The sequence below is a fragment of the Pseudonaja textilis genome, chromosome 10 (genome assembly GCF_049901715.1).
Source record: "Pseudonaja textilis isolate UNSWEBS1 chromosome 10, rPseTex1.2, whole genome shotgun sequence".
NCBI lineage: Eukaryota > Metazoa > Chordata > Lepidosauria > Squamata > Elapidae > Pseudonaja > Pseudonaja textilis.
The window spans coordinates 20544246-20832603 of NC_141999.1; the positions used below are offsets into that span (position 1 = coordinate 20544246).

Below are 288358 nucleotides of genomic sequence, written 5' to 3' on the forward strand. Positions count from 1 at the left end.
ACAAAGTTTGGCTGATATAAAAACCTAAGCAATATTCCACCGGTTTTTAGCTGGATGGGCAACCATGAGAAAAGACAGTAAGGTTTAAAAAATCAAATATGGAAAGGTGAAAGCTTCCCGGGAGGCAATAATAAAACCCAAGGCCAAGAAAACAGGATATAGCAGATTTGTCCTGAAATCCCCAGGAGTTGAACATGACTTCAAACATTTCTCTTCTTCTTCACCATTTTCCCAGCAGGGATTTCATAATAAGTCACACACACACACACACACACACACACACACACACACACCCTCTTCTTTGTCTCTCTGGTCAAAACAAGGAAGTGGTTGACTTTTCTGTGGCGAGGCAGTTGTTAAGAACCCTGGCATCCGGCACAGAAATTTCTCATTTTAATTATTTTTAGATTGCAGACTGAGGCTCAGGGTCCCCTAAATTGTGTTTCATTGGGCCAGAATTTGGTCTGGTCTCTTCACCAGAGTCCCAATTCAAAAGCAAAAAGAGAATAAAAAATAAAATAAATCCTCAAAAATCATAAGCCTTTGTTGTGTGAAGTGCAGCCATCACTTTTGTTTTCTCCTCACTTATCTTTTCTGAAGGCCTTACAGAGAAAACCTACAACCTTACATGCTGTGCAATGTTTGTGCCAGCAGAAATGGGGGAAGAAGACCGGGTTGTGCAAATTTGCAACTTCTCTAGGCTGGTGGAAATTCCCAGAGACAAGAAGTCTGGGTTTAAATTACTTCACCTTGAGAAACCGCAATGTTTTCGATAACCATTTTCCCCTCTTTTCTCAATTCCAGCAGCTCCTCTCTGGCCTCTCTCTCTCTCTCAATCTCTCTTAGTCATAGACAGGCAGCCCTCAAGTTACGACTACAACCGAGCCAAAAATTTACGTTGCTAAGTGAAACGTTAGTGAAGTGAATGCTGCATCTGTAACTTTTTACATTTTCAGTAGATTAGAATCTCTGCCATTGTTGAAGGCAGGGAGGAATCTGGTAATGAAACTAGTGTCTCTGAAGTGATCACCAGTTGTCCAGTTTGCCATTATTATTGTGTGCATCTTGTATTTCTCCTATACAACTCAGTGGTGGACATCATAATGTTCCCTCCTCCTACTTTCTCCACAACAACCCCGTGAGGAGAGTTGGACTGAGAGAGAGTAACTGACCCAAAGTCACTCAGTCGGCTTTTGTACCCAACTAGAACTTACGGACCTTTGGTGATTGGCCCAAAGTCACCCAGTTGGATTTCACACCTATGGGAGAATCAGAACTTGCCGCCTTCTAGTGCAACCTTTTCACCATTACACGCAATCCCCAGCAGAGTATCCCATCGTCTGCCCAGACTTCGCCTGGGCCAGTGGCCCCCCTCTAGTGGCAGGGCAAGGGAAGGGCAGCGGGGAGCAACTGACCCACCAGGCAATGGTAACGCCTCACGAGGCGTCCGGAAGCGCCGGGCAGCAGTTAGAATGAAGCTGTGGGGGGATTGTGGTCAACAATTCCGGACTCGGAGTTCAGTGAGCCGCAGTAGGTAGCCATCCAGCCAGCCAGCTATTCATCCATCTATCTGGCCAGCTGTCCATCCATCCATCCACCCAGCCGCCCATCCATCCAGCCAGCCAGCCGCCCAACTGTCCATCCATCCATCCATCCAGTTGTCAATCCATCCATCCATCTGTCCACCCGTCCGTACATCCATCTGTCCATCCATCTGCCAGCTGGCCATCCAACCACCCAGCTGTCCATCCGTCCATCCAGCTGTCCATCCATCCATCTGTCCATCCATCCAGCCACCCAGCTGTCTATCCATCTGTCCATCCACCCAGCCAGCCAGCCAGCCATCTGTCCAGCTGTCCAGCCAGCTGCCCAGCTGGGCATCCAGTTGGCCATCCATCCATCTAGTCACCCAGCTGTCCATCCATCCATCCATCTATCTATCCATCCAGCCACCCAGTTGTCCATCTGTCTATCCATCCGGCCAGGTGTCCAGCCAGCTGTCCATCTGTCCTACAGTCCAGCCAGCCAGCTGTTCATCTGTCCATCCAACCATCTGTCCATCCGTCCATCCGTCCAGCTGTCCAGCCAGCCAGCCAGCCAGACGTTCAGCTGTCCGTCCATCCATCCATCCAACCGTCCATCCATCCGTTCATCCGGCCAGCCGGCCAGCTTCCGTCCGTCCGTCCGTCCATCCAGCCGTCCGTCCAACCGTCCATTCATCCATCAGTCCAGCCGCCCAGCTGTCCGTCCGTCCAACCGTCCCTCCAGCCGGCCGGCCAGTCGAACGACAGATCAAGCAGGCAGGCAGCAACAGCAGTAGAGGCGCTTCTCACCCGGCAGGACGAGGAAAGCAACCAACCGAGAAAACACACACACAAACACACACACACCCCCAAACAACGCAGCAGCCCCCGCCCCCTCCAGGACTCCTCCTGCGCCCTGCCCGACCCGAGTCCCTCGAACCGGTTTCGCCGGTTTACTGCTTCCCTTCCCGCCCCTCGCCCCCAGCCTTGGCCAGACGCCTCCGCTGCTCCAAAAGCCCCAGAGAGCGCAAGAGAGCAAGAGGACCGTCCTGGTGGCCCCCGACTTTCTCGCCTCCCCTGCCCGGCCCTGTCGGACTCTCCCCGCAAGCCCTTCCCCGCGCGATCGCCTTGCTTTTCCTGCTTTGTTTCAGCCCCAGCGCCGAAGCGGAGGAGGAAGCCCAGCCGTCGGAGCTCCATGGCGCAGTTTGGTCCTTGGGGCTGTTGGCTCTTCTTAGCCGTGGCCTTAAGCGCGACCCCACGCTTCGGTCAAGCGGGTGAGTCGGATCGCGGGATAACCGCCCCCCGCTCTTCCTCCTCCCTCGGGAAAGCAGGTAGCCAGGCAGGCTGGGTTCACGCCACGGATGAGGCTCCCGGTTGTGGGGGGTCAGCGAGTTGTGTGAACCCAAGCCGCCGGGGTCGCTCGGAAGCTGAGTCAAGGCAACAGGGCTCTCCAACTTTGGCAACTTTAAGCCAAGCGGACTTCAACTCCCAGAATTCCCCAGCCAGCTTTGTCCAACCCTCTAGATCAGGGGTGTCCAACCTTAGAAGCAGAGCTGGCTGGGGAATTCTGGGAATTGAAGTCCGCCAGGTTTAACAGTTGCCCAGGTTGGAGACTCCGCCCTGGGCTAAAGGGTGGAAATAGGGTCGGTAGAGATTCTCAGTCATCCAAGTCCCAAAGCTTTTTTTTTTTTTTCCCCCAGGAGGCAACTGGACTTTCTTGATTATTTCTTTTGAAGACGTTTCACTTCTGATCCCAGAGGCTTCTTCAGCTCTGGCAGGATAGTGGGGAATAGTGCAAATGTTGCATAATAAGGATATTTATTTATTTTATTTATTTATTTTGTCAAAAGTTTACAATATCACAGAAACAAGAATAAACACAGCTTTCAATATAAAAAATAGGAACTAATAATTGGGGACAATAGGACAGGGACGGTAGGCACGATGGTGCGCTTATGCACGCCCCTTACAGACCTCCTGGGAAAGGGGTGAAGTCAATAGAGGTTAGTTTGAGGATAAAGGAGTGGGGGGTTTGAGCAGGTGACCACAGAATCAGGTAGTGAGTTCCAGACATTGACCACTCTGTTGCTGAAATCGTACTTCCTGCAATCGAGTTTGGAGTGGTTTACATTGAGTTTATATCTGTTGTGTGCTCTTGTGTTGTTGCGGTTAAAGCTGAAATATTCATTAACTGATAAGATGTTGTAACATGATTTTATGTACTATGCTTAAGTCCACTCTTTAGCTCAAAGGTTGTCTGGGGGTGTAGAGTTTTCTGCTGCGAACAGAGGAGTGTATTGGGCCAGGGCAGCACGGAAGGCGGGGCGGGGTGGGGGGGAAGAGTTCCTTAAAAAGTCACCTGGGAGAGTAGGAGCAACTCCAGATCCCTCCTGGCTGTTTAGGGATCCCGACCTCCAGGACTTTCCCTTAGCCTTCTGCTTCTTCACGGCCCGACTTTCACTTTCCTTGAGTGTCCCTCTTGGCTTGCACCGTCCTAACCTCCGTACTGACGAGCAAAGGTTGTGCAAGAAAGGCAAGAAGGCTGTATAAATCCGACAAATAACCCCACCAGGGTTTACAAACGAGGGGGAAGCGGGGGCGGGCGCGGGAAAAGGGGGCGTGACTGCAATGCAATGCAATGCAATGCAATGCAATGCAATGCAAAAAAAAAAAAAAACATTTTCTGCTGGGTTTACCATTTTGATTTTTTTTTGAACCTGACTCACTCGACTCCGTTTGGGGCAGGGTCTCCAACCTTGGCAACTTTAAGACTTATGGACTTCAACTCCCAGAATTCCTTGCTGGCTGAGGAATTCTGGGAGTTGAAGTCCATAAGTCTTAAAGTTGCCAAGGTTGGAGACCCCCGGTTTGGGGTGGGGGGAGCGGGGAAGTAGGACAGACGTTTCGGGCGGGAAAAAAAAAGGCTCCGTCTTTAGTCGCTGGAAGAAGTGAGGCGGGTCACGAGAAAACATTCTGTTGTCATCGGACATGTGTAAACTTGGTCTCAAGCATTTCCTTTTTTTTTTTTTCAAAGTCAACCGCAGTTGAATGTTGACATTTCGGAGAGGAGGAGTTTTTCATGAGTTGGAGATGGGGGTGGGGAAGCAGTTTTCTTTTTCCCTCCAGGCTTCAAACGGCAACACTGAAGACAGCAACTTTCTAGCTTCACAGAGACCTCGGGTTTAGCAGAGCATAACTAATCTGGCTGGGACATGTTTGTGAAAAGGATTATCGTCTGTCTGTCTATCTGTCTTTTTCTTTCTTTCTTGTCTATATTATCTATCTATATATCTTTCCTTTCTTTTTTGTCTATTATCTATATATCTTTCCTTTTTTTTCTTTCTTGTCACACACACACACACACACACACACACACACACATAGATGTATATATATATATATATAGATATATGTTTTAGATAGATAGATAGATCTAGATAGATAGGATATAGATAGATGTATGATAGATAGATAGATAGATTTGATAGATAGATAGATAGATAGATAGATTCTTTGGTTATTCGGTTTTCTCCGTAAAATTGGAAGTATCTAGGCGACGTTTGGATGAAGTCTCATTCATCATCTTCAGGCTTGTGTCTTTGGCTTTGTGCTTCTTGGAGTAATGTGAGGTTGCAGCTGCTTCTTCCTTTTAACTGCTAGTGGGGTGTGTGACTTGATTGGGTGGGGGCTTGGCTGTGTTCTGACTGGGTGGGGGTGTGTTCTCATTGGTTGGGGGCCTGGCTGTGCTCTGATTGGCTGGGGGGTTGACTGTGCTCTGATTGGCTGGGGGTGTGTTCTGTTCAGGTGGGGGCTTGCTTGTGCTCAGGTTAGTCTTAGTGGCTTGCTTGTCAGGAAATTCCTCCTTAATTCTAGGTTGCTTCTCTTCTTGATTAGTTTCCATCCATTCATAGCTTCTTGTCCTGCCCTCAGGTGCTTTGGAAAAATAGCTTGACTCCCTCTTCTTTGTGGCAGCCCCTGAGATATTGGAACAGTGCTATCAGGTCACCCCCTAGTCTTTCTTTTCATTAGACTAGACATGCCCAGTTCCTGCAACCGTTCTTCATATGTTTTAGCCTCTTTACCCTAATCAACTTTGTTGCTCTTCTCTTCACTCTTTCTAGAGTCTCCACATCTTTTTTTTATATTGTGGTGATCACAATACAATGCAATATTCCAAGTGTGGCCTTACCAAGGCATTATAAAGTGGTATTCATACTTCACGTTATCTTGAAGCTTCGAAACAATCCCGGGCACCTTAGAACACTAAAAGCAATAAAACCATAAATGTTTCTAAAAGCAACAAAAATACATTACTGATTTGTTAATTTAAAAGTTGATGAAGGGTGTTTTCCACCTTCATGGGTCACTGCTTTGTTGTGGCAAAGTTGCTTGTGCGATTCAGAGATGTCTATGAGCTAAGCCGTGCAAGGCCACCCAAGATGGATAGGTCACAGTAAAAAGTTCTAACAAACATGGTCCATTAGAGTGAAACATAGCAGCCCAGTTCCATATCCTTGACAAGAAAACCCCATAGATCAGAGATGGTATTCAGCTGGTTCTGACTAGTTCTAGAGAACCAGTAGCGGAAATTTTGAGTAGTTTGGAGAACTGGCCAATGCGACCTCTGACTGGCCCTGGCAACCCCATCTATTCTCTGCCTCCCGAGCCCCAACTGATTGGCTGGGTCTTCTTTGGTTGCTCTCCACAGGAGAACAGAGCTGGAAAGCAGGTTAGTGGGGTGGGGAGGGAATGGGGATTTTGCAGTAATCTTCCCCTGCCATGCCCGCCAAGCCACGCCCACCAAGCCATGCCCACAGAACCAGTAGTAAAAAAAATTTAATCCCACCACTGCCATGGATGGTAGCAAAAGGCTTTTTAAAAATGCTCTTTTGCTTGACCTTGAATTGAAGTTCATTTGGATTAAAGGGCCGGATCTGTAAGATCTATGTGAAGAAAACATTCAGCAGGAAAAACAAAGAGGGGGAAGAAATGAGGCTGTTATTAAGAAGTAAACTGTCCTGAATTATCTCCAGCGAAACATCCCAGATTTCACTTTTGCCTGCAACTTTTCCTGGGTTGCGCTGAATGTCAAGGCAAGATTAAAACCATGAATTCTTGAATTATACTGGCTTGCTGGTTGGTTAGATTGATATCCTGTCTTTGGTTAGCACAGCAGAATTTGCAGCAAGTGTCAAAATTTGCAAGCTCGGGGTTGCAATTTTGTAAATTTTTGAGTGTTCCTTCACCTTTCCCCTCCATAATAAACTAGGAAGTTGGCTGGACAAAGAGGGTGTGATTGGCCCAGAGTCACCCACAAAGCTTCTAAAAGTGAAGATAACTCAAGTTATCGGATGTCACTCCAACACCAATCACTCTGAGCCATCCTGGTGCAACACTCAAAGTAGAAAACTGCCAAAGATCTTAGTGTCAGAGGCAAAGCAGATGGGAGAAAATGTGGTTTTAGACTAGCCAGTTTCTCCCAACCTCAATTCTCAATTTTTAAATTTGGGGATACAGGTGCTTCTCTGTAGGGTTGTTGCAAAGGATATATAATAGGATCAATTTTGTTAATCTGTGCTGCTGATTAATAAAAAAAGAATTTGGGGCCATGGGACTGTTTGAAGTTTTTCTTTTCTTCTTGCTAATCTATTGGCGGGTAGCAAGAGATGCATTGATTGACTGACTGACTGATTGATTGATTGATTGATTATGTGCCATCAAGTCAGTGTTAACTCTAAGCCACGTCCTACAGGCAGTCCTCAATTTACAACCAGAGTTGGCACCAGAATCGTCAGTGAGCCATACCTTTATTTTATGACGTTCTTACCACAAGTCACTCTCGTTTTTCAGCGAATCATACTGTCATTAAGTGAATCCAGCCTACCCCATCGACTTCATTTGGTCTCCAGTGGTTGGGAAGGTCGCAAATGATGATCTCATGACCCCCACACACACCCCCAAGATACTGCAATTGTTGCAAATACATGCCAGTTGCTAAGCGCCCAGATTTCGATCAAGTGAACGTGGGGATGCTACAGCAGTTTTAAGTGCAACGACCTGTCGTAAGTCATTTTTTGGGAGGCTGTTATAACTTCAGTGGTCCCTAAAGGAAGGGTTGTAAGTCGAGGACTTCCTGCAGATGGATTTTCTCCATGATAATTGGTCCCTAACCTGGTCTATCAGGTCTGTCAAACTGTGCCCCCTGCCCCATTACAGTGGTGGTATTCAAAAAATTTTACTACCGGTTCTCTGGGTGTGGCATGGTGGGCGTGGAGTGGCTTAGTAGGTGTGGCATGGCTTAGTGGGTGTGGCGTGGCTTGGTGAGTGTGGCAGGGGAAGGATACTGCAAAATCCCCATTCCCTCCCCACCCCACTGACCTGCTTTCCAGCTCCATTCTCCCGTGCAGGGCAACCAAAGAAGACCCAGCCAATCAGCTGGGACTCAGGAGGCGGAGAATAGATGGGGGCGGGGCCTATCAGAGGTGGGATTGGCCGGTTCTCTGAACTACTCAAAATGTCCGCTACCGGTTCTCCAGAATACCACCCCTGCCCCATTACCACTGTAACTGTGAGCCCATCCATCCGGCTGCCTCTCTTCCCTTCTACCTCTCCAGCCCTTCTCTGCACAGCAAGGCCTCCCTCGTCATGTGTGTCTGAAAGGGGATATTTTGAGCCTAGCCATTCAGGCTTCCAGGAAGAACTCCAGATTGATTTGTTCAACGATCCTTTGCCTTTGTTTTCTTGAGTCTCCATGGTCTCTAGCGAAGGGAGTATTTGTAGCCTCAGGGTTGAAACGCTGCTCTCTGAGCTTGGTGGTTTTCTCGCGGACGTTTCATGACCCAACTAGGGAACGTCATCAGGGTCAGAGGGAGTGGAGCTTGTGAGGAGGAGGAGGGAGGGAGGGAGTGGGGAAGGAGGAGGACTGTGAGGTCCTTAATGCTCTCTGTGCTGGTGACCCAACTAGGTAACACCAATGCCATGAAATGTCTGCAAGAAAACCATCAAGCTCAGAGGAGCACCAAGGATCCTACTATCTGTGATCCTCTCCACCACGGTTTTCCATGCTGCTATTTCCTAACAGATCCTGACAAATTTCCAGACAGTGAGAACAGTTAATCTGTGGGAAGGGCTTGCCGTTCTGAAGTTGTGGGTGCTCTTATCACCGGAGGTTTTCAAGAAGAGATTGTTCGGAATGATAACAGGGGGTTGGACTAGAAGACCTCCAAGGTCCCTTCCACCTCTGTTGTTCTCCTACTGGATTGAGCCTATGGGTGAACAGTAAGGAGCAACACCCCCCAAATTGGAGAAGGAAGGGTTAGAGATCTTAAATCTGCAGGTGGGAGGGAAATGGTGGGTTGGAGGGCTGCTCCAAGTGAGAAAAAAAATGACACAGGGAGAAGAAAAAAGATTGTGCTACTTAATCCTCTCCTTCCACCTTTATAATCCAGGCATCCCCACCATCCGTCTGATTGACCAGGAGGGCCCCATCCTTGAGGGCAACAATGTGACTCTGGAATGCCTAATCAATCCTGGGGATAATGTGTCGGACTTCACCTTCCAAAAATATAGCAAGGTAGGTTAATCAAAGGGTTTGCTTTGGCCAGGCTTTCCTTTAGCAAGCGAGGCTTTGTTAATAGAATTATAATTATTGGGGTTTTTTTTTTATTTGTGGAATGAGAATTAGAATAAGAAAATAGAAAAGAGTAAGATAGAATAGAATAGAAAATAGAAAAGAATAAGGTAGAATAGAATAGAATAGAATAGAATAGAATAGAATAGAATAGAATAGAATAGAATAGAATAGAATAGAATAGAATAGAGAAAATAAGAATTAGAATAAGAATAGAAAATAGAAAAGAATAAGAATAGAATAGTATAGAATAGAGAATTGAATAGAATAGAATATAGAAAATAATAAGAATTAGAATAAGAATAGTATGGAAAATAGAAAAGAATAAGAATAAGAATAGAAAACAGAACAGAACGGAATGGAATGGAATGGAATAGAATAGAATAGAATAGAATAGAATAGAATAGAATAGAATAGAATAGAATAGAATAGAATAGAATATAAAATCAAACTGAACAGTACAGTACAGTATAGTATAGCATAGCATTGTGTACTTTATTTGGTCAAGTGTGATTAGACACACAGGGAATTTGTCTCCAATGCAGAAGCTCTCAATGTACATGCAAAGCAACAGAGCAATAACAATCAAAATATGATACCAATAAGATTTAGCTTTAAATCAGGGTGTCCAATCTTGGAAACTTTAATCCTTGTGGATTTCAACTCCCAGAATCCCCCAGCTACAAACAGTGAGCTTTGGCCAATTTAAGGCTCACGATCAACATTGTTCTTTCTCACATCTCCAGTGGCTCCGTTCTTGGATCTCTTTGGATGAATCTCACGACTTGCGTTGCTGGTTTTATGACGTCACTGTGAATGATGACAATGGGCGCCTCCTGCTGACCATCAGCAACATCCAGTCTTGGCACGCTGGACCCTACCGCTGTACCAGCCTGAATGCCACCAACAACACCACCATCTCGGATGAACTGGACTTGCAGATGGAGTGTATGTGGGGGTTTGGATTCCCCTTAACAGATAACAGATAATCAGAGTTGGAAGGGACCTTGTAGGTCATCTAGTCCAACCCCCCACCCAAGCAGGAGACCCTACACCATTTCTGACAGACGGGAGTCCAATCTCTTCTTGAAAGCCTCCAGTGGTGGCGCTCCCACAACTTCCGAGGGCAACTTCTATTTCATGGGTTGATTGTTCTCACTGTCAGAAAGTTTCCCCTTATTTTCAAGGTGAATCTCTCCTTGATCACTTTCCATCCATTATTCCTTGTCTGGCCTTTGCGTGCTTTGGGAAATAGCTTGACCCCTTCCTCCTCCCTGTGGCAGCCCCTCACATATTGGAAGACCCCTATCATGTCTCCCCTGGTCCTTCTCTTTACTAGACTAGCCAGGCCCAGTTCCTGCAACCGTTCATGATATGTTTTAGCCTCCAGTCCCCTAATCATCCTGGTTGCTCTTCTCTGAACTTTTTCTAGAGTCTCAACATCTTTTTATAGGGTGGTGACCAAAACTGGATGCAGTACTCTAGGTGTGACCTTACTAAGGCCTTATAGAGTGGTATTAGCACCTCCCTTGATCTCGATTGTATCCCACTGTTAATGCAAGTTAGGATTGCGTTGGCCTTGGGGGCTGCTGTCCTTCTAGCCACCAGAGGGCAGTAGATAAACAGGAGATAAGGACTAGGAGATTGCATTACTCTTTCCTTTTAGATCAGGGGTCTCCAATCTTGGCAACTTTCAGCCTGGTGGACTTCAACTCCCAGGATTCCCCAGCCAGTTGGAGACCCCTGACATAAACTACACTCCTGCAGTTCACAGTCTGCCTATCTTTGGGATCTGCAGTGGAGTGTTTATCTGAAGAAGACCGAGAATGGAAAGAGAGAGATTTGAAACGCCAATAAAAAGTACTTTTATGAGCAGAGGGGGGAAAAAATATTCTCGCAGGCACGGTTTATTCTCAACCAGCACGGCTCCATCAACAGGACAGATTTAGAAGCAGAAGCAACCGACGTGGAGCCATGCTGGTTCTTTACAGAATGATATATGTAGGCGTGGGTGGGATAGATGGAAAATCGCTTCGGAGCCCCAGCAACGGAGTCCCTGAACCCCCTACCAGGCTGGCATTCCGAATTGAGAAGGGGCGGGGATGATGGGGAAGGAAGAGATCTGACTTTCCATGTCTTCTTCCCTTCCTCAGATCTGCACAAGGTCTTTGTCAGCAATTCCAACTCCTGGTGTGGTACCGTAGGGGACTCCATACGGTCCTTGAAGACGACAACCTGCAGCTTCAGTGTTCAGCGGATGCGTCCCAGACACCGCACTACGAGTGGATTCGAGAGGTAAGGGAGCGGGAACAAGGCTTCAGAATGGAACCGAATAACAGTGTTGGAAGGGGCCGTGGAGGTCATCTAGTCCAACCCTCCACTCAAGCAGGATAACGTAAACCGTTTAGGACCCACGATTATCCGCTCTCTTTTGAAAAACCTCCAGTGTTGGAGCGTTTAGAACTTCTAGAGGCAAGTCGTTCCCCTGGTTTATGGTTCCCGCGGTCAGGAAATTTCTGCTCGTTTCTAGGTTGGTTCTTTCCTTGATCGGTTTTCATCCGTTGCTTCTTGTCCTGCCTTCTGGTGCTTTGGAGAGTAGCCAAAAGTTGTAGAGGAGAAGGTTCTTAAGCATAGTTCTTTCCCTCCAGGTTGTTTTTGTGTGGTCAAGGTTTCCCAAATCATCCCACACGTAGTTTTTCAAGAGGCAACTGGACTTTTCTTGTTGTTGTTTTTCTTGAAAACCTTTTGCTTCTCATCCAAGAGGCTTCTTCAGTTCTGGCTAAATGTCGGGGGATGAAGGATTTATATTCTTTGCATGTCGGTCGTTAGCTCTCTTTCTCCACCATCCAGCCAAAACTGAAGAAGCTTCTTGGATGAAAAGGCAAAGCGTTTTCAACGGGGGGAAAAAAAAACCTAGAAAATCCAGGTGCCTTTTTTCAAAAGCACCCTTGAGACAACCATGACCTGGATGATTGACAATCTCCAGAGACAACTTTCCCAAATCGTCTTTGCAGGTGTCAGAAAGTTAGCCGAGTTTCATAGCTTCATTAGGTTGATCAAAAGCTTTCTGTTAATGGTTCTTTTCTTTTTTTCTCCTATAAATAGGGCGATGACTGGATCCTGCCCTCAGGTTCCTTAACTATCTACAAGGTAACCCAGGAGCAAGCCGGGACCTATACTTGCCAAGCCCACCACCCAACTTTGCCACAGTTGACCAAGAGCAAATCAATCCGCTTGCTCGTGGAGAGCCCCAAACGCAGCTTCAGTTTTGGTGAGAAGCCCTGAATTTGGATGTCCATTATGAAGTCTGGCCACTTGGTATCTTCCGTATTTGTTGGGAGAACTTTCAGGAAAAGAGCCCATCAGGTGTTGGAGGCCCTGGTTGAGATCCATCATCTTTAAGCGGGAACATCTGAGCAGGGACTCCTGGGCCCAATCAAGCCCATTTCTCTTTTCCTGCTCCCACAGACAACAATATTTACAGTCCACCCTGCAGGATACGATGACCTAGAAATTAAATCCTACTGTTTAGTAGGAGTTACTTGCAGACACCTTTCTGTGGGATTGAGATCTTAGGTGACTCTTTTGTGGAAAAAGTCAGCCAAAATGTACTCAGCTAAGACTAGCTTGCTGAGTGGACACAACCATGGAGGTTTGTAAAACATAGTTCATGACATCCCCTAAATCTCCGCTGAAGATGTTACCTCGGCTGGTAATGAAACGTTCGAAAACCAACCCACAACCTCAGAGAACGAACCTCCACCCTCAAACCTACTAGGATTACACTCCGTGTAACCTGGCACGTCTTTTATGGGGGGAAAAAAACCTCAGGAAAACCACCCTGTGGAACCAGCCTTGCCTAATTTGAAGGCTTGCTGGTGCCATTCCTCTTTTAATAACATCTTAGCTCCTGTCTCCCTGGGGGTGATCCTAAGGGCAGGGCTGACCACCACCTTTCTCTGCCCTCTGATGGAGGCCGGTGGGTGGAGGGCACTGAGGCTACTTCCCATTTTGATGTTGACCCTTTGTCTTCTCCAGAGTCTGTGCTGTCCCTCAGCACCCCAATGCTGGCCCTGGCGGTGGCCCTACCAGCTGTGCTGCTGCTGCTGTTGATTTTGGTCTTCGCTTTCCTTATTCCCCGTCACCGGGCAGCTGCCCTGAAGAAAATGGCTTTGTGAGTGTCCGGTGGGATTATTTGGGGGCTGCGGTGGTCAGGGACGTGCCTGATCTGGTCCCAGGTGGGGATTTGGAATTCTTTTTTGCGCCTGAGTTTAATGGAGATTTGTGGACTAAGTGAGAATGCAATAAACAAACATGGAGTGACCGGTAACCTAGTTTGCCTCGTTCCTGAGACCAGCCTAGGCCATATCTTTCTCAGTTTGTGTATTTATGCATCAGTGGGGACAACCTGTTAAATGTTGGTCTTTCTTTTTAGGGAGGAATCTGGCCAGCGCACCCCCATTTACAAAGGGAGCCTCGACTCTGTGCCTTCTGTTGGGGGAGACACCCAGCCTCTGGTGATGTGAAGCAGATACACCGGTTAGTAAACTTGTATAGCGCGATCTATTTCTTTTTAAATCCTGGGAAGATCTCTTCATCCTTGATCAAAGTCTACAGAGATTCTCAGTCATCCTCAGGTCATGGTTTTTCCATGGACTTTCTTGTTTTTCTTCCTTTTGAAGACGTTTCTCTTCTCATCCAAGAAGCTTCTTCAGCTCTGACAGGATAGTAGGGGATGGAAGGATTTATAACAGGGGTGTCCAACTCAAGGCCTAGGGGCCAGATCCAGCCCGTGGGGTGCTTAGATTTGCCCCACAGGCAAATAGCGAAGGACCAGCCCGGGATGCCTCTGCCAACAAAAACAGAGCGGCCATTGCGGCCGGAAACAGGGTCTGGGGAGGAGGCACGCATGACCCACCCAAGCTCCATTTTCCCTCTCAGAGCACTCGGACCGCCACAGGTGCCCCTGACATGAGTGACAAGCCCAGCCTGGCCATGCTCTCCCCGGCCTCAGAGGTCAAACACAATCCTGGTGCGGCCCTCAATGAAATCAAATTTGACACCCCTGATTTATATTCCTTGCAGACAGCTGGCCAATTGCATCCTTTTAGAGGGTCATTGAGGCCGCTTGGAGTGTTTATCTGTGATTTCATTCTCTTTTTTTATATATATAAATTTTATTTGAGTTTTCACAAAGAGAAAAAAAATACAAATAAAACATCTTTTTTGAAAGTAGCGTAATCCCGGGTTACATTTCTTCGTACAGACACAAATTCAGGTTCATGCTCATTTTTATATTCTATTCCATATCTTATTACTATTTTACATTGTCTGCATAGCTTCTCCCCTCTTTTAATTTTCTCAATTTTATTTTAATTATCTCATCTCAATTCAAATCATTGTATTTATATTTTTTGTCTGTCCTGTTTCAATTATCTATTATCTTTTCTCATTAAACAAAATTTCTCCTGTAGTTACTGATTGGAGCATGACGCCTTTATATCTTTTCCCTAAAGTTGTAACATTCAATATAATACATAATTTCCATTCGGATTCTGTTTGGTACATTCTTAAAATACTCACTGTATTCTTAAAAAAAGAAAAAATATAAATGTATATAATTAAAACAACATTCCATTCCAATTCAATTCTATCAATATTAATATTCATTAAAGTCTTAACATCTTTAACATTACTTTTCAATTATAAGCTTTCCATAGTTAATTCCCCCCTTTCACTTATATTTTATAAAACATTAACTAATTAAAATGTTCCCATTCCTTCCTAATTCAATTTTCTCATTTATTTTATTTCACTTATTTTATTCACAAACATTTCACTAAATTACACTATTTTATCCCTCACTTTAATCATACGTTGTTTCCAATTTTCTAAAGTTATTTCTATTACTAATATAACAATACAATCTTATGTACCTTTACAGAATCCCTTTTTCAGTTAGATTTTTCACCCATTATCTCTAAATAGGTCCTGTCTCTCTATATCTTGCTCCAGTCCTTTGTAACTTCTTTTCCTTTCCTTCTTCCCTCTCTTCTTCTCTCTCCCCTTTTTACCCCCTTGTCTCACTACCTCTATTTCTCTCTTCTGTATTCCCCTCTTCTGTTGCTTTCCAGTATTATACTTATTTTTTGAATTATTTTTCTTTTCTTTGGTTGTTTTTGTAAGTCTTAAATTCTTCATTCTCTTTCCCCCCTTTCCTTTTTCTTCCCCACATAAAATTGCTTGTTCATTAAAGATGGATTCTTCTTTGTCCCAGTCTTCTTGTTTTGCAGTGGTTTCTTGTTGTTTCTCATAGTTACAAATCTCCATTTCTAAGAATTGAAAAATTAAGCCAAAAGAACCCTTTCCTTCTTGTGCATCTTCTTTGTACTTTTTAAGTTCCATTTTCAATTCATCCAGAAGTGGTGCCATTGTATAAATGTTTAAACAACCACCCGATTGATTTCAGTCATTCAGATATAATAACCAAGAATCCAAAAATCACCAAATAATCCAAATACACGCAAGCTGTTTCTTTTTTCCTCTTTTTTTTCACTTTCTCTTCCTGGGGTTACTATTTAGTTGCAAAGTTTCAGTTAAAATGTATCTTTTAGAAGTCTGGTTGAAGTTTTACTGTAGATTCTTTTTAATTCCAAGCAGTCTCCTCCCTCTTCCAGATTATTCTTTTTCTCTCCCTTCCTGCTTATGAAAAAGAAAAATTTTAATGTCCAGAAATCTTTATTATCCCTTTGGCATTTTATTTTCAGCTTAATTGCCTATTGATGTCAAAGTGGATTTTTCTGATTTCTGATTTAAGTCTCTTAGTTGTCAGTATAGGGAAGGAGAGAGAAGAGAAAAAAAGCCAAACCTTTCCCTTTTCACTTTCCTTCGCTGCTTCTGACTCTTCTTTGGGAGCGATGTTATTTTTTGTAGGTTTAAATTCCAGGGTACCTTAGTTGTTGCTTTTACAATTTAACCCGGTCAGCCAAAACTTTCACTTCTTATCTTCCTCCTGCACATTGTTTTCCGGTCGAGTTCTCCTTTGTGGTGGCCATTTCTGACCACCGCTGCAACCGCCTTTGGGAAAGGGAGTAATGGCCAGCTGAGGAGGAGAGATGCGGCTCTCCTCAACCCTGCTGGCGGTCTCCCCCCTCTTCACCACCTCTACGGGTTGGCTTAGCCCCGAAACCAGCCGGCTCGGGGCGTTCCAGCGGCGAGCCCAGACAGAAACCGTGCACGATCGCGGATTTCTGTCTGTCGCCGAAGCCCTTCAAACCGGAAGCCCCGTGATTTCATTCTTGATAATTCTTCATAATTATTTCCATAAAAGAGTACAGCTAGTCCTCATCTTATGACCATTTGAAATCACAATGAACTTCCCTGGGGGTTCTTAAAACCTAGTTCTGAGGTTTCAATGGCTGCCCCACCATCACATGACTTCATGTTGAGCACTTGGCCGGCCAGCTGGCATGTATAACCATTGGCAGTGTCACATGGTCACGTAACTATTTTACAATGATTTTGCCAAAACTTGGCATTTACTTCTGTTTTGGTAAAATTGGCGCCTAAAAAAATCATATTTTTTTTAACAGCCGCAGGCATCGCTTTATGGCAGAGGTCTCCAAACTTGGCAACTTTAAAACTTGTGGACTTCAACTTCCAGAATTCCTCAGCCTGCATATCCTGAGCGTTGAAGTCCACAAGTCTTAAAATTGCCAGATTTGGTGACACTTGCTTTACGACCATGGTGGTCACTTTAATGATCCCCAGCAAAAAAATCAGGTTACTCACATAGGCAACCTGTTTCACAATGGTCACAACTTGTGACCATGATAGGCAGGCTCTACTACAGTCATAACCCAAGGACTATTTGTATAAACCAACTCACAAAATATGTCGTTTGGGGGGAAATGGGCAGACATTTTTCCTTGATATGTTGGTGTCTGGAGGGGAATCTGATCATTCAGATATCTATGGAGGGTTTAAAAATGCTTCCCCCATGGCATTGCCTGAGGTCGATCTGACTTTATAGTTCAGGCAGCTTAAAAGAGGAGAGGACTTATCTTGCAAATTTATTTATATCGTCGTAGTTGTTTTTTTAAAGGCTCGGGAAGCCATTCTCTCAAAATCTCCTTGAACAGATTTTCAGTACAGTTTTAGGCAAAACAGATGTAAAGAGCAGTGGGAAGATATTAAAGAAAGACTGTTATTAAAAATATGAAATTGTTTGGCTCTCCTTTAGAATGCTGAGAGAGATAGGAAGGTCAGCAAAAAAAAAAAAAAATCACCTGACATTCTGCTTAAAAGTTGGCAAATCCTTTTGAACATTCAATATTCCACCATAAACATGGCCTCAAACACGACCCTTTCTCTACACGTCCTAAAATTAGCCTAGGAGATCATTTCCCGCAACAAATCAATGAATAAATATAATGTTGTGTGTGGGGGGGGTGTTTAATTGGGTTGTCTGTATCTTGTGTTGTGGTCTGCCAACTGCCAGACTTGGACAATGAGGAGGTTGGGGAGGAATTCGGGCCAGTCCTGGAGTCTGGGGAAGGCTCTGATGGATGCTCTATGTTGGAAGCAGAGATAGGGCCAGGACCATCCGACGTTTCCCAGCTGCCTTCGGAGTCAGAGATAAGTGGGGAAGAAGAACAGCTGGGGCCTGTTCCAGATGCGTGTATGTGCAGAGCTGTTAGGAGAGGAGAACAACAAAGGAACGGGCTGACTTGGGAAGAAAGGCACACGTGGACGCTGAATGGGCCCTTCCTGGGGAATAAATAAAGCAAAAGGGGAGTGGTGGTTGCAGGAGACAATAGTTCTTATTTCACTTGGAAGATTTACTTATCGTGGTTCGTGCCTCACAGAGACTTCTTAATTTACAGCTTTGCGACTGGAAGCTCTCGGCCTGGTAACTATCCAAGGACTCATGAGATCTGTTCTTGCAATTAATCCGTGGAAGGATTATTGCCGGGACTTTTCTGTGTGTGAATGCCATGAATTCACAGTAACTAAATAAAGAAGGATTTTTCGGGACAAGGAGTCTGTTTCTTGGTTCCTGGGTCAGAACATCTTGTTTTAGGACATGTAGAGAACAGATCTCATTTTAGGTCATGTTTATGCAGGAATATTGGAACGTTCGAAAGGATTCATCTATTTTTAAGCACCACTGTAGAAGTTGGAGCAGCGAGGTGCTGTTGCTGGAGATAGTTAGGATTTCCTCATGGAGCTTGTTTGGGTATCTTTTACCAGTTGGCACTAACTGGAGCAGTGTTTTTCAATCTTGGCAACATTAAGACATGTGGACTTCAACTGTCAGAATTCCTCAGCCAGTGTGGAATTCTGGACATTGAAGTCTGCACATTTTATGGTGGCCAAGGTTGAGAAACACTGAACTGGAGGATTTGGGTGTGAGGTAATACTTTTGTATCTGGAGAATATCAAGCCAGGGACTGTTCATTAAACCTTTAGGATCCCTCTAAATCAGATTTTTCAAACTTGGCAACTTTAAGATGGGTGCACTTCGACTCCCAGAATTCCACACTGACTGGGGAATTCTGGCAGTTGAAGTCCACACAACATCCTAAAGTTGTCAAATTTTGAAAAACACTGAGTTAAAATATCCTTCGCAACAACTACCAGCTGTGTTAACCTTTTTTGTTTTTTCCCTTTCCATAGGATGAAATGAACTTTTTCAAGATCCAACTTTTTTTTTCCTGTATTGATTATAGACTGGCAACAATATCCTCAGTGTACAGTAACTGGTTGTTTTTGTGTATATTTAGGGGAATTATTATCCTGACTTTTGGGGGGACCCGTTTGGAAAAATTGAGGGGGGCAGAAGTGATATTGGGGTGCCTGTGAATCTCTCCTTTCCAGCTACATTAGCTGCTCTTTGTCTGCCATTCTTTCTAAGCTAAAATACTATTTTTTCCCTGTGGCTCATTTGGCCAATATCTACCCTGACAAACATTATTTCTTTCATGTTTGGACAGATGCTGTCTCTCTATATTTTTACTTTTTAACTTAAGAGTCAATGAATGAAGAATAAGGCACTGGATTATTATACCTTTTGTTTGTTGAAAATAAACAAGCATTGGCTCTTTTCTACAGTCATCCTTGTTCTCCGGCAGAAGAAAATTTGTAATAAAGAGAGAAGCCTTATTTAAAAACTCAAAACAAATCCTAACCAAGGCAGGAAGACTCCGATTATGAAAGACAAAGTTAACATTCTAGAAGCAAGAGAGGGTCCTTGTCAGGGGTGGCGCTGCTGGAGGTTTGCAGGGATTCGGGAGAGACCCTAGCTAAGAGTCTGCACAATTCGGAGAACCCCCAAACCCCAATTCTAGCTGGCCCCACCCAAACCTCCCCTCCCAGGATTCCCCATATGTCGTGTTTTGGATGCAGCTAAGTACAGGGTGCACACGGAGGCTCATGGAGGGCAAAAAATGAGCCTCCTGAGAGTTTGAGAAGGCCAGAAATGGGCCTGGTTTTGGCTTCCAGAAAGCCTCCGGAGCCTGGGGTGGCTGTTATCACCCTCCCAGAGGCTTGAGGAAAGCCTCCGGAGCTTGGGAAGGGCAAAAGTGCACCCCCCCTCCCCGCCGTGGTGCAGGAGGCCGACAAGGTCACGCCCACCCAGCAACCAGGCAGAGAACCCTTTGCTAAAAATTTTGAACCTTAGCCCTGGTCAGAGCCTCCCAAAATGGGTGGGCGCCGGGAAGGAGAGGCCGATTAACACTCTTGTCAACAATGTGGTATTTCATTTTCCTTGCTTGTGGTGATATATTCTGCACCCCATCTTCTCACATTTCACATGTGGTCCTCTGTAGGCCCCTCTGCAAGAGCCCGCAAAGACATCTTCACCTTTTCTGCAAAACGCAACATTGAGCATGGAGGGATAAAAAAACAACCGCTTATTATTTTAGGAACCTCGCAGAAGGTTTCTCTTTGACCTGGAGTTCAGTCCAACGTCTAATCCGTTTGATGTTTTTTTTGGTTTTTGTTTTAATCATTCTCCTTTTAGACCAGGGGCCTCCAATCTTAGCCACTTTAAGCCTGGCAGACTTCAACTTCCAGAATTCCCCAGTCAGCAAAGCTGGCTGGGGAATTCTGGGAGTTGAAGTCCGCCAAGCTTAAAGTGGCCAAGATCGGAGACCCCTGTTTTAGACTCTTGCTGTGATCCAGAGTTTTCTGAAGCTCTGCATCGTGACCCTGAGGGGTGTTTTTTGTTAGAGCTTTGCAGTTCAGTCTTAAGGTAATAACGCCTTGAATTTTTAGCGGTGTTTTGCTATTATTTGCATACGAGCGCATGCAGAGAAAGCAGGGAGGGACAGCTGGTGTACGGGGAACCGGTATATATCATGCTGTCTCCGCACTATGCAGTTTAAATGTCTTCCCCCCCCTCCCCCCAAAATCTAGCACTTCCGTTCATCAAAATAAAAAATAACAGAATCTCGCCACGGTAGCGGTTCGGAGCGAGTGGCATTAGGATTTTTTCTCTTCCTCCCACCCCTTTTTATCACCCGCATTGTCTACAGCGCCCCAGGGGCCTATAAACCAGGCTGAGCCAAAGACAGCGTAGAGCGGTATACCCCCAACTTGGTACAGAAACCAATCATAAAAGGCCTCCGTTGGATATTCAGTGCTCGTAAAAAAAATCCTGCGCCGTCTCTTCCATCTCAAAAGCTGGGCCTCTCCATCATCCCAAATCAGTGGTGCTCCCAAATCGGGCAAGGGGGTGATGATTACGGTTAGGGGTTGTGTTTTGCACCCCCCCCAAAAGCATCCGCCCCTTTGTCAAGGTACCACCCGGACTACCGTAACCCCTAGTTATCCATAGAAGATCCAAGATAACTGGGTTGCCTTTCAGAATTTATATTCTTGTTCTCGGGGGCGGGGGGGGAAGCAGGGGGGAGGGAGCTATTGCTTGCTTTTCCGAAATATAGTTAAAACAAAATGAAGTCCAGTTTTAAGAAGGGTCTTGTTATCCCCCAGGGAAGAGGGAACCTGTGAAAGTTAACATGGAATATAATAAGCAGCACAGAATCTCATGTACTGTTGCAGGGTGTCTGAATCCGAGCCACTTTAAGCTAGGTGGACTTCAACTCCCAGAATTCCTCAATCATCACATGCAGACTTCAACTCCAGAATTCCCCACCAATCACATGTAGACTTCAGCTCCCAGAATTCCCCAGTCATTGCATGCAGAATTCATCTCCCAGAATTCCCCAGCCATCACACATAGACTTCAACTTCCAGAATTCCCCAGCCATCACACAGACTTCAACTCCCAGAATTCCCCAGCCATCACACATAGACTTCAACTCCCAGATTTCCCCAGCCATCACACATAGACTTCAACTCCCAGAATTCCCCAGCCATCACACATAGACTTCAATTCCCAGAATTCCCCAGTCATCACATGCAGAACTTCTCAGCCAACATTCTGGGAGTTGAAGTCCACACTTCTGAAAGTTGTTGAGCTGAGAAATGTGGGTCTATTAGAAGTTGATAATTGCTATTGATAATGATATTTGGGCTGTAAAAAAGAGAACTGAGTCTTAGCTAAGGGGCTGACTGGTACTCAGACAATCTGCAATCTAGGGCAGCCCATTGTAAACGCAAACAGGAAGTACTTTAACCAAGCCGTGAAAGAGAGACCCAGAGGCTGGATTCACACACCAGACTGAACCCTAAAGCTAAGCTGTACTCATGTCGCCTGCCGCAGCCAGAGAAATCAACCGTGTTCTGACATAAGGTGATAATCCGGTTCGTAAAACATGTGAGGACAAGACAACATGTTAGATTTCTACCCGGTCTTCATTTAGCTTATCCTAGCTTTGCCTAGGATATTGTGAAATCTACATTATCCGCCTTTATCAAGGCGCCTGGGTTTTGACAGCTCTATAACAAGCAGCAATGAAGCCAGTTAAGGGTTTGGGATTTGTGTGTGTGTGTGTGTGAGAGAGAGAGGGTTGTATTTTCTGCTCCAGATTTGCATGTCCTGCTTGTCATCTGGAAATTCAATACATTCCAGTTCCTTTCCCCAACAGGGCATCCTTTCAGCTTTCAGGGGAGGGAGGTGGACATGGTTTCGACAGCGGAGGAACGATTGACAGCCTGGGTCAATTTTCTCTCAGATTGCATAAAAGATTAGATCGTAAAAGAGCAAGGCATTTTTAAGAGGAGAAGGTGGTGACATCATCAGATTCAGAGAAACGGAGGCACCTAAAATGGCACGTTCCTTGCCGCCTGGGCTTCGCCTTCGCCCTGGGTGTCCCCTCAAATCGTGAAGCTAGAAAGTAGCTGGCAAAAATGGCACTTGAGAATGGGTCGTACACGAGGCCACCCTGAGCCAATCCATCAAACTGCTCTGCCAGGCTTCCCTTCCTTGCCATAAAAGAGGATGGAGCCGAGGTCCCTCAGCTCCTCTTTCATTTCCCATCTTGTACTCTGGATCTGTTCTGCACACACTCAGCCACTATTCAGCTTCCCAACAGGAACGAATACCCTGAGATCGAATAATATATTTTTTTCCCAAAAAACAAAAACAAAAAAAACAACCCCAACTAATCTTGCCATGAGGCCACCAAGAAGAAAACTCACCATCCACCCATCTGGTGTTTTCCCCCAAATCACCCAGCCAGCTTTCCTGCCTAAGGTAGGACTAGAACTCACCATCTCCTGGTGATTGGCCCAAAGTCACCTATCCAGTTTTCATACCTAGAGCGGGACTAGAATTCTCTGCCTCCGGATGATTGGGCCAAAATTGGCTGGCTTTCATGTCAAAAGCAGGACTAGAACTCACGGTCTCCTGATGATTGGCCTAAAAGAGCCAATCATGCCTAAGAGGACTAGAACTCACCATCTCCTGGCGGATGACCCAAAGTTATCCATCCAGTTTTCATATCTAAAGCAGGACTAGAACTCACCATCACCTGATGATTGGCTCAAAATCACCCAGCTGGTTTTCATGTCTAAGGACTAGAACTCACCATCTCCCAGTGATTGGCCCCAGCCAGCCACTTTTCATGCCTAACACAGACTAGAACTCGATTGATGGTGAGCCCAAAGTCACCCAGCTAGTTTTGATGACTAAAGTGGGACTAGAACTCACTGTCTCTTTGGTTTCTAGGCCAGGCCAAACTGGCATCTTCGTCTCCTGCCCTCCTGATGCCAACCTACGTCACTGCTTAATTTAGATCTTGTTTTCAGCCTCCCACTTTAATCCTGGATGACAAGAAGAAGAGCAAATGGCTCACCCTACAATACCTCTGCCAACAGTTATGCCCACACGCATGGCACACGTGAACTGATGAGGATTCATAGAGAAAGGGGCCCATGTTTAGATAGGAAAGCCTTCCGTAACCCACAATTTGATGTTGGAGGCTTCACATCAGAGGTGGAATTCAGCTGGTTCTGACCGGTTCTGGAGAACCGATAGCGGAAATTTTGAGTGGCCCCGACCCCGTCTATTCTCTGCCTCCCAAGTCCCAGCTGATCGGCAGGGTCCTCTTTTGTTGCCCTGCACAGGAGAATGGAGCTGGAAAGCAGGTTAGTGGGGTAGGGAGGGAGTGGGGATTTGGCAGTATCCTTCCCCTGCCACGCCCACCAAGCCACGCCCACAGAACCGGTAGTAAATTGAATCCCACCTCTGCTTCACACCCTCTTCTACTAATCCCCCACCCCACCCCCGAAAGGCTGGAGGTAGATTGGATTAGGCAAACCAATGAAACCAAAGAGCAGAAGGCTGCGAAGATGCTCACCTATTAATGAGGGAAATGAGATTCGTTAAGAACAATTTCCTTCTGAAGATGAGTTTGCTGCCCCAGTGAGCAGACACCATCCATCTTGGCTCTGGCAGCTGCCATAATTTTTAGCATTAGGGACAGACAAGCCCGTTGGTTTTGATTCAAAAGGGCAGGAGAGCAACATGGGACCGCAAACCTGGGAAGTCATTGCAAATCAAAAGGCCAGTACAAGGGCAGGAAGAACGGATCCGTTTCTACCCTTCGAGCATTTTTATTTTTTTAGTGATCATCTAAAATAACCATTTAGAAAATCTGCTCTCCCTGTCCAATATGGTGTGTATAACAGTTGATAAAGCTGAGATAAATTTACTGGCAAGCAGCAAAAATAGGATCCCACAGCCTGTGCATCTCAGATGAGGGCTAAGGATGCGGAGCCCGGGGGGTGCCAATGGTTAAGAGCAGTATTGCAGGCTAATTCTGCTCACTGCCAGCAGTTCGAGCCTGACCAGCTCAAGACCGACTCAGCTTTCCATCTGAGGTGGGTAAAATGAGGATCCAGACTCCAAGCATATTGGGGACGATATGCTTGTGGGGGGGGCTGCTGGGGCTTCTGGGGGTTCGGGAGAGCCCCTCGCTAAGATTCTGTGCAGTTTGGAGAACCCCCAAATCGCACTCCTGGCTGGCCCTGCCCACTTCGGCCATTTTGGATGCAATAAGTGCAGGGGCATGTGCAGAGGCTCAGGGAGGGCAAAAAACGGGCCTCCCGGAAGTTCAGGAAGACTGGAAACAGACCCATTTCTGGCTTCCAGAGAGCCTCCGGAGCCCGGGAGGCCATTTTTGGCCTCCTAGAGGCTCAAGGAAAGCCTCCGGAGCCCAAGGACGGCAAAAATGCCCCCTCCCTGCTGTAGTGCAGGAGGCCGACTAGGCCACGCCCACCATGCCCACGCCCACCCAGCAACTGGTCAGAGAACCCTTTGCTAAAATTTTTGAAGCTCACCTCTGAATACACTGACTCTGTAAACCACTTAGGGCTGTAAAGCACTACAAAGTGATATATAAGTCTAAGCGTTATTGCTACTGCAGCCTTCCCCGGCATGATGTCTTCCAGATTGGACTACAGTTCCCATCCACTGTGGGTTATTGGCATTCAGCGGGACTAATGAAAGTTGGGAGGGGGAAAAAAACACCACTTGGGAAAGTTAGATAGACTTTTTTTTTAAAAAAAAAAAATCAAGATGGTTGAAAACCGGGAATTGGGTACATAAAATTCTACTAAAGAAAAACATGAGGTTGAGAAGCGATTGGACAGCCATTCGGCCAGATTGGTACAGGATCTTCTGCTTGGGGGAGACTAGTAGACCTCCCAGGGTCCTTCCAACGCAATTATTCTGTAATTCTGTAATGTGTGGGTAGTATGTCCACTTGAAATTATGGCAAGGGGAAGTCCATGGGATACTACTGATCTAGAATGAAAATCAAGAGGAAAGTTGTGATTATGTGATGTAATCCAAAGAACGGACACTCAGCCAAAGACCTTTGAGGCCAATTCTGGTGGGGAAACGATTGTTGCACATTAGTGAAGCACGGCGCATGGTTGGGCAGGTTCTGCTGCTTTGCCCCAAGTATTTCGGTGCCGTCGTTGCTTCCTTAAAAAGAGCTACAAACCGCAGAATTTATACCATCTTGTTTAACATTAAATCCCCACCCACCCACTTCTCCGATTGTTTTAAAATATTTTTTTTTCCCCTGGGAGCTCCCAGCTGAAATATTTTCCAGCAGAAAAGTTTTGTACAGTATGACAGATGGCAGCTGGGCAGGAACCCTCTGGAGTAATAAAAATCAGAGCGAAGGAAAAGAAATGGAAGGCAGCGGAAAATGTGGAGCGCCAGAATGCCGGCTCTGTCTTCCAGCTGAATCGGACTTAAATGTTTGTTCGTTGCAAGTCTTCAGCTGAACCACGAGCAGCGCAAAATGTGGGCACAGGGTGTGGAAGCAACAAAGGCCGCAAGACGGTGAGACGCAGCTGCGAGGACATGACAACCTCGAGTAAAAGCTGAGCAAAGAGCACATTAATGGCGATTGCAGGGAAAGGAAAGGACCAGAGGTGGCATTCAGCTGGTTTGGACCGGTTCAGAGAACGGTAGCGGAAATTTTGAGTAGTTCAGAGAACCGGCAAATCCCACCTCTGACTGGCCCCGCCAATCCCATCTATTCTCTGCCTCCCGAGTCCCAGCTGATTGGCTGGCTCTCCTTTGGTTGCCCTGCCCAGGAGAACGGAGCTGGAAAGCAGGTTAGTGGGGCGGGGAGGGGATTTTGCAGTAGCCTTCCTCTGCCACACCCACCAAGCCATGCCCATAAAACTGGTAGTAAATTTTTTTGAATCCCACCACTGGAAAAGACCTGCCAAAGATTCTAGGGGTCATCCTCGACTTAATGACCACAAGTGTAGCTCCAAATCCCTGTGGCTAAGGGAGACAGTACTTTAAATTAGCGTTGCCCACATTTTACGACCTTTCTTGCCACAGTTGTTAAGTGAAATACTGCAGTTGTTAAGTTAGTAACATGATTGTTTAGTGCTTGTCAGAAGGTCGCAAAAAATTATTTGCACAGTATTGAAAAAAGGAGGAAACATCAAGAGAAGAAGATGTAATTCAAAATATATATATATATATTGCGCAGAAATGGATAGACTGACATTAAAGATAAAAGAGAAGGAAGATACAGAATATTTTCAAATAGGGGATTTGTTTTATAAATAGTTGGATAATAGAAGTAGAAATTGGGAGATGGGAAAACTTTATTATGTAAGCAACTGACTCAGACAATACACTGTTCACAAAGCACATACATATTAATTGAAAATGTATAAATAAACTATATAAAAAAGGTCGCAAAAGGTGAACACATGAGCCCAGGACACTGCAATGGTCATAAATACGAGTTGCCAAGCGTCTTCTGATCACATGACCATTGGGATGCTGCAATGGTGATTAAGTGTGAACAGTGGTCCTAAGTCGTTTTTTTCACTGCAGCTGTAACTTCAAATGGTCACTAAATGAACTGTTGTTAAGTCGAGGACTTCCTCTGGTGGAGGCCTCATTTAAATCCCTCCTCAGGTACGCAGCTTGTTATTCGTCCAAACTCCCTTGCTAAGGTTATTGAGAGAAAGCATGGAGTATCAACACAAGGGAAGGTGCTTCAGAGAGCAGACCAAGATCTAGGCTGACCTATTTCTGTAGTGTGATCCATATGGAGGCTTGGGGAAGTAAGCAAATCTCTCATTTCCCTTTCTGAAAATAGAAGTAATCTCTAGAAACAGTCTGATATTGAAGTCCAAGGGTATGAGTCATGTGGCACAGCTGATATTCCTGCTTTATTTTTTTTTATTTTTAAATTCCACCGCTAAAAAGTAGGGCTTGAGAAGCATAAATGTAATGTCTAATTACGGATACGGTACCAACCAGAGGTGGTATTTAGCAGCTTCTGACCAGGTCTGGAGAACCGGTAGCGGAAATTTTGAGTAGTTCGGAGAACTGGCAAATACCACATCTGACTGGCCCATCTAGCCTCCCGAGTCCCAGCTGATTGGCTGAGTCTTCTTTTGTTGCCCTGCGCAGGAGAACGGAGCTGGAAAGTAGGTTAGTGGGGTGGGGAGGGAATCGGATTTTGCAGTATCCCTCCCCTGCCACACCCACCAAGACACGCCCCACAGAACCAGTAGTAAAAAAATTTGAATCCCACCACTGTTACCAACAATGCTGGGGCTTTGTTGGTACTACCAAGAGCCGTGGTGGCACAATGGTTAGCATGCAGTACTGCAGGCTACTTCCGCTGACTGCCAGCTGCCAGTAGTTCGATTCTGAGCGGCTCAAGATTCACTCAGCCTTCCCTCCGACAGTCATAAAGTGTTTAAAATGTAAATAATGCTTTTTAAGACCTCGTGGTATTGCACAGTCAGGTAACAATGTCAACCTCTTTCAAATTGTTGGTAATCCTTGACTTAGGGGACTGTTCAAAGTTAGAACGGCATTGAAAAAGCGACTTATGACTGTTTTTTTTACACTTATGACCCTTACATGCTTGCGTGATCAAAGTGATGATGATGGTTCCAGTCTCTTGGGGTCCTCCTCTGAGGGCCTTTTGCGACCTTCTGACAAGCAAAGTCAAGATTCACTCGGCCACCGGGTTGCTGTCTTTAACAACCGCAGTGATTCGTTGGACAAAATGTAGCAAGAAAGATCATAAAACGGGGCAAAACTCACTTAACCAGATGTGTCGCTTAGCCACAGAAATGTTGGCCTCGATTGGGGTCGTATGCCGAGGACTAACCCCTACTTCAGAGGGTTTCAGGGCCCTTCAAAGCCGCCTCCTCTTCCACAAGAGAGAAGCAGTCAGATGCCCCATTCAGCGATGGCTCTTTCCGAGGACATCAGGCTGGGCAGATACTACAAGCGCTACAAGACCCCATTGCTGTGTTTACTGTGGGCACCTGTGATGTCTGAAACTGAAAATAGCCGGGCACAAGGGTTGGGGGAACTAGGGACCTTTGATGACCTCTGGACTCCAACTCCCAGAATTCCTGAGCCAGCATGGGGAACTAGGGCCCTTTCATGACCTGTGGACTCAAACTCCCAGAATTCCTGAGCCAGCACGGCGGACTAGAGCCCTTTTATGACTTCTGGACTCCAACTCCCAGAATTCCTGAGCCAGCATGGGGAACTAGGGCCCTTTTATGACCTCTGGACTCCAACTCCCAGAATTCCTGAGCCAGGACGGGGAACTAGAGCCCTTTTATGACCTCTGGACTCCAACTCCCAGAATTCCGGAGCCAACCATGCTTCATTCTGGAAGTTGAAGTCCACAAGTCATAAAAGAACCATCATTCCCCACCTCTGGCCTAGGGGATGTAACCCATTCTGTACCGGTTGCCCACTCCCCCTTCCACCCGCTTTGTTCTGCAACCTTCACTGCAGGCTTTCGCAGGCTGATGAACAAGGATCGCACAACCACTGGTGTTAAAAGAATTAATCAGGGGGATTTATTGAAGTATCAAAGGTGGTTAAAAGGCAGACATAGATATTTACATATATATTAACTTTCGGGCACGGGGGAAACAGTCTTGGGCTGCAGAGGAATAAGCCCCTCTATACACATCCCAATCCCCAGTTATATATTAATTATTATATTTTTCCTTTTTTTTTTAATCTCCCCTTCTTTCCAAGACACAAACAATATAAAATAAAAAAACTGCGAGCCAGAGACGGACACAGAATCACACGGTCAGTTTCTTCTTCTTCTGTTTTTGTTTTGCAAGTTTTCTCCCCGGACAAGAGACAAAAGGGGAAGGGGTGAGGGGAAGGGGAGATTTTCAGGGAGATTGGCAGGGAAGGGTGGGCATTTACTGGCACAAATGGAGGAAAAAGTCGGCAAAAAACCTGGAAGGAACCATCGGGAATTACCAGGTGTTAGGACGTGGTCAGAAGTTGAGAGAATGTGTTGGAAATGCCCCTTTTTTGGGTGGAGGGTTGGACCTGGGCAAAGCACAAGAAGAGGGGCCCGCGGAACGGCAGCTGCTTTTGGAATGGTGAGATAGGAAAGGCGTTCCACTAAAATTCAGCTATTCCGGGCGTTTTTTTCCTCTTTTAAATCCACAGCAGTCCGTTTTCAATTGCCCCTGGGGGGCAAAGCAGGCGTGTTTTTTTTTAACAGTGGCTCCTGAACCCATCTTCTACCACAGTTGCCATCTTAGAAGGTGAAGTTCATTGAAACAGGATCCAAACCTGGGGCTGAGTCTCTACTTTCTGGTTCTGGTTTGTTTTGTTTCGTTTTGCAGAGTGTCCAAAATCAGCTTCTTCTGAAGGAGGAGGAGGAGGAGGAGGAGGAGGAGGAGGAGGAGGAGGAGGAGGAGGAGGAGGAGGAGGAGGAGGAGGAGGAGGAGGAGAGGAAAAGAGAAAAAGGAAAGGAGAGAAAGAAAAAGGTGGGAGGAAGAAGAGGAAGAGAAAGAGGAGAGGGTAGCCTAGGCTAAGGGTCTCCCACCTTGGCCACTTTAAAGACTTGTGGACTTCAACTCCCAGAATTCCCCAGCCAGCAGATTCTGGGAGTTGAAGCAAAGATGGCTGAGGAATTCTGGGAGTTGAAGTCCGCATGTCTTTAAAGCGGCCAACGTGGGAGACTCCTGGCCTAGGGGCTCCCCACGTGGTCAAAAGGAAAGGAGGAGGAGACGGAGACAAGTCAACTTTAATCTGCATTCACCAATATATTTCAGCCGGCCGGACTTGAAAACGTAACAATAAAAACAGGCAGGTCTTCCACCTCCCGCAGAAGCTGGCCCAACAAGCTGTGCTGTCCAGATGGGACAGATGACGAGGCGAACATGGCGTGGGAAGTGGATGATCCGGTGGGCTTTGGGGGTCCCACTTCCTGCCCTCCGGCCGAGAATGTCACAATAACAAGGATGAGACAGACAGACAGACAGACACCCCCTCCCCCTGTCCTCGTCCTCCCTCCCCCTCCCTCCGTTACCCTCCCCAAACTATCATGGCTTTGAAGAAATAAAACCTGCTTCTGACAGCCCAAGAGTCCTTGAGCAGCCCGGCCCTGACCGGGAAAAGCATGCAGCCGAAAAGAGACACCCCAACCCAACCCAAAGACATCCCCAAGATGCCCCTCGTGGCAGGCGGCCATCACGCCGGCACTCCTGAAGAGCGGAGGGTGAGGAGCACGGACACGAGGTCTTCAGGGTCATCCAGAACCCAGGACTCCAGGTCAAGGGTTCTCCATCCATCCAGAAGACCAGGGTACCTTCCCCCCCCCCTCAAAGCTACCCCCCATTAGCCCTGCCTCCCTCCCCAAATACTGTGAATCTCAGTGCTAAAATACCTGGGAAGGTCGGACCTAACAAAGCAATTTGGGGGGGCTGGGGGGGGGGGCACAGGGATGCCCCTCGCCTTCAACCTCCCATGGGGGGAGGGGTGTGTCTTCCACTTCCCGTTAGGACTTTATTTACAAACATCCCCCTCCCCCAAAGTACTGGTTCCACCCCAAAAGGAGGGGGGGCGAAATGCCGCAGCTCTGCCCCCTCCCCACTTTGTTTTTGGAGGTGGGGGGGAACAGTGCTAAGCATGCCCTACCCAGCCCTACCCAAGGAACAGGGTGGGGAGGAAAAGGTTTTGGTGGAAAGAGGCATCTGAAGGCAGAGAGGGTGGGGACGGGGGCGGAGCTTCCTGGATAAGGGGAGGGGGTTTTAAAAAAAATCCTCGGTTTTGGAAAATCAAACCGGGAAAAGAGAGCGGGAGCCGCCGGTGGTCGGTTTTTGTACACAATGGGGGCTTTATATATTCCTTAAAGCATCTTTTCGTTCATTTTTTCCCAATTTTTTTTTTTGAAGCCAGTCGTCCCCACCCACCCACAGCCGGAACAAGAGCTTTTCTGCAACCCTCTCCCCTTTCCAGTGCACCCTCTCCTTCGCCAGCTTCTCCCAACACCCCTTTCCCCCCTTTTCCTCCTCCTCCTCCTCCTCCTCTTCCTTCCCCTGGCTTAGATGAAAAACTCCTCCTTGCGTTTATGACCATCTCCGCCGTTCAGAAAAGCCTCGCGGGCTTCTCCATGCTCATCCAGCCCGCTGGCCTCGTGTGTCAAGTAGGAACCTGTGAGGGCAGAAAAGGGGGTTGGAGTGGGGGAAAGAGAGAGGGAGGGGGGGTGGATTAAGCGCGTCCCCCAAACTGCCTCCACTCTTGTCTAGTTGATCCTTAAGTTGGTGTCAGATGCAAACAGCCAGGTCTGTACTCAAAGTGCACAATTACTAATTTGCTGCTCAAACTTATGCATAGGAATTGCCTCACGGTATTGCTTTGCACGTGGGTAGAATTAAATAAGGGTCTGTGGTGGTTGGGAGGGGGCTAGATTTTGTCCTTTTGTGACGACATAAAAATTCTAAACTGATGACCCTCTTGACTCCTCCCCGGGGGGGGCGGGGATTCTACCGGTTTGCACCGGTGTGGACGAACCGGATGTTAAATTTGCATCTGGTTCCCCAAACCGGTATTTGAACCGATCGTCGGGTCCCTCCCCTCTCAGGAGTCTCCACACGGCCCATTTTCAATGCAGGTAAGTGCAGGGTCTGCGCGGAGACTCTGGGAGGGGGAAAAAATGGAACTTCCGGAAGTACCGGAAGTCTGGAAACGGGCCTGTTTCCGGCTTCCAGAGGGCCTCCAGAGCCCAGGGGAGGCCGTTTTCGCCCTCTCAGAGGCCCGAGGGAAGCCTCTGGACCCTTGGGAAGGCAAAAAACGGCCCTCCTGGACGTTCCGGTAGGCCATGCCTGCCCAGCAACTGGGCAGCAAACCGGTTGCTGGGATTTTTGAATCCCACCCCTGCTCCTCCCCCTGGCTCTGCCAGTCTCTCTCCTACAGCTGATTCTTCTCCTAGAGGTGATTCTAGCACAATTATTGGTGGTTGAATAGAAGGTTCCTTTGCGTTCTGCCGCTTTTTTAATATCTTAAGCAGCAGGGGGGGCAGAAATGAAAATCAGCATTGCTCCTCCGTGAATTGGAAGGTAAGGAAGCTGAAGGATTAAACATGATGGCTGTTCTCCCTGCTGACATCAGTTGGAGCTGATTAGATGAGCTTTGGATGCAGGGCAAGGGATAAAACGACGAGGAACCTTGGAGGAACCTTTTTTAAAACACATTTCAACAACCGTTGCTGGTTGAGGTGGCTATCAAAGTTGATTCAACCAACCAACCAACCCAGAATGCCACTCCGATTGGACCACCCTTCAATCCACTTGAGGGGTGATCTAAGGAAGGTTGCAAGAACAAGAAGCAAGAGTTGACCGAAGACCTCAACTCTAGAGACTTCCCTTCCACAAAAAGAAAACTCCAGGAAAAGAAACCGGGCTGTCCTTTCACTAATAAAATTAACCCATATCACTGGATCATGTCATGCAGCCTTTCCTTCGGGTGTAACAAGGTTGGAAGGATAACCTTGTTATTATTCTCGGGGCAACAGAACACAGATGATAAGGAAGAGCCAGCCAGGGAACTGGCTTTATGGTTTGGACAGCCTTTGTCCATCCAGTGCCTTTCAGAGGTTGTGACCCAGAAGAGGCATAGCAGCTGTGTGGCTGCAACAGAAGTCTTTACAGCTGTGGCTTCAAGAGGAGACTGCTTTCCCTGGAAGATTCGTCTTTAAAAATTGCAAATGAGATCACAGCCCATCAGGGCTGAATCCAATTCGACTAGATGCCAAAAAAAAACAGCAGCTTCAGTCCAGGAAGGCAGACCATAATAACTCTTGCAAGCCACAGGAGAACCAGCAAACCATGATACTCGTAGATCATGTTGAGTGCCATCATATTTCAACCCAACTCACACACCTACATGCTGTTAGCTCTGGCACATTATTTAAGGCATGTCCAAGGCCAAGTTATTTGTGAGGCTGAAGGTATCTGCTCATCCCACTAGGTCAGGTAGAATAGAAATTCTATTGGGGAGGGGGGCTTCAGAGGCGCACCATCTCTGTAGACGCCCCAGACCTTCAGAATAGTCTACTGAGATTCAGGGGCTCTTATCTTCTAGCCTTCCGAAAGACAGAGAAGACCCGGTACTTCCCCCTGAAAATGGGCTAGAAGAGGGCTGAATGGAGGTCAACAATAATCATATTCTATAATCGTATTCTTTCACCTGGTGGGAAAGGGCTTGCTCCATTTTTAATCTTGTTTTTATTGACTGTGCCTAGGATCAGAGGTGGTATTCAGCCAGTTCTGACCAGTTCTGGAGAAGCGGTAGCGGAAATATTGAGTAGTTTGGAGAACTGGCAAATACCGCCTCTGACTGGCCCCGCCCCCATCTATTCTCCGCCTCTCAAGTCCCAACTGATTGGCTGGTTCTCCTTTGGTTGCCCTGCACAGGAGAATGGAGCTGGAAAGCAGGTTAGTGGGGTGGGGAGGGAAGGGAGATTTTGCAGTATCCTTCCCCGACCACACCCACCAAAGCCACGCCCACAGAACCAGTAATAATTTTTTTTTGAATCCCACCGCTGCCTAGGAACACTGCGAGGTAGTTGCTATATTAGTTCTCTCAATAAATGAATAGGTACTGGGTACCACTAGGCACCGTCCATCGCCAACTTCTTCCACTCAGTGGTTCCTAATTGGTCTCTGCATTCGGTAACCACACTGAGAATAACAGAATAGCAGAGTTGGGAGGCACCTTGGAGGTCATCTAGTCCAACCCCCTGCTCAGGCAGGAAACCCTATACTATCTCAGACAAATGGCTGTCCAATCTCCTCTGGCAAACCTCCAGGGTTGGAGCACCCACAACTTTTGCAGGCAAGTCATTCTACTGATTAGTTGTTCTCACTGTCGGAAAGTTTCTCCTAAGTTCTAGGCTGCTTGATCAGTTTCCGTCTGTTGCTTCTTGTCCTGCCTTCAGGGGCTTTGGAGAAGAAACCGCTGGTGCTGGCCATAGTGCAGAAGAGGCCAAGACAGAGGAGGTGGATGGGCGCTAGCAATCTTCTCTTGGCTATGTCGGTTCTATGTTTTAGCATTGGAATCTGACACCGGGGGTCTTGCAGAGAGGTGCCGTGCCCTCCTTCCCACGTTCCCAAGGCGGGGGAGACATTGAGCAGAGCTGGTCCCACCTGGCATTAGCACCTCAACCCACCGCTCAACCCCCAAATTCATGCGTGCAAGGCCCCCGGAGAAGCAATCTGAAAAAAGAACACCAGCTTCCTACTGGCCAGCACTGAGGGACGAGGTTTACTTAAGAAACCCTCCTGGGTTCCCCCTTACTGACCTTTCTGCCGGATGGAGCACCAGACCATGATGATGAGGACGCAGATGACAAGAAAGACGAGAAGAGCCAGGATACCCCCCACAATGGCATAGGGCACTGACGTCTGGGCCTCTACAATAGCCCCAGGATCTGCCAAGGAGAGAGAAAGGTGCTGAAGACATGAACTGAAGGGAGAAACATCTCTCGCAAAAAAAATTGCGCTGCTTTGCAAAAGAAAGGAGGAAGGAAGGGTCTCCTCCAGAGGTGGTATATTCAGCAGGTTCTGACCAGTTCGGGAGAACCGGTAGCGGAAATTTTGAGGAGTTTGGAGAACCGGCCAATGCGACCTCTGACTGGCCCTGGCAACCCCATCTATTCCCTTCCTCCCGAGTCCCAGCTGATCGGCTGGGTCTCCTTTGGTTGCCCTGCACAGGAGAACAGAGCTGGAAAGCAGGTTAGTGGGCTGAGGAGGGAATGGGGATTTTGCAGTATATCCTTCCCCTGCCATGCCCACCAAGCCATGCCACACCCATCAAGCCACGCCCACAGAACTGGTAGTAAAAAAAAAATTGAATCCCACCCCTGGTCTCCTCCATTTTTCCTATTTCTGGTCACCCTCCCTCTTGGCAGTGGGGAGCCAAAGGCCTGAGTCAGCAGCCATTTCCATAGCTGGCTGAGGTATTCTGGGAGATGAAGTCCACAAGTCTTAAAGTTGCCAAGTTTGGAGACCTCTGCCGTAGGACAACTCAACACAGGATAATTCAACAATTCAATTTAATTAGTTAACGTAATCTTAAAAATCATTTTAATTTCTGTTGTTTACATATCACTTCATCCCTCCTTTCGAATCCTTTATTGAATTGATTATATTCCAACATTTCTTTCGATATTAGTGTTAAATCCTGTTCCATGGCAAATTGTCCTGCTGCAAATTGGCCCTGGCAAGTTGTCCTAGACCAGGGCTGTCAAAAACAAGATCCGTAGGCCAGATCCAGCCCGCGATTTGGTCAGATCTGGTCCGCGAGACCATCCTGGAAAATGTAAGGGGCCAGGCCGTGTCGCTTCAGCCCGGTCTACCCAATGCGAAGAGGAAAAATCGGGCCAGCAGTCTGGGGAGTGGCGTCAAGCTGGCCACACCCATCCAGGTGGCCACGCCCACCCAGTCAGCCACACCCAGTGAGTGGCGTCAAGCTAGCCACACCCACCCGGTCAGCCACGCCCCACTGAGGTCAACCACAGCCCTGATGTGGCCCTCAATGAAATTGAGTTTGACACCCCTGTCTTAGACCCAAGTGCGAGGGCTGGACCTGAGACCACAAAGACCAAAAGGAGCAGCTGCAGAAGATCGGGAATGTGAGGTCAGTGGTGGCTAACCTTTTTGGGCTCCTGTGCCAAAAATTGTGTGCGTGCTTGTGAGCTCGCGTGCCAGCACCTAGAAGGCAATGCATGTGGCCCCCCACTCCCCTGTGCAGGCGTGTGCGATCCCCTCTGCTGCCCCCTTACCGGCACTGCACCTCTCAGCTGATTTTTCGGGCTGTTTGAGGCCTTTTTTGGCCTCCCAGAGGCTTGAGGGAAGCCTCTGCAGCCTTTGTAGGCCAAAAAATGGGCCCATTTAGTCCCTTCCAGTATTTCCGGAAATACAGGAAGTGATGAAACAGGTCTTTTTTTCGGCCTACAAAGGCTGCAGAGGCTTCCCTCAAGCATCTGAGAGGCCAAAAAAGGCCTCAAACATCCTGAAAAGTCAGCTGAGAGGCGCACACATGCGCAATAAGGTAGGTTTGCCTGGGGCTCACGTGCCTGTACAAATGGCTCTGTGTGCCACCTGTGGCACATGTGCCATAGGTTCGCCATCACGATTCTAGATTGAGGCAGAAACAGAAGAAGCTGCAAAAATGTTGTTTTGACTTACCATAAACTACCAGCACGTATTGGTCCGAGGACCGTCCATGTTTATTGGCCACTTGGCACGAGTAGGTGCCATTATCCAGCATGCTGAGGCTGGGAATAGTCAGGACTTCGCCCTCTGTCAGGGCTCGCTCAGGCAACGTTTCATTCGCTCGGCTCCATTTAATGTCTCTGGGCCTGAAAGGGGCACCCAAAAGAATCTATCAGAACCATGCCTCACCTCCCCAGCCCCCTTCTCTGGTGCCGCCTTCTGGCCACCAGCGTAGCATCCTTGCCACCTCCACACACACACCCACACACACACTCTTTTGAAAAAGCAGCTCTTTTCTCTTCAAGGTTATTTGCTGCCAGACCAGGTGATAGATGGACACGTGAGGCAGCGGCTGGATCAAGGGGCACTCAAGTAATAACTCTGCCCAGGAATTGTACCCATCATTCAGGCGGGTCAGGGAGAGCGGCAAGGACAGCTTGATCACAAAAGGGTGGCGGAAAAAAATGAGGTCTCAGCACCCGAAGCAGACATTTAGGCAAAATGGCTGGCTTTATAATATTAATGGCAGCCCCGGCCAGGGCAGGAATCCTTTTTTTAAAAAAAATATATATTTAATTTATTTTTTTTAAAAAGTTAAAATACAAAACACCAAAATGTTGAAGAAAAAAAGAAAAAAAGACAAGAAAGAAGACATTAAAAGGTGTCTTTTAAAAATAGATAAGCACACATACACATCCAGTCGCATCATTCCTAGTTTGAATGCTGATTAATAGAATGAATCAGCATTCAGCTGATTGGGTGAAACTCCCACCCCTTACAAAACAGGCCAAAAGAATTTTATATCAATAATAAAATAGTTAAGAGGGAAGTGATACGAATAATAATAATGATGATGATTAAAAATTAATAAAGATTATCCATAATAATGGGGGGGAAAGAGGCAAGATTACAATCCCCCAAACCTTCTGTTAACAAACTATTATGGTAATCGACTCCAAGAAAAAGTACCACAGCTTCAATCCAAAATCATCCCCCCAAATTAAGCCTAATTGATCCCAGATCCAATATCCATGTCTAGCAATTATCAGTTGCTGATTGGTTAAATACACTAAATCCAATCTTCAAAGCCAATCTGTGAAGGACAGAAATCCTGTCCCCTCTTGTGTCTGTTGGCATTAGCAGCAAAATAGAGAGACGAAAGACCAGAATTGTTGACACACTGCGCGGGGGGCAAGCAAAGGTTTGTTTCCGGTCCTGTTTTTCCATATTCTTTTTTTTTTAATCAAACAGCATCTCCTTCGCCAAGGTTATATAAAAACATGCCAAACCCGATCGTTGGAGGAGAAAAGTGACTCAATGTGCACGTGCCACCAACGGCTATTCCTTTTCTAAACTGCTATTGGCTGTGAACACTGTCTTCCCTGTCTCATTTTTCACACATGCACGCACACACTGTTTTTGAAACAGCTGATGCTCCAAAACAGAGAGAAGTCAAAATTAAAATCAACATCTCCTGGAAGAGGATGGGATCGTTTGCACTTGATAAAAAAGGCTGTCAGCTGCTTTATTTGTAGTGGCAAAAAATAATAATAATAGGGCTTTCCATCACTAAATTGGACCAATCGAATAGTAGAAATTATGATTTAGATTTGCACGAGGTCTTGAAGTTTTCTTCTTCTTCTTCTTCTTCTTCTTCTTCTTCTTCTTCTTCTTCTTCTTCTTCTTCTTCTTCTTCTTCTTCTTCTTCGGTCTTTTGTGAAAAGTTGGATTTTTGATATATTGTTTTAGTTAAAATGCAGACAGAGGCAGATTTCGTCTAATAATCAATACCCTTGGTTGATGAAGCCCAAAATATTCTAATATCTTATTTGACAGCTCTCATTTGTTAGGGGCCGCCAATTTCACTTTTCTCAGCACCAGATTTGGGTTTTTAAATAAATGTCAGTAAAAATCAGAGTAACCGCTACCACGGTTTACTACCTTTTCCCAAAGCCTGTTTTTTTGCACAAGATTCTTTCCTGCTGCCACCAAAATAAGTCCAAAATTTTCTTTTTTCCACCCAGAAGAAGGACTTACAGCGGGTTGCCATTTACAGCGCAAGTCAGAATTAAGGTGTCTCCTTCCCTCATGACTCCCTGAGGGGGATGAATTCTGGCTGTGGGTGAATCTAGAAAAAGAGAAGAAAAAAATAACAGAAATAATAATAATACTCTAATAATAATTTGCATGCAGTACAAAATTTGCTGGCAACCTGATTCTCAAAGATCTTGAAGATTCCTGTCTTTTCTTGGCTTAAAAATGCACAAAACGCTTCAGGATGCAATGTATAGGAGCAATTGTTCCTACAGATGTAGGAATGCGGTCAGCCTGATCTGAATTATTTGCAGGTAACCTTCGAGTTATGACCTTAATGGAACATGCCCATCGTGGTTATAAGTCGTAAGAGTGATAAAAGGGATCGGTCACATCACTAACTCGATTTTACAACCTTTGTGGTGCTTGTTAAGCTAACGTGGTGGTAGAAAGTGAATACGTCGGTCACTGACCAAATGCCTTGGTCATTAAGCGAATCTATTGTAAGTGCCGGTTTGGGGCATAAACTATTATCGTCATGTGACTATGGGAATGCTACAAACGGCCATAAATGCAGCCATGTTGTTGAGCACCTGAGGTAATAGGATTGCGTGGATGGGAGGCAATTGGGTTGGCACTTCGGATTCGGGTCATAAATCCTCTTTTTGAGTCCATTGCAGGATTAGCTGCGTTCCCCTCAGTGGCTTTTCAAATTAAAGACAGAAGTTGGCTTCCATCAGAAATGCTCAGATTGGCTCAAAATGTTTCTGACAGCTCACTGAAGGAGTCTCTTTGTAGCCATTGTCGGAGGGAACTCAGGGAAGCAAAAAAAAATATCACAGCCCGGTCGCCCTTATTCCGACATACCGATTTGAATCAAAGGCAGAAGCTTGAGGGAGCTGCAACTTTTGTGAGCCTTTGAATCCAGTGTGGGAGTCAGAAAAGGTGCTCCTAATTTCCTTCTGATCTCGGGAAGGAATCTTGGCATTTGTCTCCGCGTGACAGCCTTTCAGATTTCTGATGAGTTGCTATCCTTGTTCCTTTTAATCTCTCTTCACAAGGTTTAGTTTCCACTCCTCTGACCGTCTCCTCACACTTGTCTGAACTAGTTCCAGGTTGCCTTCCCCCCCCCCTCCTTTTTTTGACTCATATCACAGGACTGTCTCAGATGTCTGTCTCTACTACACTAGCCCTTAAGTTCTTCTCCGCAAAAAAAATGCAGAGCCAAGCCAGAAATTCCCCGTTCTGAAGTGGTGCAATTGATCCGTCTCCTAAAATATCAACTTTGCATTTGACAAAGTGTCTGGCCTCGCAGTTACTTTCTGCCAGGGATGGGATTCTGCCAGTTCAGACCGGTTTGCGCGAACCCTTAGCTCCGAAGATCAGCTGGGAGCGAACCAGTTTGCTCCGACGATCACGTGGGTTCGCCCGCCTGCCCCTGTGCTGTACTGTACTGGCCTTTATCATCCCAGCTGATCAGCGTGGAAGAGCAGATTGCTGCTCCTCAGCTGTGTTACTCTCCCAAAGTAACATTAGCAGGTAAGGATTTTTGCATTGCTATTCACCCGCGATTACCGAACTGGTTGTTATACCGGCCGCATCCCAGCCCCGCTTCCTGCCTGCTTTCCCAGCTGATCAAGATTGTTTTGAATTTTATTTCCATCTCCTTAGAATATTAGCTAACCTGCCCAGCCAAGGGTCATCCAGAAGCGATCAGCATTCTCTCTGCTCCCACATCAAACGTCATTAAAATGCTGGAGAGCCGGGGCTGAACCGAGGGGCATCTTCGCTCCCCTCTGATGAAGAACCTTCTCCATGCTCTTTGACCTAAGATTTTCAAGCCAGCTATCTGTCTACTTCATGTCACACCACCCAGCCTACGCTTAACTACTGTGCTAATCAGACTACGGTAGAGTGTACTTGTTCAAATGCTGCTTTGGGCTTCTCAGTGGCATCTGGCTTGATCGATGGGAAAACAGGATATTGGACTAGATGAGTTTTTAATCTGATCTAGGAGAGCTGCTCTTGCTGTTTGCTCTCCAGCTGAAAATGCTGCAGTCGAGCTATTCTCCAAAGCACCTGAAGGCAGGAGGACAAGAAGCAATGGGTGGAAACTCATCAAGGAGAGGAGCAACTCGGAACTAAGGAGAAAATTTCCTGACAGTCAGAACAATTAATCAGTGGAACTGCTTGCCTCCAGAAGTTGTGACTGCTCCAACACTGGGAGTTTTTTAAAAGATGTTGGATAACCATTTGTCTGAAGTGGTGTAGGGTTTCCTGCCTAGGCAGGGGGCTGGACTGGAAGACCTCCAAGGTCCCTTCCAACTCTTCTGTTCTATTGTATTGTATTGAATTCTATTGAATTCTATTGTATTGTATTGTATTCTATTCTATTCTATTCTATTCTATTCTATTCTATTCTATATCTATATCTATCTATCTATCTATCTATCTATCTATCTATCTATCTAATTAATCTAATCTATATCTTTCCTTCTTTCTTTACATGCTGGATTTGTAATTTCTACAGCCAGAAGTGTGAACGTTTTACATCACTATCCCCTCAGAAACGGCATCCATCATCAATGCCTTAAAAAAAACAACCTACACGTTATTTATTGTCAACAACCTTGGAAAGCTGCTAGTAGGCAGAAAAGCAGAATAAAAAAGAAAAAATCAAAATGAGGGCATAAGGTAGTAGGAGCTGTTTTTCAAGCATAACAAAGCGGAACAGCTAAATAAAATATTTTAAAATAATAAGCCAAGAATTAATATCGATGTTTGAGGGGAGGGAGAAACAATGCGTAGGAAAGACTTGCAGGATGAAGTGGTGCAGGAACCTGGAATTGTGCCAAATCTAACCCAAGGTAAACAGGTGACTCTATTAAAAGTGTTTTTCCTTAGGGATCATCTTCCTGGATCCTGTACCAATTAGTTAGTGGGCTGAAGTAAAGTAGTGGCTGGAATGAAATCTTAGTGGAATATACGTCCCGTTTAAAACCCCTGACTTTTGGGTATCCAGGCCTGTCTGTTAGGCCTGGTCCTTGCTTAGTTTTTTTCCTCTGAACATGAAGCCACAGAGGGTTCATAATGATTGCCTCCTTCATTCAAACAAGACCGAGGGGGTGGGGGTGGGGAGTGGGGGCAACCAGGATGCAAAATGCAACATGGCTCCATTTCTCGATCTTGCTAACCTGAGCCTGGCTTACAACATACCTCTCCCACCCCCCCTCCCTCCCTAGGGAGCTCCAGCAGTCACTTACACTGTACATCTAGCACATACTGCGTCTGCTTCCGCTGGCCGCGCAGTGCCGGGTGGATGGCTTCGCAGGTCACGATGCTGCTGTGGTCCTTGCGATCCACTCGGAAACGCACCGTGCTGGTGATGCTGAACACTTTCCCATTTTCTTGCTTGCTGCTTGTTCCTGAAATACACACAAATATCCCGTCAGACAACCCCAGCAAGCGCTGAACAACTCCCCTTTAAATCAGGCGTGTGTATGACCTCGGCAGCTTTTAAGATCTGTGGACTTCTGCTTCCAGATAGGTATTATATGGATAATCTTAATAACTAACTCTGGGTGGACTCAAAATTAAAACAATTTAAAACATTACAAAAGTTAACATACATAATGGCCGAGCAGCTTCAACCCAAATCACTAGCGTAACTATATATAATGTTTTTGTAGATTTTCACGGGTACAGGTATGTAGGTCTAGGTGTGTTCGGGTCTTTTCCCATGTAAGATTACGAATATCTTGGCGATGTTTCAGCACAAAGCCAAAAGCACCAGCCTGAGGATGGCAAGTGGGACCTCGCCGAAACGTCGCCAAGATACTCTTAATTTTACACGGGGAAAGACCCGAACACACCTAGACCTACATACCTGTATCCATGAAAATCTACGAATATATATATATATCTATATCAACTGGACTGTTTTTTGAGGGAGGAGGAGGAGGAGGAGGAGGAGGAGGAGGAGGAGGAGGAGGAGGAGGAGGAGGAGGAGGAGGAGGAGGAGGAGGAGGAGGAGGAGGAAGAAGAAGAAGAAGAAGAAGAAGAAGAAGAAGAAGAAGAAGAAGAAGAAGAAGAAGAAGAAGAAGAAGAAGAAGAAGAAGAAGAAAGTAGTTGTTTCGCTTCTCATCCAAGAAGCTCCATCCATGATGAAACTTCTTGGATGAGAAGTGAAACATCTTCTTCCTCAAAAAACAGTCCAGTTATCTTTTGAGCACTTTTGAGCCAACTATGACCTGGATGACTGAGAATCTCCATAGACATGTAAGGCGGGAAGCATCCTCCGTCATCACCCAAGGCATCTCGAGGACATCAAGTGGAAGAATAGGATATTCCTTAACTTGGAATTCCAAGCTGCCTTTGGGCCAAACGCCAACAGAGTGCCTGGATCCCACTTTCTAGGAAATACATTTATTTTATTTGTCACGGGGTTTCCACAGGGAGCCCAATTCAGCATTTGGAATGACACCTTTTATCTCTTTCCGGTCCCGGTACCAGCGCAGGGTGGCCGCAGGGCGTGACCTGGGAACGCTGCAGGTGAGTTCAACTTCTCCTCCTTCTACTGCCTGTTCCTTCACCTCCACTAAAGGACTGTCCGGGGGAACTGGAAGAAGCCAAACCAGGCAGGTCATTAGTCATCCCCTCCATCATCTCACATCCCATGGCTGAATCCTTCACCTGAGTACCTGAACCGCCTCTAATGAGGCAACTTTCCTAATTAATATTTCAACGGCTAGTTGATAGTGGGAGGAGATGTCTTCACCCAAGCTTCTCAATTCTGAGAAGGTCATTTTAGGAAGGAAAACAAGAACTTAGCCTTCTACAATGAAGCTAAGAAGAAAAACAGAGAGACCCAAGAGGTGGGCATGCGTTTCTGAAGATTACAAGGGTTTGCTAAATCCCTCAACCTCCATTTGTTCCTCCCCAACATTTCATGCTTGCAAAATCAGATTTATTTATTTTTTTTAAAAAAAAGGAGGTATAGGTTTTGTTTCATCTGCATCAATGCTTCCGCTGATGTTCTGCTAAGGAAGAATCCAAATCTTCTCTCTCCCCGTCTGAAGATTATCGGCTCCCTTACCGCCAAAGGCTGACCTTGAAAAACGATTGTGTCTTCTAAATAAATAGTCTTTTGTCTGGCAGGTTTGGTAGATTCCCGAAAGTGTGACTTTCAGGAAGGCTACAGCTCAGCATCAAAGCACATGTTCAACGCGCTAGAGATCTTAGGTTCAATCTCTAAGCTCTCCTGAGAGGGATAAAAGAAGACGGGTCTGAAATTCTGGACAGCCATCGAAGTCTGTCTAGACAATCGTATGTTAGGATGTCCTTTGTACTGGCAGCTTCCAAAATGTATCTGATTTTTTCCCTCCCTTTGGGGCGTCTGCAGTCTGAGTTAGAGGGGTGAAATTTAGACGGATGAGCTTTAAGAAATGGGTAAAAACCCGGCAAGCAATTACCGGGCACATATTATCACATGTGGTGGGCATGCCAGTATGTAAGGAGATTCTGGCGACAGATTCAGGAGTGGCTAGAACAAAGGGTGAGTTCAAGCCGGAATTATTTTTATTAGGAATTACAACAGAGGGCTACAACAAAGGATCAATTTATTTAATACTACACATCCTAACAGCACCAAGAATGGTATACGCCCAGCAATGGAAGAGTGAAAACCAGAGGTGGTATTCAGCAGGTAGCGGAAATTTTAAGTAGTTTGGAGAACCAGCAAATACTGCCTCCGACTGGAGATTTCACAATATCCTTCCCCTGCCACACCCACCAAGCCACGGCCGTAGAACTTTGAATCCCACCACTGACGAAAATACACCTCTAGAAAGAGAGATAATAAAGAAAACACTGGTTTGTGCAAAATTAGATTAACTCTAGAACTAAAAAATAAAGGGGAAACTGAGTCCTACAATACATGGAATCGATTTTACAGATGGTTGGAAGCAAGAGGTGGAAATTGGAACATAAAAGAGCTAGGATAAATAGACCCACAACGTGACACTATTGATGAATACACACTGAACAGACCTTCTAACTTGTTTGGGGAGACAAAGGGTTCCCCTAGGCACATTATCAAGCAGCAAGTGATTCGACTGAGCATCGTAATCTCAAAGGGTTTAACAGATTAACAGAGTTGCAAGGGACCTTGTAGATCATCTAGTCCAACCCCCCACCGCCAACCCATGCAGGAGATTCATTTCTTCTTGAAAGACACCAGTGATGATGGATGATCCCAGAAGACCTGCTGGTTTTAATCTGGAGCAGCCCCAGAGGTGGTGTGGGAGGGGATATTCAGTTTAAAAGACTGAACTATGGGTGTCCAACCTTGGCAACTTTAAGACTTGTTGGACTTCAACTCCCTCAATTCCCCAGCCAGCCAGTTGCTTAGCAGGGGGATGCCTACCCAGCACTGTAAGGATGGCGATCTGATGGTGGGTATCTTCTGTGTACAGCTGGCAATAGTATCCACCTTCATCTTCCAGACGGGCGTTGGAGAGCACAATGCGGACCTGTTTTTGGGTGAACTCCACCAGCTGGAAACGTTCATCCTTCAAGGCTGTAAGAAGCAGAAGGGAAAATGCCTCAGTGGTGGACCAATAAAACAAATAAGAATCATCTTCTCCCAGGTCACAACAAGCTACAGTCATGGTTCTGAACAGCCCTGGACAACTTCGTAGATCAACACTGAAGGGACATCAAGAGAGTAGATGACCCAACTTTCATGTGCTCTAACTCTTTGTGGCTCTTTAGCTCAAACCGAGATCCCATCCCCAGCAGCCCACAATTTGACACCTTGAAGCCTAGAAACAAGGTTACCTCGTGTGCCGTTGAAGAAGAGCGTCTGCCGAGATGGATTCTGGATCACCACAATGGAGCCATCGTATTGGTGCAGCTTGCAATTGATCTCAGCCTGCCCGCCTTCTGCTACCGTGACATTCTCGGCTTGGACCTCCTGAGCTCTAACTAGGATGGAGAAAAAGAGAGAAGGGGTTGTTACCAGCTTTGTTTCCTGGAGAAAGGACATCTGGTCATCATCAAGGAAGTCTGCTTGCTGGGTGGACCTATCCTTATCAAAAACAACTTCTTGAGAAGGGCATAGTTGAGGGGCATCAAAGTAGCTTTGGAAATTCCGTGTCGGTAAGAACTAACTCAAAATAAGGAGGAGCAAGGTACATCCCTAAGAAATGACTTAGCAGTAGCAATAGCACTTACACTTATATACGAATTCATAATGCTTTATAGCCCTCTCTAAGCCGTTTACAGAGTCAGCCACTTGCCCGCAACAATTGTCATGCCTCTGGTGGAGGCTGACTCTGAGTAGTCAGGAGGACCCAGGCCCATCCCCTCTCCATCCTAGAGCACGCAGGAAGGAGAGGATCAGGGTAAAATGTGGTCTACTCGGGAGGAGAGGGCCATGATCCTCTTCATGGGTTGCAGGTGTGAGAAGATCTGCATAAGAGTTTGGACCTGCGTGCTAACAGACGCTGGAGACAAATTAGTGTTTTATTCCTAAAGAAGGTTTATCTTGGTTGGAGTTCTTCCAATGGACTGTCCCTAGTTATCTTCCTGAAGTTGGCAATTATCTAACCTGGTCTGTCGTGAAACTTTATTCAATGCAGTTTGTTTTTGGTTTTTGCTTCGTTATCGGCTCTTTGAATTTGAACTGTGTTTCTTTCCTTTGAAATGCTATTTTGAAAATAGTTTACTCCTCCACTGTGAACAATTAAACAGTGAAGCCAAATTGAAGGCATTAAAAGGACTTTTAGTTACATTTTCGGTTTTGTTATACTTCTGATATGCTCTGGGTCATCACAACAATCTGAGTCCTCATTTGACCCACCTCGGAAGGAGGGAAGGCTGAGTCAACCTTGAGCCTGGTCAGATTCGAACTGACAAATTGCAGGCAGCCGGCAGTCAGCAGAAGTACCCTGTAGTACTGCACTCTAACCACTGTGCCACCGCGGCTATTATTTACTGAGACTCAGAGACTGTTCTCTGAGCAAACCTCAGAAGGGAGCAGAAGAGGTCAGAAAATGAGACAGAAAAATCAACTTTGGCTGCTATATCTGGGTTGCAAAACCCTCCCTGGCCATTTCAGGAGAAAGTGAGAGTTTTTTACTATTAGCTGGTGTTTATCTAATAATCTTCATTTTTGCCTGAATATGGCTGGCCTAGCTTCACCATTGGGGTGCGTTCGTGTACGTGCATGTGTGTTTATCATAATTTTGTCCCAATAAAGGAAATATTTATAGCTCAGGCTTACACAACGAGGACTCCTTGAATGCTAGTGCTGTGATTAGCACTGATGATGTTACCTAGTTTGGATAATGAAAAGTCTGCAAGAAAACAGAGAGCACCATGGATCCCTTATTATAATTTTGGCTTGTTTATGTGAGGCCATCGAGAAATATTCATCTGCCTAAGTGTTTTATGCAGACTATAATCTGAAAGATAATGGTCAGTGGTCAGCGGGTGGATAGCCTTGCCAAGGAGCTAAGATCCGGAGGAAAGACCGGCTTCTCCTCTTTTGAAGCTTAACTAATCATCCTTCCCATCCTCACAAGTCAGCTATTAATTCCACAGAGGCATAAACAAGAGGACATTGGAGTAACACAAAAACCGGCAAAGTAAAATGTGAAAAGAGAAGGGCATGACAGGGATTGTTGGGAGAATTCCTTATAGGAACAGCCTCATCACGGGTGTGTGGATTATAAGGCATTAAAAAAATAGCAGGTTGCATGGACTCATGCAGGCATTTCGGGGACTGCGTGCAATCTTAGGAAAATACACAGCGCTTCAATGAACCCAGTCCTGACAGGTATTTATTTATACCTCTTAACAATCCCCTTTCCCTGCTTGTAGGAGAACATGTAAAATATTAAACCCTTTTTATAAACAGCACAGAGACAAAAAGGGCCCAGGTCAGTGTTAGAATGGTGTTCTTCCCACAGCATGCTTCAGCCATGTTAAATAAATGCTAAATGGTGGACATAGAGGTGTCCACATTAATAGGCTTAGCACGATTCCAAGGTTCACCGGTGTTATCCATGCTGAACGCCAAGAGCCAATGTACACAGCCCTGCACAAGACAAACGCGACATAAACTGAGCTTTAAACTTGGGACTTATCTGCAGCCTTAACTGCAACACTTTCGCTCCATGCATTTTGGGGAGGGTTTTTGTTAATTAAAGACTAACAGAATAGAATAGCTGATCTCCTCTACTCTACTCTACTCTACTCTACTCTACTCTACTCTACTTTCTATTTTGTTCTACTCTATTCTATTCTATACTAGCTCTATACCCATGCTTCGCTACGAATCTATGTGGTTGGGCTTAGTTTTGGGGGAGGGAAAAAAGGGGTTGGAAATTTGCCTCTATCTACCAGCATCCATCTGGATAGCGCCCTGTCAGTGTGTGAGAGAGTTGACGGCTGTTGGGAATCTGAAACAGTATTTGCTGTGTGAGCAAGAAGGAGACAGCAAGAAGCCTGGGCGTGGCTTAGCTCAACTCTTCTGTACTAAAGCTGCTTGGCGCTGTGAAACTAAAGCTAAAACTGAAAATGAAACTCCTCTGCTTGTGTTTTGCATTTGAAATAGATTTCTTTTCAGGTGGGGAGGGGGAGTAGAACTCCTTAGCATCAGAGCATGTTAATAATAATAACATACGTAATACTAATGCTCTGATGTTCATTTGAAAAATCCTTTCTCAGTGAGCCCCTAGAAACCAAGAGGAACATACGTGCCAAATTTCAAGTTTGTAGGCTTTATGGTTCTGGAGATTTTGTGATGATGCGTGAGTGATCTTTCGCTTTTTTATATATATATATATTCTGTTCTATTCTATTCTATTCTATTCTATTCTATTCTATTCTATTCTATTCTATTCTATTCTATTCTATTCTATTCTATTCTAATTTCTTTTCTACTCTACATTCTGTTCTATTCTACTCTACTTTCTATTCTACTTTGTTCTATTCTATTCTGATTTCTGTTCTAATTTCTATTCCATTCTATTCTTATGCTACATTCGATTCCGTTCTGTTCTCTACTCAAAATGTGGGGATGCGAAGGTCTATCAAAGAAGAGAGGATGTGAGAAATAGTGTTCTGATAGAAGAGGACCTGGGGTGATGGACTGCAGCTAGTCCTCGACTTATGACCACAATTGAGCCCCAGATTTATGTTGCTAAGCGAGATTTTATGTTGTTAAGTGAATTTTGTCCCATTTTACATCCTTTCTCACCACACCCAAGTGAATCGTCGCAATTGTTCAGATAGTAACACATTTATTAAGTGAATTTGTTTCTCCGTGGCTTGTGAGAAGGCTGCCAAAGGGGAATCACGTGGCCCAGGGTCTTAAGTTGTGAAAAACGGCCATAAATCCCTTTTTTTCAGTGCCGTCATAACTTAGAACGGTCAATAAATGAACCATTGTAAGCCAAGGACTGGGACAGTCAAATTGGAGAGAGAGGATGAGCCAGCCCGTTCCAAGCCAAGGGATGTGATCTTTGGCCATTCAGTATCAAGGTGGCCTCACCAAAAAGTGTTTATCCGGCACCTCGAAAACCACGCACAAAAATTTCTGCCTGAAGATAACCCCCTCTTGTCATTCAGAAGGACTCCTTTTTCCCCTCCCCAGCTTGCATAAATTATGCATTTGAGTGGCAAAGTTCCTCACTTTAAAATGATTACACAGTGTCAATTATTCCTCCCCCATTCCACCCCGTATCACATCATCGCGCCGTTCAACCACAGAATTAAAAGTCTGAAAAGCATCCGTATCCATCACCATCTGCGTACGCCCGAAGACAACAATTGATGCTGTCCCAAGATACCTGAAGGGCACCTGGTTCCGATTCTAGCCTTGCAACCTCCACTTTGTGAATGTTGTTTTGGCATTTAGAGGGGTCTCAAAGCAGTATAGGGGCGAGCAGAGATGGGAACAAGTCACACAAACAACTCACAGGTGCAAGGACAAAAGAGCACACAGGCAAACGTGGGCAGGAAATGCCTCCAGAAAAGGCCTGTGTCTCTCCTCAACCGTGCCCCATAATCCCTTGTGGGGTGGTGCCTGGGCCACTGAATGGAGCTAGCAGAGCGTTTACTGGCCGGATGCCCTTCCTGTTGCCAATGAGGAGTTTTGTTCAGCAGATATATTCTCATTGTGCCCAGAGAGATAAATAACTGTCTCTACCTATTAGATTAAGGAATAGAAGGGGAACTTACCAGATTTGCAGATGATACTAAGCTGGCGGGAATAGCTAACACCCAAGAAGATAGGCTCAAGATCTATGGATCTTGACAGACTAGAACACTGGGCCATATGTAATAAAATGAAATTCAACGTAGAGAAAAGTAAAGTCCTACACTTAGGCAAGAAAAACCAAAAGGACACGTATAGACTGGGTGAAACCAGGCTTAATAGCAGGAACTGTGAGAGGGATCTTGGAGTCTTAGTGGACAACCAGCTAAATATGAGCCAGCAGTGTACAGCCACCGCCACCAAAAAAGCTAATGCAATCCTAAGTTGTATTAACAGAGGGATACAGTCAAGATCAAGGGAAGTACTAACACCACTCTATAAAGCCCTAGTAAGACCACACCTAGAGTCCTGCATCCAGTTTTGGTCACCACATTATAAAAAAGATGTTGAGACTCCAGAAAAAGTACAGAGAAGAGCAACCAGGATGATTAGGGGACTGGAGGCTAAAACATACAACGAACGGTTGCAGGAACTGGGCCTGGCTAGTCTAGTGAAGAGAAGGACCAGGGGAGAGATGATAGCGGTCTTCCAATATTTGAGGGGCTGCCACAGAGAGGAGAAAGGGGTCAAGCTATTTTCTGAAGCACCCGAAGGCCAGACAAGGAATAATGGATGGAAACTGAACAAGGAGAGATTCAACCTGGAAACAAGGAGAAACTTTCTGACAGTGAGAACAATCAACCAATGGAACAGAAGTTGCCCTCAGAAGTTGTGGGAGCGTCATCACTGGAGGCTTTCAAGAACAGATTGGACTGCCCTTTGTCAGGAATGGTGTAGGGTCCCGCTTGGGCAGGGGGTTGGACTAGATGACCTACAAGGTCCCTTCCAACTCTGATTATCTGTTATCTGATTACCGAGGATCAAACTCACAGCCTCCTGATTGGGAGGCGAGAACTCTACCTCTAGGCCAATGCACCACTCTAACCATGGCCCAGATTATGAGGGAGTGCATTTTATCCTTCCAGAATGCCTCGTGGTGGTACCCACGCTCCTCTCCCACCTCTCCAGCCTGCAGATGGGCAGCAGATGGATGATGCACCCCTTGCCAGAAAAGTACAGGTGGTTCTCGACTTACGACAATTCATTTAGTGTCCGTTCAAAATTACAACGGCACTGAAAAAAAAGGGACGTAGGACCGTTTTTCACACCTCCCACAGTTGCAGCGTCCTCACGTTCACGCGATCAAAATTCAAATGCTTTGCAACTGAATAGATGGGGTTGGCGGGGCCAGTCAGAGGTGGGATTGGCCGGTTCTCCCAACTACTCAAAATTTCTGCGACCGGTTCTCCAGAACTGGTCAGAACCTGCTGAATCCCACCTCTGAAAAAAAAGATTATACTCATTAAACAATCACCTTGCTTAATAACAAAAAATCCGGTCCCAATTGGGATCATAAATCAAGGACTATCTGTATGTTGTAGCAGGAGTCCCCGACCCCTGGGCCACCATTCACCATTGGGCCACGGCCACGGGAGAAACGAGCAAGAACACATGCATGAAACGCCACTTGCACGAGCGGTGGACAAGCACGAGAGAGAAACTCTGCTCGCTCGCTCAAGTGGAGGTTCACACGCAAGTGTGTGCCTTCCACTCACACACAGACACACAAAAGGCCGGGCCCCCAAGTTGGAAAGTTTGGGGATCGCTGTGTTGTAGCCCACGCTTTGAAACGATAGGGAACAGATCTTACCTTTTTCTTTTAATCTGACATCTTTTTATAAGGTTTCATTACCATATTCCCCCCAGGGTCCTCTCTTCTCAAATCTGAGCATACCCAATTCCTTTGATTTTTCAAAGAGTTAGAGAGTTGGAAGGGATCCCAAGATTATCTAAACCAATCCTTTGCGACGTGTAAGAAAACCAATTAAACCCTCTGTGAGAAGAGGCTGCCATTGATAGCGGAGCTGGACATTTGAAGGAAATTCAGGTCACTGCAGACCTACACCTGTTATTCTTGGACCTAGTTTCTGGGGCTATGGGGGAAAAATTGCTTTTGATCATCTTCTTATGTTCCTGCTGCTTCCTGGGCCTTAATTTTTACTCCCTGCTTAAAATCATAATTGGGAGTTGAATGCTCATCACTAAGCAAGGCGATTGTCAAGTGAGGGTGTCTAATTCCTCCTTGGAATTTGCTTTTTGAAAGCCATCTGGGAAGGTCCCAAATGACCCTGGAATGATGCAACCATAATAAATCAGCTGCCAAGTGCCTAAATCTTAATCACATGACCACGGGGACACAATGATGGTCGTAAGTGTGAGGACTGCACCATCATAACTTTGAACAGTGGCTAAATAAATAGTTGTGAGCCGAGGCTACTTATATTTGGACTCAAACCCACCTGCCTAAAAAGGGAACTAAAAGAGATTTGTAGAAAGTGAAAAGCTTTGTTGAACATCTCATATCTCACCTGAGAAAAAGGCACTGTTATCTTTTAATGAAGAAATGAAACAAAAGGAGAGAATAAAAGGGTATTTCCTTTTGTGGAAGAGTGGAAGGAAGAGGTGAAAGCAATCTTTGTGGACTTTCTGGTTTTTCTTTGAAGACGTTTCGCTTCTCATCCAAGAAGCTCCTTCAGCTCTGACTGGATGGTGGAGAATGGACTTCAGAGCTGAAGAAGCTTTTTGGATGAGAAGCGAAATGTCTTCAAAGAAAAACCAGAAAGTCCAGTTATCTTTTGAAAAAAAAAAAAAAAAAGCACCTTTGGGACAACTATGAACTGAATGACAGAAAATCTCCATAGACATGTATCTGAGTCTTATCATCTGCACCTCTATAACTGTCTGGTTTGGTTCTGCAACCCAACAGGGCAGGCACAGACTTTCGGACTGCAGAAAAAGCAATTGCTACCAACCTGTCTTCCATGGAGGACCCGTATACTGCATGAGTCAAAAAGAGGGCTGTGAAAATATCTACAGACCCCTCATATCCTGGACATAAATTGTTTCCACGATGCTATAGAGCCCTGCACACCAGAACAACTAGACACAAGGACAGTTTTTTCCCGAACACCATCCCTCCACTAAACAAATAAATCCCTCAACACTGTCCAACTATTTACAAAATCTGCACTACTATTACTATTAGTCTTCTCATCATTCCTTATCACCCATCCCCTCCCACTTGTGACTGTATTACTGTAACTTTGTTGCTTGTATCCTTATGATTTATATTGACTGTTTCCAGTATGATTTGATTGCTTATTGCACCCTGTGACTATTATTAAGTGTTTACCTTTTGATTCTTGACTCTTGACGAATGTATCTTTACTTTTATGTACACTGAGAGCATTTGCACCAAGACAAATTCCTTGTGTGTCCAATCACACTTGGCCAATAAAGAATTCTATTCTATTATCTGTGGAGATAAGCAACGTGAGGTTCTACTCTAGTGTTAGGCATCCTCCTCCTCTCCCAATTGTTGTCTTTATCACCTTCTTCCAGTGGTGCTATTCTACCGGTTCGGCCTGGTTCTGGCGTACCGATAGCGCCGAAGATCGGCTGACACTGAACCAATTCTCTCTGATGAGCTGCTGTTGGGCCCACCTGCCTGCCTGGGCTCCATACTGACTTTTATTCCCTGCTTTGCTTCGCGTGGCACAACAGATTGCTGCATGTCAGCTGTTGAAGCTACAGGGATTGCAGGCGATGAGGAGGAAAGCCTCTGTGCATGTGCAAAATGTGCATTTGGTGTGTGCAAAGCACGCCCACCGAACCAGGGGTAAACCTCTTTGAAACCCACCACTGCCTCCTTCCAACATCCAGTATCCACTGCCTGCCTGGAATTCCTGGAGAGACATTTCCACCATATGCTTCTTGCTAAAGCTAAGACTAGAAGATGCCGACCCATTCGACAGGGCACCAGGCCAGAGATGGAAGAGTTAAACCGGCCACCGCAAAGGATCTTCCAGAGCAACAACTCCAGACCAAAAGACCAGGACCACCAAGAAGACTCTCTTTTTGACTGTTACAAAACTGGGCACCTGGTTTCAGACAATGAATGCCCAGAGTCCGGTTGCTCAACCCGGACCAACCAACTTTCCGGAAGGGCAGCCAGTACTAACAGGTTGGACCCGAGGCCTTGTCTGCAGAGTCTCCCTTCTTTTTTCCAAGCAACTTTGCCCCCAATAGCAGACCCAAGAAGAGAGGCAAGAGACAGTACGATTATTATTCATGACCACCATTCCCCTCTGATCTGTCCCCAAGAGCTCGGGGCCAGCTCGGGTAAGGAGTGCACGTCCATGTTTAAGGGAACTGCAGAGGAGGAAAAAAAAAACCACGTCCAAAAGATTGCGCCTCTTGGAGAAATACGCTAATTTGTTGTGTCAGCAAAAAAGAGGAGGAGAGACGGGTAGCTCTGTCCAAGTAATATGTCTACATTATCTCTGCCTTTGGAATAAGCCCACGCGAGAGCAAAGGGACGGTTTCCTTGGCGGGACTGTCCAACCCGCTCCAAGCAGGGGTGGGCTTCAAAATTTTTAGGAAAAGGTGCTCTGCCCGGTTGCTGGGTGGGCCTGGCCATGGTGGGTGTGGCCTAGTCGGCCTCCTGCACCACGGAGATGGGAGCGTTTTTGCCCTCCCCAGCAGTGGTAGGACTCAAAAAAAAAATTATTACCAGTTTGGTGGGCATGGCGTGGCTTGGTGGGCGTGGCAGGGGAAGGCTACTGCAAAATCCCCCTTCCCTCCCCACCCCACTAACCTGCTTTCCAGCTCCGTTCTCCTGTTCAGGGCAACCAAAAAAGACGCAGCCGATCAGCTGGGACTCAATGGGAGGCAGAGAAGAGATGGGGGCGGGGGCAATCAGAAGTGGGATTGACCAGTTCTCCAAATTACTCAAAACTTCCACTACCGGTTCTCCAGAACTGGTTGAATACCACGGCTGCTTCCTGGGCTCCAGAGGCTTTCCTCGGACCTCTGGGAGGGCGAAAACGGCCTCCCCAGGCTCCGGAGGCTCTTTAGAAGCTGGAAACAGGGCCATTTACGGCCTTCCCAGATTTCCGGGAGGCCCGTTGTTTTGCATTCCCTGAGCCTCTGCACGCACCCTGCACTTACCTGCATCCAAAACGGGCCACGTGGGGACTCCTGGGAGGGGCGGGGAGGGGCGGGCGGGGCCAGCCAGGACTGGGATTTGGGGGTTCTCCAAACGGTGCAGGATCTTAGCTAGGGGCTCCCCCGAACCCCTGTGAACCCCCAGCAGCCCCCCCCACCTCTGAGAAACATCTGGAGCGGTGAGTTCTTGCTGCATGAACCTCCCTGCAAGGCGAATGCATCCAGCAAATATAGCTCCATTACCTGAACTAATAAATCTGTCAAATTTCTCAGGCTGATTTTTAAGCGCTCTTGATCAACGCACGCTCCATTCCGCAACAGCAGGGCAACAATTCATTCACAACGGTTCTGGCTGAGCTACGCCAGCGGAGAACGCTAGCCTGCGGCTGCATTCAATGCGGCTAACTTGCCGGACCTCCTGAAGAGAGAAAAGCATGGACTCCGAGCAACGAGGCGGAAACATCCTTGTTGTTTTTTTTGTTTAAGAAAGGAATATTCTTTCATTCCCTGGGGGGTCACCCCCATCCTTGGCCAACCAAATGTCAAGCCACAAGATAACCCGACTTACTTAGGCGTGTGGGAAATACACTGGGCTTTTGTCCACTTAATAGCATGACGGGAGAATAAATCGGAAAAGCGGAGCCAGAAATTAAAAACAGCAGGGTTGGATTTGGTAGGAGAGGAAGGGCAGAAGGTGGAGAAGCATGCAGATTTCATAGCTCTTTTTCCAACAAATGCGACAGGGTTCACTTATTATTTTATCTTTTGGCTTTCGCGCATAAAGATGAGAGCACAGGTAGTCCTTGGCTTACGACCACAACTGAGCCCCAAAATTCTCTTGCTAAGCGAGGCAATGGTGAATTTTGCTCCGTTTTAACAACCTTCCTTCCCACAGTTGTTAAGGGAGGCACTGCAGGTGTTATGTTTTCCCCCACAGTTGTGGAGTGAATCTGGGTTCCCCATTTTGATTTTCCTGGTCAGAAGGTCACAAAAGGGATCATATGACCTTCAGGACACGGTTGTGAAAGCGCCTGAATTTTGATCATGTGACTTGTGGCCATCCTGCAACGGTGTGAAAAAGGGTCGCAAGTCACTTTTTTTTTCAGTGATGTTGCAACCTTGAACGGTCGCTAAACAAAGTTATAAATCAAGGACCACCCAGTACAGTTTTTTAAAAAAGCTATTTCTCAGTGGAGGTTAAACCTCCATTTTACAGAATGTTCGACAACAGGATGGTTGCAAAATTAATGTGAAGGTTTTTTTTGTTTATCTCGAAGCGAGAGGCACAAAGGTCCATCAGTGCCACACAAATGATCCATCAGTGGCACAAATCTTTGTTATTTCTTCTTCACTTGTATCTAAGAGTGAGCAAGATACCAAACAACACAGGAATTGTGTGTCCTTTCACAGAAATTCAGTTCAAATAATGCCTCCTCGTTTCCTTGCTAAAAGCTGAAGAAGGAAAAAGAACAACCCCCCTATCGATATGAACTCTTTTTTTAAAAAAGTATGTTTATTCATTCTGAATAAATTTAACATGATTTTGGCAGACTGCATTTTTTTTAATTTTTCACAAAAACACGGTTGTTTTTCCCCCCTTTGTTCTCCTCGTCTTATTTTCCTTCTTGGGTTGTGAATTTTTAGAGTGCTAATCTGAGCAAAGGAGCACTGTGAATTTTTATTAAACGGTAAGCCATTCTAGGAGATGTTTATTTTTATTCTTGGTGAGCCAATTTAATCTAATGGCTAAGGCGCCAGGCTAGAAAACCAGGAGATGGTGATTTCTAGTTCCCACCTTTGGCATAAAAGCCGACTTTTGGCCAATCACTAGGAGATAATGAATTCCAGTCCCACCTTAGACAAGAAAGCTAATTAGGTGACTTTGGGTCAATCACCAGGAGACTGGGAGTTCTAGTCCTGCTTTAGACAAGAAAGCTAACTGGGTGACTTTGGGCCAATCACAGGAGACTGGGAGTTCTAGTCCCGTCTTAGACAAGAAAGCTAATTGGGTGACTTTGGGCCAATCACCAGGAGACTGGGAGTTCTAGTCCCGCCTTAGACAAGAAAGCTAATTGGGTGACTTTGGGCCAATCACAGGAGACTGGGAGTTCTAGTCCCGCCTTAGACAAGAAAGCTAATTAGGTGACTTTGGGTCAATCACCAGGAGACTGGGAGTTCTAGTCCCGCCTTAGACAAGAAAGCTAATTGGGTGACATTGGGTCAATCACCAGGAGATGGTGAGTTCTAGATTCACCTTAGGCATGAAAGACAGCTAGGTGACTTTAGGCTTGTCCCTCTCCCTCAACCCAACCCACCTCACAGAGTTGTTGTTATTATGGGGTAAATAGGAGGAGGACGGAGTACTAGGTATGTTTGCCACCTTGAAGTTACTTATAAACTAACAAATGTGGGATAATCAAAAGTCAGGCTAAGGACTGTTAGCAATAAGGAAACCAAGCAAAATGTCAGTAAGAGTACATAAAAATATTCCGAACAAGGAGGCCTGCCACTTCACAAAACTAAACTAGGGATAGCCTAGAGCAGGATTTCTCAACCTTAGCAACTTGAAGATGTCTGGACTTCAATTCCCAGAATGCCACAGCCAGCATGGAATTTTCTGGAAAGACCCCATGGCTGGCTGGGGAATTCTGGGAGTTGAAGTCCACGCATCTGAAATTCGCTGAGAAACATTCATCTAGAACTCGTAGCTTCTAGGATTCTTTTCAACCCTTTAATACAGAGGTGGGGGAACTATGACCCCTTTATGACTTGTGGACTTCAACTCCCAGAATTCCTGAGCCAGCAGGAATTTCTGGCTCAGGAATTCTGGGAGTTGAAGTCCACAAGTCATAAAGGGGCCATAGTTTCCCCCCCACCCTGCTTTAATATGACTCCTCTGAGTTGGAAGGGATTAAAGAAAGAGCCCTCGTCTTCGGTCCATCCATAGCAACCTGTAAGCATCTCCAAGGCTCTTAACCCTTTGACCAAGACCATCCCCTGCTCAGCCGCTCGGTCTCCATGGGTTTCTTTCCCAATCCAACAATCTCTACGGCAATCTCCAGAGCTGATTGATGGGAAACGAGGCTGCCGCTGGGCGGGAGTGCGCCCAAACGGACAGGGGACACAGCGATGTCCTTGGCAGACGGCCATAATTCAACGCCAGCCAATGAGAAGGAGCTGAGCTTTGAAAATATCCTTCCCTACCACCCCCCTCGCCCTGCCACCCATGCCTCTCCTTCCTCAGCTCATTCCTTCCACCAGCTGCTGAATGCATTCTTCCCTTCCAGAGTTGACAAGGGTCGCGTTCTTCACATAGCAATGTTGGTTCTCAGGATCCTGGATTCTATTTCTCAGGTCTAAAAAGGGAAGGACCCTCTCCGTCCTTTGTCCAGGTCCAGCAGGTCCCAATCAGCTGCAACAAGATCCAAAACAAAAACAATCTTCTTCCAGATCAAGTGTTCCCCAACATTTAAGATGGGGGGGGACTTCAACTCCCAGAATTCCCCCTAGCCAGCTGAACCCATATTTGGGAAATTTGCATATTTGCATAGCTGGCTGGCTGGGGGCGGGTGGGGGATTCTGGGAGTTGGTCCACCCATCTTAAAGGTGCCAAGTTTGAAAAATTCCCGAGCAGCGGACATAACCTCAAATAGCACCAGCAAATGATGGGAAGATTCATAAGGACGGATAGTTTCAAGAAGAGATTGGACTGTCATTTGTCAGAAATGGTGCAGAACCTATGGCACGCAGAGGCATTTGTGGGGGCACGCGAGCCCCAGCCAAACTTACCGGCACTGCGCATGCATGCACCTTCCAGCTGATTTTTGGCTTCTTTGAGGCCGTTTGCACCTTCCCAGAGGCTCAAGGGAAGCCTCTGCAGCCTCGGGAGGCCAAAACACAGGCCTTCCGGAAATACCGGAAGTGAAAACAGATCCGTTTCCAACCTCCAGAGGCTTCCCTCAAGCCTCTGGGAGGGCAAAAACAACCTCCCCTGGGTTCCAGAGGCCCTCCAGAGGCTGAAAACGGGCACTTCTGGTATTTCTGAAGGGCCCGTTTTTCGGCCACCCAAGGTCGCAGAGGCTTTCCTTGAGCCTCCGGGAAGGTGAAAATGGCCTCAAACGGGCTGAAAATCAGCTGGAAGGTATGCGCATGCATAGTGCATGTAAGGGTGGGGGTGTTGCGGGTGGATTTGCAGAGGGGGCAGGGTGCATTGCATTGTGGGTGCCAGCACGCGTGCATGCTTTCAGCACACCACAACAAAAAAGTTCACCATCACTGGTGCAGGGTCTCCTGCGTGGGCAGGGGTTGGCCCCACCTTCAGTCAGACAAGGTGAAGTGACAGCATCAGATGCAGGTATTCCTCGACTTAGGACTGCAGTTGAGCCCCTTGCTTTCCGTTGCTCAGCAAGATGGTTCAGTCAGTTTTGTCCCATTTTACAACCTTTCTGGCCACCGTTGTTAAGTCAATCATTCCAGTTGTTAAGTTAGTAACAGGGTTGTTAAGCGAATCTGTTCTCTCCATTGACTTTGCTTGTCAGAAACGTCATAAGTACATTCCAAACATTCAAATTTTGATCTCATGAAGACAGGGATGCTACGACGATTGTTAAGTGTGAAAAATGATTGTAAGTCACTTTTTTTCAGTGCCGTTGAAACTTTGAATGGTCACTAAATGGACAGTTGTAAGCCAAGGATAACAGGTACTATGTTTCCCTGAAAATAAGACCCGGTCTTATATTTTCCTTTTTTGCTCCAAAAGATGCAGTAGGGCTTATTTTCGGGGGAAAGCGGTAATTAGAGGTGTTCAATGAGACCAACAGATACGTCAGGAAAAAAAAACTCCCCAGAAATGGGACTCTGGAGGTGGTCTTATAACATCCCACTGAAATGGACAAAGTTACGTCGTCTGAATTGAGGGAAGGGCCTATAAAGGCTTTAACCCACTTTTTTAAAATAAATAAAATAAATAAAAGCAATTATTCATTTGTTGTGTACACTGTTGTGCTCCCAAAGGAATTCTGGCAGTTTTCAACAGATATGGAAAAAAAAACAACCCCAGTAATTTAGCCAAGCAACGGTTAAAACGTCATCCAAGACAATGAATTCTGCTGGGATTTATACAGAGGAATAGGCTGATGGGTAAACAATTCCCTCAAGGCAAGGGCATCTGCCATTTAATATTTGTTTTCTTTCTCTCTTGGGTCATATCAAGTGGGAACGGCATATCAGAGATTTTATGCTAAACAGAACAAAAAAGCAGAAACGAAGGAAAGACACAAACTTGGTTCCAATCCTGCATCGTTCGAAGCCTTCATCATTCACCCTGTCACCACATATACCACCTCCTGCATTCAACATAAGATGGAGAGAAGTTTGTCTGCAAGACTCACTCCACAGTCAGAATAACAGAGTTGGAAGGGACCTTGGAGGTCTTCTAGTCTGACCCGCTGCTCGAGCAGGAGACCCTATACCCGTGATGGCGAACCTATGGCATGCGTGCTGGAAGTGGCACGCAGAGCCATTTCTGCCGGCATGCAAGCCGTCGCCTGGAACTGATCCACCATGTATGTGCGTGCGCCTCCACCAGGTAGCTGATTGTCGGGTATATTGTGATGACCCGTAGTGTCTCAAAAATAACACAAAAACTAAAACATGAATCGAGGTCTTGTGATGCCTTCAACTTAGCTTCGATGTTTTATTAGTCGCGGTTTAAATTCAAAAAGTAGATCACGAAGCAAAAGAAAACCAAAAACAAACCACGTTGACGAGAGTTCCAAGGCAAACCAAGATAATTAATCGCACATTCCAGGAAGATAACCGGGGAGAGTCCACGGGAAGAACGCCAACGAAGATAAACCTCATCCAAAGAAAGCACTAATTTGACTCCAGCCTCTGTGAACACGCAGGTCCAAACTCTTATACAGAGCTCACGGCTGCAACCCATGAGGAGGAGGATCATGGCCCTCTCCTCCCGAGTAGACCACGCTTTTCCCTGATCCTCTCCTCCCTGCGTGCCCTAGGATGGAGAGGGGATGGGCCTGGATCCTCCTCTGATTGCTCAGCCGGCCTCTGCCCTTCCCCAGCCTCAGGGGTGGGTTTCTACCGGTTCTGTCCACCTCTGTAGAACCGGTAGCTCTGAAGAGCAGCAGACATAGAACCGGTTCTATGACTGCTGATGTTTTTGCCCACCCACCCACCCGGGCTCTTACTTGACCTTTATTTCCTGATTTTTTTTCAACTTCGGCTGCCGTGCGAGGCACAGCTGCAGTTTAAAAAGCAGGAAAAAAAGTGCTTTTTGAAAGGCTGCTTCTCGGCATGCAGGGTGCCGATGACGATTTACAGGCGTGCTCCAGCAGCATGCAGGGAAGCACATCGTAAATGACCGAACCTTGTAAATGATTGAACTGGTAGTTAACCCTGTCGGATCCCACCCCTGCCCAGCCTCCTCCCCCACCTCGGGAGCCACACTTCCACGCCCCTGTCGGCTGTTCCTCCTCTCCCTCAGAGTCAGTCTCCACCAGGGGCATGACAGGAGACGCGCATGCATGCGCAGAGGTGCATGGCACGGGGGGATCATGCGTGCATGCACAGAGGTATGCGGTGCATGCACGGGGGGGTCGCATGCATATACGGGGGTGGGGGGAGGTTCACACACGCATTGCATTATGGGTGCAGGCATGCGTGTGCACTTTCGGCACACGGACGACGAAAAGGTTCGCCATCACTGCCCTATACCATTCCAGACAAGTGGTTGTCCAGTCTTGGAAGCCTCCGGTGATGGATCACCCACGTCTTCTGAAAGCAAGCTGTTCCACCGGTTGATTGTTCTCACTGTTAGAAAATTTCTCCTTAGTTCTAGGTCGTTTCTCTCCTGGATTAGTTTCCGTCCTTGATTAGTTTTCCTAGAATGGAGGGGGTCTTTTTTTCTCTCCACCCTATATAATCTGCTGGCTTAATGCTGGGCAGTAGATGAACAAGCACAGGGCTGAAGAAAATAGAAAGATTTGCCGATCTTCTTGCTCTCTGCAATTCGTGATCTTGGTCTAAGACCTCAGGGCACCACCGCACACTGCACACATGCAACCAATCTCAATCCATGCACGAAAAAAAAAAAGAACAAGGTTTGAAGGATACGCAAGAGGAGAACAAGACTGTTTGTAGCTCTCGTTGTGATTCCAAAGAGGAACGATGAGTCCTGTCCTGGGCCTCTGTTCCACCCATCACTGGACATGTTGCTTGGGCAGCTGACATCCCAATCGCTGCCTGGGGCCACACCTGGGCACTAAAACTCAACGTTCTCCTGCAACTCACTTCTTGGACGTACTGTGCATGTTGAGCTCCGAAGGCAAATCTCCTAACAGCAGGGGTCTCCAATCTTGGCAACTTTAAAACGAGTGGATTTCAACTCCCAGAATTCCCCAGCCAGGCATGCTCTCCATTGTGTTTTCCTTAAATTTAAAACTGAAGGCTGTGAAAGTCTGACTCACAGATGAACACAATACAAAAGCCTGATGATGGCAGATGAGATTCTGCCGAAACGTTGCTACAACTTTAAAAGCACAACTATAATGATGGAAAATACCAACAAAGCTGAATACTATCTATCTATCTATCTATCTATCTATCTATCTATCTATCTATCTAATATCTCTATATCCATCTCATCTATCATCTATCTATCTATCTATCTATCTATCTATCTATCTATCTATCTATCTATCTATCTTTGGTGATTCGGTTTTCTCCCACATAGAATTGGAAGTATCTAGGTGACGTTTCGATGAAGTCTCATTCATCATCTTCAGGCTTGTGTCTTCGGCTTTGTGCTTCTCGGAGTAATGTGAGCTTGCAGCTGCTTCTTCCTTTTAACTGCTAGTGGGGTGTGTGACTTGATTGGGTGGGGCCTTGGCTGTGTTCTGATTGGTTGGGGGTGTGTTCTCATTGGTTGGGGGGTTGGCTGTGTTCTGATTGGCTGGGGGTGTGTTCTGTTTAGGTGGGGGCTTGGTTGTGCTCAGGTTAGTCTTAGTTGCCAACCCAATCAGAACACAGCCAAGGCCCCACCCAATCAAGTCACACACCCCACTAGCAGTTAAAAGGAAGAAGCAGCTGCAAGCTCACATTACTCCGAGAAGCACAAAGCCGAAGACACAAGCCTGAAGATGATGAATGAGACTTCATCGAAACATCGCCTAGATACTTCCAATTTTACACGGGAGAAAACCCGAGATTCACAGGCTGCCTGCTGTTCTATAGCTCTTCCTGGCTTTCATGGGGATGGGGGGAACAGCAGGGGAGGGCAACCAGCATGGCAAGATCAAAAGCGTGCAAATCCAGTTGGAGGGAAACGAGGGAGAAGATCAAATACATCTTTTTTCAATATTTTGGCTGCAGTAGCGCAGAAGTGCAGTAGCGTCCCTAGCTCTATAGACCATTCACAGCTGTCTCTGGGATATGCCATGCCTATAAAGACCTGGCAGGAATCCTTCAGCTTTAATGGGCCTTGGAAATTTCCCTGGATTGAGACCATCTGTCGTTCTCGGCCAAGCGATCTGGCTACTCAACAATCTTTAGATAGAAGTCACCAGGATTCATGGGACAGGCCCGGGCCGGCAGGGACAGGTGCAAAGCAGAGTTGGTGTTCAGCAGGTTCTGACCAGTTCTGGAGAACCGGTAGCAGAGATTTTGAGAAGTTCGGAGAACCGGCAAATACCTCCTCTGACTGGTCCCGCCAACCCCATCTATTCTCTGCCTCCCATTGAGTCCCAGCTGATTGGCTGGGTCTCCTTTGGTTGCCCTGCACAGGAGAATGGAGCTGGAAAGCAGGTTAGCGGGGTGGGGAGGGAAGGGGGATTTTGCAGTAACCTTCCCCAGCCACGCCCACCAAGCCATGCTCACCAAGCCACACCCACAAAGCCAAGTCACGCCCACCAAACCACGCCCACAGAACCAGTAATAAAAAATTTTGAATCCCACCACTGGGCCGTAAATGTGAAAAGTGGTTCATAAATCACTTTTTTCACTGCCGTTGTAACTCCGAGCAATCCCTAAAAATCATCCGAGGACTACCCGTATAACTGAAGGAGGGGATAGCTGCATTCCTGAGGACAAAGTGACAGTTTGGTTGGGAGGAAGAAGACCAAAGTAGCTCCTCCCTACCGTCGTTAAATTAGTCACACGGTTGTTAAGTGCATCGGGCTTCCTCATTGACTTCGCCTGTAAGAATGTCGCAAAAAGTAATCATATAACTCCAGGATGCTGCAACCGTCATGAATGTGAGTCAGGTGTCAAGCATCCGAATGTAAATCACGTGACCATGAGGATGCAGCAAATGGTCGCAAGTGCGAAAAATGGTCATAAGTCGCTTTTTTTAGTGCAGCTGTAACTTTGAACAGTCACTAAACAAACAGTTGCAAGTCGAGGATTGCAACTGTAATTGGCCAAGGTTTAGTTGGCCAAGGTTTCTGTCCGTGGGCAAGGAACCACTGAGAAGTAAATCTGTCTTTCTTGGGTTTTGGAGCTTGACAAAATCCACCAGAAGTCACATCTACCGTATTTCCCAGAAAATAAGACCCTGTCTTGTATTATTTGCTCCCAAAAAGGCACCATGTCTTATTTTGGGGGGATGTCATTACTTACGTGCGTCGCCCCCAGCCTCCTTTTTGCTGTCAGAGGCCTTCAGGAACTTTTTCTGTGGCCAACAAGGCTTTCCAGAAGGCCTCTGCAGCCGATAATAGAGCTCTCGATCGATCCAGAGCTTTGTTATCAGCTACAGAGGCCTTCAGAAAAGCCTTGCCAGCTGCAGAAAAAATGGGCCGGCGACGTAGGTATCGGGGTGTGCAGGGCCTGGCTCCAACTGTCCAAAGGTAAGATGGCAGCTCCAACCTCCCATCCCCACCCTAGCTTAATTTTTACCTGTCCACTCTGGAGTGGGCGGGATTTTAATTAGGGCTTATTGGGGGGGGTAGGGCTTATATTGGGCGTGCATGTAAAAATCAAGCTAGGACTTACTTTCAGGGTATTTTGGGGGAAACAGGGTACAAAGCTAAGAACCTAAGCTAGAATCAGGCTCTTCTTCAGCACCCCACTTAAAAATGTAGGGTTCAGCTGGGGCAGTTTTGCTGCAGAACAATTGATTGCAAAGACTGACGTGAACACCACGCAGGCAATCAATGGTTTCAATTCCTCTGTGGTGGGAGAAGAGCCCTCCGCACATGCTCAAAGGCCATTGCCCTTAATGAGGGGACAACGGGGCCACCTTCTAGCACCTGCAAATGAGGCTGAAGGTTCACAAGCAGGTTAAGTTGTTTGTGGGCAGAAAGGCTTGGCTGATTTAATGGGACAAAGCTAATTGACTTCTCCCACATTAGTGCCATAATTGCACAGGAACATTCCCACCACAGAGGAATTGTACAAATAAGGCATCATCAAAACAAAAATAAGAGGGAATGCTAGCGTTCAGCGACACCTCTCATCAAGTTATGATTCACCACTCAAACGGAAATGTCATTGTTTTTCCCTAACAATGTGTCCCCTTGGATGTCTCAAAATTAAAGAGAATGAGCAAATGACTCCAAAGCCATCCAGACGTGGCTCATCGCCTCGGATGGGCCACACAACCATCTACGATCAACCACAAGAAAATTGGGTGTGTAAATAACACCTGCACTCTGTAGGTTTTTGCAGCCATCCTCTTACCCGTGGTTTTCGAAGCGTTCAGAAACAGAACTCGAGAGGGTTTGGGGGCTGGTTGCAGTTTTAAGCACGTGCCTACACCGCATCCCTGGTGTTTCGACAAAAGAAGCCAACATGTTAAGAGATGACAGCTTCAAGTTGGCATTGAAGCTGCTTCCAAACATGGATATCTTCTGGGCCTTGTTTGCTCCTATCTTACGCATGGTCCATAAAAACTCAAACTTCATTTGGAATCCTTCTGTGTTTTATTCCCACTGCTTTCGTTTGCTTGCTTGCTTGCCTTTTTGGTCCCTTCGATAAATCTTTGGAGTTTTTGTTTTTTTTGTTTTGCCAAGGAGTTTAGAAGCAGTTTGCCACTGCTTTCTTCCTAGGGCTGAGAGAAAATGACTGGCCCAAGGCTCCAATTTACATCTTTGGGAAGCCCCCGCCCTGAGAATGAAATATGCAGAATATGGAGAAACATACTGTTAAAGAGAAAAACTCTCTGCCAACAAAAGTGCGTAGAGTCAAGGCTCTGATTATCCCAGTTGCAACACATGGCTGTGAAAGTGGGACCATAAGGAAGGCTGAGCGCCAAAGAATGGAGACCTTTGAACTCTGGGGCTGGAGAAGATTCCTGCAAGTCCCTTGGACTCCAAGGCCATCAAACCGGTCAGTCCTAGAGGAGGTCAACCCTGGCTGCTCTTTAGAAGGCCAGATCCTGAAGAGGAAACTCAAAGACTTTGGCCACCTCACGAGAAGGAAGGACTCCCTGGAGAAGAGCCCAGTGCTGGGAACGATTGAGGGCAATAGAAGAAGAAGGGGACAGCAGAGAAGGAGGGGTCTGGATGGAGTCACTGAAGCAGTTGGTGTGAGCTTAAATGGACTCCGGAGGATGGTAGAGGACAGGAAGGCCTGGAGGAATGTTGTCCATAGTGTTGCAATGGGTTGGACACAACTTCACAACTAACAACAATAAAAGATGGAAAGCAGCCCCAGTCTTTCTTAATAGACCCCAGCAGATATTTTGTGCTCATTAAGAAGGATTGGGCCAGCCTATTCACAAACCAAAGACCTTCACCTCCAGCAATAAGATTAACATTTACATTCTCCTCTACCTAAATTCTAAGAACAGGACATGACCTTTTAGGGCATAATAGTAATCGATTAATCCATCACCATTTAGCAAAAGACACAAAAGCCTCTTCATTGCACAATCCCCAGAGCAGTTCAAACGTCAACGTCACAGAAACCTATAAAGATCCATCCACTCATTCTACCATTTTGGTCAGCTGCCCCAGAACCGCATGCTGTTATTTGCTCTGCTCATCAATAAACAGAATCCTTCTTTCCAACCAGACCCCATTTTATTTCCAGCGTCTTTTCTCCCAGCTTGGACCTCGATTTTTCTTCCTTACACATCCACGTCCAAAGCAAGATTAAAACTGATGATTTCCCAGCCTCTAGTCCATTGCTTCTTGCCACTATATCAATTAGTTCTTACTTACTGGCTGACTCCCATTTATATGACGCTGACGTTATACCAGACGTGAAAATAACATCGGCAACAAAACTAAGATCGAAACAACACCACGGCTGTCCAAGAAACATGTAACAGCATCCAGATCCATAATGGGAGGTTCCCCCACGATCATGAATATACTTTGAAGACTCTCTTGAATAGCTTTCTGGCTCTTTGAAAAACCCAATAAGTGTGGAAGAAGTTTGAGCATGGAAGGGCTGCTGCTCCAAAGAAGGATGGAATCCTGGAGGTTTTCCCCCAAGATTCCCTGAAGATGACATTCCAAATGAGAACCAATTTCAGAGGGAATTTGCCATTTCTCATCTTATCGGGTGGGCAGGAACCACTGGGAGAAGCGAATTTTCTACATGAGGGTTTCTCAGTCTTCAGCAAATTTAAGATGTGTAGACTTCAGCTTCCAGAATTCTCCAGCCATCATGCTTTAAGATGTTTGGACTTCAACTCCCAGAATTCCCTAGCCAACATGATTTAAGACATGAAGGCTGAAAGTCCCAGAATTCCCCAGTCAGCATGTTGCTGATTTTGAGAAACATGTTCTAGATATCCAGGTCCTAAGCCACACTGGGCTTTAAAACAATGGCAGCCAGCAACACCTCCTATTGTGTGGATTTGTGTGTGAGAGAGTTTAATGTGTGCCTATAAATCAATCTTGACTCCAGCCTGGGCTGGGGGTGGACAACCATGGCTCCTTTATGACCCGTGGACTCCAACTCTTAGGAATTCTGGGAGTTGAAATCCACGAGTTGTAAAGGAGCCGTAACTGTCCACCCCTGGCCTGGACCAATCCCTGCAGTTTTCTTGGCAAGATTTTAGGAAGTGGTTTGCCCTTGCCTTTTCCTTAGGACAGAGTGACTGGCTCAAAGTCACCCCTGAACGTCCAGGCCTATGGCAGGACTAGAACTCACAGGCTCCTGGTTTTTGGCTTGACACCTTTAATCGCTACCTCAAATTGGCTATTTTACAGACTCTGCTTCTGTTAATCAATCAGACAGATGAACCTATTACATAAGCAAGCCTTCATTATACCACCTTTTCTCGTGGGTGCTCTGTTCATTACTCATTTATTTTTTTAAATCTATGTTGTAAACAATCTTAAAATTCATGCATCCATCAATGGAAATTGCCAAATGAGGACAACCTAGTTAGCGTGTATGTCCTCATTTCACCTTTATCAGAACGGCAGTCCACCTGTAATTTTGTACTAAGGTAGTCCTTGAGTTATGACAGTAATGGCGCCCAACATTTCCATTGGTAAGCGAGACAGTTGTCCATGGAGTTTTGCCCCATTGGTAAACATTGCCCCATTTTGCAGCCTTTCTTGCCAAGGTTGTTAAGTCAATCACTGCAGTTGGTGATTGCAGTTGGTGATTCACATAACAACATGGTTGTTATGTGAATCTGGCTTCCCCGTTGACTTTGCTCGTCAGAAGGTCACAAAAGGGGATCACAAGATCCCAGGACACTTCAAGAGTCATAAACAGGAGCCAGTTGCAAAAGGTCCAAATTTTGATCAGGTGACTATGCTCAAGGTGCTTTACACAATGCTCCTTCCTCCGGTTTTCCCCAAACCAAGAGAGCGACTGTCAACTAAAAAGATACTTCTGTGGTCTTTTTAGCTGCCAGAAATAAGGAGTGGGGGGAAATAGTGCATTCCTTAAGTGCCTAGATAATCACCCTGGCAGCCCAAAGTTGTCAGAGCGCAAGAATATTACTAGAGAGCATGATTGATGACTCTTGGCTATGGATGTGTCCCATTGGAGAATACACATCCAGGACTAAAGGGTGACCATGATAGCAGTCTTCCAATATTTGAGGGGCTGCCACAAAGACAAGGGTGTGTGTGTCAACCTATTCTCCAAAGACCCTGAAGGCAGGAAAAGAGGTAATGGATGGGCACTAATTGAAGAGAGAAGCATTCTAGAAGTCCCAAAAGTGCTTTTGCAAGAGGCAACTGGACTTTCTGGTTTTTCTTTGAAGACGTTTCGCTTCTCATCCAAGAAGCTTCTTCAACTCAAAGCAGAAAGTCCATTTGCCTCTTGAAAAAGCACCTTTTGGGAACAGCCATGACCTGGACAACTGAGAATCTCCACAGACATCAAGCAACCTAGAACTAGGGAGAAATTTCCTGACAGTGAGAACAATTAATCAGTGGAACAATTTGCCTCCAGAAGTTGTGAATGCTCCAACACTGGGAGTTTTAAAAAAGATGTTGGATAACCATTTGTCCAGGGGTGGGATTCTACCAATTCGGACCAGTTCTATAGAACCAGTTGTTATGGTTCTGCACAGTTTGGAGAACCGGCAAATCGCATCACTGGTCTGAGAGCAGAGCTGAACCTTCCTTAGGACTGAAGCTTCTATTTTTCAGTGCAGACTCAGGCAGTAGGTTGCAGAAAGGTAGATCTGCGAGTGACTCTGTGATTCTGCAAGCAACTCAATCTGCCTGCCTGCTTTGCCCTCATTTTGGGTAGAAGTTGCTCTTTTTTCTAAATAAAAAATTCAACATATACACAAATATTTACAATATTTACATACAAGTCACGCCCACCCAGTCACATGACCACCAAGCCACGCCCAGTCAGCAAGCCATGCCCACCCAGTCACATGACCACTAAGCCACACCCACAAATCAGGGCACGCCCACAGAACCAATTGTTAAGAAATTTGAATCCCACCCCTGCATTTGTCTGAAGTAGTATAGGGTTTCCTGCCTAGGCAGGAGGTTAAACTAGAAGACCTCCAAAGCCCCTTCCAACTCCGTTATTCTATTCTATCCTGGTTGTGCCAAACCACGTAAACAAGAGTTATCCCTTTCCGAGCACTCTGCAATTTGCCAGACGCAGCTTGGGCATGAAAGAAAAAAGCAAGACCTTGGCCACGCAAGGAAGAAAAAGCAAAGGAGAACTCAAGCTTGAAGTGTTTTTCTCAAAATCCAGGGAAGCAAGAAGTGCATTGTGCACAGTTCCGGTCCATTTCTCTTTCAAGAATCCTGTTAAAGAAACCCTTAAGAAAGGGAGATGAAAGCAACAACAATTACAAAGATTTCACAGTGAAAAGGAAAAAGAAAAAAGAAAAAGAAAGAAAGCAGCAATTCCTTTGGATCTTATCCACCCCCAAATGATGCTCAGGTTTTTACGGCCTTCTGTTTACCAGACACCAGGTTTGCCCTCCCCGTCTTCCCCAGTGTGACTGGGAGAGTAATTGAGGAAGGAGGGGTAGTTTCTTAGCAGACAAAGTAATTGACGTTTACCTTAATCGGTTCTTATTTTTCTGTTCAGACTGACAGGGTCCTGCAATTATTTTCCATTAGATTCACTTGCCTGCATTCAAACCAAGGAACTGTTTAACTTTCTCCCCAGCATTTACCTTGGTCTTTTGTGCTTTTTATTTACTGTTCTAAGATGCATGCACAAACGGGACATGTGGCGAGCATGGGCGTGCGCTGTGGGCCTGCGATCCTTTTTGCTAATCTTTTCTGGGGGTTTTGTTTTTTTCCCCCAAAAAAATCAATCAGGGGTCTTCAATTGTCCCCTTCCCCTCTTCCTTCTTTTTAAAGAAATGTAATTATTTATTGTCAGTGCTCGTATTGCGCTCCACTGCTGGAGAGCTACAATTTTAAAAACCACTCAAGTAAAACAATAATCGGGAAAGGAATAGCCCAGAATAAAAGTTGAGATGGATGCCCATTAACACATTCTAACCCTCTTTAATGAGCTTAGTTGCCAGACTAAGCACAACCAGAGCCTTCTGGCCTCTTTCTGATTTAGAATAGAATAACAGAGTTGAAAGGAACCTTGGAGATCTTCTAGTCTAACCGCCTGCTCAGGTAGGAAACCCTATACCATTTTTCTGAAATCCAACCTCTTCTTAAAAACTCCCAGTGTTGGAGCATCCACCACTTCTGGAGGCAAGTTGTTCCACTGGTTAATTGTTCTGACTGTCAGGAAATGTCTCCTTAGTTCTAAGTTGCTTCTCTCCTTGGTTAGTTTCCACCCATTACTTCTCGTCCTGCCCTCAGGAGCTTTGGAGAATAGCTTGACTCCCTCTTCTTTGGGGCAGCCCCTGTGATATTGGAACCCTGCTATCATGTCTCCCCTAGTCCTTCTTTTCATTAGACTAGACATGCCCAGTTCCTGCAACTGTTTTACAAATGTTTTAGCCTCCAGTCCCCTAATCCTCTTTGTGGCTCTTCTCTGCACTCTTTCCAGAGTCTCAACCTCTTTTTTACATTTACATCATGGCGATCAAAACTGGATGCAGTATTCCAAGCGTGCCCTTACCAAGGCATTATAAAGTGGTATTAACACTTCACGTGATCAATTTTGGGCTCAATTTTGGTTCGTAACTTGAGGACGACTGTAGTTAAGACACTTTCCTAAACTAACCTCCCTTCCTTTCCTTCCTTCCATTCTAGCGTTCTTCCCGAAACCTTTGAGCACTGAAGTTTTCCTCTGAGCAGCAACTCAGTGTGGAGCAATTAGCACATCGTGTTTTGCTTCACGCCACAAAAACTTCCTGAGTTGGCTGCCGCTCACCAACTCCGTTCAAAGCACTGGGCAGGGCAGGCTGTTCTTTTCTCCCTTGGCATCTCTGCCTTGGTTTGGCAGCTATGCCTCTGGGGTTGGAAAAGAGACCCCGATTTCAAGGCTGCCAGGGGAGGGGAGGAAAGAGGCAGGGTCTCAATTCAGGTTAGGAGAAGCCCAGACTCAGTCTCTCTTTTTAGGGCCCCTGTTCCTGGGCTGTGTAGACAGAAGAGGGAAGGAGGGAGGTGAGACAGAGAGAAAGAGAAAGAAAGAACGAACGAACGAAAGAAAGAAAGAAAGAAAGAAAGAAAGAAAGAAAGAGAAAGAAGAAGAGAAGGAAGGAAGGAAGGAAGGAAGGAAGGAAGGAAGGAAGGAAAGAAAGAAAGAAAGAAAGAAAGAAAGAAAGAAAGAAAGAAAGAAAGAAAGAAAGAAAGAAAGAAAGAAAGAAAGAAAGAAAAGGGGACAGAAGGGGAGAAGAAAAGAAAGAAGGAAACAAGAGAAAGAGAGAAAGAAGGAAAGAAGGGAAGGAAAGAAAGAAAATAAGTAAGTGCAGGTCATGTTCACCCTGTCATAGAGTTAGGACAGGGGAAAATGCTTAATTATTACATTTTAAAAGACCTGAGCATTTTTTTAAAAAAATAATAAGGTCAGCACAACAAAGAAGGAGCAGGAATAGCAATCTAAGGCCAAAAGTGTGAGGCACGGTCCTAAGTCCCATTTTTCAGGGCCATTGTAACTTTGAATGGTCACTAAACGGACTGTTTATAAGTCCAGCACTCCTCGTAATTCCTAACCAAGTCAATAAGCAGCAACAAAGGTAACGTTTCTCAACCTTGGCTGCTGAAGATCAGTGGGCTTCCCACTCGCAGAATTCTGGGAGCTGAACAAGTCCACGGACATCTTCAAGCAGCCGAGGTTGAAAAACACTGAATGAAGATTTCAGGAAGGAGGTTTCCTCGCTTCTCCAGACAGAGCACAGGACCGATGGGGTAGAGAGGGTTTTTTTGGAGAGAGGGGAAAGGGGAGCTCCTGGGCAAAGCAGATTGGGGGGGTGGGCAGGACAGGCTCAGCCATAGAACACTTTGTTCCTTTAAACCTCTTGGTAATTTCTCCCTCCTCCTCCTCCTCTAACATCGTAATGAGTTGCCATGGGAATAGCATTAATGAGCTTGATGCATTTGTAGACAGAAAGTGTGCAGGTTCACTGGGTGAGGGGAGAAAGGGGAGGGGGCTTTGGCTCTTCTGAAAGCGGGGAGGGATGGAAGATAAGGATGGCGTGGGGGGACAGATACCCCAAGCGTAACCCCGCCAACCATAACACGTGGATATTTCTACTTTGTTGGATTTCTTTACGATTAGAATTCTTTATTGGCCAAGGGTGATTGGGCACCCAAGGAATTTGTCTTCGGTGCAAATGCTCTCAGTATACGTAAAAGAAAAGATACATTCATCAAGGGTCAAGAATCATCAGGTACAACACTTGATAATAGTCATAGGGTACAATAAGCAATCAAATCATACTAGGAAACAATATGTATTCTACCTACCAATCTACCTAATCTATTTATATCTATCCATCTATCATCTATCCATTATCTATCCACCTACATGCCTACCTACCTATCCATCCATCTACAACCTATACACACACACACACACACATTATTCACAAATAGAACAGAACAGAACAGAATAGAACAGAATATTCTTTATTGGCCAAGCGTGATTGGACACACAAGGAATTTGTCTTGGTGCAAATGCTCCCAGTGTACATAAAAGAAAAGATACATTCGTCAAGAGTCAAGAAGCATCAGGTACAACACTTAATAATAGTCACAGGGTGCAATAAGCAATCAAATCATACTAGGAAACAGTCGATATAAAGTGTAAGGATTCGAGCGACAAAGTTCCAGTCATACAGTCACAAGTGGGAGGAGATGGGTGATAAGGAGTGATGAGAAGATTAATAGTAATAGTGCAGACTTTGTAAATAGTTGGACAGTGTTGTGGAAATTATTTGATGGTGTTCGGGGGAAAAAATGTCCTTGTGTCTAGTTGTTCTGGTGTGCAGTGCTCTATAGCGTCGTTTTGAGGGAAGGAGTTGAAACAGTTTATGTCCGGGATGTGAGGGGCCTGTAGATATTTTCACAGCCCTCTTTTTGACTTTTTTTTTCTCTTTAAGAAGGTACCGCTATTATTTTTGGGGGGGAAGGGACTATTCTTACCTAAATTCCTTTTTTGAAACCTGCAGAGCTTCTGGGACCTGCAGACTTCCCCCACCCCCAAGACCTGAGGGCAGAAGATAAACAGGACAGAAAACCTTTTATACCGATGCTTGGTTGGTTGGTGGCTGACTGAAGAGGTGGAGGAAGCATGGAAGTGGGGAGAGATGGTGAAAGCAGCTGACTGATGGAGCGGCTTGCCCTCAGGGATTGTAGGTGCTCCGTCACTGGAGGCTTTTGAGAAGAGATTAGGCAACCACTTGTCTGGAATAGTATTTGGTCTCCTGATTGAGAAGGGGGGTTGGGCTGGAAGACCTCCAAGGTCCCTTCCAACCCTGTTATTCTGATATTCTGTCTTTGCTTGCAGAGACAGCAATTCTCTCTCTCTCTATGATACAGATTTCTTCAATGTCAGCTAGAAAAGCCTTCAGAACAGAACAGAACGATCTCTTTCCTGTTTATATGAAAGAATCATTTCCTAGAATAAAAGGTAAACGAAACAAAGGAAAGAAGCAAACGAACCCAGGAAAAGAAGGAAAGAGATACACTGAAGAAATTTATGAGTGGCTTCCGACTTCCCAATAGACAATAATTACCATTTTGTCCCTCCTTCCTCTTAAATGTTTTACAAACCATGATTATCTCAAGGGCATGCCTTCCCCCAGAGACCAACGGCAGAAGTGCCTTCCCAGGATTGGCAAGGGTACTGGAATCACAGAACAGTCCCAAACCCAGGTTAATGGGGCCCAGTTATCGGTAGAACGTGATCTGCCAATATGAGAACAAGTAGGCCTCACTTAACTGTTCACAATTACGGTTATGATGAAAACAGAACCTTCGCGACCGACGTCCCCATTTTATGACCTTTGCAGGTCTATAAAGCTGAAGTCGGATTGTTAGCCCAAGTTTTACTTAATGACTGCTTCGTTGCTAAGCCGCCCAAACTTGTTGGATACGAGATGGGCACCAAACACATTTCCTAAATAAATAACTAAATAATGTCCCAACTGTGGTCGTTAAACAAGGACTTCTGTTACTTCATTATTATGGCTCTGTTTCCTTTAAAAAAAAAAAAACTGCTACAGTTGAAAGAATCTAATTCATACATTCTGCGGAGATAGTAAGTACCCTGTTTCTCCAACAATACGGCCTCCCCCAAGAGGAAGTCCCAGCATGTTTTATAGGCATGAGATGAAATTAAGCCCCTCCCCCCAAATTAAGGCCTATATTAAAACATGCAATATGGTGGGGGGGATGGTGGGGGGGCTTGCCGTTAGGAAGTACTTTTGTTGCACACCCGGATATGGTGCTGCCTGCGTTGACCCCGATATGAAGTGCCCCACCAACGCCGAGGTCAACATCCAAGCCATCGCTGCCCGCCCGAAGATGCAAGGGAGTGGGGAATTAAGTCACCCCCAAAAAGAAGGCCTAGCCATTTTTGGGGGGCTCAAAAAAAATAAAATAAGACCCAGCCTTATTATATGAGAAACACGGTAGTTAAAACAAATGTTTGTAAGGGTTTGAATCCAGGTTTTGCAAAAGTCTGGATTTTAAACCCACGATCCCTCTTAAAAACTCACTGGAGCATCCATATGTCCAGTCTAGTGAAAAGAAGGACTGGGGGTAACATGATAGCATATTTCAATACATGAGCAGCTTCCACAAAGAAGACGGGGTCAAGCTATTCTCCAAAGCACCTGAGGGCAGGACAAGAAGCAACAGATGGAAACTAAGCAAGCAGAGAAGCAACCTAGAACTAAGGAGAAGCTTCCTATAAGTGAGAGCAATTAACCAGTGGAACAGCTTGCCACCAGAAGTTGTGGGTGCTTCATCCCAGGAGGTTTGCAAGAAGAGATTGGACAGACCTTTGTCCAAAATGGTATACTGTCTGCTGCCTAGGGAGAGGGCTAGACTAGAAGATCTCCGAGGTCCCTTCCAACTCTGTTATTCACTGAAACGAACAACTGCCACTTCCTTTCGTCACATTTTTTTTTTTTTTTGAGGAGGGACAATGTCACATGTGGAAAACAGAAATGCCACTCTGGTAAGGAATATGTGTAAATGGGCAGTGAAGAGACTCATCTAATCTGCTTGAGAGCTTAACTATCAACCAGCAGCTCAGTTAGTCCATTAAATAAACAAGTCAAGGCCAAAAGCCCTAGGAAAGCAATCACACTGATTAAGACAAGCAACTGTTCATTAACACCGGGCCACTCTTTCCACGATTCTTCGCTTTTTCATGCTGGATTTAGACAGGAATGAGGAAAAGCAGAAGTGAAGAGACCTTACAGTACCTAGAGTTGGGGAACTATGGCTCCTTTGAGACCTGAGGACTTCAACTCCCAGAATTCCGGAGCCAGCCTGGACCCAGGTCTCCATTTTATAGCAATCCCCTAATAGGCTTCAAGCAATGAGGTATGCAAATCCGGATGGCAAAAGATAAGCGTGTTATTCTCCGAGGAAACCCAACCAGTTTAATGGAACGGACTCCCTGGTGCAGTGGAGGATTGCTGCCTTAATTAGTGTGAAGTATGCTGAGCCCAAGGCAAAGTCCAAGCACAAATCATATGTAATGGAAGTCCCATTGGCTGGATTGGCACACCACACTATATTACAGGGCTGCCTAATTTGAGCTGCCCAGCAGATTGTCTGATGATGCTATTTGTACCAGATGACAACATTAAGATGGTTCGTTTGGGTATAGCGTGTACTTTGCTTTTTGATTAGCCGAGGTTAACTTTAGAGGTTAGGAGGGAGCATTGATGTAACAAATGTGTTATTTGGAGGTAAGTGTGCAAAGGGATGCAATTTCCAAGATCTTCCTTGGATAAAGGAGGCTAAATCCCACCTTAGACACGAAAGACGACTGGGTGACTTTGGGCCAATTACCAGGAGACTGGGAGTTCTAGTCCTGCCTGAGGCACGAAACCACTTTGGCCCAGTCACTTTCTCTTAGCCCAACCACCTCGCAGGGCTGTTGTTGTGGGGGAAATAGACGGGGGAAGGAGTGTTATGTTTGTTCACCATCTTGAATTACTTTAAAGTTATAAAGTAGGAACAAAAATCTAATCAATCAATAAATAATAGTAATTTTATTTTAAAAGAGCCTCGGTGGCACAGTGGTTAGAGTGCAGTACTGCAGGCTACTTCTGCTGACTGCCGGCTGCCTGCAATTTGGCAGATCGAATCTCACCAGGCTCAAGGTTGACTCAGCCTTCCCTCCTTCCAAGGTGGGTCAAATGAGGACCCAGGTTGTTGGGGGCAATAGGCTGACTCTGTAAACCACTCAGAGAGGGCTGTAAAAGCACCGTGAAGCAGCATATAAGTCTAAGTGCTATTGCTAAGTGCTAAAAGTTACAAATATTTCCTGTCTCGGTAGCATACAGATAACCTTGGCTGACCTGAAGTAAACTGTGTTAGATTAACTCTTACTTGAATTGGGGGGGGGGGGGGGCACTAGAACATCTCCTTCTTCTCCTCCCTTCATCATCACCAGAACATCACTTCCTCCTCCTCTTCCTCCTCTTCCTCCTCCTCCTCCTCAGTGTTTCTCAACCTGGGCCGCTATAAGACGTGTGGATTTCAAGTCCCAGAATCCCCAGCCAGCAAAGCAAAGCTGACTAGGGAATTCTGGGAGTTGAAATCCACCCATCTTAAAGTGGTCCAGGTTGAGAAATACTAATCTGGCTCGCCGTGCAACAAATCATAATAGAAAATACAATGGCAACTTGCGTCCATACAACTGCCCAAAAAAACCCAACACAGATCTATCTGTCCATGAATTTACCGGAGAAGCTTTACAGCAAAAGAGGCTTTACAGCAATCTTAAGTCTTACTGCTTAAGCAAACATCACAGGTTCCTTGTGAATCCTAGCGAAAAAAGAGGTGGTTTTACATAGCAAACAGGAGATTAATTTTCAGCCTTGCGCTAGGAAAAGGATAAGCAGAAGCCCAACCTGGATAGCTCACTGCTTAAATAGATAGCACCCATTTTGGTTTCTGTGGCTTCTTCTGACCATTGTAATTTATTTCATTTCTATCCCACGTTTATTATTTTTAAAACAACTCAAGGAGGCTTGCATATTTAATGCCCCTTCCTCCTATATCGCCTAAAGTCCAGTTTGGGTAATACAAAGCCACTGATGTGCTGAAAATCTGGGCCTGAAAGGATCCAGTTGAGTTTTCTGCAAAACACAGAAGCCTTCAGAAATTAACTCAGTCGGTCGAGTAAAACGGAATTTAGAAAAAAAAAAAAAAAGACAGAAGGAAAATTTCAGGATAGGGGCCAGTCAGAAAAAGTGACTTGTGCGCAATTCTGTGGAACCATTTTTTTTTTTAACCCTTGGCCTCTTTCAACACCTCCGATGCAGCTGTTTTCCACATGTGCAAATGATATTTAGAATTTCCTAAGATGCTAAGGGGAGGGGAGGGGAAACCCTCCCTTCCTTTGCCAGGATGGGATGTGGGCAACATAAAGAGAGAGAGAGAGAAATGTGCAAACTTTCATCGCCATCCATCAATTATATTCCTGTGTGAGAAAAACCTTTGGGGGAGTCCTCCCCTTTCCCTGAATTTGTTTCCCTTCTCCGATTTCACCTATTTCTGACACATTCTTTACTGCTTTTCCCTCAATGCTAATTCCTTGTGTTGGGACGGCAAAGACTGCACAGTCCAATCTTGGCAACTTTTAAGACTTGTGGACTTCAACTCCCAGAGTTCTCCAGCCAGCTGGAAGAATTCCCCATGGCTGGCTGGGGAATTCTGGGAGTTGGAAGTCTGAAAAGTTGCCAAGGTTGGACGGACCCCTGGCCTCAATCTTTCTTCATAGGGGAACGCTATCAATTTTTTTTTCACTTCCTGAACTTTGGAATCTACTGTGGGAAAATCACATTTAAATGCTCAGAAGAGAGCAGCTGACGTTATTTCAACTGCTGAGTGACCGTGGTAAAAGGAGCATTACTTTCCCAAAGTATTCTATTCCATGAAATAAAATCTGAAAACAGAGCAGGGATGTAATTGGAGCATCTGAATATGAACGATGGCATTGATTTTGGTATGTTTTGGACATCCTGCAGAAAAAGAGACAAACTTCAGAGGCTTACGATAGACTAGACGTGCTTCACTATGAAACTATGCAATCAGGCAATTTTTGAAGAGGAAAATAAGGGGGGAAAATTGTGCCTCTGCCTACCAGCATCCATCGGTATTCATCTGGGTAGCGTCCTGTCAGTGTGTGAGAGAGTTGAGGGCTGTTTGGAAAATGAAAGAGTATTTGCTGTGTAAAACAAGGAGACAGCAAGGAGCCTGGGTGTGGCTTAGCTCAAGTGTTCTGTACAAAAGCTGCTTGGTGCTGTGAAACTAAAACTGAAACTGAGGTGCGGAGGGGGAGTAGAACTCCTTAGCATCAGAGCGTGTTAATAATAATATACAAAATACTAATGCTCTGATGGTCCTTTTGAAAAATCCTTTCTTAGTGAGCACCTAGAAGCCAAGAGGAACATACCTGCCAAATTTCAAGTTTGTAGGCTTTACGGTTCCGGAGATTTTGTGATGATGCGTGAGGGATATTTCACTTTTATATATATAAATGAGGAGTGGGCAATTAATTTTCCCAAGAGGCTGTATGAGAAACTGGAGCCATTGTGAAAACCAAACCAATGCAGCTGGCGTAGGAGCTAAAATTTGGTTACAGATAGTCCTTGACTTATAACTGGTTGCTTATTCAAAGTTATAACCAACCTGAAAGAAGGGACTTATGATTTGGATTTGAAGTTGTGATGGTCCCCTCCGTCGTGATAGAACTTCAACCTCTTGGCCACACAACCACATTTGTTGTGTCCCATGGTAACAACCATTTTTACGACAGTTCTGCCAAAACCTGGCCCTGGTTCCAATTTTGGCAAAACTGCACCCACAGAAAACCGCTGGTCCGTTTAAAGACCGTTTAACAACCGCCACAAAGAAGATCATAAAATCGACGGACCTGGGTTTTTTTACTATTGTTAGGACATACGGCCATAATGGCCAGGCTCCATTATGGTCATATGTCAAGGACTGTCTCTGTTTCCAGATATGTTTGTGAGAGAAAGCAACAATTTCTGTTTGGCCTTCCTTGTCTCTTGGCCTGTGTATTCTTGACTCACACAACATGAAGGCCATGTTTTGGCTAGTCGTGGCATGTGGTCTGAGCTCAGATCATGGGTTAAATTGTGGCTAAGGAGCAGGGCCTTGGTTTACTCCTCTAAGCCACAATTCAGTGTCTCTTCTGAACCTAGACCTGGGGTTAATCGATATAGCATGTCCCTTTCGGCCTCCAGAGAAGGATGACAGAGAAACGGGCTGTGAAATGAGATGCTCCAATTCCAGCATTTTGTTTCTTCCTGGTTTTGTCTCCTCTTTTAACAGAATAACAGAGTTGGGAGGGACCTTGGAGGTCTTCTAGTCCAACCCCCTGCTCAAGCAGAGGACCCTATATCAGTGATGGCGAACCTTTTTGTTGTGGAGTGCCGAAAGCGCACGCATGCCGGCACCCACAATGCAATGCGCACCCCACCCCTGCACATGTGTGCACAAAGCCCCCCCATCGCCGCCCCCTTACCTGTACTGCGCATGCCTTCCAGCTGATTTTTGGCCCGTTTGAGGCCTTTTTCAGCCTCCCAGAGGTTTGAGAGAAGCCTCTGCAGCCTTTGGAGGCCGAAAAATGAGCCCATTTTTCAGCCTCCAAATACCGGAAGTGATGAAACCAGAAGTACCAGAAGTGATGAAACAGGCCTGTTTTTCGGCCTCCAAAGGCTGGAGAGGCTTCCCTCAAGCCTCTAGGAGGCTGAAAAAGGCCTCAAATGGACCGAAAACCAGCTGGGAGGCGCGCGCATGCGCAGTGCAGGTACATTTGGCTGGGGCTCATGTGCCCGTACAAATGGCTCTGTGTGCCACCTGTGGCACACGTGCCATAGGTTTGCCATCACGGCCCTATATCATTTCAGACAAATGTCGTCCAAATTTTGCCAGCTGTTGGGTGTACATACAGCCCAGTGGGCGGAACAAGGGAAAGATTTAACCTTCCCCCATCTCATTTGGGGTGGCTCAAAGCCCAACAGGTCCCCGCATTGTTTAATTTTTATTCTCACAGAAACATTTTTAACCCCTCAGAAAGGGTGGGCTGGGCTAGCCATCTCCCGCAAAGACAGCTGGGATGTGAAAGAAAAGGAAGGGGAACTCTTGGAGCATTATTGATCACACTTTGGGATCCCTTGGGGTCCTCTGGGCTTGGTGGTTTTGTTGCAGATGTTTCGTTGTTATTGTCATTGTTTCCTTCATAGCTAGCAGTGATGATGTTACTTAGGTTGCTAATGAAACATCGGGGGGAAAAATCCACCCAGTTCAGAGACCACCAAGGACTCCACAGTCCTCCTCCGCCTCCTTCTAGCCTCACTAGCACTGATGATGTTATCCACTTGGGTAATCAAATGTCTTCAAGAAAAGAGCCAAGCTCAGAGAGCACCGAGGATCCCAAGTCCTCCTTCCTCCTTCTCCTCCTCCCCACCCCCCACAAACCTCACTAGCACTGATGATTTTAAATAGTTGGGTAATGAAATGTCTGCAAGAAAAGAACCAAGTTCCAAAAGTCTCAAGGATCCCACTGCTCCCCCACCTCCTCTCCCTCTTTCTCCCCATACCCAATTCTCTTCTAGCACTGATGATGTTATCTAGTTGGGTAATGAAATGTCTGCAAGAAAACCACCAATCTCAGAAGAGCACCAAGGACCCCACAGTCGTTATTGTCCTCCTCCTCCTCCTCCTCGATCATTCCCTTCTAGCATAATGATGTTACTTAGTTGGGTAATGAAACGCCTGCAAGAAAACCACCAAGCTCAGAAAGCATTGAGCCCATAGTTCTCCTCCTCCTCCACTCCACAAATCTTACTTTAGTTCTGATGATGTTTTCTAGTTAGATAACGAAACATCTGCAAGAAAACCACCAAACTCAGCGAGCACCAAGGACCCCACCGTTCAATCCTGAGCTACACATATTCTCTTCTATCCTGACCGTACTTTGCTAGGTTTCCTAATGCCACACCAATATGGTGCTAATCCTGGCACTCGGAGCAAGTGCGACAGTTGGCTCGGGATGTCATCCACACAGATTCCATGCTAATAAACCCCAACCACTAAAGTGAAATATTTTATTCCCACCCCCCACCCCCCCTTGAATTAACATGGAACGAAAGGAGGTGATGCAGATGGCGGCCAAATATAATTACAACCAGAAAGGCTGAGACACAAGCTCGCTTGATTGTGACTGAAAGCGAATGCTGGAAAACAACACCTGGGCCTTTGTCCGCTAATTTCCACATGCAACTTGATAAGTGCGTTTGGAGAAGAAGAAGAAGAAAAAGGAATATTTATGCACCGGAATATATTCAACCTCCCTGCCACCATTTTATTCCCCTGCTCTTTGTCCCCAAAAAACTCACATTCAATCCTTCGTTGGGGAGCACAGTTACAAAGAGGCCCTGGATAAATATTGCTTATTTCTTTTTGTAAGACAAGTGAGAAGATCTCTGCTATAATTATTGGGTTTTATCATATCATGAGCACCGGAGCAAAATCCATCCCACTCTGCTGTAGATTCAGAAAGTGGCTGCATCTGCGACGCACCAGGCTGTTTTAAATACAATGCTGCGATGTTCCTATCGCTGCTTTGGTAGACAGTTTGCCAGCCAATTTTTCATCCGCAGGAAGAACAGGGTGGATAATCTGTAATCGCTTTTTAAATTTGGAGACTGGGCAGAATATATTCTGGGTCTGAGGATGGACTCCAGCACGAATCTGAAAGCTCGGAAGACAAAACTTTGGGTCCTGGTAACCAATCCAGATTGGATCCTGCAACATTATTCTGGGACACATATATTCGCCTTCATTCAGGAGAATACAGATAGCCAAATTGTAAAGAATCCCAGAATTTCCACCATAAGTCATAAGTCGCGGTATCCAGTGGTGGTATTCTACCGGTTCGACACGGTTCTATCTATCTGTGTTTGCTGTTAACACATAAAAAATAAATCAATCAATCAGTCACAAATGGTTGGGTTCACACATTGTGTTCAATTATAAAACATGGCTCACAATCCACCATGGCTGTGCTCACTGAACCTTGATCAACATAATATGATTTTCTTGGCTTTTGGCTTACCAGCAAGAGAAAGTTTGTGAATTCTTTGCTGTAGAAGTAATCTAATGTGGACTATAGTGAGATCAGAGCTTCAGCTAAGTCCTTTTAGGAAATAAAGAGATTCAGATCAAACAAGCGACATAAGAAAGAGTGTATACAGTACAGTATTGTGGGGTCATTATTGAACACTTCAACCATCATTCATCCGTTTTCTTTTTGCTGGAAAAAATACATCAAGCAAGATAACTATCTCTTGGCAGGGGAAAAGCAACAATCACGGGTGAGTTTGAGGGCCACACACACACACCCATAAAAATATACATGTCTGATCAACGCAAAGGTACTTTTTTCAAAAGGCAACTGGACTTTGTTTTTTTCCTTGAAGATGTTTCGCTTCTCATCCAAGAAGCTTCCTCAGTTCTGTTCAGTTCAGTTCTTTAACTCAGAACTGAAGAAGCTTCTTGGATAAGAAGCGAAACATCTTCAAGGAAAACCCAAGAAAGTCCAGTTGCCATTTTGAAAAAAATAAACCATCTTTGGGACAACCCTGACCTGGATGACTGAGAATCTCCATAGATACACATCTGATGTTGTCCTCGGAACTTACTCATGAGGCAGGCCTGTGAATGATGCCCTCGTCAAAACAGATTACTGGTAGTCCTAGACTTACAGCCATTCATTTAGTGACGGAAGTTACAACAGCACTGGGGAAAAAAGTGACTTATGACCACTTTTCATTTGAAACCTATGACCGTTGCAGCATATGATCCAAATTCGGGCCACTTGGCAACTGGCATGTATTTATGACGGCTGCATTGTCTCAGGGTCATGTGATCACCATCTGTCAATCAGCTTCTCACAAGCAAAGTCAATGGGAGAAAGCCAGATTTGCCTAAGGACCACACAATTCATTTATCAATTGTAGCAAAAAAATGTAGAATAATAATAATAATAATAATAATAATAATAATAATAATGTCATGAAATGGAGCACAATTCACCTACTTGCTTAGCAACAGAAATGTTGAGCTCAATTGTGATCGTATGTTGAGGACTACCTGTACTGAGGACTTCAGTAAATGTGTTGTTAATGTACCTCAGGCTAAAAAGCTTGGTCTCCATCAATCCAGAGGTGGTATATTCAGCAGATTCTGACCAGTTCTGGAGAACCGGTAGCGGAAATTTTGAGTGGTTGGGTGAACCAGCAAATCCCACCTCTGACTGGAGATTTTACAGTACCCTTCCCCTGCCACGCCCACCAAGCCACGCCCACAGAACCGGTAGGAAAAAAAATTTGGATCCCACCGCTGCTGATCAATCCACTAAGGCAGATAAAAATAATGTTTTGATAGCCTGAGGTACAAACATGGCTGACTCTGGGGAATTCTGGGAGTTGAAGTTCACAAGTTACCAAAGTTGGACACTCCCCCGGTCTAGATTCTGCTTTTCACATTACTATAATCTTTCTCTATTGATTTGCCTGACTTTATTTTGCTACTAGTTGGTTAAACTCTAGATCCCTTGAACCGTGAGTTCCTCACCTCCGCCTGGGCCTTCCATCTGCATTTAACACTGATTTTGAACTGTGCTGTTTTGATTTCCATTTTTCCCCCATTACAAAATAACCAGCTTTAAAAAGAAATGTCAATTGCATCGCCAAGCGATGGGCAATTTTACCTCTGCACACATTTATAATGAAATCAGCAAGTGCCAACCAAAAATAGACACTGTTTGCCAAAGGTGGCATATCGGCCATTATCTCAGCTTTACCGGCTTCCTCTACTGCAGGAAACAGCCTCTCCAAATCGCACCTTTCAAATAGATTGCGAGATTTCTTGTAATAGTGCCTTAGGCTGCAAGACAGTTACTGCTGCCAACCATTCTGAACGCAAGGCCTGATCTGCTATATTGTTCATCTGTCCATCACTTGATCCTGTAAAAACTTGGGATGTCCCAGGAGAAAATGTTTATATATGGTACAGTCGCTACAACTTTTGTATCCATGCAGAAAAGCAAAGCCAGTTTGGTGTAACGGGGAAGGCGCCGCCTAGAAACTAGGAGACTAGTGAGTTCTAGTTCTGCTTTTGGCTATGAAAGCTGTCTGGATGACTTTGGGCCAATCACCAGGAGACTGGGGGTTCTAGTCCCACCCTGAGCATGAAAGCTGGTTGGATAACTTTTAGGTCAATCACCAGGAGGCTGGGAGTTCTAGTCCCGCCTTTGGCTATGAAAGCTGTCTGGATGACTTTGGGCCAATCACCAGGAGACTGGGGGTTCTAGTCCCACCTTGAGCATGAAAGCAGGTTGGATGACTTTTAGGTCAATCACCAGGAGGCTGGGAGTTCTAGTCCCACCTTTGGCTATGAAGGCTGTCTGGATGACTTTGGCCCAATCACCAGGAGACTGGGGGTTCTAGTCCCACCTTGATCATGAAAGCTGGTTGGATGACTTTTAGGTCAATCACCAGGAGGCTGGGAGTTCTAGTCCCACCTTTGGCCATGAAAGCTGGCTGGATGACTTTGGCCCAATCACCAGGAGACTGGGGGTTCTAGTTCCGCCTTTGGCTATGAAGGCTGTCTGGATGACTTTGGCCCAATCACCAGGAGACTGGGGGTTCTAGTCCCACCTTGATCATGAAAGCTGGTTGGATGACTTTTAGGTCAATCACCAGGAGGCTGGGAGTTCTAGTCCTGCCTTTGGCTATGAAAGCTGTCTGGATGACTTTGGGCCAATCACCAGGAGACTGGGAGTTCTAGTTCCGCCTTTGGCTATGAAAGCTGTCTGGATGACTTTGGGCCAATCACCAGGAGACTGCGAATTCTAGTCCCGCTTTTGGCCATGAAAGCTGGGTGGATGACTTTGGGCCAGTCATCCGCTGTTAGCCCTACACACCTGATGGGGTGGCTGGGAAAATAGGCGGAGGAAAGAGTATTGCTAAGGAGATGCAGCAGCATGACAGAAGAAAAAGATACTATTTACATAATCAATATATTGTTTTGCATGAACTCAATTACATCCGCCATTCTTATTCTTTGGCTGATAGTTAAAGTTTGCTCCTGAACTATGTTTCAAACTACAAAGACCAGATCAGCATACTATGTTAATCTAATACCAAGGAAACATCAACATGGCTTGTTTCGGGAGCTCTTTAATTCCATAATCCTGTATCAGTGTCCTCGCTGAATATCCACAAGTAACCACATTTTCTTGGGGGGAAAAAAATAATAAAGTGCAAACCTGAAAAAAGAAGCAAATCTGAAAGAGGTTCATAAGAATTTTTTTAAAAAATCAATTGTTATTTTTATAACTTTGCTTGTTACAAAGGATAATTCAAGAACCAAACCAAGAAAATAAATAATTAAATGAAATTGGTCTGATGGACAGCTTTCTGAAAGGAAGGACCGGGTCTTTTGTAATAAAGGATGTTGAGTCACTGTAATTATGACAGATGTCGATCCCGAACAGCTGGAGAACATGACTGTGTCTACCTCTGGGTAGCTCCATCAACTGAATAGGGGGAAAAATACAGGCATCTGATCTGCTATTTCTGCTTTTTACAGCAATCTGATGTGCCGAAATCACTAAGTGAAGCTTTTCACAGCCCAGGGATAAACATTATGATTTGCTAATGGATGCAAATCTTACTGCTATTAGAAGCAGTCTACGGTGGCTGGTTACTTTTATTCCATTATTATCTTAATGTTCAGTCAAATTTGATCTCCCAAAGACGTTTCCTTTAAAAAAACAAAAATTAGAGGCCTGCTTCTCAGGTTTAAAATCTTCTTGCCTCTGGGTCCACATGTGGCACCGAGGAACACAAATATATCCATAATCAATTCCTCCGGTGCTCTTCAAGTTCCCAGTCTAAAAATTACTTTTGATTCTATACTAGTTTAAAAAGTATATTTCTTCAGAGATTTGGTGGTTATTACATTTTCTTTCACGTTCAGTGCAGAGGTGGTATTCAGCAGGTTCTGACCAGTTCTGGAGAACAGGTAGCAGAACTGGGCTTGGCCACATTCACCAGTCTGTAGATGAAACTCAAACCCTGGGCAGCCATGGTTTGAGATGCTCGTTGTGTGCTTCCGGATGTTATAAGATGCCTAAAAGACTAAAATTGAGGGTTTTTGCTTAGTACGTGCAATGAGAGGAGTAGAAGATAAAAAGTTTGATGACAATGAGCAGTTTAATGATGCCAACAATAAGAATTGATGCTGCACTTCTGGAGGGCACTCAGTTGAATAAGTCCAATGTGCATCACACCCAAGCTGCTGTAATGGATAAGTTGCTGGACCAGAAACCAGAAGCGTGTGAGTTCCAGTTCCGCCTAAGGCATAAAACCTGGTTGGGTGACTTTGGGCTAATCACCAGGAGACTAAAGTTCTTGTCCCACCCAAGGTATAAAACCTGGCTGAGTGACTTTGGGCCAATTACCAGGAGACTGGAAGTTCTAGTCCTGCCTTAAGCGTAAAAGTCATATGGTGACTTTGGGCCAATCACCATGAGTTCTACTCCCGCCTTAAGAATGAAAGTGGCTGGCTGACTTTGGGCCAATCACCAGGTGATGGTGAGTTCAAATCCTGCCTTAGGCATGAAAAACTGGCTTGGGACCTTTCTCTCTCTCTCTCTCTCTCTCAGCCCAGTCCATCTCACTGAATTGTCGTAGTATACGGTGGGAAAAGAGGATGAAGAAGTCTTATGTACTGTATGTTTGTTGCCTTGAGTTACCTTGACCTAAGGCAGAGAGAGAGAAAAATCTAATAAATATATTGAATTTTATGAATCATCTATACCGGGGGTCCCCAAACATAGCTGGCTGAGGAATTCTGGGAGTTGAAGTCTACAACTCTTAAAGTTGCCAAGTTTGCAGACCTCTGATTTATACAGTTCAGCTCCCAAACCATTGGCCCTGACCAGATTCAACCTTCCTGGGGCTTTAATCCTCAAATTTTTCTCGTCCAATCTGAAGAGGCCGGGAGCTGAGCCCCAAAACCCTTAGCAGGTAAAAGGCAAGCTCCAGAACTCCTCGTTTTCCTTCCCTTATTATGCCTCCCTTATTAAAGTATCTTCCAACTGATTGGAAGGCTTCTGAACCCGCCAGTTGCAAAAGGAGGCCCTTAACAGGAAGGTGGTGTGAACGCCAGTCTAACCCTGATGAAGAAGAAAAGAGCACCGAGGTTTTGCAAGGACCCCCATGCCACCCTCCTGCCTCTATTCATCAGCAGCTGATACTGGTTGCCATGCCGACCAGCCATTTGCATAGCCCTGGCACCATGCCATGCATAGGCTTCCAATGGGGCCTATGGAATGGGGAGGAAATGGGGGGGGGAGACCATTTACCACACACTCCCCTCCCCCTGCTACAAAGAGCATGGGTTCAAATAATAAATTCCTATAATAAATCACAATTTTCGGGGGTGGGGGGGTGTTAATAGGTTTGCAGAAGAATGGTGGGGTTTTGGTCCACTCAGGGAGTCCATTTTGAAAGAGAAATACATGGAGGGAATCTCTTATGACACTAACAAAATAACAGAGTTGGAAGGGACCTTGGAGGTCTTCTAGTCCAACCCCCGCCCAGCTGTTCAGACAGGTAAACCATACATCATTACAGACAAATTGTTATCCAGTCTCTTCTTAAAATTCTACAGTGTTAGAGGTTGGGGTTTTTTTTGCTAACTTTTGCCCCATTCTGCAGCTCCGTCATGCAGTTTAATAAATGCATGGCCTGTGATAGAACATTACTTTGTGCCCTTCTATTTAAATAATGTTCATGCATTTAAATTTTATATGTTCTTTTGAGGGTGTGTGTGCATGTCTTCACATAGCCAATATTTACCTGCCTTTGATCCTCAATTATTCTATTCTTCATTCTTCCTTGGCTGCCAACTGTTTTAACTAATTTTGAAATGCAGGTTACTGATTATTGTTGTTGTTGTTGTTATTATTATTATTTTACTGGAATTGTTTCTTTGCTCTATTTGGTATCTCTGTAAAAGCTATTTTATTGGTATTTGATAACGGGTCATCAACGATAAGGAACGCAAAATGAATTTGATATCCGAGGTAGAAGGAAGTTGATCTGTTCAGCTTATACTTTGCAGTGCAACCATTTAAGAATTATTTACAGACTAGAAATACAAGCAACCACAAGACTCCCCTATGAATATGGATGCCACACAATAATTTTTCCTCACCCTTTCAGCACCCTGAGACTTCAACGCAGCTGATGCAGTAGGTAAAAACGAGCTGCAGCCATGAAAGTCACATCAGCTTCTCCTAACCTCCCCTCAAAGAGATGACACCTAGTATTCTGGCCCCTAATTAAAGAAGGGTGGTTTTATGGCATGATAAATATGTGAATCCTGAATCTTTGTGGGAAGGGAGGGAGGGAGGAAAAGAGTGGAAAGAAGGAAGAAGAGACGAAGGAAGGAAGGAAAAGAAAGGGAGAAGGAAGGAAGGAAGGAAGGAAGGAAGGAAGGAAGGAAGAGAGAGAGGAAAAGAGAGACGGAAGGAAGGAAGGAAGGAAGGAAGGAAGGAAGGAAGGAAGGAAGGAAGGAAAGAAGGAAAGAAGAAAAAGGAAGGGATGGAGGAATAGGAGGGAGGAAGGAAAAGGAAAGGAAGGAAGGAGAAAAGGGCAGGAGGGAGGAAGAAAAAGGAAGGAAGGAAAAGAAGGAACAGAAGGAAAAAGAGGAAGGAAGGAGGAGAGGAGGGAAGGAAAAGAAAAAGAAGGAAGGAAGGGAGGGAAGAGAGGAAGGAAGGTAGGGGAAGAGAGGAAGGAAGGAAGGAGAAGAGAGGCGGGAAAGAAGGAAGGAAGGAAGGAAGGAAGGAAGGAAGCTGATCTCATCTGCTTATACTGTATGATTCAGGTGAGCTTTCAAACTACATTCTGCAGAACTCTAAGATTCCTACAGACTCCACAAAAACACGGGGGGAGGAACCTCAACAACTTCACTCCAACCTACCCAGTATTCTGTCTCTCGAGTTTGGCCTCACGAACGGGGTTTCTGGGACTAATTGGTTTCCTGAACAGGTTCCATGGCCTGCAATGTTTGAAGGGGATATAATATGATTCACGAGCCAGGTTCTGTCTGCGACAGCAAATAACAATAAAGAAACTACCCTGAACAAACTCCCTGTGTTGTTCTTGCTTCCTTGGGCCTGACATTAATCTTGCCAGAGTTGAGCAACTATCTGCATAACTATTAGATATACCTGGTGAATTACTCGGTCTGCCCGCGCATGTGTGCGCCGGCACCCTCTTCCCGCCCGATAACCACTTCCAAGTTGATTTATCTCTCTGCTCTCTGTGAAAGCGCTCCTTCCCCCTTCCCTCCTGTGATTTGGGACTACATTCCACAGCAGGAAGTCCTCCCCTTCCAACCATTCGTTTAGCGACCTTTTGAAGTTAAAGACGGCATTGGAAAAAAGTGACTTAAGATGGATTTTTTTTTCACACCCCTACATCCGCTGTGGCATCCCCAGGGTCCACGCGATCAAACTTCCAGAGATGTTTTGGCAACTGGTTTTTTAATTTACGATGGTTGCGATGTCCCGGGATTTTCTGATTTCCCCATGGTGGGACGCGCATGCATGCGCAGGGGGGGTCACGTGTGCACTGCATTATGGGTGCAGGCACATGTACGCGCGCACACATTTGTCATGTGACGACGAAAAGGTTAGCCATCACTGATATATAGTAACAAACGTCCAATTATTTTGCTCCAGTTCTTTCTCCATTAGACCCAAAAGGAAAAACAATGCTGGTTTCTTTTTTAATCTCCGTTTTCAGAATCTTCTGTATTAAAATATGAATCCTACTTCAAAAATGTTTCAGCTTTATCACATGTGAAAACCCATCCATTCTTTTCTCAGTCTCCATTTGTTCTGGTTCTGTCCCTCGCATTCTTTGCTAGCGGGACTCAACAGTGTGTAAGAGATGGCAGCAACGAGCAGAGAGAGAGAGAGAGAGGGAGGGAGGGAGGGAGAGAGAGAGGGAGAGAGAGAGAGAGAGAGAGAGAGAGAGAGAGAGAATAGCTAGAGACAGAATTGATGGGAAAAACCAGGGGTGTACCATCTCCCACTTAGCGCTCTGGTTTTAAAACATTAATTCCCCAACTGTGTGCGCTGTGGCGCTGCAGCAGAACCGCTGGTGTGCTGGGAGAAATGTAATTAAATGGATTCCGCCGGTGCAAAGCAACCACTTCAAGGGAAATCACTGCGGCATCTCTGCGTGGTCTACTGCTCCAATGGATTCATCAGTGGAAGAGCTGGGGAGAAATTTGGCCATGTTTCTGCATCCGATGAGATTAAAAATTGCTTTGCGCAGAAACGTCTCCACCATCCAAGAGAAGAACTGAGGCCTTTGAACTCTGGTGCTGGAGAAGACTACTGCGAGTCCCTTGGACCCCTAAGGCAATCCAACCGGTCAATTCTAGAGGAGATCAACCCTGACTGTGATGACCCAGGGAGTGGCACAAAGGCAACACAGTCAGATATTCAGTAGGAGTCCCTTTATTAGCTCCAACTTTGCTCCCAATGTCCTGGTTATCTTCTGGTCTGGAGAAAAACTCTCCCAGGAATAGCCTTTGGCGGCAGTGAATCAAGTCCAAAACGTGGTCAACAAAAACTGTAACTACAAGTCCAATCAAGGCATGGTGAGGTAGTTAGTCCAACTGGGCAGGAGAAGGAATTCCAGATGTGAAGGCATGGCAGTAATTCAACATGGTCGGGAGGATGCCAGGAACGCAGATAACCAAAGTCAACACAAGATAAACTCACGTTTGTTCCCAGCAGACGCCACACTCAGCATGTATCTCTTTTAAACTCCCTTCCCAGGTGTGGCTAATGAAAGGAATCAGGTCCCTTTCCTCTCCCGTAAGCCATGCAATCCACATTGCTCCCTTCTCCGTTCCTCCCGATGTGCCCTAGGATGAAGAGAGGGTGGGCCTGGGTCTTCCTCTGAACTCCCTCTCCCTTGTTCTACCTCTCCCCTGCTCTGCCCAGCCGGGCTTTGCCCTTCCCCAGTTTCCTCCACAGCCAATGGAGCCACTCTCCCACTCCCTGTCAGCTGTTCGTCTTCCTCTTCGGATTCAGACTCTGACAGGGACATGACACTGACCGCTCTTCAGAAGGCCAGATCCTAAAGATGAAACTCAAAAGACTTTGGCCACCTTATGAGAAGGAAGGACTCACTGGAGAAGAGCCTAATGCTGGGAACGGTTGAGGGCCAAAGAAGAAGGGAAGGGCAGAGAATGAGGTGGCTGGATGGAGTCCCTGAAGCAGTCGGCGTGAGCTTAAAGGGACTCCGGAGGATGGTAGAGGACAGGAAGGCCTGGAGGAACGTTGTCCACGGGGTCATGATGGGTTGAACACGACTTCGCAACTAACAACAACAAATCCAAGAAAAAGGTGTCTGGATGCAGGTATGATATTCCCCTCTGAAAAAAAAATCGGGGCCGGCCAAAAGAGACCCCCCGCTGTGCGCCAAGAAATCGCACACACAACCCCAACGCCATACACCCTTCCTTTCCAGCCGGTCAGGTGTGGATCAGCTCCGGAGCTGGGCAACCGTTTCCCTGGTGGTGGGGCCAAGGCCACCGCCCAGGGAGCGCCCGCTGCTTTCCCTCACCAGGGCCGGGCGGTGGCATGTTGCACGGAGGCTGGTCTGTGGCTGCCCAGCTCCCTTTTCCTGCTGCTCAGCGGCCTCCGCTCGCACCACCCGGGCTCCGCTCAGGTATCCATCTGGGGCTGTCAGGAGTTGCTACCGCTGGTGCAGCTCCGCGCGGCTCCAGTCCCGTGTTGCCTCGGGAAGGGAAAAGCAAAACCGGGAGCCGCTGCTGCCGTTGCAAAGCGCCGCCGCGGCTCTTCCTTTTTGCCTTTCCCTTCCCGAGGCAACGCGGGACTGGAGCCACGCGGAGCTGCGCCAGCGGTAGCATCTCCTGACTCAGGGCCTCCGAGGGGAGGGGAAGGAGGAGAAGAAGGGGTGGGAGGAAAGGGTGGGGGAAAGGGTGGGGGGCCCGATTCCCCAAAAAATCGGAATTTCAATTTTAATCAGAAGAATATCATGTCTGTGGATGCCTTCTGCATCCAAACGTGGAAAGCAATCTTTGGAACCAGAGCTGAAATGTCTACAGTTAGTCCTCAATTTATGATCACAGTTGAACCCAACATTTCTGTTATGAAGTGAGGCAGTTGTTAAAGTGAATTCTATCTTATGATTTTTCTTGCCACAGTTTTATTAAGGGAATCCCCGCCCTGGATAAATTAGTAACACCGTTATTGAGTGAATCTGGCTTCTCCGCTGATTTTGCTTGTCAGAAGGTCGCAAAAAGGGATCACATGACCCTCCGGAGACACAGCGATGGTCCTAAGTATGAACCAGAGACCCAGCCTCTGAATTTTGATCACATGATCATGGGGATGCTACAAAAGTTGCCACTGTGAAAAACGGTCATAAGTCACTTTTTTTTCCAGTGCTGTGGTAACGTTGAACGGTCCCTATGCCAACTAAAAAATACTTTTTTGGTCTTTTTAGTTGCCAACAGAAAGGGAGTGGGGGAAAGGAGTGCATTCCAGAAATGCTTCAGATAATTGCTAGGCAGCCAAAGCTGTTGGCAGGCAAGATTATTACTGGAGAGCATGATTGATGACTCTTGGCTATGTATGTGTCCCATTGGAGAATATACATCCAGGGGGTGGGGGGAGAAGACCAGGGTCAAGGGGGAAATGAATGATGTGTAAGACAGAGTCGGCTACAACCAGGAAATGCCAACAGGTCAACTAATAAATCAATCTTTTTGACTCTGAGAGATGCGGCTAGAGACTTACGATTGGAATGGGGAGGTGCATGTCGGAGTCTTGACACCCTGAATGAACCACTGTATGTCGAGGACTACCTGTGCCATTGGAACTTTGAAGAGTCACTAAGTGAACGCTCGTAAAGTCAAGCACTTACCTGCACACGGAAGAAAAAGAATGCTTCTTTTACAAAACCCTGAGGATTTAAGAGCGAAGCAAGAACAAACGATACTAACGTTTACGCCAGAAAATTTGTACAAAAGAAACACACACGCACACACGGTCATCTCCTTCCAGACTTTTAAAGAAATGTAAATCTCTGCTTAACCAAAGATTACAGGATGTGGAAGACACAATCCTCATCCAATTGGTGACTTACAAAGTCTTAGCCGGGGAAAATAATTATCCACAAAGGCTACATATGGAAATCAGCTTGGATCAATTACTGCCGGCCGTTGCCATGCTTGGCAGGAGCCCGGCTTTCCTGAATGTACCAACTGACATGCTGCGATCATAGTTCATTAGCGCAATGAGCACATTGGAGAGAACACACTCTGCTCCTGAGTGGAGGGCAGACCAAAACACTCACACACACACACACACACAAAACCCAACACAGAGTAGGTTTTGATTCTGGCAGCCTGGCCCCTCGCATGTCAAAATGGTTTTATGAATGGACCTCTCGCTCCCCTCAAGCAACAAGTAGAAGTCAAACTCATCTGCCAAAGCATCTCAATGTATCTCAACATGAGTCTGTCTCCAAAGAGCTCCACATATCCAGGTGGTAAACAATTTAATCTCCTGTTTGGTTGTGTGTTGTTTTTTTTTAAAAAAAGAACAATTGGAGTTTGAAGGCAGCCAGAGCTCATTAGGAAGCATTTAAAAGGGTTTAAAAAAAAAAAAATAACAAGCTTGCAAGCAAGGAGAGACGTTGATGCAATCTTAAAATGAAAATAGGTCAAAACAAAAAAGTTTGGGAGAAAAGCGTAAAAGATCAATCGGAAACACATGAATGAATAAGAAAACTGGCAGCTTTGCCTCTTTTCAGATTACCCCTTTCTGCTTATTTTTACTTTTTTTTAAGCATTCCCAAAGAAAAAGAATTTCAACTTCAGGACAGTTAAATGGTTTTATGACTACAAGTGGCATCCATGCTTAATCAGGGAATATTTCTTGACTTTTTAAATAAATGAATCATTGTAGGGATGCTCCATTTATTTTCCACAAATCGTTATTAAAAAGTTTTGCAAAGAACATAATAGAAGTCATAAAATGAGACGCGCTCATTTCATGGTCTTGCTTTAGCCACAGAAATGTTGGGCTCCGCTGTGGTCCTAATTCGAGGACTACCCTGCCATCGGGAGAGGAAGGTGACCATTTCAACTCCGCCGAACCTTAAAACTTACCTACTAAATCACCTCCTAAGGAGCAAATGAAAGAGAAAAAAAAAAGCAATAATATTTCAATTGTTTCACTTCATTTTGGAGCCAGGAAAAAATGCCTTGCGCTGAGAAAAGAGCAGGAACCAGAGCCAGGCCAAGGAAAAATGGACATTTTCAAAAGAAGATGGAACTCCGAAATCAATCCAGCCCTTGAATAGCAGCAGAGAAAGCGGGGGTGGCGGGGAAGAGGAGGAAATTGAACAGGGCCGTTTTTTATTTTTATTTTATTTTGCTGCTGTCACCACCACACGAGAAGGAGCTGCCTGCTCTCCGCAGTTTGGAAAAACCAAAAGAGACATGCCGGAATTAACTCTACCCAGCTCCCAGCTGCTCTGTTTGTCTCCTTCCATAATTCAGGTGCTACCTGGTGTGTTTTTTTTTTTTTAAAAAGGCCCAGTTCTCCCCACCCTCACAAAATTGGCTGCTACTTCTGCCTGTGCACCCTGACATCTCTCCCGCCCCCGTGTGCCATCCCCCCCCCCTGCGTTTTCCTGCCACCAGCGTCAAAAGCAAATCAGACATTCAGCTCACGAGGACTTCTGCTATCTGGGAAGGGAAGGGAAGGGAAGGGAGGGGGGGGGAAAGGAGCCCCGGAGCATGAAATGCGGCTGGGGTTGCTCAGCCTTGAAAGCCCAACCGCTCTCCCCTTGCACGGCTCTGACCTCTCCGTTGGGGCCTGATTGATATTCCAGGAGCCTTTTTCCAGCTGTGCAGGCAGCTGGAAGGGGAAACCCACCCATTTGCCCAAGGAAGGGGTGCTGGAGAGCAAGAGAGAGGAGGGGACAGGGCTTCTCAAATGTGGCATCTTGAAGAGGTCGGGACTTCAATTCCCAGAATTCCTTGCTGGTGGGGAATTCTGGGAGTTGAAGTGCAGACCTCTTCAGGATGTGAAGGTGGAGAAACACAGGAAGGAAGGAAGGAAGGAAGGAAGGAAGGAAGGAAGGAAGGAAGGAAGGAAGGAAGGAAGGAAGAAAGGAAGGAAGGAAGGAAGGAAGGAAGGAGGGGGGAGGTGAAGGGAGGAAGGAAGGAAGGAAGGAAGGGAAGAAAGAAGAAACATGGAAGGAAGGAAGGAAGGAAGGAAGGAAGGAAGGAAGGAAGGAAGGAAGGAAGGAAGGAAGGAAGGAAGGAGTGCAACTGGAAGATGCAGGGGAAAGGAAGAAATGAAGCCCCCCACCCCCGTAGCAATATTTTCATACCAATCACCCACCCTCCGTCTGCCAAAACTCCTCCTGTGCTTAGCTACCCAAAGGCAGTCCTGGGTTGCCCCTGGTGAATTATTTCCCATTCAAATATTTTGCTATCAGACACATGGAAATAGGGGGTGCTTCCTATAAATTTTGTTCTATCTACGTGCCTATGTACCTAATCCACCCATCCATCCATCCATCTTCAAATTTTTTTACTACCGGTTCTGTGGGCCTGGCTTGGTGGGTGTGGCTTGGTGGGCGTGGCATGAAAAGGATACTGTAAAATCCCCATTCCCTCCCCACTCCACTAACCTGCTTTCCAGCTCCGTTCTCCTGTGCAGAGCAACCAAAAGAGACCCAGCCATTCAGCTGGGACTCGGGAGGCAGAGAATAGATGGGGGTGGGGCCAGTCAGAGGTGGGATTTGCTGGTTCTCTGAACTACTCAAAATTTCTACTACCGGTTCTCCAGGACTGGTCAGAACCTGCTGAATGCCACCTCTGATCTATCTATCTATCTATCTATCTATCTATCTATCTATCTATCTATCTATCTATCTATCTATCTACCTACCTACCTACCTACCTACCTACCTGTAGGAGAAGAACTGGCAGAGCCAAGGAGGGGGTTAAAAGGAGGGAACCAGCCTAGAATCACTACATATTCACAAAGTCTAAACCCCCCTCCTCTCAACTGCCATTGACCCGTATCCAATTCTATCCAAGTGCTTAGATTTGTGTACACAGATATGATTAGCAATAAATCAGTTAAATTGAACCTTCATATGTAGACCCGCTCTTTATCCATCTATTCATCTATCCATCTCTCTCCCCTCTCTCTCTCCCCCCCCCACTCTCTTTTCATCAATGCTTGTCTTCTAACACGCACATGGTATCATATCTGGCTCAGATTTTGTACTACACAACTGTAGGCTGCACCAATGCAACACACAAGGCAAAGTTGAGTTTTAATTACTATTTAAAGCAAAAACGTTCGTTCATTTTCCACCTTTTCACCCCCAGCTATTAAAATGGCATTAGTACAGATAATCTGTGACACACGATCCACCCACAAAGATTTTTGTGATCGGAGGGAATTAGCAACAAAATAATCGTAATAAAAAACATGCTGACGCAGCTTAAGGAACGTGACAAAAGGAAACCTCTCCTCTTTAAAGATGCTAAAAATAATTCCCATCTTATTCCCCCACCTTGAAGCCTAAAAGGATAAGCCTTTTTCTATTTTTGATAGTCTTGGATTTATTTAATCACCACCTCCAGGTTTTGCATTCGTAACCACTGAAACAAATTAGAATTCTCTATGCACCCAAGCGAATAAAAATGTCCTGCCGCCTTTTCTTAGATCTGTACAGGAAAGACACCAGTACAACGTTTTTTTTAAAAAAGAAACATAGGTAGTCCTTGACTTACGATCATTCATTTAGTGACTGTTCAAACTTACAACGGCCCTGAAAAATGTGATTGGTCCTCGCATATCTGACAGTGGCATAAACCCTGGGGTCATGTGTTCAAAATTCAGCACTCGGCAATCAGCATGGTCATCCTTGACTTACAACAGTTCGCTCTGCGGACGGTTCGAAATTACAACAACACTGAAAAAAGTGACTTATTGTTCTGACCAAGGCTTCCCGAGACTGTAATTAAGCACATACTTAGTTAAAACAACTCTTGTTTTATTTCAGTGCTGGGAATTATTTTCATTCCCAGCCAGTAATGAGTCCCAAACAGTCCCTTGAGATAAGCACCCACCTTTTTTTTCCTTTGAATTGCTGCCAACAACTAGAGTGCCAAAGGAACTATAAAAACCCAACCAAAGTACAAAGCCCACACAGATCTTCAAGGATTAATCCGACCAGAGTGAATGATGTTGCTTCCTGCAAAGGTTTCTCTACCTTTGCCTGTCCTTTATACCTTAGGGGAGGGGCAATCACCCCCAAGCCTTACTCCCAAGTCTCCCCTTTTGTCTCAGCTGCTCTTGCCTTCTAGCAGCTCTGCGCACACGCGCACTGGGAACAGGCTCCCCTTGTTCCTCGGCCTCTCTGAAGTGAGACTCCGGAGGCTCCAGAGTCAGCACACCACTCCCAGGTGGTCCTGGCCCTATCTCTGCATTGGACGCAGGACCCTCGTCTGAGTACTCCTCAAACTCCCGGACTGGTCCCCGTTCTTCCCCACTGTCCGATTCCACAGCCATCTGCACAGGCTGCTGGCGAACCATAAAACTTATGACCATGTTTCACCCTTATGACAGTTGCGGCTTCCCCATGGTCATGTAATCCAAATTCAGATACTTGACTCACATCTATGATAGTTGTAGTTTCCTGGGATCATGTGGTCACCTCTGATGACCTTCGGACAAGCAAAGTCAACGGGGAAGCCAGGTTCACTTTACAACCATGTTACTAACTTAACTGCAGTGATTCACTTAACAACTGTAGCAAGAATGTTCGTAAAATTGGGCAAAACTCACCGAACAACTGCGGTTATTCTCTTAACAACTGTGGTACGAAAGGTCGTAAAATGGGGCAAAACTCACTTAACAACTGTCTTGCTAAGGAGCAGAAATTTTGGATGCAATCGGTGGTCATAAGCTGAGGACTATCTATATTTTCTATGGTTGCACTATTCCGGGGTCATGTGAGCATTGTCAGGATTCCGGCAGTTACTCCCATTTAAATCCTGAGTCTCGAGTCAAACTTCCAAAACTAAAGAAGGATTTATTTGGGAGTTAACATGCCAGCACTGACTGGGTGTAGCTGACTCTGAGACACATAGTTCACTGTCACCCTTGACCCTGGTTTTCCCGCACGCCCCCTGGGTGTATCATAATTCATATCCTCCAATGGGACACATCCATAGCCCAGAGTCATCAATCATGTTCTCCACCTAGAATTTTGTTGCGGCAGAAACTTCAGTCAGCTTTGAAAACATTTATGGAATGCACTTTTGGTTTGCAAGCAGCTGCACTGCTCCCCCCTCCCTTTCTGTTGGCAACTCTAAAAGGCCAGAGAAATATTTTATGAGTTGACAAGCATCTTTTGGAATCTTCCTAGCCGGCTTCAGACAATCAAAATCAATGTGGGAAGCCAGATTTGCTTAATGATTCACTGAACCGCAATGATTCGCTTAACAATGGTGGTGAAAAGGTCATAATCAAGCAGGATCATTTAACAACCATCTTGCTCAGCAACCGAAATTCTAGTTCCCATTGTGGCCGTACATCAAGGACTTACCTGTACAGGTAGTTCCTCGATTTACAACAGTTCATTTAGTGACTGTTCAAAGTCACAAAGTGACTTATGTCCGGTTTTCACCCTTACGACCTTTGAAGCTTCCCCCATGATCATGTGATCAAAATTCAGAGGCCTGGCAACGGGTTCATACTTATGACCGTTGCTGTGTCCCGACCTTCTGACAAGCAAAAATCAATGGGAAAGTGAGACTCGCTCAACAACCAGGTTACTAATTTATCACCTGCAGTCATTCACTTAGCAACTGTGGCAAGGAGCGACGTAAAATGGGACAAAGCTCACTTAACGAATGTCTCACTTAACCACAGAAACGCTAGGCCTCAATTGTGGCCATAAGTCTTCCTCCACTTACTTACTTTCATGACTGCAGCATAGTAAGTGCTGGATTTGTGCTAATATCCACTGAATTAAACTTCACGACAAATCTGATTTATCCTAATGTCTGGCCCAGATCTACATCAACGTCCCCACGGCCACTATTAGTATTCCCCAATCCCTCAAAACCGGTGATTGTGTTAATTTCAGTTGACTCCGAAACACAGAAAACAGGGAGACAAAGAAATTCACTTAATTATTGCTCTGCCCCGAGCTGTTTGAGTAACAAAAACCCCATCACACCTGTCTCCACACAAAAGGAAAATAAATCGCTTGCAGGACCCTTTTATCTGTATTCTTTTCATCATCCATTTGTTTGGCCCTACTATGCAAACCAAACCAAACCAACAACATTGGAGCAATTCGTAGGTGTAGAAATCATAAGGAATTGGAGGGGGGGGTGGGCAGGCAAGAGATTTTGAAAATGTGTAAATAAACCACTCACAAGTTCCCAAGAATTGCAGCATTTTCTCTAAGTTTTTTGAGGCTTCCAATATGGAGTAATTATCGTTTTCTGCGGCTTCCAATATGGTGTAATAATAGTTTTCTGTGGCTTCCAATATGGTGTAACTTACAACTGCTTGTTTGGTCACCGTTGGAAGTTGCAATGGCACTGGAAAAATTGACCTATGGCCAATTCTCACACGTACGAGCATTAGAGCATCCCCATGGTCACATGTGATCAAAATTCAGGCGCTTGGCAACGCACATGTATTTATGACAGTTCCAGGGTCCCAGATTCACTTAACAACAGCAGAGGTTGGCTTAACAACCATGACCAAAAAAAGAACCGGTCATAAAACAGAGCAGAACTCCCTTAACAACTGACTCGCTGAGCAACAGGAATGGTAGGCTTCATTGTGGTGGTATGTCGAGGACTACTACCAGGGGTGGGCTTAAAAATATTTAGCAAGGGGTTCTCTGCCCGGTGGCTGGGTGGGCGTGGCCATGGTGGGCATGGCCTAGTTGGCCTCCTGCACCACGGTGGGGTGGGGGGGGGCGTTTTTGCCCTCCCTGGGCTCCGGAGGCTTTCCTCAAGCCTCTGGGAGGGCGAAAACAGCCTCTCTGGGCTCCAGAGGCTCTATGGAAACAGGCCCATTTCTGGCCTTCCTGAACTTCCAGGAGGCCCGTTTTTCACCCTCCCTGAGCTTCCATGCGCAACCTGCACTTACCTGCATCCAAAATGGGCGATGTGGGGACCTCTGGAACAGGCGGGATGGGGTGGGTAGGGTGGGATTTGGGGGTTCTGTGAACTTAGCTAGGGGCTCTCCCGAACTCCTGCGGTCCCTCAGCAGTGCACCACTGGCTACTACACTCAGAAATAAATCAATTTTTGACAAGCACAGCCAGCTTTGTGGGATCACAGATGTCCACAACCTATTCTGAGCGATGGAGGGAGGGGGGGGAGAAATCACATTTTAGAGATGCCCTATTTTAGTCTTCCCAGGTGCAAGGAAATGTGCCTATGCCTGCTAAAATTTTTATGACACAGGTGGATCAAAAAACAATTTTACTATCAACAAGCGAGCAACATTACATAACCTTGTGAAATGGTGCGGGTAAAAATAAATAAAATTCCTAGCCAACATTTCCTTTGAGTTGTTGTAAGAAGGAGAAACCTCAGGACATTTCAACGCTCCTGACGAATTTTAAAAATGCACATAGGTGTGCTTTTACCATTCTTAATGCATGCATACAAGAATGAGATTAAAAAAAAAAAACACCAGTTTTTACCCAATGTATATATCCTGCTTGGGGGTTTTCTCTATATCGATGCAATCCTAAGCTATTAATACAGGCAGAATAAATTTGGCTTCATTTGCATAATTTATTCAGAGAACAAGAGGGAAAATAACTTTAACGTACAAATCTGGATTTATGGTTTGGCTTTGCAATCATGTTTTGGATGGCATAATCCTACTTAGGATTTACCCAGACCTGAAAATGAATCTTTGAAAGAGACTTTGAAAGAGGGAAAATGGGCCTTAAATAGATCAAGCCACATGGCTGTTTGCTACTTAACATGTATTAGATGCTGTTGTTTGTAGAGTCACCTCAATCAAACAGTCTATGATGGGTTTTTTTTTCCAACTCGGAGCTCTGGAGAAGCAAGGTTTTAACGGAGGGATAGACATAATTCAAGAATCTATTATAATTACTGTAGAGAGGAGGGCAGTGATGGCGAACCTTTTTGTTGTGATGTGCTAAAAGTTTGTGCGCTTGCCTGCACCCACAATGCAATGTGCCCCACCCCTCATCCTGCCCCCCCACCTGCACTGCGCATGTGCGCACCTCCCAGCTGATTTTTCGTCCATTTGAGGCCATTTTCGCCCTCCTGGAGGCTCGAGGGAAGCCTCTGCAGCCTCAGGAGGCCAAAAAAATGGGCCTTTTGGAAATACCGGAAGTGCCAAAATGGACCCATTTTTCGGCCTCCCGAGGTTGTAGAGGCTTCCCTCGAGCCTCCAGGAGGGCGAAAATGGCCTCAAACAAGCCGAAAATCAGCTGGGAGGCCTGCACATGCACAGTGCAGGTAAGTTTGGCTGGGGCTCGTGTACCCACACAAATGGCTCTGCGTGCTACCTGTGACATGCATGCCAAAGGTTCACCAACACAGGAGTAGGGCTATCCAATCCTGGCAACTTTAGGACCTCCTGGACTTGAATTCCCAGAATTCCCCAGTCAGCAATAAGCAAATCCGGTTTCTCCATTAACTTTGATTGTTGGGAGGCTGGCTGGGAAGGCCAAAAATGGTGGTCATAAGACCCATCCCAGGACGATGCAACCATTATAAATACGGGCCGCTTGCCAAGTGCCTGAATTTTGATCATGTGACCATGGGGATGCTGAAACGGTTGAAAGTGCATGGATTGGTCATCAGAAGTCACTTTTTTTCACTGCCATTGCAACTTCACATGGTTGTAAGTTGAGGTTGTATTATTTTTACAAATAAACAGAAGACGGCAAACCTATCCAACACATCTCCCTCCTTCTATTTTCCCCACAACAACAACCCTGTGAGGTAGGTAGGGACTGGCCCAAAGTCACCCAGCCAGCTTTCATGCCTAAGGCGGGACTAGAACTCAAGTCTTCTGATGATTGGCCCAAAGTCATCCAGCTGGCTTTCATGCCGAAGGCGGTACTAGAACTCACAATCTCATGACGATTGGTTCAAGGTCACCCAGCTGGCTTTCATGCTCAAGGCGGGACTAGAACTCTTAGTCTCCTGGTGATTGGCCCACAATCACCCAACCGGCTTTCATGTTTAAGGTGGGACTAGAATTCAGAGTTTCCTGGTGATTGGCCCAAAGACACACACTGGCTTTCCTGCCTAAGGCAGGACTAGAACTCACGTCTCCTGGTGATTGGCCCAAAGTCACTCAGCTGGCTTTCATGCCTGAGGCAGAACTCGAACTCAGGAATTCACGTTTGCAAGAGGTTTAACGCTCTCCTTGTCCCTCTCTCTTTTTAAGAAAGACTGGAAAACTTCACATAATTTCTCATAAGGAGAATGTTCTTGGGGGATAATAGTAGCGGCAAGAGATTTGGGGTATAAAACATCTTCTCACTCCAGATTAGAGCCTCATTATTATTTTTCTTGTTTTCGAAGTGGCTGATGTGAAGTTTTTTGTTTTTTTTAAAAAAAATCAATGTTTCGCCTAAAGTACATTACGCTTGCAATTGGGGATTGTACAACTGATGATACGGACGTCCGCGCACAACAGAAAAGTCCGCACACCCGCCTTCCTTTGTGGCCTCACGCAAGCAACAAAAACAAGATTCTGGAAGTTTGTTGCACAAGTTGTGGGCTATTAAATAATGTAATGCTTGAGCTGAAAGTTGAAAAAAATCTGAAAAAGAGGAGATAGGCTATGGTGGGAACCAGAGGTGGTATATTTAGCCGGTTCTGACCAGTTCTGGAGAACCGGTAGCGGAAATTTTGAGTAGTTCAGAGAACCGGCAAATACCGCCTCTGAGTGGCCCCGCCCCCATTGATTCTCCGCCTCCCAAGTCCCAACTGATTGGCTGGGTCTTCTTTTGTTGCCCTGCACAGGAAAAAGGAGCTGGAAAGCAGGTTAGTGGAGTAGGGCAGGAATGGGATTTTGCAGTGTCCTTTCCCCTGCCACGCCCACCAAGCCACGCCCAAAGAACCAGTACTAAACAAAAAATCGAATCCCACCACTGGTGGGCACAGACGGTTGGCACAGTGACAATATTTTCATCGCCATCCACAACAGCTTCCACCCAAGGAGGAAAAGGCCCATCCGGAAGATTTGTCTCAATAACTTGAGAGCTCTTCAATTTATTTCTTAGAACTACTGTTGCAGGCAGTGATAAATCTGAAGACATTTTTAATACATCTCCTTCGAAAGCTTTCCGGAATTGATTTTCAAAAGTGTTCACCACCAGTTCATTCAAGCAATTCACTTCTTCACAATTCTTCATGGATTGAGTGGGCGCTGGGGCTCCCATCAGCTCATAAAGAGTTTGCCATCACTCACACCTACCAGCCTGTGCATCACAAATCAGTCTTGGCTACACAGGAAGTCCTTGGCTTACAACAGTTCGTTTAGTGACCGTTTGAAGTTACGACGCCACTGACAAAAGCGACTTTGGACCATTTGTCACACTTAAACAACCGTTGCAGCATTCCCACGTTCACGTGATTTACATTTGGATCAGTAGTGGGTTTCAAATTTTTTTACTACTGGTTCTGTGGCCGTGGCTTGGTGGGCGTGGCTTGGTGGGCATGGCAGGGAAAGGGTATTGCAAAATCTCTATTCCCTCCCCACCTCAGTAACCTGATTTCCAGCTCTGTTCTCCTGTGCAGGGCAACCAAAGGAGACCCAGCCAATCAGCTACGGGCATGGCATTCTGTGGCCGTGGCTTGGTGGGCATGGCAGGGAGGCATAGATGGGGCGGGGCCAGTCAGAGGCAGGTTTTGCTGGTTCTCCGAACTACTCAAAAATTTCCGCTACCGGTTCTCCAGAACTGGTCAGAACCAGCTGAATCCCACCTCTGATTTGGATGCTTGACAACTAACTCATATTTATGACGGTGTCCCAGGCAGGGGGTCATGTGATTATCTTTTGCGACCTTCTGATCAGCTAAGTCAATGGGGAAACCCGATTCACGTAACAACCAGGTTTAAGAACTTCAGTGATTCACGTAACAAACGTGGTGTGAAAAGTTGAAAAACAGGGCAAAACTCAACTTTACAAAGTTCTCCCTTAGCAACTCAAATTCTGGGCTCAATTTTGGTCATTAAGTCAAGGGCTACCTGTACTGCCTAAGAAAGCTTTAGTCTATGTCTCGGCTTTACAGGTAGTCCTCAGTTTATGATCGTTTGTCTAGCAACCATTCAAAGTTACGACCGCTCTAAAAAAAGTGACTTATGACGAGTCCTCACACACAACTGTCCCCACTTTTTATCTCCAACTGCATTAAGGAATTTTTCTCTTTAAAAACGCTGCTAATTCAAGGGAATGTCAGGAGCCAGATAATCAGGTGTGCCAAACTGGGAAACCACCCACACTCTGATAGTAGCGCCGTTTCAAAGAAAAGACTAATTTTACTGTGGTTTTTAAATCCCTAAAACTGCCAGAAATAAATTGGCTCGAATCCTGAGCACAGCCAACGCCATGAGATTGCAAACATCTGAAGCTACTTTTGAACTGGCGGAAGAGTCCTGAGACCGCAGATCCAGGAATTTATGGCCTGGCTTTCATTTTGCACAAATGCAACTCTGCTGGTTATTGTTTGCTTAACAAAGTGTGATTAGGCTGGTTCACACACCTGTCATTAAACCGTAGTGTGTTGCCTTGATTTGCTCTACTGCTTGCTTAGTCACTGCGGCCACTGCTACCATGACAGCCACCAGTGACAGTACAAGGTACCAAAAGGAGAAGCCTACACAAGATCAATAAGCCATCTTCATCTACCAAATACCCTCCCAGAAGTATTTGGATGGTAGCCATCATCATTTTGTGATGAAATGGAGTGAGGAGGTGGATTCCCGGGAGGGAGGGGGAGCGTTCCGGAGAAGTAAGAGGCAACTCAGCCTGGATAGGATGTGTGAGAGAACGAGGTGGAGGGCAGCTCCTCTCTAATAGTTCCCATAGTATATTGTGGATTCAGATAGTGGAGTGGTGCGGTGGCCTAGAGGTGGAGCTCTCGCCTCACAATCAGGAGGCTGTGAGTTCGATCCTAGGTAGAGGCAGGTATTTCTCTCTTTGGGCACACTGAGACTATATCTGCTGAACAAAACTCCTCATTGGTGACAGGGAAGGGCTTCCGGCCATTAAAAACACTCTGCTAGCTCCATTCAGTTGCCCAGACTCCAGTCCGTAAGGGATTATGGGGTCATTAAAAGAAGATGATGATTGTAGATGCAGATAGTACAGTCCTGAGTCTGGCAAGATTTTGTCTATAGGTGTGAAACAATAAAGCAGAGGTCCCCAACTTCCGGTCATGGAATCACACTGGGCCATGACATGCCGCACAAACAAGCAAAGTCCCAAAACAAGCAGCACACAAAACCACACCCCCTACAGTCCTTTCCCCAGGGAACCGGTCCCTGGTGCCCCAAAGGTTGTGGGGGAGGTGGCACCACAATAAAGAACTCAGCTTGAAAGAATCAGCATGCACCTGGCTTGGTTTGGGACCAATTCTTGGGTAGCGATTTCAAGATTCTTGATGGAACATCCTGAAAGTTAACCTATACAGGTATTCCTTGGCTTATAAACATTCATTTAGGGTAGTGGCCACTTGAAGTTAAAAAAGCCCTGAAAAAAGTGACTTGCATCCGTTCCTCGCACTTACGACCATCAAAGTATCCCCCGCAGTCATGGGATCAAATTTCAGATGCTTGACAGCCAGTATATATTTAGGACAGGTGCAGCATGCCGAGGTCACCCTGATTTCCATTGGCAAGTTTCCCATCAGGCCTCCGACAAGCAAAGTTAAAGGGGCAGCCAGATTCACTTAACAACCGCATGGTTCACATAACAACAGCAGTGATTCACTCAACAACCATGGACAAAAGGTCATAAAATCGGGCGGGGGGGTGACTCATTCCACATCTGCCTTCCTTAGCAACAGAAATTCTGGTCTAAATTCTGGTCATAAGTCAAGAACTACCTATGTGGCTCCTAAAGGGATCAAGCCAATGTAACATATAACCTGCTTCCCCAAAAATACAACCTACCCTGAAAGGAAGTCCTAGCTTGATTTTTACACATGCTCCTAATATAAGCCCTACCCCCAAAACAAGACCGAATTAAAATCCTACCAACTCCAGAGTGGATGGGTAAAAATTAAGCTAGGATGGAGATACGGGGTGGAGCTGCCCTATTACTTACCTTTGGACAGGTGTAGCCAGGCCTCACACACCCTGACACCTGCTTCGCCGCCCATTTCTTCTGCTGCCAGCAAGGCTGGCAAGGCTTTTCTGAAGGCCTCTGTAGATGATATACAAAGCTTTGGATTGATCCAGAGCTCTGTTATTGGCTGCAGAGGCCTCCAGGAAAGTCTTGCCATCCGCAGAAGAAGAAGAGGTTCCTGAAGGCCTCTGACAGCGAAAAGGAGGCCAGGGGCAATGCGCGCAAATGAGGTTAGTCAGTGGATGACATCCCCCCAAAATAAGACCTGTTGCCTTTTCTTGGTGGCCAAAAACAATACAAGACAGGGTCTTATTTTGGGAAAAACATGGTAGTCACACAACCACTACCATAAGAGACTTTATTTTTTAAAGAGAGTAAACGCTCTTTAAAAAAAAAAGCTAGATAGGTTACACTTTCAGTAAAGGAGGTAACCAACTCTGGAGTGGAATAAGACATGGACAATTCTATGCTTCCCATATTTGTTGGCGTAGTGTGAATAGCTGATTAGCCAAATAAAGAATTTTAGGACCTAAATCAGGATTGTCTGCCAGTTCTCAACAGGCAGCTTTTCTTCGCTCTCCAAAAATGTCAGATGCTCAGCAAAGGGAATCTTGAAAACTGCCCTGGCAGCTGAGTGAACGGAGGTTGCTCCTTCAATGGGTACAAGTCTATAATTCTGCCTTTTTTTTCCTAGGGGTCCCCCCCCCCAAACTAGCATACAGACAAAAAATCCCATTCTTTCTACCTTTCCCAACAGAGTTCCCTATAGAAAGGAAGAGCTGGATTATGGCAGGATTTCCTGCTAAAGGTGAAGCTGAGAGAAATGCAAAGATGGACAACCTCAGTTTGAAAATTCCCTCCATCTCAACATTGCAAAAGGTAAGAAACAGATCTGATTTCTTAGCCTTCATCCTTCCCATCCCTACCTCAGTTCATATCAACAGTACAAGTAGTCCTCAATTTATGACTGCAAGTAGATTGGAACTTCCGCCATTAAATGCCGCAGTCATTGAGTGAGTCATCAGGTCATCATCCCAATTTTACATTTTTTTTTTGGCCACGGTTAATCTAGTTTAAATCCTCTGCCGCTATGCGATGCAGTCATTAAGCGAGTCATCATGTGGCCATCCCAATTTTACAGTATTCTTTTGCCATGATTGTTAGGGCCTAGTCTGCCGCAAATTATTTGACTTCTGGTTCCTTTAATAATAATAATAAGTGATTTACCATTTTAATGTCTTTGTGGGTATAGCAGATAAGTAGGCAGAGCTGGAAGGCAGAGTTAAATGCATCATCAGTTTGGAATCATTGCGCAGCCCCAAGAGACCCAAATCCAGCCTCCCAAGGATTCCCTTGACCTATATCTAGCACCAAGTTAGTTTTGTGACTAGATTCTTGTATATAGGTATCAATAATAAACTCTTCAAATGCTTTGAACTCAGAGAGAGTTCCTGATTCTTTGTGCCTGAAAATGGGCAATTCTAAGGCAGATTGCTACACGTGCTATCATTGGTTTGGTTAATCATAGTCTCAGTTTTTTCACCCTGCTCCTTGACTTCCATTACTGGAGCTTGCAAATCAATAATTTTTTTCAATTATCAGAGCGACACCATCAACTCCAGAGGTGGCATTCAACAGGTTCTGACCAGTTCTGGAGAAATTTTGAGTAGTGGAAATTTTGAGTAGTTCGGAGAACCAGCAAATACCACTTCTGACGCCCACCAAGCCACACCCACAGAACAGGTAGTAAAAAAAATTGAATCCCACCACTGCAATCAACTCCCTTCAGTTGTGTTCCTCAAACACTTTTGCAGATCCAACTTGAAAAAATGTGGCTGACCACTGGACAGCAGCAGAGAGCACGGAAAACCCTAGAACTTTGCTGCCCTCTAATGGCCACCTTGTGCTTCACATCCAAAACCTGTTTGCAGGGTGATTACTATATTCCAAAGGAAAACATGAATGTATTTCAAGCTAAACCCCCTTTACGGCAATCTTCCTCCAACCTGTGCTTTCCAGGTGTGTTAGATTTCAACTTTAATAATTTCCAATAGTTGTCACTGCAATATGGGAGTTTGATTTCAACATATCTTGAGGACAAGAGGGGCAGGAGAATGGTATTGTGTGAACAAGCAAGACAATTTGAGCACATCTCACTTTTCTCTCCAGTTGTGGCACACAACATAGCTTTCAACTTGTTTAAACTCGCAACTTGTTAGTTTAACTAACATTTCCTATATCACTGAATCAGCCCAAATCATAGTTAGCTGAACATCCTAGAATTTGTTGAAAAGTCAGGATTAGAAGCCATAATCTGTCTTTTTTTCCCTTCAGTACGAAATAGTTAACCACAATTTAGCCTGGAGCGGAAATTGTGACAAAGTGCTTAATTGAAAAGGAAAATATTTTTTTTATTGGAAACAACTCTTCCGAAATGTCCTGAAAGATGGAAATGGGTGATCCTGGGAGGTGAATCCAGCGTGTAGGTTTTCACCTCTCCGTTTCAACTTCTCAATTACCTGAATTTGTAATGAGGATGTGTGCAGAAGAAAATATTTAATGCAGCTATTAATGATGTGAAGAGAATAAATAGAGAAGGTCTCATCTCACCCAGCTCTGAATAAATAGACCCAAAACATGGGAGTCACCGAATAAAGCTGATTAGAAGTAATTTGCAAAATTTATCACCCTAAGATGTGCAAAGACTGCTTACTTAAGATGATTTTAAAGAAGGATTAAAACTTTACAGACAGAGCAACAGCCCTCCCTTAATTAAAAAAAAAAAAAGACAGATGTAAGATGGATATTGTGGAATGTAGCTCAGAAAGCCATCACTGTAGACCAGGGTTTGGATCTAGTGACCGTGGGGAATGTTGTAATGGTCATAACTGCGAGGACTGGTCATAAGTCACATTTTTAGTGCCATTTTAATTTTGAATGGTCGCTGTACGAATAGCTATAAGCTGAGGACGACAGGTAACCCTCAACCTACGACCACAACTGAGCCCAAAGTGTATGTTGTTATTGAGTTTTGCCCCCTTTTACGACATTCCGTGCCATGTTTGTTGAGCGAATCACTGCAACTGTTCCATTACTAACACGGGTCGTTAAGTGAATCCGACATTCCCCTGTTGACTTTGCTGGTCAGGCGGTCCCAAAAGAGGATCATGTGACCCCATGGGCAAAGCAACTGTCATAACCATGGGACCCTGGGGATGCTCCAACAGCCGTACAGGCGTGAAGAACCGCCGTAAGTCGCTTTTTTTCCACTGCCATTGCAATTTTGAATGGTGACTAAATGAACTGTTGTAAGTCGAGGACTACCTGTACAATGTAAACCCCACCATCACCTGTCAAACGTATATACACGTTGGGGGCGGGGGGTGTTTTTCAGAGCCTCTTCCGAGATTTTAGCAGATCTATAAAACCTGCCTCTACCTCTGTCAACAGGAAGGCAAGGAACGCCTGCAAATTTGCAAGCCGAGAGAGCCCATGTATAACCCACCCCGGTTCCATCTCACATCCCCCCCCGCCCCCCCACCGAGGAACACCAGAACTAGGTCTCCAGCCCTGTAAATCTCTCCCAAACTGCCTTGCAGTGATACATTCATCATCGCTGTGGCTCCACTCGAATTTCCTCCAATTTGTCAATCTGTCTCTTCCCGAGGAGTCAACTTGCAATCCCCGGGAACTGGAAACTCGGGGGGGGGTCTCCCTAAACTCTGAGAGCCCCCCCTCTTCTGTCTGCAACCAGCTTGGGAGAAAGCCTTAGAGCAGGGGTGTCCAACTCAAGGCCCGTGGGGCCGGAGCTGGCCCGTGATGTGGTTGGATCCGGCCTGCAGACCGTCCAAGGTCTACCTCCGTGAAGGCATGCGTGCCAGAGGTGGTATTCAGAGCCCTCTCTGTGGCCACGCACACCATCACCAGCTGCTGTTCTGGTTTCTGGCATGCTGTCCAGCTGGTCTTTGAGGGTGCCAGAGCACCAGAAAACGGCCCCAAAACAGGCTGTTTTTCAGGCAGTTTGGGGGCTTTTTCAGGGCCATTTTCTGGACCGTTTTTGGCCAAAAACAACCTGAAAAAGACCTTAAAAGTGGCCCCAAAATACCCCACAACTGCCCTGAAAAACAGCCTGACCCAAAAAGGGTTTGAAAACGGCCCCCAAATGGCCCAAAGAAAGGCCTGAAAATGGCCAAAAAGCAAGCATGCATGCGGTGCTCCAGCACCCGCACATTGCACATGTGTTCTGGTTTGGGCACTTGGTGCTAAAAAGGTTTGCTATCGCTGGTCTACCCAGTGTCATTGGGTCATTGTCTGGTATCAGTGTTCCAAGACCGTACATATAGTCCTCAACTATAGTTCCCGTTGTTAAGCAAGGCGGTTGTTCAGTGAGACACACTTGATTTTATTTATGTCTCGCCTTTATGGTTGTTACAAATAACTCAAGGCCGCAAACATATCTAACACACCTTCCTCTGCCTGTTTTCCCCACAACAACAACCCTGTGAGGTGGGTTGGGCTGAAAGAGAATGACTGGTCCAAAGTCACCCAGCCAGCTTTCGTGCCTAAGGTGGGACTTGAACTCACCATCTTTTGCTTTCTAGTCCGGTGCCTTAACCAGTAGATCAAGGCTCTCCAAACTTGGGAACTTTAAGACTTGTGGACTTCAACTCCCAGAATTCCCTAGCCAGCAACATTGGAGACAAGCTGTTAAGCTAAAGGGAAAAGTTCCCAAGTTTGGGAAACCAAATTGACTCAAAAATCCTTCTAGCTGCTTTGATTTTTCATGACACGAACACAGTTGGTTCAACAACTGTGAATTATCATCACCACATAACCCCATAGAATTACATAGTGCGTGATGATGTATCTGTACTTATTTTTTCCTTTATGACCTTTCGCTCACGGTTGTTAAGCAGATTGCGGTGGTCGTTCAGTGAATCATGCTGGCGTTAAGCGAATCTGGCTTCCCTTGTTGACTTTGCTTGCGGGAAGCCAGCTGGGAAAGTCAAAATTGGCATCAAATGAACCTGGGATGCTGTCAACCATTATAAATACATACCTGCCGGCTGTCAAGCACCTGAATTTGGATCGCATAACAACAGGGATGCTATGATGGTTGTTAAGGGCGAAGAGCAGTCCTAAGTCATTATTTTGCTGCAACTTTGAGCAATCGCTAAATGAATGGTTGCAAGTCAAGGAGCCCCAGTCAAACCACAGGCAGGTAACATATGGGAGTTTTCTTGGTGGCCCGCGATTGTTTTGCTTGCATGCAATTAATTCTTCAATCATAATTGGAACTGGCTCCACAATTCTAACCCTGATTAGGAGACACCTGCTCTTCATTAGCAAATCTTTGCTTATCCACAAAGGACTCTCACCCCTCTCTCCCCCATCCCTTAATTAAAATGAAGCAGCTCAACTGGCCACCTCCCCAAGGACCAAATCTTGCCTTAAGCTGTACTTTCCTCTTAGCTAACAGAAGCTTCCAAGGCCAAGCTAAACCATCGTCCTCTCTCAACCCAGGCAATTGGTATTCAGAAGTGGGACTGTCTCAGACAATGCAGATTCCGTCAAGCCATCTTCAAATCATTGTCTCGGGCAGCCCTCGTCCCCTCCAATTAAGTGGCCTGTATCTTGTTTTCAAAGCCAGCCACACCAGCTGGTGACTCTTACTGACATTTGGCAGCAGGGAAGTACATAAATTAATATATTGTGCGGAAAAATAAAATCTGGAGATGACAACCCTCAATTGAACGGATTCCCCATTCACCAAGATATTGTCAGGCTGCGTGTGAAATGGACGGACAGAAGGACTTCTAAGATGGAAGAGCATGGAATGAATGTGGAAAAAAACAGGGTTCAAATCAAAGGAAGTTCAAGAAATTCTTACTCTCCACCCGGTTCTCCTTGTCCCTTCCCACCTCTTCTCTTCTTTATCCCTCTCCCGTTTCTTTGAGTTTTTTTTCCCCTTCCAAATATAAAGATATCAGAATTATACGCACAGCATGCAAAGAAAGAATATTTAAGTAAACAGCAAAGTTGGAGTTTTAAAAATAAGCTCTGCCAAGATCTTTTCTACTATTCCCAGGTACGAAACTGGTTTCCTTTGGCTTCAGAGATTGAAATTATTGATTACAAGAGTATGAGCAGGCCTCAGTTACAGCAACAGAGAGGGAATGTTGTTAAGAATAGCATCAAGAATATAGAAAGCCAGAAGTCTAGTGGTTAAATCATTGGCCTAGAAACTGGGAGACAAGAGAGTTCTAGTCCTGCCTTAACATGAAAGCAGGTTGGGTCAATCACCAAGAAACTGTGAGGTGTAGATGTTGGCCAATTATCAGGAGAATGTGAGTTCTAGTCCCACCTTAGGCATGAAAGCTGATTGGGTAACATTGGGCCAATCACCAGGAGACTGTGAGTTCTAGTCCGACCTCAGGCATGAAAGCCAGCTGGGTGTCATTGGGGCAGGCACACTCTCTTATCCCAGCCCACCTCATAGGGTTGTTGGTGTTGAGGAAAATAGGAGATGGAAAGACGATGATATATGTTTGTAAAAACTTATTTATAAAATAATAAAGACAGAATAAAAACTATCTAGAAAAAAAAAACTAAAAATAGAGCTTCTTTTGGAGAGTCCCTGCCAGTCAGAACGGACAATGTTCCATTCCCCAATCCCTCACAGCTATTTGTAGCTGATCTTTTATCATCTTCCTTCACCATCAGCCTCCAAACACTAAGAAAAAACATAATCTGTTCAGCTTTCTTTCAGCTGGCCGTGTTAATTAGTTCATTGTCGATGCATTTCTCGGGTGATTCCCCCACCGCTGCCAAGAAATAACCCATTTAGAGATTCGAGGAGAATTTACAAAGATGTGAAACTCCTAAAATGGTTGAACCTCTGTAGGGAAATGAAAGAGATGTATTTGAATAGAATAGAGCTGGAAGGGACCTTGGAGGTCTTCTAGTCCAGCCCTCTGCTCAAGCAGGAGAACCTATACCATCTCAGACAAGTGACTGTCCAGTCTCTTTTTAAAAACCTCCAGTGTTGGATCACCCACAACTTCCAGTGGCAAGCAGTTCCACTGGTTAATTGTCCTCACTGTTAGGAAGTTTCTCCTTAATTCCAGGTTGTTTCTATCTTTGGTTAGTTTCCATCCATTGTTTCTTGTGCTTTGGAGAATAATTTGACCCTACCTCTTCTTTGTGGCAGCCCCTCAAATACTGGAATACTGCTATCCTGTCACCCCCAATTCTTTTCTTTGGACTAGCCAAGCCCAAATCCTGCAGCCGTTCTTCATATGTTTTTGTCGCCAGGCTTTTGATCATCTTAGCTGCTCTTAGTAGTGAGATAACTAAGGCAGGGGTCTCCAATCTTGGCAACTTGAAGACTTTTGGACTTCAACTCCCAGAATTCCTTAGCCAGCTTTGCTGGCTGGAGAATTCTGGGAGTTGAAGTCCAAAAGTCTTCACGTTGCCACGGTTGGGGACTCCTGAGGTGATTCTGGAGCGGAGCAAAGTCTTATGTAGGGGTGCCCTTGATAGACCAGTGGTTTGATGGGGTATGATGTAGTTTCTATCTCCTGTCTTATCTAACTGTCACGAGAAAACCAGCCAGAAATAAATAATGGAGCAGAGAAGAGAAGACGGTCAGCTGGGGTTCTTGTCTTCCCTTAGATACTTATACAACTGGACAGCTGGTTAGAAGGAAAAAAACAAGGATGTCTCAAAGCTCAAAACCTCTCTCTTTTCCACTCCCGGTAATCTTAGCCCTGCTTCCCATTTAGGGAAAGAGCCTCCATAAAGCAGAGTGCCCAACTTTAGGCATCTTTTAAGACCTGTGGACTTCAACTCCCAGAATTCCCCAGCTGTCTTGGCTTGGCTGGCTGGGGAATTGTGGGAGTTAAAAGTCTATAGGACTTAAAGGTGCCAAGGTTGCACACCTCTGCTCTAAAGGCAGACAGTTTAATTTGAGTTCTGGAATGCCTTTCTACAAATTAAATGTCAGAATCCTGGCAAAGGAAAATAAATTGTACTGAACTTAGCAGGGGGGATGGGGGTATTCCTCTCCCCTGGGTAAATATGCATAGGACAGGGCTGCAAATTTTAAATATGGTTACTTGGGTTACTGGAAAAGCATCCAAAGCTTCTCCTTCAACTTCCACCTGTGTACACACATCCATTTCTCCCTCCCTCCCTCTCTCTCTCTCTCTCCATTTCTTTTTCTCTTTCCCCCTCCCTCCCTCCCTCTTCTCTCTCTCTGGAACACCTACAATGTATAGATGCTCACACCTGCAGTGTAACAGCTGCAACAGAGTAGAAATGCAGCTGAACACAACCGCTGACCAGCAGGGACAATTTTGACCTTCTGGAGGCCGCATCTATGATGTCAACCTTTTAGGGTTTCTCCCCTTTCTTCCTTCGCCACCTCGCCCCCCCTCAAAAATTCTCCAAAACAGAACCCGAAATAGGAATCGAGAGTGGTGGTGCCCCCATCTGAAGGTTATCCAGCTGCTTTCATCCCTGTTGATGTCACAAGAAGCTGCTACATCACCATCTCTGGTCTGGTTGCCTTAGCAACACCCCCACTGGCTGTTGCTAGGTACCACAACTCTGACTTAGTGGTGGAACGGTGATGGGGGTGGTGGTGGTGGTGAAGTTATTGCTGTGTCAGCTCATTCCTTTTATCGCCCTCCCCCTTTCGCCCCTCCCTGGAATCTCCTGTGCAGCCAGCCAGAACTGCCAAGGTCATCTTCCTTTCTGCCAAGGTCAACCACCCACTGCCCCAAAATAAGCTTAGCTCTGCAGAAGCCCCCATCGCCCGAACTGTGCTTTCCTGTGCTACCTTCCTTCCTCCCACGCACCTGCCTCCAGGTTCTTTTCCAGCCCCACCTTAACTCCATCCCCTCCCTCGAGAGGGGACAAAAAAGATATATAACCTATCTGACTCATTTTAACAAGGATTTCTTAAATAGCATCAAGGAGAAACCCCCCAAAAGAGACGTTGGCAGGTTGCTAGGGAAGGCAACGAATGCCATTCGCCTCCTCTCCCCCCACTGTGCTTGCTCTGTGCCAGGGGAAAGAGTGCCAAGCCTCTGCCTCCCTTCCATAATATAAGAAGCTTGGCCTGGAAGAGCGAAGGGTGAACAAGAGAGCAATTATTCATTCTCTTTCCCAAGCGCTGGAATTCAAGCTCAGCCAACCCAGCTGATTGACAGCTAGGCTTAGGATGGACAAGACCAACTTATTCCTTCCTCCGGTGCGTAACGAATCTGCAGGATCCGTCATCTGGAGGTGCTTGGACAGGCCTCCTTTTACTCGGGCTCTTTGGGAGGGTCTTGATGGGCAAAGGGGATCCAGAAGGAAGACCATCTGAAAACTCAGCCTCACATTAACCTCAACCAGTATTTTGATGAGGTTAACCGCATTACCCTCAACCATGCAAAACATTTGCTAGACCAATTCTCGAATACAGCTCATCCGTCTGGAACCTGCACTGCATATCGGACATCAATACAATTGAGAGAGATTTCACGAGAAGAGTCCTCCATTCTTCTGCTCATAACAGAATGCCTCATACCACCAGACTTGAAATGTTGGTCTTAGACAACTTAGAACTACGCCTTCGATCTGACCAAAACGTAGTACATAAAATTATCCATTGCAATGTCCTACCCATCAATGACTACTTCAACTTCAACCACGAGCACACAATAGATACAAACTCAGGGTAAACCGCACAAAACTCGATTGCAGGAAATACGACTTCAGCAACAGAGTGGTCAATGCCTGGAACTCACTACCTGACTCTGTGGTCTTTTCCCCAAACCCCAAAACTTTAATCTTAGATTGTCTACTGTTGACCACACTCCATTCCTAAGAGATCTGTAAGGGGGTGCGCATAAGCGCACCAACGTGCCTACTGCCCCTGTCCTAATGTTTTTTTTTCATGTACTCTTGTTTCCAACTATATCTGTTATCTAAAACATGCTTGACAAATAAATAATAAAATAAAATAAAATAAAATAAGGCTCTTCAAACTTGGCAAGTTTAAGGCTTGTGGACTTCAGCTCCCAGAATTCCTGAGCTAACATGACTGGAGGAGGAATTCTGGGAGTTGAAGTTCACAAGTCTTAAAGCTGTCAAGTTTGAAGACCTCTGAAATAAAATAAATAAATAGAATGATCAATGGTCAAGGATGATGCGTGTTTCACATTCAAAGCCCATAGACCAATGCTTCTCAACATTGGGCACTTTAAGATGTGTGGACTTCAACTCCCAGAAATTCCCCTGGAACAGGGAATTCTGGGAGTTGAAGTCCATACCTCTTAAAGCGCCCATGGTTGTAAAACACTGGCCCAGACAGTCTCTCCTTTTGACTTGATGGACATGGTTATCTCTAGGGATCCAGGCTGTCGGTCTAACTAAGAACTCCGAGGGGGCAAGTTCTCTTTGCAATTTCCTCTGTGTGGGGATCTTCGGCTGACAACGTTGGAGACAAGCTGTTAAGCTAAAAGGGGAAAACTATTAATTGATGGAAGGCTTGAAGATCCCTTTGGGAAAGCAAATTTTAAAAGCCTGACAAAGGGAAAGAGAGGACACTGCCCCAAAGACTAGGGAGAAATATCACCAACGGAGAGATAAGAAGCTAGTCCTTCAATTGGAAAGTCCCTATTTCATCAGCAAGAATTGGATTGCAAACCCGGGCAAAATGAAATATCTGGATTCCTGGCATGTTCTAATCCAAACCTGTTGAACTTCAGCCTTATGTACCAGCCAGGAAGAAATCCATTACAGCGAGTCCCCATGACCACAACTGAGCCAACATTTCTGTCGTTAAGCAAGACGATCATTTAGTGAGTCTCGCACCATTCTATAACCTTTCTTGCTACCGTTGTTGAGCCTGGGGCACTGCCACCGTCATAAATAGGAGTCAGTTGCCCAGCGTCTGAAATGTGACCACACGGATGCTGCCACAGTCATACGTGTGAACAACGGTCATACGTCACTTTTTTTCAGTGCCGTTGTAACTTCGAATGGTCACTAAATGAATAGATGTAAATCAAGGGCGTCTTTCTGGGTTTGTGCTAATTCTAAAATCCTGCTCCATCTGGAGAAGAGGAGAAATTTGCATTTCAAATTCTCCTTTGACATATAATGATTGGTGTGAGCCATCTCCTCTATTCTCCAGCCTCAGGTCCCCTTTCTAGAAAACAATAGTAATACTAAAATATATAAAGGGCACTAAAAATAAGAGCCGGGGACTGTAATTTTGAAGAGAAGTGAAGTGGTTTACAAGAGGACTCACGTCTACCGAAACACTTCTGCAGGATTTGGGAAGAATACCAAGTTGTGATACGCTGGTGGGATTGGATACGGGGTATCTTAAGGTGCGATGCCTTTATTTTATTTTTGAAAGCACTTGAAGCTGCTTGACAAGCATGGGGGGTGGGAGAGAAAAAGACACGCTATTGTCTCTTTGTTGATATGCATGCTGTATAAACAGAGTGCTTTTTACAAATGAAGCTAAGAAGGGCATTTGAATTTCTCATGTCTGCAAATTGGAAAGGAAAAAAAAAAAGCTCACGCTGATTAGAACGCACGTTCAATTTACCAAAAAGAGTGTGCCTTTGTTCCGTATCGCATTTACTATTCAGAAGTGATGCGTTCGAGACTAAACAGGGCTCTGAACATCTCCAAGTATTCCCCCAATGTCCCCCAAGAGCCGCTGTGGGAGAATACAGATCAAAGCACTCCCCGTACACCATTCTCTGCAGACAGCAGTCGGGATGGGCAAACAGAATCAATGATCCCAGTGTAGCTTTCCCCGAAACTAACACAAGGAAGGGAGGTCACCCAGAGAAGGGTAATCTAATGCAGAAGGAAGGAATCGCTTCTGATATCTCTGCTCCAGCCCGAGTTCGGTTTCACACGACCCAATTATGCTGTTTGTCCAGAAGCCAGTCCCAAGAGTTTACCCAGGTTAAACTGGAAGGGCATTTCCTCGTCTACGCATTCTGCCCAGGGTTTCTCAATCTTGGTGGCTCGGAGATGTGTGGACTTCAACTCCCAGAATTCCCTCAGTCAGCCATGCTAGCTAGGGAATTCTGGGAATTGAAGTCCACACATCTTCTTCAAGCAACCCAGGTTGAGGGACAGTGTACTGGACTACCATTATTCGCATTCTAACTCAACCCAGCCAACCACCTTGGGGGAAGGAGAAAGGAAACACAGACGAAGGATGAACAGGGAAAGTCTACAGATAGTCCTTGAATTATGACCTATTTGGGGACCAAATTTTCTCTTGTTAAAAGCAAGATGATTGTTTCCCAGCATAGACCCCAAGAAATGGTGGATGGGTCACATTAAGGAAGGCCTGAAATGTGAGGTGTCACACGTGAAGATGTCAGGATTCCGGCAGTTACTCCAATTCAATCATGAGCCTCGAGCCACACTTCCAAAACTAAAGAGGATTTATTTGAAGTTAACATTCTACGTCCAGCACTAACCTGGGTGTAGCCAAGTCTGAGATACGTAATTCACTGTCACCCTTGATCCTGCTTTCCCCCACTCCACCCCTCTGGGTGTATCATCCAACGAAAAATGTCCATAGCCAAGAGTCATCAATCGTGCTCTCCGGTTAGATTTTTTCAGGGCAGAAGCTTCAGCCATCTAATCAGTCTTTGAAGAAAATATTAATGGAATTTACTTTTGATTCCACACCGCTCTTTGAACCCCGCCCCCCTTCTTTCTGTTGTCAACTATAAAACGTGTATACAAAACGTTTATGAGTTGACAGTACTGAAGTGAGCTAAATGGAGACCAATAGGCCAAGAAGCAGAGCCTGCCATAGCACAGAAATAACACTAGGAAGAAGAGGATTATTAAATGAGTTGTGCCCCCATTTTGTGACATTGGCCATGATGGTTGTGCAAGTCAACACAGTTGTTAAGCGAATCACACTGCCATTAAAAGAATCCGCCTTCCCCCAAAGACACTGTTTGTCAGGAGCCAACTGGGAAGGTCGCAAATGTTGATGAGATGATGCTAAGATGCTGCAATTGTCATAGCAATATAGCACTTAGACTTATATACCACTTCACCATGCTTTTACAGCCCTCTCTAAGCGGTTTACAGAGTCAGCCTGTTGCCCCCAACAATCTGGGTCCTCATTTAACCCACCTCAGAAGGATGGAAGGCTGAGTCAACCTTGAGCCTGGTGGGATCTGAACTGCCAAATTGCAGGCAACCGGCAGTCAGCAGAAGTAGCCTGCAGTACTGCACTCTAACCACTATGCCACCGAGGCGCATAAATATATACCAATTGTCAAGCACTTGAAATTTAACCACATGGCCCTGGGAATGCTGCAATGGTCCTTAAGTGGGAAGACCAGTCGTCAGTCACTTTTTCCAGTGCCACTGTAACTTTGGACAGCTGTTAAAGGAATGGCTGTAAGTCAAGGACTCCTTTGTTCAAGGACATTTGTTCCATTCATCCAAGATCTCTTATTTCAGAAAGCGGTGAGCAATCCCTCCCTCTGATTCTGCAAGGAATTGTTCAGCCTCTAACAAAAACCACAGATTGACGTATTACAAAGAAGGGAAATAAGGAGGACGAAGATAGACAAGCATCTCGGGAAGGGAAGGAGAGAGAAGAAGGATATTTCCCAGAGAGAAAGAGAGAGAGAGAGAGAGAAGGAGGGAGAGAGAAAAAGAGAGAAAGAGAGAGAGGGTGGTCCTTCCAAGTTACATAAAGTATTCCTATTTTTAACTCACTTGTTTGGATTCGGCTTTGACTTCCAGAGGTAAATATTTAAAGGGGTTTTGCTTCAGGCACCAACATAAACCTGGTGGCTCTAGAGCAGGGGTCACCAACCTTGGCAGCTTTTCCCTCGGCTGGGGAATTCTGGGAGTTGAAGTCCTCCAGGCTTAAAGTTGCCAAGGTTGGAGACCCCTGCTCTAGAGATTCCACACCTTGACTTGAAATGTTTTGAAACAGAATCCGGGGGGGGGGTGGGGGAGAGAGAAAACATTTCCTTCTGCTGAAATTCCCTCCTCCGGGCAATCAAAAATGAAGGAGAGGAGAACGAGGGGTCCTGTTTCACTGAGATCAAGGCTCCACTTCCAGGAGGAACTTCATCTTTCGGAAGGCAGTTTAGCAGTGGAGGGAGGACCAGCCCAGTGGTGGTCAAAAGATAGGAGGACCAAATGAAACGAGAGCAGGGCTGTTTGCAAGGGGTGTGTGTGTGTGTGTGTGTGTGTGTGTGTGTGTGTGTGAAAAATAAAGTCAAGGTGGTAACTCGGCCATCTGACCAAAACCTCGCCCTTTTTAATATGTGCTTCTGATCGGATACTTGACTTTTTTGACCTCCCCTCCTGCAGTCTTAAAAGCACGCACCAATTACAGCCTCTGCACAACTGACTAAACAGAATAGAACAGAATAACAGAATTGGAAGGGACCTTGGAGGTCTTCTAGTCCAACCCCCTGCCTAGGCAAGAAATCCTCTACCATTTCAGACAAAGGGTTATCCATTCTCTTCTTAAAAACTTCCAATGTTGGAGCATTTACAACTTCTAGAGGCAAGTTGTCCCACTGATTAATTGTTCTAACTGTCAGGAAATTTCTCCTTAGTTCTAAGTTGCTTCTCTCCTTGATTAGCTTCCACCCGTTGCTTCTTGTCCTGCCCTCAGGAGCTTTGGAGAATAGCTTGACTCCCTCTTCTTTGGGGCAGCCCCTGAGATATTGGAACGCTGCTATCGTGTCTCCCCTAGTCCTTCTTTTCATTAAACTAGACATATCCAGTTCCTGCAACCGTTCTTCATATGGAAAAGGGAACAGAACTTCCCGGTAGCCTTTCTTTCTAGTTGACTAATTATTCATATGTTGAGGTTTCTTTGCATACAAACAGCATCTGTTTTGCACCTGTAACAGGTCTGGGGAAAGGTGCAGATTCAGGAGTGAGCCCCAGCACGTACCCCCACCCCACCCCAAATATACCCCTGTGCAATCCAGTCCCCAAAATGAAAAGGTTTAGGGGAGCAGGTGCCCCCCCAAAAGCAAAATCAAGTACCCACATTCTCTTTCTTCCTCTTTTGGAATTCCTTTTATTGGGCAAAGATTCTGAAAACCCTGTGTTTTTCATTTCCTCCTTTCCAAGCCCACCCACCTCTCATTTATTTAATTAAAAGAATATTTTAAACACCTTCCGAGCTTTCCTCTCTCTGGGTGAGAGTTTTAACAGACAACAGTGGCCCAATTTGATAATGAGATCATCGCTGGTGTGGGGTTTTTTTTTCCGCTTCTCCAAATCATACACAACAGCCCAAAGGCTTGCAAATGCATCTACATCATAAAAAAACACCCATAAATCTCTCACAGGCATGCACATTCAAAAGAACAGCAGATTAAAGCGAGATAAAAATGAAAGATTTAAAAAAATGTTTTTAAACTTCAGAAAGGAAAAAAATAAAGCCACGAATTATGAGTACCGGGCGGAAAACATCCCATAATCATGAGAGGAGGGGGAAAGACAAATGAGGAAGATGGTAGATATCACAGGAAAAATTTTTTATCTATTTTCTTTCTTTCTTTCTTTTTTTTTAATCTCACAGCAAGCAAGAGACCAGGCATAATGAGGGATTTCAATTATATATTCCATTCTTGGGAGAGAAATTGCAGGCTGACTTAAAGAAGTCCCAATGAATTCCCATTAGCTTATTGCTTTGTTAATCCTCTCATTTACCGATGCGTATTGATTTTTCACTTGGGTGACCCTTTTTCAATCTGTTGCCCATCAGGGTATGTTCATCACCATCATTTCCAGCTGATACGGGCCAGGCACACAGTATCTCACGGGCACCTGATTTTGTACCACATTATTCATATTTTATCCTGAGTAATATTTCCATCTTAACTTGCTGAGGGGTTACAGGAGACCTATCAATTCCTCTTAATGTGACTCAGTATTATATCCCAATCAGAATTTTGAATCATCTGCTATTCTAAGATGGGAATAAGGGAGGAGGAGACGCATTCTATATGTCTAGTTTGATGAAAGTAAGGGCTAGGGGTGTCGTGATAGCAGTGTTCCACGGTTTGAGGGGCTGCCCCAAAGAAGAGGAAGGGGTCAAGCTCTTCTCCAAAGCACCAGAAGGCAGGACAAGAAGCAACAGATGGAAACTAATCAAGGAGAGAAGCAAACCTAGAACTAAGGAGGAATTTCCTGACAGTGACAACAAATGATCAGTGGAAGAACTTAACTGCAGAAATTGTGGGTGTTCCATCACTGGAGGTTTTTAAGAAGAGACTGGATAACTGTTTGTCTGAATCGATATAGTGTGTCCTGCTGGAGCAGTGGGTTGGACTAGAAGACCTCCAAGGTCCCTTCCAACTCTGTTATTCCGATTCACTTAACAATGGTGGCAAAAAAAAGGTCAAAAAAATGGGGGCTGAACTTAACCACTGCCTTGTTTAGCAACAGAAATTTTGGGCTCAATGATGGTCGTGAGTCAAGAACTACCTGTATTCTTTTTCCATCTTCAGCAAAGTCTCCAGAAATGAGAGGAGGAAGAGGAGGAGGAGGAGGAGGAGGAGGAGGAGGAGGAGGAGGAGGAGGAGGAGGAGGAGGAGGAGGAGGAGAATAGAGCTGGAAGGGACCTTGGAGGTCTTCTAGTCCAGCCTCCCTGCTCAAGCAGGAGAACCTACATCATTTCAGGCAAGTCTACTCTCTTCTTAAAAACCTCCAGTGATGAGGCACCCATGATTTCTGGTGGCAAGCTGTTCCACTGGTCGACTATCCTCACTGTTAGGAAGTTTCTCCTTAATTCCAGGTTGCTTCTCTCCTTGATTAATGCCCAACCATTGTTTCTTGTCCTACCCTCTGGTGCTTTGGAGAATAATTTGACCCCCTCTTCTTTGCAGCAGCCCCTCAAATATTGAAACACTGCTATCATGTCACCCCTAATTCTTCTTTTCTCTAGACTAGCCAAACACAAAACCTGCAACCGTTCTTCATATGGTTTAGTCTCCGGGCCTTTGATTGTCTTAGCTGCTCTTCTCTGAACCTTTTTCAACACCTTTATAACAAGAATAACAAGGCCAGTGGTGAGGTTCCATCTCCTGGGACATTCACACACACACACACACACACACAATTTCTCAGTAAAAGCCAGTGTTGGCGTATTCAGCAATTACATCCAGGCAAGGCCTCTCCTGCCAGCCAACCGCCCTCCAAAGGCCCTGCAGTGCACGAAGGGCATGCAACCTTGCGTTGTTGGACGCTTACGACAAGCCTCGCTCATTTCCCCCACCTGCCTCGGCTCTGCTCCCAGCCAAGTGGCCTGACACAGACCCTGCAAGTATTAGATTAATACAACGGCAATTGTCATTTTACATGTTGTTCAACACTTCCATCCTTCCTGTAATACACCAGCTCTCCGGATCCCAGCCAATCACCAGCCGTCACTTGGCCTACTGACAGCCGTCATAATTCCCGGAAGACCCTTACCCACACCTTCTCGCTTCCCCTTAGGACCTTATCCCTTTTTTCCCCCCCCCGTGAGCAAATATAAATAAATAAAAACGCCACACAGCCAACCGAAGGCGGCTTTGACAGAAAGAGCATTCAACTTTTTTCTTCTCCGTCGTAGAGAATAGAACGTAGAAAATCCACCGCGCCCCCTTTCCGCCTCTACGAAGATTTGGGTCCTATTGAAATCAGAGGGCAGGGCTGAGATCAAAGGTGGGCATTCATCTGCCCTGGGTTTCTGTAGGGTAGGTCCACCCAACCCCTAAATTCTCTCTCTCTCTCTCTTAACTGGAAAAAGGAAGGAACCGCACACTGGGCTGGGAACATTTCCAGCTTTGACGTTGCAAGACAGGAGGTTCAACACGTCCTCCTGGAATTTCTCTGGGGTGGATAAAAGAATGGGGCTTTTGAAGGTGCCCCTGACTCAGTGGCGCCCTCCACGGAAGGGAGCTTGACCTGGCATTCTTTGCAAGCCAAAAAGCCGAAACCCAGAAGTGTCAAAGCTGCCCACAAGAAATAGATAAAGGGGGTCTTTTGTTCTGCCGTTGACTCATTTTTCTTCATCAGACAGGGCCGTTCTTTCGAAAGAGCTGGGCTCCAATTCTGTGACCAAAGAAGGGGACATATTTCTATAGCTATATTCGTGCAACACACCAGGACATATTTCCCCAACCTGGCACCCTCACAATTCTCTTCTCTTTTTTTGGCTGTGTTGGGTGGAAATCTTGGAAGCCAGTCTAACAAGCCCGCAAAAAACAGTTTGGGAAAGCTGTATTTAGATGTTTTAAGTCTCTTATCCAACTCTTCTTATTTCATACTCTCTTCTCTCTTGCTCCAGACTTCACACACAACTTTCTGCTGGCAACAAACACCCTTGGATACATCTGCTTTCCATCCAGATATAGCCCACCTTCCAGCATAGGGGGGTGAGGGTGGGAAATCGCTATTATAGCCAGGACCATAGGCAAGAGCAGGCCAAAGAGCCAGCTTAAACTGAGCAAAAGGGGACATTTCTTGCATCAGCACCAATCTGGATGTGTTTGAAATGTGATAATATTTTGCACAAATGCAAAAGTTTCTTTTGGGGCAAGTGTCCTTTCCTACTGTTGCCATGTAGGGAGGGTTGATTAAAACAGATAACTTGCTATGTCACCCTCCAGAACTGAAAACTAACAACTCGGTTGTTTTCATCGGGAGGGAAAAGACAGGAGTTTCTGGTGCCAAAGAAATGAAAAGGGCCACATCTGGCATTGAGCGAACACGTTTTTTTTTGTTCTCCAGGCTGGTCGTATCCAATGCTAATTGTAGGAAAGAGTTGCTGGCTTTGGGAGAAATGGGACAACTCGTCACAACCAACTCGCCACAGAACAATCCATACGGGATAACTCAACGCGATAAATGTTATCCAGCACTGTTGCTTCGACATTATCTCCACTGACAAAAATTGTGTTTCTCGTGTTGAGTTATCCCCATGTGGATTCTCCCATGGCAACTTGTCTTGTGGTGAGTTGGCTGCAAACAGATGGCTGCGGTGAGATGGTTATGGCAAGATGTCGACGGCAAGTTGGTGGCAGCGTGTTGAGTCATAATGGTGCAGTGGTTAGAGTGCAGTACTGCAGGCTACTTCTGTTGCCTGCCGGTGGGTAAAAGGAGGACCCAGATTGTTGGGGGTAATAGGCTGCCTCTGTAAAACTGCTTAGAGAGGGCTGTAAAGCACTGTGAAATGGTATATACGTCTAAGTGCTATTGCTCTTCCTTCCTTCCTTCCTTCCTTCCTTCCTTCCTTCCTTCCTTCCTTTCTCCTTCCTTCCTTCCCTCCCTTCCTTCCTCCCTCTCTCCATCCATTCATCCAACCATGGTGGTACAATGGCTAGAATGCAGTAGAGCAGGCTCTGCCCACAGCCAGGAGTTCAGTCCTGACCAGCTCGAGGTTGACTCGGCCTTCCATCCTTCCGAGGTAGGTAAAATGAGGACCCATGGGAGCAATAGGCTGACTCTGTAAACTGCTTAGAGAGGGCTGTAAAAGCACTGTAAGGCAGCATATAAGTCCAAGTGCTATTGCTATTGCTATTGTCCTAAACTTGGCTTTGGGTGCAAAGCTTCCTCGCCTGTACATCCCTCCAGTTTCTTTGTGGCCATCAGAAGTTCTCCTGAATTCTCACCACCATGAAAAAGAGAGCTAGACTCAAAGCTTGGTGCTCAGAAAGGTAAGTGCTAAAGAAGAGGGATGTTAAGTTCCATTAAATTATGGTAGCAAGAGACAAGGACTACACACAATCCCCAGAATAAATGCCCCCTTGCTGTTCCTTCAAACCAGGGTGTGTAACCACTTGGGATGGAGTTTGCAAGGTAGCTAAGCATGTGTGAAGGAACAATTATTGACATATAGAAAAATATTCCAACTCTGTATACACATTTGGTATCTGAATTTGCGAGTTGGTGAGAACCTGCTCTAATTCTTCCCTCCTTCCCAAAGTCTGCCCTTGCTGTTCAAAAAGTTTCAGGATTTTAAAGCATGTCGGTCGTAATCACAAAGTTGTACGGGGCGCTGTTGTTGCTCACTTTGAAGAATTGGCAGGTTGGCACCCTCTGTTTGTCCACACCAGGCTGTTTCTCCCTCAAAAAACCTTGCAAAGATTCCTGGTTGTTTGAGAGCCATGCTGGTTATAGGGAAGAAATCCATACCAGCACAGAGCTTGTTCAAAACAAAATAAAACCAGGATTCTGGCTAACTGCACGGTATTTTAGCTTGATTTTTATAGAAAGGTATCACACTGTCTCTTGGGTTGCGCTTTAGCAACATAATAATCAAGCAGAAATACGGAGGGATTTCCTGATGGTGAGAATGATTAATCAACAGAACAGCCTGCCTCCCCGAGCTGTGGGGGCTGCATCATGGAGGTTTTCAAGAAAAGATTGCACAACCATTTACCGGGATGATATAAGGACCCCTGCCTTGGGCAAGAGGTGGGTGGGGGTTGGACTAGAAGACCTCGGAGGTCCCTTCTCCAGCCCTATGACTGCATGGTGATAGGCTGGCTAAAGGACAAGCCTATGACCAAGCTTGTGAATAGTCCTGTATCACCAAAAAACGATCCGTGCTTATACTTATCTCCCAATCTCACTCTACATCGGTGGTCCCCAACCTTTTGAGCATTGGCGATCGGTTCCGTGGAAAGAGGTTTTTCCGTGGGCGGGAGGGAGCGTGGTTTTCCATGCTGCCTGTATCCCGCAGATGGGGCTCCGCTTGTTGTTGTACGGTCCGGTTTCTGGCATATTGCAGCCCGGGGCTGGTTCGTAGCCCTGGGGCTGAGAATCCCTGCTCTAATTTAATCTCGCTAAACTCTCCCTTGGATGCTTGCTAGGTCTCTGGCCCGGACTGAGAGAACGGGAAGCGGGGTCTGAGCTTGCGCCCTCCCTGGACGTTTGGGCAGCCCTTCTGGTGCCCACAGGAAACCCAACTGTAGGTGTCATTAGCAGCCCGAGAAGATCCCAGCTGCAAAGGCTGAGATAAGGGATTTATTTACCTGCTGAAGCATCTCGCAGGGCTGCCTCTCCAGCAGGGTCTGAATTAGTTTCCTGTCTTATCTTGGAGGCAAGCGAGATGGGCATAGCTTTCAGAGGGATGAGTAGCCCTGGTGGAGGAGGAAGAATGGAGGAGGAAGAACAAAGAAGAACAGAGGAGGAAGCATGGAGAAGAAGAAGGGAGGAGGAAGGAGGAGGAAGAATGGAGGAGGAAGAAGGAAGAAGAACAGAAGAGGAAGAAGGAAGAAGAACAGAGGAGGAAGCATGGAGAAGAAGAATGGAGGAGGAAGAAGGAAGAATAATGGAGGAGGAAGAAGGAAGAAGAACAGAAGAGGAAGAAGGAAGAAGAACAGAGGAGGAAGCATGGAGAAGAAGAATGGAGGAGGAAGAAGAAAGAAGAATGGAGGAGGAAGAATGAAGAACAGAGGAGGAAGAATGGAGGAAGCATGGAGAGGAAGAAGAAGGAAGAAGGAAGATGAATGGAAGAGGAAGACTGAAGAACAGAAGAGGAAAGATGAAGAAGAACGGAGGAGGAAGCATGGAGGAGGAAGCATGGAGAGGAAGAATGGAAGAAGAAGTATGGAGGAAGAAGAATGGAGGAAGAAGAATGGAGGAAGAAGAATGCCACAACTGGGAGATAATTTGCTGCACAGCCTCACTGGCTCCCTCCGGACCTATTTTGGGGATGGGATTTCCATTCCGTTCCCGAGCTGCCCAAAACAGGCCCCGGGCCCCGTATTTCCCAGCTCTGGCCCCTGGAATTGCCGGCCACTGCTGCTTTTCAAGCCCTCGTTGCAGCCTTCCGTTTTTGACCTATAAACCAAGTTGCTTCTAGACCGCGATGCTGCAGAATCTCCAGGCGGGGGGAGAGCACAAAGCATGCTCCCAGTGGCATAATTCAGCCCACTGAGAATCTGTTTTCATGATCAAAAGAAAAGCTGCTTCCCCCACTGCAAAGGAGGAGCGGGAGGGCCCTCGCCGAAAACTACCGGCAAGACAGGAATAGCTAGCTGCCTTCTGAGCCTCCGGGATCGGGTTGCGGCTTCAGCGCTCTGCCAAGCCTCCTCGTTTTACCTGTCCTGCCGAACCCGAAGTAGGCGAAAATAAGAAAATAAATGTAAATTTTGTCCCTTCTGACACAAGCTCACCAAGCGAAGGGGGATTCGCGTTGTTTTTTTTCCTTTTTCTTTTTAGCACGTCGTTTGGATTGGCTGGCTGGTGGCCGATTATTTCATTTTTTTTTTACATTTGGATGGGAAGGAGCCCAAAGGAGCTTTAAAACAATGGAACAGAACAAACTGTTAAATGAACTGCGATCTCCAAACATTTAAACAAAAAAAACAAAAAACCCACCTTCTCCCATCTGAGGATCTGGCACGCATGCACACACACCAGCCCAGTGACGGAAGATCCCCAAAACAAAAGAGGTCTCGATTCAGAGATCGCAATGTTCCACTCTGGCCTGTTGTGTAGGTCCCAGATGCCAGCGATCCTCACCAGCTCGTAAGTCAGCCCCCAAAGTGGGTCACGGAAAAAAAGCAAAGAGCTGCTTAAATGGGCTCTTATTTATCTGCTTGACAGCCTTTCCCCCTACAATTTGAGTTCTTTCCGGGCATCAGCACGGCCAGTAGTGACTCAGGATGATGGATACGGTCGATAGCTAGAATGCACCAAGATGGGAAAGGGGTACAGGTAGCGCTCGACTTTACCGCCACGATTGAGCCAGAATTTACGTTGCTAAGCGAGACGCTTGTTAAGTGAGCTTTGCCCCCATTGGACGGCTTTTCTTGCCCGATCCTCCTCAGGCATAGAGAAGTTCACGAGGTGACTTTGGACCTGTCCTTCTCTTGCAGCCCAACAGCCTGTGTGGTGTCCTGGTCAAGATGCCACAATAGATCTTCTCCCCTGGTCATCCCTTCATGGTACCCAAACCCATCTTCTTCTTGAGACCCGGAGCTCAAGGTCTTCCAAAGGCTTCCAGAAACGCTCTTCGTGGCTCAAACCTTCAAGGTGGGAACCCCTTTAGACCAAATTGTCCTCCCCTCTTAAAATTCTGCACCTTCATCAGGGAAGCGGGCCTTTCGCCAGCTCTCTCTGCAATCCCATCGTGGAGAAAAAGAGGAGAGCTGGTGTTCGTTTTAATATTCTCTTCCATCAAATTTAAGCACCTCCTATATTTTAACAATGTCGTTCACTCCATCTGGAATTATCAGCCTTTACAGCCTCCTATGTTTAAAAAGCAGTTATTTATCTGTCGGGAACTCCAGGTAAACACGGGGTGCCGATGAGTAAATCGGAGGGTTTTTTTTTTTTTTCTAAATTATTATTCCAGCCCAGGTGATGGAGATGCCATTTCAAAAAGCCCCAGCAAGGGATGGTTTTAAATCAAGGTCATGCTGGGCGTTTGGAAGCAGCTGGTGTGGCTCAGCCCAGACAGGGCCGCATCTGCGATCCACCAGCCCCTGGCACGGTTTCTAGGAATCGTCAAGAGATACGAGAAAGCCACGATACTCCGTCTCGCACAAAATATGCTTCCAGATGGGTGGCCATGTTAGCCTGTTGCAACAATATGTTGCAACAGACCAACACCGAACAGGCTGGCTCCCACGTAATGTGCAGATGCTTGGCTGTAAAGCAGCACCCAGGTTCTGGTCTTTTGGTGAGAAAACACGCACGCATATAGACCCACATCCCAGGGCACCAGGAGCTCAAGGGAAACCTGCTGATATGCCGATGGAGAAGGTCAGGTGAACCTTGCGGGCAAGAACGGAGGTGAAGCAGTTCTGAATCGCTTTGGCAGTCATGCAAATTATTGTGCGGCAGCACGCTGGAGGCAGGGAAGCGCCACTGAGTATATTGGCGATTCCAGTTGAGGACGTTAAAGCGAAGAATCTACGCCTTTCACCAACTGTGGCCGGTTGGCTTTCAAGGATGACGGCGTTGGGCGGCTTCTTAACTTCTTAGGGGGTCAACTTATTTTTCAAAGCACCAGAAGGCAAGAAAAGAAACCATGGAATAGGAGATACCCATAGCCGAGGAGACAAGCGACCTGGGATGAAGAAGAAACGTCCTAACCGTGAGGACAATTAACCACTGGAAGCATCATCGTGGACACGAAATGCGAGTGCTTAGCAACCGGCTTGTATTTATGATGGTTTGTAGCATCCCAGGGTCACGTGACCACCGAAGGAGGCAATGGAGAAGCTGGCTGGGAAGATTGCCAATTGTGGCCAGGTGATGCCTCATTTAACCATCTGGCTCAATGATGAATTTTCCTGCTGCCAATTGCGGTCCTAATTCAAGGACTACCTGAAGCGAGAGCAGATCTATTTTAGGTTATCTTATGGAGAAGCACTAGGGGACGTGGTGGCTCGGCGGCTAAGACGCTGAGCTTGTCGATCAGAAACTCGGCAGTTCGGCGGTTCGAATCCCTAGCACCGTGTAACGGAGTGAGCTCCCGTTACTTGTCCCAGCTTCTGCCAACCTAGCAGTTTGAAAGCACATTTTAAAAAAGCAACTAGACAAACAGGGACCGCTTTGGTGGGAAGGGAACAGCGTTCAGTGCGCATTCGGTGTTTAGTCCTGCCGGCCACATGACCACGGAGACGTCTTCGGGCAGCACTGCCTCTTCAGCTTTGTAACGGAGATGAGCGCCATCGTAGAGCCGGGGATGACTAGCACGTATGTGCGAGGGGAACCTTTCCCTTTAAGGAGAAGCAGGTTCACCGAGGCCAGGACCTTGTTCCCAGAGGAGGCTACCAACCCAGAATCAGCTCCCAGCTTCCGGGGGCTTCTTTCCAAAGCCACCTGCTTCCCAGATAGAGTGTCCCTGCCCTTGGAGGTGCATCGGAACCACAACACAACCCTTCTCCCCCAGGGCTCCAGGATAAGAAGTCGGTGCTCCTCTCCTGAGAGCTGCTGGGCTGTTTCCCCTCCCTTTTCATCTGGTGCCAGGCAGAGATGACAGCTCCTGGCTCATCTGTGCTGGGGAGAAGAGGAGAAGAAAAGCAGGCCTCCAGGCTGGGAACAAAGGCCTGAGAGGCCGCTCTGTGTGCCTTCAATCTCCGCACAGGGGGCCCCTTATCCCAGCCAGGGAGCAGAGAATGGACCATTGTGCACCCACAAAATCAGCCCAGTCCACCCAATTTCGTTGATGGACACTCGGAGGGCAGGGAGAGGGGGAGGAGGACTGAGACGGCCTTCAGATCGATCCCATTCATCAAGGTCTTCCCTCATTTTTTTGCAAAAATAACAAAAAAACATTAACATCCAGCCTGTCTGCCTGCCTGCCTCTGTGGGCTGCGGAATACAATCCTCCACAGACAAAAATGCACACGCGCGCGTGCAAGCCCATACAATGCAAAAACCATCTGGAGCACCATTACGGCAGTAGAACTTCCTTCGGAATGGAAGCCCAGCGTTTCACAGGTTTCCTGGCCTCTGCAAGGCCAGCTGGCCAACAGCTGTTGTTGTTGTTTTTTTAAAAAAAAAGCACCCACAAAAAAAAATCCTGAATGCACTCAGGTTCTTCCTTCTCGGGTCCAGGTGGGGCACGATCCCTGGTTGGATTGCAAGGCTCGTTTATCCCAAACCACCCAGGGATCGGGTGATCTGTTCCAACAACATCTGGAGCGCCAAAGGACCTCCGCACCTCTGCTTTAGAACTGTCTCTCGAATCGTACCCTGAAAGGAGAATGGAGGTCACAAGAACCCATCCAGGGGTAGGCTGCGACCATTTCGCCCCACTTTGGGCAAACCCGTAGCTAACCGGTAGCTAATTATAGCTAAGTATAGCATATACAATTATATATAATATATAATTATATATTGCAACGTCCTACCTGTCAATGAATACTTCAGCTTCAACCATAACTACAAAAGCAAACAACAGGTACAAACTTGAGGTTAACCGCTCCAAACTTGAGTGCAGGAAGTACAACTTCAGCAACAGAGTGGTCAATGCCTGGAATACTCTACCTGACTCTGTGGTTTCTTCCCGAAACCCCCAAAACTTTAACCTCAGACTGTCTACTATTGACCTCACCCCTTTCCTAAGAGGTCTGTAGGGGGTGTGCATAAGTGCACCAACGTGCCTACCGTCCCTGTCCTATTGTTTTTCTTTTTTTTCTTATATGTATCCTACATATATCTTATATACTGTATATTTCTTATATGTATTTCATGTATTCATAGCTATGTTTATACTTATACCTGTTATCCTATAATTGCTTGACAAAATAAATAAACAAACAAACAAATAAATAAAATAATTTTATGGCCGCTTTGGTGAACCGGCAAATCCCATCCCTGGCTGGCCCCGCCCACCCTTCCCCGCCCCTCCCAGGAGTCTCCACGCGGCCTGTTTTGGATCCCATTTCAGGGCCTACGTGGAGGCTCAGGAGGGGCAAAAAACGGGCCTCCCAGAGGCTCTGGAAGGCCAGAAATGGGCCTGTTTCCGGCTTCCGGAGAGCCTCTGGAGCCCAGGGAAGCCATTTTTGCTCTCACGGATTTGAGGAAAGCCTCCAGAGTCCGGGAAAGGCGAAAATGCCCCCCCCCGGTGCAGGAGGCCGACTAGGCCACGCCCACTCAGCAACCGGGCAGAGAACCCCTTGCTAAAATGTTTAAAGCCCACCCCTGCCCTGAAGGGAGAATGGAAGTCAGAAGAAGCCATCCTCCTGAGAAGGAACCCAACCGCAGCCTTCTCCCCACCCCAAGAAACCCAGGGACCAGGCTGGGCTCGGAGCTCTTCCTCCAGAGCCACTTGCAGACTCTGGTGTTTCTGCTGCCAAGTGGAAGATGAGCCGCCACCCACCCCCTGCGTGTGTGATCAGATAGCCCCTTCTTGGCACAGGGAAGGTCTCCTCACCAGCACTTGGCACCGAGGCCAGCAATCTATTAAGGCCTCATTCCAAGGACTTGATTCATTTCTAAGCACAAGGAGGAGAGGGAGCGAAGGGGCCAGGAGAAGGCTGCCAGGCCCCGTGCCAGCCAATGCCATGGCGGTAGGGAAGAGGTGGGAGGAGAAGGAAGACACTCAGGAAGATACGCATCTGGGAAAGGGAGGGGGGACTACACCGGTGGTGGGGTGGCATTCACAACCAATTGGGCAGCAGCCCAAGGATTATTTCATTAAAGCGCATAATTGAGACCTCTCGAGGAAGCCAGCAAGTGGTTTCCCTGTGCCAAAGGAAGCCAAATGATGCTTTCTAACCGGAAAAGTCAGGAATGAAGCACGCGACCCTGGCTAGGTCATGAATGTACGGTCCTTGGTGCTCTCCGGGCTCGGTACTTTTCTTGCAGAAGTTTCATTTCGCAAATTAGGGAACTTTATCAGTTCTGGTGAGGGAGGAGGAGGAGGAGGAGGAGGAGGAGGAGGAGGAGGAGGAGGAGGAGGAGGACGACTGTGGAATCCTTAATGCTCTCTGAACTTAGTTCTTTTCTTGCAGACATTTCATTACCCAACTAGATAATATCTTCAGTGCTGGTGAGGTTTGCGGGGGGGGGGAGGAGGAAGAGGAAAGTGGACTTGGGCTCCTTGGTGCTCTCTGAGCTTGGCTCTTTTCTTGCAGACATTTTATTACCCAAGTAGGTAACATCATCAGTGCTAGAAAGGAGCGGGGTTTGCTCTCAAGCCAAACCGGACCAATGGCGGCACCAAGACGCTGGTGTGAGCAAATCCCGCTCCTTTCTAGCACTGATGATGTTACCTAGTTGGGTGATGAAACATCTGCCGTAAAACAACCAAGCTCAAAGAGCACCAAGGACCTCACAGTTCAACCCTGGGCTACGAATATTCTATTAGTATTTATTTGCCCCACCGAACCTCACCCCTATCCTAAAGGCATGTTCTGGGGATCAAAACAGGGCTATCTTCAGCATCCTGAAGTTGTTCAACCAGAGAACTTTCCAAGGACGGGCACAGGCTGGCAATTCTCCACGCTGGCGCCATGGTTTAAGATGTACACCTACTTAAGACTCATTTTAGTGACAAAGGAGGACATTTTACTCCATGTGAAATGGTATAAGGTTTCCTGCTTGAGTAAGGGGTTGGACTAGAAGACCTCCAAAGTCCCTTCCAACTCTGTTATTCTGTTCCTTGGGTCCTTCTGCTTCTTCTAGACTTTGGCACCGGAGCAGCCACTGCTTTGGATCCTGCAATCCATGGGAGGGAAGAATGCCATCTATTTGACAAGGGTCTTATTCTTAGACCAGTGGGTTGGTTTCAATGGCTTTTGGGAGGGGGGGGTGTCCCTCTTTCAACATCTTGTTTTTCTGATGGCAATGAGCATTTTTTTCCCCATTAGTTGGACTGACAGACCGCCTTCTCAAGTGACTGCCTCTCCCTCCAATCAGCCAGGCAGACAAAGAAGGATTGACAAAATGTTGGAAGGCTGGAGAAAGCAAGCCGCACACTTCGAACCGAGTGAAATTTGCAAGTCAAGATTTAAAAAAACAAAAACAAAAATCCAATAATCACAATAAGATGCAGCGAACTGTAGCCTCACAGGGTGGAGACGATTTCAATCTTGCATATGGTGAGGAGGTTCGAGATAAGGAAAGCTGGAGGCTAAAACATACAAAGATATATATATATATATGTCTACTTTAACGAAGAGAAAGACCAGGGGAGACATGATATCAGTCTTCCAATATATGAGGGGCTGCCAGAGAAAGGAGGGAAGTCAAGTTATTTTCCAAAGCACCTGAAGGCCAGACAAAGAAACAATGGATGGAAACTAATCAAGGAAAAATCCAACATATAACTATGGAGAAATTTTCTCACAGCGAGAACAATCAATCGGGCTCGTGTCCAGACCTTGTTGGTGCTCCAACACTGATTTTTTAAAAAATAGTTTTTTAAATATTTTTTTCTTTAACATCCATAAATGCTTGGTGAACAATGTATTGTCTGGGTCAATATTTTTTAAACGCAGTACTATTACTGTGACTAATATTATTATTTAGATATGCATAATCAAGGGTGGACTGATACCGGTTCACACCGGTTTGGGGGATCTGGTTGTTAATTTCATAGCCGGTTTGGTGAACTGGCAAATCCCACCCCTGGCTGGCCCCACCCACCCCGCCCTGCCTCTCCTAGGAGTCCCCCGCGTGGTTTATTTTGGATTACAGGTAAGTGCAGGGCTCAGGCAAAGGCTGGGGGATGCCTGGGGAGGCCACAAAGCAGGAAGTTCCAGAAGGCCAGAAATGGGCCCGTTTCCAGCTTCCAGAGAGCCTCCGGAGCCCGGGGAGGGTGAAAACGCCCCCCCCACGGCCCATTTTCGCTCCCAGGCCAAGGCGGCGCACGAGGCCGACTAGGCCACGCCCACCATGACCATGCCCACCCAGCAACCAGGCAGAGAACCGGTTGCTGAATTTTTTGAAGCCCACCCCGAACATAATCACATAATCTTTCAACTTCTAACGTTTGTGCATACGTGGTCGTTATAACATGTTCTATTCTATATCAGTTATACGTAATATTATGTTTCCCCATTTCTACTTTCTACCTAGTCGAAACACTGGAGGATTTTTAAGGAGCGATTGGACGGCCATTTGTCTGAAATGGTCTAAGGTCTCCTGCTCGAGCAGAGGGTTCGGCTAGAGGACCTCCAAGGTCCCACCCGACTCTGTGGTTCTGTGAAAAGCCCTTTCCTCCCCTTGGCAGCCTTTGAGCTTTCTCTTTCTGCCTTCTAAGCAGGAGCAGCTTCTGAGAGCACCAGGGGTCTCCGGGGAGAGAAAGAGTTGCATTAAATCTTGACAAGCAGGAATGAATTACGCACGCTTGCCCTTGGCAGCGGCCTGGCCTTCTCACTCTCCCTCTGGCCCGCTGGGATCTCCATTCCTCATGCGCCTGGCCAGGTTGACCCCGGGATCTGGCAGGGGACAAGTTGGAGAGCTGTCTGCATTTCTCTTCCCGGGAAGCTTTCCTGCAAACCCTCCCACCGGTGGGGGGGATGCTACCAGTTCTGCCCCGCTCTATAGAACCAGTAGCTCTGAAGAGCAGCAGACACTGAACTGGTTCTGTTGTCTGCTGCTGTTTGGCCCACCCGCCCGCCCGGGTTCTTACCTGTCCTTTATTTCCTGCTTTTTCATCCTTCGCGCGGCAGAGGTGAGGTTGAAAAAACAGGGGGGAAAAGAGGCTTTTCAAATGCTGTGCAGCTGCGCGCAGCGCTTATCAGCTGTCCAGGTGGCACAGCTTAATGTTTTCTCGCACACGCGTGCAAAACGTAGTCACCAAACCGGTAGTAACACCGGTTGAATCCCACCCCTGCCTCACACCTTTGGGAATCAAGACGACCAAACCAATTCGCATCCTGTTTTTTCTCCCCTCTGACCTCTCTGACCCGCGGCTCAGAAGCTGCTGGTCTCTTTCCAGTCTTTTTTCTTTTTTTTTTAAACTGGGCCCAGTTGGACTCACCTGAGTTCAAGAAAGACGCACAAGTGCTATACAGGTAGTCCGGGATATACAACCGTTCATTTAAGTGTAAACGTTAAGCGTATCCATTATAACCGTTCAAAGTTGCAACCGCACTGAAAAAAAATACGACCGGTGTTCACACTTAATGACCGTTTGCGTGGCAGCATCCCTGTGGTCACATGATCAAAATTTGAGTGCTGTTTGCAACCTTCCCAGCCAGTGTCCAACAAGCAAAGCCAACAGGGGGAAGCCAGATTCGCTTAACGTCCGCATGATTCCCTTAACAACTGCAGCCGTCGCCTTAAACAATGGTGGCGAAAAAGGTTGCAAAATGAGGCACAATCCCCTTCCCAACTGCCTGCTTAGCAATGGTAATTTTGGATTCAATTGGGCTCAATATTTTATTCTATTCTATTCTAATAGAATTTACTTTATTGTCATTGCACCCCCGTACCACAAAATTAAATACCATCTTCAATGTACACGACAACTATGAAAATAAACACAAACACACAACCTTCACATTCCATACATTGAATTGAAAACCCCTGATATAGTGCAGTATCACATAAGTGTGGTTGAACGTTGAGAACTACCTGTTCCTTGGAAAGGTTGTCTCTTTATACCTCCCTATAAGGATTAGGGAGACGTTTTAATTAGTAAAAACAAATAGTTAATTTGTAAAAAAACAAAAACAAATAGTGTACTGGTTCATATCCCGGTCTTTCTCAACCTTGGCAGCTTTCAGATGTGTGGACTTCAACTCCCAAGATTCCCCAGCCAGGCTGTGATAATTAAAGTGATAATTACTACTACAATACATATTACTCTTCAATTACTATTGCTTTGCCAATGTTGGGACTATTTCTTACAACTTTGTTATAATTGCCTACATACAACGTTCTGCCTTATTGCTATTCTACATCAACATGTTTTTCTTAAGCCTGTTTGGTCTTAAGTCTCCTCTCTCCGAGTCTCCTCCTCCTCTTTCTTCTTTTTCTTCTCCTTCTCCTTGTCCTCTCCTCCTCCTCCTCCTCTTCTACTCCTTCTTCCTCTTCTTCCTCCCCCTTCCCCTCTCCTTCCCCCCCTCCTCTTCCTTCTTTTTTCCTTCCTTCCTTCCTTCTTCTTCCTCCCCCTCTTCCTCTTCCTTCCTTCCTTCCTTCCTTCCTTCCTTCCTTCCTTCCTTCCTTCCTTCCTTCCTTCCTTCCTTCCTAATTTCTTCTAACAACCGGTTCTCCGAACTGCTTAGAATGTTACGAACCAATTCTAAAGAATAGGTGCGAACTGGTAGAATCCCACCCTCCAGTTGGCTTTCATTCCTAAGGTGGGAGTAGAATTCAAAGTGTCCTGGTGATAATCCCGAGGTCACCCAGCCAACTTTCATAGCTAAGGCAGAACTTGCACTCAGGATCACCCATTTTCTAGCCTGGTGCCTTCAACCCCTAGACCTAACTGGCTCTCCGTACATCCGCTCAATGCACCTTTCTGACGCCGAGTTCATAAATCCAACTGTCCCTTGTGAACCGCTGGCTGGCCCTGATGAAGGTCCAGCAGAAAAGCAACCCCAGTGGTCATTATTTGGGTCACCTCCCCATCAATGGGACTGGGGGAGGAATGCCCCTCCCCCACTGAACTCCAGCCTGCGGTGCAGCTGTTAGGGACCCAAACGGCTCTCAAAACAAAAGAAAATTCTACTGTGGGGTCTGCTGAAAACTAGAAATCTTCCATTTGCAAGGTGCCCTGAGGGTGGAAACAGATGTGACTCAGGATCTCAAGGCATCATCTAAGTTTCCTCCTATTGTTTCCTCTCTCAAAATATTCTCTCTTCCTTCCCAAACCTGCTATTAGCAGCAGAAAGGGGGTGGTGGTGGAGAAATTAGTCAGATGCCTGTATTTTGTTTTTCCCAGCAGGAAAAATAGCTGCTATTCAAGGGAGGGAGTTGATTTAGAACAATCTGCAAGATTAAAAAAAAAAATCCCTAGCAATACCATTGCCCTAATAAACCAGGAGTTCTTGCAGGGTTTTTTTTTTTAAAAAAACTAAAGCAAGGACATCCAACTCATTTTTCCACATCACCATCATATTCTGGCCTCCAAAGGAAGAGTGTTGGTTCTAAGTAACGTTAATCAAAGGCTGGCCATCATGTCCAGCAATGACGTTAAATAACCAGAGAGCGACAGATGAGGGATCCTCTCTGGAGCTGCAAGAAACAGGGTGCTGCTCAGAGGGTGCTCAGCCACACCAGCATGAGGAAAACCCTATACCGCTCTGTCCTGCAAGCCACGACCTTAAAAAGACACCGAGACTTTAGAAAGAGCATAGAGAAGAGCAACAGAGATGAGTAGGGGGCTGGAGGATAAAATATGCTAAGAATGCTTGCAGGAAGTGGGGCATGTCTAAGTCTAATGAAAAGAAGGGCTAGGCAGGGGTGGCATCTGACCAGTGTTAACTACCAGTTTGGTGATTTTACGGGGGTTGGATTTAGACGGGGGTTGGACTAGAAGATCTCCAAGAACCCACCCAACTCTGTTGTTCTATTATTTCCTTACACCAACCCAGCTCCTGGTCTGTATTCCAATGTCCTGAAAAAATGCCAAAAGCATTTTAAGTTGTTTCCTGCCTTACATGAAAGCCAGAAGGATGACTTCGGGCCAATCGTTCTCTCTCTCAGCCCAACCCATATCTCACGGGATTGTGGTTGTGGTTGTGTGGAAAATAAGAGGAGAACACGATGTTCATTGTCTTGAGTTATTTATAAAAAAAATAATAAAGGTGCGATTCAAAAAGACACCTAACAATAATAATAAATTTTTTTTGCAACGAACAGTGAAAAGGAACCCATAATTCTTCAGTGAAAGAAAAGAGAAGTAGGTCATTCCCCCGCACCCCAAACCAGGTCTTTTAAAATCTTGTCACCAATTGTGCTATCCCATATCATCTTCCTGGCATGAAGTATCCAAATTGTCCTCCTTTCCTCCTTGATATTACCCTGTTTCCCTGAAAATACAATCTACCCTGAAAGTAAGTCCTAGCTTGATTCTTACAGAAGCATCCAATATAAGCCCTATCCCCAAAATTAGCCCTAATTAAGATCCTGCTCACTCGAGTGCACAGGTAAAATTAAGCTAGGGTGGGTATGGGGGGTGTGGAGCTGCCCTACTACTTACCTTTGGACAGTTGTAGCCAGGCCTTGCACACCCCGATACCTGCCTTGCTGGCCCATTTCTTCTGCAGCCAGCAAGTCTGGCAAGGCTTTCCTGAAGGCCTCTGTAGCTGGTAAGAAAGCTCTGGATCGATCCAGAGCTCTGTTATCGGCTGCAGAAGCCCTCAGGAAAGCCTTACCAGCCACAGAAGATGATGTTCCTGAAGGCTTCTGACAGTGAAAAGGAGGCCGGGGGTGACACGCGCAAGTGAGGTTAGTCAGTGGATGACATCCCCCGAAAATAAGACCTGGTGCCTTTTTTAGTGGCAAAAAAATATATGTCAGGGTCTTATTTTCGGGAAAACATGGTAGCAATTATGCCAAGATGGCAAATTTGGGAACATCCATCTCTTTGGCCCAATGCACGCACCTTTCTTTAACAAAAATATAAACCCGACAATCTTTTCAGATGCATGTTGCTTGGGAGGGTGCTAGGAACAAAATATACTGTTAGCAACTAAGCAATATCTGTTCCCTCGGAGAGCCGAGAGCCAAGTTCCATAGACAAAAGGCAAGACAAATATTTGGTATGAAAGGTCAGCAGCAACTGCACACATAACAAAGCCTGGATGAACAAAACTGGACGTGCACGGCAACAGCTGGACACATACTGAAGTCACATTTTTAAGAAGGGAAGGCTTGCCCTCAAAAACTCCTAGGAACGGGTAAAACTCAAGCTAGCAGCTTGGGTTTTATTTTGTTTTTCTGATGCTTTTTTTTCCCAGAAAAACTATAATTCCCACAGTACCTGGGAAAGGGGGAGAAGTGAGCACTCGACCAGTTAAATGTGGGTTGTAGAGAGATTTATTTATTTATTTCCCTGTGGAGGACTGTTTGCCCTGGCAGACTTATTTTCATTTGCATAGCACTTCGGGGATTCGGAATTGCTGTGCAATGGATGGATGGAGTTGAGTTGCCTAATACCGCCATTAAAGATAATTCCATGCCAAGAGGGTAGCATCTTCAGAGCTTGGAGCAGGAGGACAAAGCTATACATAACCCTGCTGCAGATTTTGTCATGGCAAAAAAAAAAAACTTATTTCAGTTGGTTGGTTTTTTTCCCCCCAGGATTCTACTGTTTTTAATCCTAAAGCAAGGGACAAAACTGTCACCTTATGGCCTGTCTCACCCCAAAAACATCACCGCCAAGGAAAGGAATGTGGGTGCAGAGTGCGGTCGGCGTATGGCCCCCATCCTCCCCAACTGAGCAAGGAAGACGCCACAAAAAACAAAGCCATCAGATTGGAGATGACAAGGCAGGCAGTGAAATCCACCAAACAACTTTCCAGTAATGTGAAGGAACGTAAAATAATTTCCCTTCTCAGCCTTAGTAAAATCATTAGTCACATCCCAAAATACAGCCACCAATTACTGTCAAAGCAAATTTGCTGCTCAGCCATCATTCCAACATTCTCTTTCTCTCTCTCTCTTCTTTCTTTCTTTCTTTTTCTTTCTTTCTTTCTTTCTTTTTCTTTCTTTCTTTCTTTTCCCCTCTTCCTTATTTCTTTCTTTTTCTTTCTTTCTTTCTGTTTCTTTCTCTTCCTTCCTTCTTTCTTTCTTTCTCTTCCTTCCTTCCTTCCTTCCTTCCTTCCTTTCTTTCTTTTTCTCTTTCTCTTCCTTATTTCTTTCTTTCTTTTTCTTTCTTTCTCTTCCTTATTTCTTTTCTTTCTTTCTCTTCCTTACTTCTTTCTTTCTTTCTTTCTTTCTTTCTTTCTTTCTTTCTTTCTTTCTTTCTTTCTTTCTCTTCCTTAATTTTTCCTTTCCTTTCCTTTCCTATCCATCCCTTCCTTCCGTCTTTCTTTTTCAGAATGAAGAAGAGAGAAACCCATCCAGGGGCATCCACCAGAGAAGTTGGCTATGCCTAGGATAACAGATAATCCTCAACCTACAACAGTGTGTTTTGTGACTGTTCGAAGTCACAACGGGGCTGAAAAAAGTGACTTACAGCAGTTTTTCACACTTACGACCATTGCAGCCCCAGCCCCCGTGGTCACGTGGTCAAAATTCAGGCGCTTGGGAATTGTCTTATATTTATGGCGGCTGCAGTGTCCCGGGGTCATGTGATCAACTTTTGTGACCTTCGGACAAGCAAAGGCAGTGGGGAAGCCAGATTCACTGAACCACCGCTTAACTAATTTAACCACTGCACTGATTCACTTAACGATCGTGGCAAGAAAGGTTGTAAAATGGGGCCAAAACTCCCTTAGCAAATGTCTCACTTAACGGCAGAAATTTTGGGCTCAGTTCCGGTTGTAAGTCGAGGACTGCCTGTACCCCCACCGCTTCCGTCCTCAGAAAAGTGTCCCCTTTTTCTTTTCAACTGAGCCCGTGGCTTTAAAAAAAAAAGGGGAGAGGAAAAAAAGATAAAAGGACACATCCACCTTTAATGGAATGAGGATGACAAATTTATTACAATCATAGATCAGACAGAGTATGAGATAAAAATATCCATACAATCAAGACAAAATAGATTTGGAAATACTACTGCAGGCAAAGCAAGAATAATGGCCCCCCGATTCCTTGCAGCAAACAGAGCGTGTGCTTAGGCACAACTTTGCAACATTGGGTGTTCTTGTCCTGGGCTGATCTGTCACAAGAAAGCACAAGTTACAATTTTTCTGGCCCGGAATCTTAAGCGTGGGAGGGCAATAGAAGTCCTTATTCAGGTATAGCCTCCTCTTTGGGTGTATATATGGTTTAGGGCAATGGTCTCCAACCACGCAGCTGCATTTGTGCAAGTGGCAGGCACTTGCATGCACGTGTGAAGCTCCATTTGTGCAAACAGCGGGTGTGCACAAACGGAGTTTCACACACACACACACACTTGGCTGCCTCTTGTGTGGCCCAGTTCCAAACAAGTCGTGGCCCAGTAGCCTCGGGCTTGGGGACCCCTAGTCTATGGCAGGGGTGTCAAACTCGATTTCCCTGAGGGCCGCATCAGGGTTGTGTTTGATCAACAGGGGGTGGGCGGAGTGTGCGTGGCCAGGGTGGGTGTACCAGCTCAACGTCACTTGTGTCAGGGGTGCCTGTGTAGCCCGAGCACTCTGTCAGCAAAAACGGTCTCCTGAGCTCCATTTTTGGCTGTGACGGCCTCCTGCAACTCTCTGCCAGCGAAAATGGAGCTTGGGAGGAGCACCATGTGGCCCTCCCAAGCTCCGTTTTAGGTTGTGACAGTTTCCTGCAACCTTCCACCCACACCTCTCCTGAGCTCCATGTTAGGTTGCAATGGTTTCCTGTAACCCTCCCGAGCTCCATTTTAGGTTGTGACAGTTTCCTGCAACCCTCCACCCGCAGCCCTGCAGAGCTCCATTTTAGGTTGCAACAGTTTCCTGCAACCTTCCACCCACCACTCTCCCAAGCTCCATTTTACGTTGCAATGGTTTCCTGCAACTCTACCGAGCTCCATTTTAGGTTGTGACAGTTTCCTGCAACCCTCCACCCACTGCTCTCCCAAGCTCCATTTTACGTTGCAATGGTTTCCTGCAACTCTACCGAGCTCCATTTTAGGTTGTGACAGTTTCCTGCAACCTTCCACCCACCACTCTCCCAAGCTCCATTTTACGTTGCAATGGTTTCCTGCAACTCTACCGAGCTCCATTTTAGGTTGTGACAGTTTCCTGCAACCCTCCACCCACTGCTCTCCCGAGCTACATTAGGTTGCAATGGTTTCCTACAACCCTCCCAAGCTCCATTTTAGGTTGTGACAGTTTCCTGCAATCCTCCACCCACAGCCCTCCCAAGCTCCGTTTTCACTGGCAGAGGCACCGCGGTCCAGTCTTTTGCTGTTTCCAGGGTGCCCCCCCCCCCACTCCACAGGCTAGATCTAAGCACCCTGCGGGCCGGATCCAGCCCCTGGGCATTGAGTTCGACACCCCTGGTCTATGTCCTCAGCTTCTCCTGATCTATCTGGACAGACCCATTTGGAGAGGGAATCAGGAAAGTATCGCCCTGACAACAGGGCAGAGGAGGGTGAAAAACACATTGAGAAGAGGCAGCATAAACAAGGGGCTGATTTAAGTAAACTGTGCCACTGTAGCTTTAAATGGAAATATAAAATAAGACAACCAGATTGTTGAAACATGGGAAGTGGAGGTGCATGTCGGAATACGGAATTAACTTTCTATCCTCCAGCTATTTAAATCTGTCGCATGCATTATGGGGAAAGGAGAAGGCAGCCAAGTTAGCTCAGGGTGGAGGGGCACATGCTCCTCCTTCCCATCTCTGTGTTTCGGAAGATTGACGGGGCGCAAACGACGAAAGGCAGGACCCAGCCCTCTCTCGGGCGCCCCAAATGTTTTGATAACCCAGCTCTGCCTCTGGAGAAGCTGCTCAACCTGTTTGGGAATCTGAAGATCTCAGCGTGATCTGCTCCCGGAGAAGCTAATTTTATGACGGCCTCATTAAAGTTGGAGAGAGAGAGAGAGAGAGAGAGAGAGAGAGAGAGAGAGACGGACATAAGGAGTTATTTATAAGAGCTCCTACGGAGAAGGTGGAAAGTATGGATTTTGGCTGCCCTTTTGCTGGGACTCTGCTTTTGTTCCTGCAACCAGAAAGATGCTGGGCCCTGAAGGATGAATGGGTGTTTTTTTTTTTTTACTTTCTCTCTTACAGAAACAAAGGTTCTTTATTTAATTATTTACTGTGAATAGCAACATATTCTGGGTCCCAAAAATGCTTGTGCGGTTAAATATTTCTCTCCTGCTATTCCCACCCTCCTTTTTGGCCAATGCCAATGGTTTTCTCAACCTAACATTCTACATTCTCTCCCTCCCTCCTTTTCCTCCCTCCCCTTCCCTCCCTCCCCCTCTCTCTCCTTCTCCTCTCCCTCCCTCCCTCCCTCTCCTTCCCTCTCTCTCCTCCCCCTCCCCTTCCCTCCCTCCCTCTCCCTCCCTCCCTCTCTCCCACCCTCTCCCTCCCTCCTTTTCCCTCCCTCCCTCTCTCCCTCTCTCTCTCTCCTCCCTTCCCTCCCTCCCCTCTCTCTCTCTCCTTCCCTCCCTCCCTCCCTCTCTCCCTCCCTTCCCTCCCTCCCCTCTCTCTCCTTCTCCCTCTCCCTCCCTCCCTCTCTCCTTCCCTCTCTCTCCCTCCCCCTCCCCTTCCCTCCCTCCCTCTCCCTCCCTCCCTCTCTCCCACCCTCTCCCTCCCTCCTTTTCCCTCCCTCCCTCTCTCCCTCTCCCTCCCCTTCCCTCCCTCCCCTCTCTCTCCTTCCCTCCCTCCCTCTCTCCCTCCCTCTCTCTCTCCCTCCTTCTCCCTCCCTCCCCCTCTCTCTCTCCTTCCCTCTCTCTCTCCTCCCTCCCTCTCTCCTCTCTCTCTCCCTCCCCTTCCCTCCCTCCCCTCTCTCTCTCCTTCCCTCCCTCCCTCCCTCCCTCTCTCTCTCCCTCCTTCTCCCTCCCTCCCTCTCCCTTCCTCTCCCTCTCTTTCTCTGTGCACAAAAGAGAGAACATCCTTTGTGAGTTATCAAAAGAAAAGGGTCCAGCCGGGCAGCACAAGAAGGTTCCGCAGGGAAATAAATTGAGAGCAAGCTGCCCTCCAACTCAATTCTTGGAGGAATCTTGAACAACCGGGGAAAAATAAGAGGTGATCACAAAGCTACTATGGATCGAAACTCAAAGTACACAGAGCTGAACCCAGGCTAAGGTGGGGTGTGTGCTTAATACCAATGCCAACATGATAAATCACAACAACAAGTCACCTTCTGCGGCTCCGAGGAAGATCTTGGCTTTATTTAGTAGAGGTATATCCTCACAACACTTCAAAGTTACAATGGCGCTGAAAAAAGTGACTTAGGACTGGTTTTCACACTTATGACCTGCATCCTCATGGTCACTGGGTGAAAATTCAGGTGCTTGGCGACCGGTTCATCGTTTTGATGGTTGCAGCGTCCCGGGGGGGTCATGTGATCTCCTTTTGCGACCTTCGGACAAGCAAGGTCAATGGGAAAGGCAGATTCACTTAACAACCTAGCTAGTGTCACTAACTTAACAACTTCAATGATTCATTTAACAACTGCAGCAAGGAAAGGTCGTAAAAATGGGTGGAAATTCACTTCAAAAATGTCTCGCTTAGTAACAGAAAGTTTGGGCTCAACTGTTGTCGTAAGTCGAGGAGTACCTGTGCTTTCTTTCTGTGAATTCTGCTTTAGAATTTAAGTCCTAAATATGAATTTTTAAATTGTATCTTTAATTTACCAGAAACACCCCCACTTGGTGGCAGGAAGGAAGGGAGGGAGGGAGGGTGGAGAGAGGAGGGAGGGAGGAAGGAAGGAAGAAGGGAGGGAGGGAGGAAGGAAGGAAGGAAATCTTGCCTTTAGAAGGAAGAAGGAAGGAGGGAGGGAGGAAAGAAGGAAGGAGGGAGGGAGGAAAGAAGGAGGGAAAGAAGGAAGGGAGGGAGGGGGAGAAGAAGGAAGGAAATCTTGGCTTTAGAAGGAAGGAAGGAGGAAGGGGAGAAAGAAGGAAGGAGGGAGGGCGGAAAGAAGGGAGGGAGAGAGGGAGGAAGGAAGGAAATCTTGGCTTTAGAAGGAGGGAGGGAGGGAAGGAAGGAAAGGAGGGAGGAAGGAAGAAAGGAAATCTTGGCTTTAGAAGGAAGGAGGGAGGGAGGGAAAGAGGGAAGAAGGAAGGAGGGAGGAAGGAAAGAAGAGAGGGAGGGAGGAAGGAAGGAAATCTTGGCTTTAGAAGGAGGGGGGGAGAGAGGGAAGAAGGAAGGAAGGAAAATAGAACAGAGACAAATTTCACCACTCTCCCTTCAGCCATGTTGAACTAAACCTTCCATTATCCACAGCCTGCAAACCCAGAGCCCAGAGGCGGGTGCCCCACACTTGGAAAGCATCTCCACATTTGAAAAACACAGCAACTTGACACAAACTGATGTCTCTTTTTCTGCTTAAAACCATTATATTCCCTTCATCACAGTGATATGCTACCCAGCTAGCAGGAGAGGAAATACTGGGTGCAACCTAACCTCCTCAACCTGTGAATGCGGTGTGTGTATGTGTGTGTATGTATGTAATTATAGAGCTGAAAATGGAAGAACCCTCAATTCAAAGATCGAGAACTACACACACACACACACACACACAAATGGGGCAGAAATGCAGGTGCCTAATTTCCCCTGAACCCCTTCAGTTGAATAAGCACACCAAAGATGATCCGTCTCTCCCTCCAGCCATAACTGGGACATGTTTCCTGGTGTTTGTCCCACCCCCGGAGAAGCTCCGATGAATGAAGGATCATTAAAGATTGATCGTTACAAAAAAGAACCCAACTGGCCACATGGAGATGTTGGCGGTTATTTGCCTGGCTCTGCACACAGGCAAACAACAGCGCCTGCTGTGCAACCCCAGGCCTCTCTGATTATTTGGAAGAGGGGTGGACGTGTGTGGCATGGCCTATGTGCCATCCCTGTAAAGGGCCTATCAAATGCTATTCGCTGTTAACGGGCAAGACCTGATGTTGATGCAGCAAACCCATTTCACAAACTCGGCTCAGTCAGCATATAAGGAGCCCCTGAAGCGAAGGAGAGCTCGGATTCTGTTTATTTTAGGGATATCTTTGACTTTACTCTTTTCATAAAGAAGTCCGGGCCAGCGAACCTATCCAGCGCTCCTTCCTCCTCCTACTTTTCCCCACAACAACCTTGTGAGGTAGGTTGGGCTGAGAGAGAGAGAGGGAGAGGGATTGACCCAAAGTCCCCCAACCTGTTTCGTGCCTAAGGTGGAGCTAGAACTCACCGTCTCCTGGTGATTGGCCCAAAGTTGAAGACTTGTGGACTTCGACTCCCAGAATTCCTGAGCTAACGTGACTGGAGGAGGAATTCTGGGAGTTGAAGTCCGCAAATCTTAAAACTGTCAAGTTTGAAGACCCCTGTCGTATAATATTAACTAACAGGCCTGGTTTTATTTCCCTTTGTCCTGCAGAATCCAAACCATCTTTGAAACACAAACACACACACACACACACACACACACACACTGCTGGGAGCTGATGTACCCGTTCCTGACTTCTGTGGGATGCAATGACTTCTTCTTCTTTCTTTCTTTCTTTCTTTTTTTGCCATCTGCTGCAGGCTAATCGCTATCTTCAGCCATTCGGCCCCTTTTCTGCTTCTCTTAGCCTGATCCAGGTTATGCCCCAATTCTCAGATGCAAGGCGAACACATATGCCCGGAGACAAAGCAGGCAAACTCTGACCAGATCAGAGCCGTTCCTTTTTTGCTGGCTGTCCGATAGAAACGGATAGAGGAAAAATGAAGCCATTTGGCTCCTTGGAAGGAAAATGAAGGAACGAGGAAAATGGCAGGAGGAGAGGTTAGAGAGTGTGCTCTTCATCGCTCATCCCACCCCTCCAGAAATTAAAACCCCGGCTTTCCCACAATGAAGAACGGATGGTCAGTTTTGGGAAGGGGAAGAGGTGTGCAGAGGTCTCCAAACTTGGCAACTTTAAGACTTGGGGACTTCAACTCCCAGAATTCTCCAGCCAGCTAGATGAACAGTCTAGTGCAGAGGTCTCCAAACTTGGCAACTTTAAGACTTGTGGACTTCAACTCCCAGAATTCTCCAGCCAGCTTAGCTGGCTGGAGAATTCTGGGAGTTGAAGTCCCCAAGTCTTAAAGTTGCCAAGTTTGGGGACTGCTGCTCTAGCGTGTCAAGGAATGGTTGGAGGAGTGTGTGTGAATAAGCAGCCCCAGATGCACCGAGCAAGGTGGCCCAAAATGGTTGCCCCCTTCCCCATGTTTAGACGTTCCCATCCCCTGGAAACCTGCCAAAACAAGGGTTTTTTTTTTAAACTGGAATCCTTTCTCTAGCTCAGGTCAGGAATATTGCACAGTAATTAGAGAGTGTTCATGAATAACTGCTTTTTAAAGAAACAATTTTTAGCATTCAAAACCAGTCTCGGCTCCCAGCAGCCTGTGCTAACCTCTAAACCATCCTGGAATTATTCCCAAATAGCCTGACATACATGGAAATTCTGTCCCAGATTCCAGTAAGAAAGTTGGGGGTTTTTTTTACTGTTGTTGTGGTTGTTGTCGTTTTCTTTTCTTTTTTTTAATAGATTTTATTGAATTTACGGTTTAAAAACACATCAACGGTACATTTACAAAATAGAAGGAAAACGGCTGCGGGGAAAGAAAGAAAACGCCCGGCCTAACACACCGGATAAGGGCCGGTTGTGGGGAAGGGAAGGGGAGGGAGAATAGGGTAGAAAAGTACAATTAAAAACGAACGATATCTTTTTGTGACAGTCTGTAAGGATCATCTCTCTTCGTCATATCCAATCTACTCCTCTTTTCCATTATGGTTAAGTTACTCTATATCATTTACATAATTTGTCTCTGTGTAAGCCAATTATACCACAAGTCCCAGTTGTCGTAAAATGTTGAGGACTCTTTTGTTTTTTAACGCTATAGTTAGTTTATCCATTTCAGCACACTCACAAATTTTCTGAATAACCATTTGCTCTGAAGGTGTATGAGGTGATTTCCAACATCGAGCAAACGCTAATCTAGCCGCAGTTATTGGTTGTTATATGGTTATATAATACATATATGGTTATATATGGTTATATGGTTGTTTTCTCGGCCTTTAAGTCCAAAGGAGCTACTGTAAAACTACCAGAACCCAGGGCCTCTCTGTAATAAACTGGAGCTTGCCAGCATGGGCTTAGGGAAAGAGGTGTCCACATTGGAGGAGGTATAACCCCTCTGGCTGGAGCTGCCAAAGAAGAAAAGGCACGTATTTCCCCCAAGAGAAGAGGGATTTGGGGCTTATGCCCAGGCATCAAGGCTAAATCAAGGGAGAAGAGAAACTGATGACAGAATAACAGAGTTGGAAGGGGCCTCAAAGGTCTTCTAGTCCAACCCTCTGCTCAGGCAGGAAACCCTATACCCGTGATGGCGAACCTATGGCACATGTGCCACAGGTGGCATGCATAGCCTTCTCCGTGGGCACGCCAGCCGCCGCCAGCTGCTCTTCTGGTTTCTGGCGCATCCAGCGGGTCTTTGCAGGCGGCAAAGTGCCGGAAAATGGCCTGGAAAACGGCCAAAAACAACCCGAAAAAAGGCAAAAAACAGCAAAAAAAAAACCCAAGCATGTACACACCGGCCAGCTGGTCTTTGGGTTTCCGGCATTCCGGCATACACACATTCATGCACGCATGTTCTGGTTTGGGCGCTCGATGCCCGGAAAGGTTCGCCATTACTGCCCTATGGCAACTCGGACAAATGGTTGTCCAAACTCTTCTTAAAAACCTCCTGGAGGGAAGCCGTTCCACTGATTAATTGTTTTCGCTGTCAGGAAAGTCCTCCTTGGTTCTAGGTTGACGCTACTTGCAAGACGTCAAAACTAAAAGAGAGGATAAGAACCAGTCCCAACCCACTGAAGCAGCCCAGGACAACGTTTCTCCTGAACTGTAAGATGTGGGGATTTCGAGAACAAGAGAAGCAGTGCCGTCTGCAACGGGAGGAGGATTTTAAGGAACAGAAGGAACAGACACAACCAAGGCAACAGGGTCAACGGAACTCAAGAGGGGTTGGACTTTGACCATTTGTGGGAACGTAACAACTCTAGGCTGATGCCTCACTTAATTCCACCATCACCCCAGTTCTGCCTGTTCTTCCCCTACACTGCAGTATCAATGATTCCTGTTGTTTCTCCGTGCTACTCTTGTCTTTATTTGCACAGTATGCTTGTAGAGGGGAGGGGAGGGGCAGGGCTTGGCAAAAATGAGGGCAGGGGAGTGGGAAGGACGGCAGAATCCCTGGGCTTTGGAAGTTGCTTGACAGTACCAACTGTGGAGACTGCATCTGAAATAAAAGCAAAAAAGATACGGGGGAGAGACCTCGCTGCCAGCTTACCATTTTAAATTGTGATTCCCTAGAGGACTTCCTTCCTATATCTTTGAAGCTTATCACTCAACCTGATGAATGAATAATTATAATTAATCAGATGAATGATCAAATTGATTAGACAGATGCTCTCAAATAATCAGGTAGCAGATACATTGAAGTGGATGTTTGCCAGGGGGAGAAAAACGTAGAACTGTGCTTCGCAGTCACACCACAAAGCAAGACGCACACACTTCCTTCACCTTCCATCTTTCCACCTTCTTTGAAAGGAGTAACAAAAATTATTCTTGATCGTGCCCGGAAAATGCATTTCCATGGGGAATTGGCTTATATGTCATCAAACGTGAGGCATACATTTGTACATCTGCAGGCACTCACTTGTATCTAGCATGGCTTCTGGTACTGTTATGGGGTGGCTGTCACACACAAACAACCAGATATCCATACACGTAAAGTTCTTTACAGGGCTTCATTGTTCTATGCCTATTTTACAGGAATCTCCCCAGCCTGGCAGCTTTTGCCTGGGAAAGACCAGATAAGGCATAAAGGCATTCAAGCGGTGGAGGTCAGGCCTAGCCCTCTTGTGTATATTTAGCAAGTCTACCACAGATGGGGACCTCAGCCAAGAAATTAAGAGATGCTTCCTCTTGGGGAGGAAAGCTATGGCAAATCTAGACAGCATACTAAAAAGCAGAGACATCCCCCTGCCAACAAAAGTGCGTAGAGTCAAGGCTCTGATTATCCCAGTTGCAACGCATGGCTGTGAAAGTGGGACCATAAGGAAGGCTGAGCGCCAAAGAATGGAGGCCTTTCAACTCTGGGGCTGGAGAAGATTCCTGCAAGTCCCTTGGACTCCAAGGCCATCCAACCGGTCAGTCCTAGAGGAGATCAACCCTGGCTGCTCTTTAGAAGGCCAGATCCTGAAGAGGAAACTCAAAGACTTTGGCCACCTCATGAGAAGGAAAGACTCACTGGAGAAGAGCCCAATGCTGGGAACGATTGAGGGCAATAGAAGAAGAAGGGGACGGCAGAGAAGGAGGGGGTTGGATGGAGTCACTGACGCAGTTGGCGTGAGCTTAAATGGACTCCGGAGGATGGTAGAGGACAGGAAGGCCTGGAGGAATGTTGTCCATAGTGTTGCAATGGGTTGGACACAACTTTACAACTAACAACAACAAGACTAACTCCTTGAGCCCTCCTCCCAACTGGGAAGGTTGATCTCCAACGATGCCTGAGTTTCTCAAACTCGTAATCTCCTCACCCCTGTAACACCAGAAGGGCAGACATCTCCCTCCATGAGCCTGTTCCTTCAAACACCCATCTCACTTGCCAGCAGAGAAGTCAAGGAAGACAAGGTCAGGCTTGGCACAAAACAGTCCCCCCATAGCAGTGGTGGGATGCAAAAATTTTATTGCTGGTTCTGTAGGCGTGGCTTGGCGGCATGGCATGGCGTGGCGTGGCTTGGGCGTGGCAGGGGAAGGAGACTGCAAAATCCCCATTCCCTCCCCACCCAACTAACCTGCTTTCCAGCTCCGTTCTCCTCTGCAGGGCAACAAAAGAAGACCCAGCCAGTCGGCTGGGACTCAATGGAAGGCAGAGAAGAGATGGGGGCGGGGCCAGTCAGTGGCGGTATTTTCCGGTTCTCCGAACTACTCAAAATTTCCACTACCGCTTCTCCAGAACTAGTCAGAACCTGCTGAATGTCAACTCTGTTTACATCAGGATGTGTGTTTCATCACTTGTCCATTCTTGCTCCAGTGTATCAGTGGTGGGATTCAATTTTTTTTACTACTGATTCTGTGGGTGTGATCTGGTGGGCGTGGATTGGTGAGCGTGGCAGGGGAAGGAGACTGCAAAATCCCCATTTCCTCCCCACCCCACTAACCTGCTTTCCAGCTCCGTTCTCCTGTGCAGGACAACAAAAGAGGACCCAGCCGATCAGCTGGGATTCAGGAGGTGGAGAATAGATGGGGGGTGGGGCCAGTCAGAGGTGGTATTTGCCGGTTCTCCGAACTACTCAAAATTTCCTCTACCGGTTCTCCAGAACTGGTCAGAACCTGCTGAATGCCACCTCTGGCCCTTAGCAAGCCTCGTTCCATTCAACGAAACCACAGAAAAAGCAGCACCATAACACCCCCTCCATTTGAGGGCTGCTTTCTGGAGGGGTGCAGGAGGGAGCAAATTGGCTCATTTTACAAAAAAATAAATAAACTGCCGGGGAATGCAGTGTTCCAATCTGGACAAATTGTACCTACGCCCCACAGCTGTGCCATGCCACGGCGCATTCTGGACCCAACTTGGCTTTAACTGTGCAAAGCTAATAATGCAAATGAGGTTTTGCTTCAAATCCCATTTCCCATTTGTGGTCATGTCAGGCTTCCCATGAAACAAGGCCTTTTAACTCTTGCCCTAAGCTTTATAGGAAATTGGTATGGCCATAACACGCCATTTATCTTGAAAGCGACTTGTCTGCTTTGGCGATATCAAAGGCTTTAATTGTGTTTATTGGGCTTGCGTCTCTCGTGGGGTGTTTTTTGTACCTGGCTTTTCGGTGGAATGGAATGGAGACATTTTAAAAACAGCACGCAGAGAGCTTCCTCCCCCTCCTTGCCAAAAAAACAAAACAAAAAACCTACAACCCATTCTCTACCTCGTCCCTAGCTCCATTTTTCATACAATGTTGTAAAACCATCGGATTGAAAGGAACTGCCAGTCTGTCCCTACCACTGGCCAGTTCCTCCGAAGCGCATTTGTAGAACTGCTACTCTAACCGTTCCATCTTAATCCTGGGCTTTCGTTCCAGATTAGAATCAGCCCAAAGCTTTCTCAAAATTGCTCAGCTCACCTCTCCAGAATGCTTCCTCCATCTTTCCAAGAAGGCACAGCGGAGCAGATCGCTCATGCGGAAGAGGAAATTCAAGAGGGTATGGGTACGTGTGTCCCAAACCAGATGAGGCGACTCTCAGAAATCCCCCCAAATCTCAAAACTGGTACACTGACAGCATGAATGTATCATGCTTACTCATACACAGGGGTGGGATTCTACCAGTTCGCACCTATTCGCTAGAACCGGTTGTTAACATTCTAAGCAGTTCGGAGAACCGATTGTTAGAAGAAATTACTGGCCTAATCCTGTAAGGAAGGCAGGAAGGAAACATTCTGGTGTTGCTTACGGAAACTGCCTCTCGGTTAACCCTTATTACATTTTTGGCAGGACTAGACTTCCTGTCTCAGGAACTTCTCTGGAGTTTTCCCCCCCTCCTTTGCTGGTACTTTGCTTGTGTGGAGTGACCATTCAAAGTTACAGTGGCACTGAAAAAAGTGACTTAGGACCATTTTTCACACTTACAACTGTTGCAGCATCCCCACAGTCATGAGAGGCCAGGCGAGGAGATGCGTGCCTTGATGTGAGTGATATTGAGTTGGCCACGCCCAGCCAATCACATGACCACCAAGCCATGTCCATCCAGTCACGTGACCACCAAGCCACGGCCACCACCTAAGCCACGCCCACAGAACCGGTTGTTAAAAATTTTGAATCCCACCCCTTCTCGTATATAAGTCTGCGCATCTGAAACATGACTTCTGCCCCAATAAACTGGTTTTTAGGACAAGAGCCTCACCCAATCTGATGCATAGGTAGTCCTCAACTTACAACTGTCTATGGAGATTCTCAGTCATCCAGTCATGGTTGTTCCAAAGGTGCTGCTTTTGTTTTTTTTCAAGGGGCAACTGGGCTTTCTTGTTTTTCTTTGAAGACGTTTCACATCTCACCCAAGAAGCTTCTTCAGCTCTGACTGGAAGGTGAGGAATGGAAGGATTTTATACTCCTTGCAGGCAGCTGGTCATTTGCATTCTTTTAGAGAGTCCTTGAGGCCACCGGGAAGTTTATCCGTGTCCTCAGGATCACCTGAGGGGTGTAAATGGTCCTTTCAACAGTTCCAAGAAGGCTCCACATCCATTTGCGCCTCTCGGGTGACCCTGATGATACATATAAACCTCCAGGTGGCCTCAACGGCTCTCTAAAAACAATGCAAATAACTAGCTGTCTGCAAGGAGTATAAAATCCTCCCATTCCCCACCATTCAGTCAGAGCTGAAGAAGTTTCTCAGAGGAGAAGTGAAACATCTTCTAAGAGAAACAAGGAAGTCCAGTTGCCTCTTGAAAAATAACCTTTGGCTCAACTTACAACCACACTTGGGAGCAGAATTTCCGTTGCTAGGCAGGGCGGTGATTAAGTGAAAGGTGCCTGATTTTATGACCTTTTTTGCAAGGGTTGTTCAGTGAATCATTGCGATTGTTAAGTGAATATTCTGTGTTTTATTGTCTATGACTCGTGTGGTCGTTGGGCGAATCTGGCTGCCCCCCAATGATTTCGGTGGTCAGAAGCTGGCTGGGATGACCACAAGTGATGATCACATGACCCTGGGACACCGCAATCATCATAAACACATACTGGTTGCTAAGCGCCTGAAATCTGATCACGTGACCACGGGGATAAGCACAAAGACAAGCCGTAAGCCATTCTCTTCGGTGCTGTTATAACTTCCAACGGCCACTAAACAAATGATTGTAAGTTGAGGATTACTTGGATCTTGGATTTTCAGTGTCTGGGCCACAACCAACACGTTTAAAGAAAAGACCCAGGAGACGAAAGGCTGTCTCCGAAAAATATCTTGGCCTGCGCTTCTCATTTTGGCCAGGGTGGGCCCCAGACAGAGAAGCCTTGCAATATTGGATTAAAATTTTAATTATTAAAAGAGGCATATTTCTTCCTCGCCCGACTGTAAGCCTCCACGAAGTCACCCATTCTACTCACAGAGGAACCACCACAGCACCACAAAAGTGTGAAAACCCCTCCGATCCATCAATTGGAAAAATCAAAGTGCTTTGAAAGGCACCCCAAATATTCAGGTAACCGATAAACAAGTGGTTCGTTTATATTAATACGAAAGCTGCTTTTTAGGAGATCCTCACGTGCATTAAATGAATTCCAGTTAAGAGAGTCTGGTGGCTTTGAAACCCACATCCAAAGCCACTGGGGAAAGGAAAGCTTTTAAAAAGCCTTTTTACACTGACTTTTGCAGTCATCCTTGGAATCATAAAAAACATGCCAATGAATCCAAGATGTGAGAATTTCAGAGCAGGTAAAAAATCTTGTTTGGGTGAACTGCTTATCCTATCTACAAATAGTCCTCAACTTACAATGGTTCCTTTAGTGACCGTTCAAAGTTACCACAGCACTGAAAAGTGACTTTTTTCACAGTGGCTGTTCTGACCTAGGCTTCCCAAGATCATGAAGCAGACTCCTCGTCTCGATAAAACCTCTTTTATGTAGGTTAAAGTGAATTCCTCTCCAGCAAAGTCCTAGCCGACAGTCTTTCGTGAGATTTCACAACTACAGACCTTTATCAGGCTTGGAGAGTTGCCAGGCCGATACTCCTCCAAATGCTACGCTGCAGCAGCAATTACTTGGCAAGAAATCGGGAACAGATCTTCACCCTAATGAATTGAACTAATTGTCTCCTGCAGACACCACTCCCCTTTCGCTCCTCTTTATTCCCTATGGGAGGGGACTTTCACCATCTACCTGAGCCTTTATTCCCAAGTCAACCCTTGTTCCTTAACCCTTCTCCTGGCAGCTCTGTGCATGCGCACGCTGGGAACAGGCTCCAGCCGTTCTTCTGCCTCACTGATGTCCAACTCCAAAGGCAGCTGATAGCTATCAGATGGCCCTGGCCCCATCTCTGCCTCCGACACAGAGCCCTCGTCAGAGCCTTCTCCAGACTCCAGGACTGGCCCATGTTCCTCCCCAACCTCCTCACTGTCCGAGTCTACCGCCAGCTCTACTGGCCGCTGGCAGGCCACAACAGTTGCGACCTTTGAAGCATCTCCACAATCGCGTCATCAAAATTCACACGCTTGTCAACTGGTTCATCCTTAGGACAGTTGCTGCATCCTAAGGTCGTGCGGTCCCCTTTGGCGACCTTTTGATAAGCAAAAATCAACGAGGAAGCCTGTTTCACTTAACAAGAGGATTCCTAACTTTTCAACTGCAGTGATTCATTTAACAACGGTGGCAAGGAAGGTCATAAAATAGGGCAAAACTCACCTTAACGAATGTTTCACTTAAGAACAGACATTTGGGGCTCAATGGTGGTCGTGAGTCTGGGACTGCCTGCATACATAACTTCAAGCAGACTGTTTTCTGAATGGTCACTAGTAATAATTTAATCACCATTTCTGGCAGTTTTGGCATTTTATTTTCCTTGAGCCTCCTTCCCCCTCTCCCCATCCCTGAGCGTCGCTGCATGTAAACTCAGAGCTCAAGCAGCTGAGGAAATTAACCACAGTGCACAAAACCTTATGTAGTAGTAAACCAATGGGCACCCTAAAAGAAATATTGTGGGTTTCCCCCCCGCCCCCGTAACAAATACGGCTCTCCTTTGGCGAGATTCTGCTTTCCTAATCTTTTTTTAAAAAAAATGCTTTCCAATTGAAAAACATTTCTTTAGAAGAGGCATATTTCTTCCCACCAAGAAGGAAACTGGGTTGTATTGGATATCTACCTGCTGTGACACAGACAGGCAGCCAAAAGGGAATTTTTTCCCCCCTATCAAAACTATTGTTTTATTCATAGACGCATTTATTCAGATTTAATTACAACTCATACAATTAACCACATTAAGATTCTTTAACTGAATGATTGCCCTAAATGATAGGTTTGAAATTGAGTTTGTAGCGTATTGCTCAGAAAGCTATACAATCTATGTTCCCAAGCCGCGGAACTTTAAAAACCACGATGGGTTGAAAAGGGTTTCAGAGAGTGTCCTTTGTACAGTGTTTCCCCCCAAAATAAGACCCTGTCTTATAATTTTTTTTGCCAGCAAAAAAAGGCACAAGGTCTTATTTTGGGGGGATGTTATACCTTGACTAACCTCACTTGCGTGCGTCACCCCTGGCCTCCTTTTCACTGTCAGAGGCCTTCAGGAACTTGTAGCTGGCAAGGCTTTCCTGGAGGCCTCTGCAGCCGATAACGGAGCTCTGGATCGATCCAAAGCTTTCTTATCAGCTACAGAGGCCTTCAGGAAAGCCTTGCCGGCTGCAGAAGAAATGGGATGGCAAGGCAGGTGTCGGGGCGTGCAAAGCCTGGCTACAACTGTCTGAAGGTAAGTAGTAGGGAAGCTCCACCTCCCCCCATACCCACCCTAGCTTAATTTTTACCCGTACACTCTGGAATGGGTATGGTCTTAATTAGGGCTTATTTTGAGGGTAGGGGTTATATTGAGCACATATTTAAGAAATCAAGCTAGGACTTACTTTCAGGGTAGGTTGTGTTTTTTTGGAGAAACGGGGTACATAAGTCCATATATTGCATCATCAAGCCATGATTGAAACAAACTGGAATACAAGTAGTCCTGGATTTACAGTCGTTCATTTAGCGACCAAAGTTACAACACTGAGAATGATTTGGGATTGGTTCTCGCGCTTATAACTATTGCAAAATGTCTATGGAGATTCTCAGTCATCCAGGTCATGGCTGTCCCAAAGGTGTTTTTTTCAAAAGGCAGCTGGGGTTTGTTTTTCCTTGAAGACATTTCGCTTCTCATCCAAGAAGCTTCTTCAGTTCTGAGTGATTTCTGACTCAGTCAGAACTGAAGAAGCTTCTTGGATAAGAAGTGAAATGTCTTCAAGGAAAAACAAAGTCCAGTTGCTGTTTGCAAAAACACCTTTGGCACAACTGTTGCAATGTGCCTGCAGCGATCAAAATTGGGGTGCTTGGCAACTTGGCCTGTATTTAGGACAGCTGTAGGGCCCAAGGGTCATGTGATCACCATTTACCATGTTCAACCAGCAAAGTCAATGAAGGATGTTGGATTTGCTTAATGACTGCATCATTCATAAAGCCGTAACATTGGGTATGTCTCATTTAACAACCATCTTGCTTAGCAACAGGAATCCTGCTCCCAAATGTGGTTGTAAGTTGAGGATTACTTGGGTATTGAATCAGCCATCTTGGCCAAAGTCATGAACTGCAATGAACCATGAGTCACAGAATTCTGGAATTTCAACTAACGTAATTCTTAGCCCGATCTGAAACATCTGTAGAGCTCAAAGTTGGGAAAGATTAACCCAAAAAGGAACAACTATTTCAGGAACAGGAGTTACTAGTCCATATACCGAGCCATGGTGGCGCAGTGGTTAGAGTGCAGTAGTGCAGGCTACTTCTGCTGACTGCCGGTTGCCTGCAGTTTGGCAGTTCAAATCCCATCAGGCTCAAGGTTGACTCAGCCTTCCATCCTTTCAAGGTGGATAAAATGAGGAGCCAGATTGTTGGGGGCAAGAGGCTGACTCTGTATACCACTTTAGAGAGGGCTGTAAAGCACTGTGAAGCAGTATGTACCTCGAAGTGCTATTGCTATATAATTTACATGCCACAAAAAGGTATTTACAGAACAAATTAATTCAAATCCCTCAAGCATAGAAGCCTGCCAATTATTCCCAAATGATCGACTTGTTTTGACCATAAGATCATGTGTATATTGCCGTATATACTTGTACATAAGCCAAGAGTTTTAGTGCCAAAACACACTCCTAACATAGACTTCAGCTTATTAATGGATGGGCCTGTCTTCAAGTATATACCTTAATACTTTTGAAAAGTACCCACCTATATTCGCGGATACACCTATCCATGGATAAACTGACCCTCAAAGTTTTAACCGAAGTACCATGAAAAACATGCCACCTGCAGATCAGTCAATTGTGAAAATTAAACCATACAAAAATTTCAAGGGTTGGCATCACCGAAGATGGGCTTATCCACAAGTATATACGGTAATTTATGGTACAAGGAACCTCCCTTCCTACCTACAAGGCTATGCACACCTGCATCAAATCATGAGCAAAAGTATGCTCTACCAAACAGATCTCTCTACCTGTCAGCCCTCTCAGGTAAACCAGACAGGAAACAGGACTAGATGAACTAATTCTACTTCATTCCGAAAGCACAAACTTCCTGCTACCAGTTTTAATTGTTTGATCTATTAGGACGGGTCCTTCGCTAAGTTTCTTCCTCCAACCGTTGACCAACTGGGGGCTCCTGCCTCTCTTCTCTGGTTGTTTCCTAGGTGGCATCTCTTCTACTCTTTCCCCAAGGTCATTCTCTCTCACACACACATACATTCACCCTAAAAATCCCCAAAGGTTTGCCTCCCGACAAACCCTGTCTAAAACAGATGGGAAGCTTCTCCCAACAGAAAACCAGGTGGCCTCCTGTTAATTCTTCCACACCATCAGTGCTCAATGCAGCTACAGGCTGGCCTCAATTCCCAGAGGCCTCTATTTCACTCTGGATCCAGCGTTCTCCATCTCCCGAAGTGCTCCGCGCACAAAAGGAAGAGAAAGCTGGCTCGAACAGAGTCCACAGGGATGAGCTTAGCAAGCATCCTCTGTACATAAAATAATTAGCTCCCCTTGCTGACTTCCAAGGTCACTTCGTCTTCGTAACCTGGTAGCCTAGAGGAAAGAAAACAATCTTGAAAGCAAAGTGCCGAGCTAGCAGTAGACCCCGAATTACAGACGGCAATGTTTAGTCAAGATAATAGGGGAGGCATCAAAACAATTAGGCTCGGCAATTGAAACCAAACAAGAGGGACGCAATCACAGCTCCGAAAGAGGATGCAACGTAAACCAAAAAAATAATAATAATTTGTTGCAATTTGGGATCCCCAAGACTTCTAATCCAGCCAGGAAAGTTGGTTGGCCAAACTGTCACCAGCTGTCTGCAAGGAATATAAATCCTTCCATATCCCCACTACGATACTATCAGAGCAGAAGAAGCTTCTTGGAGGAGAAGCGAAAAGTCTTCAAAAGAAAAAACAAGGAAGTCCAGTTGCCTCCTGAAAAAGCACCTTTGGGCCAAACTGTCACCCTTTCACCATTTTGTCTTGTCTCGATGAAAAACGTATTTGTAATAAACAAATCAAGGGATGCGGTGGCTCAGCGGCTAAGACGCTGAGCTTGTTTGATCAGAAAAGTCAGCAGTTTGGAGGTTCGAATCCCGAGCACCGCGTAATGGTGTTCCTTGTCCCAGCTTCTGCCAACCTAGCAGTTTGAAAGCATGTAAAAAATGCAAGTAGAAAAATAGGGTCCATTTTGGTGGGAAGGGAACAGCGCTCCGTGCGCCTTCAGTGTTTGGTCATGCCAGCCACATGACCATGGAGACGTCTTTGGGCAGTGCTGGCTCTTTGGCTTTGTAACAGAAATAGTCGAAAACGACTAGCACGGATGTGCGAGGGGAACCTTCACCTTTTTCATAAAGAAATCAACATTTTAAAGAGGTGTTTGCCCCGCAGCACCATGGACAGGTAAACTAACTTCCTAAAGTTAACTTCATACTCAAACCTTCCTTTGAAAACCAGAGATGGACAATGTGATCGAATGGACAACAGAGGAATTCAAACCAGGAAGATTTGAACTTGGCTGCTTGATCAGCTCCAGGGTCCCACAGACGATCTTGGGCAGTTCCAAGTCTCTTGACTTGGTCATTCCAAGTTATTTTGCTACCTAAGAAGTAAGACATGATAGCATGCCTTCCTAAAAAAAAACACCTGGGTACACAGAAGCAATTTAAACTTATGTTGATTCTGGAGAGGGGATAGGGTAATCCACTATTCGTGCAAACAGATCTTAGGGCATACTGGGCCAACTCCTTGTTACACCCCATTCTAGGCGTAAGATCTTACCTGCTAATTGTTTCACCTGGCAAATACCTCTGTTCAAACAAATACTGCAATGCAGTGGTATCAGCATGCATCATTTCAGCAGTGTAATAATAGGAGCACTGGATTCTCTTCCTGCTTCCTCAACTAAGGGTCTTTTCCCAGGAGAGTACCTTGCAAGGCAACAAGAAATGGAGAATGAACAGGGCTGATCAACAGCGTGGAAAAAAGGAAATCCTACTACTGCCAACTCTGGAGAATCAAATGGTCAACACTCATGAGGACCATGTCTGCGGAACTTCTCATTCATCTGGGTCATGGTTGCCCTAAAGGTGTTATTTCCAAAAGGCAACCGGACTTTCTTTGGTTTTTCTCTTGGTTATTTGTTTTTTCCCCTCTTCAAAAACGTTTCGCTTCTCATCCATGAAGCTTCACCAGTTCCCTGAAGAAGAAGCTTCATGGATCAGAAGCAGTGGTGGGATTGGAATAACTCTTAGGCTGGGTAGGCGTGGCTGTTTGGTCATGTGACTGGGTGGGTGATGTCACTCATCACACCCAGCCCCGCCTCCCGGCCACTCGTCTCAAAGGCAGAGGTAGGATTCAGCCAGTTGGGGCTAATCCCACCACTGTCTGGCCGCCTCCTATGCCCGTTTTTGGGGCTGTTTTGGGGGGCTGTTTTCAGGCCATTTTCTGGGCTGGTTTTAGCCCGAAAAACAGCCCAAAATGAGCCGGGGCAGGGCCAGCCAATGGTGTGATTTGCCAGAACTGCGCAGAATGTTAACTACCAGTTCGCAAGAACTGGTGTGAACCAGTAGCATCTCCGATCAGAAGCAAAACATTTTAAAGTCCAGCTGCCTTTTTGGTAATAGCACCATGAGGACTGTCCTTTGATCCTCTCGCTATCTCACTCAGGTACCTGTCTTATTCTACCTCAGGTTAAGTTCTTAGGAAGGGCTGGTGACGTATAAATAGGAAGCAACCTTCCAGAATAGCTATGAAGCCAGAATTCCATCAAAAAAGACCTTTCTGGTACTGTTATAGGCAGATCCATGTGTCTGAATCATCAAAAGTGATGGCAGTTTAAATTTTTTACTTCTCCACAGAGAATCTTGAGAAATACACTGCTGTGAAGGAGGTTTATCCTCTGGGGAGCCATAAGGAAGAATGAGACCCATATATATTTGTAGAGCACATATCTATCTTATTTTATTTATGTAAGATCAGTCTGCCGAGGCATTTGGTCTAAGGAATAGCCCCCATTTGCTGCGAGAGAGAAATCTATTCTCAGAAATTGGGAGTCTCTCTGACTAGAACAATGTATTCCCTGTGCTTAGATTTAGGGAGAATCTTAGTTTGAATTCTTGAAAACAGACACTGGGACCATAGTAACCACAGCTCAGCCTAACTCAAGTTTGCACATTTTTGTGAAAATAATATCAGGCCATCCAATGTACAAAATTCCCCTCAGCCATCTCAAAATATGCAGAAATATATGGATGATGCCAAATAGAGTGTTCATTAAATCCTCAATTAAACTAGTCTACCCCTGGAGTCTCCAAACTTAGCAAGTTTAAGACTTGGAGGCGTCAACTCCCAGAATTTTCCAGCTAGTGTGGCTGGCTGGGGAATTCTGGGAGTTGAAGTCCACAAGCCTTAAAGTTGCCATGTTTGGAGACACACATACCCCCGTCTATACCAAAGGCTCAGAGACCATTTCATCCCACTAGAGATCAGTCATCAATCTACAAAGGAAAGCATTATTTGAAAGCAGTTACAAAGACCTGTAATAAGCTTAGCAGAAAGTAGAGCAATTGTGTGATTGGTCTCAGGATTACCTGTTAGGGTTTGAAAAGGACCAATTGGGGGAGAGCTGAACCTCAAAATAAGGAGGAATTTGGAGATCCAGATCCAGCTGATGAAAATTCAAGTCGAAACCTTAGAGAGCTACCACCAGCCAAGGCAAACTATTCTGATCTTAAAAAGTCCTAGTTGGCAAAAGGTAACTCTATGTCCTCAGGTAGAACAGTTTTCCTTTTAAACAGGACCACATCTTGATAATTGGGCATGTACTTTGCATGTACCTTCTTTGACGTATGACCACAATTGGGACCAGCCAAGCAAAACAGCTGTTAAGTGAGCTGTATCTGACGTTATGGCCTCTTCGACACGGTTGTTAAGCGAATCATTGCAGTTGATGAAGTGAATCAGGAGGTTGTTAAGTGAACCAGGTTTCCCCTATTGATTTTGCTGGTCAGATACTGGCGGGGAAGGCCCCAAATAGCCATCAAACAACCCCAGGATGTTGCAACCATTGTAAAGGTTTACCTGTTGCCAAGCCCCCAAATTCTGAACATGTGAATGTGGGGATGCTACAACAATCGTAAGCAGTGGTGGGATTCAAATTGTTTTATCACCAGTTCGGGTGGGTGCAGCTTGGTGGGCGCACTTCGCACGCGCGCAGAGGCTTTCCTCCTGACCTTCTCCTGCACTCTTGTACTCTCCCTGTGTCTTCAAGAGCTGACAAGTGGCAATCAGCTCAGTGGTGGGATTCAAATATTTTTACCATTGGTTTGGTGGGTGTGGCTTGGTGGGCGTGCTTTGCGCGCGTGCACACGCTTTGCATGTGTGCGCGCACCAAACACGTACTTTGCGCAGGCGCAGAGGCATTCTAACTCACCTCCTGCAAGCTTGCACAGATTCTGGTTGCTTCATCAGCTGCCGCATGGCACTCTTCTGGGCCGCGCAAAGCAGCTGCACTTCAAATTCAGAGGATAAAGAGGAGTGTGGGAGCCCAGGCAGGCGGGCCCAACAGCAGAGTGCCAGAAAGAACCAGTTTGGTCTCCGCTGCTCATCGCTGCTACCAGCTCGGCTGAACTGGGTCAAACCGGTAGAATGCCACCACTGAATCCAGCTGTGCCACACGATGCAGCTGTGCTTCAAAAGCAGGAAATAACGTTCAGCGTGGAGCTAGGGTGGGGCTGATCTTTGGAGCAAACAGCTGATCTTTGGAGCAAACCGGTTCAGCCAAACTGAGCCGAACCAGTAGAATCCCATCCCTGGTCGTAAGGATGAGAACCAGTCCTGAGTCACTTATTTCAATGCTGTGTAACTTCAGAGAGTGACTAAACGGATGGTTGCAAACGGAGGACTACCCGTAGAAGGCCTGGGCTCCAATATTTTGAGGTAGGGGATGGGAAACTGCATTGGCTGCACCCCTGGAGAGCTGCCACCAGTCTGGGTCCATGGCAGAGGCCCAGATGGACCAGGTCTCTTGTTTGGAACGAAACAGCCTTGCAAGTTCCCAGATACACAGACTGCCTAATGGGCTGCCAGAAGGCCAGAGCACCTGGAACTCCCCTTTGGAATGAAAGACACCTAGCACACAGCCGAACGGAGGTCAAAAGCTTTATGGGTCTCTTCCATTTCTAAGACAGCACCAAGGCAGCGTGCCCAGAGCGGGCTGCTCTTGGCTATCCTAGCAGCCCAATCGCCTCTTTGGCTGCCATCTCTTCATTAATGTTGTCCTTTAATAACTACACGATGACGGATGGGCAGAACCGGCAAAGCAGGCAGCAAACAAACAGGGCATGTCTTGCAATCTGTAGCCCAGAAGGCTTAACTTCCTTCTCCTGTCGCCTTCAGGAGGACCGGTAGCCTGAACAACCCTACCCCGTCTGGACTTATCAATCTCTGACACACAACACCTTTCCTGTCGCAAGCAAACGTAACACAGTGAGGACAATTAACCCGTGGAAATCATGGGGGCACCGTCACTGGAGGTTTTTAAGAAGAGACTAGACCAGGGGGATCAAACCCGATTTCATTCAGGGCCCCATCAGGGTTGTTCAACCTCAGGGAAGGGCGTGCCCTGGGGGCTTGGCCAATTCGACATCCCTCGTGTTGAGGGCGCCTGTGGCGGCCAATGCTAAGGCAGGACTTCCCTCAGACCTTAAAGGTAAAGATAAAGGTACCCCGCACACATATGCGCTAGTCGTTCCCAGCTCTAGGGGGCAGTGCTCATCTCTGTTACAAAGCTGAAGAGCCAGCGCTGTCCAAAGACGTCTCCGTGGTCATGTGGCTGGCAGGACTAAACGCCTTTGAAGGCGCACGGAACACTGTTGCCTTCCCACCAAAGGTGGTCCCTATTTTTCTACTTGCATTTTTACATGCTTTTGAACTTCTAGGTTGGCAGAAACTGCTGGGACAAGTAACGGGAGCTCACTCCATTACACGGCGCTAGGGATTCGAACCGCTGAACTGCCAAGTTTCTGATCAACATGCTCAGCTTCTTGGCCACTGAGCCACTGCATTACTCGTGTTGGAGGCACCTGTGGTGGCCAAGTGCTAAGGCAGGACTCCCCTCCTACCCTAACTCCTTATTATAATCTCCTTCCTTTTCTTATTTTTCCTTCCTTCCTCATTCTCCTTTCTTCTTCCTTCTTTTTCGTTCCTTGCTCTCTTCTCATCTTTCCTTCCTTTTCTTTCTCCGTCCTCTTTCCCTTTCTCCTTTCCCGCCCCTTCTTGGATGCTCAAATGCAAAAGGGGAAACATTTTTTCCTGTTGCTTTGTTTTTAGTTTGTTTTGCTACCCCTCTGAAAAGCGTAGGACTGGCCCGCAGTGCCTCTTCCAGCGAAAACAGAGCCCAGGAGGGCTGCGGGTGGAGGGTTGCTGGAAATAATGGGTGGAAACTGATCAAGGAGAGATTCAACCTGGAAATAAGGAGAAACTTTCTGACAGTGAGAACAATCAACCAATGGAACAGAATTTCCCTTCAGAAGTTGCGGGAGCACCATCACTGGATGCTTTCAAGAGCAGACTGGACTGTCATTTGTCAGAAATGATGTAGGGTCTCCTTCTTGGGTGGGGGGTTGGACTAGATGACCTCCAAAGTTCCTTCCAACTCTGTTCACCTGTCTGTTTAATTGTTTAACTTCCTTTTTTCGAGCAAACCCTAACTTCCAACGGTGACTAAACAAATGGTCATAAGTCAAGGCCTATCCTGTAACCGAGGCTGGGAAATTCTTCCAGCCATTTCCCAAGGAGGTTTTTTTTTGGGGGGGGCTGCCCATCCCGAAAACCTGCCTATGTGAGATTTGAGACTTCGAGGGTCTCCCAAGGGGCAAGCGTTTTTTTGTGCTATTCTGGTCCCTGCTTTGCCAGTATGTTCGCAGTTCGGCAGGAACCGGGTGGCAGAGCCAGAATTGAGGATGAACAAGTGCGAACACAGCTTGAGGGAGGCTTTATCTGAAGCAATTCACACCTCATTCATCAGACACTGAGACTGTTCCCAGTCTGGGTAGGCAGAGCCAAAGCTGGAAGGGACTGGCTTCAATTGGACCCCCTACCCCAGACGGCAAGAAAGGTCACTTCATATTAATTTTCCTGCTTCTTTACAGAACCGGGTGACAAGAGTTCCTAAAACACTCCGCAGCAAGAGGACATGTTTATTTAAGGGAGACGGGGTTACGGGTAACATCTACACCCAACTGACATGCAAGATGTCTTGTTGTACCATGACTAAATTGGGATTTGGAGGTTGCGGGGAGAAGAAATGAGGGTTTAGAAGGGGGAGAAGAAATGAGAAGAAATGGGGATTTAGAGAGAGGAGAAGAGATGAGAAGAAATGGGGTGTTAGAGGGGGGAGAAAAGAAGAGAAGAAATGGGGATTTAGAGGGGGGAGAAGAGAGGAGAAGAAATGGGGATTTAGAGAGAGGAGAAGAAATGGGGATTTAGAGGGGGGGAGAAGAGAGGAGAAGAAATGGGGATTTAGAGGGGGAAGAAGAGAGGAGAAGAAATGGGGGTTTAGAGGTAGGCGGGAGAGGAAGGGAGATTAAATGCTTACCAGCCCAAGGAAAGAAGGGTTAAATTCCTGAAATTAGAAATTTTTGCAAACCGATTGCACCCGCTCAGAATAAGCCATTGTTGGCCGCAGAGTGCAAAAAATCCAAATTAAACCCTCTACGGCCCACGGCAATGAAGACTCAGCTTGACAGCATTCGGGGAAGGGAGCCCATCACCTCTGTGTCTAATTGCCTCCGCCATTAAATTGCTCTGGCTGGGAGGAAGCTGGGGTTTTTTTTTGTCCCTCTTGCTAACATTCAATCAGAACAGATCAGATAATCACAAAGCCTCCGGTGGAAATTAGCGTTCGACTCACCAAGTTTGTTCCGAAGTCTATTCTACACCCGGGGTTTCTCACTCTTGGCAACTTGGAGATATGTGGACTTAGTCGCTCAGACGCCTGGGGAATTGTGGGAGTTGAAGTCCACACACCTTTTAAGATGCTGAGAAACACTACCTATAAACTACCCACCTGCTGGTTTAACCATGAAGCTAGTTTACCTACTGGGTTACTTTTTTAAAGAACAGTATTTCTTGTTGCTAAGTCGCTAAGTTGTGCCGACTCTTCGTGACAACAGCACGCCAGGCCCACCTGTCCTCCACTATCTTATCTATATTATCCACGAGTCGCCATGGGCGAATAGGCAGCGATATAAATTCAATAAATAAATAAATCTCCTGGACTTTATCCAAATTCATGTTTATTGCATTTGAGAGCTGATGCACCCAAGACAAATTCCTTGTGTCCAATCACACTTGGCCAATAAAGAATTCTCTTCTCTATTCTATTCAGATTTACAGGTAATCAGAGTTGGAAGGGACCTTGTAGGTCATCTAGTCCAACCCCCCGCCCAAGCGGGAGACCCTATACCATTTCTGACAGGTGGCAGTCCAAGCTCTTCTTGAAAGTCTCAACTGATGGCGCTCCCACAACTTCCGAGGGCAACTTCTCTTCCATGGGTTGATTGTTCTCACTGTCAGAAAATCTCTCCTTATATCCAGGTTGAATCTCTCCTTGATCAGTTTCCATTGTTCCTTGTCTGGCCTTTGGGTGTTTTGGACAATAGCTTGACCCCTTCCTCCTCTCTGTGGCAGCCCCTCAAATATTGGAAGGCTGCTATCATGTCTCCCCTGATCCTTCTCTTTACTAGACTAGCCAAGCCCAGTTCCTGCAACTGTTCGTTGTATGTTTTAGCCTCCAGTCCCCTAATCATCCTGGTTCCTCTTCTCTGCACCTTTTTGTAGAGTCTCAACATCTTTTTTATAATGTGGTGACGAAAACTGGATGCAGTACTCTAGGTGTGGTCTTACTAAGGCTTTATAGAGTGGTATTAGTACTTCCCTTGATCTTGACTGTATCCCTCTGTTAATGCAACTTAGGATTGCATTAGCTTTTTTGGTGGCGGTGGCTGTACACTGCTGGCTCATATTTAGCTGGTTGTCCACTAAGACTCCAAGATCCCTCTCACAGTTCCTGCTATTGAGCCTGGTTTCACCCAGTCTGTGTGTGTACTTTTGGTTTTTCTTGCCTAAGTGTAGGACTTTACTTTTCACTACACTGAATTTCATTTTGTTGGATATGGCCCAGTGTTCTAGTCTGTCAATTCTACTTTCTCCTGCTTGAGCAGGGGGGTGGACTAGAATACCTCCAAAGTCCCTTCCAGCTTCTATTCTGTTCTATTCTATTCTGTTCTGTTCTGTTCTAGATTTTGCTTGTCCAAAGTCAGCTAGGAAGATTGCAAATTGCAATCACGTGACCCCTGGAAGCACCCAAATTTTGACCCCATGACTGTGGGGATACTACGAAGCACAAAGACCACTTCTAAGCCCATTTTTCAGTCCCGTAGTAACTTCAAACCGTCACTACATGAACCATTGTAAACCGAGGACTAACCGTACGGTACAAATTCACCATTTGGTGATTATATATAGAACATCTTAGAAAGGGGCGGTCAAAGGCTTCTGGAGATTTAGCATTAGGGGCATCTAACGTTTGCTATTTTTCTTTTTTAATTCTGCAGCAAAACAGAAGGAGCGGGGGCGGAATCTTCTACTGCACACAGGCCATCCCCGCCTTTTCCCAAGGAAGGATTAAAGTCTGAGAGAAACACTATTAAGGGCGTAATAGTTTCCCCGTGGAAAGGAAAAAAAAAACATGGGTGGAAATTAAGATGTAAACACGCAGGGTGGGCATGGCTGCCAACCCTTCACCTAGGCACAGCCAGGGAGTTGGGCACCGGCTGCTACCTCCCTGGCAGTTGAGATGAGCAGGCCAACTGCTATTAAGCAGTTCTCTGCACACTCTCCACCACCACCCCATACCCCATCCCACCTCTGGAGTAAGGTCTTTTTAAAAATTAAGACAACAACAACCACCACCTACCCAAACCTCAAATGCCAGGAGAAGAACCGATTATGCAGAATTAAATGCATGCGCATCACCTTTAATTAACTTGCATAATTAGTTCTGACTTGTCTCCCTGACACCGAGGCTGCAAGGGGGGGGGGAAGGGAAAGGCAGCTAGCTACCCGTCACTCTCGCATCTGCCCAAAAGACAGGGAAAGTTGTGGGTTATTTGAGTGGGTGTTTGAAGCTCCCACCCACCCACAAAAAAATCTTGGGGGTGGCGGAGCAAAACAGCAGCCTCCCTCCCTTGGCTGCTCGCCCCCTCTGCAGCGCCCGGTCCTCCCCAAATAGATGACCTTGCGCGGTCCCGATCAGAGGTTGTTGTTTTTGAAAAAAAAGAAAAAAAAATTCCTATTTTCTGAATGGAAGGAGGCGGGAGGCGAGGAGTGAGCTGCATGCTAAGAGAGCCGCGCCAGCAGCCTCGCCGCCGTTTCTGCCGGGTCCTAGTGCCCCGCCTCTCCTGATCGCGGGAGGAATCTGCGGGAAAAGCGAATGGCGTCCAAGCGATGTAGAGTTGGAAGGGACCTTGGAGGTCTTCTAGTCCAACCCCTTGTTCAAGCAGGAGACCCCATTGCAGACAAATGGCTGTCCAATTTCTTCTTCTGAAGGCAAGCCTTTCCACTGGTTAATTGTTCTCAAAGTTAGGAAATTTCTCCTTAGTTCTGGAATGGGTTTGCTTCCCTCCCTGGGAAAAGACGCCTCCAGGGCGGGGATAAGAGGCGCAGGGGAGTTTGCTAAATAGAGGAGAAAGGGGTCGAGGTGGGTACAGTTCCTCAGAGACCTCCCCTCCTCAAAAGGAGAGATTCAACCTAGAAATAAGGAGAAATATTCTGACAGTGAGAACAACCAACCCATGGTTGACTTCAGAAGTTGTGGGAGCTTCACATCCCTGGAGGTTTTCAAGAAGAGATTGGACTGCCATTTGTCAGAAATGCTGTAGGTAGGGTCTCCTGCTTGGGCAGGGGGTTGGGCTAGATGACCTACAAGGTCCCTTCCAACTCTGGGTTAATTTGTAATATATTTATCTGATGCAGGAGTCAGCCATGGCTAATTTTGATCCAAGATAGCAATAGCACTTAGACTTATATACCACTCTGTAGTGTTTTACAGCCCTCTCTCAGCGGTTTTACAGAGTCAGCCTCTTGCCCCCAACAGTCTGGGTCCTCATTTGACTGACCTCGGGAGGATGGAAGGCTGAGTCAACCTTGAGCCTGGTGGGATTCAAACTACCAAATTGCAGGCAGCTGGCAGTCAGCAGAAGTAGCCTACAATACTGCACTCTATCCACTGTTCCACCATGGCTCATTTGCACGTACACACACACACACCAACACACACCAAGATCTTAGACTTAGAACTTAAGGCTAACTTTATTGTAACTTTGAATCTGCATACATTAAAATGAAATTTCATTGCATATAGCTCATGCTCAGGTTCTCTCTCCTTCCATCACCTTCTCTAATTCCCTAAAACAATGTTTCTCAACTTTGGCCACTAGAAAGTTGGATGGACTTCAATTCCCCAAATTCTCCCCTTCTGGGAGTTCAAGTCCATCCATCTTCAAGTTGGCCAAGGTTGAGAAACATTGTCCAAGAACCAACCCTGCAAGGTAGATTCAACAGAAAGAAAGTGCTATTATTCTGCTTGTGGTTACATAGGGATTCCATTTATTATTGTTGCTGTTGTTCATTTGTAATATAAAATACAAAAAGATAACAAAAGAAAATAGTGGGAAAATAATGGAGAAGGGAAGGAAAATGTGTAGGGCAAAAGGGAGAAATTGCGCTGACTTCCAACTCCCTTTGGTGCAATAGAATAAGATAATAGCATCAAACTTCAACGTTTTACTTTTACGTAGTAATATAAACTAGCCATTTCTATAACAATGAAGTATCTAATTAGTAAAACCCCAAATCTAAGTTTCATTTTTTTTCCCCACCTCAAGCACAAAGTCCAGAAGCGGTTTCCAAGTAGAAATAAATGTAATTGTTTTTTCAAAGCAGTCAATTTGGCCACCTCTGCTAGCTCCATCAACTTCTGCAGCCATTGTGGGAATCAAAGTGTCCTTCCACTTTTGCATTCTGTTGGTGGTTCCATGGGGATCCTAGACTGATTCCTCTTTTAAAGAGACAGTTATCCAATGACTGTCTTGATTTGGTTTGCCTCGTGCAAATCCCGTCTGGAAGCTCAGAAATGTCACTTCAGTTCCGCTACTTCTCACAACTTCTGAAGGACATTTGGCCTCCTTGAGAATGAGCAGATCTCAGCCTAAACTCCATCCCCAAATGTTGCCACCCTCCCAGGAGTCTTCAAGCTGCACTATTCTGTGTTCACATACAGCACTAACGAACAGCTGCCTTGTTATTTATTTATGATCCTGGTATATTGAGTAACCCACAAGCTGGCTTGATTCACACCTAAACCCAGGCGACAAATCTAGAGTTTGCGCATGCACAAGAGCTGATTCATACATCTGGCTTAGCTAAACCCAAAAAAACCCAGACATTCTGGACAGGCCCAAAAGATTTTTTTTTTTTAACCTCCTTGGTTAATCCTGGACAATGCAGACCATAAAAAACGGCCTGGGGAAAATGTATGGTATGCAAAAGGCTGCACACACAGGCATTCTCTTGCCCCTCCCCGCTTAATTTCTTTCACAAAGGGAACCATTGATTTTTGCCTTCAAAGCTCTCGCCCCAAACCAGCTGATTTCTATTGGGAGAACCAAACCCAGACTTCAGATTTGAGACGAGAGCAAAAGGGGGAATAGGGCTGATTTCTGGAGTGTATTTTGGGGGGGCAAAGTAGCAGAAAGCCTGTTTGCCATCCTAGCGCCATCAGACACGATGCTGGTACCTACAGCCTAAAGTCCTCCTGCCTTGCGTAAAACAGGCTCAGCCTGGCATCATGCATGCAAAGTTCTGCACAACCATCCACCCTTCTCTTAGCTGGTGCACAGGAGGGAATCACCCAAGTATCAGAAAAGGAGAGCCAACTCTCTTAGCATTCTCCACGTGAAAGAAAGAAAAAACTGCCCCAGAGGCTTTTTCCAGGTCTCAAACTAAATTAAAGGTGACAGGTACCTGATTTCTTTCTTTCCTTTTTTTTAAAGAGAGACCTGCTCTTTAGGATGCTGAAAGTAAAAGCTGTGTTAAGGAGCGAAGGGGGGTTGCATAAACGAGGCGTCCCAAACTATCTCTTCTACGCAGGTAATCCTCAAGTTGCGACCACAAAATTTCTGCTGCTAAGCAAGAGAGTTGTTAAGTGACCTTTGCCCCATTGTTCTCTTGCCACAATTGTTAAGTGAACCACTTCAGCTGTTAAGTTAGTAATAGGGTTGTTAAGTGAAACTGGTTTCCCCGCTGACTTTGCTTATCAGAAAATCGCAAAAAGTTAAAGAGATATAATTTGAATAAATAGAAGGAAAGGAAGTAATAAAGAAAAGTTCGGGATAAGATATGAAGATGAACAGATAAGGTAAATATATATATCAAATTGTGTTTGTTTCGAAATGTGATAACTTGGAATAATTCTGTCTTTAAATAAGATGTTGTATTGGTTTTTCTAGAAAAAAAAAATTCTTATGTCATTATATTTTATGTTTTGTTTGTCTGTGTATTGTTTTGGAAAATCAATAAAATTTGTTTAAAAAAAAAAAAGAAAATCGCAAAAAGGGAATCACATAATTCTGGGACATTGCTGTTGTGGCCCGACAGCCGACAGCAGAGCTGGAGGCAGACTCGGAGAGCGAGGAGGTTGGGGAGGAATCTAGGTCAGTCCTGGAGTCTGGGGAAGACTCTGACGAGGGCTCTGCGTCGGAGGCAGAGATGGGGCCAGGGCCGTCCGACAGTTATCAGCTCCCTTCGGCGTCGGAGATCAGTGAGGCAGAAGAACAGCTGGAGCCTGTTCCCAGTGCGTGCATGCACAGAGCCGCCAGAAGAAGGGAACAGCTAAGGAACAAGGACCGACTTGGGAGTAAAGCCACAGGTGGACGGTGAAGGGCCCCTCCCATAGGGAAAAAAAAGAGGAGCAAAAGGGGAATAGGGTTTTGCAGGAGACAATGAGTTCATTCTGGCATGCTTGCCAAGGATTGTGGGTCTGAAAGATGTTGGCCTGGCCACTGTCCAAGCCTGATAAAGGTCTGTAATTGGGAACTACCTTGAAAGACTGTTGGGAGAGGAAATTCATCGTAAATTAAATAAAAGGGGTTCATCGGGATGAGGACTAGGATTCATGCTGTTGGGGAAGCTTAGGTCAGAACAATTGCTCCCGTCTTAAAGATGAACCAATGGCCAAGCAACCGAAATTTGATCACGTGACCGCAGGGATGCAACGGTCTCGTAAAACCATAGTAAATCATATTTTTCACTGTCGTTAAACGAAAGCCTGAGAGTCAAGGACTATCTGTGCTCGCACGTACACTCCTACAAAATCTCTTCCCGCACCCAGAAGTTTTTTTTTCCCCAGCCTGTAAGCTGAATGGAGAGCAATCCTGATGAAGAGACTCTTCCAAAGAGCAACTTCAGTTCCATTTTATACAATATTCCAGCAGGTGCAAAGCAAACCTTCCAGATGTCTAATTGCCATGCAAGGCAGTTTGGGCCTCGGTTTGGAAGAAAGGGACTTCAGTGCACAGCTCCACTGCATGACTGGGGTTATGATCAGAAGCTGCCTCCTTCAAAGGTAAGACTTGGGAATCTAGATCAGGGGTCCCAAACTCCCGGTCCATGGATCGGTATTGGTCCGTGGCATGCGAGAAACCGGTCAGTGCAAACAAGCGAAGCCCCGTTCGTGGGATGCAGGCAGCAGGCAAAACCATGCTCCCTCCAGTTCACAGACAAACTTCTCTCCCAGGAACCGTTTCCTGGTGCCCCAAAAGTTGGGGGTCATGGGTCTAGATCATGCCAGAGGTCACCCATTTCCTGTTGCAAGATCCCTTCCTTCGTCCGAAATCAGCTGCCCCAGCAAAGAGCAGATTCATCAGATTCGTGAAAGGTCTTCCACCAGATTCATGAAAGGTGTTGTACAGGGAGTCTCAACTTACAATTGTTCATTTCAGTTCAAAGTTACAATGGCTCTGGGGAAAAAAAATTACCTAGACCTGGTCCTCACACTTACAACTGTTACAGCAATGCCATGGTCGCGTTGGAATCCATCTGATTCAGTTCCGAGTGGGGAGAGAGACACTGGAAACATGGAGGCTGATTGGAAAGGCGGTTTAATGATGAAGCACAACCACATGGGTTTGAGGTCCTGGGAAGCTGACCACATGGAGTTGAGAGTAGGGGGTTATTTATACTTTCTCTTGGGCTTTGCACTTGAGCGTCCTATTCCTGTGCAAGAGCATGTATTCTATGGGCTGCTGTCAAGACTCCCATGGGGCCATCTACAAATCCTAGGAGTTTGTCTGAGCTAAGCTTGGTTGAAGTTCGGCTGATGCAATGAAGGATCTTTTGGGGCAATTCCTATTGTGACTGAGGGCTAATCCTATCTTTGTTCAGACCTTGCTGCAGGGAATTTTTGCCTACGAATAGAGCTACCTCTCTCTTAAAGTGCTGGCATCCGCTGTGGGCTATTAAGGAAGGTGGGGGCTGCTTTCCAAGCGCATGTTTCTCCATTTCTCAAACAGGGAAATATAATACTCTGCCTTTTTAATATTTCTCAAAATATTTCATTCTTCTAGGAGTGGGGTTGGTGCTGACTTTCCACAGTCACATGATCAAAATTTGGATGCTTGGCAACTGGCATGTCATTTACAGGGGTTGAGGCACCCCGGGATCATATGATCACCTTTTACAATCTTCCTGGCCAGCTTCAGCCAAGCAAAGTCAGTGGGGAGAGGGGACTGGACTTGCTGAAGAATTGCATGATCCACTTAATGGCTGCCAGGATTCATTTAACAACCATGACAAGTAGGATGTAAAATTCGGCAAGACTCCCTTAGCAACCGGCTTGTGGAAAGCCTGGTCCCTAAGTTATGGGCCCAGCCCGGCCATCAGTTTTCTATTTCCAGTTTTCACCTCCCATTTTAACATCAAGTTCCCATCCTCCATTTCTCCAAAACAAAGGCAGATGCACCATAACAAAGGGCTATCTTCCCCTCCGCTATACCCCCCATCCCCTGAGACTTAGCAGGGTGCAAACAAACCCGCTTTCTGCTCCCTGCAAATCAACCCTTCCTAGCACACATACAGATACGCACAAAAACCAATCAAGGAACAAGAACCACACGCATAAAGGAATTGCCATTTGAAGCTAAAATCCTCCGTGATTGCCAAATTGCAGATCGCTCTTTTGAATTCGCCATCTGCAACTGGCAGTGTGCTTTTTTTTTTTTTCTTCTTTCCCCCCCAAAAACTGGGAAGAAAATGTCACTCTTCGTGCTTTTTCCAAGGCAAGTTGTCTTTGTGTGCTTTCAAAGGGATAGCAAAATCAGTGTTTTTTTTTCAATCTGAGCAACTTAAAAAGATGTCTGGACTTCCAGCTTCTAGAACGCAGCAAAAGCTGGCTGGGGAATTCTGGGAGCTGAAGTCCAGACACCTTAAAAAGTTGTCCAACTTGAGAAACATTGTCCTAAGTCATCGGTTAGGACATCATTTAAAAATTGCCACAATAACCACCAAACACTCCTCCTTCACACCCACCATCAAGCCACGCGAGCATTTCATGGCCTTCTGCTATGGAATGACAACATTCCACACGCCATGTTCAACCACCAATTAATGCAATTTTTCAAGACCACAAGTTGGAGGGATGACATTAAAAGGGGGGGGGGGAAACCCAACCAGATCAATCTTTTCAAGGCATAGAGGGAAGCGTGGTCAAGGCTCACTCTGTCTTCCCTGGGATTCTGCAAAATGTGGAAATTTAGGGAACTTTGCTTCCAGGTGTACTACAGATGCTCTGTTTTTCTCTTGGTTCCTCTTTTAAAAAAAAAAGCAAAAACCTTTCACCTGCTTAAAAGAGGGATCTGTAAGCCCAAGGTAGCCTACGTTCCCCTTCTTCCAACATGGATTTGTTACTGTTTGTTGTTTTTAACCGTTTCGTCAAGTCCGACTCTTGGGTGACTGCATGGGCAAGTACTCTCCACGCCATCCTGGCAAGCGCAGCTTCTTTCAACGGTTGTATGTTCAACTTTGCATCCGATTTGATGTCCTCAAGCCAGCATGGTCTTGGCCTGCCCCTTCTTCTTGTTCCACTAACCCAGAGGTGGGCAACTATGGCCCCTTTATGACTTGTGGACTTCAACTCCCAAAATTCCTGAGCTAGCATGGCTTGCTCGGGAATTCTGGGAGTTGAAGTCCATAATTCATAAATGGGCCATAGTTGCTCCCCCCTGCACTAACCATTCCTAGCATCATTGCCAATGAATTTGTGCATTGCATAACGTGGCCTATCTAAGTCAGACACAGCCTTATGATTTCGGCTTCCAGCAATGTAGAACAGAAAATAACAGAGTTGGAAGGGACCTTGGAGGTCTTCTAGTCCAACCCTTGCTCAAGCAGGAGACCTGACACCATGGCAGACAAATGGTTGTCCAAGTTCTTCTTAAAAGCTTCCAGTGATGGAGGACCTTCAGCTTCTGAAGGCAAGCCTTTCCACGGGTTAATTGTTCTCAAAGTTAGGACATTTCTCCTTAGTTCTAAGTTGCTTCTCCCCTTATTTATTTTCCATCCGTTTTTGTTTTTTGTTTTGTCTTGCCGTCAAGTGCCTTGGAGAATAGATTGACACCACCCCCCTTCTTTGTGGCAGCCCCCTAAATATTGGGACACCATCATATACCTTCTTTTATGTCATTTAACAACTTCTCTGTTAGTTACTCTGGCTGTCCATGGTACATGCACCAATGTACCCCAGCAACCACAGTTCAAAGGCATCAATTCTCCTCCCATCCGATTTGTTATTATCAATATAATAAAGGCAATACAAAAGTGAGGGAAGAGCAGGCCTTGCATTCTCCAGGGCATCTTTTTACACTCGGCATTTTCCAGTCTAGCGCCAGATTCCATCTCTCACAAAAGTTAGCCTAGTGGAAAATCTGTCTCTCTTCCACCAAGTATTCCACCCTCGCAATTACCCAAAAGAGCAAGGGCAAGTAGGATGAAAGGGGGAAAACACTTGCTGCATTCTAGTCATTTATTTTATGCATTAAAAAAAAAGAGAGAGAGAGATCTCGCAACAATTAATTCTGGCATCAAACAAAAGGAAGTGTTTTGTAAGCACATTTGCATAAAAAGGGCTCAGTTACTGTCTTTCCCCCCCCTTCCTTTTTTTGCAGGACCCTGTGGTTTTCTCTTACTTACACACACAGAAAGAGAGAGAGTGTGTTTGTTCTCTTTGGATACAGACCTGGGAGTGTGCTCCCACAGTGGGGGGTCTCATGCGCGGCTGGGTGTCCTAATGTGCATATTAATGAGCAATTACAGGGGGGGAAGGAAGGAGACCCACTCTTCCTTTTCAACCGTAGCCAAACGGCAAACTCTATACAATGCTCCTTGGAGGTTCTCCATTTCACAGGTAGGTCCTTAATCCCAGCCCTCTTTTTAAAGAGTTTCTTGGCTGCTCCTTGGCAGGGGAAAGGAAAGTCTTCAAAATGTGGATCACTGCTCGTTTTAAGGAACTTCAGCTGCCGCCCAAGGTCCTTTATGTCAGAGTTACTGGCCCTTCTACCAGAAGCTCATAAATCTATACAGAACATACGAGATGCTCTGTTGTTTCTTTTTTCTCTTCTCAAGGCTATGTAAAAAAATAATAACAGCTGTCTTATTTCTGCTTTTCTAGAAAGTCTTTTATTCTGCAAATATTCAGCTGACAAGCCTGGTTGCCAGAGAAGTTTCATTTTCAGTGGTGATTGTCAGGAAGGAAGGGAGGGAGGGAGGGAGGGAGGGAGGAAGGAAGGAAGGAAGGAAGGAAGGAAGGAAGAAAGAAAGAAAGAAAGAAAGAAAGAAAGAAAGAAAGAAAGAAAGAAAAGAAAGAAAGAAAGAAAGAAAGAAAGAAAGAAGGAAGGAAGGAGAGAGGGGGTGTGGAAGGAAGGAGTGAGGGGGAAAGGGAGGGAGGGAGTGTAGAAGGAAGGAAGGAAGGAAGGAGGGAAGGAAGGAAGGAAGGAAGGAAGGAAGGAAGGAAGGAAGGAAGGAAGGAAGGAAGGAAGGAAGGAAGGAAGGAAGGAAACCCAACAGACTAGGTCACTTGCTTTGCAAATAGAAATGGAAATGCCAAACACAGCACTTTTAAGCATGTGCAGAATGTCTTATTCTGATGAGCATATGCCTCTTTTTCTACAGAGAGAATGGCTTCCATCAATGGAGGACTTTGGGCCAATCACCAGGAGGCAGTGAGTTCTGGAGGACTTTTGGGCCAATCACCATTGACAGGGAGTTCAATGAAAGAGTCAGCTGGGGGACTTTGGGCCACTCCCCCTTCTCTCAGCCCAACCCACCTCCCAGGGTTGTTGTTGTGGGGAACATGGGAGGAGGGAAGGAGTATTACGTATGTTTAAAACCATCTAATGAGCCTACAAGCCCCAAGGCCTTGGACAAACCCCAGGACGCTAGCCCTTTCCTTCCAAACTCCAGAATTGCAAGAGCCTCTAATTAATACCCAACCGAAGGCTGGTTTGAAGACAATTTCCTGTCATACCTCTGGTCCCAGTGGCTGCCCCACGCCCTTAATTCCAGTTCTGCGGCCTGAAGGGTGTGTAAAGTAGGGAAGGGAAGGAGCAGTGGAGAAGGGGGAGGGACAGAAAAACACACCCTACCCTCCCCGACCTAGAAAGTAGATTTAGTCCAGCTATTGATTAAAGCAGAATGCAATTACCCAGTTCAGGGACCTGCTGCCTCTGATAAGGAACAGGAGAGAGTTCGTTGCAAAGTCACAAAATTAAAGTCAAGATCGGTTCCCATTTTCTTTGCAACCAGATCCTCGCCCCCTCCTCTTCTGCCCGTATCACAGGCACTTTGTGCTATCACTTCCTCCGCTGGCTGGCTGAGCGTTACTCTCTCTTGCACGAGCCCATCTAACACTGGCCATATCTCCCATCTCAGCTGAGCAAACCCTTTCATTTCGCAGCCAGAGCTTCTGCCTTTCAAATGCCCTTCTCTGCTTCAAAACTTGTGGGTTTCTCTTTCTCTCTCTCTTTTTCTCCCTCCCTCTGTCCCTCCCCCCTCTCTTCCCTCCCTCCCTCTCTCTCTCTCTCTCTTCCAGTTGCTAAATCTTCTGTCCCTGTTATTTTATTTTATTTTTTTAAAACCAAGCAATGGGAGACACAGGGAACATCCAACAGTTTTATTTTGAGTGACTCATGCATGTACAGCATTCACACATTTTTTTTCTGCTGCTTTTCCAGCCCAAAAGAAAAAGAAAAAACGCCAAGCCTGAAGCACTAGCTTACAATAAATAAATAATTGGGCTTTTAGGTCTGCCCTGATGATGATAAACGGCCTCAACAAAAGCGGAATTGAAAATCTGGTTGAAATTGAACTCAAAATCTTGCCAGGTTGCTTTATCCTGAGGAACAGAATAACTGAAAAGACTATATTTGAAAAGAAAAAAAAAAAAAAACGACGGCTTTTCTCAGTCCATCAGCAATTTTGGGTTTAGGTTTCTCCTAAACAGCTTGCCCTGTAACAGTTCGCATTTTCTGAAGACAAGCTTCCAGGGATCGGATACGCTTTAACAGGCTTGTCCCAAAATTAATAAAATGCACACGTATCTTTAACAAGAACGTTTTACATTTTGAAGTCCCTTTTCCTAAAGATGTATTTCATCATAAAACCCAGGTCACATACTAGGAAATGACGCACAAAGAGTTCTGCAAAAATACCAAATCTCGGATGCAGCCACAAAACTATTAAGCAAAGTTGGACTTAACATTTAAATGTATTTAGAACACCTCCGAGGTCCCTTCCGACTCTATTCTAATCTATATATATATTTATATTTATATTTTAACGTCTTGGCCCTTCCAGCTGAAGAGCAAGCCAGGCTAGATCAGAAGCCCTCTCTGAACGCCCCCTTTCACCGTCTCTGCCCATTTTATTATGGTGATGAAATAAACCAATTACCTAAGCTGAAAAGTACCTAACCAGCTGATAAGACGCTGGGTAGGAGAACATGTAAAGGTCACCCGCAGACGCTCGCAAACACGGAACTCGACTTCAAGCCCCATTTGCCTCCTGCCACACGCAATTTCTCGTCCGAGCCATTCGCTGGCCTGCCTTATAATTGCATCCTTGAGTGGTGAAGGACAAGAGAGGTGGATGGCTTCGCAAGGGAGAAAAAAGATCAGAGCGAGAGAAATGGCCTGGAAGACGCACACCTGGGAGAAAGACTGCAGACTTCCACCAGGATGCACTTGCCTGGGAACTTCTGCCCGGAACAAAAGCTGACCTCGCCGAAGAGAAAGCGGACCCATCGATTGATTGATTGATTGATTGATTGATTGAGAGGCCAGCCACTTACAAAGTAAAAGTTCAGCGCTCTTCTGGGGTTTCCGACCTTTACTATGTTAAGATGGTAGGAGATTAAAAAAGGGGCCTTTTTCTGACTCAGCTCAGACCCTCCACAAGGCCATTAAACCGAAACACTGGAATCAAAGGGACACTTAAGTCCTTGTACTTAAATTCAAATCGACCAGGTTGCTCCTGGATATCAAAATGTTTTTTTTTTTCCCCACTTGTCTTCTTTCTTTTTTTTTTTTCTTTTTCTCCCCCTCCCAAATCTTACTTTCCCGGGGCTTTGTTCTCTCTTCCCGTCAAACCCAGCCACCCCTCCTTCCCCGGGGTTGCTGCATCAGATGGGAATTGATACCCAGGATGGTGGGGGACGGTGGTGGTCGGGGGGGGAAGGTGTGCGATTTGGCAACGCCATTTTTCCCTTGTACAATTCTCCCCATTAATCAGAGCCACGTCCAAGGAAGGTCGTTGTGGGGGAGACAGAGAGAAGGGGGCTCCGCGGTCAAGCCACCTCATGGGCTTGCAGGGAAGAGGGGGGAAAGGATGGAAAAAATGGGACAAAGCGGGGCCGGCTTGGGAATGGATGGGAATTGAGGCTGGACGTTTTCACGGGATTTTTTTTTTCCCTTCTATGGAGGGGGGCAACTCGTGGCAGGCACCCGGTTACTGCTGCTGGGAGAGAAGAATGAGGGCAAAAGGGGAAAAAAGGGGGGTAGAGGGAGAGAAAGAGAGAAGGGGGTAGAAGAGAGATGATGTAGCTATTTAGCTGCCTTTTTTTTTTTTTAGCCCCACGATCCATTTGAGCGGAGCCGGATGCAAAATAATAATAATAATAATAATAATATACAATATAACACAAAAGCACAATTTAGACGCCAACAAAAGGAAGCGACCACCAAACAAGCAACCCTCCTTCCCCCCGCAACTGGAATCCCAGAGCAGCATCCGAGTTGAAACAGATCCGTGGGGGGGGGGGATAAAAAAACGGAGGGGGGGGCTTCAGAAATTGTGAGGTTTTCACACAGAGAGACACATACACACTTCTACTCCGCAATAGGCGCAAGCAAGCACGGAATCCAGACCTGTCCCCCCTCCCCTTTCCCCGCTCCCCAAAATCTAATTTTAGGAGTTGAAAGAAAGGAACGATCTTTTGGAGGGAGGGGGGGCTAGAGGGGGGGCTTGCAATGCAACCCCCCCTTCCCTCTGTCGTGCAGAGAATCGGGGGGAAAAAAGGGACCCCTCGAAGTCATCCACGCGTGGCTCGGCGAAGTGGGAACGGGACACCCCGTGCGAGGGCACCCCACCACACACACACACACACACGCACACACACACACACACACACACACAGAGAGAGAGAGAGAGAGAGAGAGCCACGCTGGTCCGTCTTAACAAAAGCCTCGCCGGGCGGCTGAGCGCAGCGCGGCCCCTGCAGCGCGCCCCGGCCGAGCGAGCGAGCGAGCGCTCGGTCATTGTTCGCTTCCCCCTCGGCCCCCTTCCAGCCCCACGCGGCCCTTCGCTGCTGCAACCGTCTTCGGGGGAGCCGGGGGAGAAACGTTAGGGTCAGCCCGATGCGGGGAGAAAGAAAGGGCGACGGGGAGGGGAGCGCCGGGTCCAGCTGCGGTTCCCTTGCCCGGCTGGGTCTTTCGCCTCGGTTCTGCTCCGCTCCGGGTCTCCTCGTCCTCCTCCCCGGCTTCCCGCAAGGAGCGCCGCTTTCGCGGTTAGAGGACACGAGCGGGCGAGGTTGGAAGGGAAGCCACCCGGGGAGGAGGCGAGGCAGGGCGAGAGACGGAGCCGCCTCAGCCGCCTCCGCTGCCGCCGCCGCCGCCGCGCTTACCTCGGCCCGCCAGGCACAGCAGCAAAATCCCCGCCGCGGCCGCCAAAGGCGAGTGCCTGCAGCTCCGCGCCGACCGCATCCTGCCGCGCTCCCTTCTGCCGCCTCGCGCTCTCCCTCTCGACGGCTCCGCACCTGCACTCCGGCTCCGCCGGCGTTAATCTATGCTAATGAGATGCGAGCGGGAGGCCGGGAGGGGGCGGGGCCTGCCGAAAGAAGGGGGAGGCAACTGTTTACAACTCCCATGCGGGAGAGGGAGGGCGGGGAGGGTGGGGGGGGGAGAGGGAGGGCCAAAGGGAGGGGCTGGAAAGGGAGCGGGGAGGCGGGCGCTTTCCAACCCCTTCCCCCCACTTTCGGAGGGGGAGGAGGGGCTCCACCGGGATTGGCACCCTGCCTGACTAATGATGGGAAGTTAGGGAAGGGTGGGAGGGGCTTTTTTAAAAATTATTTTGATTTTGATTTTGTTTTTTCCTACGTTGTGTCGTTATCTGTAAGCCTCCTGGAGTCTCTGTGAGCCAGGGCTGTATACATTATCTAAAATAATAATAAATAAATAAATAATGTGTATCTATCAATTATATATATATTATTCAGCTTTGTTTGGGTATTTTCCCACATCATTATAGTTGTGCTTTTAAAGTTGTAAAGTTGTGTTCGTCTGCGAGTCAGACGAAACAACTGTAAAAGTCTGACTCACAGACGAACACAATACAGAAGCCTGATGATGGAAGATGACAATCTGCCGAAACGTTGCTACAACTTTAAAAGCACAACTATAATGACATGGGAAAATACCCGAACAAAGCTAAATACCATATCTATCTATCTATCTATCTATCTATCTATCTATCTATCTATCTATCTATATCTATATCTATATCTATATCTATATCTATAGATAGATAGATATAGATATAGATATAGATATATAGATATAGATATAGATAGATTAGATATAGATATAGATAGATAGATGTATATATATATGTATATATATATATGTGTGTGTGTGTGTGTGTGTGTGTGTGTGTGTGTGTGTGTGTTTTCGTAGATTTTCACGGGTACAGGTATGTAGGTCTAGGTGTGTTCGGGTCTTTTCCCGTGTAACATTAAGAGTATCTTACTATTCATCTTACACGGAAAAGACCCGAACACACCTAGACTATATATATATAAAATTCTTATCATATATATGAAATATATATATAATAAATTATGTATTTATATAATTTATTGCATGCACAAATGTTTTAATATATTTTTAAAATATTTATATTTTTAATATGTATTTATTTATTGATGAATGCATAAACTTTTTTCCCTTTTTTAAGAAAATTGAAAATCGTTTTGGTGATGAGTCGCAACCCCTCCGGTCAGGGCTATTCCCCCAAATCGCTATCGATCCTTAAATCAGCCTAAAAAGAGCAATCTTTTTTTTTTAAATAAATCGCGGGTACGGTTTGCTGTTATTGTTGCTATTGTTGTTATTATTATTATCTACCATGGCCGGTATGTCACTGAAATTAATATGCGTGTGCTCTGTTGAAGATTGCAGATCACAAGAAAGATGAGCAGTAAATTAAAGGTACATTAAGGGTGTTAAAAATGGTAAAATACGCACTGCAAAGCAGTACATATTTCACATGGCATAGAGGGAAAAATGCTCCTGGGAACCGTCTCAGAATTGCCAGACACGTAATTCTTGATGAGCTGTCTTTTTATTTAAAAAAAAAAAGCCACCCGTTTTTCCTTGACAAAATGCAAAGCTAATGGCTTTTTCATTCACTCTCCCATCCTTGCTGTGTAACTAAGCATTAACAATGGGCTGGGCTCTATTTTTACACAGAGGAACTCCAGAAATGGCACATGAGCGTACACCTCTTCACAATCCATCAAGCTAATCTTGAAAGCAGAGTTATACTCTCCAGTCCCATTTTTCAATGAGATAAAATGATTCTCCCATTTCGTCGAATGCTTACTGGCTCCTGTGTGGGGACACATCCAGATTGTGTTAGAGGAAAGTTGTATACGAGCCGTTAGATTGCCAGACCATATCTATTACTTTTCTTTTAAAAAGTCAGCACTTCCCCCTGAAAAAGAAAAGTGAGAACAATGAAAATAGTCTTCCTTCTATATTGCCTCACTTTTATTGTTTTCCATTCCTTCTTAAATACGTTTGCTTAAATGTGGATGCTATTCTGAATGCTGTTTGTTTCACATTCTTGCTGTGCAGAAGAGGGCTACGCTCTAACCTGGTTTACCCACTAAGCCACAATGTGTATTTTGGGGTTTTATATATTACTTTTTGCACACAGCCTTTGTCCTCGTGTGTTGTACAAAGTTGCAAACTCAAGCATTTTCCACTTCAATTGTTGGTATTGCCTATTTTGCAGTTCCAGACAACCGTAACAAATTCAACAAACCATAATTTTAAAAACTTGGGTTATTTTAGTTTATGAAACCAGTTTGTTTAAATAAGAATAGACAATCTCTAATTTTAGACTAGGATAGGATAGGAATTCTCTAGCTATTTTGCCACCTCAATAAACCCCAATAGTTAAAATTAGGGAAGATTCAAAATATCTGGAAGGCCTCAATTTAAAATAAATAATATAACTTTAAGTGAACTGCTGAATTCTTCTTGTTGGATGTGACTGGACAAAGTGCTGCTCGGGATGTTTTCATGCATATTCCCATAGAACAGTTTTCTCCAACTTTGGCCATTTTAAGATACATAGACTTCATCTCCCAGAATTTCCCAGCCAGCATGCTGGCTGGGGAATTCTGGGAGATGAAGTCCACACATCTTAAAAATGACCAAGAATGAGAATCTCTACCATAGAAGGTTTGGATTTAGTGACCTCAGCAAATCTTTTAACTCTAGGCTTCTAGAGAAGGAGAGAGAATTTTCAGTTTGACAATATTCCCAAACTTTTTACCAAACTTTCCTTATATAAATAAATATAAATAAACAGCAGTCAATCAATCAGAATAGAGCTGGAAGGTCTTCTAGTCCAAGCAGGAGAACTATACCATTTCAGACAAGTGCCTGTCCAGTGTTTTCTTAAAATCCTCCAATGTTGCAGAACCCAAAACTTCTGCAAGCAACTTATTCCACTGATTAATTGATATAAGATTAAAGAATAACAGAATAATGGAGCACTCAGAACTTCTGGTGGCAAGCTGTTCCACTGATTAATTGTCCTCACTGTTAGGAAGTCTCTTCTTAATTCTAGGTTGCTTCTCTCCTTGATGAGTTTCCATCCGTGGTTTCTTGTCCTGCCTTTAGTCGATCCTCTGGGACAAGAGACTCTGCCTATATGCCAGCCCGTCTATTTTCTTTTAATGCTCTCTTAACTGTCAAAGGCTAGGATTTTATTATTTTCAATCATTAGGCAAAAACATTTAATGCTTCCACAATAAAGGTTCTTCCTCACAGTTGTTAAACTGTTATTGCAGCTTTGAAGGAAGCCAGTTACGAGCTCCGGCACCATCCATGAAAATACGACTTTTCTTCTGCAACAGGGGATTAGATAGGCCTCAGGCAAGGTTATTGCATCTATGATTCCAAATAAAAGACACAGTGGAACCGTCCCTTGTACTTTTTCCTTAATCAGGCCCAGATCAGGGGCATCAAGTATATTTAGGAAGATCTGGAACAGTTACTTGGGGACGCGGTGGCTCGGTGGCCAAGAAGCTGAGCATGTTGATCAGAAACTTGGCAGTTCAGTGGTTCGAATCCCTAGCGCCGTGTAATGGAGTGAGCTCCCGTTACTTGTCCCAGCAGCTTCTGCCAACCTAGAAGTTCAAAAGCATGTAAAAATGCAAGTAGAAAAATAGGGACCACTTTGATGGGGAGGGAACAGCATTCTGTATGCCTTCGAAGGCGTTTAGTCATGCCGGCCACATGACCACGGAGACGTCTTTGGACAGCACTGGCTCTTTGGCTTTGTAACAGAGATGAGCACTGCCCCCTAGAGATGGGAACGACTAGCACGTATGTGCAAGAGGAAACTTTACCTTTACCTTTAAAACAGTTACTGGTATAAAGAAAATTTTAGGGCAGATGTGGCTTCGATCAGTATCAGAATTAGTGTTTACCTAGGACTGAGATGTCAAACTCTATTTCATCAAGGGCCACATCAGGGTTGTGTTTGAACTTGGTGTGTGTGTGTGTCGGCATGGTCATGGTGGGTGTGGCCAGCTCGACGTCACTCGTGTCGGGCTTGTGGCTGGCTGGGGAATTCTGGGAGTTGAAGTCCATACCACTTCAAGCCGCCAAGGTTGAGAAACCCTGCTCCAGGAGCTGCTGCAGCTGTGAAAACAGGAGAATTGCCTGGATGGTAACTTTTGCGCCCGTCAGATGCTCAGCTGGAAGGAACATTGTGATCTAATGTCTGTTCCCAGCCATTGAAGATCACAGAAATAAAGATGATTCTACCGTCAGTTCTAATACTCCTGGAATGAATCGGGACTGGAAAAAAAAAAACCATGCCATCTGGAGCTGCCTTCACGAGATCAATGAGCCAAGTGAATGGAGGATTGCTAGAGGAAAATGCTCCCCATTCAATCCATGGAGGATTCCCATTACCAAATGCCAGGCCAGCTAATACCTTCACATCTTCCAAGAAGCTAAGATTCAAACTTTGGCAAGCCGCCACCTGTGAGTTCCCAAGTTGCAGGCAGCTAAAGATCTCTCCTTCTGTTTTCAAAAAACTGACCTCACTGCAGTAGCCAAGGAGGGAACAAGAAGGCCAGGTAACTCTTTGTTCTGCTGGCTCCCGCTCAGCCTGTACAATTTCTCAAAGAGAAGGAGCGGATAGAGCCATCAAACGTATTTTGTGTGTGCGTTCATTAAAGAACCACAACTAACTGCAGAAAGAGAACTACGGGGTCGAAAGGCTGCAAATGTGGCTTGAGGCTATGGCAGCAATCAAATCTAGACCTACTGAATATCCTGAACTCAGCAGATCCAGTTTGGTGGATTGGTGGAGGTGCTGGTCTAGAAACCAGGAGACTGGGAGTTCTAGTCCCACCTTAGGCATGAAAGCCAGCTAGGTGATTTTGGGCCAATCACCAGAAGATGGTGAGTTCTAGTCCTGCCTTAGGCAGATAAACTGAATGGATGACTTTGGGCCAATCACCAGGAGACGGTGAGTTCTAGTCCTAACTTAGGTGTTTAAGTCAGCTAGGTGGCTTTGTGGCAATCACCAGGAAACAGTGAGTTCCAGTCCTGCCTTAGGCATTAAAACCAGCTCGGTGACTCTGACTGTCACTCTTCCTCATCCCAATCCACATCACAGAGTCATTGCTGTGGGGAAAATAGGAGGAAGGAGTATTAAATACGTTTGTTGCCTTTATTGATAAAAATAATAAAGGCAGGATATAAAGAAATAAGAATAAAAAGGCAGAGCATTAGAACAGCATGCAGCCCAGGATATCAGCTTGGATAGATGTAAAAAAGATGGTGGCCACAGCCATGTAATCAAAGCTCCCTCTCACACTATGACACCTGTAAAAGAGGACCAGTATTTAATTTCATCGTAATAATTGATGTCTTGACTTTTTTGCCCTGAGATGCGCCTTCCTTTAATAAACAAGCTGATATTCCTATAAATGAAACTCCCCCAAATTAAAAGAGAATGAGGTTCCATGTTACATCATGCTTTGATAGCTAATGGAACACAGCTTCAATTAATTGACACACACACGCACACCCCCACACACAAAAGAAAACCACTCTGTGGAAAACACCGTAGCTTCAAATTTGCCAGAAAGTTACTGCCTAAAAATTTCAAGGCCTACAAGATAAAATTCATACCATACAATTAATTGTCACTTTGTACGGCATGACTCTGGAAGTTTAGCAGACGTAATCCAGGTAGAAATCAGCAAGCAGAGAACACCTCAGTATCCAACAGGAGCAAGGGGAAGATTTTAAGGGATTTAAAAGGAAAAACCCCAGAGGTCTGCATGTCAGGTTCCATATTATAAGAATACTCTCTGTACTGGGAGTAATAAAAGACAGAGAATATCCCTACCTACCGTGGTCAAATTTGAAACCTCGTTGAAGTGTAACCCATTAATAGTAACTCTTCATTTGAACAGATGAAGGAATTATACATAATGGATGAAGGGATTAAGTAATTAAGCTCCTGGCTAAATAATGGGTCACCATCTCAGGTTGCCATTCTGTGGTTCCTAGAAGGGCCTTTTCGTTTTGAAGGATCTACAAGCAAAGGACAGGACAGGACAGGACAGAACAATAACTTTATTGTCCCTTTGAATGTACACTAATTGGCACAAATTAAAATGAAATTTCATTGCATGCAAGATCTGCTTTGGGAAAATTTGAGGGTCCTCACTAGGAGGAAATCAGAATATAGACAGATAGGTAGTCCTCAACTTACAACAGTTTGTTTAGTGTCCATTCGAAGTTAAAACAGCTCTTTTAAAAAGCCACTTTTGACCATTTTCACACTTTAGACTATTGCGGCATCCCGATAGTCATGTGATCAAAATCCAGATGCTCGGCAACTGACTCGTATTTATGACGATTGCTGTGTCCCGGGGTCAGTGTGATAACAGGTTGTTAACAGCGTTGGAAGCGACCTCCTAGCAGCGGTGGGATTCAAAACTTTTTTGCTACCGGTTCTGTGGGCATGGCTTGGTGGGCGTGGGGAAAAAACAGGGTCAAGGGTGAGAGTGAATGATGTGTCTCAGAGTCGGCTACACCCAGGCAGCGCTGGCATGTTTACTCCTAGTAAATCTTTACGTTTTGAAAGTCTGGGTACAGACTCATGATTTAAATGGGGGTAACTACTGGAGCCCTTACACTGACCACACTTGGCAGTCCCTGAAACATAAACCAAGCAGAAGACACACATGGCTCACCCAATTCATTACTGATTGACCATCAAATCAATAGCAATACCACTTAGACTTACATATACCGCTTCACGGTGCTTTACAGCCCTCTCTCAGTGGTTTACAGGGTCAGCATATTGCTCCCAACAATCTGGGTCCCCATTTTACCGATCTTGGAAGGATGAAAGGGTGAGTCAACCTTGAGCCAGTCAGAATCGAATTGTTGGCAGTCAGCAGAATTATCCTGCAATGCTGCACTCTAACCACCGCGCCATCATGCCAGAGGTGATATTCAGCAGATTCTGACCAGTTCTGCAGAACCGGTAGTGGAAATTTTGAGTGGTTTGGAGAACCGGCAAATAACACCTCTAACTGGCCCCGCCCCCATCTATTCTCTGCCTCCCATCGAGTCCCAGCTGATTGTCCGGGTCTCCTTTTGTTGCCCTGCACAGGAGAACAGAGCTGGAAAGCAGGTTAATGTGGTAGGGAGGGAATGGGGATTTTGCAGTAATCTTCCCTTGCCATGCCCACCAAGCCATGCCCACCAAGCCATGCCCACAGAACCAGTAGTAAAAAAAATTGAATCCCACCACCGCACCATGCCAATGTTGGCAAGTAGCAAGATAGATCTCTTCCCAGATGGGCCCTTCAGGTTATCCAGCGGTGCACCCATTGCTGTGGTACCCACATCTATCCATCGTGCTGTGCATCCTCTTCTTCTCCTCATTCCTTCCAATCTTTCCCAGCATTACAGACTTTTTCATATTAGCTCCTATAACAAATCCAAAATACAATAATTTGTGCCTTCAGTGAACACTCCTCATTGATTTGTTCCACAATCTATTGTTTGTCTGGTTGGCTATCCAGAGTATTCTGGGGATTCTTTTCCAACTTCAAGTGTTTTTTTTTTTAAAGTTTTATTAAGGTTTATTAGAGCATAAAATACAACTTCAAAGTTTGAAAGTGACAACATTTTTTATTATCCTGTTTTTTCAAAGTCTGAGATTGGCTTCCTTAGACGCTCACAAGGAGAACAGTTGGTGCCCCAGTTCCAATCCTTGTAAAGGATTGGCACCAGGGATGGGCTTCAAATTTTTTAGCCAGGGGCTCTCTGCCCTCATGACTGGCTGAGTGGGCGTGGCTGGGGGGTCATGTGACTGGGTGGGTGTGACCAACTTGACGTCACTTCTTTGCCCTAATTACCTAAAAAAAGATAATATACCAAAAAGTTGTTTATTATTCCATGCGTTGAATACTTAAATAAAGGACTGGGTGAAACCAGCTTAATAGTAGTGACTGTGAAAGGGATCTTGGGAGTCTTAGTGGAGTTTCTGGTGAGTTACATGATTCTTATTATTTGGGAATTAATCCCCTCGGAGACTAGTGGCTATGCTATCTGATTTTCTCAATGGCTCTCCCTCGCAAGTGCTGAGTGGATTGTTCATCTAGCTTGCACACTTTTATGAGGTGTGAAATGCTCTTGGCTGAATGCCCAGAAGTTCAATTAAGCCTATTAAGAGCTTTCCCTTGCTGCTTGTCTTTCTGAGGTTATTGGGGGCTCTCTAAGCCCTGCAGAGTCTTCGCTAGAGGGTCTCCCAAGCCCCTGTGAACCCCCAGCAGCCCACCCCTGATTGGCATGTCATGGCAGCTGAATTCAGATCGTGCTTAATTTATAACCATTCATTTAGTGACCGTTCAAAGTTACAATGCACTGGAAAAAAGCAACGTATGACCAGTCCTCATACTTATGACCATTGTAGCAACCCCATGGTCCTGTGATCACAATTTTGGTGCTTGCATCCAAGATGCATTTATGATGGTTGCAGTCACCTGTGGTTCACGTGATTGCCAACTTCCCAACTGGCTTCTGACAAACAAAACCAATGGGGGAAATCTGGAATCACTTAACAATGGCAATGATTCACTTAACAACCATGGCAAAACAAGGCCATAAAATTGGGTGCAACTCATTTCTAAAAAATTCACCTGGCTTGGCGGTTTTTAAGAGGTTGTAAAATGGGGTAAAACTTACTTAACACGTGTCTCGCTCAGCAACTGAAATTCTGGTTCCAATTGTCGTAAGTCAAGGACTACATGTATGTGTTTCAGGGCTTACATGGCTGTCCTGCCAAGTGCTAGTCTGTAGCCTAAAGATAGTACCCAAACCTGAAATGTTTTTATTAGGGATAGCCAAAGGAGAATAGACGAAAGAGAATGAATGTCTAATGATACACATCTTAACAGCGGCTGGGATACTATATGCTCAAACTTGGAAATTAGATGGTACACCCACAGATAACATGGTTATAAAAAGAGTAATGGATTGTGCAGAAATGAACAAATTCACAATGGAATTGCAGGAGCGGGAAGATACAGAATTCTATATGGCCTGGGAAAAATGGTGTGTCTGGTTAGAAAATAGAAAGAAAATATAATGCAAAAGTAGAAGCTTTAAAGCAGGAGTAAGTTTCAAATTTTTTAACAACCGGTTCTGTGGGCGTAGCTTAGTTGGTGGGCGTGGCTTGGTGGTCATGTGATTGGGTGGGCGTGGCTTGGTGGTCATGTGATTGGCTGGGTGTGGCCAACGCAATATCACTCACATCACTCCACTTACTCTGCCTTCTGTCTTCAATTTAATTTTGGGGGGTGTGTGGGTGGGAGGGAAGGTGTAATTCTACTATCAGGCTGTTGAGAACCCTGGTTCCCCTGCTGAGCAGAAGTAGCTGGAACCGACTCAAGAAAATCACCTTTTCAAAGCTACAGCCCAGAAGCGTCTCCTGTAATCTTCCACTTGATGGCTTACGGGCCTGTTCCGCCGTGCCAGCCTTCAAACCGAGCCAGCTTTCGTACGCTCTGCCTTTGAAAATGCGTCAGTTTTCATTTAAGGCAAACACATCATCAGACGCGCTGGGAGAATTGTGAACTTCTTTTTTTTCTTTTTCTTTTTAGTTAATGTTGCTTCTGGTTTCCTGGAACGCTCTTCAGGTTCTTTGAGGCTCGTTGGGTGTTGCAGAGTGACACCAGACTGTGCCACGCCACCCCACCCCATAAGGGAAGTATTTATTTGCTTATTTATTTGTTTGTTTGTTTGTTTGTTTGTTTGTTTAATTAATTAATTTACGTGCAGGCCATCTCGCTGCTCTAATTGAACCGGATTCATCCAAAGATGCACTTAATTTGCAAAACTGAGAAACACGGGAAAGGTAAAACTACGTTTTCTGCAAGCACAGAGAGACACTCAGCTAAAATCAATCTCATCAAGCCTGGAACAGTTTTCCTCAGGTCTCCCCAGAATTTCCAGAAGGATGGAAGTGAGTTTGGAGGGAAATTTCTAGGCGGACAGACAACAGCGGCAAAAGCGGAAAGGGGTAAAGATCGAGATGTTTACATATCGTATGTTGACATCTGCCAAGGTTGGCCTCTGCCCTGCCGGTTGTCCAGCACTGCTGCAAACAAAAATAAGATTGACAGGTCCAGAAAAGAGCAGGATTCGAGCAGGCTGATGGATAGTTGGTTCTAATGCTAGCCTAGGCAGCGCTCGGCTTACCATCACAACATTTCTGTTGCTAAGCGAGACAGTTGTTAAATGAGTTTTGTCCCATTTGACGACCTTTCTTGCCACCGTTGTTAAATGACTCACTGCAGTTAAGTTAGTAACACAGTTGTTAAGTGAATATGGCTTCCCCATTGACTTCGCTTTTTCAGAAAGTCACAAAAATTGACCCCTGGACCCTGCAACCGTCATATGTACATGACAGTTGTCAAGCATTCAAATATTGATCATGTGACTATGGGGATGCTGCATGGTGGGCCATGGTGGGTGTGACACAGGACTCGTGGCAGCCAAGTGCTAAGGCTGGACTTCCCTGAGACCCTCCCTCACTCTCATTATTATCTCCTTCCTTCCTTCCTTCCTTCCTTCCTTCCTTCCCTCTTAATTCTCATTTCCTCTTCCTTCCCCCCTTTCCTTATTTTTCCTTCCTTGCGTTCTTCCTTCTTCCCTTCTCTTTCTCTTTCCTTCTTTCATCTTCTCCTTTTCTGTCCCTTCTTACATGCTCAGATACAAAAGGGGAAACATTTCTCCTTTTGTTTTGATTTTAGCACACAGCTCCCTCCACCCTGAGATCCATTTTCACCCACAGAGGCACCACAGGCCGGTGCTTTGCTGTTTGCAGGCCCTGCAGGCCAGATCTAATCCTTCCACGGGCTGGATTCGGCTCACGGGCCTTGAGTTTGACACCCCTGTCCTATGCAAACAAAGCAGTTCTCACTTACTGGCTGCCTCACTTAACAACCATTTAAAAGTTACGATTGTGTAAAACAAAAGCAGCCTAGGGAACAATTCTCACAGCATTTTGTGGCCATGTGATCTCCATTTGCATGGTTTGCAACCCCAACATGCATTTATGATAGTAGCAACATCCCATGGCTTTGCATCCCACTTGCGACGTGCAGAGTTAATATAGCCCAGTATGGAATGCAGAAGTAAAATGGCGGTTGCAGGATCCAGTCTGGGTCAGTCACTGGGACCAGTGGTTTTGTCTTCCGAGTTTTTGGGCTCGTGCTGGAGCGCATCTTCAGGGAACTTTTCTCTAGCAGAGTGTGTGCTGTTCTGTGTGTGGTATTTTTATGCTGCCTGTTGTATGTGGCTTTTTAGATGTTGATTGGGATGTGTTGATGGCTGGCTTTTAAGTCGTTGGCTGTCGTTTGCTTGTGCTGCTCAGCCCTTGCCTTCTAAAGTACTTGATAAGCTGGTTGGCAAATCAGCTCTCCTGTTGACTGAAGCCCATTTCCCAGGCTTCAATCCCTTCCCTGGCTATTTTTTTGCCTGCTCGTCCAACAATCTTAGTAGTTGCAAAATTAATTGATGGGCGATTCGGTTCACAACCACAGGGAAAATAAGGCCATTAGCCTGTCCCATGATTTTCCACTTAGCTAATACAGTGTTTAGCGACTGACTGGCCCATCTAATTGTCCTCATTAAGTGTGGACTCCTTCTTTATACTTTAACACAGCGGTTGCCAACCTTTTGGACCTCAGGGACCACCAAACTCATACTTTTAAATCCCGTGGACCACTAATATGAATTTTGACTGACGGTGGCTTGCTGACGTTGGTGGGAAAGTCGGTCCCATATTCCAGAGCTGCAGTAGCCACAGGACTGGCCCTTTGGTCATCCCAGAGCAGCTGCTCCTCCACCCCAGTCCTGTGGCTACTGCAGCTCTGGAATATGGGGCCGACTTTCCCAGCAAGCGGATTTCCCTCCCCCGCTGTTGGTCTTACCTTCCAGTGTCAGCTCTACTCAAGGTAAGGTTTGCACTCAGCTGAAGGGTGGGAGCTAGAAGTTTGGCGGGCCATGTGGGCAGCGCAGCCTTGTGTTCCTGCATAGCCTGGATTAATTGCTTTGGGGAGAATGCTTTGGGGGGGGGGGGACATTTCTCTGTGGACCACCAAAAAATTTTCATGGACCACCAATGGTTCCCGGCCCACCGGTTGACAACCTTTGCTTTAACACAGAGAAAGAGGCATCTCTGTTAAACAAGGCAAAACCATAACTGTTCTTACGATCCGAGTTCAGTTTTCCTTCTCTTTACAGACCTGCAAAGTTCCTAAACATGGTCACCGAGCTCCTTTCCTGTCCCTGTTGTAACGGTCGTTATATGACTGTTCAGTCATTAAATGAGGATTACCTGGATTTTCTCATTTTCTGTCAGTGGAGAACTGTTGCTGCATCAATTTTCCCCGCTGAAGAACTCTTTTCGTCCTCTACAGCGTCTGTCTATATTTCAGAGGATTTTGTGTAATACCTTCGAGTGTGCTGTTGAGTCACACAAGGGAAATGCAGGGAAATGCTCGACAAAGAAAATCAACATATCTACTTCGCTAGACCAAACACGTTCATTTCCTCCAGGTTTTACCCCTGAGATCTGGATTCTTGATTGCATTTCTGCATTCAGCACAGAAAGAAGAGGGGAAGAGATGATAAAACTCTGATAAAAAATATAGGGTTTAGTCCTTGACTTACAACTACAACGGAGCCTGGAATGTTGACTCTGCAGTCATAAGTCAAGGCGCCCTATGACCGGACTCGAACTTACAACCGTCTTTATGATGGTTGTAAAGTGAGTCACCATGTTTTTTTTTAAAAATCATGACATTACATGAATCCAGCATATCCAATGAGTGATTTTTGCCATTTTTGGCCAGAAAATGGCAAAAAAGTCACAAATCATGATCACATGATGGCAGGATACCGCAACTAATCATAAATGTAAACCAGTTGCCAAGCACCTGAAATACCTTCATGTGACAATCTGTGTCTCTGGATCTGTGGTGGTTATATCTTCAAGGACAAGACAAAAGTAGCTTTTTTTTTTTTTAAGTCCGTCATAACTTTGAAAAAGTCATTAAGTGACCGGTTCTAAGTCAAGGACTACCTGTGAGAGCTTTTTTTTTTTTAAAAAAAATAAAACCTACATGCATCTATCTATCCAGATAAGAATGCATCAAAATAATGACAATTCTAAGGTTTCTAGCAATTGGAATGATTATGAAGTGCAACGATCATGGCTCGGGAATTCTGGGAGTTGAAGCCCACAGGTTGTAAAAGGTTCATAGTTTCCCACCCATCAGTGGTGGGGTTAAATTTTTTTTTACTACTGGTTCTGTGGGCATGGCTTGGTGGGCATGGTGTGGCTTGGTGGGCATGGCAGGGGAAGGATACTATAAAATCCCCATTCACTCCCTACTCGTGGGGAAGTTACTGCAAAATCCCCATTCCCTCCCCACCCCACTAACCTGCTTTCCAGCTCTGTTCTCCTCTGCAGGGCAACCAAAGAAGACCCAGCCAATCAGCTGGGACTCGGGAGGCGGAGAATAGATGGGGGTGGGGCCAGTTAGAGGTGGGATTGGCCGGTTCTCCAAAGTACTCAAAATTTCTGCTACCGGTTCTCCGGAACTGGTCAGAACCTACTGAATACCACCTCTGCCACCTGTGCTCTAATATATTTGTCTACCTTTATTTATACGTTTAGATGCATTAATTCCCTTATAAAACGGATTCCCTTGGGCCTTAGGTGAAAGGCAAAACCCGATAAAGCGTAACACCACAACAATTCAATATGCACATAAAAAAAATAAAAAAATAAAAACAGCACAAAGCAAAATTACCCACCTGGTCGCTCACCTACAAATCACAGGAGCTTTAAAACCACCGTGGATACCACGGGGAATAAAATCCACTAAAACCTTTACCAACCTAGATACTCCATCAACTTCCTCCTCGACATTCAATAAACAGTAAAATGTGAAGCTTGGAAGGCACCTTGGCAGTAGATGCTCCTTTTAACTGCAGGGCCAGAGATATGTTTTTGCAGGCTGGCAGCTGCAGCCGTTCCCCTCTGCCCTCGGTTGCAGCAAGCAGGAGGCCGACCTACAAATGTATGGGAACCAGCATGGCAAAACGCAACGTTCCCCAGGGGTTGGGCTCCGTTGTTTGCAGAGTGGCTGTCCGGAATGGCAATTGGGATGGAGGTGACGACTTTTGGGGTCCCTTCAAATGCCACCTCAAGCAGTATTTGCCCAGGCTGGTCTCATTCTCTTCCCCATTTATAGATTAATTCACAGTTGATGGAAAGCAAGGTTAAAACCCAAGCAATCTTTTAATAACTGCCTGGCCCCTTTGCTTATGAAAAATACGCCAGATAGGTTGCTTGCTCAGAACTGTCATGCCACAATTTATCGTGAGTTGGAAATTCGCCTCCTTGACACCAACGATGTTCAAGAGCTGAGCGGGTTTGTTTCTGGCTCAGATACGTGGACCTGTTTCCTCAATTACTGAGATCCTTGTCTTCGACTACCAGGGTTTCTCAGCTGTCCAAACAGGTCTTCCAAAAGGACAAGTGGCTTGGTTGGCTTTGCAGTTTCCGCCCGTTGACACCGCCTTGATTTTCTGTCTTACGAACAGACAGGTGCAATTTATTTTCTTTCTTTCTTTTTTTATGTATGGAGACTCAAGGCAACCTGTGGCCATTTGGAGCAGAATGAGTCAGAATGTACCCAGGCTCCCAAAGTCAGAAGAGGGTTGTGGGTCATTGTGAGGCTACTGGCAACGGATTGTTATTCTGTTATTCTGGTTCAGGAATGGAAACCCGTAACATGGATAAACAATGTGCAGAGAGAGAGAGGGAGAGAGAGAGAAAGAGAGGGAAGGAGGGAGAGAGAAAGAGAGGGAGGGAGGGAAGGAGAGAGAAAGGGGGGGAAGGGGGAGAGGGGGAGGGAGAGAGAGGGGGAGGGAGGGATAGGAAATCTATCAATCGAATTTCCAGGAAGGACTGAGCCTTGTTTTCTATTAAAACTTTTATATCTAGGAATAGTGTTTCACAATCTTAGCAACTTTTAAGATGTATGTTCAACTCCCAGAGCTAGCTGAGGAATTCTGGAAACTGAAGTCCATACATCTTAAAGTTGAGAAGCACTGATCTAAGAGTTCTGAATAACCAACAAGTCATGGCTTGTTGGATAAGCACAGACCCAGAAATAGTTTGCACTTCAGTTAGTTGCATTGTCAGAACCTGTTTTACAAGTCAGAGCATCTTCGTTCATTGTCTTATGTCTGAATTAACCATATTTTATCAAAAACTTTAACCTTAGACTGACCTCACCCCTTTCCTAAGAGATCTGTAGGAGGCGTGCATAAGCGCACCAACGTGCCTACCATCCCTGTCCTATTGTTTCTTTTATCTTTCTTATATGCATCCATGTATTCATAACTATGTATATACTCATACCTATTATCTTGTAAGCGACTGACAAATCAAAATAAATAAAATATTGTGACTCACAAGCAAAACACGATCCTTGCTTCTTAGTTTTGCAAGTCCAGCAATCAAGGCAGGTTCACTTTGTTTATTCCAGGAAAAAAATACGTTGTGATGCTACAAAATAAACAATCTATTTGTTTTCTCTCAAGGATATTAACATTGGCTCCTTAACCATCACTCCAACTCTGAAATAAGTCTCCCATTAACATAGGTTTAGTAGGGGGCAGCCAGACCCAACGTGGCACTTACCAGATGCGTTGGGACTCAAATTCCCAGAATCCCCCAGCTCTTGGTCAATGGTCAGGATGCAGGGGAGCTTAAAGTCCAAAACATCTGGTGGACACAAGATTGCCTGCCCCAGCTTTCATCCATGTAATGCTCCAGGCACATTAACTGTTCTCTTTTTTGCCTGAACACACAAATTGGGAGCAGTTGGGAATAGAGTATGGATCATTGCTCCAGACACCAATCACAGAAAGTCAGCTCAGGGTGAAAAAAAGCAGGTGTGAATTTGCATCTTTCCAAGAATATCAGACTTACCCTGATATTCTAGCCCAAATCGGGATCTAAGGTATCTAAAAGCTACCTGGGGTTAAAACCTCTGGAATTTCAAAGGAGCAGCTGGATAAAAAGATTCTCTTCTTTAGAGAATGGCAACTTGGAAGGTATTTCTACAAGCAGTTTCTTGGACCCTGCAATTGCGCTGTCATGGTTTTGCAAATCCGCCCGGCTTTTAATTATCTTCTATTGCCTTTTAAAAGAAGGGTGATTATTTTAAATAATTAATCCGGCTGCGTGGAAAATGCAAACGGCTTTGCAATTTGAATATTGTTCGCTTTCTGCAAAACCGGCGAATAAGTTTCCCATTTTAGAGATTATCTCTCCCTAAGAGGGGGAGGGGAAAGACCCAAAGGCTGTTTAACTCAGGTTAGGCGCTGGCTACTACTGTACAACAGGGACACGGTGGCTCAGTGGCCGAGACGCTGAGCTTGTCAATCAGAAAGGTCGGCAGTTCGGCGGTTCAAATCCCTAGCACCACGTAACGGGTTGAGCTCCCGTTCCTTGTCCCAGCTTCTGCCAACCTAGCAGTTCGAAAGCACGTAAAAAATGCAAGTAGAAAAATAGGGACCCCTTTGGTGGGAAGGTAATGGCGTTCCGTGCGCCTTTGGCGTTTGGTCATGCCAGCCACATGACCACGGAGACGTCTCCGGACAGCGCTGGCTCTTCGGCTTTGTAACAGAGATGAGCACTGCCCCCTAGAGCCAGAAATGACTAGCAAGTATGTGCGAGGAGAACCTTTACCTACTACTGTACAGTAGTCCTCAATTTACAACAATTCATTTAGTGAGCTTTCAAAGTTACAACAGCAATGAAAAAAGTGGCTTATGATCGTTTTTCACACTTATGATCACTGTGGGATCAATTTCACTTGTAACTCGAGGACTACCTGTATACACACACACACATACACACACACAAAACCCAGCTTACTGATTTCAAATAGAAATATAATTGATTCAAACCTAGGTACTTCCTAGGGTAAAAATCAGGGATATATAGGAATATTAGGAATATTACTATTAGCAATATTTAGACATCCACTGATGCCTGTGTAGATTTACTTCCTTATCATATATTTAGATTATATATTTAAATTATATATTTATATTTATTTAATAATATAAATATCATCCTTGTCTTTTGCATAAATATTTATTTATATTTATTAAACATTTCCATAGAAAACTGAATTTAAGAAATACTAAGAAATGACTTCCAGCCTCCTTTTCAACAGATAATTAAAATCCTACTGTTCCTTTGTCTTAAACATCTTGCAAATTCTATCACCTGCTCCTTTAATCTGCCTCTTTCACAGTCTTCAAATCCATAAATCGTCTATTCATTTTTTTTCTCCTTCTTTCGTCAAAAAGTCCATACAGTATCAGATTTGCAGTCATTCAAAAAAAAAAAAAGTGGTTCGTTCTTTGACCAAACAGGTCAATTTTACCATTTCTGCAGATGCTGACATTTTCAAAATCATTCCCTCATGGTGGGAATATCATTATTCTTCCACCACTGTGCATAAAATACACAATGCAATACTTTTGCTGCAGTTAGTTTCTGAAATTACCTAGTTCAGTGTTACTAATCTGTTACTACTAAGTTCAGAGGTACTAATTCCACTCTATAAAGCCTTAGTAAGACCACACTTAGAGTACCCCATCCAGTACTATAAAGAAGAAGTTGATTCTAGAGAAAATACAGAGAAGAGCAACCAGGATGATTAGGGGACTGGAGGCTAAAACATATGAAGTACAGTTACAGGAACTGGGCTTGGCTACTCTAGTAAAGAGAAGGACCAGGGGAGATAGGAGAGCAGTCTTCCAATATTTGGGGGGCTGCCACAGAGAGTAAGGGAGGGTCAAGCTATTTTCTAAAGCATCTGAAGGCCAGACAAGGAATAATGGATGGAAACTGAACAAGGAAAGATTTAACCTGGAAATAAGGAGAAACTTTCTGACAGTGAGAACAATCAACCAATGGAACAGAAGTTGCCTTCAGAAGTTGTGGGAACACCATCACTTGAGACCTTCAAGATGAGATTGGACTCCCTTCTGTCAGAAATGGTGTAGGGTTTCCCGCTTGGGCGGGGGGTTGGACTAGATGACCAATAAGGTCCCTTCCAACTCTGATTATCTGTTATCTTTGTTTTTCAACCTTGGCAAGTTTAAGATGGACTTCAAGTTCCAGAATTCTTTGGGCTGGCTGGGGAATTCTGGGAGTTGAAGTCCATCTTAAACTTGCCAAAAGTGAGGAACGCTGACCTAGTTCACAGGTGCAGATACATTCAGGCAAAGCAAGGTCGTTCGTTTCATACCTGCTTTCTTAAGCAAATTTGAACTTCATCGTGCCAAAAAGCCTGGATTCTACATAGCTAGAAGTGGGAGGAGATATCCATACGATTAGCTTGAAGAACCCAGTGAACTTCGGACATGTATGTTTCAAATGCGATGACAGTCAATTCATCTGCCTGCTTGCTCAGGAAACAAATGAATTCGGAAATGTGGAAATGTGATTGGAATCAATTATTTAAATTGGCCTTTTTCCCCCCTCTTGGCGATTGAAATACTTTATTTAAAATTACTTCAATTTAAAATCAATGCAGCCTGGAGCATACATAGGCAAGTTGAGTAATGTTTGGTAGGTTCTGCCCCCCAAATCAGATATGTTCTATTCTTTTAATTAACAGTTAATGTCACCGCAACCTGAAGCAGAGTTTTATGGATAGAGCCTTTCCTAAATGACAGGCAGGGCTTTGATCAGAGGTAGTATTCAGCAGGTTCTGACCGGTTCTGTAGAACCGGTAGTGGAAATTTTAGTAGTTAGGAGAACCGGCAAATCCCACCTCTGACTGGCCCCGCCCCCATCTATTCTCCACCTCCCAAGTCCCAGCTGATCGGCTGGGTCTTCTTTTGTTGCCCTGCAGAGGAGAACAGAGCTGGAAAGCAGGTTAGTGGGGTGGGGAAGGAAAGGATATTTTACAATATCCTTTCCCTGCCACGCCCACCAAGCCACACCATGCCCACCAAGCCATGCCCACAGAACCGGTAGCAAAAAAATTTGAATCCCACCACTAGCTTTGATGCAACATCGAAGGCTTCTGGATTTTTAAGTTCTCAATGGTCAGAGAACTTTGGAGAAAAACTTTAAAAAACAACAACGGGACAAAAACTGAACCCTCTTTGAAGCAAAGGAGGGTGAGGGGAGGAATGACACAGCTCTTTCTAAAAACGAGAAAAATAAAACACACAATAGCATTTCTTATCAGAAAACACTAAAGCACGATGAGGGACAGAGCTATGGGTCACTTTGGAAATTGTGACTGTCTTTAAAGCCACCCAGATCTCTGCCAATAAAGTTTAAAGCAGGGGTCTCTAATCGTGGCAATGTGACAACTGATGGACTTCAACTCCCAGAATTCCTCAGTCAGCCCATGGATTAGAGGACTGAGGAATTCTGGGGATTGAAGTCCACAAGTGATAAAGTTGCCAAGGTTGGAGACTCCTGGTTTAGAGGATTGAACTGGGCAAGTAAAAAAAAAGACTGAATCATGTGTGTGTGTGTGTTCGGGTCGGGTCTTTTCCCGTGTAAGATTAAGAGTATCTTGGTGACGTTTCGGCGAGGTCCCACTCGCCATCCTCAGGCTGGTGCTTTCGGCTTCGTGCCAGTGCAAGCAGTGTGTGATCGGAGCTGCCATCTCATTTATGGTCATTTATAGAGAGACCGCAGCTCCGAGCACACACTGCTTGCACTGGTGTGTGTGTGTGTGTGTGTATATATATATATATATATATATATACAGTATATATAAAAGATCTTGTAAAAAGATTGAATCTTGTAAAGAAAAGAAACGACTGCAATTAGGTTGCAAATAGAATTTTGCTTCTGGCAGATCAAATGTCTATCTGGTAAATCTAATGGAAAAGGATGGTGGGGAGAGGAAGCCCCAAGGACATTAGACTCTGGAGATGAGTTAAGGTCTGGGAATTGAAAGAAGAAACTGATGAGTTATTGGCATGTTCTAAATATAGACAGTGCGGGCAAAAAGCCACCCGGGCTGCATCCATAGCCTATTATGTGCCAGAGGGGGGAAAAAATATTACTTTATTTACATATTTGACAGATCTTAGAAATTGTATCTTTCTAACTGGCAAGTATTTGTTTCAAGAACTGATTTAAGTTTGGGGGGAAATTTCCTTTATCTTTTCCTCTGCAGATCTAGTGGTAAGCAAGGGATTCTTTTTTTAGAGTAGCCAATAATAGGATTTAAGTATATAAACAGAGTGCCAGGAAATATTTCTCAGGGATCCCAAAGGTGCTTCTTCTTGTTTTTGTTTTGAAGACGTTTCACTTCTCATCCAAAAAGCTTCTTCAGCCCTGGCAGCACAGTGGGGAATGGAAGAAGCTGGATGACTGAGAATCTCCACAGAATTTTAGCTGTTCCTCAGGAATGTCTTGAAGGGTTAAATTCAGGGTTGGGCTGTTGGGCTTTCACAGGCAGGGGTGGGATTCAAATTTTTTAACAACTGGTTCTGTGGGCGTGGCTTAGGTGGTGGGTGTGGCTTGGTGGTCATGTGATTGGCTGGGTATGGCTTGGTGATCATGTTATTGGCTGGGTGTGGCCAACTCAATATCACTCACATCGAGGCACGCATCTCCTCACCTGGCCTCTCATGACTGTGGGGATGCTGCAACAGTCGTAAGTGTGAAAAATGGTCATAAGTCACTTTTTTCAGTGCCATTGTAACTTTGAATGGTCACTCCACACAAGCAAAGTACCAGAAAAGGAGGGGGAAAAAAACTCCAGAGAAGTTCCTGAGACAGGAACTGCCTGCCAAGAATGTAATAAGGGTTAACAGAGAGGCAGTTTCTGTAAGCAATACCAGAATGTTTCCTTCCTGCCTTCCTTACAGGATTAGGCCAGTAATTTCTTCTAACAACTGGTTCTCCGAACTGCTTAGAATGTTAACAACAGGTTCTAGCGAATAGGTGTGAACTGGTAGAATCCCACCCCTGTTCGCAGGGTTTGGGAGAGCCCCTAGCTAAGATTCTGTGCAGTTTGGAGAACCCCCAAATCCCACCCCTGGTTGGCCCTGCCCACCCCTCCCCTCCCTCCCAGGAGTCCTCATGTATCTCATTCTGGATGCAGGTAAGTGCAGGGTGCACACAGAGGCTCGGGGAAGGTGAAAAATGGGCCTCCCGGAAGTTCGGGAAAGCTGGATATGGATTCCAGAGAACCTCTGGAGCCTGGGGAGGCCATTTTCATCCTCCCAGAGGCTTGAGGAAAGCCTCTGGAGCCTGGGGAGGGCGAAAAACGCCCCCCCGGCCATGGTGCAGGAGGCCGACTAGGCCACTCCCAGCATGGCCACACCCACCCAGCAACCAGGCAGAGAACGCTTTGCTAAAATTTTTGAAGCCCACCCCTGGTTATAGGGGGTCTCTCTTTTGCCATGGCTTCTCCCCTCCCCACAGCTAGGTAATCCTTGACTCACAACCATTCATTTATTGTCCATTCAAAGTTACAACGGCATTGAAAAAAGTGATCGATATTCACACTTATGACAGTTGCAGTGTCCCTGTGGGCACGTGATCAAAATTTGCCTGCTTGCCAATTGGCAAGTATTTGTCTGGATCTTTGTCTGGATTATGGCTTTTCCATGTTGGCTGAGGGATGCTGGGAGTTGAAACTCACCCCTCTTAAACTGCCAAAATTGAGAAGCACTGATATAGATTTTCAACCAGATTATTATTATCATTTCGTATTTCTAAAAACATGCAGGTCAGGAACTCCTCTGTTAAAAGCTGCTATCTGACGTCCTTCAGCTTCTAATAGCTTCTTTCCATTCTCCCCAAGGTGAATGAGGAAGGTTTTCTATCCCTACTGTATTTGCAATCTAATTGTCAAAAACTGAAGGAATGTACTAGCAACCTCGGACTAGAGTGAAATTAAAGCTAACAGATGTCTCCTCAAAAGTAGCAGGTTTTCCAGCCAGAGGCATACAAACAGCGAACATGAATAATGCCCTGGTGTTGGCGCGTTAATCATGGTCCACAGTTATAGGAAGCCTGAGATAGTCAGCAAGATCTAAATGGATTCAGCTGAGTTAATAGTTACACGGGGGCAAAGGGGGGAAAGGGTATATTGCCAATAAGAAGAGAGAATGGAAGGAATCAATTCTACTTGAGTGCCCCATAACTGGGGTTTGGAAACCCATTTCAGGAGAGCTGTATTGTGGCCCGCCAGCGGCCAGCAGAGCTGGCAGCAGATTTGGACAATGAAGAGGTTGGAGAGGAATGGGCCAGTCCTGGAATCTCTGATGAGGGCTCTGTGTCGGAGCAGAGATGGGGCCAGGGCCGTCTGACAGTTATCAGCTGCATTCGGAGTTGGACATCAGTGAGGCAGAAGAACAGCTGGAACCTGCTTCCAGTGTATGCATGACGGAGCTGCCCAAAAAGGGAACAGCTGAGGAACAAGAGCTGATTTGGGAATAAAGCGGGGGTGGGATTCTACAGGTCCGCACCTATTCTCTAGAACCTGTTGTTAACATTCTAAGCAGTTCAGAGAACCAGCTGTTAGAAGAAATTACTGGCCTAATCCTGTAAGGAAGGCAGGAAGGAAACATTCTGGTGTTGCTTACAGAAACTGCCTCTCCGTTAACCCTTATTACACTCTTGGCAGGACTAGACTTCCTGTCTCAGGAACTTCTCTGGAGTTTTTTTCCCCTCCTTTGCTGGTACTTTGCTTGTGTGGAGTGAGTGACCATTCAAAGTTACAATGGCACTGAAAAAAGTGACCATTTTTCACACTTACGACTGCTGTAGCCTCCCCACAGTCATAGGAGGCTAGGTGAGGAGAAGTGTGCCTCGATGTGAGTGATGTTGAGTTGGTCACACCCAGCCAGTCACATGACCACCAAGCCATGCCCACCAACTGAGCCACGCCCACAGAACTGGTGGTTAAAAAATTTGAATCCCACCCCTGCTTTAAACAGTCACTAAATGAATGCCTGTAAGACAAGGACTAATTGCATATTTAAGTCTGCAGCTTTTTGTACAAGGAGGCAAAATCTCCCTTTTTAAAATTCACGTTTTAACAGGTTCCCCACCCCCAACCTCTTCAATCTTTCAAACTCTGACATTCCTTGTTAATCTCATACGTATTTATTATAACTGACATGTTCTTTGATCGTGCTGACGTGCCATGAAACAAGGCAGCCTATTAATGCTTTAAATATTTAGCAACACATGGGATGGAATTATGTTTGAGAGTTAAGCTGGGAAGGGAAGCAAGCCGGTAGCCAGGCCCTCAACTGGGAAGGGCGTGTACAGGGGTGGGATTCAATTTTTTTAAACAACCGGTTCTGTGGGCGTGGCTTAGTTGGTGGGTGTGGCTTGCTGGTAATGTGACTGGCTGGGCGTGTTCAACATCACTCACATCGAGGCACGCATCTCCTCGCCTGGCCTCTCATGACAGTGGGGATGCTGCAACAGTCGTAAGTGTGAAAAATGGTCATAAGTCACTTTTTTCAGTGCCACTGTAACTTTGAATGGTCGCTCCACACAAGCAAAGTACCAGCAAAGGAGGGGGGAAAAAACTCCAGAGAAGTTCCTGAGACAGGAAGTCTAGTCCTGCCAAGAATGTAATAAGGGATAACGGAGAGGCAGTTTCTGTAAGCAACACCAGAATGTTTCCTTCCTGCCTTCCTTACAGGATTAGGCCAGTAATTTCTTCTAACAACTGGTTCTCCAAACTGTTTAGAATGTTTACAACCAGTTCTAGAGAATAGGTGTGAACCTGTAGAATGCCACCCCTGTGTGCGTGTGTGTGTGTGTGTGTGTGAGAGAGAGAGAGAGAGAGAGAGAGTGAGGAGCTTGTGAAAAGGACGCACACCTCCAGCGATGGTTCAAGAGAGGCAGCCCCGTGAGTAGGGCACAACTCACAACACACAGCCATTCTTGGCAGAAGATTCTTTAATGACTGTCTACAAACGCTCCTGGAGTTGAAAACCTCCACAGAAAGAAAGAAAAACAACCAAGTTAACAAGGCCATATCTCTATTTGTGTGGTCCCCGGGTGCTCCAGCAAGCAAGATTTCCACTCCTCGTGAAGATACAGCAACCTCCAGTGGGAACATTAAGAGTCACAGGAAGTTGGAGGGAAAGAAATATCCACAGGAAACACAAGTTTGTAAAGTCAGGAAGGATATTCAGACTTCAGTATATAGGTACTCCTCAATTTATGGCCACAATTGGAACCAGATTTTCTACTGCTAACTGAGTCCCGAACAATTTTATGACCTTTTTTTTTTTTTTTTTGCCAGGGTTGTTAATGAACCACTGGGGTTATTGAGTGAATCATGCAGTCATGATTAAAAACTGCACGTTGGGGTGACATCAGAGGTGGTATATTCAGCAGGTTCTGACCAGCTCTGGAGAACCGGTAGCGGAAATATTGAGTAGTTCAGAGAACCAGCAAATTCCAGCTCTGACTGGCCTGCCCCCGTCTGTTCTCTGCCTCCCGAGTCCCAGCTGAATGGCTGGGTCTTCTTTGGAGAATGGAGCTGGAAAGCAGGTTAGTGGGGTGGGAAGGGAATGGGGATTTTGCAGTAACCTTCCCCTGCCACGCCCACCAAGCCACACCCACAGAACCGGTAGTAAAAAAGTTTGAATCCCACTGGTGGGTGACATGATAGCAGTTGTGATGACCCGGAGTGTATCAGAAATATAACAAAAACCAAAACGTAAATAAAGGTCCTTTAATGCCTTCAACTTGGCTTCACTGTTTAACTGTTCACAGTTGAAGATTAAACTATTTTCAAAATAACATTCCAAACGAAAGAAAACACAGTTCAAATTCAAAGAGCATATAACGAAGCAAAAACCAAAAACAAACCTCACTGAATAAAAGTTCCATGACAGACAAGGATAAACTTCAGGAAGATAAATAACCAGGTACAGTCCGTTGGAAGATAAACCTCCTTTTAGGAATAAAACACTAATTTGTCTCCAGCGTCTGTTAGCACGCAGGTCCAAACTCTTATGCAGATCTCACACCTGCAACCCATGAAGAGGATCATGGTGGTCTCCTCCCGAGTAGACCACGCTTTCCCCTGATCCTCTCCTCCCTGCCTGCCCTAGGATGGATAGGGGATGGGCCTGGGTCCTCCTCTGACTCCTCTGACTGCTCAGCCGGCCTCTGCCCTTCTCCAGCCTCCTCCACAACCTCAGGAGCCCCACTTCCACTCCCTGTTGGCTGCTCCGCCTTACGTTTTAGGGGTGGGTTTGGGGTTAGAATTTTTTTTTGTTCATTTGCTTTTTTTTGGCATTCACGACAACTAAACAGTTTGCTGGCATTTGTTTTCAAATGCTGTGATTTTTAAAACTGATTCATACCTTTAAAAAGTCACTAACGTCGTTGAGGCTTCCCAGATTGACCCTTTCAGATGGAAAACACATGCCACCCCCTGATCTTCAAGCAACACAACACTTCCCTGCAAATTTGCTGCTTTTGGAAACGGTTTGTTTACAGTAGGCAGTTTTATCCTTTTCCAGACATCAAAACAGCCCTAAAAACAGTCCTACAGATCAGAGGGGAAAGCTAAAGGCAAATTAAACCCAGTACCAAATAATGTATCTTTTTGAAATTATTCCAAGGGTAAAACATTGCGACTAAAACACAGTGCAATATAGGGACAAAATGCTGTGATTTTTTTTTTTTTGAGAGCCAATCTCAGATGCGAAAAAGATATAGATGCTAGACCACACTTTCTAAGAAAACACTCCGTACAGGAGAGCTGAAAAATTGAGGCATTCTGGAATGTCCGTCCCTGTAACGGATGGATCTGATCCTCCGGAGAAAATTTGACCCACTCCAAATTCCATTCATCTGAAAGACAATCCATAATCCATAAGGACCCCATAATCCTTTATGGGGTGGAGTCTGGGCAACTGAATGGAGCTAGCTGAGTGTTTAATGGCCGGATGCCCCTCCTGTCACCAATGCGGAGTTTTTTTCCAGCGGATATATTTTCACTGTGCCCAGAGAGAGAAATATCTGCCTCTACCTAGGATCGAACTCACAGCCTCCTGATTGTAAAGCGAGAGCTCCACCTCTAGGCCACCACACCACTTCTATCCATACGGAGGCTAAAATATATGATGAACGGTTGCAGGAACTGGATATTTATAGTCCAATAAAGAGAAGACTGGGTGGGGGGATATGATAGCAGCCTTCCCATATTTGAGGGGCTGGCACAGAAAAGGGGGAAGTCAACTTATCCCCCAAAGCGCCCGAAGGCAGGACAAGAAGCAATGAATGGAAAGTAATCAAGGAGAGAAGCAACCTAGAGGAGAACTAAGGGGAAATTTCCGGACAACACAAACAACCAGTGGAAGGTTATTGCCTTCCTATTAAAAGTACCCTATTAAAAGGTGCTTTTCCAAGAGGCAGCTGGACTTCCTTTGTTTTTTCTTGAAGGCATTTCGCTTCTCCATCCAAGCAGCTTCTTCAGAGGTGGAATTCTACCGGTTCTGTCTGGCTCTGTAGAACCGGTAGCTCTGAAGAGCAGCAGACACACAACCAGTTCTGTGTTTGCTGCTGTTTTGGCCCACTTGCCTGCCCGGGCTTTTACCTGACCTTTATTTCCTGCTTTTTCAACCTCAGCTGTTTTGCGCTGAAGAAAAGCGCTTTTTCAAATGCTGCTTCCCTGCATGCAGCGCTGCTCAGCTGTCCAGGCAGCAAGCTGATGACGTTTCACACACGCACGCAAAATGTAAAACACCGAACCAGTAGTTACACCACTCAGATCCCACCCCTGAGCTTCTTCTCTTCTTTGGGGCAACCATGACTTGGAAGACTGAGAATCTCCATAAGACCATCCAACGCTGGAGGTTTTGGAGAAGAGACTGGAATGATTCAGGGCCGTAATGGCGAACCTATGGCATGCAAGCCAGAAGTGGCACGCAAAGCCACTTCTGCCAGCATGTGAGAGGTCGCCTGGAAGAACCCCACTGCGCATGCGTGCACGCGCCATGCCAGCCAGCTGATTGTCAGGTATCTGCCACACATGCGCAGGGGGAGATGCACGCGGGGGAGATGCACATGCATGTGGCATGTGTGGGGGTTGCATGCGCAGAGGGTCACGCACAAGAGTGGGATTCTACCAGTTCGCACCTATTCGCTAGAACGGTTGTTAACATTCCAAGCAGTTCAGAGAACCAGTTTTTAGAAGAAATTACTGGCCTAATCCTGTAAGGAAGGCAGGAAGGAAACATTCTGGTGTTGCTTACAGAAACTGCCTCTCTGATAACCCTTATTACCTTCTTAGCAGGACTAGACTTCCTGTCTCAGGAACTTCTCTGGAGTTTTTTTCCCCTCCTTTGCTGGTACTTTGCTTGTGTGGAGTGACCATTCAAAGTTACAATGGCACTGAAAAAAGTGACTTATGACCATGTTTCTCACTTACGACTGTTGCAGCATCCCCACTGTCATGAGAGGCCAAGCAAGGAGATGCGTGCCTCGATGTGAGTGATATTGAGTTGGCCACATCCAATAACATGACCACCAAGCCATGTCCACCCGGTCACATGACCACCAAGCCAGGCCCACCGCCTAAGCCACGCCCACAGAACTGGTTGTTAAAAAAAATTGAATCCCACCCCTGGGCGGGGGAGTTGCGCATGCATTGCCTAATCGGTGCAGGCGCACAAGCGAGCGCACTTTTGGCCCTCAACGTGGAAAAGGTTCGTCATCGGGGGTTTAGGGTCTCCTGCTTGAGCAGACTAGAAGACCTCCAAAGTCCCTTCTACCTCTCATTCTTCTATTGCCTCTCCTCCTTATCTGGGTGACTCAACCATTTTACTGGCCTTCACGCAGCCCCATTAATCAGAAAGGACAATTTGACGTTCACGTTAATCTGTTTCCCAGGGAGGAGGGCGAAGAGGGGGAAAGAAAGGCCAAGTTTTGATCAGGTCTGCTTGTGATGCCTTCTGGGCAGCTTGATTCGGGATGGTTTAGCGCTGGGCTGTTTTATTTTTTTTTTGCCCTTTTTTTTTTGCCCTCTTTCCCCGTCAGAAATGCCAGCCTGTCCGTGGCACTGAAGCAGAACTCCCGCTGGTTCGCCAGAGCCTGCTCCAAAGGTGGAACCTCCAGGCCTGCAGATAATGAGCACAAATGACCATCTCTGCAACTGCTCACTGTAAAATAGATTCACGCTGCTAGCATTTCGGGCGGCCTCACTCCATTTACCTCATCTGAGACAGCAAATGTGCTAGGCTGTTACCGTCCTGGCCACCTCGGTTCTTTCCTCCTCCTGCCAGCAGGGAGGGGAGGCAGCTTATAAAAGGCACCAAGCCGACGCCTTCAGTGACACCTGCCAGGTGTTTCTTCCCTGGGTTGAAAAGGGGGTGACTTACGTTCCCCTCCTAGAATTGGCCAAGGAGCCGAAGAAAATAAATACAGGTAGTCCTCAGGTTACAGTGGTTTGTTTAGTGACCGTTCGAAGTTACAACGGCACCAGAGGTGGTGTTCAGGAGGGTCTGAACGGTTCTGGAGAACCGACAGTGGAAAGTTTGAGTAGTTCGGAGAACCTGCAAATACCTCCTCTGACTGGCCCCGCCAACCCCATCTGTTCTCTGCCTCCCGAGTCCCAGCTGATTGGCTGGGTCTCCTTTGGTTGCCCTGCACAGGAGAACGGAGCTGGAAAGCAGGTTAGTAGGGTGGGGAGGGAAGGGGGATTTTGCAGTTACCTTCCCCTGCCACACCCACCAAGCCACACCCACAGAACCGGTAGTAAAAAATGCTTGAATCCCACCACTGAACCGCAGTGAAATAAGTGACTTAAGATCGTTTTTCACACTTACAACCATTGCAGCATCCCCATGGCCATGGCATCAAAATTCAAATGCTTGGCCACTGGCTCCTATTTATGATGGTCGCAGTGTCCCGGGTTCACGTGATCCCCTTTGGCGACCTTCTGACAAGCGAAAAGCACTGGGGAAGCCAGATTCACTTAAGAACCATGATACTGTTTTAACAACTGCAACGATTCATTTAACAAATGTGGCAAGAAAAGTCATAAAATGAGGCAAAACCCACTTAACGGGTTTCTCACTTAGCAATATAAATTCTTGGCTCAATTGTGGCCATAAGTCAAGGACTACCTGTATGTGACCAACTGGCAAAGGAGCCACACATTCCGAAAGTGTGCACGCACGCACACACACACACACACACACAACAAAAGCACACACATACATCAAACTGACTTTTTATGCCTGCGGTATTCCAGCCATCTGAGGGGAACAGGGCTCCACTGAACTCAATATCCTCGTTCAAACTTTTGTATACTTTCACACAAATCATTAAGAATTTTGCACAAGTTTTCGGTATACACACCACCACCACCCGTACTGCACACTGTTCTTCAAGGAAGGGACACATTAACTCAACAACTTTGACAGTGCAGACGGAAACATTTTGTTTGGCAAATAAATATGTACAGGGGATGAAAGATGGATTAATTCACTGAATTTCTACTAACTAGCGCTATTGTATAAAGAGTGCAAAATTCTGGGAGACCACTAGAGGGCAGCACAGCCAGGCATTTTGTGGAACTCCTTTCGCTGCCCTCCAGTGGCTGATCAGATTTTTGCATTGCAGATAGTATAGCTCGAGTAGCTCGTAAACTGATTGTTCCAAACAATAGTAACATCCCAAAAAAAAAAAAATGCAAAATAAGAATCGGAGAGGAGCAAATAAAAGGCATAGGGGAGTTTAAAAGGATTGGGGAAATATCAGCTCTTCACGCTTCAGTGGAAGAATGGGCCATATGAGTGCAGAATTGATTGATTTAAAACTATTTCAGAGAAAGAAGACGAAATAGCTAAAGCAGAAATGTTCATTGTGGTGGAGGGAGAAAAACCCACAAAAGATCACATTTGTCATAATCGTTTTAAAAAAAAATGTCTCTAGGCAGAAATGATCTGGCTTTGACCACCCTTTGGACATCTGTTGGATCACAGCTTCGACAATTCCATTCAGGAGCAAACAAGTCGTGAATTTTCATTACAATAAAGGTAGATATTTCAGCATGATTAAAACTCGGAGCTGGCATGTGCTAGAGGATGGTGAGTCCAAACTCTTCCAAAGCTGCCCAGGGAGTTTGCCTGGTTTGAGTTGAATGCTATGATTTATGGCTTATCATCAGTGAACTAGACATTTCGGCTTGAGCAAATCTTAGTTACGCCAAAGCATGGCTCACCATGATATGCAAACCTGCTCGTTAATGTGGTGCTTTGAATCCAAGATGGAAATCCATGCTAAACTAATTATGGAGAGAAGCAAGCTAGAACTAAGTAGACATTTCCTAACAGTGAGAACAATTAATCAGTGGTATGGCTTGCCCCCAGAAGTTGTGGGTCCTCTGTCACTTGGAGGTTTTCAAGAAGAGTTTGGACAGTGCTTTGCCTGAAAGACAGCATTAACAGAGGGATAGAATCAAGATCAGGGGTCTCCAAACTTTTGGACCTCAGGGACCACCAAACTCATAATTTTAAATCCCAGGGACCACTAACCGGTTCTGTGGGCATGGCCTAATTTGTGGATGTGCTTGGTGGTCATGTGACTGACTGGGCACGGCTTGTATGTAAATATTATAAATATCTATATAAATATTGATTTTTTTATAAAAAAGAGCAACTTTTATCCAAAATCAGGCAAAGCAGGCAGGCAGATTGAGTTGCTCACAGAATCGTTCAGTGAACTATCTATCTATCTGCCATCAGCTAGCTCAGTCTGTCACATAAAACCTGCTCGTTAATGTGGTGCTTTGAATCCAAGATGGAAATCCATGCTAAACTAATTATGGAGAGAAGCAAGCTAGAACTAAGGAGAAATTTCCTGACAGTCAAAACAATTAATCAGTGGAACAACTTGCCTCCAGAAATTGTACATATTCCAATACTGGAGGAGATTGGATAATTATTTGTCTGAAATGGTATAGGGTTTTCTCCCTAAGCAGTGGGTTGGACTAGAAGATCTCTAAGGTCCCTTCCAACTCTGCTATCCTGTTATTCTTCCTCCTCCTTCTCCCCATTGTCTTCAAAGGTTTTGAAACCAACCATTTTACAAAGGCACAAGAAGTTGAGGAGAGAAAAAGCCAAATTTTAGCAAAGCTTTTTCACTTAGAGCTTTCCAACGTCCTTCTATCTCTTCCAGCTCTGCCAGTAATTCAAAACGATGAACCTCTACACATCTGGACAGCTGTTCTGCTGTTCTTCCTGTAGCAAACAAAATAATGTTCTCTGTGAAATTCAGAGCTGGAAACCCTGGCTGCTTTTGCCAACTGTAAAGCAGTATTAAAAGCAGTACTTCATAACGTTGGCCAAATATGCTCAACCCTTTTTTTTTTTTTGACAGATGTTATTACACAGGAGTTATTAAATCATACCACCTGTTGTTGTTAATTTCTTTCTGGAGCACATAGATAACGAAACCCTTCAGCAGCCATGGGCAATCGCTCTATTGCAATCCCGTTTGGGGCTGGAACTGCTGAGTGGACCTTCTGATGAATAAACATGAAATATACCACCATTGCTTTTTCCTCACCATGGATGGCAGTTGGCCCTGCAAGACATTAGGGGCTGCCTTTTTTTTTTTTACAGCTCCAACCTTTACTGCCCTGAGCAAAAGAAAACCGCTTTAAGCCGAGCAGCATTGATTTCCAAGTCTGAGGTCGCTTCCAGTTCTGTTATCTTTGCTTCATTAAATAGCAAGGTGGTATGTTTGTTTCAGATCCTCACCTCTCACCAGGTGCGGGTCAGCCACAGCAAGATCACATATTGGGATCAAGGTGGACTTTCTGACATGGTGGCCAAATTCTGCTACTCATCTAGCTTTTGGCAGGAGGCGGAATTTGGATTGGCTGCAAAAATAGTCCGACATGAGATGGGTTGGGAGAAAATGACTTGTAAGATCTGGTTCTCTGATGGATAGATTCCTGATACCTTTAAGAAAACTACCAGCTAAAGATCTCCCAAACAGAACCCACTGATACAACTTAAAACGGGGAGGAAAAGACTCAGAAAGTCTCCACCTTAATATGTACTGAAGTAGATTGGTTCTAAATAGAAAACTAGTTCCCTTGCTAGAATTCTTATAGTGTTATTCTTTCATGATGATAAATCTTGATAAAGAGAACTCCCAATTCATGCCTGATTCTGACGTCGCAGTCCACAATAAAGTAATTTCCAAGGGATAATTTTATGCCAATAGGAAATCAACCATGCTGGAGATCCAATCTCTTTCCAGTTTAGCTGTGATGTACCTCAAACTTCTGCTAGGTGGCTGTTCTGTGATTTTTACTCTACCCATTGGAAGAAACTCATCTTTCAACTCTCCTCCAAATCTCAAACTCTTTTCTATTAACAAATCCTGTCCTATAAGGCAGGGAAATCCCCTTCAGGAGTCCAACCAGGGAAGCATGAAGCAAGTAGCTTCAACAGGGGACTAGGGCTTATAAAGTAGCAAAAAAAGAATTTCCCTTCCCCTTCCGTTCTTTCTTCTTCTCCTCCTTCCCCTTCCCTTCCTTCTTCTTCTCCTTCTCCTTTTCTTCCCCTGCCCCCTTCCCTTCCCCTTCCCCTTCCCCTTCCTTCCTCGTCCTTCCTTCCTTCTTTCCCTCCCTCCTTCCTTCCTCTTCCTCCCTTCCTTCCCTCCCTTCCTTCTCTCCCTTCTCCTTCCTTCCTTCCTTCCTTCCTCCCTCCCATCCTTCCTTCTTTCCCTCCCTCCCTCCCTCTTCCTCCCTCCCTCCCTCTTCCTCCTTCCCTTCCTTCTCTCCCTCTCCTTCCTTCCTTCCTTCCTTCCTTCCTCCCTCCCATCCTTCCTTCTTTCCCTCCCTCCTTCCCTCTTCCTCCCTTCCTTCCCTCCCTTCCTCCCTTCCTTCCCTCCCTTCCTTCTCTCCCTCTCCTTCCTTCCTTCCTTCCTCCCTCCCATCCTTCCTTCCTGATGTTAGGGAATATGTTGAGGTTTGTCTCAGTTGTCCAGCTGCTTCCTTACGCTCACCATTACAAGCCAGAAACCTTCATTCTGCTTCTGAAGGTTTGGGGACACCAGGAGCAGCGCTGGCCTCAATTGACAAGAGGCAATTAGACGCCATCAACGCTGCCACCCGAAACGTCTGCAGGAGAGACGTTTCCTGTATCGTAAAGGTACCTGAAAAGAAGAGGTAGCCTTAAAAGTATAATTGGCACCTGCTGACTTCTTTCCTTCATCTTTCTTTTCCTCTGGCTCTTTCCTACCTTCTTCAACCTCCGTTTCCCCCCCACCCCCCCACACACACACCCTTTCTTCTTCGCAGTTTCACTGTGCAGTCTTGGCGGTCCAGCCCAGTTATCCGTGGAACCAAAGGCCTGGGCAGATGTAAAAGCATAAACGCAGGAGGCACATTAGCCTCTGTGGTTATAGGCCCTTCAGACATGAATCAGCCAAGAGCCGCTGAGAACTCGTTGGAGAAGGAAGATTGGTCTTCGGTCTTCTAAGCTGGCCACGGAGAAGAGCTCCTTCCATCTGATCATCACCGGTGGCTAGAGAGCTTGCTGAGATAATTGACTCAGGGAATCTCTGCTTATTCCATGCTCGATTCAAAGGCCGGTTCCCGCAGGTCAGAGAAGAGCTCGAAAAGGCAAGAAAAAGGCAACAAGGAAGAGCGGCCGGGGAGGAAAATAAACCTCCCCCAACCCTGTCCGAGAACAAGCGGTAAATGGGCCCATTTGAGCAAAGCCGAGAGCTCGCAGCTTGCCCAGGCCATCGGCTTTCCTAAAGCTGACCGCTATGCTGGCTCTGTAAATCACTCTGGAACTCAAATAAACAGTAAACAAGGCAGGAAGCCACATTTCTACAAGCTACACAGCAGGGAAAAGAAACCAACAGTTGCCCAGAGGCCAAGGCAGAGATGCAGTTGAAAGAAAAGATGGAGAGGGGCGGAAGAAGCTTCAGAGAGGCCTTTGTAAAAACCCTCTTAATATTATTTTAAAATACGTTTTCCCTGGACTTTTTAAAGGAAAGATAACAGCAGGAGGAGGAGGAGGAGGAAGGGGGGAGGGAGAGAGGGGAGGAGGAGGAGGAGGAAGGGAGAGAGGGAGGGCGGGGGAGGGGTAAGGGGAAAGGAGAGGAGAAAGGGAGGAGGGGAAGAATGAGAGGGAGGGAGGAGGGGGAGGAGGAGGAATGGAGAGAGGGAGGGAGGGGGGGAGAGAGGGAAGAGAGAGGGAGGAAGAGGAAATAAAGTATTTTTTTATAATAAATACAAAGTACTTATTATATTGGATCCTCCAATAAAGAATTTGTCTGCTTAAAGAAAAGGTTCTTCAAAAGCAATTGCTTGTTTTGGGGACAAAGAAAAATGGTGGCATTTAAATTATACCCATTAAAAATAAATCCCGCAAAGAAAATACAAAGCCCACATTGGATAGTAGGCAGTACTACATTTGAAGTACGGTGTTTTGTTATATATGTATATGTATACATATATACATATATGTGTGCGTGTGTGTATCTCTCTCTCTCTCCCCCCCCTCTTTTATTTTATTTATTTATTTTATTTATTTTATTTTATTTTTGTCAATTGCTTACAAGATAATAGGTATAAGTAAAAACATAGTTATGAATACATGGATACATATAAGAAAAATATTTTGTAGGAATATATTTACAAGAAGCAATTTAAGCTGTTCCAGTTGGATGAATTATGGGAAGTTTTAAATACTCAATTCCTGCAGTTTTGAGAAGGAAGGTTTTTAATGAAAATAATGAAAACCGATCAGATTTATATAAATAAATCCTGGCCAAATTATTTAAAACGATACCCAACCCTGATTCTTCGTTCCATCTGAACCAGATAATATAGGGCCTAGAGACAAATAAACACAAAAAAACCCAAACCAAGCTAGATTTTATTATAGAAATGTGTGAAACAATGTAGAGAAAATTAAAGAAAATGTAAAGAAAATGCCCAAACTAATTAGTTAGTTGGAACTAGTTAGTTCTAGTTGGATGGAACTCTTCTATTTTTATTTATTTGATTTGTCAATTGCTTACAAGTTAATAAGTATAAGTATATACATAGTTATGAATACATGAAATGGGTACATATAAGAAAAATAAAAGAAACAATAGGACAGGGACGGTAGGCACATTGGTGCGCTTATGCACGCCCCCTACAGGCCTCTTAGGAAAGGGGTGAGGTCAATAGTAGACAGTCTAAGGTTAAAGTTTTTGGGGTTTGGGGAAAAAAACCACAGAGTCAGGTAGAGTATTCCAGACATTGACCACTCTGTTGCTGAAGTCGTATTTCCTACAATCAAGTTTGGTGCAATTAACCTTGAGTTTGTATCTATTGTTTGCTCTTGTATTGTTATGGTTGAAGCTGAAGTATTCATTGACAGGTAGGACATTGCAATGTATGATTTTATATACTGTACTATACTAAGGTTGGACCAAAGGCAGCATAGTTGTAGGTTTTCTATGTCTAGAATTTCAAGTCTGGTGGCATAAGGTATTCTGCAATAAGTAGAGGAATGGAGAACTGTTCTTGTGAAATATTTCTGGACTTTCTCAACTGTGTTAATATCAGATACGTAATGTCGGTTCCAGACTGATGAGCTGTATTCGAGTATTGGTCTAGCAAATGTTTTGTATGCTCTAGTTAGTAGTGTAATATTACCAGAGAAAAACTACATAAGATTAGGTTAACAACTCTTAATGCCTTTTTGGCTATGTAGTTACAGTGGGCTCTAGCACTTAGGTCATTTGAGATAAGTACTCCAAGATCCTTGACAGAGTTTGGATCGTCAACAAGGTCTTGACTATTCAGCCTGTAATTTATTTTCTGATTTTTTTTGCCAATATGTAGGACAGAGCATTTATTTGTTAAGATTTGAAGTTGCCATTTGTTTGACCATTCTGATACATAGTCAAGGTCTTTTTGAAGGGTAGCAGTATTGTCTGTGGTGTTGAACAGCTTTACATCATCAGCGAAGAGAACACAATTGCTCTTGATATGATCACAGAGGTCATTTTTGTAGAGTATGAAAAGAGTTGGTCCTAGAACCCTGCCTTGGGGGACACCACTGTTGACAGGTACAGAATTTGATAGGATGATCCCAATTTTGACCATTTGTTCTCTGTTTGACAGGAATGCTTCTATCCAGTTATCCAGGTGTCCAGAGATACCATAAGATTTTAGTTTTAGGAGTAGTTTGTTGTGTACCATTGACTCAAAGGCTTTACAAAAGTCTATGTAGTTTGCATCTATTGCTTTGCCCTGATTGAGTTGTGTAGTCCATATGTTTTTGCAGTGTAATAGTTGCAGATTATAGGATAGTTTTTTCTTGAAACCAAATTGTTTATTAGAGAGTAGGTTGTTTGTTTCTAAGTGGAGGATGATGGATTGGTTAATAATTGATTCCATGACTTTACAGGTGACGCAGCATAAAGAGATTGGTCTATAATTTGCAACTAGGCTGGGGTCTCCTTTTTTGAAGATGGGGATGACCGTGGCTTGTGACCATAAGTTAGGCAAGGAGCTGGTCCTGAAAGATTTTTCAAAGATTATGCTTAGAGGTTTGGCTATGATAGTGGGTAGCTTTTTTAAGAAGTAGGCACATATTCCATCCAGTCCAATAGATAGAGATGGTTTTATATTTCATAGTGCTTTTTCAACATTGTGTTCTGTAAAATTGATGTGTATTAGATCATTGTAGTTGTCTGTGGTTTGACTAGGAAATACTGGGCATGATCCATTGCTGTTTACAAATACTGAGCCGAAGAAAGTGTTAAAGATGTTGGCTTTAATGGTGTTGTCGTTACAGTCTTTACCCTTAGGTCCTATCAGGGGTGGGATGGACCTTGAGTCTTTTAGTTTGTTGTTTACAAAATTGTAGAAAGCACGGGTGGAATTGGTGTGTAGAAGGTTTTCTTCTTGTTTAATGTGATAATTGGTGCGTTCAGTCTTTATCTGGTGGCACAAATTTTTGTATCAGCTTTTGAAGTTGGCAACATGACCAGATTTGTTTTTACGTCGAAGTGATTTCTCTTTGGATTGAAGCTTTCTTATTGTTATGGGTAATTTGTTTTTTCTGGTTTTGGGAGTTGTTATTGGTACATATAGTTTGATGACTCTTTTGACTTCAAGTAAAAATATGTTGTAATGGACTTTTACAGTATTGCATCCAGTGAATAGAAATTGCCAATCAAGGGATGAGAGATCGTTGTTTATAAGATCATAGTTGTCTTTTTTGAAGTTATAATTGGGGATTCCGTCGTTGTGATTATTTTTGTGTGGACGTATGTTGAGACAAAAGTCACTCATGTTGTGGTCACTGTTGGAAAAGGGTTCTTTAATTTGTATTCCGTAAATTGAATTCAAACTATTGCAGAAAATTAGATCGAGGCAGTTGTTAAGTCTAGTGTTGGTTACTTGTTGTTCTAGTCCCAGATTTGTTACAGCATTGTAGAAGGTTGCATGTGTGAGTTCAGTTATACAATCGTTAAGGGTCCAGTTAATATGAGGTAGATTGAAGTCACCAAGAAAGATAAAAGCGTGTGGGCAGGATGCTGCCCATGTTAGTAGTGTATTTAGCTTGTTTGCATGTTTGATGTCATAATCAGGGGCTCCGAAACATAGTAAGAACCGAAATGTGATATTTAAGGACAGTTCACAGACGATGGTCTCAGGAATAGCAAGCTCCTGGGTAACTTGGATGTTTTTTTAGATGTAGGAACTTTTTATAGAAGATAGCAACACCACCTCCTCTATGGATTTCACAATCTGATCGGTAAACATGATAGTCTATTACTGTGGTAATGGAGGCAGGGAGAGATGCGATGAGCCATGTTTCACAGACAAATATAATGTTGAATTTAGCCACATTTAGGAAGAGGAGAAATTTTTTACAGAGGAAAATATTTACAGAGGAAAGGCAACAACACTTCAGATTTCAGGATTTCTGTGGCAGATGGCAGATGGAAAATCGTCCTCTAAACTGGGTCTTAGTATACCTTTGAAGCCAGTTCCTGGACATTACATCCATTCCCTTGGTATCTCCCTGATTAGGGCTGAGATTGCATCTATGCACCAAGCCGAAGAAAGGAGCAGAATCATCACTCAAACTGCAGGTTGGGGGGGGGGCATCTCTTTGAATGCCCCCGTGCATTCAAACAAAACCCTTCCTTGCACATAGCAATGCAGCTCTAAAGGCAGGAAATGTGTAATTCAGCCTCTTCCTCTTGCCTACTTTTTTATACTTGCTTTTTTTTTTAAAGGCGTGTTTATATTGCAGGGTTTCTTTAAAAGGCATGTGTTCCCCACACCTGTAATGAGAATTGGTACAGTCTGCTGTACCCTCTATGAGTATGGCTCAATGGGATGTGTAGAGGGACAATAGGGTAGTCTGAATCATTGAACTGAGAAACTTCTCCTTTTAGCTAACACTACTATGAAGTTCTGCACCAGGGCTTAGCTGTAGAGATTTTGATCTCATAAAATGTTCTGTCATCCGCTTTTGGGGCTGAGCAAGGCTTTAAATCCACCACCTCTGCATCGTACAAAATGAAGCAAAATTTCACAACACACAGGAAGACTTAACCCCTAGCTCAGACAGCATCAAGGACCCTTCAGAATAAAACTGATTCTCCTACCTGGTGTGTCCAGATAAGCTGTCTACCATTTTTCTTATTTATTATTCTCAGCTAACTTGATCCTAACTAGGGATTGAAAACCAACCAAACCTGGAAAATACCAGCCTGGCAAGATTGCCCTACCAAATCTATCGTGCTCTCTTGCACGATCTTCTCCATCTTACCCAACTCCATGTTTTGGTTCTCAACAAAATTGCCAAATCTTTTAGAATAACTTATGCAAATTCAAATGAAGGGAGGCAAAATTGGAACCTAAGAGATAACATCACCTGGTTTGTTTTTATGGCCACGAATACTACTCTTCTATCAATCTGTGCACATGAATGTGCCAACTTTATTATACTACTAAAGAAGAAATGAGAAGGTGTCTGTTTGAAAAGTAGTCATGAAGAGTAGGTTCAGTATACAAAATTGGAGCCCATAAAGTTATTTGGCCATAAAATCAAACTTCATCAGTAGTAACTACATAAAGGCAGCAGTGAGTAATGGATTGAAGTTGCTGGACAATTTTCAAAATACAGACATTGATGAAATTACAATAATAATCATAGTTCGGCACAGTAAGGCACAAAATTTGATTCCTGGTTTCTATCTCAAGAGTGTTTTAAAACCCGTAATGTTTGCCCAGCCCAATCTCCTATGTTGAGACAACCTTATTTTTAGACATATATTCTTGATAAGTAAAATGAGTGGCAGGGTAGCCTAGCAGTGAAGATGCTTGCCTCCCATTCAGAAGGCTGAGAGTTCAGTCATAGGTAGCAGCAGATATTTCTCTCCTAGGGCAAAAAGAAAAAATATCTACTGTGAACTCCACATGGGTGTCAGGAAGGGCATCTGGTCAGTAAATGCTCAGCTCCATCTAACGGCCCCGAATCTTCCCTAAATTAAGGGAATACAGAGTCGTAAAAGGGAGTTATTCTTGATAAGTAAAGTCAGGCTTCAAATATAGAATGGGCTGCATATTCCTTGCTCCACAAGTACTTCAAAATGGCTGATGAATTTCTAAAATCCACAGAATTTCTTAGGGAAGATTCTATCCCTCCTGACTGCCATTTTTAACACCATAAAAAAAAAATCAGAAGTAAGCAAAACAAGAGCAGGGGAACCCAACTTGATTATATTTTTCAAGTTTACAAATATTGATGTCAAAGGCTGGCAGGTAGGAACTCGTGGCCAGGTTCTGCCTCCCACACAGACCCATTTCTGTGGTGACGTTCACGAGACTGATTCTCTTCCCACACCATGTGAATTGCAACGAGGGGCAACGTAATATTTCCTCTCCACTCCTAGCCAGAGGAGGGACGGGGCAGCTGCTAATTTGCAAGTCTGACACAAGATGCTGAAGAAACATTTCCCACAACTGAGCTCAATTGAATGGAAGTTTTCTCACAGAAAGGAAAGTGCCAGGAAACCTACAGCCACCATTTTCATAAGGGAAAGAATTAAAGCAGAGGTCTACAACCAGAGGTGGCATTCAGGAGGTTCTGACCAGTTCTGGAGAACCAGTAGTGGAAATTTTGAGTAGTTTGGAGAACCGGCAAATCCCACCTCTGACTGGCCCCGCAAATTCCATCTCTTCTCTGCCTCCGATTGAGTCCCAGCTGATTGGCTGGGTCTTCTTTGGTTGCCCTGCACAGGAGAACGGAGCTGGAAAGCAGGTTAGTGGGGTGGGGAGGGAATGGAGATTTCACAGTATCCTTCCCTTGCCACACCCACCAAGCCACGCCCACAGAACCGGTAGTAAAAAGAAAATTGAATCCCACCACTGTCTACAACCTCTGGGCCACAGACTGCTACCAGGCCGTGCACTTTTGGGAATGAGATTCCCCAAGTGGCGAGTGAAGTTTCATTTGCGCATGCGCAGGATTTAAACCGCCGAAATCACAACAGCAGCCACCACCACGGGTCCACAGAATCAGAAACGTTGGGGATTCCCGAATTAAAGGACAGAAGCTATTTCCAGAGGTTTCCTACCCAGAGCTAAAACAGACTCTGCATCTTGGTATCAATCTAAGAAGCTCCTGCATTTCTGGCCAACTTCTGTTTCATCCTTCTCTTTTTCCCACCACAGTAACTAGCCTTCCCCATCTTTTACTGATCTGGTGACATAAGGATTATGGTAAATATTCATTTTGTTCCAGAGCATTGAACCAAAATGAATCAACAAGGTTCATTACCCAGCGCATCTTCAGGTAGGACTGAAGAAGACATTAATTTGAGGATGTGGAAAATCAGGATGATAAAACAATCCTGAGATAATTGGGCCAATATACTATAGCCTTCATTCAAGACGGGGCATTCCTTCCTAAATATTCCAATTAATTTGATGGAGTCACTACACCCTCGTTGAAAGCAAAATATGCCCATTGCTCTCCAGCTGTTAGCTGAAATTGAATGGGTGGGGGCATTTAAGATGTGCCCCCAAACAAGTTTACAGTTTCTAGCCCCCACAGCAAAGCCAAATGTACAAAATATGCTAATATACCACGGCAGCCCTTCATTTTATTGGGGGGAGTGTGTTAGTCTTACATGATCACCACTTCGTTATTTGGAGGTCTTCAGAAATATTATTATACTTTATGCTGAGGTGCCCAGAGCCTCCAGGAATAGATGCCATACAAATAAAATAAAGTAAATAACACAAGTTACTGTTCTTCTCACCTGCTTCGTGTAATCAGGGTCATTTGTAAGTTTCTTGCTTGTTAACTCAGAGGTTGCACCCACTGCAAAGGCAGCCATGGGTAAAAGAGCCATGGGTTGGGTAGCCTAGAAGAGCTAAGTCAGGAAGGAGGAGAAAAATCGTGTCCTCCTTTTCAGAGGAAAGCCGAAAAACGAGCCGAAAAGCCATTTTGTGGGATGAGGAACACATGTTTCATCTATCCTTCTTTGTCATCCCCTTCATGGGAGCGAAATGCATCAGTCTTGCATATTCTCATCCATCAAGGAGCATAATCCTAGCACAGGACAAAGAAAATGCGTGCATGGTGGGGTGGAGGAATCCACAACCGTGGCTGTAAATTAAGCGTACATCCATTTTTTAAGAATCCTGATCCTATCATCAGCTAATGAATTATATCAGATTCGGCTGGGCTACCCAAAGCCCTCCATTCCTGGAGCTGCGGACAAAAAAGCAGGGAGTAACCGTCTCTCGGATTTTTTTTTCTGGCAAGCGGCTAGTTAATGCACTCAGAGCCTTAGAAAAGAACAACGCTGAGAACTTTGTGTGTGTGTGTGTGTAGTGTAATATAGCGTGTAGTGTGAAGACGTTAACGTGAAGTAGCTGAAAAGAGCATCAACTTCCTTGCAGAGGCGAGGAGACCTGATGGGGAAAAGTGAAGCGAAGGAGGAAGCAAGGAATTGGGGCTTAATTCTAGCGCTGTTCGTGGAGCGTTTCTGTTTTCCTAAAATTATCCAAGGCAATGGTGCTGAAAAGAGCTGAAACAGGGGTGGGGTGGGGTGCTGAAGGCTGGGAGGGGGGGACTTCTGTCAATAGGAGATTCAGAAAGGCTTGGTCTCCTGCCAACATCTCTCTCCATTCTAGACTCTTAAAATGAGCCACTGTGGCCTCTAAAGTCCACATAATATGAACCTTTAAGATGCAAAGCACGAACCTCTGATGTTTCAGGACTAATCTTGGTTATTTTTGCATCCTGAGCAGAAAACACACGATACGGACATTTTAGGGGGCTTCTAAAGGGGTGGTCTTCAGATCCTGAAGGAGCATCAAAAGAGTTAGCAGATTCCTCCTGGGCCCCTTACCTGCCCCTCTTTCGTTTCATCGCCTCTACACCCTCTAGGTTTTTCCCATCAGGAAAAATAAGTGGCATTTGTGTCCATTTGCTTTTTTAATTCAGGATCAGCCCAGTAATTATTGTCCTGCAACCAATGTAAAGAAAATATAATCAGTTGACCATCACGGGGAATAATTCAATCAAGCAGCCCTGAAACTATTAGAAAATGGGGAGGTGGGGGAGGGAATCATACAAAGATACATCAGATCAAATAAACCTTTAAACATACCATCCGGTTTAAAAAGCAACATTAAAACACTGCCCAATATATGGGGTAGGTATTTAAGTTGCAAAAAACCACTGAATGTGAAAAGAGTTTTGCCTGATGGTGCGAAAACCTTAAAACAGATGTAAATGGCAAAGTTGCAGATTAAAATAGGGCTTAAATGAGGATGGATTCTTAGGAGGTTTTACTGAGATCTCCATCTCAGGTTGCCAAATTGCTGAAAGAAGACCTCTGTAGATGAAGATCAGGGGTCCCTCAACCCCTGGTCCGTAGACAAGCATCTGGTTGTGGCATGCCAGAAACCAGGTTGCGTAAACAAGCCAAAGCCCCAATCCGTGGGGATGCAGGCAGCACACAAAACCACAACCCCTCTGGTCCGGGGGAAAAAAACCTCTCTGCATGGAACCGATCCCTGGTGCCCGAAAGGTTGGAGGCCAACACTGTAGAATGATCACAGATGAGGAACTAAAATATTAATTTCCTGCGTCTCCAAGCCACCACTGAACAGAACAGAACAGAGTTTAAATGTTCAAGAGTCTCTTGAACTACAACCAGAAACAAACTGGAAACTTCTAAAGATATTATTTGCTTGGAATAATTAATTTATAATGCCTAGCTGTGGTTAGAATTCTATTGATCTTACTCCATGCCAAGGTCTCTGAGTATTTCCAACTGCGGTTACATTTACAACATTTTTATGTTCTTTAGGCCTCTCCGGGGAAGCTAGAATTCTCCCTTTTCCTGAAATGTTCCTCCATTTTCCTCTTGATCTTGAAGCAAAATCAGGAGCAACCCCCACCCCTAAAAAGTCATAGAAGAGCAATACCCCCAATGTAAGCACCCCTACTAGGCTGCATTAACAAAGGTATAGAATCAAGATCACGCAAAGTGTTAATACCATTTTATAATACCTTGATAAGGCCACACTTGGAATAATGCATCCGGTTTTGTTCGCCATGATATAAAAAAAGGTGCTGAGACGCCTAGCCTAAAAAGAGTGCAGAGAAAAGCAACAAAGAGGATTAGGGGATTGAAGGCTAGAACAGGAAGAACGGTTGCAGGAACTGGGTATGGCTAGTTTAATAAAAAGAAGGACTAGGAGAGACATGATAGCAGTGCTACAATATCTCAGGGGCTGCCCCAAAGAAGAAGGAGTCAAGCTATTCTCCAAAGTACCTGAAGGCAGGACAAGAAGCAATGGATGTTCAACCAACCTAGAACTAAGGAGACATTTCCTGACAGTCAGAACAATTAATCAGTGGAACAAAAGTTGTGGGTTCTCCGAGACTGGAGGCTTTTAAGAAGAGATTAGGCAACCATTTGTCTGGAATGGTACGTGAGTTTTGAGCAGGGGGTCAGACTAGAAGGCCTCCAAGGTCCCTTCCAACCCCGTTATTGTGTTATTCTGACTTTCCTCTTGACTTGCTCTCCTCTGCCTGTAAAGCAAGCAAAACAACCTAGCGAGAAACGTTCAGCCACATAATAGCAGATGCCAACTGGTAATGTGTATCTTTGCAGACTGCCATTCCATATCAAATTAAAGGAATGCGCAGGAGTGGGATCCCTCATAAAACTTCACTTAAATATTTTCTTCGCTCCTTGACTGCACAGCTCCCGCCGAGGAAGGGGAAAGAAGACGATGCTCCGAAGGGGAAGATTGTCAGCCTGAGGTAAATTTTCCTTTCGGAACTCTACTGTCAAGGGGCATATACTAAGGTTGTCCCTCCAAACAGCAAGCAAGGGAGTGGGAGGAAACCTCTCAAAAATGCAAGCGGAAGGTTTTGAAGAAACTGTTTCACCTCTTCTGGGAATGACATGGTAGGCCGACATCCGGGCTGGCATGAATTCCCATCGTGTAGTTTCCCCTCAAGCAGGATCCACAGGGAAGAGGTCAAAAAAGTCAAGATGGCGACCACAGCATTCTGTCTGAATTGGATTTGCAAGAATGCAATACAAAGCGTGACTGATTTATGGACAGGAGAACTGTACAAAGCCTCACTCACCCGGCTTTGGTTTCTACAGCTATATGCTCCTACTCTGCTAATTACTCTGCTAATTATTATGTACAAAGTGAGTACCAGTCAGTTTGATGTCCCTGGTGGCCTGAAACGTCCTTCATTCTTACAGTCTTAAAAAGTATTTTGTTTTATCTGTACAACGGTGTAAAAGAAGACCATACACTCTTCGTGGCAGTTCTCTGTTCATTCTTGTTCATTCTTGTTTATTAGACTTTTTATCCTACATTTATTACTTTGTATAAGTAACTGAAGGCAATAAACATACCTCATGCTCCTATCTCCACATGTTTTCCCCACAACAACAACCCTGTAAGGTAGAGTTGGGCTAAGAGGATCAAAGTCACCCCAACGGCTTTCATGCCTAAGGCGGGACTAGAACTCAGAGTCTCCTTGTGATTGGCCCAAAGTCACCCTGATGGCTTTCATGCCTAAGGCAGGACTAGAAATCAGAGTTTCTTGTTGATTGGCCCAAAGTCACACAGATGGCTTTCATGCCTAAGGCAGGACTAGAACTCAGAGTTTCTTGTTGATTGGCCCAAAGTCACCCAGCCGGCTTTCATGCCTAAGGCAGGACTAGAACTCAGAGTTTCTTGTTGATTGGCCCAAAGTCACCCAGCCGGCTTTCATGCCTAAGGCAGGACTAGAACTCAGAGTTTCTTGTTGATTGGCCCAAAGTCACCCAGCCGGCTTTCATGCCTAAGGGGGACTACAACTCACAGCCTCCTAGTGATTGGCCCAATGTCACTCAACTGGCTTACCTGACTAAGGCGGGACTAGAACTCACACTCTCATGGTGATTGGTCCAAAGTCACTCAGCCAGCTTTCATGTCTAAGGCGGGACTAGAACTCAGAGTTTCTTGTTGATTGGCCCAAAGACCCACAGCCGGCTTTCATGCCTAAGGCAATACTAGAGCTCACTGTCTCCTAGCTTCTAGAGAGCCACCTTTACCACTATAAGCTGACTGTCTTATGGCTAAATTCTAGAATTCTAGAAGAATCAGAATCCATGAAGGACAAGTGGATTTATAGCTCAATATAAGAGCAAATTGAAGTCCTTCCTGACTAAGTTTGCATGGCGATGCCTTCAGCATATGTGCAGATGCCCGTTTAGCTGCTATTCCCAGGTTTTTAATTGAGGTTTCCGGGTTACTGATTCATTTTATCGCCAAATGGCCGCCCTCTCAGTCACTGCAGAATGGAAACTCCATAGCGCTGCTCATACGGCAAGCCAAACTGGTGGTTGGTTCTGGTTTAAACGTCGCAGGAAGCCAATGGTAAACCTCATTTAAAAGTGAGGAGGAAAGAATTGGGAATTTACTGCTAGGAGGCTGATTTTGCACACTTTTCACTCACGCAATTAGCCGGGCTTGAAGCAGTACATGAAACAAGAGAGATAAAGCAAAGCTGGGGAATTCTGAGATTCTGAATCCAGACATCTTAAAGCTGCCAAATTGAGAAATTTCCATAACAAGGAGAGTCGCATTCTGCACTGTACTTATTGGACAGATATGCAGAACAAATTGCTCTATACAGGTAGTCCTTGACATATGACAGTTCAAGGTTATGATGGATTACCATGCCCCAAAAGTACTTGTGACCCAGTTCCAAAGTTCTGATGGCCGGGCTCCCTGTCCCCATGGCCACCGTTGCAGTATCCCAAGGTCATGTAACCATGATTTGTAACAGCGGTCTTCAAACTTGACAGCTTTAAGACTTGTGGACTTCAACTCCCAGAATTCTTCCTCCAGTCATGTTAGCTCAGGAATTCTGGGAGTTGAAGTCCATAAGTCTTAAACCAGGGGTGGGATTCAAACATCCCAGCAACCGGTTCACTACCCGGTTCCTGGGTGGGCATGGCCATGGTAGGCATGGCCTACCGGAACTTCCTGTTTCCTGTGGGCCTCCAAAGCCTGAGGGAGGCCGTTTTCACTCTCCCAAGAGTCCAGAGGCTTCCCCCGGGCCTCTGGGAGGGCAAAAACAGCCTCCCTTGGGCTCTGGAGACCTATTGGAAGCCGGAAACAGGCCCATTTCTGGACTTCTGGAAGGCCCGTTTTTTTCCCCCTCCCAGAGCCTCCGCGTGGACCCTGCACTTATCTCTACCAAAAATGGGCCGCATGGAGAGTTCTGGGAGGGGAGGGGTGGGTGGAGACAGCCAGTTGGTTGAAATACTGGTTTGGTGAACCAGATGTTAACTTTAACATCCTGTTCTACCGAACCAGTTCGAACCGGTAGAAACCCCCCCCTGTCTTAAACTTGCCAAGTTTGAAGACCCTTGATTTACAATGTTTTTGCCAAAACTCGGCATTTACTTCTGGTTCAGCAAAAATGCCCCGTAGTGAACAATGAGTTCGCTTAATGACTGCTGCCAAAAAAGATCCTAAAATCAGGTTATCACATAATGAGGTGCTTTACGGCCATCGTGACTTACGAACATAATTGCCAGGCTCAATTAGAGTCGTAGGTTGAGGACTTATCTGTATTTCAACACTGCATTACTGATCACTTATTTTAGCACGCACAGTATAAGATGTGCTTCATGCTAAACAAAGGAAGACCTGGGTGCCTTCCAAATCTATCCAAGTGTAATCCATTCCATCATCCCTGGTCATGCAGAACCAGAACAGAACAGAATAACAGAGTTGGAAGGGACTTTATAGGTCATCTAGTCCCACCCACCTCTCAAGCTGGAGTCCCTACATCATTTCTGACAGATGGCAGTCCAGTCTCTTCTTGAAAGCTTCCAGGGATGAAGCTCCCACAACTTCTGAAGGCAACTTCTGTTCCATTGGTTGATTATTCTCACTGTCAGAAAATTCCTCCTTATTTCCAGGTTGAATCTCTCCTTGATCAGTTTTCATCCATTATCCCTTGTCTGACCTTCAGGTGCCTTGGAAAATAGGTTGTCCCCCTCCTCTTTCTGGGGCAGCCCCTCAAATATTGGAAGATTGTACATGCTGGCACGCAACGATGAAAAGGTTAGCCATCACTGACCTATACCATACCTGTGAATTTGTTTTTTCTTGTCCAAGGAGGAATGTATGTTGGATACGTTCTATGCTTTGAGATATTTGTAAAAATAATAAAGGTGGAATACAAAGAAATAAAAACAAATCAGAATTGCCATATTCCCCCCAGAATATATTATGGCCCTAAAGAGATAAACAGGATCTTGGCCCGTCTGGGTTTTTTAGGTCATAGCTGCCTGCTACTTTTCTATAGATCTCCAATCGCACAAGTGGCTCAGCAACCCTCCAATCCATCTTCTGCCAGACTGCAGCATTACCACTGTGTCAACCCCTGAAAACACTCTTCAATAAGCCCAGTAACAAGAATTCAATAAGATTCACTTGGCTGAAGTTCCAGATATTAATTTTTCTTCTCTCCCTCTGCTGTGTTCACTGGCCTGAAAGCTTTTATTACTACGAAGGGAGGATGGGTGAAACAGAGAATGTGTTCTCAGATTGTAAGGACATGGCATCTATCAGGAACACAAGCATCATGCCGGCACATTCACACGTAACCAGTGTGGCAAGATGTTGATGCTGGTTCTTAGGGTGCTTGATGACAGAATAACAGCATAACAGAGTGGGAAGGGACCTTGGAGATCTTCTAGTCCAACCCCCTGCTCAAGCACGAAACCTTAAACCCTTTCAGTCCAATCTCTTCTTAAAAGCCTCCAGGGATTCACAACTCCTGGAGGCAAGTTGTTCTGCTGATGAATTGTTCTAACTATCAGGAAATTTCTCATTTCTAGGTTGTTTCTCTCCTTGATTAGTTTCCATCCATTCTTCTTGTCCTGCCTTCTGGTGCTTTGGAGAATAGCCTAAGAAGCCCCCCCCCCCCACACACACACACCCCTTATTCTCTATATTCTAAAATGAGATAAACTATATGCTTGAGATTCAGCAAGACATTGTTTTCTGTGTTTCAGTGTCTTATCTTTGTTTTACTGCTGGGCTTTACCTTGGGAGGATGTCTCTTATAACAATATATCATGTATTTGTAACTGAACACATTTTATTTTTTATTTTTATTTATTTATTTGTCAATTGCTTACAAGATAATAGGTATAACTATAAATATGAGTAAGAATACAGGAAATAGGTACAAATAAATGGGGACAATAGGACAGGGACGGTAGGCACAATGGTGCACTTACGCACGCCCCTTACAGACCTCTTAGGAATGGGGTGAAGTCAATTTTATTTCATTTTAGGTTTTATTTCATTTATTTCAATTTTATTTCATTTTAGATTTTAGGGTGGGGGTTCTATGCAGAAAAAGAGGAAGCTAACAGAAAAGCATCAGAAAGAGCAAAGAAGAATCTTCTAGTCTAACTACATAAAAATTCCATTATAAAAGAGTAACTTATAATTTTTTCTCTCTCATCATTAAATGAATTGTCATAAGTCAATTGTCCCTGTATGTTTCTCACAGGAAGCAATTTATACACTGAATGCAGGGGTGGGCTAATACCGGTTCTCCCCGGTTCTGGTGAACCCATAGCTAATTTTATGGCCGGTTCAGTGAACCGGCAAATCACACCTCTGGCTGGCCCCACCCCTTCCCTCCCAGGAGTCCTCATGTGGCCCATTTTGGAAGCAGGTAAGTGCAGGGCCCATGCGGGGAGGGCGAAAATGCTCCTGCCCCGCTGTGATGCAGGAGACCAGCTAGGCCACACCCACCATGGCCATGCCCACCCAGCAACCAGGCAGACAACCGGTTGCTAAAATTTTTGAAGCCCAACCCTGACTGAATGGGTCTCCCTGGGTCACTGAAGGGTGTTTGCCTTTGATGTTTCATTTCTGCAACAATAACCTTTCTTTGGGTGTGAACGCAGGGTGTGAAACATTGACACAAGTGTAAAAAGCAGGTGAGGTTGTGGTGACATTTTTGCAGCCAAGACTCAGTTCAGATTTGCTTTCTACTGGAAAATGAAAACCAGAATTGCTAATGACATTTTGTCCAGCTGCCCTCAAAGTAAAGCTGAAAAGAAAAGTTTTAATCTGTTGTTTTACACAAATGAATCAGATGTTCTCTGTTTTACTTGGTAAGGCATTCCAGAAGATAAGATTTAAACCATATTCATGCAATCCTTGTTTAGCAACTATAACCAGTAATTCGGTCATTAGGCAAAGCGGTCACTAAGTCAAATCGCTAATTTGTTTACAATCCGACTTCGGCTTTCCGTTGCTTTATGGATCCATGAAGGTCATAAATGCGAGGGTTGGTCATGAAGCTACTTTGTCATCACAATCATAACTGAATAATGGCTTAAATGAGGCAATTGCTAAATATGGACTTCCTGTATTGTGTACTTGCTTTAGAAAAAAAAGATAGTTCCCAAAAACTAAGGGCATATTTATAACACACTGAGGAATTTGAGATGGGTTTGCTAATTCAGTGTTGTAAATCAGGGGCATCTAACCTTGGCGGTTTTAAGACTTGTGGACTTTAATTCCCAGAATTTCCCAGCTAGCATGGCTGGCTGGGGAATTCTGGGAGTTGAAGTCCACAGGCCTTAAAGTTGACAAGATTGGATCCCCTACTGTAAATCTTTTCAGCATTATTGTTTTTTCTTTTTTTGGCTATTTTTATGGCCATACATCTCCCGCCACAAACTGCCAAGAAAGGTAATAATAGCAATCTGGTTAAGGATGCTACAAACTATCTTTAGACAGACATGCTCCTAGGTCACAGGTTGCCAACCAGTGGGCCGGGGACCACTGGTGGTCTATGAGAAAATTTTGGTGGTCCACAGAGAAGTGTCACCCCCAAAGCAATTAATCCAGGCTGCGCGGGAAAACAAGGCTTGCATCGCTTGCATTGTGAACAACACGAGGTAGTGAAGGGAGGGGGGAAAGGGCGGAGGGGGGGAACTTGCCCCACTCATCCCACACACCTGGCCTGGCCACCAGGCTGCTTCTTTCTGCTTCTTTCTTCTTCTGCTTTTGGCTGCACGCAAGGAAAGCAGCAAAAGTCTTTCTTTCTCTCCCCAAATTCTGCCAGAAATGAGTCTTTGGGACCCTGCAAGGCCTCCTGCTCCAAGAGGCTACGTCGGCATTACAAGTCTCACAAAGACTCATTTCTGGCAGAGTTTGGGGAGAGAAAGAAAGACTTCTGCTGCTTCTGCTGCTTTCCTTGCAGGAAGCCAAAAGTCTCTCTCCCCCCACCCCCGAGAACAAAGCTAGAGACAGCATCCTGCAATCCCAAATAAAGAACAATTGATTGGTAGGAAAACGGGGTGGGGAATTTTCCTGCAGAGGTTTTTTTTTTGGATTTTCCCAGGGTCTCTGGTCCGTGGGATTTAAAATTATGAATTTGGTGGTCCCTGAGGTCCAAAAGGTTGGTGACCCCTGTCCTAGGTTGTACTTTTATATGTACTTTAAATTTTTTCCTTTTTTCCTTTCGAAAATGTACCAGTACAAAATGTCTGCACTGCCACTGAGGATTACGCTTCTTCTCCGAGGTCTTTAGAATTAAATCTCTATCAAATTAAATGCTCATGAACACTGTGGCAGAGCTTGCCATTTCAACCGCAACCCCGGGCCTTGTGTGAAATGACACAAGAGTGCGTGGCCATCTTAATCAGGTTGGGGTCTGGTAAATGCTGAGTGGGAAGCCTCCTGCCCAACGAGTGACATTCAGTAAATGCTGCTTGGAGTCCCTATTATACAAAGAAGATGGATTGCAGCTCTGAAGGATTAATGCACTTTTCCTTTTGAAGTGTGTTTCTGAACTGCTCCTAGCCTAAAGCCAATTACGTTGTGTTGTTTTGTCTTTTAACCAGATGAGAACCTTGGTATTGGAATCAGCGGAGGACTCTGGGTGCAGAATGTTAGTGCTTAGATGTGGTCTTCATGAGGCACATTGCATTACACGTATGACATCATTTTAAGGCATGCAGTTGCAGTTCTGAATGTATATATGTCTGTGTGTATTTATTTAATTAAGTTGTGTTCCAATAATTTGTATGAGCCGCAGTGGCGCAATGGTTAAAGTGCAGTACTACAAGTTACTTCTGCTGACTGCCGGCTGCCTGCAATTTGGCAGTTCGAATCCACGCTCAAGGTTGACTCAGCCTTCCATCCTTCCAAGATGGGTAAAATGAGGACCTAGATTGTTAGGAGCAAGACTGACTCTGTAAAGCGCTTAGAGAGAGGGCTGTAAAGCACTGTAAAGCAGTGTATAACTCTAAGTACTATTGCTATCCCATTATAATAATCACAAATAACTCAAGGCAGTAAACATGTCCAATACACATTCCTTCTCTTATTTTCCCCATAACTACAGCTGTTAGGATTCCAGCAGTCGCCCTAATTAAATCATGATTCTCGAGCCAAACTTCAACCAACTTCAAAGGATTTATTAGAGGTGACAAACTGGCACTGCCCTGTATGAAGCCAACTCTGACGTATGTAATTTACAGTCCCCTGTGACCCTGTTTCCCCCTCTCCCCCGGGTGTCTTATAAATCAGATTCTCCAATTAAGCATGTTCACGGGCTGGGTGTCATCATTTTCCAATTAAATATATTCCTGGGCAAACGCTCTGGTAGTTTAGTTACAGTCTAGTTACAAGATACAGTTTAGTTACAAGATAAGAGTTGGAATGTACTTTCAATTTCAAATGCTCCCCCCGCTTTTTTTTTTAATGGCAACTACTAAAACAGGCATAGAAATGTCTTATGAGTTGACACAACCCTGCGAGGTAGGTTGGGCTGAGAGAGAATGAAAGTTACCAAACTGGCTTTCATGGTTAAGGCAGGACTAGAACTCCCAGTCTCCTTGTGATTGGTCCAAAGTCACTTAGCTAGCTTTCATGGCTAAGGCAGGATTTGAAATTAATTATGGCACAATTATGGACACAAGTTGAGAACTACCTGTATCTAGCCCAGCTAAGTTAATCACATAGTTGTGTTGATAAAGTGTGTAGCTCTTGAGCGACAAACTACTCCTCAGCCTGGAGATCATCCATCAACCATCCTTCCTATATCCTGCTTAAGATAACTGAGAACTTGGCGTGTCTCCAGTTGTTGTCACTGAGAATTTGGTGTGTCTCCAGCTGTTGTCTATGGAGATTCTCAATCATCCAGGTCATGACTGTCCCAAAGCTGCTTTTTCCAAAAGGCAACTGGACTTTCTTGGTTTTTTTCCTTGAGAACATTTCACTTCTCTCCTCCAAGGAGCTTCTTCGGTTCTGACTCAATGATTCTCAGAAAGAGGACTAACAACCAGATGACTGAAAGGCATATAAACGCTTCCATTCTCTACCATTCAGTCAGAACTGAAGAAGCTTCCTGGATGAGAAGCGAAACGTCTCCAAGGGGAAAAAAAAAAAAAAAAGGAAGTCCAGTTGCCCTTTAAAAAAAAGAAAAGCACCTTTAAAACTCCAGCTGTTGTCATTTACTAACCAAGGTTTATGATTTAGTGAGCAAGATAAATCCAGCCAACTGTGGTTTAGAATCCATGCTAAACAAGCCATGGCTTGCTGTGTATGAGGAACTAGTTTGCGCTACTGGTTTTAAAAAACCGCTCCTTGTTCCTGCATAGGAAATTGAGCTGCCATGTCTGCTCTTGATTTGTTTGCTGTTGAGGAATTGTGCTGGGGTGTTTTATTATTTATTTATTTTTTCCTCCTCCAGCATAAGCTTTAAGTGAAAGAGTACATATCCTAGTTGTAAAAACTGCAGCGCTGCCTCTTGAAGAATAAATAAATAGAACAGATGGCGAAGAACTCCATCAGTGCATAATTAGAGTAGAAAATAGAAGCCTCCAGCTATATGCCTTGGCATCAGAAGAGGCTTATTTGCAGGTATGTTCCTATATTTATAAATTAAATGTCGGAAGATCCGCTATTTTCCTTCAGCTGAGCTGGACTCAGTGCAGGATGTATTGACAGGGCTAGAGCAAGGTCATCTACACTCTCTCGCTCCTATTTTAGACTCTGCACAACTTAATTTTCACCTGGCTACTTGTGAGTAGCCTTGTTTTCTTCCTCCAGCTGTTGTCAGAAAGCTAGCTTTTCATTTATTAAACTGGCTTTGATTTTTACAGCGGGGGTCCTTCCAATCCTTGTTACTTTCTGAAGCTATGGGGGTTTTCCATTACAATCAATCAGCATAGAGTTGGAAGGGACCTTGGAGGTCTTCTAGTCCAACTCCTGCTCAGACAGGAGTTCCTATACAATTTGAGACAAGTGGCTTGTCCAGTCTCTTCTTAAAAGCCTCCAGTGTTGGATCACCCACAACTTCCGGTGGCAAGCAGTTCCACTGGTTAATTGTTTTCACTGTGAGTTTCCTTAATCCAGGAAATGCTTCTCTCCTGGATTAGTTTCCATCCATTGTTTCTTGTCCTGCCCTCTTGTGCTTTGGAAAATACGCTGACTCCCCCCACTTCTTTGGGGCAGCCCTTCAAATACCGAAATGCTGCTATCATATCACCCCCATAGTCCTTCTTTTCTCTAGACTAGCCATACCCACATCCTGCAACCATTCTTCATATGTTTTAGTCTCCAGGCCTTTAATCATCTTAGTTGCTCTTCTTTGCACTTTTTTTTCCAAAATCTCAACATCTTTTTTTGTAATATGGTGACCAAAACTGAATGCAATATGACAGATAGTCCTCAACTGATGACGGTTGCTTAGTAACCATTCATTTTAACAGACCTTCCTGGAGGGACATATGGCCTGATTCAGTGGTGGAATTCAAATTTTTTGACTACTGGTTCTGTGGGGGTGGCTGTACTGTAAAATCTCCAGTCAGAGGTGGGATTTGTCGGTTCTCCAAACTACTCAAAATTTTCGCTATCGGTTCTCCAGAACTGGTCAGAACCTGCTGAATACTACCTCTAGCCTGATTGGTTCTAAAGTTGCAAGGTCTGCCCATATCCCTGCATCACATAATTGTGTTTTACGACATTTGTGCCTAAAACTAGGATTTTTTTCCTGGTTTTCTGCAAAGCTGGCCCATAGAGAACAATTGGTTCACTTAACGACCACAGCATTCACTTTATAACTGCCGCATTTACTTAATGACCGCTGCAAAAAAGGTCATAAAATCGGATTGGTGATCCATTTTATAACCGTCATGACTTAGGACCATTATAAGTTGAAAACTCTATGATGTAGTCCAACTTCCGGAATCTGCGACCTATTAAACGATTAAGATTAGAAAGCTCTCAGCAAAAACATTACAAATCAATTGATTATAGGTAGTCCTCAACTTATAACTATTCATTTATTGACCGTTCAAAGTCGCAGTCATAAGTCAAGAACTCCCAGTATTATACAGGTAGTTCTCAGCTTACAACCATTTAGTAATCATTTGAACTTACAACGGCACTGAAAAAAATGACATGACTGTTTTTTCACACTTATGACCATTGCAGTATCCCCATGGTCACAGGATTTATATTTGGATGCTTGGCAACTGATTCATATTTATGACGGTTGCAGTGTCCCGGGGTCATGGCTTCCCCAACATCAGTGGGGAAAGCCAAATTCGCTTAACAAACCATGTTACTAACTTAACAACTGCAATGGTTGACTTAAACCACAGTGGCAGGAAAAGTTGTGAAATGAGGCAAAATTCACTTAACAATGGTCTCACTTAGCAACAGAAATTTTGGCTTTGATTGCAGTCGTAATTCCAGAGCCTGTTCGCTTCCCCTTTCATCTGTAAGGACTAGAGGAGATATCATTAACAGATCGGCCTTTATCCTTGATAAAGGATTTTTAAAGGATTTTTGCAGGGGTAAAGGATAAACATATAAAGCCCTTTTTAGAAAAACAATATTCTGAACGCTGGAATCAACCCCCGTTCTGATCCTTTTATAAGGTCTTGTCGTCAGCTTCTCGCCGGAGCCATCGCGAGCCATATGTACAGCACACTGGGGACTCCATTTCCTGGCATATAAGCGGTGGCTTTCTCGATTTGGAAGCCTATTTAGAAAACCATTATGAGAGCAAAGTTTGTCCTCTGTATTGAGTATAGGTTCAATGCCTCTAATTGCAAATGAAAGTCTTAAATCTCCTCCAGGCCAGTGCAGAGCGCTGATAACACTCTGCGCTCCAGACACACCGAAAGGCCAAGAGAGATCTTCGGGGCCAGGGAAAGATCCTCGGGTTGCCAAGAGGACGGCCATTTTGTGAAATCGGCTTGCCAACCATCCTAATGGCTATCCTTGGCAACCTGATAATTGACAGGTAGTCACGGGGTGGTGGGGAGAGAGAAGGAGAGGAGGAGAGAGAGGGAGGAAGGGAGGAAGAGGGAGGGAGGGAGAGAGGGAGAGGGAGAGAGAGGGGGGAGGGAGAGGGAGAAAGAGGGAGGGAGAGAGAAAGATTTTATTGTTTTTTTTCTTTACATACAATATGTGCTTAAAGAACAGTGTACCGTCTGGGTCAATTCATTTACATCTTAAGTTCCTAATTTCGACCTCTGTTGTTCAGCCATTGATAATATAAGTCCCAAGCTCAAAAGTACTTTGTGTCTCCTTTTTTCTTTTTTCTTCCATGTTAATCTGTCCATTTCTGCACAGTCCAATATTTTTCTTAATTGCATCTCCTTCCGTAGGTGTTTCCTCACTTTTCCAATGTTGTGCAAATACAATGCTTGCCGCTGTTATAGAATAGAATAGAATAGAATAGAATAGAATAGAATAGAATAGAATAGAATGAAATAGAACAGAATGGAATGGAATGGAATGGAATAGAATGGAATAGAATAGAATAGAATAGAATAGAATAGAATAGAATAGAATAGAATAGAATTATTTATTGGCCAAGTGTGATTGGACTTACAAGGAATTTGTCTTTGGTGCCTATGCTCTCAGTGTGCATAAAAGAAAAAAATAAAGTATATTCATCAAGAATCATGATACAACACTTAGTGATAGTCATAGGTTACTAATAGGCAATCAAATCATACTAGGAAACAAAAAAAAACAATATAAATTGTAAAGATACAAACAACACAGTTATAGTCATAAGTGGGAAGAGATAGGTACTAGGAAGAATGAAAAGAATAGTAATACAGTCTTAGTAGTTAACTTGACAATATTGTGGGAATTAGTTGTTTAGCAGAGTGTTGGCATTCTGGGAAAAACTGTCTTTGTGTCTGTGTCTTGTCTAAAACATGTCATATCAAATATACATTCTCCTTATCATATTTTTCTGGTATTATGCCTAACCAAAATAGTTCTGGCTTAAAAAAATTTCTATGCCATCTGAAATTTTTTTTCTAACCACATTATCGCCCCCCCTTTTTTAAAATTCTTGTTGCAACCCTGCGTCCAGAGTTGCATGACAAAGAGCAACGGGGTCTTGGTGGACCATGGATGGGCCAAGCTGTGTCATTCCAGGGAGCATGTGGGGACTTTGGCAGGTGCAACTTTTCGGCTCCCTGCAGCCTGAAGCTTTGTCAAGGTGTGCCTTGCTCTTTGGAAACACCGATCACGAATGACTGTAGCCTTAAATATAGGAAATCTCTTTTCATGCCTCTTCAGCTCTTTCTAGGACTGTGGGAAGATACAGAGAGTCCTCGACTTATGGCTGTAAATGAGCCTGGCAATTACAGTTGTAAGTCACGACGGCCGGAAAGCAAGTCATCACATACGTGATCGACATGATTTTACAACTTTGGTTTGTGCCGGTTGTTAAAACAAAACTGCAGTCATTAAGAGAATGCTGTGGTCATTAAATGAACACCACCATTATTAAGCAAACTCACTGTTCGCTATGTGGCTAAATTTTGCTGGAAACCAGAAATAAACGCTGATTTCCAGCAAAAACAGTGGACTGTGTCCCATGACTGTAGGACACCGCAAATGGTTGCATACAAGCTGGTTGCTAAGCAACCAAAATGGGGTCATGTGACAATGGGAATGGTGGCTGTTAAAACTATGGAATTGGGTTGTAAGTCCTTTTTGGAGAGCCCGTCATATCTTCAAATTGTCGCAAAGGGACTGTTCCTAAGTTGAGGACTACTTGTATAATACAGGATTGCATAATACAGTCCTCGACTTACAACCATTTAGTGACTACAGGTAGTCCCTGACTTATGACCTCAATGGTGTCCCAAATTTCTGTTGCTAAGTGAGACATTTGTTGTGAGTTTTGCCCCATTTTTACAACTTTTCTGGGCCCCGGTTGTGAAGTGACTCATTGCACTCTCTAAGTTAGCAACCCGGTTGTTAAGTGAACCTGGCTCCCCCATTGACTTTTTCCTTGTCCGAAGGTCACAAAAGGGGATCACGTGACCTTGGGACACAGCAGAGGTCATAAACACGAACCAGTTGCCAAGCATCTGAATATTGATCACGTGGCCACAGGAGAGGCTGCAAAGGTCGTAAGTGTGAAAAATGGTCATAAGTCCCATTTTTCAATGTTGCTGTAACTTTGAACAGTCACTAAATGAACTGTGGTAAGTCGAGGATTAACCTGTATTTGAAGTTACAACGGGACTGAAAAGGGTAACGTAGGACCGTTTTTCACACTTATGACCGTTGTAGCATCTCCACAGTCAGGTGATCAAAATTCAAATTGGCAAAACTGACAGTTGCAACGTCTTGGGATCACACAATCCCCTTTTGAGACCTTCTGACAAGCAACATCAATGGGGAAACCAAATTGTCTGAGTGTTTGTAGTGTGACTACGATTGGGAGACAACCCAGGAGCAAAACACAGCACACAGAGACTTAAGACAGTGGTTTATATACAAGACATATACAGAAATATACGTGGTAGGCAAATACCTGACAAGCAATCAATCTTAACTCTACACGGAGAACTCTGCCATGAATACAGGACACAAGGAGAGAGAACACGCCCTCTATAATGTCAGCCTTATATAAACACCTCTTAAAGGGAAAAAGACTTCAAAGGATTCATTAAAGGCGACATACTGGCACCGCCCTGTATGTCACCTCTAATACATCCTTTGAAGTTTTTTGAAGTTTGGCTTGAGTATCATGATTTAATTAGGGCGATTGCTGGAATCCTGACAGCAAGCCAACTCTGGCATACATAATTTACAGTCACCTGTGACCCTGTTTTCCCCCTCCCTCCTGGGTGTCTCATCAACCAGATTCTCCAGTTGAGCACGTTCACGGGCAGGGTGTCATCATTCACATCCTCCAATTAAATATATTCGTGGGCAAAAGTTCTGGTAGTTTAGTTACAATCTTTTAAAGATAAGAATTGGAATGTATTTTCGCTTTCAAACTGCTGCATTGCTCTTCCAAATTTCCTTCTTCCCTCCCCTTTTTTTTATGGCATAGGAATGTCTTATGAGTTGACACTGTGAACTCATTCACAGATGGTTAATTCACTTAACCACCATGTTACCAACTTAACAACCATGGCAAGAGAGGTGACAATACTCACTGAACCGCTGTCTTGCTTAGCCACGGAAAATTTGGGCTCGGTTGTAAGTGGGTGACTCCCTGTATTTTAATATTTACCTCATTTTGTGCCTTTGAGTAGCTGCTCCGAGATGCCCACTCCGTCCTGTCTCGTACTGAACATGGCAGCCAAGGGGTTGGGCAGGACAAGCCGCCTACACAGTTTAGGCTAGAATAATTCAATTCCAAAGCATCTCGGAGGATTAGCATGCAGGCATAAGCGTAAATTCAGGAAGTGGGTAGGAAGGGTGGCATTTATTTTAACACACTTTAACCGCGCCAGTTGTAAGAACTGAACAGTCTGTGTGCTTACAAGATCATTAATCCACTCCGAGCAGCACGGAGAGTGCGCTCATGCCAGCCAAACAAATAAAAACAGATGTAAACCAAGAGCGTGAAGATATTAGTTCCTCTCGCTGTGTGTGCACGGACAGCTCCTTTCATTATTATTTTTTCCCTTCGTCGCCCGCTCCTCCATGAATTAAAATTCCCAATTTCCACCAATCAGCACACAGCAGGCAGGCAGAAGGACCAATCAGACCCCTTGACAAGGTATAAAATGTAAACAACCCCAAACCAGTATCTGCAAAAATGCAAAAATGAAAATACAAAATGCAAAAGTCAAGCTAGGAAGCCCTCACCTTTACTCCCCCAGGATTAAAAAAGACAGTCTATTTCTGCACTAAAGTCAAATCAGAGAAGCCTACTCCTATTTCGGACACTTGGTATCATGATGACAAATTTTACAGAACCTTCCATTATTGCAAGGGCCTTCCCTGAGCCGATTTAAAGTCCAGAATGTTATTATATCACAGTATTTCTCAACCTGAATGACTTTAAGATGGATTTCAACTCCCAGAATTCTTTAAAATGTACCTGGCCTTTTATTGTCACTGAATATGGTGAGGACTAATAGTTTATGTCAGTCAATCTCCAATTGCTTTAAGGTGGGTGGAGAGCATTTCCCAGAATCCTCGCTGGCTGGGGAATTCTGGGAATTGAAGTCCACACATTTTAAAGCTGAGGCAATTGAGAAAGCTTGGTTTAGATCAGGGGTCTCCAAAGTTGGCAACTTTTAAGACTCATGCACTTCAACTCCCAGAATTCTGGGAATTCTGGGAGTTGAAGTCCACCATTCTTAAAATTGTCAAGTTTGGAGACCCCTGGTTTAGGTGATGTGGAAAAGGGACAAGTCTATCAGTTACATACTAATAGCCTTAACGAAGCAGAACATCAATCTCTATAGGCACATTATCTCCTTTTACATAGCTTCTTGCAAGTATTTGAACACAAAAGGAATCACTGCTGGATTAGAATGATAGAATTGGACACTGAGAATGTTCTACATTCTGTTTAGGTTTAGTGAAGTTTTCAAATTAAAACAACCCTGACAATTGTCTATCCAGTGTCAACCGGAACATATCCAATGAAGCAGAACACACCGTTTCCTTAAGAAAGTGTTAAAACCTACTACAGGTTCTCCTCGATTTACGACAACCGTCATAAATATGAATCAGTTGCTAAGAGTCTGGATTTTGACTACATGACCATGGGGATGCTGAAATGGTCATCGGTGTGGAAAACCATCATAAATCCCTTTTTCCAGTGCTGTAGTAACTTCGAACAGTCACTAAAAGCGAACTGTTGTAAATAGAGGACTACTTGCATTTGAAGTTTTGTTCTTAATATTTAACCAACATCCACTTTCCTGGAACAGAAGAGTGCTTGTTTGTGTCCTGCCCTCTTGAATAACCAAGGTCAAATCATGGCTTCTTGTAGAGTTATCGTTCGTTTCTTCTTGGCCCTGTTGTTGAAGACTAGTCTTCAGAGTTAAATCTTGCATCTTGAGCAGTGGTAGGATTCAAAAATTTTTACTACCAGTTCTGTGGGTGTGGCTTGGTGGGCGTGGTGTGGCTTGGTGGGCGTGGTAGGGGAAGATTACTGCAAAAACCCCTTTCCCTCCCCACCCCACTAACCTGCTTTCCAGCTCTGTTGTCCTGTGCAAGGCAACAAAAGAAGACCCGGCTGATCAGCTGGGACTCGGGAGGCAGAGAATAGATGGGGTTGGCGGGGCCAGTCAGAGGAGGTATTTGCCAGTTCTCCGCACTACTCAAAATTTCCACTAACACTTCTCCAGAACTGGTCAAAAGCTGCTGAATGCCACCTCTGATCTTGAGTGATCTCCAAATGAAACTGATCTAAAATATCTCCAGATTACTTTGTGGCCTTTACAAATTATGTGCATCTTTAAAATTACATTCAGCAGCCAACCAGACGAAATGTCTTCTCTCAAAACCCAAGTCTTTCCCCAAGTTATGGATATACATTTTAAAATATTCTATGACAGGGACTGCACTAAATGCATAATATTGAGGCAGTTAGAAGCATCTGAAATTCTTAAGCAGTATCCAGTGGGGGGTTTTCCCCCTCTTCTTTTAAAGATACAACCATGACTATCACAGCTCTTACAAGATCTAATTTCAGGGTTTCAAATGTACAAAAGTACTTGTGAGAAGCGCCATTATCCTGCATTTTTGTGATTTAAAGACTATACATTCAGGATATCAGAATGTATATTCATGGATGGGCAGCATGAATAGAAAAAATGCTTTTTAAAAAATTTGCCTGACATGTTCCTCACTTCACTGAGAAAAATGTAGAGAGAAAAATGTCAGAATTATTAACAAAGCTTTCTACAAGGAGAAATCGCTTAACAAAAGGAAAGAGAATTGAACTATCTTTCTGTCGGCAGTGTGACTGATGACACACTCAGCACAAACACCACCCCTTCACAACAGAGAAGTGTATTTAGTTTTCAAAGTTGCTGAAGAAACCCAGTTAATAAATAATTCTTAAAATGTATATAACCAATGGAAGGGAAAACGCAACCCCGCGCCAGAAAGAAGGAGAAACTAGCTCTCCCAAAAATACCAACTAATAATATTATTATTTAATATTAAATGTATTAATTAATATTTATTAACTATGAATATCATTTTGACTCTGTCCTCGGGGGGATCCTCTAAGCGATCAATTGAAAACAGAAATTCATACAGCACTCTTTTGAATAAATTATACATATTCAAAAATGAGGTCTAACTCCCATAGCAAAAAACTCCCAAGAATAATTAAACAAAGCATGCATATATTAATACAAATGAGTGTCTCTACCATAGAGGAGATAATATTACAGATTTATCTCCTGGGGATATAATGAAGATTACAATTAGTTCATGAATGTGAGTGAATGAGCTGGCTGAAGAAATTTTGTGGACCAAGGACAAGTTCCTTTGTCCATGCCAAATACAACAGCCAGGTGGACAAAAGCAACTAAATTTTATTTCATTAATGCTATTTTGACCTACGACCAAAATTGAGCCAAGCAAGACAGTCATTGAGTTTAACAACATAAAATAAATACATGCCAGTTGCCAAATGTCCAAATTTTGATCATGGGATCAGCTACAGTTATAAATCACTGTTTTTCAGTGCTGTTGTAACTTCAAATGATCACTAAACGAATGTTTGTAAATCAAGAGCCACCTGTAGTTATTGGTGGGCATGGGCAATTGGTGCAGGACAAATTTGGTAGCCCAGATGCCCGTGTCCTCTTACAGATGTGAACAGCCAGGCAGCCCCTGTCATGTGGGGTAGCTGCTGTGTCCTACCTGATCATGAGCCATGGTGGCGCAGTGTTTAGAATGTAGTTGTCAGGATTTGTTCTGACACAAACCCTTGTCCAATAAAACCAACACGAACCAAAGCAAACAGAAACCTTTTAATGACTCTTACAAATCCCCGATTAAAAGGTTGCTGCAAATTAATTAACTGCGATAAGTGCAAGCCTTGCCAAAACTGTGTGAGGCTGCCAAAAATAACAGATAAGGTTACCTAGAAATATTTTACAACGCAAGAGTCTTCAAATACCAACTAAGATACTGCAATGTCCATGAGGCTGGAGTTTCAAAACGTCTTTGCTTCCTGCAAAGAACATCCCCCCCTCCGGCTTCTGTTGTCAACTATAAAATGGGCATAGAAATGTTTTATGAATTGACAGTACTATTGCAGGCTGACTCTGCCCATTGTTAATAGTTTGATCCTCATCGATTCAAGGTTGACTCAGCCTTCCATCCTTCTGAGGTTGACAAAATGAGGACCCAGATTGTTGGGGGCCATATGCTGACTCTGTAAGCCGCTTAGAGAGGGCTGTCATATAAATATATAAGTCTAAGGCTATGGCTATTGCTAATGCTCAAACTCTTGAAAGCATTGCTATCTTTGATTCTTTCTTTATGCCTGAGCATCCCTCAAGTCTCCATCATTCGTGGCTGCACACAGCCTCCAGTTTCTCCCTAGCTGAGTTCAACTCTACTAAATGTCAATTTCCCATCCACCCCTAAACTCAGCCTCAGGTGATGAAAATTCTGGGATCATTTTTACGCAGATATCTGACTTCCAAGGAGGGACATCTCTCTAAAGTTTTGCTCTCAGTCAAATCTCCTTCTTGATGGAGGTTCTTTCTCATCATTTAGCTACCAAGCAACAGAAGTAGTGGAGACAGCTTTCTCTCATCGTGGTTGTGGGCTACTGAAATTCCCCACAGCGGAAGAACTGCCCTAAACCTTGTGAGGGTGTGAGTGCTAAAATCTCCTTTTTGGGGTAAGCAGCCCCAAAAAGATTCACTCGAGTGCCATCTGGTGGATCGCATCCAGCCCCACAGTCTTAAAATCTCTACAAAGGAATTGTCTTGAAAATCAACGACGCCTTCCCAAACCAGCTTGTACCAACTCTACCTACGGTGTGCTCACTCTTATTAAATGTCAGTTCTGTCAGAATTCAGAAGCAGGTAGGTTCAAGCAGCACACATCTGGGCCTTGAACATGACAATTTGAAAGTCAAAGTTTTTAAAAAATCATGTCTTTTTTGAGTGCAGGAATGTCCACGTCTTAAGGTCTTCTTTTGGCTGAGCGCTTAGTTCCTAGTCACAAGGGACCAAACTTTTCAACCGGGTGATATTTTAAAACGGGGAAGTGCACATTTTCCCCCAATCCAAATGCAGGAAGCATCTCCGATTTATTTATTTTTCCCAAGCTCCGTTGGCATGAAGATCTGCTCATTTGAAATCTCTCCTACATCCTTCCCACCTTGGTATTTAAGCCAGACTAATCCCAATGAAACCGTAATGATGCTCAAAACATCATTGGAGCCATTTACTCAATCATGCCCTGTGTTGATGAAGGCTACAACTACGGAATGAATCATGATCCTGCCTTGTTGATGAAGATTTATCCCTGTTTCCTCGTTTCTCCTTTCCAACTCTAATTACTTAAATCAGGGGCAGGCAATTCATTTTCCCAAAGGGCCCCATCAAAAACTGGAACTGTTGTGGAGGGCCAGACCTGTGGAGGGCTGTGTGTGAAGGTGTGTGGACATGCACACGTGCACATATGTGAATTTAAAAACATCAACAGTCCCTTTCAAATTAAAAGCAATGCAGTTGTATTGTAGGCGTGGCGTACACTTACAGGTCATCCTGGACTTTACGACCAAAATATAGCCCAACGTTTCCCTTAATAAGTGAGACATTGGCTAAGTCAATTCTGCCCTGTTTTACAACCTTTCTTGCCAGAGTTGTAAAGTGAATCGCTGCAGTTGTTCAGTTAGTAACATGGTGGCTCAATGAATCTGGGCTTCCCGGTTGACTTTGCTCATCAGGCGGTCGCAAAAGGAGAATCACGCAACCATGGGGACACTGCAACCGTGGCAAACAGGAGTCTGTTTGCCAAGCGTCTGAATTTTGATCAGATGACCCGGGGGGGGCAGGGGTGCTGCAGCAGTCATAAGTGTGAAAAACGATCGTAAGTCACTTCGTTTCAGTGCCGTTGTAGCTTGGGTCAGTGAACGAACTGTCGTAAGTCGAGGACCTGGATTGACATTTGATTTCTAGTTTCTGCCTGACCTCATGTGATCTGGACAGGAACAGCCAAGTGCAGGGGTGGGGCTTCTGGGGGCTTTGGGAGAGCCCCTAGCTAAGATTCTGTGCAGTTCAGAGAACTCCCAAATCCCACTCCTGGCACCCACCCTGCCCCTCCCTTCCTAGGAGTTCCCGTTTTGGACACAGGTAAGTGCAGGGCATGCATGGAGTGTCTGGGAGAGAGAAAAACGGACCCCCTGGAAGTTTGGGAAGGCTGGAAATGGGCCCTGTTCCAACTTCCAGAGAGCCTCCGGAACCTGGGGAGGCCGTTTTCGCCCTGCTGGAGGTTCAAGGAAAGTCTCCAGAGCCCAGGGAGGGTAAAAACGCCCCCTCTCCACCATGGTGCAGGAGGCTGACTAGGCCACACCCACCATGGCCACGCCCACCCAGCAACCAGGCAGAGAACCGTTTGCTAAATTTTTTGAAGCCCACCAACTGGCCAAAGAGCCAGAGGGCCAGGGTGGGATTCTACCGGTTCGCACCTATTCACTACAACCGGTTGTTAACATCCTAAGCTGTTCGGAGAACCGGTTGTTGGAAGAAATTCCTGGCCTAATCCTGTAAGGAGGGCAGGAAGGAAACATTCTGGTGTTGCTTACAGAAACTGCCTCTTGGTTAACCCTTATTACATTCTTGGCAGGACTATACTTCCTGTCTCCGGAACTTTTCTGGAATTTTTTCCTCCCCTCCTTTGCTGGTACTTTGCTTGTGTGGAGTGACCATTGAAAAAAGTGACTTATGACCATTTTTCACACTTATGACTGTTGCAGCATCCCACAGTCATGAGAGGCTAAGCGAGAAGATGCGTGCCTCGATGTGAGTGATATTGAGTTGGCCACGCCCAGCCAATAACATGACCACCAAGCCACGTCTACCCAGTCACATGACCACCAAGCCACACCCACCACCTAAGCCACGCCCACAGAACCAGTTGTTAAAAAATTTGAATCCCACTCCTGCAGAGGGCCATAAAATGGCCAGGTCTGATTTAAGTGGAAGGCAAAGGGGCACCTTGTCAATGCAGGACCCACCCCAGAGTTATAGGGTATCCTTGAAAGACAGCACCCCGAAGACCCCTGCAGAAGTGTTTTGCCTCCCCTAGCGATACATTTCAGCCACAACAGTGCCCCCCTGCCCCACACAAACCATGCAGTCGTAAACAACAGCTGCTGCATCCAGATTCGCTGCAACTGTATTCGCAAGGCATGGCATTTTGCTGCCTTGGCTGGAAGAAGGCGCCATTTAAAAAAAAAAAAAAACATTTGCAATGCTCCACCATGCTGAAGGCTGTAAATCTCCCCATTTTCATGCCTCTTTATGGGTTGCAAAGGAGTGGCAGGCGGGGGAAAAGGCCTATTGAGCCCCCCGCTGCTAGGTATATTGAATTAACCATTCTTAGCAGCTCTAATTATTTCCAGGAGGGGCTCTTTCCAAAGGCAACCGAGGAGAGGCTGCAGCATATTAAACAAAAAACACCAACTTTCCACACGATTTCCCCTCAGTCCCGTGCACAAACATCTTGCTTGCTGAGAGATTCGGCATTTAACAAGCAGGTCTTGTCCAGGCTTCTGAGAGCCAATTTTTCATGGAACCCCAAGGGTTTTTTTGTTGTTGTTGTTTTTAACAGAGATCCCTGGAAGCCAGGAGGTGCCTCAAAACCCTGGTTTGCCGGAGATCTACTCATTAGCCGGGTCAAGATCGGAAGTCTACCTTCAGCTGTCTTTGACGGAAATAAATGACAAGCCCCTTCCAATCACAAGAAGGTCCTCTCCTCCTCTTCTCGACGCTTTGCTAAAGTCAGTTTTGCAGCAAAGCTACAGGCTGGGCCTTTATACCCACAAATTTCCTGCCACTTGTGGTTGAACAGAAAATAACAGAGTTGGAAGGGACCTTGGAGGTCTTCTAGTCCAACCCCTTGTTCAAGCAGGAGACCCAACACCATTCCAGATAAATGCTTGTCCAAGTTCTTCTTAAAAGCCTCCATGATGGAGCACCTTCAACTTCCGAAGGCAAGCCTTTCCACCGGTTAATTGTTCTCAAAGTTAGGAAACTTCTCCTTAGTTCTAGGTTGCTTCTCCCCTTATTTATTTTCCACCCAATGTTTCCCTCTGCTCCGCTTGTCAAAGCAAACAAGGGAATCTCTTTTAGCTGAAGAGTGAGGGCTATTTGGAAACTGAAACTATTTCCTGTGACAAGGAGCCTGGGCACGGTTTAGCTCAATTGTTCTGTACTAAAGCTGCTTGGTGCTGTGAAACTAAAACTGAAATTTGAAATTCCTCTCCTCTGCTTGTGTTTTGCATTTGGAACAGATTTCTTTTCAGGTGGGGAGGGGAGTAGAACTCCTTAGCATCAGAGCATGTTAATAGTAATATATGAAATACTAATGCTCTGATGGTCATTTCAAAAAATCCTTTCTTAGTGAGCACCTAGAAGCCGAGAGGAACATATGTGCTAAATTTCAAGTTTGTAGGCTTTATGGTTCTGGAGATTTTGTGATGATGCATGAGTGGTATTTCACTTTTATATAGATAGATAACCTTACCTATTACCAACCTTCTTTTTTAAAAAAAATCCCTTGCAAGCCACCTAATTGCCGTTGCTCACAATCCTATCCTATTGAACAAAGGTGCAAAAGCCGAGTCCCAATGTCACAAGAAATTCTATTGTAGTCTCATAGGAACCTCCGGAGGTTACTCCTCAATTGTACTTTGTAAATGTTAAATGGGGAGTTAACCTACTAGCTGTATGTAATTACTTAGTAGATACGAAACGTTTCTCTTCCAATGTTTTCCCCAAATTCCAAGGAATGTGGGGCTGTTTTGCCCACTTACACTGTGACCCTCCAGGAGTGAAAACAGTGGCATCCGCTACTAAACAGTTATAATTATGGTGGCTCATGTGCTCTGCCATTAACTGAGATTCTCACGCCGTGCCTCCTGTGCGCTCCCAAGCACGCCGACATTTCCTCTTCAATAAGCGACAATATCTTATCCACAATCATGTGGAAGATGCCAACTCATCCCTCTAATCCAGCTTTTTTGTACCTTAGCAACTTTTAAGGAATGTAAAAGTATCTTAACCCCAAGAAATTCAATTATCTTCAAGTTGCTAAGGTTGAAAAGCACTGTTCTGATCAATTAATTGGGAGTTTTAAAAAATGTAATTCCAAATGTTAAGTGAATCACTGCAGTTGTTACGTCAGCAACACAAGTGCTAAGTGAATCAGTCTTCCTCATTGGCCTTGGTTGACAGGTTGCAAAAGGGGATTGTGATGACCTGGGGCGTGGCACAAAGGCAACACAGCCAGAGAAAAAGGTACGAGTCCCTTTATTTGCTCCAACTTTGCCTCCAACATCCCGGTTACTCTCCGGCCTGAAGAAAAACTCTCCCATGAACCTACAACAGCCTCTGGCTGCAGATGCTCCAATCCAAATGCTGTAAGCAGAATGAATGAGATCAATCACTCCAGCAGGGCAAAATAAGGAGTCCAATAATTCCAGCAAGGCAGATAGGCACACAGCAGCAGGGCAATAATTCAAAGACAGAAGGAATGCCAGGAACGTAGGCTAACAGTCATAACACTAGATGAATTCAGCGTTTGTTCCCGGCAAACGGCCTTCCCAACAGCCTCTCCTTTAAACTCCATTCCCAGGTGTGCCTTGTGAAGGGAATCTAAGCTCTTTCCTTCTTCGTACGCCACGCAACCCATATTGCTCTCCTGTGTTCTTCCCTGCACGCCCTAGGATGAGGGGATGGGCCTTGGTCTTCCTCTGAACCGCCTCTCCCTTGTTCTACCTCTCCCCTGCTCTGCCCAACCTGACTTTGCCCTTCCCCAGTTTCCTCCACAGCCAATGGGACGGAGACATGACAGGGTTCACGTGAAGTACGAGACACTGCAATGGTCATAAACATGAATCAGTTGCCCGCTGTCTGAATTTTGGTCACGTGACCACAAAGGCCGTGTGAAAAACGACCAGAAGTCACTTTTTCCAATGCAGTTGCAACTTCAAATGGTCACTAAACGAACGGTCGTTAAGTTGAGCACGGCCTCTATGCTGTTTTGTTCTTATTAAAAACATTTTCACCAGAAAGCAATGGTTGGCCAGCGCAGGCGAGCTTTGCATACATGACCCAATTTTTCCATTATGTCCACATCTTGACTGCACGGTATCTTGAGATCTCCCTTTCTCCCAGGAGTGGCACAAATTCTTAATTGAGTTTGTAAAATGCCGAGCTCCTGAGAGATACTCTGAAAGAACGCATTAGCATCAAGCTACACGGAGAACACTCTGGGGGGGGGGGCTTCAGCCCCATCCTTTAAAACTACAGTTAAGGCTGAAAAGAGGCAGTTTGATTCCAGAATCGGAGGTCTTAAATCATTCATAAACTTGAGGAAGAAAACCCCTGGGGTTAGCCCTCTACTCATACGGTCTCCAAGGGAGAGTAATTTATTTTCTTTGAAAGAGCCAGCGCCAGAGCTCTTCTGTAAAGATGGGACATGAAAACAGATACTGAAAGCTGATATTTTTCTTTGGAAGGCCCACTGAGGAAAAATGGAACTGTTATTTTTTTTTTTTAATTCCAAAACAGTTTCTTATCCACTGTGTTCTCCAAGCCAGTGGGCAAGTTAATGTTAAGAATATGTGGATGTGCTGCATTTAGAGAGGGTGTAATTGAGGAAAGAGAACAAGGGGAAATGGATGACGTTTAAGGTTGTTCTGTCTCCATTTTGAAAAGGAAAGAAAGCTGACAAACCGAAGATAGGTAAAAGCAGAAGACAGAAATGATAAAATTGGCAGTCAGAGAGGACTCGAAAGTAGCTGTCACAGTGGGTGATGTAAAAAGAAGCTGTAGGCAAAAGTTTTTTTTCCCCTGCAGCAAAAAAAAAAAGACTATGCAAACAAAATGAGAACTACATGGTGGAATAGAGATGTCATTTGACAATGATTTAATAAAGAGGTATCAGTTTTCCAAAAAGAGCAATATACAGAAACATCTCTAAGTGTTTTTCAAGCTTGATAAGGTATGTGGACTTCCAACTTCCAGAATTCCCCATTCTACGGGGGAATTCTGGGAGTCAAAAGTCTCTGCTTCTTAACCTTGTCAAGGTTAAAGAACAATGGTCAGAAATAGGGTTTTCAACTAAAAAGTTACAAGTTTTCAGATTCCGGATCAATGTTGAGATCTGCAAGATGGAAGAAAATATTGACCTGCCTTGTTTTGAGTGCAGAAAGACCGGCTTTATTTTCTGGGCCTTTTTGAAAGTAGCCCTTAAAAACAGAAATCTTTTAAGCCAGCGTTCCAATTAGATTTTGCCCTCTTCACTTAAAGATTGCCTGGCAAACAATTTATCTGTTAATCTGCCAATTAAAGATTGTGGCACAAAAGTGTGCTCAGCTCATAGGTTACCAAGGAGGCAATTATTTTAAAAAGAGCAGTAAAACACTCGTGTAAAGCTACAATTGTTTGTGTAAATACGGAGGATTCATAGCATATATTCTGAATTCAAGGTTTCTTGTCCTTGTGGTGCCAAATAAATATGTGAACAGAGGAAGGCCATTTATAATTACACCTTAATTATACAAAAAAATGATAGGGTTAGTAAGGGATGAGGATAAATAGTCAAAAAAGAAAACATCCAGCTTCAGTAAATAAAGAACTTTATTTTTAAACTGAACTCCATTTTAATGTTTCTTATTCGCAGCTGCCACCTAGGAAAGAAGGGGGAGAAAAGCTATTGTAAATGTATTTACATATTCAAATGATTTATGAACAAACATGTGCACGTCTTTCCAGTATTCAGAGAAGAATTTCCCCCATTAAGAACACCGCCTTAATTCAAATATCAGGCACCTATAGCATGAAATGCTTTAATCCCAATCTGGTTTTTATGTCTCCTTGCTTTTGATTTAACAGTTTGACAAAAAGGTCACAAACACTGCATTCAGGCAATTTACTGCTGAGAAAATAGAAAAATGTGCTGTCACAGGCCGAGAACACTTTAAGGCATGGTCATCCCCAACCAGCATCCAATACAATTTATCAAGGCACAGAAAAGAGACTAACTATGCATACTGGTTACACATTTGACTGAAAGCAAGAATTTGAATCGTGCTCTTTGTTGAACAAGCCATGGTGAACCAAACTATATTCTGGCTTTGTGTTGAAGGGTCCTTGGTGCTCTCTGAGGTCAGCTGTTTTCCTGCAGATATTTCATTACCCAAACTAGGTAACATCATCAGTGCTAGTAAGGAGTGCAGTTGGCTGTCGGTTTATATTCTGGGGACTTGTCCTGTCAGTATTGGTGGGGTTGGTCTTAGAGGTTCTTTGGGTGAGGCTGTTTACTATTGATTTGTTTGGCAATTCCTCAGTTGGAACATTATTTACTTGATGTTGATCTGATGTCAATCTTTGGAGTCACTGGTGAAATCTTTTGTTACTGGAGAGAAAGGCAAGCTTTCTTAAGGACACACAGCATCCTTTCTTTCCTGCAAAAGCTCATTTGTCATGTCGACTAAAGGAACCCACCATAGATCTTCTTTATACGGGCTGCTACAGTTATTCTCAGGAGTGATCAAGAAAGCGTCAAGGTATTTGACTTGATTCAAATTTTTAGCTCAACAGTTAGCAGTGAGAAAAACCTGTTAAGCGTGAGAGATGTACGATCTTTCTGGTGTTTGTTGGACGTGCTCCAGGCAATCGTAATGGGAATAATGTGTTAAGAAATAACTCAACAACAGTACATTGTACAGAACACAGAGCTAGTTAACATGCAATCACCTCAGCACTTTAGCTAACGGCGATGGGGCTGTTAAGAGTTTTATGGGTGGGGTAGACGATCAAGTACAAGTTTTAAGAGCCAAACGGTGATGCAATATGCAGCTCTTTCTAATGAGATTCATAGAATGGGGTCTTTAGGGGGTTCATTTAGGCCCCAGCAAAGAGGCTGCTCGGAAACACTCCTACAAGTTGCTGATTCCAACTCTCATTTATTATCAATTTTGCTTTTGCTTGCAAAGCTTTAAAAGCAAGGCTGTCCGATTCTTTAGGAAGTGAAGATCTTTCCTTGGGAGGGAGGGAGGCAAACTGCTGCCTTTCAAGTGTTATTGATTTTTTACTTCCTGTGAGTTCCAGTCATCCTATCTGATCTGATTTTTTTTTAAAAAAACAACCCTCTATAGAATGTATATACAAAAAAAAAAAAAAAACCCTGATGAATACTAAAGTAGCTTAAGTCCCTGCTTTAAATCAAGGTGAATGAGAAAATACAACAAGGTTAATTTAGAGAATTCTTCCTTTTATCCTCATCTCCTGCCTCATCTAAATCAAAAGTACGGGGATCTTTCACCCTAGATCCCTGCTAAGCATTGCAATAAGGGAAGGGGAAAAAAAAAACAGGTCAAGGGTTAAAAGCCACTTTTTGTCATGATGCAAAACCTGCAACTTTATGTACCTATACTAGAAGCACGTATGTAATGATCACATTTACATTAGATCATCACAATTAATGACAGGATAAGAACAGAGTTGGAAGGGACTTTGGAGGTCTTCGACCCCAGCTCCTATAGTATTTCAGACAAATGGATAAAATATATCTATTCTTTTCGGAGAATGGACTGATGTCGCATTCTCATTCATGACAATCATGCATTGTTCAATCTCTTCTTAAAAACCTCCGGTGTTGGAGCACCCACAACTTCTGAAGGCAAGCTGTTCCACTGATTAATTGCTCTAACTATCAGGAAATTTCTCTTTTAAGTTCCAGGCTGCTTCTCTCCTTGATTAGTTTCCACTCATTTGTCCTGCCTTCAAATGCTATGAAGAATAGCTTGACTCCCTCTTCTCTGTGGCAGCCTCATAGATATTGGAACACTGCTATGTCTCATACACACACACACACACACACACACACACACACACACACACACACCAGTCCTTCTTTTCACCAAACTAGACTCATGTCCTGTTATTCAGTGAACTGAAGGCCTGATATGTCTTGCAACATCTGAATGAGTTGCTTTAAAACGACAGATTTATGTATGGACGATTACAATGAAACATGATCATCCTCCATTAACATTGCAGTGTAACAATTTACATAGATGGGGACATGTATAAGGAGCCTTCATACAATTCTGGTTGTGTTGTTTTGCGCTTTCCCCCTTTGCTGTTTTTTTCCTTTGGGTCCATTTCTTTGTTGCTTTTTAAAAACAGTCTATCCACACTTGTGCCTAAATGCAGGATTTCCTAAGTTAAAATTTACCACATCAAAGGCACCTGATTTAACCTGGTACTTCCAATATAAGTGAAAACTCATTTTAAAAGATTAACAGGAGGCATGCTTATTAATGAACGCCTCTTAAATTGGAGATTATTCAACCATGACAATTCACGTTATTTACATAATGAAGTCATTTGTAGAATACGATCAATGCGTAATTGTCATTAATGAGAATGCGACATCAGTCCATTCTCTGAAAAGAATAGATATATTTTATCCAGTCTGCCCATGAATGATTAGGCTATTTTGTTATTTTTAAGGAGGGAGAAGGGAAAGATGGCTAGTTTAAGTTGCCAGATGGCCATTTTAAATGCCACAAGAAAGCCGTCACTTCTAAGGGGCAAGATTAAACCTGACACTGATGCAGTAACCCCAAGCCTCTTGGTCCAATTTCTCCTTATGCAATTGGAGACTTTACCTGTCCAGCAATCCTGTCCAGATCTCTCTGTCCCTGAGGAGTAAGCTTGCGACCTCTGAAACGAAACCAGTGACAAAGATCAGCCTCTTTTAAAATTAAGCTACTAACACACACTGATCATTCCTGTTTTTGGTTGTAAGCAATATATCAGTGCAAAGATCACAATTCAAAAGAGGTCATTCAAAACATGCGGTCCTGCACCCAAAACCCGCTAAGAAAATATTAAAGCTGATGTATTATCACATGACTATTTTTGCAAAACATGCTATTTATCTTCGCATTGCCATTTCTGTGCAATCCTAAATTAAAATCATTCTTCAAGTAGTTTTTTCACTACATATGAATTTTGGAAATTTCCCAAGGCTTTAACACTACTCAGGGGAAAACAGAAGCCATATAGATGTTGCTTAATTGTAACCTTCACCAATTATAGCCAGTGGAGAACACAGGAAGCTATAGTTCAACAATACAGAAGTACCACAGAATCCCACAACAATCTTGCCCCTGTTCATTAAGATGGAGCATATTTGAATGAAAGATCATTGTCCAAATACCCACGCAGGCAATGCACCCAATAGTATCAGCATTCAAAGACATTCTACCACACAGGAAAATATGTTCATGTCATAGGGAAGGATTATTTCTGGACTTGGCCATAATACTCCCAATACTGTTTGCCTCATGTCGGCCATGAAGACAAAAGACTTCTATAGCTGTCCAGCAATATAGATTCAAAGTCACGTTGCCTCTGAACACAGAGATTCCAGTATGGCCTTTATAATCAGATTCCCACATACTGTATCCGATGTGTTGTCCACAATTGTGTGTCTGTGAGCCTGTCACAATACACGTATATTTCCTTAGGCTTCCACGTTCTCTGCATCTGGTAGGAACTCACCCATCCTGGTCCTTCTCCACCATTTTGAGCCCTTCCAAAGCCTGGAGCACCCTCCTGGCAACACTTTTGGAACCTCGGCTGAAGTGACTGGGCATCACACCATTGCGCTGGCGCCCCCCATAGATCTTGGTCATGGAGCCGACTCCAGCACCACCCCGAAGATAAAGGTGGCGGGCTGTGGATGCTGCAAACAAAAGAAACCATCTCTTTATGACCCTTCTAACTGGTCATTTCAACCACAGCCTTCTGGCACGAGAAAGACAGAGCAAGTTTCCAAAATTTTACAGGACTCAGAAGTATCTTACCTCTTCCTTAAAGAATCAAATTTGACTGCTCACAGGTAGTTTTCTTGGTAACAATTCACAAGTGGCTTGCCAACGCCCTTTTTTTTTTTTTTAGGGTTGCCACACACCCCAAAACTAACCACCCCGGACAAATCTATTAACGTGAATCACGCCGTGCCAAAATGACATCTTTAAAACAGCCAGGCCCATCTCCTCATACTGAAGGATGAAGACGAGAACTTCCAATTTACACCAAGATGTTGCATGCCCAAGTAAATTATCCTCCTTCAATGAAAGGCCCCAATGAAAGTAATTAAAATTAACGAGCACAGCACCCTCCACTGCTTTCAGCCCAATGCCGCCTCTAACTAAAGAAGTGTCAGCACGGCATCACTTGGAGACAAACAAGCAAACTGCATTAAAACCCTCAAGGTTCACCTGGAACTGGGTTCTGCAGAAACAGAATAGCTGCCATTTCATCGGCAGGCAGCTTTTCTACGCACCGCCGGCCTTCTCCTTTGAGGCTACTCCACAGGCCCAGGCAAAACGAGAAACCCTGAGGCTATGTTCCTGCAAATCAGAAACCTACTTCCCTCCCTTACATTTCACCAGAGCAGTGACAAGAGCAAGTTTACCAGGCTGATCAGCCATCCTGACAGCAACCATGGAAGGGAGAAGCAGGGTTCAGACTTCAGGGCATCTACAAAACTCTCGCCACAGCAGTTTGCCATTTGAAAAGGCAAGAATATTGGTTAGCTGCCATTTACTATGAATACAAACAGATGCGAGAAGGGCATTTTGAGTTCCCTGTGAAATAATAGATCAAGGTCTCCACGAAGAGCATCTCCGGGGCTCTCCCACCAACTGAAGTCACGAAAAAAGCCATCTTGCGTAGGGCGAGATGGAGGCAGCCAAAGACAAGAAGAGGCTATTGGTAGACAGCCAAGGGGTTGGTTGCATCCGCTGTTTTATAGGCAAGCAAATCAAATGCAAAGGATTTGAGGCCTGTTGGAGGAATGATTTCCATACTGGCCAGGAGCGGATGGTGATTGTCCAAAGCATCTAGCAGCAATTTGTAATAGATTAGAGGCCTGACAGAAAAACAAGCCACAAAAGATATTTTAGAATTAACCGAGGCTTTTAATGAGCCGTCATATTAAAGAGCTGGGCAGTGAAGCATCTGTGCTTCTGATTGGTCCCCAAGATATAAATGCTTTATAATTATGGGCAGAGAAGTCAATTATCTTCTTGATTGATAACATTAGCAAAGTCTCCAATTGCTAGCAAACCATAGAGGGTTTACGGAAAAGCTGCGGCCACTATCTCATGTATATGTTGGTGCTGGTGGTTATTTCGTGGGAAAATGAGAAAGGATTCTGTTCTTTTCATTGTACATCCCTCCCAGGACACGCACAGACCGGGGCCTAAACAGGGCAGTTATGAAGGTGACATAGAGGAATGTCTGTTATCCCAAAAGACACATCCTTCTCCAACAGTAAAGAGTTCTTTCGGACCCTGTAGTGTCATCAGAAAGCAGAGGCAAAAAAGACACTTCCAAGGATATCAGAGGCTGGATTAGAACAGTAGGAATTGTAGCATTCTGTCCAGCAGAGTTTCTTCAAAACCCATTATCTATAGACTTACTCTAGCAACAGTATGTAATTCAATGCTGTTGCTTAACACAAGGAAGGCTAACACTAAAGCCGGTTTGGTATAATGACTAATGCACTAGCTGAAAACCAGATCTTAAGTTCTCATCCAGTCTTAGGCACAAAGGCTGCTGGGTGACCTTGGGCCACTCACACTGTCTCTTAGGCCTAGAGAGAAGGCAATGGCAAAAACTACTTCTGAAAATTTTGCCAAGAAAACTGCAGGGATTCATCAAAAGGCAACTACCAGGAGTCAAGACTGGAACACACAAAAACGAGCATCATCCCTCAAACAGCCCCAGAAACTCTCCCCAGCATTAGTGCGAATAGCACCGATTCGTTTTAATAGGACAGTTGATATATTAAATTGCAATAAGCCATGATTTTGACCACGATCATGGTTTACTTTGATTTTATTTATAGCCACCCACATAAGACACTGGGCAGTTCACATAGACAAAACAAGAAAGGCAGTATTATTTATCAAATTTTGAAAACACTCATCTCCCTCGTAGAATTTTGAACAAGACTCTCTACCCCAGGTCCATACAAAATACTAAGCAATTATACTATTTTAAAATCTGCAATAGCTAATGTGCATACCATCCATAGTCAAAACCAAACAAATTACAGTATGGCTTGTTTGCATGTTAACCAGCTATTGAAATTAAGCCATGAATGTTTACTACATTTGCCTATTTTCATCTCTCAGTCTACTGTTCTTCTCCTCCCACTGTAAGCTTCTTAGGAGGATGCACTTATTTTCATCCATAGGTACTAATGCAGGGTGGGCAACTTTATGACCTGTGGACTTCAACTCCCAGAATTCTTGAGCCAGCATTGCCCAACAAGAAGCACATTGCAATATCTACCTATAGGTAATTTCAATAAAACAATATTCATCCCGGCCCTTCTTACCTAAAGAACATACTTTAGAAAAATTACAATTAGGACAGCACTGAAATTATTCCATTCCTTACCAGCTCTGGTATAAAACCAGTTCTCATCGTATGGAGCCAATTCTTTGTGCTTGGCTAGTTTGACTGTGTCCACCCATTCAGGTACCTTTAGTTTACCTGACCTGCAAAACAATTGAAGTATCAGTTATGACTACTGCAAATTGCTTCTTAGCCACAAATGGGATGCAAATACAACGCTGTAACTCTTTCAAGCAGCCGACTCTTTTTGGGGAAATGACTGCAGCAGACTGCTTTAAAGGGTTGCAATAAGTGTCTTAAAATTTAGGCAACTAAATTAATCCAAATATATTCATGAAATAATTCAAAGGGAAAAGGCTGAAGCACAGATGCATTGAAGCTACAAAGTACTAATTGGAAGAAAACAGTCATGTTCTAAGATGGGATTTTTGAGAATTTGAATTACTTAATTTGTATGGCACCTGCCACCCTCACCAATCAAGAGTTATAAACAACACTTTGTGGTCTGAAATACCAATGGCAGCACACACTAGGTACCCCATTTTTTAAAAAAAATAGAAGACACTTTTGTTTAAATACCAGTTTAACTATAAATCTTACTGCATCGCTGTTTATTAAACACTCAAATAACTGATTCACACACAAATATGGATTTGTACCCATGTTATTATCCAGAAAGTACTTAGGGCAGTTATCAGGAGTGCAAAACAGTTCGTGCATGAACTATTCTACATATAAAACATAAATTATTCCACACACAAAACTGCTAGTTTTTTAGTGGTTCATCTCTAAAATGACGCATGTGTTTGGTCCAGAAACCTAAATTAAACAGGGCTCAATTTCAACTTCTAGACTGAAACATGAACTGTTCTGGGAAGAAGCACTGATGGGAGAGAAAGGGCAAGAAAATGCCAGGAGTGTCAGCAATGGCAATTAAGCAGCAAGGGATATAGGCTCTGGGGAGATTGGGGCGGGGAGGCAGACATATGCTATAAAATATACTTTGCTGAGAACTGACAGTGGCCACTGAACAGAGGGAAGGATATGTCATGTTGGGAGTTATGAAAAATTTTCATATTGGACACATTCCTTACACAATCCCTAATGAAGTTTTTGTTTAGAATACCAAATTTATAAAAAACTAATTTATTTGGAAATAAAGGTAGAAATATGGAACATAATCCTTCCACTAAACCCACAGCATCTTAATGGGACACAAATTTGCATTTGCACACCAACTCCATTCTGGCATGATTAGTTGGAAGTACTTTTTATCACTAATAAAGCTGATTCCAGTGAGAAGATATATAGTTTTCTTCAAACCATTTATCTTATTATTAGACAACCGAAATAATATGGTGCTTTTAAATCCCTATTCATTTCCTGCCTGGATTTACAGGAATCATAGTTTTTAACACCCACCTTTATTTTGAAATATTACTACTGCAAAGAAAATTTCTGTCTTTATGTGTTTTCTGTCAAAAAACCATTAAAATATGCTAATCAAGAATGCTTTATAGAAAGCAAAGAGTACTACCTTTTGGGAAAATACAACTCACTACATCAAAAGTCCAATTTATATGTGCTAATTAATTTTTCACACAACTTACTTTTTGAGGAAGGCTGCAAGGGCCCGTACAAACTCCTGCTGGTTGACGTCTTTTACAGTTACTCCAGGCATCTGCAGAGGGGGGAAAATATGTAATCTCACCAATTTTAAAAAATTAATCATAGTTTCATACTTCTGGGAGTTGAACCACCACTGCTGAGGAGAGGCCAGGAGAGCACCCCTCTTCACATTATTTATCCATTTGTTTATTCCCTGTTTATAAAAAATTATCATTATAATTCCTAAGGACTCCCGGCCGCAGGTATAAAGCACTCCCAATAAACAATATACAAGTAATAACTACTGGAGCAGTCAAGCAAAAATAGACAGCTCCACCGCCAGCAGATTCCATGGCAGGAGAAAACCCATATTGTCCCATCTAAGGTTCAGAAAAGGAATATACATTTGTTTTTTTTCCAGAAATCCCACTTTGAGGTGACTGCCTTCAGAAAAAAAGGGACAAGTATTTTGGACAGGTGACCAAGGATTGCAGTACTCAATGTTCATAATCCTGAATCCCACAATTGCCATTATTGGAGTTAATAAATAGAACAATTATTTATCTGACTTCTATTACACTGTGAGCTTACAGGCAAGGATCATAGTATGTTTTAGTATCTGCAATAATGGCGGATATTATTAGTATTAGTAACTTGTATCAGTATTTAGTATCTACAGAATTACTATAGAACAGGATTTTTTTTCTTTATAGCAGATCATACTGTCACCACTATCAAAAATCGTATCTATTCCTGTTCCTTCCCAAAGGAAATCAAAGTACTGCATCATGAAATATGGTGGTGATTGTTACAGCTTCTCCAGGTCCCTCAATTTCTGGTTTCAATTTCTGTAAGTATCTCTTCTACAACTTTTTAATCAGAAATATACATTTAATTAGAAATATAAAACTTATTATTTTTATTGACTGTTTCCTAGTATGATTTGATTGCTTATTGCACCCTGTGACTGTTATCAAGTGTTGTACCTGATAATTCTTGACTCCTGACAAATGTATCTTTTCTTTTATGTACCCTGACAGCATTTGCACCAAGACGAATTCCTTGGCCAATAAAGAATTGCATTCTATTAACAGATCCCTTAGGGGTGTTTTATAAGATACTTAAATTAAATTAAATATTGGATTTTAATATTTTTTTTGTCTTCACAGCTTCTGCCTACAAGCTCCCTTTTCACCGAGAGGGTCTTGTTTTGTTAGCTTTTTAAGGATCCGCAAAGGATCCAGGCATGTAATACTACTATAAATAGATATAAATGCCATTTTTCTTCTAAGCAAATGCTTCAATGAAATAACCAACACGCTCTTTATATACACTGAATCTGCTGCTCTTTCTTTATATAGTAAAAATTAAATAAAATAACCATTAGGAACAGTGGTGATATTTAATATGTTAAACGTGGTTTTTTTAATGAGTATCAATAATATTAAAATTTCTAGTATATAAAAATATGAATATGCACATCTTTTCCTTGCAGTTACGCTGAAACGTAATAAAATATAACTCATGTACAATTAATCCAGTCAAAGAATGGTTTTTATTCTTGTCTCCCTGCATATATTTTGTCCCTTTCCGAGCGTCCACCCGCTCGTTCCACGAGAGTCGCTTCCCTCCCACGCCGCCACATGGCCCGGCCTTGCCCGGCAAGCCAAATCCAAGGGAGGCTAGGCCACAGCACCGGGAAAAATTAGGGAAGGCGGCCCCGCCGGGCTCAGTCGGGATCCGGGCCTGCTTCCCCACGAGCCGCCACCCCGCTCACCGTGTTGCCGCCTCAGCGCTACCGGGCAGGAAAAAGAACGCACGGGGCTCCCCACCCGCTCCTCGCAGGGCTCCAAGCGTCGCGAGATTTGCCTCGACCAATGGACATCTGCGAGACTTGGGCTTCGCCCAATCGTTACCCGGAGGGAGGGAAGTGGCAGGCATCGCGCGACTTCCCGCCAAACGACGAGAACAGTTCGCGAAGCCGGAAGATGCTGAGGCAATTTGCCCATCGAAGGGCGGAAGTCGTTTCACTTTTTTTTCTTCTTCTTTTTTGTTTTCCTAACCGTGATAATGGTATATATAAGTCAGTAGGTGGTGATTCTGACCATTCTCAGTCATCCGGGTCATGATTGTCCCAAAGGTGCTTTTTCAGGAGGCAATTGGACTTTCCTTCAAAAGAAGAAATGTCTTCAAATCTGGTATAAGTATAGGGTTTCCTGCCTAAGCAGGGGGTTGGACTGGAAGATCTCCAAGGCCCCTTCCAACTGTTACACTATTCGAGGTGTCTTCCAACTTGACAGCTTTAAGGCTTGTGGACTTCAACTCCCAGAATTCCTCCTCTGGTCATGTTAACTCGGGAATTCTGGGAGTTGAAGTCCACCAGTCTTAAACTTGCCAAGTTTTAAGACCCTTGTACTATTCTGTACTGTTCTCAATTCTGTTTGCTAACTGCATTGGCATTCTCTTTATCTTCCTTTTTTTAAGCAATGGTATCTATGGTTGCTGAAGTTCTGTAATGTTAAAGGTCTCCCCAAGTTCCTGAAGTATGATTGCTTAATTTTTTTTAATAAATGTTTTTAGAATATTTCTCTTTGCAGCTGCCAAAGTACAATACCAATATTTGAGGAATGAGGATGTCAGTTCAAAACTTGGCCAGACTTGGCAAGTGAGACCCTTGCCTTAAAACTACAGATTGGGAAGGGCAGAGGATTATGCTGCAGCCAGCTGCCTACAATTTGGTAGTTCAAATCCCACCAGGCTCAAGGTTGACTCAACCTTCCACCCTTCCGAGGTCAGCCAAATGAGGACCCAGATTGTTGGGGGCAAGAGGCTGACTCTGTAAACAGCTTAGAGTGGGCTGCAAAGCACTATAAAACGGTATATATATATCCTAAACCATGGAGTGTCATGCCTTCTTCTAGGGGTTCTATGAATTACAGGTAGTCCTTGACTTAAACAACCATTCTCTTAGCAACTGAAGTTTTATGACAGTGAAAAAAGTGACTTATCACCATTGCAGCATCATGCATCATATGATTAAAATTTGCACACATAGCAAGCATGCATGTATTTGTCAAGGTTGCGGCCTCTCGAGGGCACGTGACTGCCATTTGCCATCTTCCCAGGGGTTTTTCCCCATTGACTTTGCTTGTCAGAAGGTCTCCAAAGTGGATCACGTGACTCTGGGACATAGCAATGGTCATAAGTATGAACCCATTGCCAAGCGTCTGAATTTTGATCACATGGGGGTGCTGCAAAAGTCATAACTCTGAAAAATGGTCATGCGACAGTTTTCAGTGCCTTTGTAACTATGAACAGTCACCAAACGAACTGTTGTAAGTTGAGGACTACCTGTACCCATTTATCCTGTTATTAATTGGTGACTGAATAGTGTAAGAAATGAGGAAATTCAAAAATAAAATGGTATATAAGTTACTTAAAGGTTTCACAAATGGGGGTTGCACAGTCCCTTCCAATTCTGTTAATCTGTTATCAAATGAAATATATCTCCCTGTATATACATGCTTTGTTTTTCCATTGTTATGCCTTTTTATATTTTTATCTTATGTATTATGGTGCCTTTTATATTTTGATATTATGTTTTTTGGGGGGCGGGGGGAGTTGTTATAATCTCTTTGGAAAAACGGTAGTATATGATGAGCTTTTAAAATTGTATCTTCAGAAGTTAGAAAGAGGCCCTGATGAGGGATGCTACATTCCTCCAAATTAAGGAAAGAGGCAGCCAAAATAAGAGGTACTGAGGGGTACGGATGAGAACATAAGGGGAGGAGATAATTCTCCCTAGAGACATCCTGGGATTAGGTGCAACACCTGAGGGCATATCCAATGAGTTTAAAGTTGGGAGGGAATGAGTCTCAAGAAGAAAGGAACTTGGGTGACGAGATGAAACTGTATATAAAGTATGTTTGGGAATTCAGAGGTGTGGCTTTTGATTTGAACCTGCTTGTCGAGGTTCTTGAAAGGTCACCAGCATTTTGCAAACCTTCTATTTTTTTTTAATAAATTCTCTTTGTTTTCAACGATCCAAATTTCTTTTGTTGGTTTTGAGTTGTTTCCAACAATAGCGCAGTGAATATTCACTTCAGTGGGGTAGAGAGCAGAGGTGGTGTTCAGCAGGTTCTGACCAGTTCTGGAGAAGCAGTAGCGGAAATTTTGAGTAGTTTGGAGAACCGGCAAATCCCACCTCTAACTGGAGATTTTACAGTATCCTTCCTCTGCCACACCCATCAAGCCACCCCTACAGAACCGATAGTAAAAAAATTTGGAGAGCAGTATTTTTTACTACCAGTTCTGTGGGCGTGGCTTGGTGGGCGTGGCTTGGTGGGCATGGCAGGGGAAGGATACTGCAAAATCCGCATTTCCTCCCCGCTCCTGGGGGAAGGATACTGCAAAATCCCCATTCCCTTCCCCTCCCCACTAACCTGCTTTCCAGCTCCGTTCTCCTGTGCAGGGCAACCAAAGAAGACCCAGTTGATCAGCTGGGACTTGGGAGGCGGAGAATAGAGGGGGGCGGGGCCAGTCAGAGGCGGTATTTGCCAGTTCTCCAAACAACTCAACTTTTCTGCTACCGGTTCTCCAGAACTGGTCAGAACCTGCTTGAATACCAACTCTGGTGGAGAAAGGATGTGAGCCACATTTGGACTGTTTCACGAAGCCGAAGATCTTGGAGTAAGCTGCCCAGTCATATGTAAACACCCCGTTCCAAGATTGGAAAGTTAGAAATTGGAGTGGTTGAATTATCTAAAAGGCCCCATGAATTACCTGCTGCCAGAAGTATCCGACGCTATTGAGGCTGAAATGGAAGTGCTGAGGATGGATGGCTTTTCCTAGCAACTGCCTGGAACCAGCTTCATTAAAGACAGCTGCAACAGATGGGAATCAATAGGCAAATCTTGCCAGCTAAAGTTCCATTATTGATTTACGCCTGCTAGTTAGCCCTGGGGGGGCCACGCAGTCTCTGTTGGTGGAAAGTTAATACGGAGAGCTACATCACAAGCTGAGAACCCAGGAGGTAAATTATCTGTAGAATGAAAGTTGTTGGGTATCCCGAGCATTATAAGAACGAGAGATCAATAACTCAAACCCATGTTTTCTGACACTAATTTCCCTTTCCCCTTCCCTCCCTCCTTCCTTCCTTCCTTCCTTCCTTCCTTCCCTCCCTCCCTCCCTCCCTCCCTTCTTCCTTCCTTCCTTCCCTCCCCTAGATAACAATAAAATTTATTGCACTGAATTTTAAACCAAATCAATTTCATCTCTTTATTTAAGGGTTTAAAAATAGGGGCCAAGCTACCACCTTTGTTTAAATAATGGGCTTATCGACATTCACTGATGTCCATTATGTGGCTTAATGTCGCAATATTCAATAGCTTTGTGCAGTTCAACTCCCTCGTTTTCAATAATTGCTTTGTGGGTGGAAGCGATTTTCCCTTGGCTGTTTAAGTGGGCCTCGGTCTATTGCATTCAGCTGACGACACCCAGAAGCCGACAAAGCACATAGAGAGAAAGGGGGAAAGGAGGGGTAGCCAAATTATCCATTCTGCATCATCAGAAAAGTGGGGCTATTTTGTCCTCATTAGCTTATTCAGAGCTAGCATCAAGGGACCTCAGGGCTATTCAGAATAACTGAATAACTGAAGGGACCTTAGAGGTCTTCTAGTCCAACCCCCTGCTCGAGCAGGAAACCCTGTATCATTTCAAACAAATGGCTGTCCAATCTCTTCTTCCAAACCTCCAGTGATGGAACACCCAAGATTTCTGGAGGCCAACTGTCATGCCCCTGTTGGAGACTGACTCCGAGGGAGAGGAGGAACAGCCAGCAGGGAGTGGAAGTGTGGCTCCGGAGGTTGTGGAGGAGGCTGGGGAAGGGTAGAGGCCGGCTGGGCGGTCAGAGGAGGACCCAAGCCCATATCCCTTCTCCATCCTAGGGCATGCAGGGAGGAAAGAATAAGGGAGAGACGTGAATGGCATGGTCTACGGGGGAGGAAAGGGCCTTGATCCTCTTCATGGGCTGCAGCTGTGACAACTGGTTAAAGGGACGGACATGCGTATGGACCAGTGCTGGAAACAAAGCATGGAAATATCCCTAGTCTGTCGTTCCTCTCTGAGTTTGGCGTCCTTCCCAGTGTGTGTTCCGATATCTGTGGATGTCTTCAAGCCTTTATCTTGCCTGATTCCCTTAATTGCTTCAGTGTGGTTTGGTTGTTTTGACTCTTTATAATTTGTGGGCATCTTTAGTTTAAATGGCGTTTCCTCCTTTTTGTAACTGCTTGTGGGGGAGTATTTTGTCTCCAGTCAAGGATGTTTGGAGCTTTGAAGCAAATTGAATGAATAAAAGGGGCTTCACCTGTTTTTGTGACTGTGTTTATTTTGTATCCCACCCTGGATCACCACACCAGCTGTTCCACTGGCTAAACGTTCTCATACATTCTCTTCCTTTTTTTGCCGTTGCTCTGTGTACAAGTTGTCCTCGAATTACGACCGTCATTGAGCCCGCAGTTACGGTCCTAAGTTGTGACAATCGTTAAACGAGTGATTCATCATGTGCTTGTGCCCAATTTTACCCTTTTTGTCACTGTCATTAAGTCAACCCGCTGACCCGAATGCCTCGATCATTAAGCGAGGGCCACAGTCATTAAGCAAAGCCATTGGTCACTATGGGGAGCTTTTTCCCAGAAGTAAAATTTCCAGTTTCCAGAAAAAACATTATCAGTTGCAGTCAAATGACCATGGGACACCGCAAAGGGGCATACATTGGCAGGCTACACCCCAAGTACAGTCATGTGACCATGTTGAAGGGGGAACCAGCTATTCAAACTTCAAAAATGAATTATAAGTAACTTTTGGGGGGGGCGGTGTTGTAACTTCAATCAGTCATTAAGCAATTGGTCAATCAGCATAAGTTGAGGACTACCTGAGCTTGCTTCCCTAAGAATTAGGAGAAGTACCAATCACTTACGGTGTCCTCTTTTGTTGGGCCATCCTAGGGTCAAAAGAGCAAGCCTTTCCCAAAAAATTTAATCAGCTCCAGACTGATCTATTGCTTATAAATCTTGCTTTTGTTTTTGTTTTTTTCAAGAGAGGAACAGGCAATATCTGTATTAGTCCAGTGGGTCTATCTGCTAACTATATAGCAGCCGCATATTTAACATAATTTATAGCTTGACCCCCAGAGAAATAAGGTCAGAATTCATCTGGCTAGCAACAGTTAAAAGATATTATACCATATAAGCAAAAATGATTTGGATCTGATGTACCTTATTGTTATTTGTTTTCATTTAGTTAATTGGTCAATGTAATTGTTTCTAATGAATGAACCAGATAAATAATTTTCAGGCTTAATTGGGCTTTCAAGGGATTGCTGATCTGTCTCTTTTCAATTGACATTGAATTCTGCAAATATTTTAGGCTGTTCTACGTCTTGTCCTCATTTCTGCTGAGAAATAACGTTGTAAAGCAAATTGAAGTTGAGTATTACGTTCTGAGTTCCTCTGTTCCCATCAGATGCTGCCAGTCAGTGAGAACAAGGATGGGGAAAACCAGAATTAATTTAATTCTTTGATCTTCCCACGATTTCACATTTTGCCCTTTCTTGTATGGTGGGCTCCGATTGTGGATTGCAAAAGATACAGATCCTGAACGCTTTGGCCACCAAAAACTAATATAAAATCTCAGATCACCATCATATTGATTAATTAAGAATGCAGATTATCGAACTCGGCTTTGTCAAGATTAATTTTGTCTTGGATAGATAACTAGGACGGCACTTATAAAACACGTGCTGTGGTGCATTGTCACTCCCTGCCAGAAGTGCTTTTGTTCAACATTTCACCCAGCATGCTCTTCTCTAGGATAAAAGGGTAAAGGTTCCCCTCGCGCATCCGTGCAAGTCGTTTCCAGCTCTAGAGGGCCGTGCTCATCTCCGTTACAAAGCCGAAGAGCCAGCGCTGTCCAAAGGCGTCTCCGTGGTCATGTGGCCGGCATGACTAAATGCCTTCGAAGGCGCCCAGAATGCTGTTCCCTTCCCACTAAAGTGGTCCCTATTTTTCTACTTGCATTTTTACATGCTTTCAAATTGCTAGGTTGGCAGAAGCTGGGACAAGGAATGGGAGCTCGCTCCATTACATGGCGCTAGGGATTCGAACCGACGAACTGCAGACCTTTCTGATTGACAAGCTCAGCATCTTAGCCACTGAGCCACTGCATCCCATCTCCTCTAGGATATCATGCACATAAACACATACAGGTAGTCCTCAACTTACAACAGTTCATTTAGTGACCAAAGTTACAGTGGCATTGAAAAAAGTGACTTATGACCATTCTTCATACTTACAACCTTTGCAGTGTCCCCATGGTCATGGGATCAAAATTCAGATGCTTGGCAACTGGCTTGTATTTACGATGGTTGCAGTTCCTCCGGGGTCGTGTGATCATCTTTTGCAACGTTTTGCCAAAGCAAAGGCAATGGGGAAGCCGCATTCACTTAACAACTGTGTTACTAATTTAACAACTGCAGTGATTCAACAATAAAGAAAGGTTGTAACATGGAGCGAAACTCACTTAACAAATGTCACACTGAGCAACAGAAATGTTGGACTCCACTGTCATCGAAAATCAAGGACTACCTGTACAGAATTCCCCATTTTGAGCCGTGGGGGTGGAGTGGTTAGTGTGCAGTACTGCAGGCAACTTCTGCTGACTGCTGGCTGCCTGCAGTTTGGCAGTTTGAATCCCACCAGGTTCAAGGTTGACTCAGCCTTACCAAGGTAGGTAAAATGAGGACCCAGATTGTTGGGGGCAAGAGGCTGACTCTGTAAACCGCTTAGAGAGGGCTGTAAAGCACTGTAAAGCAGTATATAAGTGCTATTGCTATTTTACTTTTCCAATATTTTACTTTGTGTTCTGTGACAATTAAGCATGCCTGCTCCATGGGCAAGCATTGGTTGTTGAAGTTTCTGGTAGGAAGCAGATGTCTCATATGGGCTGGAGTTATTAGGTCTATTTATTTATGAGATTTTTTTTATCCTGCCCTCTACTACAATAAGTAACTCAAGGTTGTGAGTTCTCCTTCTATTTTCCCCACAACAACAACCCTGTGAGGAGGTTTGGGCTGGGAGAGCATGGTTGGCACCCAGCCAGCTTTCATTCCTAAAGAACTCACCGTCTCCTGGTGATTGGCCCAAAGTCATTCAGTGGGGCAGTCATGCCTAAGGCAGGACTAGAACTCACAGTCTCCTGGTTTCTAGGCCACCACTAGACCAAATTAGCTTTGTTTTATCTGTCAGTAGGTAGGTCTGGACCACGGCAAGGTCTTCCAATAACTCTCTTCTTAGAACCAATGCATGGAATTCATCCAGACTGTCTGTTCCTCCGTGAAGAGTCCTTTAAGAGCAACGCTTTCTCACTTCGGTCTGAGGATGGATTTTGGGACTAGAACCACAGCAGACCTTCATGGAAGGCCAGTGCAAGACTCGGTGGAGGAACACAGACCGGAGGGCCATCCCTAAGTTTTTCTTCCTCAAAGCATAGACCAGCGGGTTGGCCAAAGAGTTCAGATGAGAGAGCAACACCGCCAGACGTTCCAGAAACTCGTACTGTTCACAGCTGGGACACAGCAGCTGGATGCAGTAGATCATATGCAGAGGCATCCAGCAAATGAAGAAGACTCCCACCAGGAGCAGAAGGGTACAAGCCATCTGCATTTCCTTCCTCTTGGCTGGCCAAAACAGCTGTGAGCGGAAATGGTCACGGACGACTCGAAAGATGTTACCGTAGATACCCAGCATGGCTGCCAAGGGCAGCAAAGTGCAGATTAAGAAAATGAAATAAACCAGGAACTCTGGACTGAAAATGGAGGTGAACGAACAGCGCCCCAGATGTTCGATTGGGCCGCGACTGTAGCTCGGAGTCTCTGGATCTCGGTGGGCTTGAGAGAGAAGGTCTCGGGGAGGTTGATCCTGGATTATGAAAACGAAGACGGCTCTCTGGAGACTGATCGCTGATGTCTTGTTTCTGGTCTCTCCGTATTGCTGAAATCGGTTCCATCCCATCATAGGGGAGAGCCCAATCAACAGGGACAGCAACCAGCAGAAAGCCACAATGAATATCACCCATTTTTTCACATGCAGGGGGTAGCTGCCCAACGAAAGACATTCGTTAGTATCTTTGGGTAGGGAGAAAGTAGAAAAACACAAGAACAGAGTTGGAAGAGAACTTGCAGGTCTTCTAGTCAGGGACAGGATTCAAAAATCCCAACAACCAGTTCTCTGGGTGGGCGTGGCCATGGTGGGCGTGGCCTACTGGAACTTCCGGGAGGGCCGTTTTTCTCCTTCCCCAGAGTCCGGAGGCTTTCCTCAGGCCTCTGGGAAGGTGAAAACGGCCTCCCCCAGGCTCCAGAAGCCTGGAAACAGGCCCATTTCTGGACTTCCAGAACTTCCGGTTCGGTCCGTTTTTTGCCCCAGGGCCTCTATGTGGGCCCTGCACTTGCCTGCATTCAAAACAGGCCGCATGGAGACTCTGGGAGGGGAAGGGAGAGGTGGGTGGGGCCAGCGGTTGTTTCAACTACCGGTTCGGTGAACCAGATATAAATTTAACATCCGGTTCGCCCAAACCAGTCCGAACCAATAGAATCCTACCCCTACTTCTACTCCAGGGGTCCCCAAAGCTCAGGACGCGGCCCACTACAGGGCTGTGGCCGGTTCAAAACCGGGCTCTGCGAGCGATGGGCAAGACTGCAGGTGCATGGAGCGTCATTCGTGTGACTCTATCTTAATAATTCTGAAGTCTTTGGTTAGAAGTTGCATGATTCGAGTTCCCCTAGTTCTAGGTTGTGAATCTAAGCGTAGATTACTCAAGAATAATCATAGATATGAGTATGGCTCAGATAAACATACACCTAAAAAAACCTCATGTACAGGGTTTTAAATAAATTTGAGTTTTTGCTGAAGTCAAAATTAGTATGGTTTCTTCTAAGGTAGGAATCAATCACCGTTAGAACTTAATCAGCCCAGTTTGTTTTTTAAATCCTAAGCAAATTCATGCAAGAGGACGCTATAATATGTAGCACTTAGCTCATCCAATATCTCTCAGATGGATTCACACACTGCAGTGAGGAATGTGGCTTATTTTTGGCTCAGCATATTGTTCAAGCATAGCCACTGTAGTTTCTAAGCCATGGTTTACGCCAGGGGTATCCAATCTTGGCAACTTTAAGACCCATGGGCATTAACTCCCAGAATTCCCCAACCAGGATAGCTGGCTAGGGAATTCTGGGAGTTGAAGTTGACTTCAGCTCCCAACCACTTGTCCTCCAGTCACTTGTGACATAGTTAATAAACCATGGTTAGACAATATAATGTCTGAATCGCTGTGGATAAATTAGCTCACTTCTTGCCTTCTCTTAAATTAAAACAAGAACACTGTTGTCTGAAGGAGAACCACTTAGAAGACAAAACTTGGTTTTGTAGGTTTTTATCATTGTTGTACACCACTGGCTTTTCTCTGCAATTACAAACCAGGCAGGTACCTGATAAAATAGATGGCAAGCAATTTAACGGGCTGAAAAACAGATTATGTTTTCTGGGTGGATAAGAGTTTTTTTCCTAACCTCAAGACAGTTTATCCTGAAAAAAGGCAATCTTGTTATTGCCTCCAAAATAGAACATGATAAAATATAGAAGTGGCACGGTTAAAGAGAGAGCTGATTTGAGACCAGATATTCCTTGACTACACCCATTCTTTTTTCATCGCACAATATTATCTCAGGTGTGAAACAACCAAACGAAGATGAATTGTCCACCACCACTACAAACTGCCCTTAATTCCCTAAACAGGAAGAGAGAGAGGCAATTTACTATAATTGTGAATTATACACATACATATACAATTATAATTATATATGTGTGGTCAATTCACGACCACAATTACTAAGCAAGTCGGTGGTTAAGTGAACTTTGCCACATTTTACAACTTTTCTTGTCACAGTTGCTAAGCAAATCACTGCAATTGTTAAGTTAGTAACATGGTTGTTAAGTGAATCTGGCTTTCCTATTGACTTTGCTGGTCAGAAGATTGGAAAAAAGTATCCCCAAGACACTGCAACTGTCATAAATACAGGCCAGTTGCCAAGTGCCCACGTTTTGATCCTGTGACGTGACCTTTGGGATGCTGCAGTGGTCATTAAGTGTGAAAACTGGTCGTAGGTCACCTTCTTCAGTGCCACTATAAGCATGGTCACTAAAAGAATCATTGCAAGTTGGGGACTACCTCAGAGGTGGTATTCAGCAGGTTCTGAGCAGTTCTGGAGAACCAGTAGCGGAAATTTTGAGTAGTTCCAAGAACTGGCTAATGCCGGTTCTGACTGACCCCACCAACCCCGCCTATTCTCTGCCTCCCGAGTCAGAGAAGGCTGAGTCTCCTTTGGTTGCCCTGCACAAGAGAACGGAGCTGGAAAGCAGGTTAGTGGGGTGGGGAAGCTATGGGGATTTTGCAGTATATCCTTCCCCTGCCAGACCCACTAAGCCACACCTACAGAACCAGTACTAAAAAAATTTGAATCCCACCCCTGGATTACCTGTACTCTAATCTACAGAAATGTCAAGTATCTCCAAATGGCTGTATTCTGTCTTCTTTACTTGAACGTTGGTTCAAGTAAAAAAATAGGAAGAACATATGTTCTTGAAAACATATGAAGAACGGTTGCAGGAACTGGGTATGATTGTTTAGATAAAAGAAGAACAAGGGGTGATATGATAGCAGTGTGCCAGTATCCGAGAGGCTGCCACAAAGAAGAGGGGGGCAGGGGGGTAGCTTATTTTCCAAAGCACCAGAGGGCAGGACAAGATTACAATGGATGGAAACTAATCAAGGAGAGAAGCAACCTTTGGAATTAAGGAGAAACTTCCTAACAGTTGGAACAATTAGACAGTGGAACAGCTTGCCTCCAGAAATTGTGGGTACATTATCACTGGAGGAATTTAAAAAGGAGCCTGGACAGCCATGTGTCTAGAATGGTATGGGGGGGTCTCCTTCTTGATCAAGGTGTTGGACTAAAAGACCTTCAACATCCCTTCCAGCTCTACTCTGATTGATTGATTAAAACATGTCCCGCTGGCACCTGCAGAACCTCTAAGTGCCACCCAGATGGCTTTGGCTAAGGATAATCTCTCACACACATTCAAGTTTCGCACATTGGATCCCAATCGAAGAACATGACTTGCCTGTTGGATAGTTTGATCTTCAGGTGGGTATGGATGGCTATCACCAGCAAGAGGAGGATGGAGAACTGGGTGGTGACCAGTGGGAAGCAAGTGAGGAAGAGACAAGTGTAGAAATACAAGGTGTACTCCATGCTGAGCACCATGGAGAAGGGGATGGCTAGAGCGCCCACGCCAAGGTCAGCCACCGCCAAGGAGACAATCAGATAGTTGGTGATACATCTCAGTTCCTTGTGCAGGTAGATGGTGACACACACTAGCAGGTTGATTGTGATGATGGCCATGGCCAGGATGCTCTCAAGGACCACAAAACCAATATCCATGGCGGTTCTTGTTCTTGGGGATCAACTGATGGTAAAGTCACTTGTTCTTTCGGACAAAAACCTTCCTGAACTTGATCTCTTCCATCCAAATATCTTAAAATCCAAAAGGCAGCTTAACATGCAGCTGTTTCTCTGACTTCTGCAGCGTGAAATCTCGGCTCCTTGCTTTCCATGACCAATAAGGGACCTATCTCTGTTTGCTTAGCGCATTGCCAACGCATAGATCAGACCTGTCATGGACACGAGATAACTTTTTACCTGAGGTAGTGCATTAACGTCCGTGTATTAGAAGATGCATTTCCAGAGTACACCAATCAATGTAAGAGCTTAAGTGAATTGAGGTAGGCAGAGCTAGAGATAATAAAACAACCCGAACTGAAAGGTATAATTCACAGGGGAAGGTTATCATGCCAATTCTCAGATTAAAAGTTCCCTTGTATTAAACGTCTACCTTTCAAATGTAACCAAAGACAAAAATAGAGTAAAAATTACAATTAAATTGTGGGTGTGAGTGTGTAAATAAACACAAACTAATTCGGTAACTACCTTGTTCAGTGGCCCAGTTATCAAGATTGGAAAACCATATAAGGAATGAATCCTGACGTTATTTTACTTGCTTCCACCTTCAAAAGGCATATTATTTCCATGCAGTGACAGGTATCCTCCACTCAAGGGATATCTGGAAGGTGGGGTCCAAAAAGTCAAGATGGCAGCCATCATGATGTGATCTAAGCTCCTCCCATTTATATACAACACATAAAATAAGAGGGGCATTGATTGACCACCATGAGAGGTGCGGTGGCCTAGAACTGGAGCTCTCGCCTCACAATCAGGAGGCTGTGAGTTCGATTCTAGGTTGATATTTCTCTCTTTGGGCACAATGAGAATGTATCTGCTGCAAAAACTCCATATTGGCAACCGGAAGTAAACACTCAGCTCCTGACTCTACCCCGCAAGGGATTATGAGGTCATTAAACATTAATTATTTTTTTTTGATTGATCACCATCTTGGCGATAGACCATTCCTGGTCCCTATTGCCCCATGCCACGATCTCTTTTTCCTAACCAGTCTTACCTTTGCCACCATCTTTTGTCCATTTATTTCTGAGAGTCAGCTTGGTCTAGTGGTTAAGACACCAGGCTAGAAGCTGGGAGTTCTAGTCCAAATCCATCTGTGTGATTTGGGGCCAATCGCCAGGAGATAATGAGTTGTAGTCCTGGTGTTAGGCATGTAAGCTGGTTGGGTGACTTTGACCCCATACCTCTCTCTCTCTCAGTCCATCCCACCTCACAGGGTTGTTGCTGTTGTGGGGAAAATCGGAGGAGGAAGGAGTGTTAGGCACGTTCACCACCTTGAGTTGTTTATAAAACTTATAGAGGCAGGATTAAAAAAGAATAAATCTAATCTTCCCTTTATCGATGTCCCTTCCTCCTCCGTTTTTTAGCTCCTCATTCCTTCACCAGCTTTGGATTCTCGTCAGAGAGAGGGGAAGGAGGGAGGGGGAGAGAGAATTAAAAAAAATCTAAGTTTCAGTTTGATTTTGCAAATGAGGAGAGAAAAATGCTCAAAATAACACTCACTGGGGGAGGGGATGTGTGTCCAGGATATCAGTTATCTTAACATCTATTTTTATGAAACTGAATAACAGAGTAACACAATTGGAAGGGATCTTGGAGATCTTCTAGTCCACCCCCCTGCCAAAACAGGAAACCTATACAATTTCAGACAAGTGGTTGTCCAGTCTCTTCTTAAAAACCTCCAGTTGGAGCATCCAGAACTTCTGGAGGTAAGTTGTTTCACTGATCAATTGATCTGATGGTCAGGAAGTTTCTCCTAAGTTCTAGGTTGCTTCTCTCCTTGGTTGGTTTCCATCCGTTGCTTCTTGTCCTGCCTTCAGGTGTTTTGGAGCAGGGATCGCCGACCATTTGGACCTCAGGGACCACCAAACTCATACTTTTAAATCCCACCATTAATATGAATTTTGACCAACAGTGGCTTGCTAATGTTGGTGGGAAAGACGGTCCCATGTTCCAGAGCTGCAGTAGTCACAGGACTGGCCCTTTGGTCATCCCGGAGCAGCTGCTCCAGTCCATGGCAGGACGGTGTACCCGGGTGGAGGAGCAGCTGCTCTGGGATGACCAAAGGGCCAGTCCTGTGACTCCTGCAGCTCTGGAATATGGGACCGTCTTTCCCATCAATGTCAGCAAGCCATCCCAGGGCAGATTTCCCTCCCTCACCGTTGGTCTTACCTTCTACCGTGTTTCTTAGAAAATAAGGCAGGATGCCTTGCAGGGTCCCAAAGACTCATTTCTGGTGGAGTTTGGGGGAGAGAAAGAAAGACTTTTGCTGCTTTCCTTGCGTGCAGCCAAAAGCAGAAGAAGAAAGGAAGCAGAAAGAAGCAGCCCAGTGGCCAGGCGAGGTGTGTGGGATGAGTGGGGCAAGTTCCCCCCTCTACCCTTTCCTCCTCCCCGCACTACCTCATGTTGTTTGAAATGCAAGCGACGCAAGCCTTGTGTTCCCATCCGCCATGTGGGCAGCACAGCCTGGATTAATTGCTTTGGGGGGATGACATTTCTCTGCGCACCACCCAAATTTTCCCGCGGACCATCAGTAATCCCCGGCTCACCAGTTGGCGACCACTGCTTAGGAGAACAAGCTGACCTGCTATTCTTTGTGGCAGCCCCTTAAATACTGGAACATTGCTATCGTATCACCCCTAGTCCTTTTCCTTCTTTTCATTAAAGTAGAATACCCAACTCCTGCTGAATAAAAAAAACCAACTCCTGCAAAAGAAAGATGTGGAAATCAAAAACTCAACATCTGGCTGTGGTTTCACCAGAAGCAACTTGCTGGTCTTGTGGGAGAAAAGGCTGGTTTAGAGGTTCCTTGTCTGATAAAGCTGTTCTTCCCCCCCTCCCCCGGCCCTTTCATTTGTTCCTTAGCATGTTGTTTAATGCCACTCTCCAGGTGTAATGAGTTTCTATTTTTTTCTCTCATCAGATTCAGGTTAATTGCTTATTTTTAGTATGTAGACACAGACTGGCGAAATGGACAATCTGAATTGCAAGCCTTCCATTCCACGAATAAATTCCGTACGTCCCTAATGGCTATTCCCCCACATCAGGTGCCTACCTAAATTGGAAACCCCATGCATTCTGGCTCTTTCCCTAATTATGGAAGGAAACATACAGCTCATCGGGGAAAATGCACACTAAAATCTAAGACAAGCTTGTTAGAAAGATTCTGGATGTGGACAGGTCGGCGCAGATTGCTAACTGCCCTTCTGAGAAACAAGAGACCAATTAGAATCAGCCGGATAATCCAACGAACAAAATTGGCCGTGAAAAGAATGGGGGTGGGTGGGATTTCTCCATAATCCCCTATTGCTTCATCATTAATATGTTAGGATTTAATGTGGCAAAGGTTTTCTTGCACGCTCTACAAATAATAGCAGCAGTTCTCCGGAGACGTTCCTTGCAAGCTGCATGGATAAGGGAAAATATATATGTGTATAATCTCCATGTCACCGGTGGCTTACTGCAGATGAGAAGTTATAATAGACTGGAGCTGTTCCAGATTGTTTTGTTTTTTTCCTGTGGTAGAGAAAGGTTGGGACTTTAGAAGGATGGGCTGCTTTGTGAGCTGTGCAGAGAGCACTAAAGTGGCAAGGAATTATGGACTATAGCAGGGGTCACCAACCTTTTGGACCTCAGGGCCACCAAACTCATCATTTTAAATCCCGCAGATCAGAGAAAATTCCTGGGAAAATCCAAAAAAAAAAGTCTGAAGGAAAATTCCCCATCCCGTTTTCCTACTGATCAATCATTCTTTATTTGGGATCGCAGGATACCGTCTCCAGCTCCGTTCTCAGAGGGAGAGAGAGATTTTTGGCTTCATGCAAGGAAAGCAGCAGCAGAAGCAGCAGAAGTCTTTCTTTCTCTCCCCCAAACTCCGCCAGAAATGAGTCTTTGCCAGCGCAGCCTCTTGGAGCAGGAGGCCTTGCAGGGTCCCATCCTTTCTCGACTGAAGCACTTTCCAGAAAGGTGGATTTCAACTCCTAGAATATCCTGTCATGTGATCAAAGTTATGCCTCCTACTTCAAAAGGTGGACAACTTTGCAATCAAACAGGTCCAGAGGTAATGATCCAAAACCATCCCCACCACCCCCAGGGGAATTGTCATGTCCCACCCGATATGATATTTCTTGCAGGCAACCTTCTGCCCGTGAGAGACTTTGGATTACAACTTTTACTGGCATTGAAAATCCAGGCCACACAGGGATTATCAATAGGAAGGAAGCTGCCTTAAAGAGAGAACAACAATCTTTGAAACTATATAGTAGTTTATATATAGTAGTTTACATAATAATCACCATTACCAACTGATCTGCAGCCAGCAGAGGGCAGTGCAGGACAGGAATTTTGGAGTCTGCTTTACTTTCCAATTTCATTTATTTTATTTTATTTTGGTCCCTTGGAATCATTGTTGACCCCTGGCGACTTCCCCAGCTAATCCCTGCAGTTTTCTTGAAAGGTTGTTTGGACTTGGTTTGCCATTGCCTCCCTCCTGGGACTGAGAGAGAGGGACTGGCTCAAGAACACCCAGCTGGCTTTCATGCCTTAAAGTGGGATTAGAACTCAGGGTTTCTGAGTTTTTGTTAACTTAAAAAAAAAAAAAGCAGTTTAAAGTCTTTGCAAACGATGTTCTACTTCCAATCACTCTGATTACATCCAAGCTGGGTGGCCAAGGAAAGGAAGAGAAAAAAAAATACAGAGGAAGGAAAAATGGAACAGTATATTAACTTAAAGCTTTCCTCCATTACTATCTCATGTTGATGCTCTTCACCCATCAGGAATCAGTAGAGAATGAAATTTGCTTCCCCGCTAAAGAGTCTTCTCTGGCTTCTATCGCCTGTCATCCCAGTCACTTGCAGTCCTCTAATTTCCCTCCATGACAGTGGATGGCAAAGTGGCAGATTTTCGGGGGTGGTGGTGCTGTAAGTGTTACAACCAGATGTGCATTGTACTCAAAAGAAGCTTTTTGGCCCCTATTTCAGGTTTTTAAAGCTGCATGGAAGAACATGGGATCGAGTGGTGGGATTTGAAAATGTTTACAACGGGTTCTGTGGGCATGGCATGGCTTGGTGGACGTGGCTTGGTTGCTGTGGCAGGGGAAGTTAACTGCAAAATCCCCATTCCCCCACCCCACCCCACTATAACCTGCTTTCCAGCTCCGTTCTCCTGTGCAGGGCAACAAAAGAAGACCCAGTCGATCAACTGGGACTCAATGGGAGGCAGAGAAGAGATAGGGGCAGGGCCAGTCAGAGGTGGGATTTGCTGGTTCTCCGAACTACTCAAAATTTCCGCTACCTGTTCTACAGAACTGGTCAGAACCTGCTGAATACCACCTCTGGATTGAATCCTGTAACTTTTCAGCACATTCCAAAGATGGTTTCACAGCACCACAAACCTTCAGTTTCAATACAAAAACACCAAATGTAGTTATGGGATGGTTGAGTGGGATACAGCATCCATACTCAGCTGATTGGGCTAATTAAATGAACTGTTTGTTTATTTATTAAATTTCTGCACCACTCATCTCACTTAGGTGACTCTGAGAGGATTACAAGGGCCACTATAAACACATGACAGAATTAAAAACAAGGTTGAAATCTACAGGTTAAAAATGGAAATCAAAGTTAAAATTTTCAGAAATAAGAATCTGAACTAGGCCATTGGAGTTCTGGTTTTTGAAGCTCCTACAGTGAAAATGGGCTCCTCACCCTTCTGGTAATACAATAACACCACTATTAAATAAAATATTTAAACATCTCTATCAAAGCCTGGGGAATTCTGGCAATTGAAGTCCACATATCTTAAAGTTGCCAAGATGGAGAACTATATTATTATCAAGGAAATCAAAGAGAGTTATGCACAAGGTTTTTAAGTGGTTAGCCTTGATTCATATATATAATCCTCCCCAAACATGATTTAATACACCAAGATTAAAACAAACGAACAGAAGTTTAACATAAACCCTGAATTCAACCTGTGACATCCCAGAAAGTCTTTAAAGCAGGGGTGTCAAACTTGATTTCATTGAGGGCCCCATCAGGGTTGTGTTTGACCTCGGGAGGGGGTGGACATGGCCAGGGTGGGCGTGGCCAGCCTGACATCACTCAGGTAAGTGGCACCTGTGGCTTGAGCGCTCTGCCAGCAAAAGCGGGCTCCCAAGCTCCGTTTTTGGCTGGGATGGCCTCCTGCAACCCTCTGGCAGCGAAAACGGAGCTCCGGAGGGCCATGTTTTCGCTGGCAGAGGCACCACAGCAGAGGTGGTATTCAGCCAGTTCTGACCAGTTCTGGAGAACCAGTAGGGGAAATTTTGAGTAGTTCGGAGAACCGGCAAATCCCACCTCTGACTGGCCCCACCAACCCCATCTATTCTCTGCCTCCCATTGAGTCCCAGCTGATTGGCTGGGTCTTTTTTTGTTGCCCCGCACAGGAGAATGGAGCTGAAAAGCAGGTTAGTGGGGTGGGGAGGGAGTGGGATTTTGCAGTAACCTCCCCCCTGCCACGCCCACCAAGCCACACCCACAGAACCAGTAGTAAAAAAAAACTGAAACCCACCACCGCACCATGGACTGGTCCTTTGCTATTTCCAGGTCTAAGCACTCTGCAGGCCAGATTTTGAGTTCAACATCCCTGCCCTAAAGCCTTGAAATGCTAAAGCTCAAATTTATTTTTTAAATGTCCCTAAAGTCTGAGAATGATTTTGCACACTATGAATTTAAATTTACAGAACGTATCTAAAATAACTCTAGTAAGAATGCATCCAGGTCATTTTTAGGATGTAAAAGCACTTGATCAGGCCTTTGAAGTTATGCTCTGGATTAGGTTTTTGAACCAGTCTACACCTGCTTCGACAACCTCGTCATGAATGATTGCTAATTTTTCACGGATCACAGTTTTCAGGTTTTCCAAAACTGAGGCGATCCAACTTGGTTTTTCCATCTCTTCCTTTTTCTTTCTGAGCGCTTCAATCTTCTCGTTCAGTTGGCTCGCATCCTTTTTGAAACCTTCTTCCAACAAAGCTTTTTGTTCCTGCAGACAGAACAAACATCAACATTATTAGACTGAAAGCAAAAAAACCAACAACAATTATTATTGCAGACCATGTTCAAGAATGTACACAATAAAGAAAGAAGATTCAAGATCTATTTCTACAATTGCTTTCAAACTTTGTGTGTAAAGGGGAAAAGCAGGAAATCACTTCATGGGAACTGCACCCCATTAGATCCCTGTAGTTCAGCTCAGTTACTCTCTCTTTCAGGGCGAGGTGTGTCCTGCAGTGATCAATTCACGTGGCTTCTGGACCAGTTAGCATATAAAGTTGCATGGAAAATGGGAATTATACCTTGTCTGTGTCAGAAACCTTCATTCCCCAAATCACGGAAGGTTCTTTACACTTTAAGGAGGGGAAATCCTCTTTTCAATTCCTCTTTTATTACTGCTAACAGATAGCAGCCAAAAGCTGACATCATAAGTCAGGACAGGACAGAACAGAATAGTCACGTGCTGTCTTGCTTAATCACTGTGACAAAATAAGAAAGAGATCCTTCAGGATCCAATCTGGGTAGGTCACTGGGACCAGAGGTTTTTGTCTTCCGAGCTTTGCTGGAGTCCATCTTCAAGGAACTTCTCCTTAGCTAGAACTCTTCCAACTCTGTTGTTCTGTTCTGTATTCTATTCTATTCTATTCTGTTCTGTTCTGTTCTGTTCTATTCTATTCTATTCTACTCTACTCTACTCTACTCTATTCTATTCTACTCTACTCTACTCTACTCTACTCTACTCTATTCTATTAATATAAGCCAGTTGCCAAGCATCCAAATTTTGGTCATAAGTCCATGGTTATGCTGCAATGGTTGTATGTGTGAAAAACGGCCATAAGTCACTTTTTTCCAGTGATGTTGTAACTTCAAATGGTCATGAAACCAACTACCTGTAAAGGGAGTTTTCCTTGTTTCCAAATCTGTGGATTCAGGTATTTGGATATTTAACACACTGTGCTGTGATTTACCCAGAAGGATTTTGTGGAAAGGCAATGTACAAATTAAGGGTGATTCAGTCTTTTAAAGTGTTGACTCGCCAGCAAAGCACATGCAAATTGCAATCTGAAATTCCAAGCGGTGCCTTCTGCAATTCCAACCCTGATTTAAATTAATCAAGAAAATGGTGCATTGAAGAAATAATACCACTGCTTGTTTTCTGCCAAGTAATGTGGTTAGGGATCAACTCAGGAAGACAAATCAGTTTTTATTTCAGTGCAATAACGATTGACATTGAATTGGGTTTCCTAGGAAGAACAGATTCCTACTGGGTATTTTTGTTGTCTGTTTAGCCTGTTTCAGTGTTCAATTATTTTTATTGAATCATATCAGCTGAGTCTTATTTTACAACTCTCTGTCACCCAGATGATTTCCGTGCCTACATTAGTGGAGCCTACAATTTCCTTGTTTCTAGTCTGGTGCTTTCAAACCGGCTTGGGTGACTTTTTTTTACCTCTTAAGGTCTATTCTAAGCTTCCCTCAAGAAAGAAAATTTAGACCCGATGGCTTCTATTTCTTATCCAAACAACCACATAGATCTTCACACTGCATCTGTCATCAGTACCTTTTTTTAAATTCCAGAGCATGTTCAAGATATTCATCCTCCGTGATGAGTTGCCCATCCCATTCTAGCTGCAGTGCAAAATCTCACACGGACCAGACAAACGTTGGGAAGAAGCCAACGAATTCAGAAGAGTCATCTATATCTTTGCCTTGATATGTTCAGACAGCTCCGTCACAAAACTGTTGGCCCAGTTTAGGAATCAAGCAATGTTGAATGAATAAAGAGGATGGTCTTGAAGGATGGAGAGAAGAACCGTCAAATAAATGAACCTTGGACCAACTCAGGCCAAAAAAAGGACACTGCAACAGTGCCTCAGATATTCTCCACCTCAATTCTTGAGAAGATAAAAGAGGGAGGAAAGGAAGCACATTCAGACTGTATTCATGATGCTGTAACTACAACTGTTCTAATAAAAGTAGGTCTAGGTCTACATGTTGTCTGATTTTTACTCTGGTCTACCTGATAGGGCTGACATCAAAACAAAATTCTTTTCCTTCTTTCTCTTTTTCTTTTTCTAGTGCAAGTTTCTGTTTGAGCAAGAGGTTGGACTAGATTTCCAAGGTCCTTTCCAACTCCATTCTGATTGACTGATTGAAAATATATCTGTGAAAAGCCCAGTTCTGCCTTTATCACAGAGCTAGACATGGTCGATCAGGTAAGCACATGAGTTAGTCGGTTCCTAAAAACTACTTATTTGAAATGACAGCTTTCTTATTTACATTTATTTGCTAACATTCTCTTCTTAATATTTAGTTTGGGGTATTAATTCTACAGATGATGCAGCATGACACCAAAAGACAAATTTATCTTCAATAGTTATTTATTAAAATATTGTACATAGACACGCTATAATTAGTATGGGGCTTAAGTTTATTGCAGATTTCTATGTCTCTGATGTCAAGGTACATAATTGTTATACACCTCAGCGCTACTAAAAGATTTTTGACAGAATCCAAAGTACCAGATTAATTTTAAATGCAACGAGAAGCATGAGATTGATTGATGAGAACGTGCTGAATTATTTAAAACACAACTGACTTCCTTTTTTCCTCTCTTTTTTTTCCCCTCTCCTTTTCTCTCTTCCTTTTCTCTTTTTCTTACTCTGTATTAATTTCTCTAAATCTCTTACCTTCTTTCTTAAAACAGTAGTGATGGGGGACTTTAACTTTCCTGACATCAACTGGGAGACAAACTCTGCATCAAGTGGGAGATTGAACAGGTTCCGGACCAATTTGACTTTTTCATCCAAAAGGTAGAGAAGGGAACTACAGGGACAGCTATACTGGAAAACTCTTCTGTTGTTTCTGTTGTTGCCAGGTGTCTTAGTTCTTCTGCGTTTGCAGCCCTTTGTTGCTTTTTCCTGCATTTTTATATTTGTCCCAGGGAAAACAGGAATGGCTATTCAAGGCAACTCCTGGGCCTGGAAACTTCAGAAAATCTCTTGAGCTTTGGTGGCGCAGTGGTTAGAGTGCAATACTGCAGGCTACTTCTGCTGACTGCCGGCTGTCTGCAATTTGGCAGTTCAAATATCACCAGCTCAAGATTGACTCAGCCTTCCGTTCTTCCAAGGTGGGTAAAATGAGGACTCAGACTGTTGGGGGCAAGAGGCTTACTCTGTAAATTGCTTAGAGAGGGCTGTAAAGCACTGTGAAGCAGCATAGAAGTCTACATGCTATTGCATGTCCTTGCCGCCTCCAAAATAAGCAGGAAAGATGCGATGCCCCATTCTCACAAACTTTTTGGAGGCACCAGAGGCTCCACGAGAGCTGGAATCTCTTGCATGCCTTCCAGAGGGTCTAGAAACCTGGCCTCTCACCAAAAGTGGCATGGCGTGTCATCTAGAATACACGTCATAAGTTTGCCATCAAGAAGATCATTGATTGCTCTCTCCCCTCTTTGGAACAGCTTTATAGCTTTTATAAGAAAGTTCAAAACATCCTTAAAGAGTCATTTCATCCTGGGCTCCCCTTTTTTTTAAAACTATTACCATCTGGCAGATGGTACAGGATAATAAAAACAAGGACAAATAGGCTGAAAAACAGCTTCTATCCCAGGGCAGTAACTCTATTGAATTTTACTGTATAGGGCAATATTAATGCAATATCAGGGGTTTTCAATTCAATGTATAGAATGTGAAGGATGTGTGTTTGTGTTTATTTTCATAATGTACACTGAAGATGGTATTTGTTGTACGAGCTAAACTAAACTAAGAAGTTTGCAGTCTTGGTATATATATGCAGGTTATGTTAGAGCAACTCTAACCTGCATAGCTGCATTTCTCTAAAATGCCATTCTCGATTAGTTATAACTTGGATTAGTTCATTGCATGTATCTAAACCCACTGAGTTTAGAATTTGGTGGTATTGTTTGTGTAAATGTTGTCCC

General features: G+C 45.1%; 4 protein-coding genes across 4 annotated transcripts; 1 reads left to right on the plus strand and 3 right to left on the minus strand.

Moving 5' to 3' along the window:
• Window positions 1–2466: 2466 nt before the first annotated feature.
• On the plus strand, window positions 2467–19259 carry LOC113445913 (cell surface glycoprotein MUC18-like). The gene is given in 9 exon segments (XM_026715315.2): window positions 2467–2797; window positions 8972–9096; window positions 9900–10101; window positions 11307–11363; window positions 11366–11448; window positions 12259–12424; window positions 13192–13327; window positions 13589–13692; window positions 18832–19259. Coding segments are annotated over 8 exon segments (939 nt in total). The 5' UTR covers window positions 2467–2718; the 3' UTR covers window positions 13680–13692; window positions 18832–19259.
• A 9659-nt stretch (window positions 19260–28918) lies between these two features.
• On the minus strand, window positions 28919–184483 carry CADM4 (cell adhesion molecule 4). The gene is made up of 9 exons (XM_026715314.2): window positions 184325–184483; window positions 45484–45630; window positions 45071–45223; window positions 43130–43264; window positions 41910–42071; window positions 38650–38740; window positions 36586–36758; window positions 34698–34826; window positions 28919–31549 (listed from the first exon to the last, which is right to left on the minus strand). Exons 1-9 carry the CDS (start codon window positions 184401–184403, stop codon window positions 31440–31442), a joined length of 1179 nt encoding a protein of 392 aa, XP_026571099.1. The 5' UTR covers window positions 184404–184483; the 3' UTR covers window positions 28919–31439.
• Window positions 184484–255312: 70829 nt separating this feature from the next.
• On the minus strand, window positions 255313–265652 carry RPS19 (ribosomal protein S19). The gene is made up of 6 exons (XM_026715429.2): window positions 265523–265652; window positions 263748–263818; window positions 262180–262280; window positions 259267–259450; window positions 258369–258423; window positions 255313–255380 (listed from the first exon to the last, which is right to left on the minus strand). Exons 2-6 carry the CDS (start codon window positions 263816–263818, stop codon window positions 255354–255356), a joined length of 438 nt encoding a protein of 145 aa, XP_026571214.1. The 5' UTR covers window positions 265523–265652; the 3' UTR covers window positions 255313–255353.
• Window positions 265653–273146: 7494 nt separating this feature from the next.
• On the minus strand, window positions 273147–277300 carry LOC148124967 (adenosine receptor A1-like). The gene is made up of 2 exons (XM_087939417.1): window positions 276981–277300; window positions 273147–273897 (listed from the first exon to the last, which is right to left on the minus strand). The coding sequence occupies exons 1-2, from the start codon at window positions 277298–277300 to the stop codon at window positions 273147–273149; spliced, it is 1071 nt and encodes a 356-aa protein (XP_087795543.1).
• Window positions 277301–288358: the final 11058 nt, after the last annotated feature.

Coding starts and splice junctions, on each gene's coding strand:
- CADM4 (XM_026715314.2), bottom strand. CDS start 184,403: ATGCGGTCGGCGCGGAGCTGCAGGCACTCGCCTTTGGCGGCCGCGGCG. Junction 45,631..184,324: donor GCTGTGCCTGGCGGGCCGAG/GTAAGCGCGGCG, acceptor TCTCCATCCTAG/TTAGAGCTCAGGAGGTCCAA. Junction 36,759..38,649: donor GCTGTAAATGGCAACCCGCT/GTAAGTCCTTCT, acceptor TGCCCCTTTCAG/GCCCAGAGACATTAAATGGA.
- RPS19 (XM_026715429.2), bottom strand. CDS start 263,818: ATGCCTGGAGTAACTGTAAAAGACGTCAACCAGCAGGAGTTTGTACGG. Junction 259,451..262,179: donor CTGGTTTTATACCAGAGCTG/GTAAGGAATGGA, acceptor TTTTGTTTGCAG/CATCCACAGCCCGCCACCTT. Junction 258,424..259,266: donor GTGGAGAAGGACCAGGATGG/GTGAGTTCCTAC, acceptor GTTTCGTTTCAG/AGGTCGCAAGCTTACTCCTC.
- LOC148124967 (XM_087939417.1), bottom strand. CDS start 277,300: ATGGATATTGGTTTTGTGGTCCTTGAGAGCATCCTGGCCATGGCCATC. Junction 273,898..276,980: donor AAGATCAAACTATCCAACAG/GCAAGTCATGTT, acceptor TTCGTTGGGCAG/CTACCCCCTGCATGTGAAAA.